At 42.2% G+C, this 288,358-nt stretch overlaps 3 protein-coding genes, 1 long non-coding RNA gene and 1 other non-coding gene across 21 annotated transcripts in view; 2 read left to right on the top strand and 3 right to left on the bottom strand.

Moving 5' to 3' along the window:
* The first annotated feature begins 15,481 nt into the window (after positions 1-15,481).
* Positions 15,482-156,826, top strand: ITGB1 (integrin subunit beta 1). 3 transcript variants are annotated; one of them, XM_038755735.1, is made up of 19 exons: positions 15,482-15,628; positions 49,811-49,978; positions 75,468-75,557; positions 134,920-134,989; positions 135,170-135,255; positions 136,317-136,539; positions 137,589-137,759; positions 138,608-138,846; positions 139,637-139,792; positions 142,060-142,155; positions 142,470-142,559; positions 143,941-144,081; positions 144,622-144,824; positions 146,133-146,371; positions 147,743-147,965; positions 148,916-149,148; positions 150,398-150,564; positions 151,377-151,457; positions 155,591-155,679. In XM_038755735.1, exons 4-18 carry the CDS (start codon positions 134,920-134,922, stop codon positions 151,449-151,451), a joined length of 2,412 nt encoding a protein of 803 aa, XP_038611663.1. In that variant the 5' UTR covers positions 15,482-15,628; positions 49,811-49,978; positions 75,468-75,557; the 3' UTR covers positions 151,452-151,457; positions 155,591-155,679. The 3 variants fall into 3 exon arrangements, with proteins under 3 accessions (XP_038611663.1, XP_038611662.1, XP_038611664.1); XM_038755734.1 differs by lacking the exons at positions 15,482-15,628; positions 49,811-49,978; positions 75,468-75,557 and adding an exon at positions 112,417-112,508; XM_038755736.1 differs by lacking the exons at positions 15,482-15,628; positions 49,811-49,978; positions 75,468-75,557; positions 151,377-151,457 and adding an exon at positions 112,417-112,508 and having other exon boundaries at positions 155,591-156,826.
* Positions 43,286-43,423, bottom strand: LOC119936422. The gene has a single exon (XR_005453751.1). It is a non-coding gene; the product is annotated as a small nucleolar RNA SNORA7 (small nucleolar RNA).
* On the bottom strand, positions 46,304-53,677 carry LOC119936235. 2 transcript variants are annotated; one of them, XR_005453680.1, is made up of 3 exons: positions 53,621-53,677; positions 47,227-47,298; positions 46,304-46,469 (listed from the first exon to the last, which is right to left on the bottom strand). It is a non-coding gene; the product is annotated as an uncharacterized LOC119936235 (long non-coding RNA). The 2 variants fall into 2 exon arrangements; XR_005453679.1 differs by lacking the exon at positions 53,621-53,677 and adding an exon at positions 51,151-51,270.
* CCDC7 (coiled-coil domain containing 7) lies at positions 139,629-217,448 on the bottom strand. 11 transcript variants are annotated; one of them, XR_005453670.1, is made up of 34 exons: positions 216,955-217,382; positions 214,767-215,083; positions 211,339-211,434; positions 209,899-209,979; positions 207,741-207,761; positions 206,558-206,590; positions 204,912-205,078; positions 203,448-203,509; positions 202,443-202,514; positions 200,465-200,537; positions 197,434-197,464; positions 194,838-194,936; positions 194,368-194,447; positions 193,871-193,946; positions 190,664-190,729; positions 187,176-187,496; positions 183,768-183,805; positions 177,497-177,839; positions 173,936-174,005; positions 172,243-172,359; positions 171,535-171,624; positions 171,339-171,428; positions 171,141-171,230; positions 170,460-170,582; positions 169,344-169,484; positions 166,628-166,777; positions 164,442-164,591; positions 161,606-161,731; positions 161,269-161,427; positions 160,417-160,515; positions 159,363-159,430; positions 157,653-157,753; positions 157,485-157,528; positions 139,629-139,756 (listed from the first exon to the last, which is right to left on the bottom strand). XR_005453670.1 is itself a non-coding variant. In XM_038755732.1 (32 exons), the coding sequence occupies exons 2-32, from the start codon at positions 215,028-215,030 to the stop codon at positions 157,664-157,666; spliced, it is 3,486 nt and encodes a 1,161-aa protein (XP_038611660.1). In that variant the 5' UTR covers positions 215,031-215,083; positions 216,955-217,382; the 3' UTR covers positions 157,573-157,663. The 11 variants fall into 11 exon arrangements, 2 of the variants coding, with proteins under 2 accessions (XP_038611660.1, XP_038611661.1); XR_005453672.1 differs by lacking the exons at positions 139,629-139,756; positions 216,955-217,382 and adding exons at positions 150,436-150,523; positions 217,389-217,448; XR_005453675.1 differs by lacking the exon at positions 139,629-139,756 and adding an exon at positions 150,436-150,523 and having other exon boundaries at positions 217,008-217,382.
* Positions 217,449-233,756: 16,308 nt separating this feature from the next.
* The window catches only part of EPC1 (enhancer of polycomb homolog 1), a 62,187-nt gene continuing 7,585 nt past the window's right edge, over positions 233,757-288,358 (top strand). The window contains exons 1-11 of one of the 4 annotated variants that reach the window (XM_038755543.1): positions 251,203-251,447; positions 270,515-270,674; positions 277,218-277,363; positions 277,450-277,656; positions 278,970-279,118; positions 280,360-280,519; positions 281,378-281,554; positions 281,637-281,726; positions 281,831-281,979; positions 283,766-284,115; positions 288,183-288,284. In XM_038755543.1, the coding sequence (XP_038611471.1) occupies positions 251,295-251,447; positions 270,515-270,674; positions 277,218-277,363; positions 277,450-277,656; positions 278,970-279,118; positions 280,360-280,519; positions 281,378-281,554; positions 281,637-281,726; positions 281,831-281,979; positions 283,766-284,115; positions 288,183-288,199 (1,758 nt within the window). In that variant the 5' untranslated portion in view covers positions 251,203-251,294 and the 3' untranslated portion in view covers positions 288,200-288,284. Of the gene's footprint in view, positions 234,040-251,201; positions 251,448-270,514; positions 270,675-277,217; positions 277,364-277,449; positions 277,657-278,969; positions 279,119-280,359; positions 280,520-281,377; positions 281,555-281,636; positions 281,727-281,830; positions 281,980-283,765; positions 284,116-288,182; positions 288,285-288,358 lie in introns of those variants that run through there. The other 3 variants (XM_038755542.1, XM_038755541.1, XM_038755540.1) reach the window with 3 other exon arrangements.

Here is a 288,358-nt window from a genome sequence, read left to right on the forward strand (position 1 = left end):
ATAATTGATTTCACCCTATTTGTGGTGGGAGGGGAGAAAAGTGATATTACAATAATAATAGTAATTGATACTTAAGTGCATATTATGTGCCAACCACCGAACTAAGCCCTAAGGTAATTAGATCAAGCACAGTCTCTGTCCCAAATGGAGCTCACAATCTGAGGGGGAGAACGAATAATTACAATGTCATAATAATAATGATAGTATTTAAGCGCTTACTATATGCCAAGCACTGTTCTAAGTCCTGGGGTAGGTACAGGGTCTTTGGTGGTGCCACGTGGGGCTCACAGTCTTAATCCCCATTTTCAGATGAGGTAACTAAGGCACAGAGAAGTTAAGTGACTTTTTCTAGGTCACACAGCAGACAAGTGGCGGAGCCGGGTTTAGAAACAACAACCTCTGACTTCCAAGCCCGGGCTCTTTCCACTAAGCCACGCTACTTCTCTATGTTTAAAGAAGTATCTTGATCATATAGCTAAACATCCCATCTTGAAGATTTTAGGTTGACTATGAGCTTGGATCACTGCCCATCTGAATAAGAGGTGGTGATTTAAATGAATTTAAGTACTTAATACCATTCAAGTTAACAAAACAAAAGCAGATTAGGGTTTAGCAAAAGGGTATTTATTGACTATGAGGTGCGAGAGACTACTGACCCAATCCATCAGTCTGTTAGCAAGTGTTTTTTGAGCATTCCCAAAGGGAGGAAATTCTGTCTTGTACTAGGTGTAACAGTGATCCAACTGAGGTGTCTGATACACTTTCAAAGATGAGAGCTCTTTTCTTCTGGTTTGTGCCAGGAGGTCCTTACGGCCAATTACCAATACCTAAGGGTTCTCAGAAGCCCTCAAATACAAAGTACAAAGGGGTCTATATTAGGTTGAGGTGCAGCCAGTGTGTAACAGCCTATTCATTTAGCTAAAGATAGGTCCTTATGGGTTCTCAAAAGCTCCCCCACACCAAGTGCCCTTAGAATTTGGCAAATATTCAATCATTATTAGCACCCCTACCTCAACTCTACTAGGTACTCAAATTAGTCTCTAATTCCTCCATCCATTGGCTGCAAATAGAAATCTAGAAGGCTTCTAACACAAAGACAACAGATCTGAAAATATGTTTGCAAGACTTGCCCCAATTCCTTATCTTAAATCTCAGGGTGTTAGGTCATGGATTTCTTAGTAATTCCTCTGGACATTTCTTGTCTTCTGAGATTCCATTAAGCTTCTAGAAACTTAGGGTAACTTTATTTAATTGATTTTTTTTCTTTTTTTGGATTGATTGAAAAACCAGCCATGTCTTCTCAGCATTGCTGCGCTGAAACTTGCTCATTGATGAAAATTTCAGTTTGAAGTTATTCCTGCACTCCAGCACAAGAACTCTCCAAAGACTATGGGCTGAGTTAGACTTTTAAAACAAACACTGTCTTTAGACTGGAATGATTGGTAATCCTGTCAACTGATGAAGATATAATGGTTCCCTGAAGCTGAGGTCATGAACCTCAAATATATTTTTAAAGCTGTATTTGAAATCCATTTCAACATTAATGTGCAGATGAGAAAGTACTTGCTGATAAATAATTTAAATTTCGTACATTTTAGATCTGCACTTGAATGGTTTGGCCAGAAAAGGCAGTGACTTATTTAAAACCAATCCCTTTAATAGGTTTTTGTAGCTCCTGTTTTGAATGAACAACCCAATAGCTGCATCTAGTTTCCTTTCAGGGCATCTTTCTTCCAAGAGTCTCCAAGCCCTTGTCAAGCTCCTATCAATAATATTTGAGTTATTACGGTATCCAGAACACTGTATAAAGGACTTGGGAGAGTACAGTACAACAGAGTTGGGCTTAGAACAGTGCTTTGCACATAGTAAGCGCTTAATAAATGCCAACATTATTATTATATGTTCCTTGCCCACAAGGAACTTACAGTTTAGTTCACATTCTCAGCTTCCACAGTAGGACCATTTAGGACTCCCATTTCACGTGAAGGAAACAAGAGGAACAGATGGGGTAAGTGATGCATATCCATGAGCATGCATCTAATCAGTTCAGTGATAGTCTTCAAATATCAATCAGATGCTGTAGCCAGGAGACATCTATCTCAGTGTACTTCAATTGAGTTTATTTGCATTACTTCTGAGGCCCCTCACTCTGCTATTTCTTTTTAGGTGCTGACTGTGTTTCAGGGCCATGCAGGTATCAGTTCCATCTTACTGCACTCTAAAATGGGATAGGAGATCACACTGACAAAATTTGTTCTCTGTCCAATGGCTATTCTTTCTGGCTACATTTTAAAAATTGCTACCTTTCATGGAGTCAAGAAAAAAATCGTCATGTTCCCTAATATCAATTTAATTTTGATTTGACTGAAACTGGATGGTCTTATATATATGTATGTATATATATATATATATATACATACATATATATGTATATATATGTAAGTAAAATATACATATATTTTACCATGTGGTTTTTGAGTAAGTGCAGTTAATGTTTGAACCAATGGATTTTGAAGGCAAATCAGTTATATTCTCATGATAATCACACAAATTAATAAATACCCATCCATCTAATGATTAGTAGTAGTGGAGGGAGCACAGGCCTGGGAGACAGAAGAACCTAGATTCTAATCCCACTTGTGCCATGTGTCTGCCTGTTTGACTTTGGGCAAGTCGCTTAACTTCTCTATGCCTCAGTTACCTCGTCTGTAAAATGGAGATTAAGACTGTGAGCTCCAAGTGGGACAGCAGACCGTGTCCAACCTGATTAGCTTGTATCTCTCTACCCCAGTGCTTAGTAGAATGCCTGGCACATAACACTTAACACACCATTAAAAAAAAAAGTTTGTTGAGTGTCAGGCAGTGTGCCTGCAGCTATTGGTGTTATTGTCTTAATTCAGTAGCTGTTTGCTGGGCAGCACACAGCATCCTGTACTAGCCTTTGGGTCCAAGAATGAGGATGTGGTGTAGATAAGGGTGAATATGTATAAATGAGTGTGAAGTTGGGGTAGGAACTGCGATAAATGTGAGTGTGTGGTGTTGGTGTGAAAAGAAAATGAAAAAAATAGGCTGGAAGAGGGCAAAGTGAGTTCAAGTGAAAACTTTCCGTGTCTTGTCAAAGGCCTGCTGGAATATGGATTGCAACTGGTTGTAGTAGAAGCATGATACTCACAAGTCCTTGTGACAGGTAAAATTCTGAGCAAGTTTGTGTCATTTGGAGCCGGCTAATGTCTGTGAAGCTGCTGAAAACTTTGCATTGGCCTTTCTGAACTAAACCCAAAATGATCTAAGAATCTTTAGTGATGTAATTAATACGGGGCCCTGCCTGAAGGGTTCAAAACTAGGCTGCTTTTCTAGGGTAAGAGAGGAGAAACGTAGGTAATAGGAACATTGCCTGGAGTCTAAGCATTTTATAAAGAGGCAGATTGAAGTGAATCAGAAATTATCAGTGGTAAAGCACTGAAACTGGAGGCTGGTTGGGGAGTGTCCCCCTCCCCACCCCCCTTTGTTTTTGTTTTTTGTTTTGTCTTGAAAATAGGACTTTCTTCTTGAATGCTAGAGATTGAGCTCCATTCCCTTCCAGCCCATCATCACCGGTTCTTCGAATTCCCTGTTCCAAGTATTCCGTTCCTATTTCCTTTTTCCTCCTCTTCTGATCATGATGCAACCCACCTCTTCATCTTTGGATGAAATCTCTGCTGTTTTCATATGAAAAAAGGACTAGACTGCCTCTGACAGTTGGGTCCACGGTAAAATATTTATGAATTCCTCAGCCATCTCATCTCCTTCCCTCCTCCCCATTGATTCCCTCTGTGTGCTGACTGCATGCTTTCAAGAGAAGTACTTCCAGACAGCCAGTGTTAGTCCGGAGATTCTGACAGCTAGTTAATTCTTGCTGCTCCAATCCAATCAAAACACTTTTGTGTCTGCTGGTTTTCGTGGCTAGTATGGTCCTATTCATCTGCCAAGAAGTTTTTCTTTATTTGATGTAACTACATTCTCCCATTTGAACCGTTCATATAAACAAAGTTACTTTGGAAGGGTTTGTAAAGTATTCTTTTTTATGGTAGTTAAGTGCTAACTATGTGTTGAGTGCTGTTCTAAGCACTGAGGTGGATGCAAGCTAATCAGTTCCTGTTGCACTTGGGGCTCATAGTCTAAGTAGGGAGAGGAACATTGAATCCCCATTTTAGTTGAGGCCCAGAGACTTGCCCAAGGTCACACAGCAAGCAAGTGGTGGTGAGGATTAGAACCCAGGTCCTTTGACTCCCAGACCTGTGCTCTTTCCACTGGGCCACATTGTTCTTCAGTATTCCCTTATTTTTCCTGCCTTTTCCAGTTTGCTGTTGTCTCAACTTCATATCCAACCTTAGATTTACCTCTAAATATTTTTCTATTCCAGGACTCTGAGAATATCAATCCCCAGAGCAAGTTTTAATTGTGATTCCCAGTTCTTTTTTAAAAAATTTTATATTCTTTACTTAGGTTAAAATTCCCAACACTGAATAGCCTAGTTTTTTTAGCCCTCCAGACGTTCTTCCCCTGGGACAAAGGTTTTCTTGCATTTCTGCCCCTTGGCCAGCTGAATGCACACCTAGGTTTTACAGTCAGGGGTGAAGATAAACTCTTGTAATCATCATTTTTCCACTTTTCCTGGGAGCAATGGTGCGATTGGACTCTGTGCCCTTTTACCAATCTGGTTATTTGGTAGAGGGAGAGGTTGGTTATTTTGCTAATTGTGGGGGAAAACAGGGATGTTTATTTTTTTCAGAGCCAAGGGCAGAAGAGAAAAACAGAAATAAAAGAAATATCGCCTTTGGCCAAGCTGTGAATTCCCATGAAAATTCATTAAGGGCTACTTTTCAAATGTCTAATGAATTGAAATTGTGCTGCTCAGCCTTAACTGGGTACATTTCCAGAACTGCACGGGGTGTTAACTGTACAACTCCCATTCCGCCTAATGGTGCAGAATCACAGTGCAAGCTTGAAAAGGTCCAACAATTACGATTGTTTAACATGGCTGCATTTGCCCAAATGGTGTCAGCATGTCATTGCATAGTGTGTATTACCCTCTGCCATGCTGGCACTCTCTCCATCTGTTCACACTTAAAATGGAAATTACTGCCAAGAATCAGGAATCCAGGTCCAGCAGTCCAGAAAACACAAATCGAGGAGTGGGATTGGGAAACTAGAACTTGTTGAAAGCAGCTTTAAGATAATAGAGGAAAAAAATCCTTGCCTTACATCTCTGGACCCGAATCATCTGACTCAGGTGTTCAGAGATGTTAAAAGCCTTTAACTGCTTCAAGATGTTGCCTTAGTCAAAGAGCCACGAACCAAGCTGAAGAAAAATTGCATGCATCTAGTCCATCCAGGCAGGGCCCTCTCTTCTTCCCTTCCCCCCATCACCCCCAAGATATTTCAGAGAGATGGGGCAGTCATTCAGATCACTGGGTTAGGAGATTCCCTCATCTCCCCTATCCATCATCATTTGAGTGTCTCACAACTGTCACTGCCAGGAAACAATTTTAAGTCTAGCCCAAGTGTCAAACCTACTCTAGTTAAAGCCCATTTCTTCTAACCTTGACCTGGCGGCAGAGTATGTGCTAGCTGTGGGACCCCATATATTTAACCCTTGATAGACTAGAAGACTATCAAGCAAAAACTCCTCACTCTTGGCTTCAAGGCTGTCCATCACCTCGCCCCTTCCTACCTCACCTACCTTCTTTCATTCTACAGCCCAGCCCGCACACTCCGCTCTTCTGCCGCTAACCTCCTCACTGTGCCTCGTTCTCGCCTGTCCCGCCGTCAACCCCCGGCCCACGTCCTCCCCCTGGCCTGGAATGCCCTCCCTCTGCACATCCGCCAAGCTAGCTCTCTTCCTCCCTTCAAAGGCCTACTGAGAGCTCACCACCTCCAGGAGGCCTTCCCAGACTGAGCCCCCCCTTTATCCTCCCTCCTCCTTCTCCCCATCGCCCCCTCTCCCCTCTGCCCCACCCTCTTCCCCTCCTCACAGCATTTGTATATATTTCTACATATTTATTACTCTATTTTATTTGTACATACTATATTTTATTAATGATGTGTATATAGCTATAATTCTATTCCGATAGTATTGACACCCGTCTACTTGTTTTGTTTTGTTGTCTGTCTCCCCTATCTAGACTGCGAGACCGTTGCTGGGTAGGGACCGTTGCTATATGTTGCCGATTTGTACTTCCCAAGCGCATAGTACAGTGCTCTGCATACAGTAAGCGCTCAATAAATGCGATTGAATGAATAGAAGATGAGTAAAAAAATCATTTCTCACCATTCACTGCAGGCTAAAATCAAATTCCTTTCACTTTGCTTGGCAGATTCTGATCTTGGGGAATCAGTTTATTTTGCAGATTCTTCTGCCCTCCTCTCTCTGTCGCCCTCCTCTCCAGGTGTCAAGGGAAAAGGAGGAGACAGGGCAGTTTTTGGTTGGGGAAAGATCTGGGTGGGACTCTTGGAAGGAAGAGGTCCTGCCAGCATAGTTTAACAGAGAACCACTTTACTGGCAAGTAGTTCTGATCCTTAAGCCCATCACTCCCTCTTCTCCTTAGTCAAAAGAGTGGAATTGAGCTGCCAGGGTCCCCCTCTTTCCAAGTACCATCCAGCCTTAAAGCCAGACCAGTGTATCTCAAATCTAACAGGAGACAGCCTGACCTCTTCTGCTTGGGAGTCATTATAAAATGACTTCCAAATGTGGGTCTTGTCATCCGTCTAGGCAGCCCCAATTCACACTGGTTTAAGGTGTAGATAGTGTCTATGGCTTTGCTATGGGCTGGACATGACTCGACAGCATAAGAACAACAACGGTAACCAGAAATGCTATTCTCCGCACTTGCGTAGAGGTCTTCATGGGTACATATGCAGCCTGCTGGGGAGTACATCCAATTGGAGGCTATTTGCCCAGTATGAAGTGTCACAAGTGATCACCAAGGTCATCAAACTATATTTCGGAAAAATTCACCAACGGGTGGCATATACGGAGCGCAGCTGAACGGAATCTTCCTCCGCTCTTAAGCGTGGTTTAAAAATCTGTTGATCACCCACATTTAGTGTTTGCTTCCAGAAGTGTCAGAACCTGGGCCCAGCTAATTTACAAATAATTTCTGCCTGCCTGGTGAGACAACTCGCACAACCCCACCCTTCCTCTCTTTTGCATTGGATGCCAGTCTGATTTGGCTATTGCACCCCGGGCAGCTGCCCTCAGGCACTTGCAGATTTATTTGTGTATGGTTGCAGGAACAGAGGATGTGGGCACAGCACCCTCCAACTGGGTGTGTCATTTCAGGCAGGGCCTGGTAATCAGAGCACCCTGGTTCTTCTCCACCCTTTCCGAGGGCTCTTGCCTGGCACCAGAGTTAGTAATAGCGAAAGTAACACGTGGCTGCCTGGAGGTGACAGACCCTTTAAGGCGGCTCATGGTTGCTGGCGGTAGGCGGGAAAGTAAAGGATAGCGACTCTATGGATGTAGAAAGTTAATTTAAAATGAAATGACTCTGCTGCTGTGTCTCCATTTGCAGTGGATGGCAGCGGGAGTATTTTCTTGCTGGCGGCCCTCGGGTGGGGTGGAAGGAGGGATGGGTGATGAATCTGCCATCATCAAAGTCACATATAATTTGAGCGCTTGCTTTGAAAATCTCATCGTTTTAATTTGTCACTGGTGCGTATGATGGCCCCTACTAAGGCCAGATAGACTCTGTGTACCTAACGGCATTTTGGAAATAAGTTGGCAACAAGAGGATACTGCATTTTTACGGAGTATTTGTCAGCCAGCTCTATTTAAGTCATTTTGAACAAGGTTATCCACCATCGAAAGGACACTTCATCTATTACAGACATTCTTTGTGAGGGCCTGGATTTTACTCAACTGCCAGTGTATTTCTTATGAGATGTGTCATTGGATCTCAAATAGGGAGATCTACAGGATAGTGACACCAAAAACAATATGTGTTCAATAGTATTTATTAAGCGCTTAATATGTGTAGAGCTCTGTACTAAGCGCTTGGGAGAGTACAGTAAAGCAGAATTAGGAGAAATGTTCCTTGCCCACAACTAGCTTACTGTTCTAGTGTTTTAGAAAATGTAGCTCTCGTACAGTTTTCTGCCTGGCTGTCTGTGCAGTTTAAGAAGGAGATGGTGTAAACTGTGGTTCTAAGTAGTCTGTTCACTGTTATTCTTTGGGCCAGAAACTAAAGGTGTCAATATGAATAACACCAAAACACATGAATCAGTTTTACCGCTAGGCCTCACTAGTATGTCAGTTTACAATCCCACCCATACAGTCCCTTTCTTCATACAATGGCAAAAGCTATCGGGGTGTTTAGGTAATCTGTCACTGTTAGCTGGAAGACAGAGGAAGAGCCCCTTTCCTCCTTTCCTTTCCTCTTCCCTCCCCCCCACACCTTCCTCTACCCACCTGGGGTGGCACAGTTAATCTCTAAATCAGAAGCCCAAGACCCAAAGAAAGTAGGAGGATATGGAGGTTTTTACCTTTTTAATTCAGCAAAGACACTGAAAGAGACCACTAGAAGTCTTCTTCTAGTCGAAAAACAGCTTGACTCAGTGGAAAGAGCACGGACTTGGGAGTCAGAGGTTGTGGGTTCTAATCCTGCCTCCGCCACTTGTCAGCTGTGTGACTTTGGGCGAGTCACTTAATTTCTCTGTGCCTCAGTTACCTCATCCGTAAAATGGGGATTAAGACTGTGAGCCCCACGTGGGACAACTTGATCACCTTGTATCACCCCCCCAGCGCTTAGAACAGTGCTTTGCACATAGTAAGCGCTTAACAAATGCCATCATTATTATTATTATTACTTCATAGAGCTGATCTGTAACCTATGGTGCATGAACTTTTAGTCTTAATTCCAGTTTGGTTTCTTTCTCTTTGTGGACCAGAGGAGGACTGTGTCTTAGTTTTCATTTACAGAGTGACAATTAATACTGGCCACGATAGGTGGTTGATTTGAGGGTGAACGAATAAAAAAGAGCCTTGCAAATATTAGAGTGATGGTGAAGTCATAATGAACTTTGACCATAAGCCAGATGTTGCACGGGAAAATTTTTTTCATCCTTATTCTATATGAAATTGGTTCCAGCGGTTCTAGGAAATCATCTGACTCGTGTGAATTGGTAGTCTGAAGTGCTGGTTTTTCTAAGTATGTATTACTGCCCTCTGTTGGGGCCAAAACATGAAAATAGCTGAAGCTTAGCAGCTGGTTTACTGCATCTGGTGAGTCTGTACCTCCCAGCAGAGTCTGAGAGCACTTGGGTAAGGAGAATCTGTAACTAGAGCATCTCAGTGGATTGGCTTTCCTCCGCAGAGTGTGCGAACGCCCATTAGAAAGCTGTGGAGCGGAAACCTTATTCCCTTGGATTTAAGACCGTCACAATTCCTGGTGTTCAGCATCCGTGGGACACTGAGCGAATGGAGTGCCAGATGGAGCTCCTAGCAGCATTTTGTATAAAACACTTGAGAGTTGGAAACCTCGGAACTTTTTGTGTTTGAGCCAATGGCTCGATGGATCAAGTTCTTTACAAGAGGCCCCTGGGCCCCCCTGGATCGCCCCTTAGGTCCGCTGCCCAGGCTACATGGTGATTAAATCATCTAAATAATTGATGTGTCAAATCAAAAGGCATTTTTGAAGCTCAAGGTCACAATTGTATTACTTTAAATCTGTAATTAGTTAACAACCCATCCCCTTTCCCATTGTATTTTAAATCCCTCTTTTCCTATCTGTTGCTATGCTATATAATTGTGTCTGTGATTGTGTCTTCTAAATCTACCGTGCTGTCCTAAGTGCTTAGTATAAAGCTCTGCCAGTAGTAGGTGCTCAGTAAATACTGTTGGCTGATTATGAGTTCATGGTAGTCATGGGCACTGTCATTTCAGATGAAGTTCTTGCAGGACCTAGGCAGCCCTATACCAAGTGGGACTGTGATTTACTCGACTGGCCATTTTGTTGAGTTGCCGCACATCCATATTACTCTTCGAGAATTACAAGCCAAGAATAGAGGTTCCAGAAATAGCTGGGTAAGTCCAAGGCACAGATGGGACCAAAGTAAATCTTGATGAAAAATGAAGTTTCGAGTTCCTTCTTTGTGCGGTAAATACCAAGGGTATGGGATCACTCGTCTTTAGTTAAATGGACATAGCCTCTGCCATTAAGATCTTACATTGCTCAAACAGGTTTCAGTTCATTTTACAAATGCACCTTTCAATTCTGTCTCAAGTCAGAGGCAAAGCTGGTTTAATAAATATATAATTGTGGGAAGAAGCTCGTTTTTTTAAGTTCATTCATTCAGTCATATTTCTTGAGTGCTTACTTTGTGCAGAGCACTGTACTAAGCGCTTGGGAAGTACAAGTCGGCAACGTATAGAGACCAACAATGGGCTCTAGAAGGTCTAGAAGGTACCTTGACCAGTATCGATAAACTGAAATCTGGTTTCTTGATCATGAAATCTCTGTTGAATTACCATTGTTTTGGAAAAATATTTGCATCTGGCAGCATCTTATCTTGACCTTTTAAACACTTCACCCACCCCTTCCTTAATGAAGATCTAAACTAGCAATCTAAACAGGAATCTTCCACAGTCGTATAGCAGATCTGTAGTGCAGTGTATGGAGATAAACAGTCTCAGAAACCAGATCATCATCATCAGTGGTATAAAACAACAGAGGTGGTAGACACATTCCCTGCCACTACTGAGTTTACAGCCTAGAGGATGAGGTTGAATAATTTTCCTATCATAGATTTAGCTGGGAAACAGAAGAGTCTGCCATGATCAGTATTCTGTCATGCAAAAATGCAATCATAAGCCCCCACTATTTATTTAGCCCCTTTTATGCTCACAGCCATGAACTAGACATTAATTGAGAAATAGTAGTGCCTAGTGGCTAAAGCACAAGACTGGGCCTCAAGGAGACCTGGATGCTAATCCCAGCTCTGCCACTTCTCCCAAGCACTTAGTACAGAGCTCTGCACACAGTAAGTGCCTAACATACTGTTGATTGACCTTGGGCAAGTCCGGTTAACTTTTCTGTTCCTGTTTCTTGAACTGTAAAGTGGGGATAAAATAGCGGTTCCTCTCTTTCCATTAGACTGTGAGCCCTGAGTGGGACAGGGACTATGTCCTATCTGATTATTCTGTATCTGTCTCAGGGCTTAATACAGTGCTTGCCATGTAGTATACACTAAAATACAATTACTATTAATTTTTTAAGAACACAGAGGATATCAAGCCATGAAGCATGGAGTTTAGAATTGGTAGAGCTAGAATACTCAGTACATCAGCATGTTAAAATAAGGAATTTGCGCCTGAAATGTTGTCCCTTGCTGGTGTGCAAGACCCTGAAATTGACCAGACAGGCAAGTTACAACATTCAGCCAATTTATGAACGTAGTGTTTGGCTTACAAGTTTCATGCATTGGGAAAAATTATGTAACTCAATTTACAGTTTATTAAAAAGAGAGCAAAATCATCGGTGCCCACGACTGGGTTTATAATCAGCAAAGACTAGAAAGGGTGGTTAACTTTAGATTGAGCTAACCGCCAGCTAGCACTCAGGTTGTTCTCTCTACAGCCAATTGTTTGAATAGGATAAATTTTTGTGTGTGTGTGTGTGTGCGCGCGCGCGCCAGGCGTTTCCCTCTTGCTATCTGAAAAGTACTATGTGTTAATAGAACCAGCTTGTTTTCTTCAGCACTTCAGTAATTACTTTTTCACATGGTGCAAGTTAATTCCAAGATGTAGCCTGATTCAGGCAGCCTAGAATGCCAGTTTCTAGAGAGTATCAGATTTGGATTTATTATGTTGTTTTATGCTATTAAAGGAAATCAGTCCCAGTATACCACAGAGCAATTACTATTGTTTTACCAGTAGAAACACATGATACTTCAACTATAACCAGTGAGGCTTTTAAAGGTAACTCATAAGCCATATATAATGGATATCAAGAGGTGTCAAGTATGGAGAAAGCAGCTTTGGGTTCCATTTTCCTTCCAAGTGGGTAGAAAGGGAATAAATAATGTCCTTGACACCTTGCCGGTTCTGTCATTCTTTTGAGACCCTCCTAACCCTGTCTAAAACTTATCTAAAATAGCACAGTACCTTCACTAGCAACACCAACACTATTTATTGTCTACTTGAAAAGAGCTGTAGTAGGCACTGAAGAACTCAGTAAAAAGGAGAAAATGACAAGGACCCCCACCCTAATAGGGGAAAACATAAGAAAATAAACAGTACCATTAATAAGTGCTCTCACATCACCTATTTCATCTTGTCCTTACAATATCCTTTCTAGGTGGAGGCCAGAATTACTGCTGTTTTTCAGATGACAACACTGAAGTCCACAGAGGGTAAGTGCCTTGCCTGAAGTCACACAGCAGGCCTGGAGAAGCAGCGTGGCTTGTGGAAAGAGGCTGTGCTTGGGAGTCAGAGATCGTGGGTTCCAATCCTGCTTCTGCCACTTGTCAGCTGTGTGACCTTGGGCAAGTCACTTAACTTCTCTGGTTCTCAGTTCTCTCTTCTGTAGAATGGGGATGAAGTCTGTGAGCCCTACTTGGGACAACCCTGATTACCGTGTATCTACCCCATCGCTTAGAACAGTGCTTCGCACATAGTAAGCACTTAACAAATGCCGTCATTATTGTTATTAGAAGCTGGGTCTCCTCACTTTAAGAACCACACTTTTTCCATTGGGCCACCTGGCTTCAACTGGTGATAATGGTCTGACTGGATCAGACCAGTAATGACTGACCCAGTTCACTGTTCTGTTTCCAACAATGGCAACCTGATGCTTAGAGGATCTGTGACAAGCTGTGACAACTGAAGAACACAAATGAATAACTGGATAAGATGCATGATCACATACATACATGCATACGCACACATACATCCAAAGGCAATAGATAGGTAGATGAGTGATAAAGCCACTGTAGTGGGTGATGAGAATGGAAGGGAGAGCAAGAAGGTAGATTAGGGAAAATAATGAATGAAGGAAGGCTTCATTCACAATACAGATGACTTCAAAACCATAGGAAACAATGATGGCATTTGGTAAACGTGTCAGACACTGAAGTGTTGGATTAGATAAAGATAATCATAGGGTGGGTCCCAAGAGAAGTCTGAATAAATCTTTGAATCATTTAATTCCAGGGTGAGGAAATCTCTCTTGACAATCAGGACAATATAAGTATGATTCAAAAGATTGTGAGCCCAATGTGGGACCAGAACTCTATCCGATCTGATTAACTTGTATCTGCCCAGTTCAGCACAGAACTTGATGCATAGTAAGCACTTAACAAATGCCAGAAGAATAATTATTATTGTTATTACTGGACAGGGAGTCATGGAGGCAAGATCTTATTTCTATAGCAATCATTCTTTGGGACGATGACGTCACAATCTATTGGGACCTCAGTTTCTTCTTTTTATAAAATGGGGTTAATGGTGTAAGAGGGAGAACAAGTATTGAATACCCATTTTACAAATGAAGAAAGAGGCACAGAGGAGTTGTGACTTGTCCAAGGTCACACAGCAAGCGATTGTACAGTGGCAGAGCTGGGTTTAGAACCCAGATCATCCAACTCCCAGGCCTGTACTCTTTCCACTTGGCTATGCTGCTTCTTTATGGTAATTAATGGTTTGTTGTTATATTTTAACGAAGAAAAGAGAATGCTACCAGTATACATGAATGTGTCAAACATCAAAGGGCCTGGTTTAACCTCAGTGTTGTAGAATGCTTATAGGCAAGTTTGGCAAGTGATTTTTGCCATCGCTCTTTTACATAGCAGTGAATCATTTGTATCACTTGTTTGCTAAATTCAGTTTCTTGGAATGAATTACCAGCCTTGACCATTTCCTTTATTTGGGAAAGAATTTTGGTGGGGTGAGGGTGGATGGGAAAGCCCTGACTTCCCTTTGTTTTAATAGGCTTGAAAAACTTGGAATGGGCCCCACTTGTTCAGTTTTGGAGTATGAGTTCTCAACTGAAAGGCAAATGCAGTTTCATGCCTGGAGGGTTTCTTTAGCATGTCCGTAATTACTATTTCACATGCTGGGAGTTAATGCCAAGCAGTTGTTTACCACATGCAGAACAGAATTTCCCAACATTTCATAGATTGGAGGCTTCTCAGGTCAGGAACCTCCATTATCCCTTTTCAGTCCTGTTTAAAAGCTCCAGGTATATATCTCATACAGCTGTGTATACACCCTTATGAAGGCCTTTTGATTGATGATGACGTTGATGAGGAAAAGCACAAATACTTCTGTGAAACTTCCCAAATCTACTTTTTTCCCCATTTGTTTGGTTTGACTTCACAGCCTAAGCAGGGCCCTGGTAAACTGAACTCTAATATTTCAGCATTACAGATGATATGATGACCCGATATTTGTAACAGTAGAACGGTGCCCTGTGCTAATGATGATTTATTATTTGATGCTAATTGTAATGTAGCTATTTCTTGCCTTTTGAGATCCTGTCATAATTTAGTCCAGATGATAAATGATCCACATTCTCTGCATTGTTTTTACTTCAATTTCACTGCAAGATACATTTTCTGAGCCTCTCGGAGGCATGCAACATTGGAGAATTTTTCTTCGCAAATATGTTTGGCTCTATGTGACACAAAGTTAAACTTGTTTTAGCTTGTAAAATTGAAATGGATAAATAAGCTTAAAAGTTTTTAGCAATCTTGTCCTCAGCACTGGTCAGTCTCTTGACTAGGCTGTATAAGTAAAGGAGAATGGAGAGGGTATAGAAGAGAGCCATTTTGATGATTTAAGATTCTGGAAAATAAAAAAAACTCAGAGGAAAAGTTTAAAGAGCAAGGATTACTCAGGATGTGAAATATAAAGACTGAGAATATGATTTATTCTGATTATCAAAGACTGACCCAAAGGATGTTGGCCAACCGGTCTCTTTGAAAGTAAGCGGTTGGACCAGATGACTTCCTGGGGTTCTTCTAGCTCTGTGATTTCATTCTTTTCATGCCATGAAGGACACAATATAAGTGTTTAAGCTGTAGCATATGAAATTTAGATTAGATCCCAGAAGTAATTTCTTTAAAGTGCCTCAGAAATATTGTATTGGTTCACCATCAGGGATTATGGAATCTATCTCTAGAGTTAGCTGAAACCAGGATGGAATCTCATCTGTCTGGAATGGTTTAGAGGTGGTTCTTCTTGGAATTGGAGCTTGGGGAAGGACTGGATCTTTCAAGATTCTTTCTCCCAGTCCTCTGACTTTATAGATCTATGATCCCCGTCTCTGAAAGACTGGGAGAAGATAAATATTCTTCAAATGTCATTCTTATACGTGATGTGAGTTTTTTCCATCTAGATTTTATAAAAAAACTTTTTCCCAAACTCTTCTTTTCTTTCAGAGATTTCTGTGGATTCCTGGAAAAACCGGCTCTTTTTCTAAATGTTATCCACTGGCACCATTCCTTTGGTTAAAGTGGAGAGGTGGGATGTTGATGGAGTCCTTGGCGTTGCACATTGATAGCACAGAAGGGAGCACCGACATCCGTTGAAAACAAAACACAGTGTACTTCGGGGGAAAGCCACACAGCAGCAATTGGTGGTGTTTTGAAGGTTAGTAAGCCTCACTTGGGTAAATTGGCTGTAGTCAGATGGACTTTTTATCAAAAAGCAGAAAACTGAGTTTCACAGTGGTGCTCTTTGAAGGGTTTGGGTGCTAAGGTTCTAAATAATATTGAGAGCTGAGAAAATGCAAGGCAAGCATTTCCAGGTAGCAGTTAGTTTCATCCTGACTGAAGATTTCTAAGCAAGAAACCATGATGCTGAAGTCTCCTATGAAGGTCCGGAAAAGAAAGATTCAGAATGTGTTAGAGCTAAACATATGGCTTTCACACATACCCTTGTTGAGAATCACAAGATTTTTGTACTCAGCAAGCACACCTCAAGGAGCAGTGAGGGGGAAAAAAAATTGAACCTCTCTGCAGGCTCCCTTTGCCTTTGAGAATGGCCTTAGCCCAGATGTAGTCTTCATTGCTTTCAGTGTTCCCAAGTCTTTGGAACAGTAATGCTCTTTCATTGGGTTAAAATGGTGATACAACCTGCAACAAGCAGCACAGCTATTCCAGTAAGAGCATCATAGCCATACATTTTGGGATTTTTCATCTACAGAGTAAGAGAAACATCAAGCTCTTTTCTTCAGTCCTTACAGAGTTATCAGGTAAAGCTGAAGCACAAGGTCCTTAGGGAGTGACTAATATTTCATCTTATTTTGGTGGTTGTAAATGGTGGTACTGTGCGGTATTTCCCTTGGCACTGGAAAATTAAATTATGGCAGGAAGGATATCATTCTGCCATTCTTGAAATGCTTTTCCTGAGGGAACTCAAACAGAGGTAGTGTTGCTAAAAACACAGCCAAACAAATACTTTAAAAAAAATCTTTAACCTACCCATCTTGGTGGGGGGAGGAGAGAGAGGATTTGCTAACAGTATGAATAAACCAAAGGAACAAAAATATAAAGATTATATTTGAAGGACTAGGGTCAAACTTTAAGGATAAGTAAATACTTGGACTGTGTTAAGTAAATACTTTTGGAGGATAATTTTTTAAGGTGATTATCTCCACCTTTACTCTTAGCTCTTTTCAGAGGATTAAATGCCCAAATTCCAAGTAATAATAATAATAATAATAATGGTATTTGTTAAGAGCTTACTATGTGCAAAGCACTGTTCTAAGTGCTGGGGAGGATACAAGGTGATCAGGTTGTCCCACATGGGGCTCACAGTCTTCGTCCCCATTTTACAGATGAGGTAACTGAGGTACAGAGAAGTTAAGTGACTTGCCCAAAGTCACACAGCTGACAATTGGCAGAGCCAGGATTTGAACCCATGACCTCTGACTCCCAAGCCCGGGCTCTTTCCACTGAGCCACACTGCTTCTCAAAGTGTTTCCTACATTTGATTTGAATATCATATGTCATACCAGAGGTGGTTCAGGGTCCTCCCAATACTTATTCTGGGTGGAAACACTGACAAAAATGAAAACCCACTTGATTCATACTAGGTTTCTTTGGTCTTGAGGCCAGTTTCGCGTCTTGACTACTTTTCTTACCACACTTACGTCCACGGAGCCGATCTGGCAGGGGCTCCTGGGTCATTTCTGACCTGCCATTTGTCCCCTGACTCTTCCTTGAGGAATTCAGAACGTAAACAGCCACTCATTTTGACCCAACGGCCCAACCAGCCCAGTCCTCCTGGCAGCCTGTTGTATATACTTCATACGAGGTTTGTTTAAGGCAACTTGCAGTCTCCAAACACAGGGCATCACTTTGCACAAGACTCAGGCAGTCACTCTGATAACCCCACCCAATTCCTCCGGTCCTGCAGGAAGAGAATTCCACAGGAATTAATCTTATTTTCAACATAAAAGCTTAGTGAGGCAGTTGAAACTGCTGTTCACTTCTGCAGCCTAGAAGTTCCTTATGATCTCTGCTGCTGTAAAATCAAAGGGAATTATTCATTAGCAAGTGTGAGAATTGCCCAAAGATTGCCCATGGGATAAAATGAATGATTCATTAGCAACTAAGGAAATAGTATAATTCATTGCCAAGGAGGGTTGAATTTATCTGGATTGTTGCAGCAGTGGGGGAAGGAGAATAAATTCACTTTCATACTTCAGAACTTAGATTGGTATTGCTTACCAAAGGCCATGGGAATGTGGTATTGCATCCCCCATTTATAGTGGAGAATGGGACAGGGAAAAGTTATGCTCTGAGTCACAGAGCACATAGAAAGGCAGATCTGGGATTTTTGGAATTCCGGCTCGATCTGACTATGCAAACTTTCTAACCAAAATCATCAAGGGTATAACAACAGGAAGTTGAGTAATACCACATAAGCTTCAAAGTTGTTTCTGTAGGGTGAAGTGCTGCCAGTGTGGGGTTTTGTGATGAGTCTCTCTTCTTGATCCTAACAAATACCATGAATGCCATCTTCAAATGCATCGAACCTGGGTTTGCCAGTTGAAGCCAACTGAGCTGCCTGCTAATGTTGTGGTTAAACTGGAGTTCTCTCATGCCAGTGAGGGGGTGATAATGAGGTATGTCCTCAAGAAAAGCTATCATAAAATTTTCAATGTTAAAAAAAACCAGAACTTTTAAAAATTCCAGGAACAGAAAGTCCCTAGGAAGCTTTCAGGCTGTTCTAGTTCTTTTTTGGAAGTAGTAAATTCTCCTGGGAGATACTTGAAAAATCTAACGATCGTACAGATAATGGGTGGGACCCTCCTCTTTGTTGCTGATTTTTGAAAACTGAATTTATCAGCATCAGTTGAGTGCCACTGATCTTCTTTCCCTCTCTGAGGGGAATTCCCTAATTCAGTAAGAGTAATAAAGGTATTACTGAGTCCCGTGCCCAGTGGTGTTGCAGTGGTCAAGTTGCTAAATGCATAAAAATCAAATTCCCATTTCTAAAACCTCTGCTTCATTCAGTCTGCTTCAGCGCTTAGAACAGTGCTTTGCACATAGTAAGCGCTCAATAAATGCCATTAACAAACAACAAAAACTGAGTCCCTTGGCCACTGCAGGCCTGGATGCCACTTACTTCCGTGGGGCCACAGCCCTTCATGGGATGGCAGGAGTGATCAGGTGCAGCGTCCTCCTCAATCCCAGATTGAGACAGGCACCTGCAGACAACCTCCTGTCATGGCCAGTGCCATACTTACCATGACTTTATAATCATCCAGTCATTTATTGAGCACTTACTGTGTGCAGAGCCCTGTACTAAATGCTTGGGAGAGTACAATATCACAGAGTTGGTAGACGCATTCCCTTCCCACAATGAGAGTACAGTTTAAAGGAGGAGGTAGACATTAATATAAATAAATCCTAGGTACCTAAGTGCTGTGGGGCTGAGGGAGGCGTGCAAAGAGTGCAAATCCAAGTTCCAGGGTGACACAGCAGGAGGTGACTTGGGTATGGCCAATTCTGTTTCTGCATAGCCCAAAAGAGGAGCTAGAGTAAATGCCATTGCATATGATATTGTGGTTAGCAGCACTGCACTAACACATAAAACAGATCTCCGCAGTTCAGAGAAAGACACAGAAACATGCAGCAAAGTGATCCAGTAATCAGTAAATGAGTAGGTTTTTTGCTTGTAACTATAATGAAGAGCACAATAGCTTCTATCAAGCCTTTCAAAGAACTTCACTGAAATAGCACCACATAGGAACATTGTCAGATTTTTCACAGAAAATCTGGTGCAAGCTACAAAACTAGTCTAGCTCCAGAGGTCAGCAAGCCACAAAACCCTGGACTACAAACACTTCCAGTCGTGTAATAAACCCTCAGTGACTCCATTTGGCAGCATGAAGCTGCCCTCTGTGCTGTCGGGCAAACAAACGTCTTTCAGACTGGGCTTTGAATGTTTGGCATGAGTCAAACAGTCGATGATCAGTGAAATGGAATGTGCAGTTATTGATACTGCATTATCTGTGACCAGGATGCCACAGTGTTACGCACTCGACACATGCTTCTGCCTTCGGGGTCTCTAGACAATAGTCAGCTTTTAAGCATTAGACATGGGAGCAAGACAGTATTTAAGTTTGCAGAACTGCCGTGTTTCAAGGATAGAGCGATGGGCCTTACCATCTATGCTCACATTCATTCGAGTATCAATGAGGCATCGTTAACCACGAGGTGTCACTGGCTCTTTTTTGTGCTTTGATGGAAAGGCATGGGGTTGCTTTCGTGATTCCTGTTCCTTGGAAAGGATTCAGAGGCATCGTCTGGACACTTACTGTACCCAAATAAAGGTCGCTATTTGTCTCATGAGCCTGCCAGACTACAAGGAGGAAAAAGAAGGCAGAGTGTCAGGGTTTCAGTAGTGTACTCTTCATCTGCCCCACCTTTTTTCTCGTCTCCTCCCCCACCTGCCTTGCCTTCCTGCAGCTCTTTGAAACGTCCATTCCCGGCCCCCTCACATATCACTTTTCCCACTGACTTTGCCACATTGCAACATGACGTGACAATGCCCTCTTCTTTGGAGGCAGAAAGCATCCCGTCCTCCCCCTCCCCATCTCCCTCGCCTTACCTCTTTTCCCTCCCCACAGCACCTGTATATATGTATATATGTTTGTACGTATTTATTACTCTATTTTATTTGTACATATTTATTCTATTTATTTTATTTTGTTAATATGTTTTGTTCTCTGTCTCCCCCTTCTAGACTGTTGGGTAGGGACCATCTCTATATGTTGCCAACTTGTACTTCCCAAGTGCTTAGTACAGTGCTCTGCACACAGTAAGCGCTCAATAAATACGATTGAATGAATGAATGAAAGCATCTGGGGTGGATGATGGTCAAGGGGTTAACATGGTCAACATCCCAAATGGTCAGTTAGAGTGTGATCTGGGGGTTAGGAGTTAATGGTTTCATTGCACCTGGGAAAACTAAAATCCTAAGTAATCCCTGGAAAAAGCTATGAGTCTGTGTCCCCGATCTCAGTACTAATAGAAGTGTGCTTCTGTTCCATCTAAACTGCTTGGGTTTGAAGTGACAGATGTGTCCCATAACCAGACACTAGATTTTTGAGAGTTCAAAATAGGATGGGAGTGGTATGGTAGAGGGTAGCCGTAAAGAGGTGGACTCAAGTGTGAAGAAAGGAAAGTGAGATAGGAACAGGGAGTCTGAGCACAGTAAGTACTCAGTGAATAGCACTGACTGGGCTCAGGAAACCAGCAAGCAATTGTGCATAGGTGTTACTTCCCCCACCCTAGATATTTTTGGAACATTAAAGGGCATTACTACGCTAACTAGGGTGAAATGACGAGCGCCTTAACTTTTTTTTTTTGAGTGGTATTTGTTAAACACTTACTTTGTGTCCAGCACTGTTTTAAATAGTGGGGTAGGTACAAGTTTATCAAGTTGGAGACTGTCCCTGTCCCACACAGGGCTCACAGTCTAAGCTGGAGGGAGGAGGATTTAATCCCCGTTCTACAGATGAGGTAACTGAGGTACAGAAAAGCCAAGTGAGTCACCCAGGGTCACACAGCAAACTATTGGCAGACCTGGGATTAGAATCCAGATCCTCTGACCCCTGCTAGGCCACTTTCCACTAGGCCATGCTGCTTCTCAGCTAAATAAACTTCACAATATTGATTACAGGATGTGGTACAGGTAATATTATGTCTTACAGATGGAGAATTGAAAGCCCAGAAAAATCAAATCAGTTGCTCAAATTCCCGGAGAATGTTGGTGACAGTGTAGAAATAGAATTCAGACCCTTGACTCCAGCCTAGTGCACTGGTCATTGGATAACACTGCCCCAAAACACCACTGCCATATAACGTCCTGGAAGCAAGAGGCAGGGATCATCAGTTCTTCCATTTACAAGCCTGTTTTTGTTGGGTTTTTTTTATAATCATCATCCCCCACCTCTCCTTCTGCCCCAGGGAACAGGCATTCTTTCATCGCATTTCAATACTGCTCTTTAGGTTTTTGTCTTTAATTCATTAAATTAAGATTTTGATTATTTTACCTGAATTCCCTAGTCATTCAGTGCTTTAAAGTTTCCATACTCAGCTGTATATTATTATCACCTCCTTGGTTCTAATTATTTTCCATCTACAAATATTATCTTACCACCTTGTTTCAGAACAGGCTTTTTCTTTTATCTTATAATTGGCTTTTACTTCTTTCAAGAACTCTTTCTATGAAATGTTCCAGGCTTATCATCAAACTTCCCATCTGTTCACACCATTTCCCATTTAACTTTGTGCTTCCCCCTTCTCCCCCCCAAAAGTCTCAAAGGCTCAGGCCTTGTGGGCACATCCAGTTAATGTAGAACACAAGGTAGTTTAATCGATTTACTACTTTTTCATTTTAAAAATATTTTTCTTTTTTGAGTTTTGATTAAAAATGAAAGCAATATAAAGGAAGACTAAGAAAGGGGACAATTGGGTGGGTGGGGGCAAAAGGGGAAATATGTTCCTTAAGTTATTTTCTATCTAGCCATTCTTACTCAAATATTTCTCTCAATTCTGTAGTTCTCAATCAATGTTGAGTGTCTACTGAGTGCAAAGCATTTAACTAAGCATATGGAGAATATAAGAGGAGAACACGTGTTCTCGGCATTCAGTGTACTCACAACCTAATGGGAGAAACTGACAAATTATGTACAAATAGCAGGAGGAAGAGTAAAGATATACAAGAAAACAGTACAGGTGTATTGAGGTAAAATAGCTGAATAAAGATACTAATAAAACATATATGTCTACAAGTGCTGAGGATTGGACTCAAGTGTTTAAATGTTAAAGGAATCTTTTGGGTTGACATGATTAAGATAAATTACTTTTAATTCTCCTGGGAAGGAAGGCTTCCTGAAGTTAGTGGCATCTTGTGGGGGCTTTGAAGATGGGGAGAGCTGTGGTCCGGCATATTTGTGAGCAGAGGGAATTTCAGGCTGGAAGAAGTGTGTGAGTGAGGGGTTGGAGCTGGGGAGAATCACAAAGGAGTTACAATTAGAAGGGGAACTTGGAAGGAGTGAAAGGTATGAGCTGGGGAGTAGCAGTGGAGGGAGCCAATATGTACAATGGGGAGAACTAGGAGAGAGACTGGTAAGGAGTTTTTGCTTGATGCAGAGGAAGATGGTGCCCATTGGGGTTTTTGAGGAGTGGAGAGATGTGTCAGTGAAACTTTGAGAAGAAGAGGAGGTGGCAGCACGTCTTAGTAGAAAGGGCATTGGGCTGGGAGCCAGGAGACCCGGATTCCAATCTTAATGCCACCACTTACCTGCTGCTTGACTTTGACCAAATCACTTAACCTCAACATGCCTCTGTTTCGTCATCTGTAAAACTGGTTAAAATAACTGTTCTCTCCCACCTGCTGTTTGACTTTGAACCCCATGTGGGACAGAAGCTATGTCCAGTCTGTTTACCTTATAGCTACCCCTGTGCATGGCACAGAGTAAGCACATATGAAAACTGTGATTTCTGTTATAATCTGTGCAGTATCCTACAGTATCTGAAGGGAGGTTAAAGGCCAGAGACCGGTAAGTAGGCTGAAGCAATGGTCTGTTTGTGATAATGGCAAAGCTTGGATGGGACTAGCTCTTTTGAGTGGGTCCAGAAAATATGGTGGGGGAAGAATTGGCAGGATTTAGCAGAAGATTAAATATAAGCTATGGAGAACTGTGAGGAGTCAAGCATGGCACCAAGCTTGCAGGCTCTTAATAGAATATCACTTGAACCAGAACTTCTCCATGAAAAACATATCCTATGTTCAGAGTAGAGCCACTTAATTGCAGTCATCTGAAATCACCATAGAACTGGAGAATGCTTACTTAGCTGAAATTGTGAATAGAAGACATGGAGACAAGTTTGACAAACGCAAAGCTTCAAAACTTGATAGCAATAACGTCTTGATAAAACTCGTACTGTTTTTTGTTCCCCGCATTTTCCTTCAGTCAGCCACCAAAAATAGAGATTCTTTGTGTTTCAGTGATCCTTTGGTGGCCAGAGTTCAGGGGTAGAAACAATTGATCGTTTAATTCAGGGTAGACGGAAAACACTGAGTGTGAGCTTTTTTGCTTGTGGCTAAATTTGAGGCTACAAATCTATTGCCTGGTGGAGGATCAGTTCGCAAAGAAAAGATTTTTTGTCAATCTGAGGAATGTCTAATCCCCTCCCATCCCAAGGTCCTCAATGAAGTGGTTTGCATTTATGAGCCTTTTAGGAGACAAAGGGTGAGTTTCTCGTTCTCAGTTACTCTATAGGAATGTTCCCATTACTGGAAAGCTAACAGAAGGCTCTAACTCTGGAAACACTGATCCTGTATTGAGAATTGAAAATGGAAGGATCATTTTATAAAAGAGGACTTTTAGGAATTTTTAAGGATGGGACAAGGAAAATTCTGGAAACTCCCTCGGGCCTGAATTAGTATGAATTTCCATTTGCATTTACAATGAAATGAAACTTACTGTCATCATTTTAAAATATCTTAGTCCAAAGTCAAAACACTAGTGACTCTGAGAATTCATCCATTTACTTTCCAGACTATGATCACATTTCAAAACGTGAATCTTTCTTTGATACTTGAATCCTTTTCCTATTAATAATCATAAATTAACTGTGACACCATGAGGGAATTCATTTGTGACAATGACATCCATTTTTCTGCTGCCAGGAGAAAAATTCATAGGTTCTTCTAGCAGGTACCATACTAAAGCCAGAAATCTCAGGTCACAGAATTCTAAAAGTCAGTGAGGCAACAAGAACCAGTACATATCAAACGGTGACTTTTCAAATTCTTACAGTCTAAAAACTGATGATGAAAGTCTCAAGTGCCAGTTAAGATTGTTATTTTTAATATCTCCTACAACTACATTAGCCGTTTCCAGTGTCTCTCTTCTCTGTCCAACCTCCATATCTATGTATCATGGGACCAGTTTGAAATGCAGTAACATTATTGATCTCTCAAGAATCCATAGCAAACTATTCAAACTTAAGTTTCTTGAGCTTGGCAATTTTAGAGCTGCTCTGGCTGAGTGACATTTTGAATGATGGCTTAACGTTTTCAGTATTTTCCATTTTAGTTTTAAAATGCATAAAATGTTCTGCGAGATTGAAAGTAATTCTTCCAAAATCTAAAAGTGGAATATTTTTTATCCAACAAGAACCAAGCAGGATATTTATGAGCCGATTTCTCTTTCTGTTCATGAAAATGAAGCAAGCTCCTTTTGAAGCTTGGACAGCATTGGAAATGTGGTCATCATCAACATTTATTGATTGACTCATTTATTCAATCGTATTTATTAAGCAATTACTCTGTGCAGAGCACTGTATTCATTCATTCATTCAATCGTGTTTATTGAGCGCTTACTGTGCGCAGAGCACTGTATTAAGCGCTTGGGAAGTACAAGTTGGCAACATATAGCGATGGTCCCTACCCAATAGCAGGCTCACAGGCTAGAAGGGGGAGACAGACAACAACACAAAACATATTAACAAAATAAAAAAAAATAGAATCATAAATATGTACAAGTAAAATAAATAGAGTAATAAATCTGTGCAAACATATATACAGGTGCTATGGGAAGGGGAAGGAGGTAGGGCCGGGGGGATGGGGGGAGAGGAAGGGGGGCTCAGTCTGGGAAGGCCTCCTGGAGGAGGTGAGCTCTCAGTAGGGCTTTGAAGGGAGGAAGAGAGCTAGTTTGGGAGATGTGCGGAGGGAGGGCATTCCAGGCCAGGGGTAGGACGTGGGCCAGGGGTCGACGGCGGGACAGGCGAGAATGAGGCACAGTGAGGAGGTTAGCGGCAGAGGAGCGGAGGGTGCGGGCTGGGCTGGAGAAGGTAAGAAGGGAGGAGAGGTAGGAGGGAGCGAAGTGATGGAGAGCCTTAACGCCGAGAGTGAGAAGTTTTTGCCTGATGCCTAGGTTGATTGGTAGCCACTGGAGATTTTTGAGGAGGGAAGTAACATGCCCAGAACGTTTCTGCACAAAGATGATCCGGGCAGCAGTGTAAAGTATAGATTGAAGTGGGGGGAGACAGGAGGATGGGAGATCAGAGAGGAGGCTGATGCAGTAATCCAGTCGGGATAGGATGAGAGATTGAACCAGTAGGGTAGCGGTTGGGTTGGAGAGGAACTGTACTAAGTGCTTGGGAAAGTACAGTACAACAATAAACAGTGACATCCCCTGCTCACAATGAGCTCACAGTCTAGAGGTGGGGAGACAGACATCCATCCAAATAAATAAAATTACATCTAAGGAGACTTGGTGTTGGGTTGGCCTCCAATCAGTACAGGAAGGGGATAATTTCAGTCTACATCCATGCCTCACCCCCAGAGAAGAGAGACTGGGTGGAAAGTAGAGCAATGACCTGACAGAGGTTGGCCTTCGCCTCGTTCCTTCAAGATGCTATGTTTGACTAGTTGTTGACCAATATGCCATGGGGAGGGAATGGGGGACAGGAAAGGACCACTGACTAATTTCTAAAATTCAAGGTTCAGTAGCTATCAGTGTTGTAACTTCAGTTATTGAGAGTGAAAAGCCAACAGCCCATTTACTGAACCCTATCCCTGGTCCTTGCCTAACCTTTTGAAAATCACTCCTGGTGGTATTTTACTTTAAATAGTCATTTTGATAGATTTATTCCAGTGCCAGATCATGGTTGGTAAATACCTAGTTGTCAGTTTTGTCAGCCTGTGGTGCCTCGTTGTAGATCAGAACACCCTTTGGAGGCCGTTGGAGACGTCCTTGTGCAGCATGCTGTTTGGCATTGAACTTGAACATTCCTATCTGTCCATTTGACATTGAACTGGGATTTAATCTGTTCTTCCTTCTTTCTCGTCATTCTGCCTCTTTCTTCCTACCTGTCCTGCTCCTATCTCTTGCCCTGTTCTCTAACCATCTGCCTCCTCTCCAGTTGATCTACTTGGCTCACCTGAAAGGCAGGTTAATTCCCTAGTAAGCTTTATGTGAACTGCTCAGAGCTTGTCAGGGGAAAAGATCTGAAATTGAATGGCATTAAATGCACAGCCAATTCTGTTTTATCTATGGCAGCGAAAAATTAGGAGTGAAACAGATGGAGCTCAGAAAATTAAAATCCACCGATAATCCAAAGCATCATTTTAGCCCATAATTTTAGCCTTGTGCTTCATTCACCCTTTATTGGAGCTGCTAAAAGGTGATAGTATTTGATTAGTTTGAATGTTACCTCCTCATCCTCTGATGAAGGTATCAACAAAGAGAGAAAGGCCCAAAGTTGATAGCTTTAGGAAAAGCAAGGAAGCTAGATAATGCCTAGCCTGGACAATCAATCTCTGAAAAATCAAGAAATAACTGTGTGTGTGTGTGTGTGTGTGTGTGTGTGTGTGTGTGTGTGTGTACTTGTTTTGTTTTGTTGTCTGTCTCCCCCTTCTAGACTCTGAGCCCATTGTTGGGTAGGGACCATCTCTATATGTTGCCGATTTGTACTTCTCAAGCGCTTAGTACAGTGCTCTGCACACAATAAGAGCTCAATAAATATGATTGAGTGAATGAATGAATGAACATGTGCTTGGGCCATGGTTTTTACTTAAGATTAGAAAGAGGTTGAATTCATCATTTCGGCTATGTAATTAAGATATCCTGAGTAATTTTCTGGCACAATAACTTTTCAAGGTTCAGATTTTAGCTCCATCATTAAGTTAACAAAACTTGTTTGTCATTTCACAAGTTTTGTGATATATCTCACATACTCCAGGTGTATCCTGGGACAGCAGGAGGAGGAATGTTGTCTCAAAATGACTCCAGAATCATTGCGGTTAGATGCAAGAAATACATATTTTTTAAAATATTTTTGCATCCCAGGGCAATACAGAATTATTTCCCTCACTAATACTTCTTTTCTGTAGTTTTTATTTAACATTATTTTAAATTTCACCAGCAGTAAGACTCACACAATTGTATTTGGAGGGCAACTCTAGGAAAAAAAAATAGGCTTTATCTCTGCGGACTGAAGCCTGTATTTTGTAATAAATTCAATTGGGATGACACTGATTTTAATATTTCTGTGTTCCTTAGACATCATTAAAGTGTGTCTTGCCCACTAGAGTCCTTACCCTCAAAAATGATCATATTCTATTTCATGTCTCTCCTTTCCTCTCTACTCTTCTCCCCTTCCAGTATATTTAGTCACTCATTGGCCAAAATACTTGTATTCAGTTTGCTTTCATCTCCCCTCAAAATCAATCTTTCCAGTCCATCCATCACTTTTGTGGTAATTCTCTGAATTTTCTGCAACCCGTCAACATGTCTCTGGACCATAACGATCCTTTTAAGTTTTCTTTCTGATACATCTGTTTGTGCAGGCTAAAAAGTAAAGCCAGATTATAGATTACCATCAAACTTGGAAAGTCAGCTATACTATCCAGAGGCACAGACACAGAACTTTTGAAACAATAAGCCGGATTTTCCCAATGCCAAAGGTTCTCTCTAGGAATCTGGGGAATGTGGCACATAGCAGGAAGCCAGGAGCATTACGTAAACTTCCAGGATTTACACTGGTGAAGAATCACAATTTCCATCTGTGTTAGAGGTGTGACAGTTATAACAATTGCAGCAGATGCTTTTGTGTTATATGGGTCCTTCCTACCAACCTCAGCCTTGTCCACCTTGACAGATGCCAATGTTAGTCAGCTGGTAGCTGGAAATGGTTGGTCTTGATGGAGAAATACAAAACGACCACTACACCAGCACCAGTTAGAAAAGTCAAAAATGTTGGAAAGAGGTTATTCCAGTGGGCCAGAAAGAGAAGGGTAAATTCTGACTAAGCAAAGTGATACGGGCAACTCATATACCTCCTGGTTCCGGTCTCCTCAGGCTCCTTCCCAGAATGTGAGCCCACTGTTGGGTAGGGACTGTCTCTATATGTTGCCAACTTGTTCTTCCCAAGCACTTAGTACAGCGCTCTGCACACAGTAAGTGCTCAATAAATACAATTGATGATGATGATGATGATGATGTATCGGGAACTCACCCACAGTCAATGGTATTTTCAAGAACGGGCAGAGCATAGTTCAAGCTGTATGGGACTCAAAATGTTTGTGGGTTGCTTCTGACCCAGAAGGGACTCCTTCCCTTCTGGAAGTGAAGTCAAACTTTCATTCATTCAGTTGTATTTATTGAGCACTTACTGTGTGCAGAGCACTGTACTAAGCGCTTGGGAGAGTACAGCATAACAGACCCATTCCCTGCCCACAATGAGCTTACAGTCTAGCACCTAACCAGGTACATGCCTACCTGGACTTAAGTGCTTAGTCCAGTGCTCTGCACACAGTAAGCGCTTGATAAATACGATTGAACAAATGAGTAAGGAGTCGTGCTTCGTTTGCAATAAAAGAGTGCCAGTTCCAGAGGTGCCAGGTCTGAGGTTTCAGCAGCTGACTCAAAGAAGAGTAACCCCATTCCTCATTTCTGCTTGTCTTGTTATAAACCAGTGTTTCCTCCCAGGAGTCCCTATCCATGCTACATTGCCAGAGGTTGTGATCTAGTAAAGAAAGTGTAAGTTGCGTAGAGACCACGATACCTGGCTCTGAGATAAGCCTGCTGGGTGGCCTGTGGCAAGTCACTTAACCTCTCTGTGCTTATTTGGACAGATTGAAAGAGGAGCTTTAATGGTCAATTAGTTGTCATTTTTTTTCTCCCTGGTCAAGTTAGTATACTTTAAGAAACCATTAAACCATTGCTAGTTGCTTAGACTGAGCAGAGACCAGCACTTACGGAAACCACTCAGAATTCTTCCCTCAACTTCTGAAACTGTAGAAGATATCTGGATTTAACCCCTTTTAACCCTTTTCCATCTAAACTGAATTGCCCCCAAATCTCTCCTTTCAAGTGACTATGACTTAACTAGCTTAAACCATCCTGCTGCCTGTCATACAGTCTATAAATTAAAATCCTTAGTAATAACCAAAAAAAATCTAACAGGAGAGAACGTAAATGGAAGATGTATTCTCAATGACACTCCCCAAAAGTGAGTAGCATGTTTACCTTCTGCGTGTGCGTCTTGAGAAAACTCTCCTGGTGTTCAGAAAAGCCTGGAGGCAGCTAATGCTTCTGACACACTCAGTAAATAATGAACAAATCTCTAGCATAATGTCTTGTCTTATGGTAATTCCAGATATTATGCCTGCTATGACATGATGGAAACAACTGCCAAAGAGGACCAGAGGCACTAGATTAACTTCTAAAGAGGTTTCTTACGTGTGTTGTTGAGTAGGAGAGATACCTGTTTGTACCAGTTTTAGACATAAAATGAGATAGATAGTTCCTCCAAGAAATTAAGTGAATATTCAACAGAGTGCCTGGATAAGTTAGCACCAGCACTATATCATGAAGATGGCCATTTTTGTCCACCCGTTCCCAGGAAGGATCATATCTACTTGACCCTAAGTACATTAGTGCTGCTCGAGGGGATGATTCTGTATCCATCAGAGCCTTATTACCCTTAAGACACTTTGGCATGTACCCATTAGAGGGACTTTCACCTGTCTGGTGTCCCAGAAGATCTCATTGCCATCACGGCCCCCTCTAACCCAGTGCTGCTGGCCATTCAGAAGAAAATCCAACTTCGTACTAGTAAAATCCTTCCTTCCTTCCTTCCTTCATTCATTCAATCGTATTTATTGAGCGCTTACCGTGTGCAGAGCACTGTACCAAGCGCTTGGGAAGTACAAGTTGGCAACAGAGACAGTCCCTACCCAACAGTGGGCTCACAGTCTAGAAGGGAGAGACAGAGACCAAAACAAAGCATATTAACAAATAAAATAAATAGAATAAAATGTACAAATAAAATAAATAGAGTAATAAATATTAAGAGCTTACTATGAGCCAAGAACTATTGCCTAGTTTGGCGGGTAAAACTACACAAGCCTTCAAATCTAGCTGTAAGATTGGGTATCTTAGAGAAGCAGCGTGGCTCAGTGGAAAGAGCATGGTCTTTGGAGTCCGAGGTCAGGGGTTCGAATGCCGGCTCCGCCACATGTCTGCTGTGTGACCTTGGGCAAGTCACTTCACTTCTCTGAGCCTCAGTTCCCTCATCTGTAAAATGGGGATTAAGATTGTGAGCCCCACGTGGGACAACCTCATCACCTTGTATCCCGCCCAGCGCTTAGAACAGTGCTTTGCACATAGTAAGCGCTTAACAAATGCCATTATTATTATTATTATTATCATCTTGACCCGGGCCCAGAAGACTGCTAAATACTCACACACTGGGACTGAGGACATACCACAGCCAGAGGAGAAAATCTAAGGGTGAACATACATGGATGAGTCTTTGTGAATATCCCACCTCCGAGCTGCTGCTAAAATACTGACTGTTCTCATAAAACAGCTAATGTGCCAGCATCTTCCCCATTACTGTTGAGGGTCGGGGGTCAAGTCCTGAATGGTGTCTCTTCCGTTATATCCAATGTGTTCAGGCTTTCCCAAAGTACTTCTGACGGGTTTTCTGAAGAAGTCGAAGAAGATTAGGTTTTACGTTCTTTGTCTTCATTATTGCCCTGTTTATACAACAAACAGCCCTGGCCAGCTTTCTCATTCATTGTTGCTTGGTAACAGGAGGACGGCCTCTCCCTACTTCCAAAAAAGATATATCAAAAAAAATCAAGGTCAGACTTGCTCATAGTCACAGGAAATGAGAAACTACAAACAAAACAATTTGAGATCCTAGTTTCTAGGGGCAAGCTGAACTTGCAGGGGTTTTTTTTTTTGATAGAATTTGTTTTTCGAGTACTGGGTTCTCATTTCACATCCTAGTTAGGTTAAATACAGCAGCTGCTGCAAAACAGCTCCATTCACTGCCGTGTGTTTGCCTACACCTGACATTCACTCGGGCAAGGCCAAGGAAGGAGAATATTGAATGTATCTATCTAAATTAAATTCTGCATCATAAATTAGCCTCGTGAAGAAATCTACCCTGAGCTAGCCCTCTACAGACACCCAGAACCAGTGAATCGTAACTGCAAAGCCAGACACAGGAGTCAGGCTGTCATTGGCAAAGAGCAGTTCTGTGGTCTGTCAGTTAACTTTCACATTGTATTGCCCTCTGTGAGCATAGAACTAAAAAACTCCTCTACTTACATGGGTATTAATAAAAATACTTAGCATGAAGGGAAAGCTTGAGACTTATTGATTAAGGCACATAGTCCTTTGAGGCAGGCAGTCATTCATCTCCGTAGGGAAATTGAACCATAAGCTTTTGTTTTCAGCCAGTCAGTGACACGCCAGGAATTAGAATCCTCATTTCTAATAATACCTATGGCCCTCTGAACTGTGCTATTGCCAATCCATACCCTCCAGTAGATTATATCTTATAGCCTTGAAAAGCCACTAGCATCACACGTTTTCTTCACTGGTGGCTGGCTGAGGCACAGCCAGCTGTTTGGGGAAGGGTATGAAACGGTAAGGTTTCCAAGGCTCTTTCTGGGAAATCCAGACACACACACATCTTCATTTTATTTTGCATACATTTTTATACTTACATAATTTGCATGCCATGTTCAAAAAGCATCAAGCGTGATTAAAGTCATGTGACCAGCATAATAATGAGATAATTGGGCTGCCTTCTTTTAAGCTTATTCAGGGGCATGGGAAAAAGTGGTGCACATAGTTGGGTGGGAGAAAATTTCCCAGATTAAGCCCCTTTTGGCAACGGGCACCCCTTGAAGCCCTAGGATATGGAAAGGCAGGAGTCAGGCAGGATCACTTTGACTTGCCCCTTAACTGGCAGTCTCTGATCACTGGTGAGCTGTTGGACTAAGTGATTGATCAGTCAAGTTCCTGATCGGTCCTTTGATACCATGCCTGCTGTGATGCACATGTGCAATGGAGGATTGAGACCGTGGAACAGAATTCCCCAGCATTCCCACTTACCTGAGTTGAGGGAATGGGTTGATTGTCAGGGAAGCAAAAATAGGGTGCAGCAGAATTGTTTTCTTTGCTGCATCTCTCCCAGGTCCATCAGTATTCCCGTTACATAGGCAAGAAAATATTTCTTTTTTCTTATTTATCTTCACATTTGAGAAATTCTGTTTGCTTCTTTTGTCCTTCAAAACACTCTAGCCTCCCCAACTCTGCCCATCCCTATAAGACTTGAAAAAGGGAACAGACTATTACCTCTAGCCTAGTCACAAGCAGAAATTGGAAATGCTCCTGCAATGTATGAGGGAAGGGCTCTGAAACATAAATTCTGAATATAAAAGTGTCAGGCTGCTAATAAAATAAGACGGATTTATTTTATTTTGTATGTCTCTGCCACACCATTCGTTTTCACCATTAACAATCCACCGCAGAACAGCAAGATTCACGATTTTCATTGCAGCAAACATTAGCCTAATTTCCCACTTAAAATGATTTAACTTCTTCGCAGATGTTCCAAATAGGTTCTGCTCAGACTAAGGGTCTGTTCAGAGGCTCCCAGCAGGTTAGCTATAGTTGTGCCTCCTCAGCAGATACGAACTTTTAAACCTTACAAGTAGGTTGTCTTAGAGAGAGAGAGAGAGAGAGAGAGAGAGAGAGAGAGAGAGAGAGAGTGAAAGTGGTTCTGTCCTAGGAAGAATCAAAAGCCTAGTCTAAATACTTATAAACATATCCAAATTCAGAACTTCAATTATCGTAACTTTTTGTTTCCTTTCCCCCTGTTTCTTCTAATGGTGATTTCTGCCATCATTAGCAGTGAATGAGACAGAAAGCTTTTAGACCACATCAGGTATTGTGAGATGACTAAATCTGATCTTTCAGGCCACAATCACACTTGTGTCTAGACCAAACAAACAACAGGGCTCTTTTTGAAAAGAGTAAAAACGAAAACAAAAAAAAAAAACCCCAAAACCAGCCGATCCCGCCTTTTGTTTCCTGGCCATTGTAGTGTCCAGTTTATCAACCTGACCAAAGAAAGGTTAGGGACTAGTATTTCAGTATTATATTTGTGGAGCCAAGGCACTGGTCCATGAGGTTGCTTCCTTGTGTGGGCTTTCTATTCGGGCTCAGAGGCTGATGTTCAAGGTTCTGATGGTTTTGACCACGGTTGTCACCTCTCATGCAAATTTGCCTGTATTGCAGAAAGTATAGTGAAACTACTGAGATTGGCCAGTTCCAGGCACGGGCATGGCCACTAATGGTAGTCTGCCCAGCGTGAAGTAAAGAGGTGGGTTGTTGTCATCTGATGAATTCAAATTTTCAGACAGTCTGGACAGTGATGTTTTTCCCCGTCTCCGGGTTCTTTTGCTAGGGTTATCCAGATAATTGTGGCTGGTAAAGGCATAGGCTTAGGATGGACCTGTTTGGGAAAGGAAACATAATCTTCTCTGCATCCAGTCATTGATGTAAGCAGGATTTTTCTTGCATTTTTACAAAGCAGAGAAGCTGTATTAATCAGTAGACTCTTTAAAATGCATTTGACAGAGATAATGGTGGTGATTTGACAACAAAGCTCAGACCAGATTTACTCATTCATTCATTCAATCAATCGTATTTATTGAACACTTACTGTGTGTAGAGCACTGTACTAAACACTTGGGAAGTACAAGTTGGCAACATATAGAGACGGTCCCTACCCAACAGCGGGCTCACAGTCTAGAAGGGGGAGACAGACGACAAAACAAAACATATTAACAAAATAAAATAAATAGAATAAATATGTACAAGTAAAATAGAGTAATAAATATGTGCAAACCTATATACAGGTGCTGTGGGGAGGGGAAGGGGGTAAGTTGGGGGGATGGGGAGGAGGAGGAGGGGGAGAGGAAGGAGGGGGCTCAATCTGGGAAGGCCTCCTGGAGGAGGTGAGCTCTCAGTTGGGCTTTGAAGGGAGGAAGAGAGCTAGCTTGGCAGATGTGCAGAGGGAGGGCATTCCAGGTTGGGGGAGCACGTGGGCCTGGGTCGGTGGCGGGACAGGTGAGAACAAGGCACAGTGAGGAGGTTAGTGGCAGAGGAGCAGAGGGTGCGGCCTGGGCTGGAGAAGGAAAGAAGGGAGGAGAGGTAGGAGGGGGCGAGGTGATGGACAGCCTTGAAGCCCAGGATGAGGAGTTTCTGCCTGATGTGTACGTTGATTGGTAGCCACTGGAGATTTTTGAGGAGGGGAGTAACATGCCCAGAGCGTTTCTGCACAAAGATGATCCGGGCAGCAGCGTGAAGTATATATTGAAGTGGGGAGAGACAGGAGGATGGGAGATCAGAGAGGAGACTGATGCAGTAATCCAGTCGGGTTAGGATGAGGGATTGAACGAGGAGGGTAGCGGTTTGGATGGAGTAGCGGTTTATGAAGAAAGGAAGCCTGTTTTGGTGGTCTATACAACCAAAGTGTAGTATGTTTTGGTAAACATCTTAATTGATCAGTGTAGGCAACCAAACCCTATCATTCTGATCAAAGAAATTCACCTTTTCCATGTAAACTGAACATATTAATCAGGCATTTGCTAAATTTCCTCTAATTGTTGTGTGATAGAGCCAATAATTATTGAATTGCAAACTTTCTTGAAGATATGTGGAAATGTTTGAGTTTTTGCTTGTATTTCATGCTGCATGTTTACTTGCCACTTTTTCGACAGTGAGCTTTTTGAGGGAAGGGTTTAATCTTTCATTTCCTTTTTAGCGCACCCTTGTCCTCTTCCCATAACTTCTAATATCATGTCAGATTTTAAAAAGATATATATGTATGTGTGTATATGTTTGCACATATGTTTTCATATATTTTACACATGCATTTAATAATAATAATAGTGGTATTTTTTAAGCGCTTACTATGTGCCAGGCACTGTGTAAGGGCTGGGGTGGATACAAGCCAGTCGGGTTGGACACACACATAGGGCTCACAGTCTCAATCCCCGTTTTACAGATGAAGTAACTGAGGCACAGGGAAGTGAAGTGACTCACCCAAGGCCACATAGCAGACAAGTGCAGAGCCGGCATTAGAACCCGTGACCTTCTGATTCCCAGGCCCGGGCTCTATCTACTATGCCATGCTGCTTCTCATAATCTTTTGTACTCAGAAAACACACTATTGATTGAAAAATTCACCCATGGATGGGTATGGAGCTGAAAATGCCAATGAAAGATCTTACCACACACACAAAGACTGCCCAAACTGTCGGCTCTGCCACGCCTGGCACTGTGTTTGCTTTTGCCTCCCTGTTCAATGGTTTTTTCAAAGCTTCCGCTTAAAGCCTCTCTTTTCTTTATTGCATTGTGCCATCATTGCCACTATTGCTGTAGTACATCAAGTTTTCCTAAGCACAAGGGTTTTGGTCTTGCAGAAGGAGAACTCAAAAGGAAAACTTGCATTGTAGCTCAGCATGACCCTCATGCACCTAAATGTTTCTTCATATATTGCATCATGCTCTATCCAGGCAGATGCACTTTGTCAGAATGTTTGTCAATTCTTCCATCTTTTCTTTACCTTAGAAGATTGATCAAATAGGTGATTTACAGCCTAGAATCTCTCTGGCTCAGCTTCATAAAAGAAGAAAGAACAAGGCCAATTGTTTTCTTTGCTACAAATGGCATTCAAAAGTCTAGATACTCAGGAGTCCATATTGGTAGATGGGTCTCAATTGATAATATACTCCACTGTATGTTTTGTTGTCTGTTTCCCCCTTCTAGATTGTGAGCCCGTTGTTGGGTAGGGACCGTCTCTATATGTTGCCAACTTGTACTTCCCAAGCGCTTAGTACAGTGCTCTGCACACAGTAAGCGTTCAATAGATACAATTGAATGAATGAATGTATGCTGCTGGAGGGAAATCTGAATTCGAAAAAGGAAAAATGAACCAAGCCCTCCACAGTGAGTTGCTGTATGGGGCTGTAATTTCGGAAGTGAGATTTTGCTCCAGGGAGGGGAAAAAACAACCCTCAAAATATAATGCACTGTTGATAAGTTTTCTCAGTTTTGGTGACTTGTACATGCAGACTTTAATTTTCCACAGCTGTTGTGTAGTATAGCTACTGATGTATCACTGAGACTGTTTCGCTGGGGTAGTCCTGTTTACAGGGCCCCTCATGGCATAAAGCAGCACCCAGATTTTCTGTGCTCCCTACGGTGCTCTGTGAATTGTATCTCCATGCGCATTGCTGAGGGAAACAGCCCAAACATCCTGCGACCTTAGTCCAGTTTTGCTTTTTATTTTTCTTTGGTTTTTTCCTTTTTTCCATGTAATTGGTTCATCTTCCTCTTTAACCCTTTGTCTCAGCTACAGTTTCCTGTCTCATACAAAAAGGTTTTAATTATAATCTAAACCCCATTCATTTCCAACGCACCCAAAAGAAAATAGTTACTGTAACAGCTTTCAGTTGCATCAAGGATACTGCTTCTATTTTTATCTGACATGTCTTGCCGAAGCCGTTTTACGACTAATTTTTTTCCTGTTTTCCCAATTGGATGACTTAAACCCTGTTCTTGAGAGGCAGATGTTTCCAGCCCAGTTTATTGGGTTTAGAAGAATTACGGTCATTGACAGCACTGACCTTTGCTGAGAGAATCACCGGCACTTTAATTCTAATGAGCTGGCACTCAGTGGAAACTGCCCTTTTCAGCTTTATCTCTTTACCAGGAACTTGTGGTTAGGTATTAGACTTCTTGATTTAGAAGAACAATATGGGTTCATGCCCTGCTCTAAAACTGTACCTTGTTTTCGGAGCAACATGTTTTCATGATCTGGCATAATTTCAGTAGGATGAAAGGGTCAAGCAAAAGCTCCTCCCTGTTGGCTTGAAAGCTCTCCATCACCTTGCCCCTTCTTACCTCACTTCCCTTCTCTCCTTCTACATCCCGGCCTGCACAATCCGCTCCTCTGGCACTAACCTTCCCATTGTGCCTCGTTCTTACCTGTTCTGCCATTGACCTGGAATCCTGGAATGCCCTCCCTCCTCAAATCCACCAAACTAGCTCATTTCCCCCCTTCAAAGCCCTACTGAAAGCTCACCTCCTCCAGGAGGCCTTCCCCAACTAAGCCCCCCTTTTCCTCTGCTCCCCCTCCCCTCCCCATTGCCCTGACTCACTCCCTTTGCTCTATGCCCCTTCCTGCCCCACAGCACTTGTGTATATATGTACATATTTATAATTATAATTCTATTTATTTTTATTAATGATTTGTATATATCTGTAATTCTGTTTATTTTTATTAATGATTTGTATATATCTATAATTCTGTTTATAATGATGCTACTGACGCCTGTTTAATTTTTCTGATATCTCTCTTTCCCCTTCTAGACTGTGAGCCTGTTGTGGGCAGGGATTGTCTCTGTTGCTGAATTGTATTTCCCAAGCACTTAGTACAGTGTTCAGCACACGGTAAGGGCTCGATAAATACAGTTGAATGAGTGAATGGGTGGGTTTCATGAGGAACCCCAATTTCTGGGCAGTAAGGGATCGATCAATCAAGCAACGATATTTATTGAGTGCTTACTATGTGCAGGGATGTGAACTACAGATTGAAGGAAAAGGACTAAAGACAAAATAGTTCATTAGACCAAGACACCCTCATAGCCTTAATGCAGCCATGCAAATTCGAACATGTCTGTGACTCAGGGCCCCGGGGAAATCAGGCAGGTTCCAGAGGAATACCCAGAGGCAACTGAGGATGCGGGGTAAGTAACAGGGAGAGATGACAGTGAGTAAAAGGGGAACATTCAGCTTGTGGAGGACAGAGTTTCAAGCCAGCGTCCGGTGGCTCGGAGATTGGAGTAGAACAAATACCTTTAGGCAGAGAGGGTAAAGAGGTCATATCCCACCTATGGGCAGAAATAAAAACAAGTTTCTTCTGACTTCCTTTCCTCATGAAATTGTTCCCTCAGCGGGAAAGCCATGGGTAAAAGCTATTAAAAATCAGGGGGAAAGGAGCCTTGAGACTCCTCTGTTGTTTGTGCTATTGCCCTGCCCTTTTTCTTCAAAGCAAATGGCCCGATTCTGCCCTGCTTTCTGCCTTTGCTGCTGATTTTCTTTGTGACCGGGTGGGTCATATGATCTCTTTCTCCCTAGATATCATGTGTGGAATGGGGATAGTGGCAATCATCTGCTGAGCAATGGTACCTAGGCCCAGCTCCAGGCCCAGGGTTCAGCTCAGCCAGAAGTTGTTCATAGTTTTAAAACAGAAAGTGCCTAAGACTAAAGAAAGTTCCCAAAGCCAATTGAGGACAGAGTAAAGCAGTGAAATGTGAAATGTGAAATGTTCTCACCTCTGGTCCCCAATAATATTCAGTCTAGTGCTCTTAACTGCAGAGGATGTAATGTTTATTTGAGGGTAGTGAATATTCATTTGTTTTCATTTTGTGCTTAAATAAGCAACCATCATCTGCCCTCAGAATTCCTTGATCCATGTCGTGAATAATGATGAAGCGATTACATCCTGGAGGCTCTGGCAGTATCGTTTAGATCAATTGTCATTTCACATCAAACAGAGTGGAGCTGATTGTATTATGAAGTCCTTATCAGGAAAGAAAGAAAATTGAGATTGTTCATAGATTACCTTTTAACACCAAACTGTTAATATCAATAACTATTTATTGGAGATGGTACTGTTCAAGTGTATGGGTTTTACATCGACAGAGAAAATACGTCTGATTGGCATTACCTAAACACAGAACCCCCCAGAAGCCATGGTATTAAGAATGCTTGAGGAGGATTAATTTCATTCATGAATTGATCAGTATTCATTGAACCCCTGGTGAAGGGCCTGGGCTCTAATCCTGGCTCCACCATAGGTCTGCTGTGTGACCTTGGGCAGTCACTTCACTTCTCTGTGCCTCAGTTAACTCATCTGTAAAATGGGGATTGAGTGTGAGCCCCTTGTGGGATAGGGACTCTGTCCAACCAGATTAATTTGTGCTTACCCCAGTGTTTAGAACAGTGCTTGGCACATAGTAAGTGCTTGACAAGTACCATAATTATTAGTATTGTTATTACAGTTAGCACTCAGTAAATGACCTTGATAGCACAACACAGATTTCAGGATTGAAAGATTTTTAAATATTCCATTTTGAACCCCAAGTATGGATTCATATAAATTAATTTTGGACAGAACGATAAATTCACAAGCCATTCAAGTAAAAGCTACATTAGTTTTCTAAGGCCCAGTATTTCCAAGAGATTCGAGCCCATCCTGGAAAATATTTTTGTGCAAATTAGCAAAAATAGCCCCAAGAGAAGGCCCTTCAAACATAGCTTGGGATAAGACTTCAGTAAGGTATATTGTGTTCACTCTCTGTGTTCAGATTGTACACGGTAGAATTATTCTACCCAAATATAATTTCCAGTTAAATTGTGTGCTTCCCTATTTAATAACATATTTATAAGCACTCCCCCGCTTGTCTCATTTTGAAATTTTAAAGTGCTCCTAGAAATATCCAGACCACTTTATAATTCTAAAATGAGACAGACCAAGCGGGGGCGGGAGGCTCATAAATATTGTACATAAAAACCAAAAGCATCTCCTAATTACTCCTCTCTGCTTATTGCTTTGTTAACTCATTCTCTCATAAGCACGTACATTTCCCTTTGGGCCAACAGTGAAGTGAAGAGAAATTACTGAGAGCGCATTGTGGGCAGAGCATTGACACCCCCCAACCCCACCCCCTGCCCCCCAGTTACTTAGGGAATCGTGAAGGAGAAGACACTCCCCTCAAAGGTCTTCCAATCTCATGGGAGAAGCAGGATTAACACAATTATGAAGCATAAAAACGGGCACGAATTGCACCATAGGAGAACCGAACAACAATGGTTAGTGTGAGGTCAGAATACATAATCGAAATGTACAGCAATAAGTAAGGGCTGAAGTTGGTGGCTATTCTGACCCAAATGTATACCCCTCTGGAAAATATTTCATCTCTTTTGAAACCCAGAGAAATTGTCACTGGTCCTGAGGATGAAGGAAGGTGGGAAGATGGTCTTTTCTAGCAGTAACCAGGGTAGATTTGAAGGGAATGAACAGAAGAAGGAACTCGGGCAGCGGGGTCTAGTGGATAGAGCATGTGCGTGGGAGTCAGAAGGACCTGGGTTCTAATCCTGACTCTGCCACTTGTCTGCCCTGTGACCTTAGGCAAGCCACTTAAGTTTTCTATGCTTGGGGATTAAGACTGTGAGCCCTGTGTGGGTCAGGGACTGTATCCCTGAGAAGCAGTGTGGCTCAGTGGAAAGAGCATGGGCTTGGGAGTCAGGGGTCATGGGTTCAAATCCCTGCTCTGCCAATTGTTAGCTGTGTGACTTCGGGCAAGTTACTTCTCTGTGCCTCAGTTACCTCATCTGTAAAATGGGGATGAAGACTGTGAGCCCCACGTGGGACAACCTGATCACCTTATATCCTCCCCAGCACTTAGAACAGTGCTTGGCACATAGTAAGCGCTTAAGAAATACCAACATTATTATTGTTATTATTATCCAACCTCAGCGCTTAGTACAGTGCCTGGCACTTAGCAAGCACTTAAGTGCTGTAAAAAAAAGACAGTTGGGAAGCAGTCTGCTTGTACCTGTTGCTGGTGCCAGGGCACAGAGGTGGGCCCAGCCATTTCCTGGAGTGTTCCCCCCCAAACCCCGCCACTGCACCCCCAAACCAAACCTACCTCTGTAGCTTTAATCACCCTCCACGTGTACCCTTCAGGCATGTTCAGCCTCGCATGAGGCTCCACAGCCCTTCCTTGGGGCAAACTCACCTTCTCCCAGAAGAAACATGGCTCACAGGCTAACCCCACTCTCCGGACCTTTGCTGCCTCGACCCTGGGCAGCTCCACCGTAGGCAGCAGAGTCCTCAAAGGGACCTGGTTCTACCCTCCTTTTGGCAGCAAACGCCTCACAGGCAGCTTTGAGAAGTAGTGTGGCCTAGTGGAAAAAATACAGGCCTGGAAGTCAAGTGGACCTGGGTTCTAATCCTGATCCTCCACTTGTTTGCTTTTGACCTTGGGAAAGTCACTTAACTTCTCTGTGCTTAACTCATCTGTAAAATGGGGATTAAGACCGTGGATCCAATGTGGGGCAGGGATTATTTCCAATCTCATTATTTTATATCTACCCCAGGGCTTAATAGTGCCTAGCACATAGTAAGCATTTAACAAATACCATAAAATGGCCAATACAAACATTTTCAATCAATCAATCAATCGTATTTATTGAGCGCTTACTGTGTGCAGAGCACTGTACTAAGTGCTTGGGAAGTACAAGTTGGCAACATATGCAGTCCCTACCCAACAGTGGGCTCACAGTCTCAAAGGGGGAGACAGAGAACAAAACCAACCATACTAATAAAATAAATAGAATAGATATGTACAAGTAAAATAAATAAATAAATAAATGGAGTAATAAATATGTACAAACATATACATATATACAGGTGCTGTGGGGAAGGGAAGGAGGTAAGATGGGGGGGTGGAGAGGGGGACGAGGGGGAGAGAAAGGAACGGCTCAGTCTGGGAAGGCCTCCTGGAGGAGGTGAGTAAGTGTACATGATTTTCTCATTGAACATTCCCCGCCCTCTCTCTCCCACTTTGAAACTGCTCTCCACCACTATCCTAGCTTCAAAAAAGGGTCCCTATTTCTTCTCATTAAAAACTGAAACTATTGATCTTTCAAGTTCAACCCCGCTAACTAGCTCCTTCATCTTTCTTGCTCATTTTTCCTGTTAGCCTTTATCTGGTGTTTTCTAGATGACCCAGGTTAACTCCCCACCATCCATGTCTCAACCCAGTTACGGACTGCATACGGTATTTCCCTTCCCTAGAATGACCTTCCTGCACTTCTTTGAAATGTTACATTGCTCCCATCCTTCAAAGCCCTACCAAAATGCCACTGCCTCCATAAAGCCGACTCTGCTGCCCTGTTCACATTATTCACAGTTACCTCAACAGATTGACATTTATCTTGTTTTTGATACCATCTTTTGCTTTATCTAATTGTATGTTCTCTAATACCCAACTTATTGTTGCTTGACCCTCCTCCCTCTGGTGGTAAGGATCTTGTATTATGTTTCCTTTGTAGTAACCCACAATGCTTTTCACAAAGTAGGCATGAGTTACAAACCATTGATGAGGTTAATGGGGGTGATGAGCCTGGCTTGGTAGAGAGAGGAGTAAATATTGATATTATCTTAGTGGTGAGGCCCAAATTGTGCACTTCTCCCCATTCCTCCAGTAACTCCAGCGTTCGCCCATTCGCCTCATCAAGCAGAAAAGTCTCACCTTTAAGATCTTCCATCAGCTCTCTTCACCCTTAGCTGACAATTCAACCCCAATACTTCACTCCTCTGATGCCAACTTGCTCGGAATAACTCACTTTTGTACCTCTCTCCATAAACTCCTTGCTCATGCTTTCTCACCTGCCCACAAGTCCCCCTCCTTTCGTATGACAGGCTTTCGTAACTTTCAAAGCCTTACTAAAGTCACTTCTCCAAAGGCCTTTTAAGGCCTCTGTTTCGCTCCCCAACACTATCACCTTATTTTCCCTTCCCTAAGGCATCCCCAGTGCACTTAGTCTCCCACTTAAGCATTTTTACAGTCACTCACCAGCCCTCCCCTCAACACCCTCAATTTGTCTTGTCTTATGCTGTCAAGTCATCTCCAACCCATAGCGACACCAAGGACACATCTCTCCCAGAACGCCCCACCTCCACCTGCAGTCGTTCTGGTAGTGTATCCATAGAGTTTTCTTGGTAAAAATATGGAATTGGTTTACCGTTGCCTCTTTCCGTGCAGCAAACTGAGTCTCCGGCCTCGACTTTATCCCATTCTGCTGCTGCCCAGCTCAGGGGAGTCTTGACTTTTAGCAGATTGCCTTCCACTCACTAGCTACTGGCCAAGCTAGAACTGGAATGAGTATGCCTCTGCTTGATTCTCCCTCCCTTAGTCGAGACTGGCAGAGTACTGGAAACTCTCCAGGTGTGACCCTGAGAGGATAACACCCTCAATACTTATGTATATTTCCTTTTATTTTGTTACTTAACTGTGTTTGTAATTTAATTTAGATTTTTAACTCTTTGAAAAGCCAGTCAATCATATTTATTGAGGGCTTACTGCGTGCAGAGCACTGTACTTAGCACTTCGGAGAGTGCAATATAGCAGTCCAGACACATTCCCTGCGGGATTGTATGTAATGTATTATACTGTCTCAAGCACTTAGTACAATGCTCTGCACATAGCAAGCTCTTAGTAAATGCCACTGATTGTTCAGAAGGTGAAAGAAACCAAGAATAGAATCCCAAATTATTTAATGATCTCCAAGTGTGACAATCATGGCCAAAATCTTGGACTCAGTTTGCCTGGAAGAGTTCTTGCGCCTAACTTACATTGAGAATAAAGCTTCCCTGAAGGGTAAAATGGAAGAGAACCTGCTCATATAACCTGGAAGTGGTTCCTCCTGGTTAGAAAGGGAACATAAAGATCAAGATTCGAAGTGTATTCAGGTCTCATCCATTCCTGCAGGATTTTGGCCAACTTCCATTTTTCCTTACAGTTGCTGGTGGTACTGGCAAAGTATGTAGTTGGATTTGAACTCTGAGCTTGTCTGGAAGAATAAACTATCTAGAATAATACCTTCTGGAGATCAACTGCTTTCAAACAAATGCCCTGACCTAAAACCTGTCCCCTTCAAGTAAAGTTATAAAATATTTGTAGAAACTTTTTAACACACTTTTGATCTCAGCCAACTCCAAGCACATTCTATCAGTATTGTTTTAAAATGTTTCGTGGAACACACCCATTCTTCATAAGCAAACACTTTTTCTATTTTTTTCCTGGAACCTGAAGACTCCAGACAGTCTCCTAAGACGGGTAATAAAGTTATCAAGCCATATGGCTAAGTGGTTATGAGAATGCACGAATCTGTCTGTTACATTTGCTTTCGAGAATTTTCATTAATAAATAAACACATCCCATAAGTGTGTGGATAAAACATAGGTAAGGCGATTCACTTTTAAGCACTCAATACCGAGAATAATAAATGATGCAGTTGCAGGGACTTTTCCTGTAAGTTTCATGAAAGCCTCATAAATCTTCTTATCCTTGTTTTATTCATTGTGCTGGCTTTTCCTGTTAAAAGAAATCCCCCTCATACACACAAGTAATTATCCACCAGCTTTTGCCCAGAGTTCAACATCTCATGAACAGCTAGGAAAAGTCAGGCAGCGGGGCCAGAGAGAGATGAAATAAATTCTACTCCTTGGTATTTTTGCTTGTATTCACAGAAAACTGGGGAAACTTTTGAATGACAAGCAGGTTTGTCTTGTTCATCTAGGGTTCTCTCTTGTTGGAAGGAAAATGGGGTGCCTAGTAGGGACAGGGTGAATTAGTAAATGTGAATAAGGCCAAAGATAATTATGTTCTTCAAACAGTTTTTGAAATCCAGTTGTCATCACCATCAATGGTATTTGAGTGCTTAATGTGTGCAGAGAACTGTACTCAAGTCCTTGGGCAAGTACAGTGGCCCAGAGTTGGTAGACATGTTCCCTGCCCACAAGGAGCTTACAGTCTAGAGGGGAGACAGATATAAATAGCTGTAGGGCTGAGGGTGCGCTGTATTCTCTGGCTCTTCCTGCCCAGTTTGTGCCCGTAAAGCCATAATCCACCCACCCTCCAGACAGGTGCTTGTCTGCACAAGAATGTGGTTCCCTCCAGATACACAATCGCACATAAGCAGCCAAATAAACCCAGGTCTCCTGGAGCACATGCCTGGGAGTCAGCAGACAGTGGGTTCTAATCCTGGCTCCACCACTTGTCTGCCGGGTGACTTTGGGTAAGTCACTTCACTTCTCTGGGCCTCAGTTACCTCATCTGGAAAATGGGGATTGAGACTGTGAGCCCCATGTGGGACAGGGACTGTGTCCAACCCTGTTTGCTTATATCCACCCCAGTGCTTAGTATAGTGCCTGGCACATAGAAAGTGCTCAACAAATACCACATTAGTATTGTTAATAAATACCATTGATGGTTGCTGGTGGACTGGGGAGGACTCTGTACCTGCCTGGTGACCGTCTTTATATAAGGTCTTGTTTGGTCACCAATCTGTTAATACCCCAAGAGGTAGTCATATTGAGTGGGACAGAAGGCTTTCTGCTACCCAAGCCACATACTGCCTTGAGGTGACTGCTTTTCATGCGTGTGGTCTTTCTCTGGCCTTGGTAGACCTATACGGCTTTAAATTGTGGCCAGGATTTGTTTGTGCTTTCTTTAGAAGCCGTTTTGAAAACCTTTAAAGGGAAAGGGAATATCTAGTAATGAGTATTTGGGAGTTTAATTTTAAGGCATAAACAGAATTTGTGCCAGGTTTTAAACAATCCAGTGCCCCTTTATTTTAGTAATCCTGTTGTGGTTTACAAAATATGCTTTCATTTGCTAAAGGAAAGTAGTCTTTAGAGTGTTTGAATTGAGAATTTTTTTTCCCAGTCCTCTTGCCTAAAAATAAGGAAAGAGACTTGGGGCCTACTTCAGTAGTCATGTTTATTCAATAGATACACATGATTTCCTCATAAATATAGAACTAAGTTGCCCTTCAGTCGCATTTTTCAAAGCACACTTGGTAGTTTAGTCAGTCAGCAGGCCCAGGGGTTTTTCCCAGTACCTTAGCTGAGCTAGAAAGAAGGACACCTCTGTGGGGTGCTCCCCTTTGCTTAATCTCATTTCCAGATGCCAAGCTAGCAGAATAAGCACAGAATAAAAACCACTCTGAGGTATATCTAATTCACAAGATAAACATAAGCTACTGCAAAGAAGTATGGGATCATTACCATGGAGAAAAGAAAATAAAAACATGGATTTGTCTGAACAGGAGGAGAAACTGCAACCAGGAAAATAACTGAATTTTATTGAGACAGAAATAGGTGTTGAATGGTTTTTGAATATATCATCGCATGATTGAAATGACCATACCAAGTATTGATTCACACATTTTCATTTCTGAACAAGATTGGGCAGTTTGTAGTCAGTAAAACATCCTGCATATGGTCCTCTGGAAATAGATTTAAAAAAAAAACATTTATTTTAGTTTGTTGTGGAGATATTGTAATCATATTTCTTTGACATTTCTAAAGTTTGTTAATCATTCTTTATTAATCCTGGCTCCACTGCTTGTCTTTGGGTGACTTTGGCGAAGGCATCAAACTTCTCTGTGCCTCATACTTCATCTGTAAAATGAGGATTAAAACTGTGAGCCCCACATGGGACATGGACTATGTGCAATCCAATTTGCTTGTATCCACACCAGCACTTAGTACAGTGCCTGGCACATTGTAAGCGCTTAAATACCCACCATTATGTGCTGGAATGGATATGCCATATGTGTTTAATTAAAAAGGAAACAAAAGTATTCCTGTGTTGAGTCCAGTCTTCCTGTGGGCTTGAAACAATGCCAGAAGGAATCTGCCCGAAGTCCATTGCTTTCCCTGAGGGAAATTCCCTGAGGGACGGAGGCACCTATTTTCACGTGATGGACTACTGTATTGACTGCTATACTGTGCTATAGGAGTTTGGTCAGTTGGGGTGAATCAACTGTATGTTGCCAACTTGTACTTCCCAAGCACTTAGTACAGTGCTCTGCACACAGTGCTCAATAAATACGATTGATGATGATGATGAAGTCACTTTTAACAAGACTTGCTGCTTGCCACCGCCAGGAAGTCTGGAGCCCCACTATAAGGAGTGCTGTCCCTGGAGCCAGAAGAGCTTTATTTTCAGGACCATATCTATGAATAGGTGGGAATTCTCACCCTGGCATTCCACAGTGTGGCACATCCTCTCAAATTTGTCTTAAATTGGTCATTCATCTCTTAGGGCCAATCCTAAAAAAAGAAATAACTTTTTGGAATGCTGCTGCAGACAAATTCAGCTGCTAATAATTAATAGAAGAGCTTTATCAGTAGAAAACGTCAGGCAGAATGGGCATACAATCGTGAGATTATCACCATTCTAGATAAATTTATAAACAAATGTAATTATCATTTCATTCATAAACCACAGTAGAGTAACCTTCATTATTAGATGGTATGTTTGATTAATGAGCAAAGGATCATGTTACTCAATTCATACATCTTACTCTGTATTCATGGATGAAGTATGAGAAATTCTCTCAAAAATACACTTATGCATTCTCACTATTGGGCAGCGGCATCTTCGAAACAGAGGTCAACTCTGCTCCAGCATATAATCACACTTTAGTTGTATCAGTCTTGAATAAAAGCTCACCATCACTGGTGTCTCTTCTCTGGAATATCACACCTTAGTGTTGTAATTGTTGTTTTTTTAATTGCATTTGTTAAGCACTTACTATTTGCCAGGCTACGAAGCACTGGGATGGATACAAGTTAATCAGGTTGGACCAATCCCTATTCCACACAGGGCACACAGTCTTAATCCCCATTCTACTGATGAGGGAACCGAGGCACAGAGAAGTTAAGTGACTTACCAAAGTCACACAGCAGACAAGTGGTTGAGCCAAAATTAGAACCCATTTCCTTCTCCCAGGCCAGTGCTGTAGCCATTAGGCCATCACACAGTCTCCTCCCCCCCACCCCACTTACTCAAACTCACACTCTTGAATAAAAGCTCACCATCACTGGATTTTTCTTAGAACACCTGCCATATACATTCTTAACTCCTATTTTATTTTCTGCCTTCATCTTTCCGGTACGGAAGCACAAATATAATCTCTATTGGGGCAAGTCACTTACTTTTTCTGTGCCTCAGTTACCTTTTCTGTAAACTGTGACTGTGAGGACGAACAGGGATAGGAACTGTCCAACCTGATTAGCTTTTATCCACCCCAACATTTAGTACATTGCCTGGGACTTAGTAAGGGCTTAACATTTATGACCTTTGAGAACATGATTTCTGTAAAGTGAAGGGGACGGAAGCCAGATTGGAGGAGGTCAAGGAGAGAACTGGAGAATAATCTGAGATAATGGGTGTAGACAACTCACTCAAGGATATTGGAGAGAAATAGTAGGAAGGAGATGGGATGGTAGCTGGAGGGAGCTATGGGGTCAAGGAAGGTTTTATTTTAACTGGGGGAGACATGAGCGTACTTGAAAGCAGTGGGGAAGAAACCATTGGGGAGCAAACAGTTGAAGATGGTGGTCAGGGAGGGAAGAACGGAGGGGGCAAGTGTTTTGATAAGGTGAGAAGGGATGGGGTCAGATGTGCAGAAGGAGAGGGTGGATTTTGTAGAGTGCTTGAAACATAGTAAATGCTTAAATACCACAATTATTATTATTTATATCTCCCCTTGATTTTTCACTTCATTCATTCAGTTGTATTTATTGAATGCTTACTGTGTGCAGAGCACTGTACTAAGCGCTTGGGAAGTACAAATCGGCAATATGTAGAGACGGTCCCTACCCAACAACGGGCTCTCTTGTCCTCCACTGTTACTTGAGCAAATCATGCTGCATGTCAACTCAGCACTTGGAGCAGTAGGTTACAGTGAGTGCTTCATAAATGTGAGTTGATAACAGTGAGAGTGACTGCCTAGAAAAGGCATTCCCTACAGTGCCTGGTGCTCAACATAAACCACCATTGCTAAACTGTTCTGAGAATATGCTGCCTTGGAGATTTGAATGTTTTCAGAGTGTGCTTAACGTATACCATCATTGCTAAACTGTTCTGAGAATATGCTGCCACCTTGGAGATTTGAATGTTTTCAGAGTGTGTTTCAATCTTACTGAAAGCCCTCCCTAAGCATGGAAAAGCTCGGAACCTTTGTCTAACTACCCTGATCTCTTACCACAGTGCGCAGTAATTCAGGTGAAAGAGCAAAAAAGAAAGTAGGGTGGTTTGTGTGTAGTTTCAACCAAAGAAATAAGGGAAACAGATGGTATAGCTGCTGACCAAGCTTTAATTCCTTAAAGACAGCAAGGTTGTATCTGGCCTTATCCTTTGTATATTTAGTATAACTGTGCTGTGGTAGCCGAGGCCACATTCCCTGTGAGAATCCCTCCAGCATTTAGAGTGCAGTGATTTATGAGGTGAAATAGTCTTTTTCTAGCTTGGCTTATTCCAGTAACCATACCATTAGGCAATCTTTTGTAGATATTGTTTTGTTAATGTGATTTAAAGGAGGAAAAGCTGATTGTAGTAGAGCTGGTGGGCTACTACGAGTAAAATACTTATTTTAAGGAATATATTGACGCACAAATTAAAGCAGGCTACACATTTGAAGCCTGATTTCTAGTGGCAGTCTATTTAGGATATTGACTAAAGTCCTTTCATGCAGAAAACATTTTTCTTGTCAGTTCAGATACACTGGCTTTCATAATAAGCCAATTTGATTTCCTTTTTTAACCTTTGTTTGATTAGGGAATCACAGACATTTGCATTAAAATTCAAGAGAGCTGAAGACTACCACATCGATCTCAACTTCCTCGTGGCCCTCTTGTACTCACAGAAAGATGATTTAGAGAATGTCAAGAGTCTTGGAATGATTCTAACGAGGGAGAGAGAAAATCACTTCAGACTTCCAAACTGGTAAGAGCTTGTTTGACAGAAAGGGCAATTGTATTTTGTAGATTTGTTTTTTAAAAAATCAACTTCAATAAGTTTCATTTTGTTCACTGGCTAATTTGTTAAAAATATTTATGCAGTGAATTACTGTTAAGGCCCACACTAGCTGAACCAGGTCATTGGTAATAGCACCTTATAAGTTTAGATAAATTACTAAAGAGGATGAAAGGCAATCAAGAAAATCCAAGCATCTCTCCTTATAATTTTTGTAAAGTTTTAAGACTTTGTTCATAGTTATATTTAATATATGTTCACTTGAGATTATGATTGTTTTCATATATTTTGAACTGATTTTTGTTTGCCCAGAGGCCCGATAGGAAAATACAAGTCATCACAAAGACTTGGTGAATGTCTTCATTCAAAAACATTCAACTCATTCAGTAGCATTTCATTTACTCAACAGAATTTAGTGAATGCCTACTTTGTGCAGAGCACTGTATTGTCAATCAATCAATCGTATTTATTGAGCGCTTACTATGTGCAGAGCACTGTACTAAGCGCTTGGGAAGTACAAACTGGCAACACATAGAGACAGTCCCTACCCAACAGTGGGCTCACAGTCTAAAAGGTGCTTATTATTATTAGGTATTAGGTGCTTGGGTGAACAGCAGCAAAATTAAAGAATGGTCCCTGTTCTCAAGGAGCATGCAGTCCAATGTGGAGTATAAAATCTGGTATCTTAATAGATCACTTATAACTCAGTCTTCTTATACATGTGGAAGACCGCATACTGTAATAATAATAATAATGGTATTTGTTAAGCACTTACTATTTGCTGAGCACTGTACGAAGCGCTGGGGTCGATACAAGCAGATCCCCTGTGGGGCTCACACTCTCAATCCCCATTTTCCAGATGAGGTAATTGAGAGGCCCAGAGAAGTGAAGTGACTTGCCCCAAGTCACACAGCAGATAAGCAGCAGAGGCAGGATTAGAATCCATGACCTTCCGACTCCCAGCCCCATGCTGTATCCACTACATTATGCTGTTTCTCACAGCAGGCTGCTTCTCTGTACACCCATACTGGTCGGGGATCGCGTCTCCCAACTCTGTTGCGGTTTCCCCAGCACCATGTAGAGTGCTCTGCAAGCAGTAAGCACTCAAATACCATTTACTGATGTAATTAATCGCGCCTCACCCTGTATGCCATCATCCTGGAATGAGCTCGGTGTTCATTGTTAGTCTCCCACGATGTGGCAGATGCCCAGTGTTGGTCTTTTCCTAGAGGTCCCCGTTAATGGAGCTCCCACTGATTTACAAGGGACTTCCAGGAATTGTTAAGAGCCAGGCAGAGGAATTCACTGAATCTCATATTCTTGGAAGGAAGGAAGGAAGGGGAGGAATGATATTATCCCATTCGAACAAATAAGAAAAACGAAGACATGAAAAAAAAAATTCACCCAAGAAGTTAGAGGCAAATGATCAATCAATCAATCATATTTATTGAGCACTTACTGTGTGCACAGCACTGTACTAAGCGCTTGGGAAGTACAAGTTGGCAACATATAGAGACAGTCCCTACTGAACAGTGGGCTCACAGTCTAGAAGGGGGAGACAGAGAACAAAACCAAACATATTAACAAAATAAAATAAATAGAATTGATATGTACAAGTAAAATAAATAAATAAATAGAGTAATAAATATGTACAAACATATATACAGGTGCTGTGGGGAAGGGAAGGAGGTAAGATGGGGGGATGGAGAGGGGGACAAGGGGGAGAGGAAGGAGGGGGCTCAGTTTGGGAAGGCCTCTTATTAATTATTATTATTATTATTAAATGATCTTATTTCGAAGTATTAATTAGACTAAAGATGATTGATTTTGATATTATCTTTCTTCTGCGGAACTGATTCATCTAGATGTATTTTTCCTTTATTGTACCATGACCTGATACTGTATATTTAATTTGAAGGGGCAGTTAAGTGAAAGGGTGTGCGGGACAGAAACATTTTTTCCCGATATTTTACACAAATAACCAAGCAATTGGTGGAAAAATTCAATAAATAAAACACATTCCAAGTGACAAGAATTTCAGAAAAGTTTCTAAAACTGAGAGGTTGCTGGGTATCCAAGGCGAGTCGTAAGAAATAGAGAATACATAAACTGTGGCAGAATAATTTTCCACAGAATATTTACTTATTTCACATATGGGGAAACCATTCAATATCATTTAAACTCCTTGCCCCATATAAAATCTCTTCTATGTTTCTCTTTATACTGTAGTAAAGCCTATATCAGATAATATAAAAGGCATTTGAAAGCTAATATATCTATGAAATGTTACAGCATTTGTACTCGAGACATTGATTTGAACCATAATTCACAAAGTATATTTTACTAAGCTTCTATCCACATTGCTCATCCAGTCTTATAGCAGAGCAAACAAACCTAGCGCCTGGGAAATCAATCAGAATCTTCCCTGTTACAGGGTAGGAATCCAGACATACATCTTTTTTCTGCTGTCCTCCAAAGCCACTTAGCATAGTTCTTGTCTTATCACATTTTATTAGCATTTTATTGGTATATTTATCAGAATCACTCCAAGATGTCTAAAAAGAGAGGGTTTGTGGTATATTAGCATGGGTCCATAAAAGGCCCACTTTTGCATGCTTTCTGTTTCCCCTTTGGCCTCTAGATTTGGGGTATATTTCATGCTTCCATTTCTGCTGTCGCCTCGTGCTCAAAGCCAATTGCAGTTGTTATACATGCCTAATATTATGGGAAAGGGCAAAAAGCCATCGTAGCATAGTGCTCAACTTCACCTCATCTCAAATGCAGTTACTAAATACATTTACTCTGAGCTGACTTCTGCAGCTTTTAATATTCAATGTTCAACACTCCGGCCAGCCAGTAGACTTAGAGAAATTGAAGGCGAAGGTCTCATCACTGAAAGAATAGATTTGTTTTAAAGATGTCTTGTAGATATAATACATGCATGGCTACAGTAGGTGATTTTTTTTTTTTGGGGGGGGGGGGGATCTTGTCTTTCCTATGCCCCTCAACTCTCCACTTGCCCAGAATTAGACCCTTCCATCTCCATCCTACCAATCCCAAATGGATGAATTCGCTGTTACGTCTTGCAGTTGGAGAGGATGCCTATGTGTCTTGATGACATCATTCATTTATAGCTTTGTGATATCATTCATTATGCATTGCTATGCCAAGCAGCGTGGCTTAGTGGAAAGAGCACTGGCTTGGGAGTCAGAGGTTGTGGGTTCTAATCCGGGCTCCACCTCTTGTCAGTTGTGTGACTTTGGGCAAGTCACTTAACTTCTCTGTGTCTCAGTTACCTCATCTGTAAAATGGGGACTTAGACTGTGGACTCCACATGGGACAACCTCATTACCTTGTATCTATCCCAGCACTTAGAACAGTGCTCAGCACATAGTAAGCGGTTAACAAATACCATTGTTATTATTATTATTAATAGTAGTAGTATTATTATTAATAATGCACACACAAGCACAAGTTCTCTTTTGACATCACTGTTGTTTTTTTCCAGGATCTTTAGTGTAACTTGTTTCCATTGCCTACTCTCCCTCCCTCTGAAGGCTAGGGACTGCGTCTGAATCAACAGTTCACAGCATTTAGTATAGTGCTACATACATTGAGGTGTCTAGTAAATTGATCCATCATTCATTGAGGTGTCTGTAAAAACATGCTTTGCCTATGCTGTGTCAACCAGACATACTTGCTGATATGTGCTGCTTTTTGTGACATCATTCCTTAATACCTTTGAGGCACTGTGCTGTTGCCATGACAACCATACAGAACCACAAGCACTTTCTAAGATCTGTTATATCAAAATGTATTCAAAGAAGTGTGTGTGTGTGGTGTGCGTGTGTGTGTGTGTATATATGTGTGTGTTTTGGGGCAGGGGGGAAGGTTGTATAACTAAAATGGTTACTAAAGTGTTATCCAACAGACATTTGAAACACAGAGCATGATGAAGTGTGATTACAAGACAATCCATCAGTAGTATTTACTGGATGCAGAGCCATCTCAGGACATTCATTATTTACATATTCTCCACCTTTTTGATCTAAAGAAAAATAATCAAATTTTAAAGAGCTTTCTGCAGGGATTTGTTTTAGCTCTAAAAATATTCTTCAAGCATACTTTATAGCAGCAAAAATGCTTCAGAAATTTGGAGCAAAGATGCAGAATCAGATTGTCTCCTTCTGGCTTACGGTAATGTTTGAAGGATCATGAAGTTTGGCAGGGTGAGAATTCAAAACACTGCTCACTCTTCCTCTCAACGTCTTCATTAGTTTTCTCTGTTTCAGGTCATTCCATTTTCCAGACTAGTACTCTTTCCATTTTTCTCTTTACCATTCTTAATTTTCCTTGAAAAGGCCAAGGTGATTCTAATAGGCAAAAGGAAAGACTGTGAGTCAAGGGCCAGTAATGTAGGAGTATCAGAAATGGAAAGAGCCATTTGCGAGAATGTCAAAGACTGTATGCCGTTTGGGAGAAAAAATGCTGTACTTCACAATGTTATTTTACCTAGGGTTGATCTTTTCGATTTGTAGTTTTACAAATACTCTAGTTTTACTTGGCTGCCCTAATACATTTCAATCTAAAAAGGTCCATTTTAATCTCCTCTACCCCCAAAAGCAAACTGGCTATCAAGGCCCCAAATTTTAAGACAAACTGGCAAGGGATAAGTTATACGGTTGTTAGCTTTTTCCACGGATGTTAAATTCCACCCAGTTGGAGTCAGCAAATCTTATGGAATGGTTTTACCAGATGATGTGACGGGTTGCCTGGAAAATTACATGTACACTGAGATTTTACTATAAAAATTTTTGCCTACCCCCTATTACTGTGGAATTTAAGGTGAAACTGTCTTCTCAATCAATAGATCAATCATATTTATTGAGAGCTTACTGTGTGCAGAGCACTGTACTAAGCGCTTGGTACAATATTACAGGGTTGGTAGACACATATGCTGCCTACAAGGAGCTAATAATAATAATGGTATTTGTTAAGTGCTTGCTATGTGCCAAGCACTGTTCTAAGCACTGAGCATTGTTCTATAGTATAGAAAGGGAGAGAGATATTAATATAAATACATAAATTATGGATGTGTACATAAGTGTCGTAGGGCTGAGGGTGTGGTGACTAAAAAGTGGTAATCTAAGTGCAAGGATGATGCAGAAGGGAGTGGGAGAAGAGGAAATGAGGGCTTAGTCAGGGAAGACCTCTTGTAGGAGGTGTGCTTTTAATAAGGCTTTGAAGGTGGGGAGAGTGATCGTCTATCGGATATAAAGAGGAAGGCAAGAGGTCAGCAGCAAGCTAGAGAAGATCGAGGTACAGCGAGAAGGGATTAGGGGAGTGAAATGTGTGGGCTGGGTTGTAGTAAGAAATCAGAGAGGTAAGATGGGAGAGGGAAAAGTGATTGAGCGCTTTAAAGCCAATGGCAAGGAGTGTCTGCTTGTGGGAAGGTGAATGGGCAACTACTTCAGATCGTGAGGAATGGGGAACCATAGACTGAATGGTTTTGTAGAAAAGTGATCCAGGCAACAGAGTGAAGTGGGGAGACAGGAGGCAGGGAGGTCAGCAAGGAGGCTGATACAATAGTCAAGGCAGGATGGAATAAGTGGTAGCAGTTTGGATGGAGAATGAAGGGCATACTTTAGCAAGGTTGTGAAGATTGAACCAACAGGATCTGGTAAAAGATTAAATATGTGGGTTAAATGAGAGAGATGGATCGAGGCTAACACCAAAGTTATGGGCTTGGTAAACAGGGAGGGTGGTGGTATTGTCTACAGTGATGGGAAAGTTAGGGGGAGGACAGGGTATGGGTGGGAAGATGAGGGGTTCTGTTTTGGACATGTTAAGTTGGAGGTGTCAACAGATCATCCAAAGTAGAGACGTCCTGAGCGGAGGAAGAAATACAAGACTGCAAAGGATGAAGGAGATCAGGGCTGGAGATGTAGATTTGGGAATCATCCACATATGGGAATCGTCCATATAAAAATGGGTGTACAAACAAGATGGCACAAGGTGCTGTCTGTAAACGTAGTACCCGATCACATGTAAGTTAGGTTTTGAGGCTGTCACTCCCGCCCTGTTTTATATATAACTGACAGTATAATTGTTATTTCTCCATGTATTTTGGTCCTTTCCATCCTTTCAGGCTTTTCAGTTCAGAATTGCCTCCTTTATTTTTTCTTTTTTTAAAGATCTTTTGCGGAGAGGTCATTTTTGAAGTTTGAAGGATTGAGAGATAGACTTTTGTCATAAAACAAATCAAAGTTAGTAGGAGTCAATCTATCAAAATTCAAATGAAGGTAAAATGGGTGCTGTAGGCTGTCAGTTTTGTGGAATTACATGCTTGCTGGCTTTTGCTATTTAATTTCACAGGATCAACCTTGTATCACTCACCTTGTGCAGAAATTTAGGGAGAACAATAGGCAATCTTTGCGGTAAGTGAAGAAGAACTTGCAGCTTGAGGAAAAAATGGATAGAAGGACAAATTATAGGGTTGACTATTCAGTCATCAGAATAGAAACATGTCTGTGAATCAGTGTATGGGGATATTTAATAAGACAGGAAAAGTCATTTTAACACCTGTTTCCTGTGCAATTGAATGCACTAATGTCAATCACTCAAAACCTAGATTCACCCTCCAAGCAGAAAATGATCTCATCTGCTTTCCCTTTGGATGTGGAGGAGCGGAACGGGACCTATTTTTAACAGTGTTGGCAAGGGAGGAGAGTTAGCCCAATGCTTTCAGTTGGAAAAAATGCCTCAAAATACATGAGAAACTATGGGAGTACATCCAGAGGAGAATATGTGTGTGTGTGTGTGTGTGTGTGCGTGTGTTTGAATGCACATGGAGTCAGGTTTATTGGGCTAGGTAAGTAGGGAGGAAAATATTTAAATCTTGATGAAAAGGTTAACTAATATTTATTTTAAACATTACTAAAATCAGTTCTGTAAATGTCAAGATTACAAGAAATAGACTTGGCTAGTGCTTTTTATTACAGTCCATTTTTCTGTTGGGAAAAAATTATTTTGAACTTTGCCTGTTTTGACTTTGGTCAGATAGAAATCCAGGCTCATTTGTTGTGTTAGAAGTATTGGCTTTGAGTGTGTAAAAAATCAGCTGACGTAAGTCAGTGGCATTAGTAAGTTCCTATATAGGAAAACAGTAAATGCAGAAATGTAATATTTTTGCAAAAATGGAGAAACAAATATTTTTACCCAGTGAACTGGGATTTCACAAACGTGTGTCTTTTTACAAACTCCAGCAAATCTCCAAAGTATAACATTTCCATAATGTGTTGCAGTATTTAATGAGAGACAATCGTGATTCATTTGTGTCTTTGTGGAAATACCAGCTCCACTCTAGGGAGGAAACCCAGAGCCAGAAGGGAGAACACGAAACTACAGTATGTCGTGTGGGGCCTTCGAAACTGTCCCTTTGTGCATCTAGGGCAAATTTCTCAGAAGGACAGGACCATATCCCCAAATCAGCCTCACCACTTGGCACATCCCCGGGAAATCTTAGTGTTTACTTTCTGGAAAGTATCTTGAGCAGATTCAGCTTTCCTTTACACTTAGTGAGTGTCTACTTTCATGCATCCTTGATATGCTTCCTTTCATTTTAAGGTCTCTTCATCCGTAGGATAATATTGGAATGTGAAGTTGAGATTCTTAGGGCTTGGACTGTTAAGCACCTGTGCCCTTTATAAATGCTTTTGCCATTAGTGAGGCATAAGGACTGCTGCTTTTGCCATCTGCTTTGATTGTGTATTTGCTTAAAGGAAAAGATTGAGAGCAAATAGAATAGGTTTATTGCTCATCTGGGGACCTCAGGTCTCTTTAGAGAATCAGGGAACCAGATGTGCATGGGATTGGTTTGGATTTATCTTTTTACACACCCGAAACCCTCAGTGAAGTGAAATGAATATAGAAAGTGGAGAATGGATGATTCTCCCTCCAAGAGGGTGCACTCTCCCAGAGATCTTTACTCCATGTTGTCTGGGAGTAACAGAACGGATGGAAAATGAGTCCAGCTTCCCAGTCTCTCTTGGACTAAGCATTAAAGGGATCAGGCCTGTGGAGTGGAAAGGGTACTGGACGGAGAATCAGGAGACCTGAGTTCTAACTCCGGCTCCACCACTTGCCTGCCGTGTGACCTGGGGCAAGTCACTTCACTTCTCTGGGCCTCAATGACCTCATCTGCAAATTGGAGATTGAGACTGTGGGCCCCACGTGGGACGGGGGCTGTGACCAATCCAATTTGCTTGCGTTCACCCCAGCGCTTAGTACAGTGCCTGGCACATAGTAAATGCTTAACAAATATCACGATTATTATTTTTATTATTAAGTGGTGAAGCCAGGATGTGAACTCAGATGCCCCGATTCTTTGGACTGCACTCTTTCCACTAGGCCATGCTGCTTATACACCAACAAGGTTATGGCTTGCTCTGGTTCTGTATTTAAGTTTATTGATATGAGTATGCGAGTGTTTTTGTGTGTGTTGTCTTACGATACCAACTTGTTAAGGGCAAGTACTTCCTCAGAAAACGAGTTGACCTTTGCTAAGCACACGGCACACTTAAGACCTTGAAGAAATTGTAATACCTAGCCAAAGGCAAACCTGTCAATTGTTCCAGTGTTGGTGGCGAGGGGGGGCATTAAAAGGAAGAGACAGGAAAAAAGGGAGATCTTGATTTGGAATTCTTTGTGGTAAGGGGTACAGCGCATGTGACTTTAATCAGTGTTTTGCAGGATGTTGGGATTTTAACTAGATCTGGATTTCATTTGCACTGCACACTTAGGCTGCTATCAGCAAATGCAAATCCTAAAAGATTGCCTGGCCTAGGTCAAGTTTAAGATTCGAGACTTTGAATCCCTTTTTCTAAATGAGGAGTTTTAATGTTCTCCAGGTCAGGATAAAGGTCTTCCACTATATTTAATTAAAGCAAAAGGAAGAGAAATAGAGCTTAGTTGGTAAAAACAGAGGCCTTTTGTGTGATTAGCTCTTAAGGGGGTCAAATTATTCCCCAAATTGCACGTGGTGGAAAAATAAATGTTCCTAATAGTTCTGCCACTAAGCTTCATTTTCTCACAAGTTTCTGAAACCATGGGCACCAGTGTAATATATCGTTTCTTGAATGAACTAATGTCATCATATTGAATTTTTAATAAGGGCTTTAATGGGACTTACATTTTGCTCTTCTGTAAAAATTTTAGTCAGGGAGAATGTTGAGAAGTTGAATAGGGTGCCATAGCTAATTATCAGTGTAAGTGCATTTTAATTCATGTTTCTTTATAGTCTATCTAAAAATACAGTGACTCTGGTCTAGTCTTTCCCAACCAGATATAGTGTTTGAAAGTTATGCAGTGGGATAGATATGTGTATAATTTAAATCTACATTTAATACACCTTGCTTTGAATCAGTTAATTGATTGTATTTATTGAGGGCTTACTGAGTGTAGAGCACTGTACCTAGATCTTGGGAAATTACAATATGACAAGATTGGTAGACAAGTTCTGTGCCCACAAGGAGCTTACAGTCTCTTACATACTTTCACCCCCCAGCCGCATAACTCTAAAAGGGGATGGATAGTTTATCTCATATCAGAGGCCAATTCGTCTCTTTCCAGCACTGTCACGGTGAGCTGTTTTGTGTAAAGTCTGTCCAACACCAATTCTAATGGAAGGTGTTAGAGCTTGGATCGGAGGCCAGGGGAGACAGGAGTCCTTCCTGACATTCAGAAACCAGTCTGTCGGACTATTTTGGAATGTTGTTTACGAGCATTGGAGGAGGGCTTTTTCTAGGTCCTAGAGGCTGTTTTGCAGAAGCAATGTGGAACTAATTCTCACAGCCAGGGCATAGCAAGGAGGGAAGGGGTGATAAAACTGCATAATAAAAAATTGGGGAGAATGCAGTTAAAAATAAAGATGACCCCAGGGAAGGGCACAGGCTATTAAGATTTAAAATGCATCCCCAAGGAAAACTCAGGAAGGCCCATGGCAAGGTGTTTGCCCTGAGGTACAGGCTCTGATGAACTTCACCCCAGGCTCTGTATTGCCCAAGGTAAGATAATCAAACAAGTGGATTTTGGAGCAAATTAAACCAAAGTGGTCTTTGGAAGGCCAAGTGACTCAACTTAGATTCGCATATTTTGGACACATAATCAGAAGGACTAATTCTCTGGAGAAGACACTAATGCTAGGAAAAAAGTCCAGGGAAAACGTGGAAGAAGCAGACCAGCAGCTAGATGGATAGAGACCATAACAACGATAACGGAAGAACCATTAGAAAGGTTGCAGAATATGGTAGAGGACAGGACGATCTGGAGAAGGTATATCCATGGAATCGCTATGAATCAGAAATGACTCGACAGCACTTAATAATAAAATAAAATCTAGTCTGCCCTATTCCCAAAGGCTAATATCCAGACTTCCAATAAAGGTCCCAGACTGCAAGATTTGGAAGGAATCCATCTTGACAAGCAGATGATGGATGTCCGTGGATTGTGGCCCTAATAAATCTCTGTACCCAGACTATGGCCTTAATGGCGTTCCATGGGCATGAACTTACGGCATGGGTGTCCAAAATTAGCCTCTACTGGACCACATGCCCGGAATTCTCTATGTGTGTTGGCTGCATGAATATTTTAGTGCTAACATAATGGGGTGAAGTATTGTCAGTTAACTATTCAAAATATGACTTTTCTAGCAGTAATAAAAAGTTTATGAAATTGTTTAATCAACTTTAAGACAAAAGTGAACATTACAAGCCACTGAACAATTGCTTTTTTTATCAAGCCAATGAGAATACCGGTGTTTAACAATCTGAACTATTCTGGAGAACTGTGGGATGCATTCAGTCAGGGAACTAGGCCTTCAGGTTTCAGTGCTGATGCACTACAGTATTTGAGGTCATGATGTAATTGTAGTAGAATTAAACTTGAATGGCTCAAAGTTATGTAATTAATTATATTCAGCTTCAATTAGTTTCTAATTGATTTAAGCCTGACAGCGTGACAGTTGGCTGCCATCGGTTACAAGTCAAACAGTTAGTTAGGCCTTAGTGGCACAGCCATTTGAGAGGGCTAGCTAATGAGGTAAAAACTTTTTTGCTACAAATTTCTGGCAGGTGACACCCACAGTCAAGGGAGTCACATGTTAGTTATTCCTGGATTGTGACCTTAATGAATATCCCCTGGTATTCTTCTTTAGATAGATAAGGGACAAGCTTGCAGTCTTTTTGATCTTTCTCCAGTCTTAATCTTTCTCCTTCTCTGCAGTCTTGAATTTCCTTCTGCCTTCAGAACATCTCTACTTGGATTTTCCTCCGACACCTCAAACTTAACATGTCCATCCCAACCCTGCACTCTGCCTGACTTTCCCATCACTGTAGACAGCGTCACTATCCTCCCTGTCTCACAAACCTGTAACCGTGGCATTATCCGTGATTCATCTCTCTCATTCAACCCACATGTTCAATCCATCACCAGATCCTATTGGTTCAACCTTCACAACATCGCTAAAATCCTCCCTCTCCTCCCCATCCAAACATTACTGTGCTGATCCTTGACTACTACATTAGCCTCCTTGCTGACTTCCCTGCCTGCTGTCTCTCCCCAATCCTGTCCATACTTTACTCTGTTACCCAGATCATTTATCTATCCGTCCATTCAGTCCGTATTTCCCCACTCCACAAGAGCCTTCACTGGTGGCCTGTCTACCTCTGGATCGAGCAGAAACGTGTTACCATTGGTTTTAAAGCATTCAGTCACCTTATCCCCTCCTAACTTACCTCCCTAGTTTCCTATTACAATCCAGCACAGTCACTTCACTCCCCTAATGCCAACCTACTCACTGTACCTCCGTCTCATCTATCTTACTGCCGACCCCTCCCCTAGATCCTGCCTCTGGTCTGGAACTCTCTCCTCCTTCATATTCGACAGAGCATGACTCTCCCCATCTTCAGACCCTTATTAAAATCACCTCTCCTTCAAAAAGCCATCCCTAACTAAGCCCTCATATACTCTACTACCTCTCAGCAAAGCCTTGGTACTTGGTTTTGTACCCGCTCTCAACCCTTCAGCTCTTATGTACTTATCCATAATTTATGTAAGTGCCTTTCTCCCTCTCTTTGACTATAAGCTTCTTGTGAACAGGGAACATGTTTACTGCCCATCATATTGTACTCTCCCATGTACTCTGTTCTGCATGGAGTACATGCTCAGTAAGTACTGTTGGTTAATTCGATCCTTTTAAGTATGCTCTTGTTCTGTGGTCCTCAAACTGTGCAGGCCATTATAAATCTAAAGATCTTTCAGAAGCCAGTTTATTTCCAGCATCAGCCCAGAAGCTCAAGTCCATTCTTGTATTGGCGTACTGTCTACTTTGGTCCAGGGCTCCAGGAGTCCCCCAGACTGCCCTTGAGTGACACTTGTAGTCCTAGGCTAACCCCAGAACGTCCCCACCTCCCAAGGAATGATCTCTGAATTGTCCACAGAACGGCCCAAAATTGGTGTGTAACCTAATAATCAATCACTGGGAAATTTGATATGCTACAATTTTCTGAATTTGTAATACCACATCTTCCTTAGTCTTCAGAATATATTGTCTTGAAAGTTCCAAAATCATGTTTTTGTTTTCATTTGCCTAACGCTAGATTATCACTTCTTTACATTTTGAATTTGAAAGTTTGAGTGCTTCTGTGCTCTGCTTAAAACTATACAAAATTTAAGCATTTGAATGGCACCTTGAGGGTGAAGAATGATTGTTTTATTATTTGTGCACTTACAAATAACCTCCAGCTATTTTAGAAGTATGCATTTTTATTTTCTCACAGAATTTAGTTAAAGCTAGCCCTTGGTTCAGTTAACCCTTTTGTTACAGAAAGTAGGTAGACTTAGGTAGACTCAGAGAAGAATCTTGGTCACTTCTGTGCTAGCCTGAGGTCCAAAAAGCTGGTATTAACAGTTTCCTAGCACCCTGTTGCTTAGCTGTGCAGTTGGATCTTGTTAATTTCACCCTGTTACTGAGCTCCCACTCAGAGCACAGCAGAACAGCAAGGGCTGAGATGAGAACTGCAGTAGGAAGCTGATTAATCCTGCAGCTCTCCTAAGGATATCCCAGCAGAGAAATATGAGAAACACCCACCTCCAGTGCCACCTAATGACCATTCAAGTGGCACACTGAAAAAATCCACCCCACTGTGAAAGGGAAGGAACTCCAGCTGGAAATGCAGGCCCCAGAGTCTGCCAAATTCCAGGTAGTGGGAAAGGCACAATGCTGTCTGGGGACAGCTGTTTCTTTTGGGTTTTTTTTTTTTCCCCTCAAAGTCATGTAACATTCAGCTGTGTTAAAGTTACAGGATGCCATTCCTTGGGAGAGAAAGAGTGGAGAACTGCAAGATCCGCATGTATTTAAATGACAAAGTAACCTAAGGGAAGCTGTGCTGCACCCCATTCATCGTATCTGCCAGAACGCCAGTTTGTGGTTTTGAAGAAATGACAAGTATCTGATCGCCTTAAAAAGTGTCAAAACCACCCAAAAATAACTGAAATAGCTATTCAGGCAGAGTGGTCGCCCAGGGTGCTTACTGTAGAGACTGGTGGCATGTATGCTCCCTGTTATGTTCGATACCAAGAAAAGAGCAATACCTACTTCCTGGCACTGACTGAGAGTGCAGTTCTATAGAGACCATGAAATTTTTCCCTTTTTCACAAGTAAAACATTTACGCCACTTCAGAATCCTTGCTGCTCCCTCCTTTGCTATACAGGGTTGGAATGCCTGTGCATAATTTTAGTTTAAGTTATTGCAAGTCATTGCTACTTAGGATAATCTGAATTTTAAAGAATTCTCTTTTTTCAGCAGAATGTAAACCCAATAAATATGTATTCCTTTATTTGGAGACCTTTTAAAAATGTCTGACTCTAGACTGTAAGCTCCTTGAGGGAGCTACATTCTCTCACATGTTTAGTGCAGTGCTCTCCACAGAGTAGCATGCAGTAAATGCCGTTGATTGATTCTTGATTCTTCCCACCTTTGGAAAAACACGCGTTCCCCAATTTCCACTTTGGTCTGACTGTGTCAGTACTGTGCAGTGTCCCTTTTTTTCATTTTGTGGTAGACTCGGGTTCCAGGCAATTCGGGATTACAGAAGAGTCTGCCAAGCAGATTTGAAAATAGACTCTGGCAGTCCCTATTTGAGTCTGCTCAAGATTTTCCCTCAGCTCTTCCCAAATGATGCTTTCTAGAAGACACTGTTCAATCAGTCAATCAATCGTATTTATTGAGCGCTTACTGTGTGCAGAGCACTGGACTAAGCACTTGGGAAGTCCAAGTTGGCAACATATAGGGACAGTCCTTACCCAACAGTGGGCTCACAGTCTAGAAGGGGTTCAAATCCCAGCTCCGCCACTTGTCAGCTGTGTGACTTTGGGCAAGTCACTTAATCAATCAATTGTATTTATTGAGCGCTTACTGTGTGCAGAGCACTGTACTAAGCACTTGGGAAGTACAGGTCGGCAACACATAGAGACAGTCCCTACCCAACAGCGGGCTCACAGTCTAGAAGGGGGAGACAGAGAACAAAACCAAACATACTAACAAAATAAAATAAATAGAATAGATATGTACAAGATAAATAAATAAATAGAGTAATAAATATGTACAAGCATATATATATATATACAGGTGCTGTGGGGAAGGGAAGGAGGTAAGATGGGGGGGATGGAGAGGGGGGCGAGGGGGAGAGGAAGGAAGGGGCTCAGTCTGGGAAGGCCTCTGAATCAATCTATCAGTCGTATTTATTGAGCACTTACTGTGTGCAGAGCACTGCACTTAACTTCTCTGGGCCTCAGTTACCGCCTCTGTAAAATGGGGATTAAGACTGTGAGACAACCTGATCACCTTGTAACCTCCCCAGCGCTTAGAACAGTGCTTTGCACATGGTAAGCGCTTAATAAATGCCATTATTATTATTATTATTATTATTATTATTATTATTATTATTATTATTATTTAGAAGGGGGAGACAGAGAACCAAAACCAAACATATTAACAAAATAAAATAAATACCAGTAAAGAACACTAGATGGCAAACCAAAACTACTTTCTCTCCATCCCGTTTTGGTTTTTTTTTTTAAGGATCAGCATTAGGTGCAGAATCAAAGGACTCCTTTGGTTGCTTGGATCCCCCCACAATTTCAGGAGAGACGTGATTATACTTCCCCCAACCCAGAGAGGGAGATTTTTGGACTGACAGCCCAAGCACAGGATGTACGGTGCAGAATACGAAATTTGTTTACAACCTGCAGCTTCATTTCCATCAGGAAATTCAAACTTAGGTTTCTGGGAGTCTAAACTGCTAAACATTTAACCCCAGTGCCTGCCCCCTAGAAATGAGGTTGGGAGATTGCTCGGTTGGCATTGGTAGTGGAAGGAATAATCTGATGTTCCCCAGCTTTTCAGTAAGTTCCAACAAAACTAGAATGCCGGTATTCTTAAAACAACATCAGTCAATCAATCGTATTTATTGAGCGCTTACTGTGTGCAGAGCACTGTACTAAGCGCTTGGGAAGTACAAGTTGGCAACATATGGAGACAGTCCCTACCCAGCAGTGGGCTCACAGTCTAAAAGGGGGAGACAGAGAACAAAACCAAACGTGAACAATGAAGAATAAAAACCTGCCCTCAGAAAATGTGTTTTCCACACAGTAGTAGTAAAATCAACCAAGGGAGAGAAGTCTCAGTTAATTCATATCGAAAAGACAAGGCTTTTAGACACGTAGTTTGGCTGTTGTTCAACTTAACACAATTAGGCCAGAGGGGCACTGGAGTTTATTCAAGGACAAAGGAGATTGTGGGTAGAGGAAGTGAAGTTTAAAAAAAGGTACTAAATGGGGAGAGTGGAATAAATGCACAGAACATTTGGCTTGTGGGAAAGAAAAATAAAATGTAGCACTCTATATATTTTTAAAATAATAATAATTATGTTATTTGTTAAGCACTTACCATGTGCCATACTTCATGCTGCTGCCCGGATTATCTTTGTCCAGAAACGCTCTGGACATATCACTCCCCTCCTCAAAAACCTCCAATGGCTACCAATCAATCTGCGCATCAGGCAGAAACTCCTCACCCTGGGCTTCAAGGCTCTCCATCACCTCGCCCCCTCCTACCTCACCTCCCTTCTCTCCTTCTACTGCCCAGCCCGCACCCTCCGCTCCTCCACCACTAATCTCCTCACTGTACCTCGCTCTCGCCTGTCCCGCCATCGACCCCCGGCCCACGTCATCCCCCGGGCCTGGAATGCCCTCCCTCTGCCCATCCGCCAAGCTAGCTCTCTTCCTTCCTTCAAGGCCCTGCTGAGAGCTCACCTCCTCCAGGAGGCCTTCCCAGACTGAGCCCCTTCTTTCCTCTCCCCCTCGTCCCCCTCTCCATCCCCCCCGCCTTACCGCCTTCCCCTCCCCACAGCACCTGTATATATGTATATATGGTTGGACATATTTATTACTCTGTTTATTTATTTATTTATTTATTTTACTTGTACATTTCTATCCTACTTATTTTATTTTGTTGGTATGTTTGGTTCTGTTCTCTGTCTCCCCCTTTTAGACTGTGAGCCCACTATCGGGTAGGGACTGTCTCTATGTGATGCCAATTTGTACTTCCCAAGCGCTTAGTACAGTGCTCTGCACATAGTAAGCGCTCAATAAATACGATTGATTGATTGATTGATTGATGTGCCAGGCCATGTGGGACTCACAGTTCCAAGCCCCATGTTACAGATGAGGTAACTGAGGCACAGAAAAGTGAAGTGACTTCCCACAAGTCACACAGCAGACAAGTGGTGGAGCTGATATTAGAACCCATGACCTTCTGACTCTCAGGCCCGGGCTGTATCCACTATGCTATTAATACCGAGATGAAAGGATTTACACTCTATTTGGGATTATTGGACTTTGGAAACTAGTGAGTTTAAAGTAATAATAATGATGGTATTTGTTAAGTGCTTACCATGTGCAAAGCACTGTTCTAAGCACTGGGGAGGTTGTCCCACGGGGGGCTCACAGTTTTAATCCCCATTTTACAGATGAGGTAACTGAGGCCCAGAGAAGTTACGTGACTTGCCCAAAGTCACACAGCAGACAGTTGGCGGAGCTGGGATTTGAGCCCATGACCTCTGACTCCAAAGCCCGGGCTCTTTCCACTGAGCCATGCAACAGATCCCGGTTTAGAAAATATTGTCCCTTTTTTCTGGAATGCATGAATTCTGGTTTAAAAATTGTAGTAAGGGCATTTGTTGAGTACCCACTGAGTGCAGTGATTGGGCCTCAGTTTCCTCATCTGTAAAATGGGAATTCAGGACCTGTTCTCCCTCACCCTTAAGACTGTGATGCTCCTTGTGGGGCAGGGACTGTGTCTAACCTGATTCTTGTAGCTACCCCAGTGCTTTGAACTGTGCTTGAAATGCAGCATGGGTTTCAGTTGCTTCATATTCTACCAGGAGAGGAGAGGTAAATCAATCAATCAATCAATCGCATTTATTGAGCGCTTACTGTGTGCAGAGCACTGTACTAAGCGCTTGGGAAGTACAAGTTGGCAACATATAGAGACAGTCCCTACCCAACAGTGGGCTCACAGTCTTAAAGGGAAAGGAAAGAGAGGAACAGAACAGAACCGAGTCCTCTCATGAATAAACTCTGGCCTGGTTAAGATAGGTGTCTGAGCAAAATCCAGGGAAATGTTGATGACATTGCATAGATAAAAACCCTAAAGATGTCTTCAACTGATGCCCAAAAGCATTTAAGGGATCAAGGGTGGTGGGCTTCATAGATTTGCTGAAGAGAAAGCTGAAGGCTCGCGTTAAAATCCACTTGTGTTTTAATTCTTAGGCACTGCTGGCCTCCAGATAGAGCACGGGCCCGAGAGTCAGGTCATGCGTTGTAATCCCAGCTTCTGTGTGACCTTAGGCAAGTCACTTCACTTTTCTGTGCCTCAGTTTCCTCCTCTGTAAAATGAGGATTTAGATCAAGCCCCATGTGGGACAGGGACTGTGTCCCACCCCATTTGCTTGTATCCATCCCAGAGCTTAGTACAGTGCCTGGCACATAGTAAGCGCTTAACCAGTACCACAGTTATTATTATTATCTGCTTGTCAACTGTGGATTTCTACACCATGGAATGGGAGGTGAGTGGCAAAATATATTTAGACTGGCACCAGAATCAGTTGGGCCCCGTGCGCTTAGCCCAGTGCAAAGCCTGCAAGTGGGACTTTCTGTCCCTCTCCTTGGGGTAATTATAGATGTGGACAAGAATACTCAGGACAACCGGATATTTCTCTTGAGGAAAACTGAGAGTAAAAAGTATTTTATCGAAGCACTGTGTTTTGAAATTTAGAGGTATGAGCAGGTTTGAATATTGTAAATAGGGCCATCGGCAGTAGACGCTAAATCAATCTTTCTCTCTCTTTCTCACACACACACACACACACACACACACACACACTCTCTCTCTCTCTCTCTCTCTCTCTCTCTCTCTCTCTCTCTCTCTCTCTCTCTCTCTGTCCCCGCCCCTTCAGACTTTGTTCTGAGCTAGCTTTCCACAGTCTTAAGATTCTAAAAAGGCTTACTCAGCCCATTCGGTTCCGTGTCACCCAGCTCTCGCCACTGCCGTTCTCCCAGCTCCGTGTGACTTCCCCAGCCTTTCCTGCCTGGAACTGGCTCAGCGAGCCTCTCTAGCTTCCCACCTTCTTTTTCACATTTTTTTCCAGAAAAAGAATCAATACTTTCCTTTAAGCAAGTCCTGCAGTTAGAGCAGTGTAATGTAACATAGTGTACCTTAGAGAACCCTAAATATAGCTGGTATTGACCTAAAGATAGAAACCTGCACACCCACAATTGACCCTTCCTAAACAGGTCCCTGGAGGCAAACCATCGCTAAAACTGTTCCACAGTCTTTCCCTAAGGCTGCCCGCTCCACTTCTTGTCTCCCCCTTCTCCTGGACCCCCACCCCCACCCCACTGTATCGCAGCAGAGCACAGTGTGGCCTAGTGGAAAGAGCATGGGCCCAGAAGTCAGAAGACCTGAGCTCTAATCCCAGATTCACCACTTGCCTTCTGTGTGCCCTTGTCATTTAACTGGGTCTCAGTTTCCTCATCTGCAAAATGGGGATAAAAATCCTTGTTTTTCCTCCCCGCTTGACTGTGAGACCACCATGTGGAACAGGGACAGTGGCAATCCCAGTGCTTAGTACAGTGCTTTGTGCATAATAAGCACTTAAATAGCATAATTGTTTTTATCATCCCTTTGGGCAGGGAGAACATGTATATACCAGGAGATGGAATGACTAGGAGTGCATAGTTGACAGCCCTCAGTAAAATTGAAGTTGGGAAAATGAGAGGCTAGACTGTGGGTGCGGGTCAGGTATAGGTGCAAAATTCAGCTCTTTTGCAGCTCTGTAAAAATAATCCAGCTTTCCTGCCAGTGTCGAATTTTCATTTCTTGCTAAGCTTCCCAGTTGTTCCTATTCCCCCACCTCCCCTCCTGGGTGGCTTCAAAGCAGTCCTGAGATTGCAGAGTGCCAGACTCCCTCCATGTCCTGAGCCCAAGGGCCCCCAGCAGTGCCCTGCTCCCCAGCTATCTCCTGCCGCTGGGCCGTTCTCACACCGGAAGGGCCTTTGCATCCCAGTTCTGAAAATACTAGAATTCCTATTGACCTGTCACAAGAGTGGAATGTTGGGCTTTTTTATTCCTAGCCCCTATGTGCCCCAGTGTCTCTCTTCCCTCCTTCCTTAATCCCTTATCTTTTGTTGCACTTTGTTGCAATATTCCAGGAATGTTGCCATGCCCCCTGCCACTTATTGGATGAACGATTACCAGATCTACATGCTTCTCTAACAGGACCCTGTTAGGTAGGCAAGGAATGGACAGCAAACCAGAAGGGGATTCATGGGATCCCCAGAATCAGGGGTGAAGTTGGCTGTAGTCCCTAAGTACTATCTCTTCCCCTCCTCTGCTCCTGGCCACCCTGGATCCCCCTACCCCTCCTCCTTTTCACCCAGGGTCAGGGGTGACCAGTTCCTTAGCCTTGCTCTTGACTGCCCCGTTGTTCCTAATTTTCCTTCTCCCCTCCCCTATCGGCTCGACAACAGACTCGGAGTTGTCAGGCGCCAGATTTCTCATGTCCGTGGTCATCCATCCCACCTACTGCCTCGTGATTCCAGCCCTCCCACATAATTTCTGCACATGCGCTAAATTATTTTAACCCAGCATTACTTGAACCACCTTCTCAGGGATGGTATGGGCATCATGCCAGAAAGTTAGATATTACTGGAGGCACAGAAAGGAATTCTGAGCTCCCAGAGCATGCAGTAAGATTAGAGGCACACTCGCACTGTCTCAGTCCAAAGACAGAGACGTAGTAATTACCCATATAATAAAATTAGTGAACATTTTGTGTAGTGTCACTGACACATTGTTAGATTTCTTTTTGGTTATGGACTAGATGATGTATGCCCTGACCAGATGCCTTTGCAGAATGTCATACTGTACTGTTCATGTTGTGGTACAGCCCCTAGTACTTCCATTGCTATGTTCGATAAGTACCTTATATTTAAAGTATTGTCTAGAAAGGATTGTATTTCTGTTATTTAAAAAAAAAATAACCTGGTTGTAAAGCACAGACAGACATCAGGGCCTCCTGGATAACCCCAGTTTGCATACCAACCCCAATACCAGGATGGGGGAGTGTACTGTCTGGGTTCCTATGCCATGCCCATTTCTTGGACTCTCATTTTACTCCTTAACTTGATGCTCCCTGTGCCTCTGCACTCCTCATCCATCAACATCTGAATTAGATACTTGCCTACCCTCAACCCCACAGCCCTTGTATCTTTAAATTAAATGTTATAAATTATTTTCATATCTGTTACATATATTATGTTATGTTATATTGGAATATATATATTGTCTGTCTTCCCCTCTAGGCTGTAAACCCGTGAACAAGGGACTGTATCTACCAGTTCTCTTGTACTCCCCCGTGCTCTTAGTACAGTGCTCTGCACATAGTAAGTGCTTAACAAATACCACTGATTTATCTGCTCCTCTGCTGGGACCTTTTTAGAAGAGTGCCCAAGCCTTACAGGTTATTAATCCTCACCCCTAACCTAGTTTGGGGGATTTACAATTGTAAACTTTACAAAGAGGGTACAGTTCAAGGCTTTTCCTGCTGTAGACTTTTAAAGACCTTTCCCCTGAGGTCTGAACATTTCCAAAGAGGCCTCAGAATGTTCTGCAGTTGCTGGTGGAGGAAGGAGAGTGATTCAAATAGCCAAGGAGACAGCTGTAGTCTCCCCTGAAGAGCAAAACCAGGTCCCTGGTGTTAATCACATGCTGATACTAAATCAGTTTGAAAGGTGGAGCAATATTTGGTTGCTCTTGATCAGCAGCCATTTCTCACCCTGGAAAACTGAGAGACCCCCTCCCAACCCTCAGATATTTCCTAAACTGGATTTTAATTACATTTCTGTTAATATAATGACCTCTCCCAATCTTGTACTCCAACTGTTCCTGAGCACTCACAATTCAAAAGCATATATTTTTCTTATTTACATTTGTCCAAACTGACAAATTTTGTTCAGAGTCTCTACATAAAATCCACTGGAATTGCCTCTAGATTTCTTACATATCTAAACAAGGAGATAAGATAGGAAGGGGGACGCAAAATTATTGAAGACTTGGTGAGAATATTTTCAAAGAATTTATGGTTTTTCCTCCTTTACTGAGATTTGGTCTTTCTGCATATCTTAAGCTGTCTCTGATTTCTAATGAAAAACTGCATTATTTTCCTAGATTTCCCCCTTTTCTTTCTCTTTCCTCTCCCTTTTCTTTCTCCCTCGCCACTTGAACCTGTCTCACTTCCTTTCTTGTTTTTTGTCTTTCTTCCTTGTCCCTATTCTCATGCTCCCTGCTGAACCCATCTTCCCTTCTAAATTTTCTCCTCAATCTCACTTTCCCATTATAGTGGACAGCACCATTGTCCCTATCACTCAAACCTTGATATTCTTCTTGTTTCTCCCACTCTTTTCAATCTCCACATTTAGTGTGTCACCAAATTGTATCCGTTTTTCCTCAACCAATTAATCATATTTATTGAGTGCTTACTGTGTGCAGAGCATTGTATTAAGTACTTGGGAGAATACAATATAGCAACAGACACATTCCATGCCCGTAACGAACTTCTAGCCTAGAGGAGGGACAAAAATTAATATAAATAAATTATGGATATGTGCAGAAGTGCTGGGGGGCTGGGGGAAGTGGGTGGTGAATGAAGGGAGCAAGTCAGGGTAGTGCAGAAGGGAGCAGAAGAAAAGGAAAGGAGGGCATAGTCAGGGAAGGCCTCTATGAGGGAGATGTTCCTTCAATAAGGCTTTGAAGTGAGGGGAGAGTAATTTTTGGATATGAAGAGAGGGGCGTTCCAGGCCAGAGACAGGGCATGGGTGAGAGCTCGGCAGTGAGATAGACAAGATCGAGGTACAGTGAGTAGGTTTGTCAGTAGAGGAGCGAAGTGTGCAGGCTGGGTTGTAGTGGGAGAGTATTGAGGTGAGGTAGGAGGGGATAGGGTGATTGAGTGCTTTAAACTAATGATAAGGAGTTTCCGTTTCATTTAGAGGGATGGAGAACGATTGGGGGGTCTTGAGGAGTGGGGAAACATGGACTGAACATTTTAGTAGAAAAGTGATCCAGGCAATAGAGTGAAATTTGGACTGGAGTGGGGAGAGACAGGAGGCCAGCAGGTCAGCAAGGAGATTGATACAATAATCAAGGCCAGATAGGATAAGTGCTTGGATTAACATGGGCAGTTTAGAGAGGAAAGGATGGATTTTAGAGATGTTGTGGAGGTTTGAACTCAAAGGATTTAGTGATAGATTGAATTACACGGGTTGAGTGAGAGAGGAGTCCAAGGTTACAGGTATGTGAGAGAGGAAGGATGGTGATGATGTCTACAATGTTGGGAAAGTCAGGCAGGATAGGGTTTGGGTGGGAAGATAAGGAATTCTGTTTTAGACATGTTAAATTTGAGGTGACAGCAGGACATCCAAAGAGAGAGATCTTGAAGGTAGGAGGAGATGTGAGACTGCAGAGAGGGAGAGAGATCAGGGCTGGAGATGTAGATTTGGGAATCATCTGCCTGGAGGTGATAGTTGAAACCAGGAGAGCAAGTGAGTTCTCCAAGGGAATGGGTGTAGATGGAGAATAGCAGAGGACCCAGAACTGAACCTTGAGGGACGCCCACAGTTAGGGGTTTGGAAGCAGAGGAGGAGCCCGTGAAAGAGATTGAGAATGCGCAGCTAGAGAGGGAGGAGGAAAACCAGGAGAAGACAGGGGCAGCAAGGCTAAGGTTGGATAGTGTTTCCAGGAGAAGGGGGTGGCAACTATGTTGAACACAACTGAGAGGTTGAGGAGGATTAGGGTGGAGTATAGGCCATTGGATTTGACAAGGAGATCATTTGTGACCTTTAAGAGGGCAGTTTCTCTGCAGTGAAGGGGATGGAAGCTGATTGGAGGGAATTGGAGGACAGTGGGTGTAGACAACTCGCTCAAGGAGTTTGGAGAGGAATGATGGGACGGAGAGGGGGCGTAAATGGAGGGAGCTGTGGGATCAAGGGAGGGTTTTGTAGGGTAAGGGAGACATGAGCATGTTTGAAAGCAGTGGGGAAAAAGCCATTGGAGAGCTAACAGTTGAAGACAGAGGTTAGGGAGGAAGAAGGGAGAGAACAAGTGTTTTGTTAAGGTGTTTGGATAACATTTCCAGCTATCTGCCCCTTTCTGCCCAGACTAACAGCCACCACTGTGCCTCAGCTTTCTTGCTGATCTCTCTGCCCTATAATAATAATGATGGCATTTGTTAAGCGCTTACTATGTGCCGAGCACTGTTCTAAGCGCTGGGGTAGATACAAGGTAATCAGGTTGTCCCACGTGGGGCTCACAGTCTTATTCCCCATTTTACAGATGAGGTAACTGAGGCACAGAGAAGTCAAGTGACTTGCCCAAAGTCACACAGCTGATAAGTGGCGGAGCTGGGATTAGGGCCCATGACCTCTGACTCCCAAGCCTAGGCTCTTTCAACTGAGCTACGCTGCTTCTAATCCATATTTCACCCAGCTGTTCAGATCATTTTTTTCTAAAACACGGTACTGCCCAATCTCCCTACACCTCCACTGGTTGCCCATTCCTCTCCGCATCAAACAGAAACTCTTGACCATTGGCTCAGTTAGCTCTTGCTCTCCTACTTCTCCACCCTCTTCTCCTCTGCACCCCATCTGGCCGTGTTCGATCCTGTCAAGCGCATCTGCTCAGTGTACCTCGTTCTTGTCTCTCCTGATGCCAGTATAGTGCTCAAGTCCTCCCCATTGCTGAACACTTCCTCCCTCTTCATATCATATAGACCACAGCCCTCCCCATCTTCAAAGCCCTTCTGTTATCATATCTCTTCTAGGAGACTTTCCCTGAGCAATCTCTAATCTCCCCATCTCATCTCTCTCAACTGCCACTTAAGGTACTATATGCCACCTAAGCACTTAGGTTACCACAACCCCATTGCAATGTATTACATTTATATAACTTATACTCTGTTACCCCCCCTAACCTTAATGTATTTGTCACCCCCCACTGTGACTGCGAGCTCTTAGAGGAGAGGGACCCCAAGCACTTTGTTCAGTCCTCTGCACATAGTAGGCGCTCAGTAAATTGTCGGTCCGGTGGAAAGAGCATAGCTTTGGGAATCAGGAGACCTGGGTTGTAGCCGTGGCCCAGCCAGCTGGGGAATGCCTCCTGGGACTATGCCATCAGCAGGGAAGGTTTCAGGCCTAAGAACCACTTAGGCTATTCCATAAGTTGGGCAGGCCAGCGGGAATCCTGAAAAATCGCTGGCTAACGTGAGTCACATGGAATGAAACCACCCCCAAAACAACCACCTGCTGTGTTAGGGTGCTGCGGCAGAGCATTAGGTCTGTGATGAGGTCACTTTTTAAACAGTATTTCTTAAAAGTGCTTATTATGTGCCAGACACTATACTAAGCACTGGGGTAGATACAAGTTAATCAGGGTGGGGACAGGCCCCGTCCCACACAGGGCTCACAGTTGTAATCTGTATTTTACAGATGAGGTAACTGAGGCAAAGAGAAGTTAAGTGACTTGCCCAAGGGCACACAGCAGACAAGTGGCAGAGCCGGAATTAGAACCCAGGTCCTTCTGACTCCCGGCCCCATGCTCTATCCACTAGGCCTTGCGGCTTCTCAGCCATCAGTGCGTCCAGTGTATAAAAACGCCTAAGCAGGCACTTAGCCGTCACTTTCCCATCATTGCACTGTGTGCCCCAGTGGGATTGCAATTAGCAGGGCAGAATGACCGGGTGTGGTGACCTCCAAGCAACTAGCATTAAAATCAGTTCTTCCATGCAGGTTCACGGCGCTGAAGTCTCAGGACCAGAGGCCGTCCATCGCCGTCAGCGTGAACTCCATCATGCTCACCACCATCATCACTGCTGAGAGGTGAGTAGCTGTATATGATATCACGATTCTAAATGGTGGTGACTTTATCGATCTGGACATGAGCTAATGCTTTATTGAACATCCAGGGAACCTGACAGCAGAGTGGACTTTGGGGCTGGTCTAGGATGCGGGACATCAGAGTACACAGACAGCCCAACCAATTGATTTTGTAATGCCCCCCACATGGCAGGAGTCCCAGCATCACTGCCAACTCTGTAAGACTGCTCTGATCTGGGAGCCAGTGAGCCGGGCCGCAGCACCAATGTGGAGCTACCGGGTCACCTGCTCTAGGGCCTGGGCAGACCCTCTCTGGCTTGGTCTTGGGGTTCCCCATAGCTACCCACTTCCCTGACCCCCTGAGCAGTTGCCACTTCCTGGACTCCGGGCTGAAGCAACCACCAGAGCCGGCCACAGTGCAGGAATCGTGGTGCTGGCGCGTCGGTCAGGCACCACGGTCACCTCGGCCTTCTCAGTTGTTGTGTGAGAGGCCTAGGGTAGCTGCCGAGCTCTTTCTCCCATTCCTCCAACCCAAACCTGGGCAAGTGGGGTCACCGTAATGAGGAAGCCCAGCTTGTCCTTTGTGAATTTGATGAAGTTTGTGAACTACAATCAATCACCCTCCTCCCACCCCACCTCCTAAAGAGCCACAGAGCTGAGGGATGTGGACAAGATTGCTCTGGGAAAAGGCCATCATCATCATCATCAATCGTATTTATTGAGCGCTTACTGTGTGCAGAGCACTGTACTAAGTGCTTGGGAAGTACAAGTTGGCAACATATAGAGACAGTCCCTACCCAACAGTGGGCTCACAGTCTAAAAGGGGGAGACAGAGAACAAAACCAAACATACTAACAAAATAAAATAAATAGAACAGATATGTACAAGTAAAATAAATAAATAGAGTAACAGTTATGTACATACATATATACAGGTGCTGTGGGGAAGGGAAGGAGGTAAGATGGGGGGGTGGAGGGGGGACGAGGGGGAGAGGAAGGAAGGGGCTCAGTCTGGGAAGGCCTCCTGGAGTAGGTGAGCTCTCAGTAGGGCCTTGAGAAAAAGGCCAGAGGCTTCTTCCCGGTCAGCACTTGTCAGGCATCCTGAACAGTAAATAGAATGGTTTTATGAAGACAGCACTGCCCTTGGTTACATGTCTGTAACCTAACTGGTGTTGGGGCCTTGCAGACTAACTTGGAAAATAATCAGCTTGGTATTACTGAATCTAGATAGAATAGTCTCTGAAGAAACAGAATCAGAGAGTCATGTCTGAGTCACCGTCTGGAGCCGGGCAGGAGTCTTTCCGAGGGAAGGGGGCAGAGGCCCAGATGGGGCTGGTCTTGCTGCTTTTATCAGACATCATTACTAATGGTGTCAAATTTGCAGATGAGTCAAAAGATAAATCTGAACAGGGAAGTGTTGCAAAAACCAGCAAGAATAGGGAAATTGAGCAGCCACCAGGTCTTAATGACAGTCACTAATGCCAAAAGACTCGCAAAGCAGAGATCGTCTCGCCTTCGTGATTTTGTCTATAACCTCGAGTCTATAGAATTCTGTAGAATTCCAGCCTCCACTCTTTGACTTTCTCAGTTACACACTGCCCAGCATCTATAATACTGCATAAAATTTGATCTTAAGAAATGAAGGAAGGGTATCCTAGAGCTATGGCCTACTGGGGATTTGAGCTCTTCATTGTAAATGTTAGCCTTGTGAAACTTTGAGTATTCTCTTTTTCTGGAATGGATTATTTTTTTTCCAAATGGGGGCGGTCATGATGAGCATAGCTGGTGATGGATAAATATTAACAGTCTCAACAAAGGGAGGAACAGGAGAGCAAATTCCTCAAAGGATGGAGGAAATGACTCTTTATTAAAAGCCACCTAGCCCCTGCCACCATCAAACTGTTGTTCACAACTCACTCAGCTGTGGCCTCATCTTCAACCCCAACACCTAGGTCTCCATTACTCTATTAGGATTCTTTCTGCACAGAATCGACCTTTTTTCTTTTTCCTTACCAAAAATTTGCTTTGCCTAGGTGGCTCAAGAATACATGGTTTTGGCCACAGATTAGGAACCTTGAGTGTTTGACACAAGTATCCAGTAACTTGGCAGCACCACACGTGTGCCCAGCCTGCTGTCTTGGCTTCAGGAACTACGTAGCCCCCAGAAAGCAGGTAGTCCACTGCCGAGTCTCACTTAACCGTCCCAGTCCCTTTCCTCTGCTCCCACGTCCACTTAGATGGCAGGGTGCATTCTAGTGGAAGCCCTCGACAGCGGCCTGTGACTTTGGAAAGCAACCAGAATCGCTGTAACCCAAAACTGGTGGCAGTAAATTCTTTGCAGCTGTGGCTTCCATCGTGAACATGTTGAATGGCCAGTTCACTTTCCCCATACGCCTCCTTGGATCGGCATTGCAATGTTTTCTGATTGGCCTTTAACCAAAACAGGCTTCCTCTTTTAGTAGTGATGGTATTTACTGAATGCCTGCCGGGGGTAATGCACCTCACTGAGCATTTGGAAAGGTACAGCAGAAACGTGAGATGTGCCTCAGCCCTCCTCACGAAGGAACGTACACTCTAATGGAGGAGAATACAGTCTTGTGTTGCCATTCAGTTGTTTAGCCTTTTTTTGTGCACACTTTCAAACTGCTTTGTATTTGCAGTGTTACATTCCTGGCTATGCCCCTTTGTCTTTTGTACCTGTTTTCCTGTAAGTGCAGGGTTGATAACACTGCATGTTAACACCCTTACTAGAGGATCAGACCAAGATCAAGTCTGTGACGTCTGTAAATGGCCTTGGAAGTAGCTCCTTAATCGCATGGGTTACACAGCCCTTAGACGTTCTCCAGACTGGAAATGTCCTGTATATATTTACACGGGGGAGACCTAGGATTGAGTTGAAATCGATCCCCATTCTGATGCACAATAGACAGGTGGTATTTATTTTCGTCACCTGTTTCACCCCAGTTCCCTGAACAAGATCACTTCTCCCCAAAACTAATCCTGGACATAGAAATAATGACTCAGCCTAGGACCCTCTCTGCATCACACTCTGAGCCAATTCTGTCTCTCTAATTCCTAAATCTCTCTCCTGTTTCTCTCAGAATATCACAGATTTTTCCCCAACTGTCATCTTCCCCTTCCCGTGCCCCAGTCCCAGGATCGCAGAGTCCCTTCTGGCCTCTGATTGGTTTCTGGTTCCCTCATATTTCTCCTTCTTGGCAACATTATTATTGGTTCCACTTCTTCAGTTGCTCAGTAACAAGCTGGTTAGACACTTCCTGTCTTCAGTTTTTGAATCCCACATCTGTTGCTTGGCAGTAGTCCCTGGGGACTTGAAATAACTGCCACACTCTCCTTTCAACAGCACCTTTCCTTCAACAAAGGAAAAGCTTTCATGGGCCCTCAGCATCTGTAGGTACCTTTCCCTATCCATTAAAGATCCAGCTTGTCTTCCTTTTTTTCTTGTGACTTTAAGTTCTCCTTTTGAAGTCAAGATAGTGTGTTTGCCTTTTCTGTTGTAAAAGGTTTTCACTCATTCGTATCCACTTTTATCTTCCTGGCTAAATAGAGGGGAGACCCTTTTCTGGAGCGAACAGATTCACAAAGTGGGCGAGCCCTCAGGTTGCAACCCAGAAAGATGCCTGGGGACTCTTCCAATAGACTGTAAGTTCCTTGAAGACAGGGATCGTGTCTACTAATGCCACTGTATTGCACTCTCCCAGATGCTTAGTACAGAGTTCTACACACAGTAAGTGCTCAATAAATGCTATCGATTGACCCCTGAGTTCCCACCTGATGGCCCTCTGTGTACATTCCATACTCTTGGATAAACTTGCTGGACTCTGGGTTTTTACTAAATGATAAATGTGTTAAAAAAAAAAAAAAAGATCTGCGTTTTTGGCAAATGTCTGAGCCAAGGACATTGCTCTCAATATTTATCATGAGATGCATGTTTCCTAATCAAAGGTAAATCCTTTATTTCAAATGGCTGACTAGGGTGATAACTAATGAAAACTGCTCCAACTGGCTAAGCTTGAAGTCTTTGGAGAAAAATAATAATAATTGTGCTATTGGTTAAGCACTTAACTATGTGCCAAGCAGTGTGCCAGCACTTCGCAAGAGTTGGGTGTATACAAAACAATCAGAGCCCCAAACAGGGATCGTAGTCTGTGGGGGAGGAAGAAGAGGCATTTAGTCCCCATTTTAGAGATGAGGAAATTGAGGCGCAGATCATTTAAATGATTTGTCCAAGGTCCCCCAGCAGGCAGACTGCAAATCTGGGATTAGAACCCTGGTTTCCTGACTCTCAGTCCTGTGCTCGTTCTACTAGGCCAAAAGTAGAAAAAGGAAGACAGACGTACTCTCCCAGCTGAAAGCTGCTACCCAACCAGCTAGGCAAGAACTGCTCCACAGAAAGTCTTAGCATCCTCTGGGCCTCCAGGACTTTTGTCTGGGTTCAACTTCCACTGGGAAGACCCAGTTCAGGATGCTAGAACCTACTCTCATACCATATAATACCCGTAAATCCTGCTGAAACTACACAGTGAGCTGCATACCATCAGGGGTGCAACCCAATCCTGAAAACCTCTCCCTACTACTCCCTACTACACATCTGTTCTGCTCTTATTTTCCCCTCTCCTGCCCCAGCTGGGCATGGTTAGACACAGACCATGTCCTCTATGGGGCTCACAGTCGTAATCCCCATTTTACAGATGGGGTAACTGAGGCATAAAGTGAAGTGACTTGCCCAGGATCACCCAGCAGACAAGTCATGGAGCCAGGATTAGAACCCAGGTCCTTCTCCCAGAGCCGTGCTCTGTCTGCTTGCCACCAGGCACCCAACCATTCGCCTGCCTCACAGACAGCAGGATATATATATTTGTGCCTACTCCTCCTATTTGCCGTTTTCTTACCCTGCACTGGCTTCACTGCTCCTGTACAAATGGCAGGAAAGGGCTGGACTAGGGATTCACAAGCTAAAATGTACACAAGGAATATAAGGTGGGTGATAGCACAGTGGTAGTTTGGAACACACTCTGGAGACCACTTGGATTTCTCATGATTTCCCAGTGGGGTAGTCCCATCCCAGTCACAACCTTCCCTTGCCTCTCAGTCCCGTCGAAAAATCAGGAGCAAATCATTTTTCAGTGCGTCCATTTGGCATCACTGCTGATATGAAAGATACTGTTACTATTTTAGCAGAGGGCCGGAGCCAGCCAGAGCACTTAGGGAAAAAAAGCAACTATTTCCTGTTCCCTGATGCTGTTTGTAGCTGACACACTAAGGCAGGAAGTTCTGGTGATTCCGGAGTTTTCAGGCTGCAGTTGTGAATGGAGTGGAAGCGCTTTCACTTAAATCTATCAGCGTCTGAGGAAGCTTGCATTTCCCCGGGGGTCTAGTTTGGCTGGTGGGGGTCATGAGAAGCTCTCAGAGTTCTGCGGTTTTTTGGAAGCCCTTGAGTAGTCGTCTTTTTTTCCCAGTAATATGTACCACTCAAGGGGATAGAATTTTATCTTTCAAAACACAGGAACTCAAGCCTCAGCAGTAAGGGAATTTGTCTGTATGAACCTGATTAAAACCAAAGGATTTTCAAATTTTCTATTTTTAAAATGCTGTTTTCTACGAAGGTATTTTTAGTTCTTTAAGGTCACTTTTTATTCCAAGAATGTATTTTATTAGTAGTAAATCTACCTTCTGGATCTGAAAAAACTATGTATATTGAAGGAGGAAGACAAGCATCATTTTATCCCGAAATCACCACTTTCTTTAACATAGGACAGGGGATTGGCAAAGTGGGTGCAGCCCTGTAATTACTGGGAGCAGACTCCATGGAGAATCTCTGTTGATAATAATAGTATAATAATAATGGTATCTGTTAAGTGCTTACTATGTGCCGAGCACTGTTCTAAGCGCTGGGTAGATAGATACAAGGTACTCAGGTTGGACACAGTCCCTGTCCCACATGAGGCTCAGACTCTTAATCCCCATTTTACAGATGAGGTAACTGAGGCACAGAGAAGTTAAGCGACTTGCCCAAGGTCACACGTTCTGCCTTCACCCGTGTAGGGGCAGGGATTCCAGTGGTCTGAAAGACATATTCATTCATTCATTCATTCAGTCGTACTTATTGAGCTCTTACTGTGTCCAGAGCACTGTACTAAGCACTTGGGAAGTACAAGTTGGCAACATATAGAGACGGTCCCTACCCAACAAAGGGCTCACAGTCTAGAAGGGGGAGACAGAGAACAAAACAAAACATGTGGAAGTCTCAGTTTCCCAGGGTCCAAGAATAGACTAAAACTGGGCTGGTAACACCTAGGCCCATTCTCATTATGCTTTTGCACAAAAACAGGCAGGAACACACACACATACACACACTCACACTTTTGCTCTTCTCCCTCTCTCCCCCCACCTTCCCCCATTCACACACTTTTTTATGGTATTTGCTAAGTGCTTACTATGTGCCAAGCACTGTTCTAAGCACTGGGGTGGATATAATCTAATCAGGTGGGATACAGTCCGTGAAAGTGGTAGAGCTGGTACTAAAACTCAGGTCTTTCTGATTCCCAGACCCAAGCCCTGTTCACTAGGCCACATGGCTTCTCCTCACTATATTTGAACCTCCCTTGGCAAATTCCTTCCCCTCAGGTTTGGGCATTTGGGGCTGCCCAGGATGTGATTTGGAAAGAGTTCAGTAGGGTGGAAGGTGGCTCAGTGCTGTGTGGGGCTGGGAAGCAGGGCGGGAAATGCTGGGAAGCAGGGCGGGAAATGCTGGGAAGCAGGTTGAAGCTTTTCCTGCACCCTTCCCTCAGGGCTGAGAGAGAAATGAGGACTAGGCTGGGGCTAAGAAGCCTAATCATTGCCAGAGGGAAGAGTTTTTCCACATCAGATGGCTGTGGAGGAGAGAGTCTGAAGGCGTTGACTCCCCAGTTGGCTGTTTTGGGCAGGGGAGAGCAGCGCCAGGGAGGTTCCGGGCTTCTTCAGTAGCCAGCTTCTCCCCAGCCTTTGCTGCCTCTTGACCTGCTACTAGTTAGATTCCTCTTTCAGGTCTCACTCAGCCCAGGTGGCTAGAGGGCCCGGCCCACCAGCGGTAAACAAAGTGTGCAAGAGTGAAGTCAGAACTAGCTTGAAAGGCAGGTGGCAAATAGTGAAAATAGCAGCCATAATGATGGTAACTCTTAAACATTTCCCTGTCTCCCAAACCAGTTGGCCGGCCCTTCAAGACAGTCCCCAAATGTAGCGTTTTGGCGACCTCCCGCCCCGACGTTATGAGAAATAGTGGAACAAATTGTCCCACAGTAGGATGGTTCTAGAAAATAATAATGATAATGATGGCATTTGTTAAGCACTTACTATGTGTTAAGCACTGGGGTAGATACAAGCTAATCAGGTTGGATGCACTCCCTGTCCCTCATGGGGCTCACAGTCGTAAACCCCGTTTTATAGATGAGGTACCTGAGGCACAGGGAGTTAAGTGACTTGCCCAAGGTGGCACAGCAGACAAGTGGCAGAGCCAGGATTAGAACACAGGTCCTTCTGACTCCCAGACGCATGCACTATCCACTAGGCCATGCTGCTTCCCCAGGACGTATGGTCACTTTAGATGGAAGGTAACCAGTGGGTGGGCAACCAGGATATAGAAGGCGAACAACAGCAGGTGGAGAGACTGGAGGCAAAAAGAACTGAGAGCAAAGGATGGAAACATAGGGAAATACTTGTTTTGTTGGGGTAGGTCAAGTGTCTGAAAATCAAAAGAGCTGCTGTTCCGTTTCTGCAGCTTGACTCTGCTCTTGAGCCTTCTTATCTTACCATGATTCATTTGCTTTCTCTCCCCCCCACCCCCCGTGTGTGGGTGTGTGGGTGTCTTCCCTGCTCTTGCTGGCCCCCACAGAAAAAGGGTTAGGTGTATATTCAGGGTAACAAATCCAACTTTTAGCTATTGGCCTGAGTGACAAATCAGCTACATGTCAAAACCCACAATTCATTGGAAAATAGACTCCCTGTGATGCATCCCATCAGAATGACCAGATGCGTATTCAAAAAAAAATTTTTACAACCAAACTACTCACCTAAATGTAATAATGCAGCTAAGCCAGAAAAAATAAAGTTGCCCTACCTTGTAGAAGTATTTCACTGAGGGAAGACACACCTTCAATTGAAATTTAAGCTAGTGCCTGAGGCTGCTGTTTTCTGTTTAATTCCTATCGGTTGTTTTTTTTCTGTGTACCATGGATGGGTTTGGAGAGATTGTTTTAAATAGGACACCTGCAAAAGTATTCAAAATCAATTATATCAGAAACCATGATATATATATATATATATATATATATATATAATATATTGGAAAAATTGTATTATACATGTACTGTAGGGAAGTGCAACATTATATTTGAGGGTGTTTTTAGAACATAAAGTTTCATTATTGGGTCAGACCAACAGACCATCTAGCCTGTTGGATGGGAATACTGAACCATCTGCTCACGGTGTCAACAGCTGTTGGAGAAACAATGTAATGGTTGCCCTCATTGACATCCTTTTTTTTTCATTTTGGGGGATGGGAAAGAAAGATCTGGAACTGCCAACTCTCCTATCCAAGCTTGACTGTGGCTCTCCCTAGGCTGTAGGTTTTCTCTCTGTCTGTGGCAGTGACTGGAGACTTTTTTAATCATCTACTATACCTTTATCCCCTCTCCCACTGGAGGAAGTGGTTTTCCTCTATTGCTTTGTGTTCCTGATGATGTCACAATGGGAATTTTTTCGTTTGCCTGGATTTTTAAACTTTCAGTTCTCTGGGAGAGAAGAATGCTTATGGATCAGTACAAGATGCCAAAGAAAGCCCTGAAAATTGTTTAGGACTATGTTCCCCTCCAAGGAAATTCAGTCAGTGATATTTGAGTGCTTACTGTGTGCAGACCCCTGCACTAAGCACTTGGGAGAGTACACTACAACAGAGTTGGTGGACACGGTTTTCCTCTCATTCATTAATTCATTCATTCAGTTGTATTTATTGAGCACTTACTGTGTGCAGAGCATTGTACTAAGCACTTAGGAAATTACAATACAGGATTAGAGACAATCCCTGCCCACAATGAGCTCACAGTCTAGAGGGTGGGCTGTGTGTGTGTGTTGGGCGGGGGGGTTCGTACATATTTTCCTGCCTACATTAGTCCAAGAACATCAGTATCTTCAGTATAAACTGCAATATCCTCAACAACTTTCAAAATGTTACAACTTCTAAAGTGTAGAAGTCAAGCAGATTAGTTTGGGAGGTCTGGGAAAAAATATTTCAGTATTGGGCAGAGTAGAGTATTACTTGACTTTGTTAGCCAAATTAAATGTTTATCATAGTAAATTGAGTGAATATGAGTCTGGAAAAAACTCTGGGTTGATTTGTGTGTGTGTGTGTTTGTGTATGTTTTTAATTTTAACGGTACCCTGTTATGCCTGTGATGACTGGGGCTAAACCACTCATATTCTCTTGCTTGTTTGTATGAGGTAACAGTTATACAAGGTGGCTACTAGGGGTAGCAGGTGCTTCTGAGACCCCTTATGCACCAGTAATTCTTGGGGCCTCACCTGCTCCATATGCCGTTGCTGAGGATGGTTCTCCCAATAGCAGAACAAAGGGCTACCTCTTCACCTCATGCTAAACCAGTGGAACTGAGTTTTTAGTGCCAGGCCATGAGAACTGACATGAACTGTGTACGTGATCATGATCAGGAGAGTTTGAAGTGAACAAAAAATGTTAGGTTTTTGCTAACTTTTTGGGCCCAAATTTGCAGGGCTGCCCATGCCTTCTGCCTCTTCTCCCTCCCAACAGTACTTAGCCTCTGGCCAAGGAACAAGGGGGCAGCTACAGAGGCCAAAGCAGTTCACCAAGAGTGGAGATTCCTGGGAATGGGGGCGTTGCAGGCGCTTCTAACTCAGAAACGGTGGCAGCTACTGCTTCTTTTTCTCCCAAGTACCTCTTCTTGCCCTCTTTCTCCTCAGCTGACATGGTCACTTATCCCCAAACTCCCCTAGGCAATGAGAACCAGGAGCTAGCCAGAATCTGGGAGGACAGAAACAGGGGAAGGTGGTGGAAGTGGTTGGGCAGTAGAGAAAGAACGAAACAGCAGGGCAGGAAAGTATGAGACACCACAGAACAGAAAGAAAAATTGTCCCCAGAGAAAGAAAAAAAGAGCAACAAAACCAAATAAGTAAAAGGGAACTTATCTAAAATGGAAATTTTCTAGTACTAAAGAGCCTTAATCCCCACCTGCAGTACTCAGCTCGAACCTCAATTCCCAAGTTTCAGTTGGTGATAACCAAGGTGACCTTTAGATCTAGATCACCAATGTACTTTTATTCTCATTTGGCATTCAAAGGTCAATCAAAATTCACACACACACACACACACACACACACACACACACACACACACACACACACAAAATAAAAATAACACAGATTCCTTTCTGAGCAGAACTATGGTCCCCCCACCCCCACCTCCTGGGCTAACACACACACTTACCGAGTTGCTGCACCTACCAAGTTGCTGTTGAGATTTTGTGCTCCAGCAACTGCTGCACCTGGTTGTCTCCGACCCAGGTTAAGAGTGCATGCTCTCAGTCTTGGGCAGTGGGTCCAGGTGGCGTGAAAGGAGAAGAAACCAAGATTAAGGGTACTTCTCTTCCCACTAAGGCTGGAGCCAGCTGAGAGGACACCTTCATGGTTTTAGGCAACGTGTCCCGGGGAGAGGACCCCAGGAAATGGACTATCTTCGGCCACTGCCTCCCCACCACAGAGGTTGGTGACAGGGAGAGGCTTCTATGCCCTGAGTGTTTCAGGGACTCTATTTATCCTGGAATGCTTGAAAAGCTGCAGCAGCGATCATTCAGTGGTATATATTGAGTACTCACTGTGTGCAGAGCACTGTCCTAAGCAGCAGCAATGAAAGCTATCTTCAGCACCCCCAGGCATTTGAAAGGATCGGAGCAAAAATCTACATTTTTGTTGCGGTGAATTTTAGAATAACAAGACAGATAAGATATTTAGAAATCCATAAAATTCAAGAAATATTTTGTAATATAATAATTGTGGTATTTAAGTTCTTTGTTCCAAGGACTGCACTGGGCACTCAGTAGATACAAGATAATCAGGTTGGACACAGCCCCTGTCCCACGTGGGGCTCACAGTCTAAGGGGGAGGTATTGAATCCTCACTATACAGATGAGAAAACTGAGGCACAGAAGTGTTAAGTAACTTGCTCAAGGTCGCACAGTAGACAAGTGGCAGAGCCAGGACGAAAACCCAGGTCGTCTTTCCACTAAGCCACATTTGTCCACAAAAGCGGACAAAATCTGGGGACAGCCTTGATCATGCCTCCCCAGGAGACCTTCCCCAATTTATTTTTCTTGTCCTTATATCATATTCCCACAATCATCATCTCAACACTTCTTTACTATGAACTGTAGCACACCCACCTGTACAACTTCTTTACATATCAATTTACATACTGTTGAATCACTCAGCTACTTATCCATTTTTCTTTTCTCTTTTTCTCTCTGTAAATTATTTGATCTGTCTCCCCCACTGGACTCCAGCGATCATGAGTCTTTTAACTCTATTGTACTTCTGAAATACTTAATAGACTTAATAGTAGTCATTCAATAAATGGTATTAGTTGATTGTAAGAGACTTTATTGCAAAATAGTTATATTCTTAATATAAAAAGAACAAAACAGGTTTCAAATTTTGCAAAATTTCCATTTTTAAATAGGCAATACCCTTAGAAGGCAGCTGTTCAGCTAGGCAAATTCCTGGGTCAATCAGAAGTCTGATCTGAGGGCCCAGATTCACTGGAAAAAGCCTATTTATGTGACTTCAAACATCTTTTAGTTCTACTCTAGAAATGTTGACCAAAAAAATAACATAATACAACCTTAAGTCATTTTCAGCTTCTACTCAGAACCCTGGGGTGTAAGTAATGGAGAGTGTTCCCTGAATTTTTTTACACAGCAGAAAGCATTTCAGAAATCTAAAAAAAAAAATAGTATTTTCAAATGAGACAAGAAACTGTAATGGTAAATTTCCTACACGTTTAACCAATATTTGAACATGATGCAGCTTCCATGTGCACTACAGAAAACCTGAAGGTGTTTTATTAATAGTAATAATAATTGTGGTATTTGTTAAGTGCTCACTATATGCCAAGCACTGTTCTAAGTGCTGGGGTAGATACAGGGTAATCAGGTTGTGCCACGTGGGGCTCACACTTTTAGTCCCCATTTTACAGATGAGGTAACTGAGGTACAGAGGAGTTAAGTGACTTGCCCAAGGTCACACAGCAGACAAGTGGTGGCGGCAGGATTAAAACCCATGACCTCTGACTCCTAAGCCCAGGCTCTTTCCACTAAGCCACGCTGCTTCTCAGTGATTGTGTTGTTCCAGGCAGATATAGCCAATCAGAAATGGGTGAAATGGAGCCTGGAAATTGGAGAGAAGGATTAAATTCAGTTGTACAAAGGGTCTTACAAGGAGCCAAAGGTTGGTGAATGTCAGAATTTATATCCTGTGAGGATTGGAATCAGACATTCTGGACTGGAGAGAAGAGATAGCCTGGTTTAAGCTTTCCTTTTAGAGTGCAAACCCCTCTCTCTACATTCACTGGCCTTTTCAAGATTTGAACTTTGGAATGAATGTAAACAGGAAAGTCCTGAAATAATGACTGTGAAGTCCCAATCAATAGGAATGGAGAGACAGAATACATAAGAGAAACCCAGCTGAGTGCTTCAAGCCTTCTGTTGCTAGAAAAAAATCCAAGTGTGCTAAAGTGATTTTGTACCTGCCAATCCAAGAGATGGAAAATGTTTAGATTTTTACCCTGTTGGGCAGGCTAAGGAAAAATCCACTTTTGCAGTTGCTGAGCTGGCAAAATTTTAGGCTTCCTGAGAAGATTCCCCAGAGACCCACAAAAACTCTGTGGTTATGGGTGAGGTCGGTGTCCTCTGGAGAAAGTCACTTGGCACGTATAATTTGCGACACTATTTGAAAAGAAAACACCTGAAGAATAAGTGCACTTATGATCCCTGCCATATCAGAGGCAAGTGGGATTATGTGGTGACCTGGAAAAGAATTGCATGGTTTCATAGGTATAAAAAGCTTTCTAGAGAAAGGAGGTGGGTCCTCAGGAAGCACGTACTCTATTATTGAAGCAAGTATGGCCCAGTGGAAAGAGTACAGACCTGGGAGTGAAAATACTGGGTTCTGTTCCTGGTTCTGCCACTTACTACTGTGTGACCTTGGGCAAGTCACTTAACTTGTCTGTGCCTCAGTTTCCTCATCTGCAAAATGGAGAGTCAGTACCTGTTCTCCCACCTATTTAGACTGTGAGTCCCATGTGGTCTCTGATCATCTTGTATCCACTCCAGTGCGTAATAGAGTTTTTGGCATATACTAAGCACTAAACAAATATCACTACTATAATTATTTTATTATTATTGTTATTGTCATTATTATTGTTTGCCTAAACCCTAATTGGTCAACTAAACTGCCCCTGCTAAATATCTCTCCCACGTAGGTAGCACTTAATTCCAGCTTTACTGAATAAAAAAAATTAAAGGTTCAGAGATTTAAGTGACTAAATTAGGCCAAGTGGTGATTCACTCCACAGAACTGTATGTCCCTAACCCCCAGGTTGCTGTTCTAACCATCAGGCCATGCTCAGTATAAACAGGGCACATCGACATCCCTAAGAATAAATGTACAGAAAGTGATATGTCATTCTAAAATGAACAAGGGTATTATGATTGGAATTTCTTAGACTATTAGTCTCAGACTATTCTGGGATATATATCATCTGCCAACAATGGAATACTGCACAAAACCATCAAGTGAAAATTATCTAACATAGGAGGAAAGCTAATCTAAGAGAAATCAAACTTAAATGATCAGAACCCAAGCTCACTATCAGAAAGCACATGGAAACAGTAGCAGAAACAGAGAAAAAGTTAAGTTGCTGTCGTCTTATCCATTTATGGAACTGAAAAGACGTCAGGAGTTCAATTTTCCCCTCTTCTAAGGAATGTGGGCAAGGAGGCACTTCCAGCTCCCTCCTCAATTCTGTCCTGATGACTTAAATGGCCACTGGCAGTGCAAGTTTCTATCCAGTTTCAACAGCCGCACATGAAAGTGTTGGCTTGAGGGCTCTGTAGTTACCTTGGAGAACACCCAGTCATGCATGATGCCAGCCGCACCTTTCCGACAGGGCGCTGAGGCATGTTGGTGCTCAGCTGCGTCAGCATGGCATCGAGTCTGAGCATACTAGGTAGAGATGGGCCCCAGCGTCGACTAAAGCCCTTCCCCTCGCCTTATCTGCCCCTTAACTCCCAAGGGTGGGAGTGGAGAAAGATTAGTCTCAATAGAACATGCCTGCATCCGATATAAAATGCAGTAGTGCAGGAAAAAGCAAGATAATGCTGGAAAATCCAGATTTTTAGAGTAGCAAAACCCAGTGCTTTTTAAGAGAGGTTTTAATTGCAGAATTTAGAAATTCTCTCTTCTCCCTAAAGTCTTACGATAGTAAGTTGGAATAATAAAAGTTTCCGTAAATAATAAAGTTAATTGTCTATTCATTCATTCATTCAATCGTATTTATTGAGCACTTACTGTGTGCAGAGCACTGTATTAAGTGCTTGGGAAGTACAAGTTGGCAACATATAGAGACGGTCCCTACCCAACAGTGGGCTCACAGTCTAGATGGGGGAGACAGACAACAAAACAAAACATATTAACAAAATAAAATAGAATAGATAAAATAAACAAGTAAAATAAATAGAGTAATTCATTCATTCAATCGCATTTATTGAGCGCTTACTGTGTGCAGAGCACTGTACTAAGCGCTTGGGAAGTACAAGTTGGCAACATATATTCTAAACAGAAATGTTTCAATTAGCTTCTAAATTTTTATAGAAGCAGATTATGAACAAAAGTGGTTCTGCTTTATGCATTATTATAGTCACGACGAACATTGTTTTATGGTAAATACTCCGAGTAAAACACCCATGTCAAGTGAGTGAACTCCTTTGAAAATTGTTTTTGAGGTATTTGAGTAATATGCAGTTCTGATTATCCACAGACCACTTTAGCAAAAAGAAAGTTCTCATAATATTTATCTTTAAGACCTCAAGCTATTCTTAAGCTTTCAGGTGATTAAATTTCATGATCTGTCTGTTTTAAAGCTATCTGCAGCAAGAGTGAAACTGTACATGTAATGTTCATTTCCATTATTATCATCTAGTCCAAAAAGACAAGATATAATCTGCTCTTATCAATCATATCCAAAGAAAAATGAGCTGTTCAGAAACTGTAGAATGAGTCACCTTGGGTCTGTTCAAATACGTGGAGTGGGACAAACCCTGAAAGGAAATCAGTGTGTCTCAGTGCGGACCGGGGGTAATGGAGAATAAATCAATGGGTGGTATAATATAATTTTATTATAAATATAAATGATTGTGAAATCTTGTATTAAATTCTCTTAAAACGAGAAATAAACGAAGAGTGAAGCCACCTGAATTGTATCATAAATATGGAATATTCCCACCAGCAATTTCCGTCCTACCGACTTTTGCATAACATCATGGCTGATCTGCTGCAGGCTGAGTTCATATAGGCTGAGTTCATATTTGAGCATGGTAGGATTGTTTTAAAATGCAGTGCCGTTTCTGATTAGTCATCTTGTTTAAAAGCTGCAGCCTCAAGTGTCTATTTTTTTTATCCAGTGACGTCCCTAAGTCTTTACCGTAACACTTGAAAAGAGAGCTGCCAGTATTCATCAATCCTAGTCTTACCTAAAACATCGTCAGCATTAACTCACGGGGAGAAAAGTTGGATTTGTGGCCTGCTGCGTGGCCAGGGGTGATGATATCACAGCCTCACATGGGCTGCAGAGCTGGGTGAGTCTGGCCCCCTGGTATGCCATCTTTACAGAGTTTCTCAGCTCAGACCGGGGTCTCTTCCAGAGCAACTCTGCCCTAGGCCGAGGAATCCAGACCACCAAGGCAGAAACTGGCCTGGGTTTGCCTGTGGTCTCCAAGAGGTACAGGGCCTCTCCTGGCCTAGGGCAGTGTTGCTTCCCAGAGGGAATTGCAGCTCAGTCCAGACTTAATGTCATAATAACAATGATTGTAGTATTTAAATACTTCGTGCCGAGCACGGTAAAGTGCTGGCATACAGACAGTACAGTCAGGTTGGACACAGCCCCTGTTCCTCTAATGGGGCTTACAGCCTAAGTAGGAGGCAGGACAGATATTGACTCCCCATTTTCCAGATGAAGGAAGTGATGCTCAGAGACATAAAATGATTATTTTGTTAGGATGTTTGGTTTTGTTCTCTGTCTCCCCCTTTTAGACTGTGAGCCCACTGTTGGGTAGGGACTGTCTCTATATGTTGCCAATTTGTACTTCCCAAGCGCTTAGTACAGTGCTCTGCACATAGCGCTCAATAAATACGATTGATGATGATGATGATGATTTTCCCAAGCTCGCACAGCTGGGAAGTAACAGCTGGGATTGAAACCTAGGTCCTGTGGCTCCTAGGCCTGTGCTCTTTCCACGCTGCCTCTTTGTAGGCCATTCTAGTCAGGGCAGGCATTTCCTGCTCTGATGGACACAGGTTAGTGTGGCCTCCCAGCAGGAACACCTAGGCTAAAGCAATCAGTGGGAAGAGCAGGGGTGCGGAGCTGAAAGTAGAGCTAATTTAGGGCCAGGGAAAGCTCTGGATCCCTGGAGTCTCCTCAGCCAGTGCTGGGAGCCCCTCTGAATGTGCAGTCCAGATCATCCTCCTCTCCTCCTCTGGCTTCAGTCAGACACAACTGTTAACTAAGGCCCAATTTAGTTGCTCACTGGCAAGCAGTTCTGACTTACGTAACTGTGTCCTCCAGACTTCAGTTTAATTTCCTCCTGTTCTGGGTGAGGCAGGAGAGCACGAAGTCACCGTCCTCAATCTAATAGCCTTCCTGTGTGTAGAAAATTCTAACCAGGTTCCCCATCTCCTCGTGGCCCTGGTGTCCTGCCTAGGGCTTGGTTGGCAACAAGAGACAGGACACCCAGGGCAACCAACTCAGGAAGCACTGAATTCTTGTCTTCACCCCAGCAGCTGGTTTGGGAGAAAGGGCTGGGTAGCGTGTTGAGGGCTCAGGTGCTGGAAATTGCCCTTACTTCCCCTGCGCCACCATCCAGCCTAACCAAGTCTCATTCGTTTCATTCTTACAATCGTATTTATTGAGCACTTACTGTGTGCAAAGCATTGTACTAAGTGCTTGGGAGAGTACAGGATAACAATAAACAGACAGATTCCCTGCCAACAATGAGCTTACAGTCTAGAGGACGAGCTTACATCCCTGAAGGATGATCAGACAGAACTTGGGGACCGGAGCTGGGGGCCGAAGTCAGAGTTAGGCTACTTCTTTTATCTGTCTCTTGTGAGATCAGGGGATCCTAGTCTCGTGGGAGAGGCCATCCGCTTCCACCCTGAGCTGGTGGAGACCAGACTCAGCCCAGAGAACCTGGCTTCTATTCCCACATCATATGGGCCAGGGAGAGGTGAGATGGATGGAATTTAGGAAAATTGCAGGAGCTAAAAAATGACCCTTTGAGGAATGCCTTCAGCTTCAGAGAAGCATCCAGATTCTTGCTCTGTTTGGGCAGGAGCCAGATTCCCTGGCCCAATTTTTTTTTAAATGGCATTTATTAAGTGCTTACTATGTGCAAAGCACTGTTCTAAGCGCTGGGGAGGTTACAAGGTGATCAGGTTGGCCCACGGGGGCTCACAAGTCATAATCCCCATTTTACAGATGAGGGAACTGAGGCCCGGAGAAGTTAAGTGACTTGCCCAAAGTCACACAGCTGACAATTGGTGGAGCAGGGATTTGAACCCATGACCTCTGACTCCAAAGCCCGGGCTCTTTCCACTGAGCCACGCTGCTTCTCCAATTCTGAGTTATGAGGCAGCCTGAGACCCAAAATACGCTTTGTCTTCCATTGTCATGATTGAGGAGTTGTAATGGATGGGGACAAGATGGCATTTCCATGCAAACCCTCCCCTGAAGTGAGTGGCTATTTCTCTTTGCTTGTCAGTCAGCGGTGTTTACTGAGCACGTAGCTCTGTGCCCAGCACTGTACTAAGTGCTTGCCTGCTAAGAATGTGCCACCCAACACCCCAAATTCCAAACCTCCATAGCTAGGCCTTTCTTCTGGTTACAGGTAATTTAAACAGCTCCAGTAGCTTCAGACCATCTGTATTTGCACCGGGGGGTGGGCCGGGTAGAGGCTGTCCCGAGCCTTTGAGAAGGTCCAGCGTTTTCTGTGGCTAAACTCAGCAAAATGAGGCTGGAGAATCCCATCTTTACATCCATGTTCCAGCGCCAGTTAATGACTCACTGCATTTAATTACATTTCCAGGTTCCCTGGTTGTTGACTTTGTTAAACCCAACTGCAGTGTGCTTTCCTTATTTAGAAGATAAGGAAGCCAAGCAGGGCTGGGGCATAGAGGACGAACCAGACCATTGGCTAGAAGCTCAGCCCCCAGAATGGGGATCTTTCCCACTGGTGTTCTGGAAGAGACTCCTTGTGGCCAGGGTTCAGTGCTCTGCATACAGTTAGTGCTCATAAATATCATTGGTTGATGATTGATTTAGCAGTGGGAAGATGGATATCCAGTATAGAGGAAAGAAAGTTTTTTTATGATCCCCATCTGCACTGCCATTCCTTTGACCACGATTCAGTGCTGCTTGAAATGTTTTTGGTAGACTGTAGAACGCAGTTCCAGGCCACTAAGGGCCTACAATCCTAGAGGCAGTGTTTATTGGATAAAACCTCATGGCCCAAATATATTGCAGTTCCTGCAAGTTTTACTACTATTTATGTGTTTCTTTATCAGGTTTCTTTCTTACAACAGCTCTTGAATGTGACTCCTGTTTAGTTTGTTATCTACTTTAGCCCAGGCATCTTTTTCTCAAAATCTGCCCCCTCCGCCTGCACCTCTGACCCCATCCCTTCGCACCTTATCTAAAAACTGCCCCCTCCCTTCTTCCCTCCGTCTGCCTCCTTTACCAGTTCACTCTCCAATGGCTTCTTCCCCACTGCTTTCAAATATGCTCATGTCTCCCCTCTTCTTAAAAAAAAACAAACCCTCCTTTGATATCCACAGCTCCCTCCAGTTATCACCCCATCTCCCTCCAACAATTAACCCTTCAAACTCCTTAAGTGAATTATCTACACCTGCTGCCGCCACTGCCTCTCCTCCAATTTTCTCCTTGAACCCCTCCAATCTGGTTTCTGTCCATTCACCCCACACAAACTGCCCTCTCAAAGGTCACCAGTGATCCCCGTCTTGCCAAATTCAGTGATCCAGTGGCCTCTACTAATGCTCTTTGTCCTCAGTTGCCTTCAACACTGTGGACCACACCCTTTTCTCGGAAACATTATCTAACTTTGGCCTCATTGTCACTCTCTTGGTTCTCCTATTTCTTTGGCCAGTTCTCCTATTTCTTTGGCTGTTCATTCTCAATCTATTTTGTGGGCTCCTCCACTGTCTCCCACCCCCTAACTTTGGGACTCCTTTAAGGCTCAGTTCTAAGTCCCCCCTCTATTCTCCAACTACACCTGTTCCCTTGGAGAACTCATTTGCTCATGTGGCTTCAACTACTATCTCTATGCAGATGATCCCCAAATCTACATCTGCAGCCCTGATCTTTCTGCTCTGCAGTCTCATATTTCCTCTTGCCTTCAGAATGTCTCTACTTGGATGTCCCGCCAGCACCTCAAACTTAATAGGTTCCACACAGAACTCTTCATCTTCCCACCCAAACCCTGTCCTCCCCTTGACTTTCCTATCACTGTAGACAACACCCCCATCTTCCCTATCTCCCAAGCCCATAACCACAGCATTATTCTCTTCTCATCTCTCCCATTGAACCCACACATTCAGTCTGTCACTAGATCCTGTTGGTCCTACCTTCACAACGTTGCTAAAATCCTCCCTTTCCTTTCCATCCAAACTGCTATTATGCTGATCCAAGCACTTATCCTATCCCTCCTTGACTACTGCATCAGACCTCCATACGGACTTCCCTGCCTCCCGCCTCTCCCCACTCCAGTTGATATTTTATTCTGCTGCCCGGATCATATTTCTGAAAAACTCTCAGTCCATATTTCCCCACTCCTCCTCCCATCCACCTCTGCATCAAACAGAAATTCCTTATCGTTGGCTTTAAAGACTGTCACCTTGTCCCCTCCCATCTTACCTCTCAGACTTCCTACTACATCCCAGATCCCTCACTTCGCTCCTCTAACACCAACTTACTCCCTGTACCTTGATTTCGTCTATGTTCATTCATACAATCTTATTTATTGTGCGCTTACTGTGTGCAGAGCACTGTACTAAGCCCTTACCCACAATATGTCTCTCTCCTGGAACTCCCTACCCATAATATCTGACACATATCTGGCCCATCATATCTCCCCACTTTATGGTACTTGTTAAGCACTTACTATGTGCCAGGCACTGTCCTAAGTGGTGAGGTAGATACAAGCTAATCAAGTTGGATACAGTCAATCTCCCACATGGAACTCACAGGCTTAATGGCCATTTTACAGCTGAGGTAACTGAGGCACAGAGAAGTTGAGTGACTTGCCCAAGATCACACAGCATACATTTGGCATCGTATATATGCAATTAGGTTTTCCTCCCTAAATATTCTGCAACTTATTTTTATCAAACTTTACTCTGTTGCCTTCCAACCACTTCCCCTACCTTTAGGTCATGTTGATTCTGATCCTGATTATCAGCTTTTATTAAGATGGCCACTTTCATCAGTGGAGAAGACCAGTTACCTAAAGGTGGTCATTGATCTGGTTTTGTAGTGGATGGTCAGCTGGCCTGTCCCCAGCCCGTACATATTCAATATGAGATGCTTTTATATCGAGTATTTTAATTTTCAGCACTGATCCCCCCCAACTCCACAATGGTTCTTGCCATCAGCTTCTGCAGTTTAATTGCAGTCCCTGAGATCACATGGACCTGGGAAGGGAAACTAAAAGCTGCGGAGTAATTGGCAGATTCCAGAGGCCCCTGGAGAAATGCTCCAGGATCGTCCAAACTTTACATACTCCTGCAAAATGGTGCATTTGACGTTATTACGTTATGTTGTGTGCCGGTAGTAACGCAGGTGACCTCACTTGCCTCACCTTGCCTGATATTCACAAGGGCGATATCAGTGGTCACCCTTTAGATGTCCCTTTGCTGACATGAAAGCAACCTTGCACAACATAATGTGAGGTAGGTTATGTCATGTAATGTAAGGACCACCTAAGGACAAGCAGAGAGATTCTTTATGGAAATCCAAGAAGCTAGAACAAATTAGGGCAGAAGATGAGAGATTAGTCACGGAAGGCTTTCTGGAGCAGATATGAAGCAGAACTGAAGATACGGAGCAGAATTTGAGTATTGAAGAGGTAGATGTAAATATTTCCTATTGATTATCATGAGCAGCTTCAGTTTTAAGCAGAAAAACTATTACCTAAACATCAGCTATCAAGGAAAATTTACTGGAAGACTCTTCTTTGATAAGCTTGCTCCAGAGCAAATTAATGAAAATTGGAGTAATCTTAAAATATACTGTGTTTTTTCTTTGTTACCTTGGATTCACTTGTGGGTGTAGCTGCTGAAAAAAAAGCAGTAGTAGAAGATTTAAATTAATAAGACACTAGAGGAGAGGAAATGTTGCGGATTTATGGCAGAGGACAGGACGTTCTGGAGAAAATAGATCCATGGAGTCGCTATGAATTGGAAACCACTCGACGGCACTTAAAAATAGTAATAAAAAGAGGAGAGGGAATGTTTTCCCTTATATTAACAAAGTATTGCTTTCATCATAAATATTGGGCAGTAAGGCATAGGAAGAGGTAAGGAAAAAAATAAATTCCCAACTAAGCCAATTGATAATGTAAATAAGCTTAGGCTAACATTTTTCTTTGTAATTAGAAGAAATAAAAAAAAGTGTGTGTTACTTTTCAGGCCTCAAATCCAAATTAGCAAAGGGTTAAAGCAAAATAGTACATTGCACTTGCTGATTGTTCTTCTAATGTCTCCCTTTGGTACTAAAATAACCACACTTCCCACCTCTAATTAGAAAGACAGCTGACTTAGGAAGACATGCTAAAATGCAGTAGATTTAACTGAAAGGCTTTTGCTCTGCCCGCTTACACTGATGACATGGCGTATTTATTCCTGAATGGTTTCAACTGTTTTAAGTTCTTTCAGTGGCACCTAATTTGCCCCTCTGAAAATAAATTCTAGTGTTTAAAAGTGATCAAAGACTCCTCGAGAGGTCTCTACCTCTAATTGTGGGAACGGGAGACCAGGCCCAGTACAAGGGAAGGGACATGAGTCATTGCCGTTGCTTCCCCATCCCCCTGCAGAGGAAAAGTGCAGAAATGGAATATATGGACCAAGCAAAGTCCAGGCCATGTGCCCCTGTTCTCCATCTCACTCTATACTCCTTTTCCTTCCATAACTATGTGGTTTCCCATCTCTGGTAGAGTTGTCAGGTTTCTATTGCTGTGGAGTGATGGTTTCTTAAAGCATCCTTATGCTGTCTGCATTAGTCATCCTCAGGATCTCTCCGTTGTATCACTCTATAATAATAATAATAATGATGGCATTTATTAAGCGCTTACTATGTGCAAAGCACTGTTCTAAGCACTGGGGAGGTTAGAAGGTGATCAGGTTGTCCCATGGGGGGCTCACAGTCTTAATCCCCATTTTACAGATGAGGTAACTGAGGCACACAGAGAAGTTAAGTGACTTGCCCAAAGTCACACAGCTGGCAGTTGGCAGAGCCGGGATTTGAACCCATGATCTCTGACTCCAAAGCCCGTGCTCTTTCCACTGAGCCACGCTGCTTCTCTATGAACACCTTTTTCCCAGCTTAGACATCCCTTGCTTCCTCCCCACCCCTACCCAAATTGTGTTATGGATGGTTCCGAAAATGAGTCATTTTTGTGCAGTTTTGAATCTCTAGGTTTGAATCCAGCTGAATTTGTTTATGGTATTTGTTAAGTGCGAACTATGTGTCAAACACCGGACTAAATGCTGGGGTAAATGCAAGCTAATCAGGGTTGAACACAGTCCCTGTCCCAGAGGGGGCTCATAGTCTAAATAGGAGGGAGAACAGGAGAATGGAGACACAGAAGTGACTTGCCCAAGGTTACACAGCAAGCATTTGGCAGGGCCAAAATTAGAACTCAGGTCCTCTGACTCCTACACCTGTGCTCTTTCCATTAGGCCATGCTGCTTCTCATGAATCTAGACATCTATCTACCTACCTAGACACTGGGGAATCATTGGCGTGACTGTAGAAAGAAGGTAACAATCTCAGAATTCAACAGCACGGGAAGCAGTGTGGCCTAATGGAGAGAGCACAGACCTGTGAGCCAGAGGACCTGAGTTCTAATTTCGCTACTCAGCTTGTCTGCTGTGTGACCTTGGACGGTCACTTCACTTCTCTGTGCCTCAGTTTCCTTAACTATAAAATGGGGATTCAGTATCTGTTTTCCCTCCTATTGAAACTGTGAGCCCCATGTGAGACAGGGACAGTGTCCAACCTGATTAACTTGTATCCACCCCAGTGCTTAGAAGAATGTTGGACACATAGTCAGCACTTAATAAATACCACAAAAAGTGGTTATCATCAATTACTAGAGTATCCAAAGAGTTGTTGGAGAGCTGAATACCACAGAGGGGTAGTCATTGCTTATGAGGAACATATATTTTAAAGTTGAGGACTTAAATATTTTATTCCTACCACAAAACCCATTACTTCACCACATTAATTGAGCATCTGTTGGTCCAGACCAATGGATTAATTGTGCCTGAAACCTTGATTAGCCTTCTCTCCTGTTGAGGTGACTCTTTTAAACCAGAGATATGCAGGTGTGGGGTTGCTTCTGTGGCTCCTTTGTGTTTTCTTTTTCTGTCTTTAGAGGAGGAGGATGGTGGTGGTGGTGGTTCAAAGCACTGTCCATCTGGAATCTTTCAAAGGCATTGAATTCATCCAAATAAATACCATCACTAACTAAATTAATTGTTCCTTGTTATTCCCAAAATGCCGCTTCTGATGGAGTTTCTGGGAAATCCCTATTGGAGGCTTACTCAGTGTTTTGTAGTTTTCATATTAGAAGTGTGCCCTATTTTAGATGTATAAGAATGTATCAATTTGGATTTTCTTCAGGCTTAGGGTAGCAGGTAGAAATTTTATAATGCCTTGAAAACCAGTACCTGGGATGAGCTCTGAAGTTTGCCACCTGTCATTTGAGTGGCCGGTGCCTGTTTTGGCCGGAGAAGGACTTTTGTGCATAGATAAAAGCCAACGTTTCCAGCTTTGACAACATGCTGCTCTGCTGAGAACAACAGATGCCTGGAAAGCTTTTGGGCAAGTTTTCCTTAGGCCCATAGCCAACCCAAATTTTACAGTCACCAGAAACAACATGGAGATCACAAATTTAAAGAACTTCTTATAATTGATTTCATTCAGTTGTATTTTCTGAGTACTTAACTGTGTGCAGAGCACTGTACTAAAGCGCTTGGGAGAGTATAATACAAGAATAAATAGACACGTTCCCTGCCCACAATGAGCTTACAGTCTAGGGAGGGGGAAACCAGGGACCTCAGGACCTTGAACTTACCGAATAATGAGGCAACTCTGACCATAACCCTGGGCAGATTGGGAAATACCAAGAAGGGCTAACAGCGGCTCGTGAAGAGTGGTGGTTCTGGCCACTTGAGGTGGGGAGTGGCCGCGGGAAGGTTTTTTACACTGTATTGTCATTTGCAAGTTACAGAATAATTCATTGATCTCCAACATTTTTCAGGATGTTGACTTGTTGAATTTTAGTAATGCTTGGATGCCTTGTAGTTGAGAAATGATCATCTAATTGCCTCTCTTTCTTCTGGTTATTGGACCAGTTAGTGGAGCAATGTGCATCTTCTTTGTGTTTCCATATTTTCCTTTCACTGTAGAAACTTCATTTTTTGACTGTCTTCCTCCCCGTTTATGCATAAAACTGTAGCCTCCCATATTTGTGGTAAAGAGGCCCTTGATTTCTAAAATTTCACTTTCCAAATGGAAGACCTCTTGTTTCTAAAATCCTGTGTCGTGGAATTCCTAAATGCCCAGCAATAAAGAAACTGTAGCAGAGGGGGGTTTTTTTATGGTATTCGTAAGCACGTACTATGTGACAGGCACCGTACTAAGCGTTGGGAACTGTTCTAAGCACTTTTAATATTAAGATCTAGCATTCATGCCGTAAAAGAAACATTTTGCAGGGCTGACAAATGTGGTTACAGAAAACACCAAATGGAGCGCAACAAGGTAACGAGGGAATCTGTGAACCTCGTGTCAGACAGGGACTCTTCCAAGTTTTGTTCTCTTATATGTATTTCAGCATCTAGCAGAGTGCTTGGCACATAGAAAGTGCTTAATGAACATCATTATTATCTTTGCAAAGTCAGTTAACTGAAGGAAGGGATAGAGGGTAGCTGAATATATGGGAAAAAGTGCTAAAGTCCTTCAAGTCTACCTCTGTGAGATCCTGCCCACTATTTGCCACAGTAGGTGTGAGACAGAAGTGATGGGAGCAGGGCCTTAAATGTCCCAAGTGCGTGTGGGACTTGCCTGGAACTCTATTTCTGGACCAGATGGTAGGGAACAAACCTGCTTAGCATTAGTACACGACACACAAACTTAATCCACATGAATTAGTGCAATTAATCTCATGATAGCTCTGGATCTCGGACGTATGTTAAGCCACACATATAGCAGAGCTCCCTGAATTTAAAATGCCACTCAGCAGGAGCTAGAAGCAGTTCTGAGAAATAGGGGAAGTTAGTCATGGTAATGGAATATGACATCAAGCTAGAGTAATGTGGAAACTTCAAGTTGGAGGTCCCACAGAGGTAAATGTGTGAGACTATCAAACCTAAAGTGACCTTCAGAATTAAAGAATATAATTTATGTTTCTTAATCTTGTTCCTCAAATTCTTCAAGCAGCACCCCGAATTATTTGTTTGGCCAACATGCTTTTCAGCAACTTTGTAATCAGGTAATTCTGCCGGATTTTTCATCAGAAGCAGGTTTAAAATAACCTGAACTGGATTTCAAGTTATAAAATTTTGAGTCCTCTGTCGCTCTTTCTCTGAAATGCAAAACCAAAAGTACGTCTTCGGAGGCACTCTGTCTTTCTTTGAAAAGAAAAGCCAAAAATATCTTCTACCTCTGTGGTTTTTGGTACAGGACACGGCCTCCTTTCTTCTTCCATTACCTGCAGTAATTAAAAGGCAAGACACAAATTGGGTTGGTTCCTGCTGCTAAAACTGAATACTTTGCTATGCATCAATCTTATTTTCTAATGAACTTCCTCTGCTTCTCTGACCTTTGTTTTAGGAAAGGTCACCGAAAGGTAGGCTCTCTAATGGCTGCATACACTGCTGTTGTTTAAGCGTTAGGCCAGAAACTTACCTACAATTCAAAGTTAACTAAATGAAGAAAGAAATAATGCTGGCTCACAAGCACAAACCACAGCCTGTCAACACAGACTCACATTTCCTTAAGCGAATGACCCTTACATCTAATAATAATTTCTGTGCTGGTCTAATGTTAATGTCTAGCATACCCTTCATTCTTTTTTGGAAATCACATTCCTTCCCCCAGCTGAAGAGACTCAGCGTTGAGATCTGACTGAAAACACTGTTGTCTCTGAGCTGTTAAAAATATGGAGCGTGTGTAGGCAGGCAGAGCATGTTCACACCCAGTGGAGGAGAGGAAGTGGAAGAGAAAACAGGGAGGCTGCAAATTGGGAGCCAACTCAAATGGGGCAGTCTTCCTGGGAAATACCCACAGCTTGAGCCAGCCTCGTGGAAGGAAGAGCTACTGTTTCAAATGAGTGAGGCTAAGATATGAAATGGCAGCTCATGTATTGATATTTCCACCAGTTTCCTTGATCTGTCAATCAGGGGTATTTATTGAGTGTTTATTGTGGGCAGAACACTGTACTAAGTGCTTGGGAAAGTACAGTACAATAGAGTTGGTAGACACGATCCCTGCCCACAAGGAGCTTACACTCTAGAGGGGGAGACGGACATTAAAATAAATTAGAGGGGAAATGGCAAAGTACAGGGTTATGTACATAAGTGCTGTGAGGCTGAGGATGGGGTGAATGCCAAGTGCTTAAAGGGAGGTGCTGCAGAGAGGAGGGCAGATAGAGGAAGTGAGGGCTTAATCAAGGAAGGCCTCTTGGAGGAGTTGCAGTTATAGGAGAGCTTTGAATCAATCGTATTTATTGAGCGCTTACTGTGTGCAGAGCACTGTACTAAGCGCTTGGGAAGTACACTTGGGGGTCTTTGAATGTGGGGAGAGTGGCGGTGTATCAGATGTGAAGGGAGGGGGCGTTTCAGGCTAGAGGGAGGATGTGGGCATATGGGTGAGGGCAGGACAAATGAGATCAAGGTACGGAGAGTAGGTTGGCATTAGAGGAGCAAAGTGTGTGGGTTTTAGGAGACCGGTGAGGTAAGGTAGGATGGGGGAGAGCTGATTAACTGTCTTAAAGCTATGATAAGGAGTCTCTGATGAAAGGTGAATGGGCAACCATTGGAGGTTTTTGAAGGGTTGGGATAGGTGGACCAAACAATTTTTTCAGAAAAAAACGACCTGGGCAGCAGAATCGTATTTTTTATGGTATTTGTTAAGCACTCACCAGGTACTTTACCAAGAGCTGGGGTAGGCACAAGCTAATCAGGTTGGACATAATCCATGTCTTAGTAATCCATGGGACTCATAGCCTTAGTCTACATTTTATAGATCAGGTAACTGAGGCACAGAGAAATTAAGTGACTTCTGGCACCTATAGAAGAATCGGAATTAAGCAAATGGCAAATTTGTCAACTTAAGTTAGATTGGGGTCTTTCTTGAGATTTAATGCATCTCTGTTGACTTCTGGGGCCTTAATTGAGAATGTCCAGGAGATTTCTCTTAGGTGAAACACCCATTTATTTCATGTTGCTGATCTAATATTGTCTTGGAGATTTAAAAATCACGGTAGAATATATTTAGAAAGGTGTTTTTACACTTTTACCCTGGTAAGAAAAAAAGCCCGCATAAAAAGGTAGTGGTAAAAGTGATGCTGGATACATGATGTGAATTCGTGCCTCCTACGTCCTCTAACGGCATTAGTTGAAAGGAAAAGTGAAAGGTGGGGGTGGAATACAAAGGCTGAGGCAGGCCTAGTGGCTGTCATGAAGAGCTAACACTTAAAAAGAGCCAGAGGGAATTGGCTCAGAGACAGACAGGATGGCTGGTGTGAAACCTGGCGGAGGGAGTCCCACCAGCAACCTCTAACTGAGTTCTCCATGACCGGATCTCTTACTGGACCCACTTGCCAGTCTTCAGGGAATCTGGCAAGATGAGTGCTGATTGGGCAGAAACATGAAGTTTTAGATTTACAACCCATATCCTTGCTATGTAAATAGAGTAGAGCTACTGAAATTCTCTATGAGATCATGGAATCTCATCATGAAGCTCATCAACAAACAGGAGTTGTAAAAAATTAGTCCCTTATATGTACATTGAACAAGAGTTCCATAGCCCTTAGATTAATGTAAACTATTTGAGCAGAATTCCTTGAAGCACTTATTCACCGTGTAAAGTCCCCACATTCAGAAAATGTCTTTTTGAAGACATTTCACAGCCCTTTTCATTTTTTTTCTGTATAAGTATGCCCTCTCTCTATGCACACAGTTTGGGGCCTAGAGGCTGAGGTGATGCAAAGTCAGGCATCTAGGAAAGTCTGGCCCTCATGAGCCACAGAAAATCTCTGGATGAAAAAAACTCATCTTTTGGGAAACACTGATTTGGTGAATATATTGGGAACTATAAAGTGGAAAAAATTACAATTGGGTAGGAGGTAGTTGAGTTATTGAAAAAAAAGGGTGACAGTGGGGTTCTTTGCCTTATTATTTGGGAAACACTGATTTGGTGAATATACTGGGAACTATAAAGTGGAAAAATTTACAATTGGGTAGGAGGTAGTTGAGTTATTGAAGAAAAAGGGTGACAGTGGGGTTCTTTGCCTTATTATTTGACAGCTAAGTAGGTTTTTTGGAGTTGGGTGTTGTAGTGATAGCTGGTCAGGAACTCAGGAAGGGATGAGGTAGTGCAAATGACGCTGTCAGAAACACCAACACCATAATCAGTTCTCTCATTTAGGTTCTCAGTCCTGAAGTCTTTTTAATGGAACAGAAGTTCATTCACTATTTTTGGCAAGAGACTCCCATCTTCAACAAGATACTAGTAAGTGATGTGTTAGATCATTTCACAATACTACGTGTGCAAAGTTCCCACTTCCTGCAAAACGGAGAAGAGCTGGGACCATTCATAGCCCCCACTGTTAGGATGTATTTGGTATAGAACACTTCATACCCTCTTTGCTCTACCGATATTAACTGCAGTGCCACAGAACTGCCCCAGGGTATGAAATGTAGAACTTCTTGTCTTTCTATGGTAAATGAAGAAATAGGATCAGTGTCATTTAAATTGATTTGCCGAAGATCAAATAGCAATAAGTACAGAATTAAGGCAAACTGGAGTTTCTGATTTCTAGGCATGGATAGCAGAGCATTGCCTCTTCTAGTTAAAATCAAGAGAACTTTATATGTGGCATGTGCTAATCAAGAAGAGATTAAGTACAGTTCCGTACATGTCTCTTCAAACCCTTCAGTTATGGTTCATTGATTCCAACTTTCAAAATTGAAAGAACCAATGTACTCACTTCTGATGAAGCAGACTCTCCCTGGGCCAAGGAATTGATGAGAGAGACCATTTCTATCCTTTGAATGTTGTGCAATGTGGTATAATCCAAATCTGGAATCCAAGAATCTGAGTTCCACGAGCATTCTTGGCTTCGGGAAAGTCAGTTAGTCCTCCACATCAGGTTAGCCATCTGTTAAGGAAGCACAATGCTCGTCTCCCAGAGGCATTTAGGCTTCAATTAATAAGCTTGATCTTCTGTTAAGCTGTAAATTAAGTATAATTAAATTAGGTCAATTGTTTACTTTTTGGTAGAGATTTAACTCTTGGACAACTAGTAAATATTGAAAATTTTCTTTATTAGGAATTCATTGAGAAGAATTTTTTGAACAGTATTTGTCATTAGAATTGAAGAAATGAAAGTCAGTGTTGTCCCATGGATACAGGGACTAGGGTTTAGTACAGCACTCTGCTCAGGGTGATGATAGAAGTTCAGGTTGAGATTGGTGGCTTAGTAGAAGGACTTTCTACTTACTAATAAGTAAAGGCACAGTAAGGGAGAAGTAGGCTAGGAAGTGATAAAATAGGCAGTTTATCAAGTCACACTAAGGTCTTGAAAGTTGGGTTCTGATCAGGCAGCAAGTAATTCAGCCCATACTTCTTCCAGCTCAGCTTTTCTCTTTGCTATGTTGTGGATCAGAAACGAAGGCCTGGAGAGGCCTATCCAACACATTGCTGCAATTCCCTAAATGGTAATGCCTATAATATCTTCTATTAAACAAGGTGTCAACTAGTCAAGTAAATACTTATGTTTCAGTTTGTCAGGATTGAATAATTGCATTTCAGTGTGACATTTGCCCGCATTTTAGACTCGATATCTAAATGAACCTAGCCTATTCAGGATTTTCATGGTTTTTTTCCTTCCTATTACACTCTCAGTCATTCAGTCAATCGAGCAGTGGTATGTATTGAGTGCTTGCAGTGTGCAAAGCACTGTACTAAGTGCTTGGCAGAGTTCAGTAAACTGAGTTGATAAACTGTAAGCCCAGTGTGGCCAGGGAATGTGTTTGTTTATTGCATTGTACTCTCCCAAGCACTTAGTGCTCTACCCACAATAAGCGCTTAATAAATATGAGTGAATGAATGAATGTTTCCTTGCCCACCAAGAGTTTATAGTCTCTTCTCCAACTCCTTGGGAATTAGGTGCAAGTTGAAAATAATCGGAGCAGTGGTACTTTGAGCGTTCTTTCCCTACCTAACTTTATACAATGGAGCCCTTCTCAGGACAAAACTTCTAGTCTGCAAGCCAAAACTGATGGGTTCAGGGGCCGGCACTCATTTTTTCCCTTTGAGCTAGCTAGGCCCAGGATCCTAGGACCCTAACCTTGAGAGAGGGAGAGAAGTGAGGAAGTTGTCCACCAGCTTTCTCCTCCTTGCTTTTTTGCACTTTTCTCCCACCACACCCAAATTTAACCTCTTCCCTTCTCCCAATTATCTGCCTATTCTTGACTCTTCTCGCCTCACTCCCTTCCTCATGCATGAAGCTCCCTCCTCCCACAAAACTGCCAGATCATATCCTTCCCCATCTTCAGTGCCTTCTTAAAAGCTACTTATTCCAGGAGGCACTCTGTAAATAATTCCCACTTCCCCTGGTTATATGACCTCATTAGTCATGTGCACATCCGTACTTACATGTATGCTAATTTCATTTATTTAATGGTTTTTCCTTTCTTTTATTTTTATCCGTTTTATCTATGTTTTGACTCTTACTTGCTTTGAATGCATTCAGTTTGGGTCTGCTTGGCACTGTGATTAGATTGTAAGATCCTCAGGGGCCTTTGCTTTTATTGTATACGCCCAAGAGGCTAGAAGAGTGCTTATGTGCCCACTTGAGTCACAATAATTAGTGATGAAGTTGAGGAGGAGAAGATAAAGAATCTATTCACCCACACTGTTTTGTGCATGGAGGTTTGTCCCATACACTGCCAGGATTAGTAGATTTAGGAGGTACCATGGTTGCTAAAGGCTACAGTCATGCCTCCGAAATCCAAACTACCCAACAGGCCACCGCATTTCAAGCCCTCCTAAGGCCCAAGCTCACCAAAGAGATTCCCTGGTTAAATCCCTCACCGACCCAGGTGCCCAGCCGCTCCACTCAACCTTCCGCTGATCACAATCTGCCTGCTTCTGGTAAAGCCCTGCTAGGTGCAGGTTAGGAATATATGGCTCACGAGCCATATCCAGCTTTCTGGAACTAAGTGTGACTCCCTGAACCCCAGGAAAAAGCCATTTGTCTGGGGCTGCAGCAGGACCAGTTCTCTCTGTTTCTGCCACAGGAGTACTTTGCTAGTGGTTTTGTGGGCAAAGCCACCTCCTGGCCCACCGGCTGCTAACCCTCTCCTCTCCTCCCCCTTAGGCTGAGTCTGCAAAGGGCGCTGAAACCACATTGCTCCTGGGAAAATGCTTTCTCGTGCAGAAGAGCCATGCAGAATTACCTCGTGTGATATGATGACCCCATCGTGTTGTGCCATAGCTGTGAAAGAATTTTGAATGGCTCTTCTGCCCCCAAAAGATTCCTTGCCTCTGCATTAGGAGGCTAGGATATGGGCCCTGTTTTCAAAGAGCGTACATTCAGTGTTGATGCCAGGCAAACCCAAAGACACGATCATACAATTGGATGGGCTAAAAATAACAGAAACTTATCACATCAACGCAGTAAGGATGTTGGTTAGTTAGAAAAGGGTCAGGGAGGAATTGGCTCAGGCTTTTCCTAGTTCGGAAAAGCCTCGGGAAGGTCTGGTAAAGGGACTGGAGAGAGACCTTCACCCCCTGCCCCACTCCCCCAGGGAGGGGGAGACGAGGAGAGACCGGGGATGGAAGCCAGATTGGAGGGGGTCAAGGCGAGAATTGGAGGAGAGGAACATCCCATCACTCCACAGAAACTGCCCTCTCAAAGGTCACAGATGATCTCTTCCTTGCTCAGTCTGATGGCCTCTACTTCTTCCTAATCCTCAACCTCTCAATGACTCAATGCCTTCGACATTGTCGGCCAACCCCTTCTCCTGGAAACACTATCCAACCTCGGCATCAGTGACACTGTCCTCTCCTGGTTTTCCTCCTACCTCTCCAGCCACTCATTCTCAGTCTCTTTCATGGGCCCCTCCTCTGCCTCCCACCCCCTAACTGTGGGTGACCCTCAAGGTTCAGTCCTGGGTTCTCATCTACACCCACTCCTGTGGAGAACTCATTTGCTCCCATGGCTTCAACCACCACCCCTATGCGGATGATGCCTAAATCTACACCTCCAGGCCTGAAGTCTCTCCCTCTCTGCAGTCTCGCATTTCCTCCTGCCTTCAAGACATCACGATTTGGATGTCCTCCCATCACTTCAAACTCAACGTGTCTAAAACTGAAGTTCTTATCTTCCCACCCAAACCCTGTCCTCCTACTGACTTTCCCATCACTGTAGACGGCACCACCTTCCATCCTGTCTCACAAGCCCGTAACCTTGGCTGTATCCTTGACTCCTCTTTGTCTGTCATTCAACCCACGTATTCGCTCCGTCACTTAACCTTGTCGGTTCGATCGTCAACACACCACTAAAATCCGCCCTTTCCTCTCCCTCCAAAATGCTACCACGTTAATCCAGTCATTTATCCTGTCTCGCCTTGATTACTGTATCAGCCTCCTTGCTGACCTACCTGCCTCCTGTTTCTTCCCACTCCAGTCCATACTTCCCTCTGTTGCCCGGATCATTTTTCTACAAAAATGTTCAGGCCATGTTTCCCCACTCCTCAAGATCCTCCAGTGGTTGCCCACCCACCTCTGCCTCAAGCAGAAACTCTTCACCATTGGCTTTTTAAAGCAGTTCACCACTTAGCCCCATCCCAATGCACCTTTCTACTCTTCTACTACAACCCAACCCACACACTTTGCTCCTCTGATGCCAACCTTCTCAATGTACGTCTCTCTCACCCATCCCACCGCCCTGCCCCTGGCCTGGAATCCCATCCCTCCTCCTCCTCATCAATCGTATTTATTGAGCGCTTACTATGTGCAGAGCACTGTACTATGCGCTTGGGAAGTACAAATTGGCAACATATAGAGACAGTCCCTACCCAACAGTGGGCTCACAGTCTAAAAGGGGGAGACAGAGAACAAAACCAAACATACTAACAAAATAAAATAAATAGAATAGATATGTACAAATAAAATAAATAAATAGAGTAATAAATAAATAAATAAATATCCCACAGACGATGACTCCCCCATCCTTCGAAGCCTTATGGCAGGCACATCTCCTCCAAGATGCCTTCCCTGACTTCTTTCCTCCCAATCCCCTCTGCGTCGCTCCGACTTGCTCCCTTTATTCCCCCCAGCCCCACAGCACTTATGTCCACATCTGCCATTTATTTTTATTAATGTCTCCCCTCTAGACTAAGCTCGTTGTTTATTGTGATATTGTAGTCTCTGAGCGATTAGTACAGTGTTGTCCACACAGTGAACACTCCGTAAATACGAGTGCTTCATTGGGTAGGGACCGTCTCTATATGTTGCCGACTTGTACTTCCCAAGCGCTTAGTACAGTACTCTGCACCCAGTAAGCCCTCAATAAATATGATTGAATGAATGAATGAGAAGCTCCCAAGCCCAGGCTCAGTGTCAAGAGCCTGGACTTGGGAGTCAGAAGTCATGGGTTCTAATCCCGACTCCACCACCTGTCTGCTGTGTGATTTTGGGCACGTCACTTCACTTCTCTGTGCCTCAGTTACCTCATCTGGAAAATGGGGATGAAGACCGTGAGCCCCAAGTGGGACAACCTAATCACCTCGTATCTCCCCAGCGCTTAGAACAGTGCTTGGCACATAGTAAGCCCTTAACAGAGAAGCAGCGTGGCTCAGTGGAAAGAGCCCAGGCTTTGGAGTCAGAGGTCATGGGTTCAAATCCCGGCTCTGCCAATTGTCAGCTGTGTGACTTTGGGCAAGTCACTTCACTTCTCTGGGCCTCAGTGACCTCATCTGTAAAGTGGGGATTAAGACCGTGAGCCCCCCGTGGGACAACCTGATCACCTTGTAACCTCCCCAGTGCTTAGAACAGTGCTTTTCACATAGTAAGCGCTTAACAAATGCCATTATTATTATTATTCTCTGGGCCTCAGCGACCTCATCAGTAAAATGGGGATTAAGACCGTGAGCCCCCCGTGGGACAGCCTGATCACCTTGTAACCTCCCCAGCTTTGAGAACAGTGCTTTGCACATAGTAAGCGCTTAACAAATGTCATTATGCCATTATTATTATTATTCTCTGGGCCTCAGTGGCCTCATCTGTAAAATGGGGATTAAGACCTTGAGCCCCCGTGGGACCGCCTGATCACCTTGTAACCTCCCCAGCGCTTGGAACAGTGCTTTGCACATAGTAAAGCGCTTAACAAATGCCATCATTATTATTCTTAACAAATACCAACGTTATTATTATGAGTGGCATAATGCAGGCTACCAGGTGCCTCGGAGGAGGAAGAGGGGGTCCGCCCGTCCCGTCGGGCCCCGGAAAGGGGTCTCAGTGGAAAGAGTGTGGGCTTGGCAGTCAGAGGTCATGGGTTCGAATCCTGCCTCCCCCACGTCTGCTGTGTGACCTTGGGGAAGCCACTTCACTTCTCTGTGCCTCAGTTCCCTCTCCTGTAAAATGGGGATTAAGACTGTGAGCCCCACATGGGACAGCCTCATCTCCCTGTGTTCCCCCCGGCGCTTAGAACAGTGCTTTGCACATAGTAAGCGCTTAACAAATACCAACATTATTATTATTATTCTCTGTGCCTCCGTTCCCTCATCTGTAAAATGGGGATTAAGACTGTGAGCCCCACGTGGGACAGCCTCATCTCCCTGCGTTCCCCCCGGCGCTTAGAACAGTGCTTTGCACACAGTAAGCGCTTACCAAATACCAACATTATTATTACTATTCTCTGTGCCTCCATTCCCTCATCTGTAAAATGGGGATTAAGACTGTGAGCCCCACGTGGGACAGCCTCATCTCCCTGCGTCCCCCCCGGCGCTTAGAACAGTGCTTTGCACACAGTAAGCGCTTACCAAATACCAACATTATTATTACTATTCTCTGTGCCTCCATTCCCTCATCTGTAAAATGGGGATTAAGACTGTGAGCCCCACGTGGGACAGCCTCATCTCCCTGCGTTCCCCCCGGCGCTTCGAACAGTGCTTTGCACATAGTAAGCGCTTACCAAATACCAACATTATTATTATTATTCTCTGTGCCTCCATTCCCTCATCTGTAAAATGGGGATTAAGACTGTGAGCCCCACGTGGGACAGCCTCATCTCCCTGTGTTCCCCCCGGCGCTTCGAACAGTGCTTTGCACATAGTAAGTGCTTAACAAATACCAACATTATCATTATTATTATTATTATTATTCTCTGTGCCTCCGTTCCCTCATCTGTAAAATGGGGATTAAGACTGTGAGCCCCACGTGGGACAGCTTCATCTCCCTGCGTTCCCCCGGGCGCTTAGAACAGTACTTTGCACATAGTAAGCGCTTACCAAATGCCAACATTATTATGATTATTCTCTGTGCCTCCGTTCCCTCATCTGTAAAACGGGGATTAAGACTGTGAGCCCTACGTGGGACAGCCTCATCTCCCTGTGTTCCCCCCAGTGCTTAGAAGTGCTTTGCACATAGTAAGCGCTTACCAAATACCAACATTATTATTATTATTCTTATTCTTCCCGGCGACCTGGCCCCTGGTGGCTCGGGGGCCTGCCTTTGTCCCTGGCTCCTTCCCCGCCTTTCCCTCCCCTCCCCGCCCTTCCTGCTCCTCCTCCTGCTCCTGCTCCTGGGCCGGCGGGGTTTGGCGGGTTTTGCTGACGCGGCCGGGAGGAATGTGTTTCCGGAGGGAGAAGGACCGGGGGGCGGTGAGAGAGGGAGAACGCCTTCCCCCCTCCTCCTCCTCCTCCTCCTCCTCTTCGTCCTCCTCCTCCTCCTCCTCGTCCTCGTCCCACCCCGCAGGAGGAGCCTGAGCCGCAGCAGCAGGAGGAGGCCGGGGGCAGAGGACGATCCGGAGGCCCCCAGCCTTGCCGCCGGACCCCGGCCCAGACCCCCGACAAGGTAAGGGCCCGCGGGGGGGGCAGGAGAGACAGACACAGAGACAGAGAGAGACACAGAGAGAGAGAGACACAGAGGGAGAGAGACAGGGGGGCGTCTCCAGGCCGCGGGGCCTTTGTGTCGGCAGGGAGACTGTGAGCCCGCTGTTGGGTAGGGACTGGCTCTAGATGCTGCCAACTTGGACTTCCCAAGCGCTTAGTACAGTGCTCTGCACACAGGAAGCGCTCAATAAATACGATTGATTGATTGATCGAGAGAGGGACGGACGGAGGCCCGAGCAGGGCGCAGGCTGGGGCAGCCCCAGCCCGGCCTCCCCATAAGGCAAGGAATTCCGCCAGGAATGAGAGGAAATCACTGGCTCTGCCTCCTCCCTCCCTTTCCCTTCCCTCCCTCCCCCCATTCCCTTCCTTCCCTCCCCTTCCCTTCTCTTCCCTCCCTTCCCCTCCCTTCCCTTCCCTCCCTCCTTTCCCTTCCTTCCCTCCCTTCCCTTCCTTTCCCTTCCCTTCCCTTCCCTTCCCTTCCCTTCCCTTCCCTTCCCTTCCCTTCCCTTCCCTTCTTTTCCCTTCCCTTCCCTTCCCGCCGGGTCGCCCCTCTCCCAACCGCCCTCCTCCCCAACCCCCCCCCCCCCGCCTTACCCCCTTCCCCTCCCCACAGCACCGGTATATATGCTTGTACGGATTTATTACTCTATTTTACTTGTACATAGCTATTTTAGTTTGTTAATATGTTTTGTTGTCCGTCTCCCCCTGCTAGACTGTGAGCCCGCTGTTGGGTAGGGACCGCCTCTATAATGTTGCCAACTTGGCCTTCCCAAGGGCTTAGTACAGTGTCTGCACACAGTAAGCGCTCAGTAAATACGATTGAATGAATGAATACAGTGCTGTGCCCCCAGTAAGCGACGACTAGAGTAGACGGAGGCCGGGCTACCCAGTCACCTTTGCCCCACCCACAATGGTGGCACTCTTCGAAGCCTTCTCTCAGTGTTTCCATGACGGGTGGCCCTAGGCCCTACTTGCAGAACCATCTTTAGCCTGGTCTCTGGCCAATAATCAGTTTTAGGGCAGATTTGGGAAAACCGGGGGGAAATTCAACAGCTTCCATTAGAATCCCCAAATGCGCTTTGCACACAGTAATAATAATAATGACATTTATCAACCGCTTACTATGTGCAGAGCACTGTAGTAAGCACATAACAAATGCCATTATTATTATTATTATTATTATTATGAGACTGTGTGTTTAATAAAACGAGTCTCGAGGTTGGCCTGAGGCATTTAGAAGCTGGCACGGGACAAAAAGTCATTTCCTGTATTTTTCCCAGACAGATTAGCAATGTGGTCAGAGCGTAGCACTTTGTTCTTTCAATCAATCAATCAATCAATCGTATTTATTGAGCGCTTACTGTGTGCAGAGCACTGTACTAAGCGCATAACAAATGCCATTATTATTATTATTATTATGAGACTGTGTGTTTAATAAAACGAGTGTCGAAGTTGGCCTGAGGCATTTAGAAGCTGGCACGGGACAAAAAGTGGTCATTTCCTGTAATTTTCCCAGACAGATTAGCAATGTGGTCAGAGCGTAGCACTTTGTTCTTTCAATCAATCAATCAATCGTATTTATTGAGCGCTTACTGTGTGCAGAGCACTGTACTAAGCGCATAACAAATGCCATTATTATTATTATTATTATGAGACTGTGTGTTTAATAAAACGAGTGTCGAAGTTGGCCTGAGGCATTTAGAAGCTGACACGGGACAAAAAGTGGTCATTTCCTGTAATTTTCCCAGACAGATTAGCAGTGTGGTCAGAGCGTAGCACTTTGTTCTTTCAATCAATCAATCAATCAATCAATCGTATTTATTGAGCACTTACTGTGTGCAGAGCACTGTACTAAGCGCTTGGGAAGTACAAGTCGGCAACATATAGAGACAGTCCCTACCCAACAGTGGGCTCGCAGTCTAAAAGGGGGAGACAGAGAACAAAACCAAACATACTAACAAAGTTTTACCCAGCTCAACTGCAAGCGTCTCAAATCTTCTGACCTTCATGTTGCATTGACATTTAGTACTTGAGTTTTTAAAACTCCGACTGAGGTGTACTAAAATATGTTTTGAATTATTCGTGCGCAACGCAACTCATTTAAAGTTAAATAACGTTATGCCATATAACATTGTTCCCTCATGGAAGGCATTTTATGACAACGTGAATCAGTCTCACTGTTACCAGCGTTAGTGGGTCTTTTTTTTTCCTCTGCACATACTTAGAGCACAAACTGCAAGACTTTTCTTTTTGTTAGTGGAGTACATGAGTGTTCACTTTTGTGTGCCTCTACGACTTCTGTAATTGCCAACTTGTACCAGTAGTCATTGAGGCTCAAAGCTTCAGTAGGAGATAGGTTACTTGCAAAAATCGAAGTTACTCTTTAAAATGTATTTGTTAGTTTCCAGGCCCAACCATTCGGTCATAGTAATTAATAGTCTTAATTTTATGACCCTTATTAGTGTTTTAAATAGGATCTGATCTGGATTTTAAAGGATTTGAACCCAGTGTTCAGTCTCCCACTGCTAATAGCTAATGTTGCAGTGCGTATTGTGGTATTCCTGGTGGTGGTTCGGGAAGCAAATGGACTTTCTGCTGCATTTGTTATTTCATTTTGAAACATAAAAGGGCACTTCATTCTGGAAGATAATTTGGGGAAAATGCAGAAAATCCCAGAATCAGGTAACATAGTTGATAAAATCATCTCTTAAAAACAAAGCAAGGTAAGACAAGAATCTCTCCTAGTTGCCCTTTATTCTAAGTCACTTACAAGACTTTTACTTTACCTCTTTTAGTTCTCCATTGTTAATATTTGAGCTTCCCCTTACCTTGTTTTTTCCTTTTCTAAACATTTGGTTTGAGTGGTATTTGTTGAGCACTTACTGTTTGCGGAGCACTGTATTAAGTGCTCGGGAGAGTTCAGTACAGTGGAGTTGGTAGACAGATTCCCTGCCTTCAGGGAGTTCAGCCTAGAGAGGGAGACCAACATTAAAAGAAATAAAGAAATTATGGGTATGTGCATAAGTGCTGTGGGGCTGAGTGTCCAGTGAATTTCAAGTGCTTAAAGGGTACAGATCTAAGGGGATAGGCAGTGCAGAGAAATGGGGACTGAACTGGGAATGGCTTTTTGGAGGAGATGTGATTTTCATCAAGCTTTGAAGATGGGACGAGTAATGGTCTCTGTCTTACATGAAGAGGGAGGGAGTGTAGCTAGGTCAGAGGGAGGTTGTGAGCAACGGGGTTGGCTATGAGGCACATGTGTTTGAAGTACAGGGAATAGTAACAAACAGCTTTCCTACACCTTTGCAACATGCTTTATTCTGAGCTACAGGAATAGTCAAGAAGCAGTTTGAATTTCAAGTTCATTCAAATAGATTCTCTGGGTGGTGGGAAGGGAAGTGTAGTAGGTTCAAGCCTTGACTGGTCTGTCATTAGTATTTATTGAGTGCTTACTGTGTGCAGAGCATTATACTCAGCACTTGGGAGAGTACAGTACAACGGAGTTGGTGGATTTGTTCCCTGCCCCCTGGGAGCTTATAGTCTAGAGGGGGAGACAGACATTAAAAATAACAAATATGTACACTAAGTACTGTGGGACCATGTCCAGGCACACAGCTGTTTCTTCTGACACTGTCAGTATCAGCCAACTCTAAATGAGTAGTGTAGTTGCGTTAATGTATTTATGTGAGTTAGATTTCATAATAGGAGAGCTGACCTTTAACTTCACTGAAAATAAAGCGGGCTTGTCACCCTTCCATGGTGGCTGCCTGGCAATCAGGGAACTTCCCCCTGACCTCTTTAAACTTTCTCTTCCCCACTCCAACCCCTGTTGTGGCTTTTAAGATTTTCTCCATTTCCCTGAAACTTCCAGGTGCCCTGAATTCCTCCTCCAACCCAATCCCCGTGGTCTCACCACTCAGCACCGCCTCTTGAATTTTTTAAATCTTGCTTAATGGCTGGGCTAATCTCTTCTCCAGCTGCAAGCTCCACTCTCCATCCCCTACGCAGGTCCAATATGGAAACAAGGACCAGGCTGGACTCATTTTGAACGTGGGGTGGAACAGTGAGGAGATTGAGCTTTAAGGAGATAGGTGGGATAGAGAGAAAAGAGCAGGGGAGGGAAAACAAAACGAAGAAACAAGAGGAAGGTAACAGGACATTTGGACTGTTCAGGTATCAATTCCTTTGGGTTCTCTCTTGAAGCCTTCTGTGAGACTGAGACTCTTCCGCAGTTTTAAGTGGGAGATTCAGTCAGTATCATTCCTCCAAAGAATTCCTGGGTATGGCTTTGAAGCAGTCAGTTCCTTTAGAGGAGAAGCAGAACAGCTTTCAGTGATTTGATGAGTGGCTAAACTCACTAGTAGGTAGGTTTTACATGTTTTCTAATGCAAGCCTTGTTTTATGACACTGAAGAAGTAAAATAAACTGATTTTCTCTGTGCCAATAGACTTGTGCATTACCTAATAGAAGGTCTGTGTTTCTTATCCAGAGGTTCTATGACTCATCAGGCATAAATAATTTAAATCCATTTTGTAAACTGCAAGTTTTAGTGTGATAAAGGAAGTCTGGATTAATGAAGAAAATGTTTTGGAAGGTTTTGCCTTTGTAATAGTAGGTCTTTACCTAATTTACATTATTTTTCTCAACCTTTCAGTTAAGACCATAGTTGGAAAATGTTGTTCCAATTTCCCAGGAGGCGAAGGAAAATTCAGAGAAATTTTATCAGGGATCAGTAGCTAAAAAGAGAATGTAGTTCTTCTGACTTCAAGTTCTGTGTTCAGTCCTTGGTGCCTCCCAAAAGAATAGTGCAGCTAAACCATTCTGAACCAAAGCCTTCCTTGGGGACTTAGAGAATTTTTCTCTTGCAACCGGAGTAAAGGTTCTTTTAATTTAATATAGACGAGAATCAATTCGACCGTTGTTTCGCTTGAGTTTAATAAAATTAAGTTCTCATTCTATAGTAGAGCTGTCCTTCAGTTTGAGGATGGTGTTGCTGATGTTGAAATTGTATCCATTAGTAATGCGTGTGTCGAGAGAAAATCTTTTGCACATTTTGCCCACGAAAACATAGTACAGAACCTTTTCCGGCTTCTTGCTTGGCCCAACGGTCCTGCAGATCTCAAAATAACACTACACGGTAATTTGCTGAAAATGTTAAGCAGTCCATCATTCGAGAAGCACCGTGGCCTAGTGGATAGAGCAAAGGCCTGGGAGTCCATAGGACCTGGGCTCTAATCCCAGTTCGACCACTTGCCTGTTGTGTGATTTGGGGGCTTGGAGGAAACTGCCCTTTTTGACTCCTGTCAGGCATTTCTAGGGCTACCCTTGACATGGTGTCTCCCTGGGCAAAAAAAAAAAAAAAAAAAAAGGAATGCAGTCATAACTTTATATATGTTTGTCTTCCTCAATAGAGTGAGAAGAAGCATGAGCCTGGGAATTAGAGGACGTGGGTTCTAATCCCAGCTCTGCCACTTAATGTGTCTGTGTCCTCATCCGTAAAATGGGGATTAAATATCTGTTCCCTCTTCTTTTGAGGTTGTGACTCACATGTGGGATAAGGACTGTGTCTGATTATCTTGTTCCGACCCTAGCACTTAGTACAGTACTTGGCACTTAGCACGTAACTATCGTTATTATTATTGTTATTATTATTTTTGTCAACTCCTTGTGGGTAGGGAATGTGTCTTATGCTTCTTTTGTATTTTTGCTTAGTAGACGCACCCAAGTAGGTTCTCAGTCAAATACTATAACAACTATGGAACCAGGGGACAAGGAGTGGAATTTGGCAGGAGAAAAGAGGTAGTCCCTGCTGAATAGCATCCTGAGTAATTACCTAGTTTGTCTATATGGTGAGTCAGCCCTGAGGATGTGCCGTATAGTAGCCTTAAATTTTCCTTCTGTGTCGTTATGTTTCCCTTTAGTACATGTCGTAAAACCCTTGGACATGAATTGATCTAAAACCTTCTTGAACTTACTGATATTTTCAGCTGGCATAACTTCTTGTGGCAAATGGTTCTATACATTTACCACTCTCTTTGGGAAGAAGTGGTTCCTTTGAATCTACTACCTTCAGGCATCAGTTGGTCTTCACTGTTCATCTTGTAAACAGTCAATAGTATTGAGCGCTCAATGCAGAGCACTGTACTAAATGCTGGAAAGACTGTTAGTGAATACGATCTCTGCCGACAAGAAGCTTACAGTCCAGCAGGGGAGAGAAATACTAAAATTTCAGGTAGGGAGTAGCATAATCAGTCGTATTTATTGAAAGCTTAACTGTGTGCAGGGTTGGTAGACACATTCTGGTACAATAGTGCATCAGTGCAATGTCCAGGGAAGAGGCTGAGATCTTAGGAGGGAGGGAGGAGGTCATCACCTACCTTTTTCCCCCCTCCCCACTGCAAAATTGGCCTTCGGGAAGAGGAGCAATACAAAGGACACTGTGTGCCAAATGAAGTTGGGCCGGGTTTTACAGCCTACTAATCCCATGAAATGTAGGGAAGATTTCATGGGTGATTAGCATAACCCAACGCTCAGACCCACAGCATTTATGTACATATCCTTAAACACTCTGCCTTTTCCCCTATCTGCAACTTAATGTAATGTCTGTCTCCCCCTCCAGACTGAAAGCTCCTTGTGGGCAGTAAATGGTATTGTACTTTCCCAAAAACTTTTAACAGTGCTTATTAAGAACTTAATAAATTCCACTGATTGACTGATATAAATGTTTTCTTAGCTCTGCCCTTTTGAATGGCCCTTTTAGCAAGATGCTTTAGCCATACCTCAGTCACAGCCCACCACCCAGCCAGTTGCCGCCACACACTCCTAATGGCTGCCCCACCTTATATCTTTATACAAAATCATTTATTCATTGTCACATTTATTGAGCGCTTACTGTGTGTACAGTACTGTACTAAGTGCTTGGGAGAGTACGGTATAACAATAAACAGAAACATTTCCTGCCCACAACAAGCTCACAGGCTAGAAGGGGAGACGGACACTAACGTAAATGCATAAATAAATTGCAGCTATGTACATAAGTGCTGTGGGGTTGGGAAGGGGTTGAAGAAAGGGAGCAAGTCAGGGTGATGCGGAAGGGGGTGGAAGAAGAGGAAAGGGGAGCTTAGGATAGGATTCTTGGAGAAGCTGTGACTTCAATAAGGCTTTGAAGGTGGGGAGATGAATTGCCCGTTGGATTTGAGGAGGGAGGGCATTCCAGGCTACAGGCGAGGGGTTGGAGGCGAGATAGACGAGATTGCGGTACAGTGAGAAGGTTAACATTAGAGGAGCAACGTGTGTGGGCTGGGTTGTAGGAGAGTAGCAAGGTGAGGTAGGAGGGGACAAAGTGATTGAGTGCATTAAAGCCAATGGTGAAGAGTTTTTGTTTGATGTGGAGGTGGATGGGTGGAGTTTCTTGAGGAGTGGGGAAACATATCCTGAACCTATTCGGAGAAGAATAATCCAGTCAGCAGGCCGAAGTATGGACTGGATTGAGGAGATACCGGAGGCTGTGGGGTCAGCAGGGACGCTGGTGGGAGAGGATAAGTGATTGTATTGACATGGTAGCAGTTTGGATGGGAAGGAAAGGGTGGATTTCAGTGATTTTTGTGAAGGTGGAACCAACAGGATTTAGTGGTGGATTGAAATCCACTTCAAGTCTTGGCTTCTCTGTGTCAGTCAGCACCCAGGATGTCCACTGCATCCTTACCTTCTTTCAGTTGTTTGTACTCCCCCTTCCCCTCACCTTTCTCAGTGATATACTTGGGATGGTGTAGCTGTGTTATTCAAGATCTATGGAAAAGATCTGTGCAGATGTACTCTACTACCATACATAAACCTGTGAATCTTACCCATTTGTTGGTGCCCCTGGATTTGGCCTCAGCAAAGTCCTCATCCAGACTAATGGCCTGGAGCAAGGCCAGAGGCACAATCATACTTCCTGAGCCAAAGTGCAAGCCCTGGAGAAATAAGCAATCTCAAATGATGCTGCTGGCAATAGAGAAGGGTTGGAAGGTGTGGCTGGTGGATAGCCGATGTACTTCCCTTAGGCTCCGTAATACGGAAGATTCTGCAAGAGTTGCACAATTAATGAAATGACTGGTAGTTATCTACCAACCAGAGCAGTTGCCTACCCGGGAGCATGTCATTTGGCCAAACAGCAGCATTTTGGAGCACAGAGCACTGTGCTGAGCGCTGGGGAGAGGGCAGTAGTCAACCAAACCTTTCTATGCCTTATTTCAAATGCTGTGCCTCCCGGCAGGGGAATAACAACACTGGCAGAACCAGTTGCATACTCCCTTCTGAACTGAAGGTGTTTTTAGGATGCTTACAATTAACAGGTTAAAAATAGCACTCGTGAAAGGACTCCTTTGAAGTCAGGGTACACCTTGAAAGGGCAGGGAGATGTAACTAAATGTCACATCAGCATCCCCTGCTGCTCAGAATGACAAAAAACAGTTGTGCCCGTTTTCCTTTTTAATAAATGAATTCAGCACATTGCAATTACTGGTGGGCATATGTGCGGTTTACAGAGTTCCCCGACATTTCCAAGCCACCTTTCCTCTTCACTTGTTTCGTTGCTAGCCAGCCAAGTCTGGACTGTTTGTCATTTACCCTCTATCCCATCCACTGTCTTCCCAGGTAATTCAGTCAATCGTATTTATTGAACTTTCACTCTGTGCAGAGCACTGTTGATGAACCTAACCTCAGCCGTACTGGAAGAAACTCCATGATCACCACAGTGTCTGTAGCTGTCCATGGCTAGAAACAATTCCTGATGGCTAATTTTGTTTCAGTTCTGATTTACTCTGAAAGTTTGCTCTGAAAGAGAAGCAGTTTGGCCTGGTGGATAGAGCATGAGCTTGGGAGTCAGAAGGACCTGGGTTCTAATGTCGGCTCTGCTAATTGCTTGCTGTGTGACCTTGGGCAAGTCACTTCACTTCTCTATGCCTCTGTTCCCTCATCTATAAACTGGGAATTAAGACTGTGAGCCCTATTTGAGACAAGGGACTATATCCAACCTGATTAACTTGTATCTTCCCCAGTGCCTGGAACATAGAACTTAACAAATACCATCAACAAAACAAACAAATCATACCTACCTTTTCACTGTCATAAGAGATAAGTCACCAAACTAGAAGCTCTCTGCTCTCAGAACTGTAGAAATCACGCTTTTTAAAAAAAGAAATAGTCTGCAGAAAGAGGGGGTTTCTGCTTGAGTAGAAAAATAAGCTAAGTCTTGCCCCAGCTCCCTTTCCTCTTTCTCATATGCCCATTAAGCCAATACCACATGGGGAGGAACTCCATGAGGAAAATGCAACAGCTGAAATAGGGGAGATAGCAGCAGAAAAAAAAACAAAAACTAGCTCAAGGGAAAGACTACGATAGCTGGGACCCGCATCATCTGAGTCAGAAGGCCATGGGTTCACTCATTCATTCATTGTTGGATTTATTGAGCGCTTACTGTGTGCAGAGCACTGTACTAAGCGCTTGGGAAGTACAAGTTGTCAACATTTAGAGATGGTCCTTACCCAACAACGGGCTCACAGTCTAGAAGGAGGAGACAGACTTCGTAAAGACTGGATATTCCTACTAGGAAAACATGAATTGTTTTGGGTCTCCATGACATTAATTCTGGCCGGAAACCAGAAAAATGATCAGACAAAAGTCCATTAACAGTACTCCTAATCAAAATGTTCTATTCAGAACAAAAATCATCTTCCTTGAGATCTGGAACTCTGTTACCAGCCTCTTAATTTTGGGCCACCGGTACAGTGGTCTTAATCACCGAAACTTAGAGGAAGCATCTTGCTTGGGCATGGTTCTGCAGCTTTTCTCTTACTCCCTAGAGCTCTTCCTGTTCCCTTTAGCCATGGAAAGCAAAACCTGTGTCACATTTTCCTTAGAAGGAGCTTTCGTGACATGAAAGTTTTGATACGAGGTACAGTCAGCACCACACTGTTTTGGAATGATAGTCAGAGTTTACATGAGGTAACCCTGGGTAATTAGTAAAGAGCAATGGTAACAGAGGCTCAGAACATCTAAGGAATGTTTTGGGTTTTTTGTTCAGCTGGAGAACTAAGCCGATTTTTATTGAATTATGTTGACTTATTAAAGTATTTTTCTTATCTCCCATATAGCGTATTTTAACCCGTAGTCTTCTTTATTCCATCATCAGGAGTAAATACCCATCAGATGCCCTCTATAAGTGTTCTTAGTTTAGTTTAGTGTTCTAGTGTTTGGACTAAAGTACATTCAGGGTGATTTAAGTTAGGTTCTTGAACTTATAGGGCTAGGACCTCAAGAAATTACCTTGTCTATTCACCTACTTTCAGGCCTGACTACATCTAAAGCATTGCGATGTAATGGTCAACTATTCTATTTTAAAGACCTCTAGGTGTTTCATAAGTTTCCTCTGGGTGTTCTTCCTTATATCAAGCGCTTAGTACAGTGCTCTGCACATAGTAAGCGCTCAATAAATACAATTGATGATCTAGCCCTAAGCTAAATCCATTTTTTGGCAAGTTATGATCCCTAGTTGGGAACATGTGTTTGCTTAGAGAAGCAGTGTGGCTCAGTGCAAAGAGCGTGGGCTTGGGAGTCAGAGGTCATGGGTTCAAATCCCAGCTCCACCAGTTGTCAGCTGTGTGACTTTGGGCAAGTCACTTCACTAATCTGTGCCTCAGTTCCCTCATCTGTAAAATGAGGATGGAGACTGTGAGCCCCACATGGGACAACCTGATCACCTTGTATCCTCTCCCGCGCTTAGAACAGTGCTTTGCACCTAGTAAGAGCTTAACAAATAATAATAATAATGTCATTTATTAAGTGCTTACTGTGTGCAAAGCACTGTTCTAAGCACTGGGGAGGTTACAAGGCAATCAGGTTGTCCCACAGGGGGCTCACAGTCTTAATCCCCATTTTACAGATGAGGTAACTGAGGCACAGAGAAGTTAAGTGACTTGCCCAAAGTCACACAGCTGACAATTGGCAGAGCCGGGATTTGAACCCATGACCTCTGACTCCAAAGCCCATGCTCTTTCCACTGAGCTACGGTGCTTCTCAAATGCCATTATTATTATTATTATTATTCGAAAGTTATTTTCTACAGTATGTAATGTCTTGTGGGTTTTCTTTTTTCTTTCTATTCTTTTTTTTAGTTTTTCCGATAAGCAGTTCTCTAAATGAAATTGTGGGAGGTATTGTAATTCTTGAAAGGCAGGGATTGTTTCTACTTAACACTATTGTACTCTTCCAAACCCTTAGTACAGTGATCTGTACATAGTAAGTGCTTAATAAATGTCATTGATTGATAAAAAACAAAACTAATACCGAAGGTGAGTATTGTCTACTTAAACTTGCAGGCTATGTTCATATAATAATAATAATGGCATTTATTAAGCGCTTACTATGTGCAAAGCACTGTTCTAAGCACTGGGGAACAGTGCTCTGCACACAGTAAGCGCTTTACAAATGCCATTATTATTTCCTCCCTTCAAGGCCCTCCTGAGAGCTCACCTCCTCCAGGAGGCCTTCCCAGACTGAGCCCCTTCCTTCCTCTCCCCCTCATCCCCCTCTCCATCCCCCCCATCTTACCTCCTTCCCTTCCCCACAGCACCTGTGTATATGTATATATGTTTGTACATATTTATTACTCTATTTATTTATTTATTTTACTTGTACATATCTATTCTATTTATTTTATTTTGTTAGTATGTTTGGTTTTGTTCTCTGTCTCCCCCTTTTAGTCTGTGAGCCCACTGTTGGGTAGGGACTGTCTCTATATGTTGCCAACTTGTACTTCCCAAGCGCTTAGTACAGTGCTTTGCACACAGTAAGCGCTCAATAAATACGATTGATTGATTGATTGGGGAGGATACAAGAAGATCAGGTTGTCCCACGGGGGGCTCACAGTCTTCATCCCCCTTTTACGGATGAGGTAACTGAGGCACAGAGAAGTTAAGTGACTTGCCCAAAGTCACACAGCTGGCAATTGGCGGAGCCGGGATTTGAACCCATGACCTCTGACTCCAAAGCCCGGGCTCTTTTCCACTGAGCCATGCTGCTTCTCTGTATACATTTATGCATATGTATATGTATATACATATATACATATGTACACACACACACACACACACACACACACACACACACAGGGAGAAGGAGAGGTATAAATAGATGCAGTCAGGTCTTCTGTAACATGGGGGCTGCGTTCCGGCAGAACCTCATATTAAGAAATATCATATCATAATACCCTCTGGCCAATACTAATCACACATGCTCAACTGTTTTTTCCTAAAGCTATAGTGTTCCGTATTCCTACAGACATGCGTAACCAGAAGTGTTCCCTAATTCTGCTGTTGAGTTCTATTCTAAACTTTTATTGAAAATATCTTGTGGCAGAAATGAGCATACCCATATAATTTTCCTTTTGTAATACTTGACTCCTTTGTATCTGTGGACTAGTAGGGGGAACAAGTCTACCAAATTGTGTTATGTTGAACTCTCCTATGTGTGTAGTATAGTGCCCTGCACATAGTAAAGTGTTCAATAAATGATTGGTTGATTATAAAGAAGACCTTGGGCAAGTGCTCTGAATTGCATCAAATTTTCATTTTCTGATGCATTGTCAGTTGTGGGATCAGCATAAAGAAATGCTATACTAGAAGGGAAATCCAGAAGGATTTGCAGACTGAGAAGTGAAAAGAAATGATAATTAAAATCAAGGAGATGGTGATTAATACTGATGTTGGGTGTATTTCATATCCTGAGTGTATTTTCCATCTGTGCTAAAGAAGATCATTTTAGGGTAACAGCCAAAAAAAGGGAATAAATTTGACTCACAATTTGGAAACACTTCGTTCTGCCCCAGCTCTTCTATGGTTTTGCAAGTTAATGAAAAATCAGCCATTCAAAGCAAGGGGAGGAAGCGTGTGTACATAAATTGTTTAAATTTCATGCTAAATCAGATACCCCTGTCTGGGTGAGCATATGTTCCTTCAAAGCTGTGTGTACATTAACTGGGGGTGATAGCCTGTGACTGGTTGTGAGTCATATCCTTGAAGAGAGGAATTTTCATCACTTTGGATATCTTAGAGGCATACTAAAATCTAGCTCTGACTTGAAGGAATAGAATAAGGAAATGGGGGTGAAACCCCAGTGTTAAATGCAAACTTCTGACTAATAGAGTAGTCAACCAGATATCATCTAGACTATAAGCTCTTTGTGGGCCAGGAACGTGCGTACTAAACTATTATATTGTACTCGCCAACTAAGGCCCACTTTTTCTCATCTCCCACTCGCTTCTTCGTCACCCTGATTTGCTCCCTTTGCTCTTCCGCACCTCCCAGCCGCAAACCACTTATTTACAGATCTGTAGTTTTATTTATCCCTTTGCTCTTCCGCCCTCCCAACCCCAAAACACTTAATGTGCTGATCTGTAATTTTATTTGTTTGTATCAATGTCTGACTCCCCTACCGTAGACTGTGAGCTCATTGTGGGCAGGGAATGTCCCTGTTTGCTGTTGTAGTGTACTTTCCTAAGCGATTAGTAGACTGCTCTGCACACGGTAAGCGTTTAATAAATGTGATTGATTGATATCTCTCCTGAATCTGCCACCGATTCATTTGGTAATTTGGGGAAAATCGCTTAACATATAGCCTCAGCTTACTTTCCTGTATAGAAGAGTAAATAGCTGTCCATGTTTCTCTCCTCCAACACAAGAATGCTGAAAACTAAATAAGATAATAAATATGAAAGCACCCAGGTGGATTCATTGGAGTTCTAAATTTAGGGAAGTTATTGAGATCATCTGTAATGTCAAATGTTGCATAAGCTATTTTTAGTGCTATATCGTGGTTATTAGAGGGAGAAGTTAGCTGTGTTAAAAGGAACCTGATATCTACTCCACCAAATGACGAGTCTGAACTCCCGATCATATTATTATTCTTATTATTATCATTATTAATTGGGTATGTGTTAACTGCTTACTATCTGCCATGCACTGGGCTAAACGCTAGGTTAGGTGCAAAGTTATAAGATTGGCTAGAGTTGCAGCCCCAGGCCTTAGTACTCTATATTACATACATTATTATATGTTGTCTTACGTGTCATATATATTCCCCTCTAGACTGTAAGCTCCTTGAGGGCAAGAAGCATGTCTACCTGATTGTCCTCTCTTTACTAATGTAGCTTTGGACAATCATAAGTCCTCATGTTAAAGAACAATCAGTTCTGTAATTGGGAGGAGGGGGTTATTGATGTAGAAGAAAAATATAAATAATCATCTACTCTGGAATTTGGAGTCTTCTTTCCTATCACTAATATAAAATAAACATTTACATTTCACGACAGGTTTAAATAAGTGGGCACTGACATTTTTGTAGACAGGTGTGGGGCCCCAACTTTTCCTTGTATTTATAGTCTGTACTTTATTACCCAGTTCACGTATCTAACAGAAATTCCGTCCTCAAGAACCTCCAGTGTTTGCCCCTCCACATCAAACGCAGGAACTGCTCACCCTCGGATTTAAGGCTCTTGATCAGCTCTTACGCTCTTGCCTTTCCTCTCTGATCTCCTACTGCAATCCAGCCTAAACCCTCCGCTCCTTTATCACCAGCCCACTCACTTTACCTCGATAGTAATACTAATTGTTAAGTCCTTACCGTGTGCAGAGCACTGTACTAAGCCCTGGGAGAGAATACCCAGGTGGGAATTAGACATGGTCCGTGGCTCTCGAGGGGCTCACAGTCTGAGATTTAATCCGTCTCGCCGCCGATCCCTTGTCAGATCCTTCCTCTGGCCTGCAACTCCCTACTCCTCATCCATTCTTCCCACCTGCAAAGCCACCCTAAAATCACACATCTTCTAGGAGGCCTTCCCTGACTAGGCCCTCATTTCTCCCATTTGCCCTCCCTTCTTCGTTGCCTGTGCATTTGGACCTGCTATTCACTCCTTAGCCCTACAGCACTTATGTACGTATCCTTACAACTCTGTAATATATTTTAATGCCTGTCTCCCCTTCTGGACTGCAAGCTTTTTTATGGTATTCGTTAAGCGCTTACTATCAATCAGTCTGTGATATTTATTGAGTGCTTACTGTGTGCAGAGTGCCGTACTAACTGCTTGGGAAAGTACAGTATAACAATGAACAGATGCATTCCCTGCCCACAATGAACTTACAGTCTACAGGTAAACAGTCTACAATCCATAGTCTACAGTCTAGTAAACAGGGCAGCTGTGTGGGTGGTCAGTAAGCGCTCAATAAATATGATTGATTGATTGATTACTCTATTTTACTTGTACATATTTATTCTATTTATTTTATTTTGTTATTTTTTTTTGTTGTCTGTCTCCCACTTCTAGACTGTGAGCCCACTGTTGAGTAGGGACCGTCTTTATATGTTGCCAATTTGTACTTCCCAAGCGCTTAGTACAGTGCTCTGCACACAGGAAGCACTCAATACATTTGATTGATTGATTGATTGCTCTGCACACAGTAAGCACTCAATAAATACGATTGATTGATTGATTGGTCCCATAGGTCAGAGGTTTTCACCTACAGTTCCCTGGTGGCACTAGAGTGGGTATATACACCATTAGGGCCGTCCACGTGGCAGTTCCCACTCTTAAGATACTCCTTGACAAATCAATACTCCAGGGCAAAAAAAGCAAAGCAGCAGAGAGGAAAAGCGTTTCTGACCTCACCCACTCCCACATTTCTGATAAAATGACTCTTGTATGACCTGGCCATACTGTAACTCATCAACTGTGAACTCCCTCTCTGATATTACTGTTGGCCAGTAAATCGGAGAGTGGGATGAGAGCGACGAATTGTGCCTTCTTGGGCTCTTCTTTGTGTATTCCCCCTGCTCCTCACTAGGTCATCACTAAAGGGGTTGGGATGACATCTGTACCACATCTCTCCACCCCTGACTCGATCACTAAATCAATAATGATTGGGATGATTTGATCAGCAAATATGATCATTCTTTTGGTCTTTCTCCCGCTAGCCAGGGGTATTCAAATGTGGTAACTCAGCCCCAGGTAATTATATCGTAATATCCCATCAGATTTGGTTTTAGGGCTGCTGCCCCTTAGGCCAACTTGTTCCTAAAATTCAGCAGAATGAGTTTCAATGTTAGCCCAAATTGATGATTGCTCCTGTCACCATCCCTAAAACCAGTTCCGGGACAGTTCCAAACAATTGAGCTATAATATTTAAGGGCTGTGTGTCAGGAAATCTCTAGATAAGATTCCTTACTTTATTTTTTACATTCAATTTAGTGTCAGGGCTACTCAATAAAAATAGCTTAGCTCACTAGTGGAAAAGTGTGGCAGGGAGATTCAAGTCAGGTTTGAATTAACTTCTCTTAGACTGTAAAAGCCTTGAAGCCAGAGACTGCCTTTTGCGTCTATTATGTCCTCCCGCAGTAGGAACTCAAATACTCATTGTATATTGATTTTTCTTCTGAACACTAAGCAAATAGCCAGTTTATGTGTATTTCAGTTCTGTAAATGGAGGTGACAGAAATGGAGTTTTGCAGTGCCTAAATGTTATGGGCAATCTGGGTTGGCTCAGCCATCAAAATTTCCGTGAGATAAATAGAAATTGTTTTGGTGGTAGGAAGCCCACTGTGTTATTTTCATTTAAAAAGTATAATTGTGAGAGCAGTGCCTCACTGGCTTGCTAAAGACTAGGCAGTGTGTAGCAAGCCTCTGATATTAGGTAAATTGGAATTGAACAGCATTGTAGAAGGCTGTGTTTATGGAATTAAAGGAACGACTAGGGAAAAGGAGGCTATACTGCAGCTGCCCAGGCTGTCCATATATGGAACAAACATTTAGTTCTGTTCCCTTTGTGTGGTAACTGCCCAGAACTACACTCATCCCGGTGATGTGTTTCCTCAGAAGCGTTTCTGTTCCCGGCCATTTCAGTCACAGCTAACAGCACTAATGTCTCATCTTTGTTGGCCTATTTATATAGTCTGGGTGGATTTATTATACAGCCAACATTAGGAAGTCCTTAAAAGGCCATCGGTGTTTCATTTCTTACTACTGCAACCTTACCTTTCCCAGCTCTTTGAATGTAGCAGAATGGAAAACCAGAGCCCTCCCATGTCACGGAACTGGGTGTACTGTAAAATAAGTGAGGCACCAGTGTGGGGGCCCTTGTTTGGAGTCTCCTTCAACTGGCAGGCACAGCCCCCATGGCACTACTGTGCTGGACATTCACAGAAGACGTCAAGGCTTGGCTAGCAATTACGGGCGCCCGATGTATGTGCACCACAATCAATCAATCAATCGTATTGAGCGCTTACTGTGTGCAGAGCACTGTACTAAGCGCTTGGGAAGTACAAGTTGGCAACATATTGAGACAGTCCCTACCCAACAGTAGGCTCACAGTCTAGAAGGGGGAGACAGAGAATAAAACCAAACATACTAACAAAATAAATAGAATAGATATGTACAAGTAAAATAGAGTAATAAATATGTACATACATATATACAGGTGCTGTGGGGAAGGGAAGGAGGTAAGATGAGGGGGATGGAGAGGGGGACGAGGGGGAGAGGAAGGAAGGGGCTCAGCCTGGGAAGGCCTCCTGGAGGAGGTGAGCTCTCAGTAGGGCCTTGAAGGGAGGAAGAGGGCGGGCTCCCGTTCAGATCAGGCTGGGCCCCAGGAATTCTGCGGCCCCAGCTTGCTTTTTCCAAGGGCATAGATGTCCCGGTTCTGCCTTTGGGGGACTGTTTCACTCAAATAGCCACATGGTGTCTTGAGCGTATTTTGTGAAGATTTCTTTTCAAAGTGCTTCCAAGTTTCTAAGAGTATACAAGTATATTGAATAATCTGAAGTCGTTTTTCTTCTTGTGAAAAGCCAACTCAAGATAAGTATGATGGATTTGATTATTCCAGTAACTCCAAATCTTATCATTTTACCAGTTTATAGACTGGAAAAATGGGATCAAACATACATTTTATGATAATGAAGCTGTTTTGAGAGAGTTAAATAAGGCTTTTCCGAAGCGTTACTCCTAATACCATTTGTTACTGTTTTATCTGGAACAAGTTAATTAGTAATGTGATAAGTTTTTATTATTTCTCTGAGATTAAATTATTATAAATTTCTAATTAGAAGGGAGCCAATAGATGTTATTGTTCAGGTATAGTCCTTTAGAAGCAGCGTGGCTTAGTGGAAAGAGAACGGGCTTGGGAGTCAGAGGTCGTGGGTTCTAATCCCAGCTCAGCCACTTGTCTGCTGTGTGACCTTGGGAAAGTCACTTAACTTCTGTGCCTCAGTTACCTCATCTGGAAAATGGGGATTAAGACTGTGAGCCCCACGTGGGACAACCTGATTACCTTGTATCTCCAGCACTTGGTGCAGTGCTTGGCACGTAGTAAGCACTTAACAATACCATCATTATTATTATTATTTATTTACCCACATTTGAGTGTTTATTAATATTAAATGAATAAGGAAGATTTATTGGCTTAGTTGTCAGTTTCTTGTGATGATTCTCCTTTACATTCATTCCTTTTTCGTCTACTCCTTCGCTCTGTTCTAATTCCCCTTGAAAAGATGTAAGGAATTCTTCAAATCACCTATCTCAGTAAACATCTCAAGATGTTATTGACCAGCATTGCCCTACTGATTTGCTTGTCATTTATTTCTCAGTTTTGTCTGCTTAAGTTTTCTTGATAAATCAGGTATTTCTTCCCATCTCTTTTGTTTGTATATTCTTGCCATGAGAGTGATATTATTAACATGTTTTTTTTGTGGACTTAGTCTCTGGCGCATCAAGTGGTTTGTGTGTTGGTGAGCGAACCGGGCTGATCTGGGGCGGGTCCTACCCCCGCTGGAGTCCAACCGTGTTGGGGGCGTCTCGGTCCAGCTTGTACTTCCCAAGCGCTTAGTACAGTGCTCTGCACACAATAAGCGCTCAATAAATACGATTGATTGATTGATTGCGTACAGGGCAGAACACTAGTAGATGTTTAGAAAAGACTGCACAGGTAGGAGTTACACACAATCCCTGGTCCTCAAGAGGATCACAATCTTAAGAGAATAAAAATGGGGAGAGAAACCTGGCAACAGAATGCATGAACAGAATGCATGTGTGTACATATTTATTACTCTATTTATGTATTTATTTTACTCGTACATATCTATTCTATTTATTTTATTTTGTTAGTATGTTTGGTTTTGTCTCCCCCTTTTAGACTGTGAGCCCACTGTTGGGTAGGGACTGTCTCTATATGTTGCCAATTTGTACTTCCCAAGCGCTTAGTCCAGTGCTCTGCACATAGTAAGCGCTCAATAAATACGATTGATTGATTGATCAATCGTATTTATTGAGCGCTTACTATGTGCAGAGCACTGGACTAAGCGCTTGGGAAATACAAATTGGCAACACATAGAGACAGTCCCTACCCCAACAGTGGGCTCACAGTCTAAAAGGGGGAGACAGAGAACAGAACCAAACATACCAACAAAATAAAATAAATAGGATAGAAATGTACAAGTAAAATAAATAAATAAATAAATAAATAAATAGAGTAATAAATATGTACAACCATATATACATATATACAGGTGCTGTGGGGAAGGGAAGGAGGTAAGATGGGGGGATGGAGAGGGGGACGAGGGAGAGAGGAAGGAAGGGGCTCAGTCTGGGAAGGCCTCCTGGAGGAGGTGAGCTCTCAGCAGGGCCTTGAAGGGAGGAAGAGAGCTAGCTTGGCGGAGGGGCAGAGGGAGGGCATTCCAGGCCCGGGGGATGACGTGGGCCGGGGGTCGATGGCGGGACAGGCGAGAACGAGGTACAGTGAGGAGATTAGCGGTGGAGGAGCGGAGGTTGCGGGCTGGGCAGTAGAAGGAGAGAAGGGAGGTGAGGTAGGAGGGGGCGAGGTGATGGACAGCCTTGAAGCTCAGGGTGAGGAGTTTCTGCCTGATGCGCAGATTGATTGGTAGCCACTGGAGATTTTTGAGGAGGGGAGTAACATGCCCAGAGCGTTTCTGGACAAAGATAATCCGGGCAGCAGCATGAAGTATGGATTGAAGTGGAGAGAGACACGAGGATGGGAGATCAGAGAGAAGGCTGGTGCAGTAGTCCAGACGGGATAGGATGAGAGCTTGAATGAGCAGGGTAGCAGTTTGGATGGAGAGGAAAGGGCGGATCTTGGCAATGTTGCGGAGCTGAGACCGGCAGGTTTTGGTGACGGCTTGAATGTGAGGGGTGAATGAGAGAGCGGAGTCAAGGATGACACCAAGGTTGCAGGCTTGTGAGACGGGAAGGATGGTATTGCCGTCAACAGAGATGGGAAAGTCAGGGAGAGGACAAGGTTTGGGAGGGAAGACAAGGAGCTAAGTCTTCGACATGTTGAGCTTTAGGTGGCGGGCGGACATCCAGATAGAGATGTCCTGAAGGCAGGAGGAGATGCGAGCCTGGAGGGAGGGGGAGAGAGCAGGGGCAGAGATGTAGATCTGGGTGTCATCAGCGTAGAGATGATAGTTGAAGCCGTGGGAGCGAATGAGGTCACCAAGGGAGTGAGTGTAGATCGAGAACAGAAGGGGACCAAGCACTGAACCTTGGGGAACCCCCACAGTAAGAGGATGGGAGGGGGAGGAGGAGCCTGCAAAAGAGACTGAGAAAGAACGACCGGAGAGATAAGAGGAGAACCAGGAGAGGATGGAGTCTGTGAAGCCAAGGTCAGATAGCGTGTTGAGGAGAAGGGGGTGGTCCACAGTGTCAAAGGCAGCTGAGAGGTCGAGGAGGATTAGGACAGAATATGAGCCGTTGGATTTGGCAAGCAGGAGGTCATTGGTGACCTTTGAGAGCGCAGTTTCCGTGGAATGAAGGGGACGGAAGCCAGACTGGAGGGGGTCGAGGAGAGAGTTGTTGTTGAGGAATTCTAGGCAGCGCGTGTAGACAACTCGTTCAAGGAGTTTGGAAAGGAATGGTAGGAGGGATATGGGACGATAACTAGAAGGTGAGGTGGGGTCAAGAGAGGGTTTTTTTAGGATGGGAGAGACATGGGCATGTTTGAAGGCAGAGGGGAAGGAACCAGTGGAGAGTGAGCGGTTGAAGATGGAAGTTAAGGAGGGGAGAAGGGATGGAGCGAGAGATTTCATAAGATGAGAGGGAATGGGGTCAGAAGCACAGGTGGCCGGAGTAGCACTTGAGAGGAGGGAGGAGAGTTCCTCTGAGGATACCGCTGGGAAGGATGGGAGAGTAGCAGAGAGTGTTGAGAGCCGGGGGGTTGGAGAAAGGGGGGAAGAGACTTTGGGGAGGTCGGACCTGATGGATTTAATTTTGTTAATGAAGTAGGAGGCCATCATCATCATTGATGATGATGATGATGATGATGAACAGAATGCATGTTTGTACATATTTATTACTCTATTTTACTTGTACATATCTATTCTATTTATTTTATTTTGTTAGTATGTTTGGTTTTGTCTCCCCTTTTAGACTGTGAGCCCACTGTTGGGTAGGGACTGTCTCTATATGTTGCCAATTTGTACTTCCCAAGCGCTCAGTACAGTGCTCTGCACACAGTAAGCGCTCAATAAATACGATTGATGATGATGATGAAACAGAAGACACGGAAAGATTGCCGATGCTAAGAAAAGATGGCAACTTGAGGGATTTTTGTTTTTTTTTTAAACATGCGTACTGATCTGGTGATTAGGGATTTAGCCTTGGGCCTGTAGCAGAATTGCACCTTCACCCTGAGGTTTGAACCCTGCAGTTAGAGCAAGTAGGGCCCTTGGGTGTCAAAATGCCTTCCCTGGGGCTCTGCCTTGTAGTGGGAGGGGTGGGAAACAGAGGAGAAGGGAAACTGCCTTTGCCTCACCCTTTCTTCCAGCCTCCAACTCCCACCCGCTCTTCAACTTCCAGGCTCTGTTCTGGCATGTGAGTGATAAACAGCAGCAAACCACTTACCGTAATGCCCAGCTGTTGTTTAGTTTTCATTTAAAAACACTCAAGTGAAAAACATTTTTAGAATAGCTGGATCTTTTCAGTATTTGTGTTTCTACCGGCTAGGTTTTTCTTGATTAGGAATTGAGAGCTCAATGAACGTTTCATCTCACCCTCTGATTTCTTCCGGGCTCTTGAGGGGCTCCATTTTGCCAGGTCTGAAGAATTCCAGTTCCGGATTTTCTTCCGAGTCATTCTGTTGTTAAAGCATTGAAGTATTCCTTTGTGTTTTTTTTCTAGTAGAGTTCTGAGAGCCTTCCTTTCCCTTCTTCTTCTGAACTGACTTAGGAAAGACAACCTAAAAGACACACAGCTATTACTTGTGGAGGATGGTGGGGCTAAGTTTTTGCTCTGGGTTTAGTGCCGTAATTTAGCTAAATATGTACAATTTTCTTTTCAGATGAATTTACAGCTTATTTCCTGGATCGTGTTGGCCAGCTGCCCAGTCTGCAGAGTATTTGGCCAAACAGGTAAAATCGCTTTTAAATTCTTTACTTGACCAAAGTGATTTATGTAGCATTTAGTAAACTTCCATGCACTTAGTTTAGAGCCAGTCATTTAAGTTGTTCATTATTATTGCTTTCACCTGGATCTGCTTTTTATTGCCTATGGCATAATTCTGCATTGAAATGATCTTTTGTCTCTGATAGGTGGAAATGAGTGTCTAAAAGCAAATGCAAAATCATGTGGGGAGTGCATACAGGCAGGGCCGAACTGTGGATGGTGCACCAACTCAGTAAGTGTTTCTTTTATGTTCTTCTGTCTTGAAGATTTTCAGAGACCCTAAACACAGTGCCCTTCCAGTATGTTCTAAGCCGCATGGTGTAGTGGAAAGAGCCGGGACCTGGGTTCTAATCTCAGCTCTACTGTATGTCTGCTTTTTGACCTTGGGCTAGTCACTTAACTTCTGTGCCTCAGTTACCACATCGGTATCATGGGGATTAAGACTGTGAGTCCTGTGTGAGGCAGGGACTGTGTCCAACCAGTGACTGGCACTTAACAAATACCATTTTTTTTTTTAATCCCCTCTGTTTCCTTTTCCCTTCTCTGTCTTTGAATTTTCTCTCACAAAATATCCTGGGAAAGACCTCCCCTCTTCCCTAACTACCAAACTCTACAGTAGTTCACATCCTCCGTGTCCATCAGAACACAACACTCAACTCACTCGTGTCAGACTTTCCTGGTTAAAAATGATGGGTGGCTATTACGGTTTCTGTTAAGCACTTACTACTGTTCTAAGTGCTGGGGTAGATCTACAAGTTAATCAGGGCAGTCACAGTCTTTATCCCACGTAGGGCTTACAGTCTAAGAAGGAAGGAGAACAGTTACTGAATTCCCATTTTACAGTTGAAGACACTGAGGTCCAGGGAAAGTTAAGTGTTTTGCCCAAGATCATACAACAGGCAAGGGACAGAGCCGGGATTACAAGCCAAATCCTCTGATTCCCAGTCCCATGTTCTTTCCACTTGGCCAAGCTGCTCCTCTGGTTAACAACCAGTGCTCATTCTCCCACAGTGAGAAGACGTCAGTGTGCTTTTCCACAGTACAAGAGAGCTAGAATTTCCCTTCTCCCCCTACCCCAGACTTGACTGTGATGGTAAAATGTTAGTGCATTTATGAGGGGTGGGGAGGAAGGGAGACTTAGCCAAAAGCCAGGGATTTGTACCAGAAAAATCCATTGCCAGACACCTGGAGTTCCATTTTTTTTTTTAGTACCAAGAACTATCCTACTTTATGAATTTTCAGTAGGTTTGAGTGCGATATTTTCATATGTGTCTATATTTTCGCATGTCTTAGACATTTTTACAAGAAGGAATGCCTACCTCTGCCCGGTGTGATGATTTGGCAGCATTGAAAAGTAAGGGCTGTCTTCCAGAGGATATAGAAAATCCCAGAGGTTCCAAAAACATACGGAAAAATAAAAATGTAACAAACCGCAGCAAAGGAACCGCAGAGAAGCTCCAACCAGAAGATATTACCCAAATCCAGCCCCAGCAGTTAGTATTAAAACTGCGATCAGGTATGGAAAAATCTAACTCCAAAAGGATCTACTTTACTGTTCCAGTTCTGCAGTGTGAGTCTTGTGCAGGCCAAATGCTGCTTCAACAGGAATACATTTTCTGAATGAAGTCTATCATTAATTACTGTGTAGTGTGCAAGGCTACTAGAGTCATTTTAGAGTAGAAGTAGTAGCAGAAGTAAAAGTTATTTATTGGGCGTCTACTGGGTGTGATGTATTAAGTGCTTAGGAAGGTATACAGAAGCAGATGTGCCATACCAACAAGGAGCGTACACTCTAATGGGGAAGCAGACATAATATTATTCACAAATATGATAATCAGAATAAATGATTTGTCTCTACGATTGATAGTATATATTTATGTAAGTGCTGTGGCAGAGTTAAAATAAATAAATACGTAAGTGGTTGAGGTGACTGATGGGTTGATGTGAAGTACTGGGAGTGAATCCAGAAGCTAATTTCATTTTCTGTCTACGTCAGTGCAGTTAGGTAGTGCAATTCCTCTTTCCTGGAATTCCCTCTCCCTTCTCATCCAAAAGACCACTGTTCTCCCCTCAAAGCCCTACTAAAGTTCCATCTCCTACAGGAGGCCTTCCCTGACTAATCTCTCATAGCCCCATCCTGTTTTCCCTCCTTCACTGTTGACACCTAGGCACTTCGGTGTCTCCTCCACTTGGTTGTGAACTCCTTAAGAGCAGGAATTGTGTCTACTTACTGTATGCCTTTTCCGTTTTTATTAGAAATTTTAGCATTTCAATCCATTAAAAGAAATGATATTTATTGAGCACCTGCCGGGTGCAGAGTTCAGTGGAAACAAAAGACACAGTCCATGCCCTCCAAAAAGCATGCAGTAGTCAGTCAGTCAGTCGTATTTATTGAGCACTTAATGTGTGTAGAGTACTGTACTAAGCACTTGTAACAGATAATGGTCCCTGCCCACATCAAGCTTATAGTAGGATGTTAGATGTGGTATTCTTATGACATTTTTCTTGTTTGTTCACTTGGATTAATTTTAAGCAAATTCATTTAATCTCCTATTTTGAATTTAGGGGAACCACAGACATTTGCATTAAAATTCAAGCGAGCTGAAGACTATCCTATTGATCTTTACTACCTTATGGACCTTTCATACTCCATGAAAGATGATTTAGAGAACGTGAAAAGCCTTGGGACAGATCTGATGTATGAAATGAAGAGAATCACTTCAGATTTCCGAATTGGTAAGAGACAGATTTATGTTTGGGGTTGGCTTGATTGATCTTACTCAGTCTTTTTTGAGTCAGACGAGGATGAATCTCATTTTTTCCAGGAATATAAAGAGACTCTCCCCGTCCCGTCCCCCAGAGAGTCTAATCACACCCGAGTGGGTGTGCATGTGGCCCTTGTGTGCCCTAGGACTACAAGCCCCTCTGTACCCCTTTAGGCACTTGGTTGTGTAGCTCTGCCTCAAAATGATACAAAATGCAACTGGAGTTTGAGGCGGGCTAGGGACAAAGGTTTATGTTTCTGTGAAGGATTATATGGAGGAAGCAAAAGTTTTAAAGTTGCCACTGATCTCTCATTAAGAAATATATCTTAAGGTAGCTATTGCCAGAGTCATGAGCATACTTCGCGGTCTTTTCCAATCTGTTTCAAAAAGCAAGTAGGGATTGGGAATGAAGATGGTGTTAGTTGGATATGTGCATAAACTGGGAGATGTAAAGAGGTTCAGAATGGGATTTCTGAGAAGCAGAAGGATGGATTTTAGATGAAGGTGTCCAGGGGACTGGAATAAGACTGCTAAGAAAAGAAAGTGTTGGGGTGAAATGGATTCTAGGTATGTTTTAGGGTCAAATGTATGTATGTGGTGTTAGATTTTTGAGCCTGTGAGAAGTGGACCATGCAATTCATATTTTGCCCAACGTGTAGTCATATAAGCCCATTCTTTGACTTTGTCTGGGAAAACAATAGGATAAAAAGGAAGATTTTCAAAGGGGCAAATAGATTGAATAGGGCAGTAAGTTAGCTGAGCATATTCTAGCTGCTAAATTTGTTTTAAACTGACAGAAAAGATAATGTTTTTCTTTAGGTTTTGGTTCCTTTGTGGAGAAAACCGTGATGCCGTATATCAGTACGACTCCAGCTAAACTCAGGAACCCTTGCACTGGTGATCAGAATTGCACTAGTCCATTCAGCTACAAAAACGTGCTCAATCTTACAGACAAGGGAGAAGTGTTTAATGAGCTTGTAGGTAAACAACATATCTCTGGAAATCTGGATTCTCCCGAAGGTGGATTTGATGCCATCATGCAGGTTGCAGTTTGCGGAGTAAGTACTCATTTGCTGTGGCTGGTTATTCTTTGTGTTTTATTTCAGACAAGAAATCTGACCCCTTTTCAGCTGAAACAAGTGAATATTCAGTTCCCATTTCTCTTTTCCAGACCATGATGTCTATAGAGTGCTTCAAGGCCCCTCACATTGAAAGTGTTTTTGTATATAATGGGCTCTCATAATGCCATCCTTTGTTCAGCCTAAAAATGTCTTATTTATTCAAGGCCTACTGGCCTGTCAACTTGGCCTGGAGTTTTGATTGGAGAAACCCAGCCAATAATCCCCTTGCTTGATTATGTTACTAGTCTTAGGGCTCTCCTTCCCAGTACTGCTCTTCCCTGATATGTGTGGAGAGATTGGAACCCTAACCCAGGAAATGTTTGTTTTTCCCAGGTTTTCACGATAGGGATCAAGTCCTATCCAAGAGAGTACGATGGTGAACTTCAAAATTCACCTACCTATTCAGATAGGAAACCTTTTTAAACTAAGTTCACTTAATTGTCAGCTGTGTGACTTTGGGCAAGTCACTTAACTTCTCTGGGCCTCAGTTCCCTCATCTGGAAAATGGGGATTAAGACTGTGAGCCCCCCGAGGGACAACCTGATCACCTTGTAACCTCCCCAGCACTTAGAACAGTGCTTTGCACATAGTAAGCGCTTAATAAATGCCACTATTATTATTATTATTATTTAGTTGCCTTTGTGTATTTTCTGAGACTGTTCAGTAAACTGCTATTATAAAAGATATCTGGTATTTTAAGATTAAAGATCACTTTTTTATTTCCAAGTCACTAATTGGCTGGAGAAATGTTACACGGCTATTGGTTTTTTCCACGGATGCTGGGTTTCACTTTGCTGGAGACGGTAAACTTGGTGGAATTGTTTTACCAAATGATGGACGGTGTCACCTGGAAAATAATGTGTACACCATGAGCCATTACTATGTAAGTAGAGATGCCAGTCCACCTCTTCTGCTGCTTTCCCTATTCACCACCTTTCATTTTTCCTTGTCTGTTACATTGTTAATTAAAACTTTTTTTTCTTATCCTTTATTTTTTGGATCGTTCTTAGCAGCATTCACCATATATCAGCTCCTCAGGCCCTGACTCTGAGTCCTTTACTCGTACCTTTCACCTATTTTCACTATCTATTCAAGTTCCTTTTTCATATTTCATGTCCTGAGATCTCAGCATATTTTTGATTCCTGTCTTTACACATCTATAAAAGGAACATGGGCTGTTGTTAATTGCCTTTTAAATTTGCAGACTAATTTCAAGAAATTCGTTGAGACAGTCCTGGTTCACCAGGCACTTGCAGTTTAAATGAGGTGGTCAGACACATAGAACAAAGAAACACAATGCAAAAATCAGTGAATGCAAGTGAAAATTCAGTAATGAAAATATCAGTAGTAAAAATTCCATTTGAACACTAGTAGGGTGGAGGAGAGAGGCAGCCTTCAAGAATCTCACTCCCCTTAGCCACCCATTCCTTGTGAAAACTTCTTCACTCAATATTCTCAGAATTCCTCACCTTCCTCACCCTCCTGCAGGGTTGGTATGTGGCTCCCGCACTGTCTGGTAGGAGGGCACACTCTACCATCACCTGTTCCGTACTGGACTTGAAAGCTAACTCCTTTGAAACGTCCGGAAAAATGTTTGTCTTCCTGTCTCGCACCCATTTTCATTTGCGGCGGAACACCCAAGGCAGGGTTTTAGTATCTTTGTTTCAGAAACCAGGAGCCTGAATCAAGAGGGTAAAGATCTGATACATATTTAGGTTACAGGTGAGACATAGAATATGATCTTCGTAGTGTTTTGGTTCCACCTCATCTTTCAGACCAATACTTTCTGTGTTTCTCCAAGACGGGTACCTACATGTCACAATAAAGTTTAGTGTTTTCTCAGTGGAACCGAAGAGCCCTGCAGTGTGGCTGTGTTCTGTTAAGTCGCCACAGCGGCTTAGAGCTCCCAGAGTACACACTTTCTACTGTTCAACACTGTACAGATCTCAGGGGCCTCCAGAAGGCTCTAAATTGGCTGTCCGGTGAACTCTGGACCAGTGAAACATCTTAGCAGCCTTAGCCAGGGGGCTGAGTAGCCCCAGCGCAATCTCTGGCAGGCGGTGGGGCTCGGCAAAGCCAGCTCAAGAGAACCAGTGTCAGCCGAAGATTTCCGAGGTGACTTAGAATTACAGCAGGTTTAAAAAAAGAAATAGAATGGTAAACTTAATATCACTAAAAGTTACCCCAGAAACTTTGCTGCAGGGGGTTAGGACCAGTCCAGTTTCATTTCAGGTTTATTTGAAATATAAGAGAAGCAGCGTGGTGCAGTGGAAAGAGCACGGGCTTTGGAGTCAGAGATCATGGGTTCAAATCCCAGCTCTGCCAATTATCAGCTGTATGACTTTGGGCAAGTCACTTCACTTCTCTGTGCCTCAGTTCCCTCATCTGTCAAATGGGGATGAAGACTGTGAGCCCCCCGAGGGACAACCTGATCACCTTGTAACCTCCCCAGCGCTTAGAACAGTGCTTTGCACATAGTAAGCGCTTAATAAATGCTATTATTATTATTGGGACGCCCTGAATTTAATAGGAATTCTTGGGAGACTCCAGGATGACCACTTGGGACTGGTGTGGCCCAGGCCTGGCCCAGGAGGCATGTAGGATGAGGGTGAGCAGCCGCTTCAGCCCAGCAGCCCAGGAGAAAAACTGCAGGGGGAAAGGGACAGAACCACTTTACTGATCTCATGGTGCTGAGTGATAATCCCACCTAGGACTCGAAAATGGGTCACTTCATAGAATGGCCTAGGTAAGTGTATCGTTCTGTTTTCCTTTTTGTAATTTTCCTGTTGTAATTCTTAGCCAAGTCTTACAAAAATTCTTAGGCCTTCCATTTGGGAATAAGATTATTTAGTCAATAATGGGTGTTGTATCTAAAATACTTTTTCAGGTTTATTTGAAACATACTTTATTGTGGTGCCAACACCTAGGTGAAGTCCTAATTCTGAAGGAAAAGAAAACCATGAATTTACCTGTTTCAGTGACAACTGATAGACCTTAATTCCTAAAGGTTTTTCAAGTTGCAAGATCATTTATCATATTTAATCAATTTCCAATATGCCCTTATGATTTTCTGCAGCTTGACTGAAAACCTTCTTTATGGCCTGTGGCATAAATCACTTATTTGCTGCTTTTCACTATTTATTTTCACAGGACTATCCCTCAATTGCTCATCTTGTGCAGAAACTCAGTGAAAATAATATTCAGACAATTTTTGCAGTTACAGAAGAGTTTCAGGCTGTTTACAAGGTAAAAATAAAGTACGCTCGCTCTGCCCCCAAACCAACCAATTTCTAAATGTTATTTAATCTTCAAAAGTGAAAAATGAAAATCATTTTAACCTCAATGTGTGAAAATTCCATCAACCATTCTGGGGGGGATTGAGGTGTTTTGAAATCACTTTTTGTAGCATCCCAGCTGTCTCTTTTAGATGGACCCCCAATTGGTTGGCCAGTTTTCATTCATTTGTTTCACATGCATTGGAATATTCATTTAAAAATGTTTAGTGTGATGTATTCTTTCAATTTTTTCTGGTTTTAATTTCCGTCCTTAAATATTTAAAGGAATTGAAAAATTTGATCCCAAAGTCAGCAGTAGGAACCCTGTCAGCAAATTCCAGCAATGTGATTCAGTTGATCATCGATGCATACAATGTAAGTACATTTTAAATGGAGTTGATTTTAACTTTGATCCCTTTAGTAATACGCTGCTTCCTGTCTTTGTCTATGTGCGCTTATCTGAATGGCTGGAGGCCATTATGGAAAAAGCTAGAGTTGGACTAGCCCTAATACTGCACTCTTACCTCCTTCCCTTCCCCACTGCACCTGTATATATGTATATATGTTTGTACATATTTGTTACTCTATTTTACTTGTACATATCTATTCTATTTATTTTATTTTGTTAGTATGTTTGGTTTTGTTCTCTGTCTCCCCCTTTTAGACTGTGAGCCCACTGTTGGGTAGGGACTGTCTCTGTATGTTGCCAACTTGTACTTCCCAAGCGCTTAGTACAGTGCTCAGCACACAGTAAGCGCTCAATAAATACGATTGATGATGATAATACTGCACAGAGCAAAAGTAAAATTGCAAGTGTTGTTCAAAAGATTGCAAAGAACTGTTTCAGATATTTTTCATTGTTCCCCTCACGACAGATCAGGTGTTGGAAATTAAAGCTTATACCCACCTCCCAGTTCTCCAATTCTCCCCCAAGATATCCTTCTCCTTGGTTAGGGCATGGGTCAATCAGTTGGCTCCGGTAAAGGAAGAAATGGGAAAGGGAGAAGCTTCTTTTATATCCTGCCAACTTAGCCCTGTTGCTGGCCTCAAGGAATAAGACACCTGCTGCATTTTACCCAAATCTACTGGGCATTTGATGGTCATATTCATTGATTCATTGTATTTATTAAGCGCTTACTGTGTGCAGAGCACTGTACTAAGCGCTTGGGAAGTACAAGTTGGCAACGTAGAGAGACGGTCCCTACCCAGCAATGGGCTCACAGTCTAGAAACCCAAAAGATTCACGATGCTTTTTGTCTACTTGAGCCTGTTGTGCCCTTGGCAGGCAGAGTGGTGGAGTGGGCAGGAGGTTGTACTATGGTAGGAGGGAGGAGTATATTCTCCTTTCTAGGACTTTGTTCCCTAGTCTAGTTCAGAAAAGTGTACTCGGCAAATATTTACTAATGGTGATGCTTGATTGTCAGAGTCACAGAACATTGCAACAAATCTTCTCTATTGCCAGTCCTTAAAGCAGATGTCATTGTTGGTCAGAGGCGGTGTTTATTTTTTTGTGTTACCTTGTGTAAAAAAATCTAATTCAGTTATATTTGCCTGTTCTGGGTATTTCCAAATATTCAATCAAACAGTGCTGTGCACATAGTTAAGTGCTCAAATTCCACTGATTGATTGATCGAGTCAGTTAATCAGTGGCTTGGAAAATCTTCCACAGAAGCCCGTTTAATTTAATAACTCGGATCCATTTCTTTCAAACTAGGATTTAATATTTTATGCAAAATTTAATTACTTTAAATTTTAGTCCCTGTCTTCAGAAGTCATTTTGGAAAACAGTAAATTGCCTGAAGGGGTAACGATAAATTACAAATCTTACTGCAAAAATGGAGTAAATGGTACAGGAGAAAATGGGAGAAAATGTTCCAACATTTCAATTGGAGATGAGGTATGTATTATTTCGTTGTAATACCTAATATATATGATATAATTCACTGCACTATGTTCAGGCTACTGCACTGAATATAAATACTATTTTTATAATTAAGAGCATTTATGCTCACAAATCTAACTGCTGAAAGACTACTTTTGGACCCATTGTTTTAGATTAAAACCATTTCAATTTCTGGTATTATAATTTGTCCTTTTAATTTGCTCTCCAGGTTCAGTTTGAAATTAGCATAACTGCTACTGTTTTTATAATTAAGAGCATTTATGCTTACAAATCTAACTTCTGAAAGACTACTTTTGGACCCATTGTTTTAGATTAAAGCCATTTCAATTTCTGGTATTATAATTTGTCCTTTTTCTTAATTTGCTCTCCAGGTTCAGTTTGAAATTAGCATAACTGCTACTGTTTTTATAATTAAGAGCATTTATGCTTACAAATCTAACTGCTGAAAGACTACTTTTGGACCCATTGTTTTAGATTAAAACCATTTCAATTTCTGGTATTATAATTTGTCCTTTTTCTTAATTTGCTCTCCAGGTTCAGTTTGAAATTAGCATAACTGCAAACAAATGTCCTAAAAAGGGGCAAAATGAAACTATCAAAATTAAGCCTCTGGGTTTCACTGAAGAAGTAGAAATAAATCTTCAGTTCATCTGTGAGTGTGAATGCCAGAGTGAGGGCATCCCTGAGAGCTCCAAGTGTCATGGTGGAAATGGGACATTCGAGTGTGGAGCTTGCAGGTAAGAGGGCGATTGAAAAACCGGCTTAGAACATGCAAGGGACTGTATTTTTGCCTTTATCCATTTTTGCATTGAAAATCTTCCAGATTCAAAATGGAACAATTCGCAAAAAGAAATGTTGGTTCTGCTGCCCATGTGCAGCAGTTAGAGGGACTGGGTGTTTTTGTTTTTAAGTTCTTTGCTGTGCCCCTCGCTGTCTTTAAAAATGTGTCACATTTTTTTAATTTGGGGAAAAAAAACAAGATGGAATGTGACTTGTAATTTTAAAATGTAATTGGCAGTTTACTCGGGCAACAACAGCATCAAGTTTGTTGTTTGGGGTTTTTTTCGTTTGTTTTTTAATTTTGTTTTCAAACAGATGCTTTTCAAGTAAGAAAAGTCAACCCAGTCTCTAGTTTAAATACACTCATGCCATTTCCTCTTTAGACACCGGTGCTAGTGTTGTAATTTTGCTATTACATACTGGCCCAAAATGAACTTGTGAAAGCACTGTTTGTTTTTTTTTCAATCATAGTATTTGCTAAGTGTTTACTTTGTTCCAGACACTGTACCAAGCACTGGGGTAGCTACAAGATGAATGGGTTGGGCACCATCCCTGTCTCACTTAGGGCTCACACAAAGTCTTAACCCACATTTAAAGGAAGAGGTAGCTGAGGCACAGAGAAGTGAAAGTGATTTGCCCGAGGTTACACAGCAGACAAGTGGCAGAGTTGGGATGAGAACCCAGGCCCATACTCTTTCCACTAAGCCGTGCCGCTCCTGTGTTGGGGAAAAAGAAAAAAAAAATAGGGCCTGTTTGCAAACCAGAGGGCATCCTATCACAGACACATTTGTAGTTTTGCATCATTCATTTTTTTTTAATTCCAGGTGAGCATCCCTCAATTTGAAGCTATTTCTTTTTGAAACTATTCATCCACAGAAAAAAAAATTTGGTCAGTTTACAAAAAGGTTCACCTTCCCCCATTTTCCAATATAAATTATAATGATGCAGCTGATGTCAGTGAACATCAGTAACTGGAAACGTATATCACGTTTCAAGGCTATATTTTTAAACTTCATTTAAATTCCTGCCTGCAGCCGGATTTCTTTCAGACCCTGGGCCAGCGTGCCATGCTAATTTGCATGGCTGCTGTATATATAGAGTGTCCTAGGTATTTGAAGAAGCTGCTTCTGACGGTGTTATTTCCTGTGCCATATTTTCCATTATCAGCAGGACTTCTGCATGACTTGTTCTTAGTAGCTAGTAGTTTTGTACTGCTCTAATTTCAAATGGCTGAATATTTTGGAATCTATTTCATCTCTTTCTAGGTGCAACGAGGGACGCGTTGGTAGACACTGTGAGTGTAGCACAGATGAAGTAAACAGCGAAGATATGGATGCTTACTGTAGGAAAGAAAATAGTTCGGAAATCTGTAGTAACAATGGAGAGTGTGTATGTGGGCAGTGTGTGTGTAGGAAGAGGGATAACACAAACGAAGTCTACTCCGGCAAATTCTGTGAATGTGACAATTTCAACTGTGATCGATCCAATGGCTTGATTTGTGGAGGTGAGGAGGGGTTTCTAATTTGATGCCTTAACTTTAGCCAGTTTGAGAGCAGGAGATGTTAAACACCTTCAATCAAGTGTCTAAGGCAACTAAAACTTGCCTTAAATATTGAATTAGGTCACTAGCTTGAGCCTTGTCTTATATTCATCAAAATTGTTGTGTTTTAGTCTTGGTTTGACAAAAGAGTGCGAAGTTAACCACCCACTGGCCCTCTTAAGGAAGTGTCTTTTTGCACTGTGGCAAGCCCTGTCCTGATAGTCAAAGGGCCAGCAGGTTGTCTAGGTGTGGGTAGAGGTAAGGCCAGTCTGGAAGAGAGAAATCTCTTCATCCCCTATGATGGCAGTGATTTAATTAGATGTAAAATAGCCTGTGGGAATTGTGCCCATGTTCCTTCCTCAGCCTTTGCTGCCTGTTCCCAGGGCTGTCTGTACTGTGGAAGCAGCATTAATCAAACATCCTCATCCCCACACTGGTCTACAGGAATCATATCAAAATCATAGGCGCAGGGTAAGGTGAAAACCAAGAGCCAGCTACATGGGGTAATTTGTGGATGTCTAGAGCAGGGAAGCTTTCAGTGTCAGCACATGGCCTTGTTTAGAGTGGCTCCCTTTATGGTGCATTAAGCCTGAGAAGCTACAGGAGGTGAGAAGTGGCTAGAGCAGAAGGTAACTTTTTCTTTCTCTCCTACTCTTCATAGGTCCTGCTCCAATTCCTCTTTCTTCTGTTCCTTCCCTTCCTCTAACCTTCTTTCTCCATTTCCCTTCCTCCTCTTTTCCTTTTTATCTCCTTTTCCTATCATTTTAGAAACCTGACCAATAGACTTAGCCACCGATTGTTGCAGAGGATTAATGAGGTCAGACCCATGATTTTAAACTTATTTTCCTGAGTGCTCAATCAAAATCTGGAGATTCTCTTAGCAAAGGAGGTATCAGAAACACTGAACCTGGATATGAGCTAAAGGCACCACCACTTTTGCTAGTGTCAGGGAAGGTAATAGCTTCAGAGGCCTAAACTGAACTTCTCCTAGTGCTCTAAAGACATTACATTTTCCTGCAAGTCGAGAAGGGCAGCCTAAGGATTCTGTTCTTGGTGTTTAGGAAAAGCAGATATCAGTGTCCAGGTGGAGAATAATCATCTCCAAATGTATTATCTGCTGGTACATGCTTGGCACTGTTGGATATCTCAAAGCTAATTGAAAAAACCGTGAACCTAAGAAAAGAAATACTGAAATATGTTCTCCTTATAAACCAGCCCCCTTTCCCACCTCCCCCACCCAACTCCTTAATTTTATCTTGGAATTTAAAAAAGAGTGATACTGTGACAGTGTGCTTGCTGCTGGTATTGTGAATTAAAATGATGTTTAACTTGTAGGAAATGGGGTCTGTAAATGTCGTGTGTGTGAGTGTAACCCCAACTTCACTGGCAGCGCATGTGATTGTTCACTGGATACCTCTTCCTGCTTGGCATCAAACGGACAGATCTGCAACGGTCGCGGGATCTGTGAGTGTGGCTCCTGCAAGTGCACGGATCCCAAATTCCAAGGGCCGACTTGTGAGATGTGCCAGACCTGCCTGGGAGTCTGCGCCGAACACAAGTAAGTGTGGGCTTCTAGGGGAAAGCAACTGCTTTGTTCTGTTGCTCTTGTGAGGGGGTTCAGTCATGTGTCTTTGGACAGACAGGTGTTGGAGGTTTAGAGGTAAAAGTACCAGTACAACATTGATCACCCAGAAGCCTTATCTTAAATAACCATCCTTTGTTCCCTAGGCAGATGACCCTCCCCAGTCTATAGCTTGCCCTGTCTTCAAGATCCCCTTGTAACCTCCCCAGCGCTTAGAACAGTTCTTTGAACATAGTAAGCGCTTAATAAATGCCATTAAAAAAAAAAAAAAAGCAAGCCCTAATCATAGCCCAGTGCCCACCCTTAGCACTTGTTCATTTTACTCATGGGCCCAGGACTTAAACATGTATAGTTCTTCGCATTCAGTCCATTTGTATTGCTGCCCCCATCGGTTTTGTGCTTCCTTCTGCTTTCACAAAATAATTTTTATCTGTCTCCCACATTAAATTATAAACAGGGCATGTGAGTCTTGCCAAGGTTGCATTATCTCAAGTGCTTAGTTCAGCACAGTAAGAGTCTTCTAGACTGTGAGCCCGCTGTTGGGTAGGGACCGTCGCTATATGTTGCCAACTTGTACTTCCCAATTGCTTAGTACTTGGGAAGCAGAGCACACAGTAAGTGCTCAATAAATATGATTGAATGAATGAATAAGGAGGTGGTTATGGATGGATATGTGTTAACTTTTTGACTCATAAGTTAAATACAAGATTTTTCTCCAGGATGATTTCCTAAGCTAACTGATCCCCCAAGTCCTGTAAAATAGAGTTGTGGCCCTCCTGCTTGGTTACCAGTAACTGAAAGGCCCTGTACTTTTCTAGCTCCCCTCCATCTCTTAACCTTATTAACCCCAATAATTGGACTTTCCTTGTCATTTACGTTGTGTTTTCTTCAATTACTTCTAATGTTATCGATTTGTGTTGCAACAGAGAATGTGTGCAGTGCCGAGCCTTCGATAAAGGAGAGAAGAAAGACACTTGTACACAAGAATGTAGTCATTTCAACATGACCCTGGTTGAAAATCGGGACAAGTTACCCCAACCTGGCCAGGTTGATCCTCTCTCTCACTGTAAAGAGAAAGACGCCGACGACTGCTGGTTCTATTTTACGTATTCTGTCAATGGAAATAACGAAGCCATTGTTCATGTGGTGGACACCCCAGGTACAAACTTCCTCCCGGCAAACATTCTCCCTCCAGCATCTATTTTATGCCTCATTCATTTCTCAGTAGAAGTGACAATCCACAATGTTTGGGGACCAAGGATTTAGAATTGGGGTAAATTGTAGATTGCAGACTTTCTTCCTATTAAGATGAGGGCTGGCCCCAGCAGGGAGAAAAGTGGGATTGTTCTGAGCAGCAAGGAAAGACAGCCGTGCTGTCCCTGGATGAGAGCACTTCTGTTTTTTTTTTTAAACACAAAAGTAGTGCTCGTCTTATTTACAGCAGTGCTGGGTTCTAACACCACATAACCTCTTCCCATTAAGCCACTAAGCAGAATTTTCCGTGCAGATAGTCTTTACGCTTACGTGTCACTGACATCTTTTCATAGTTGGATTCTACAGCAATGCCCATCAAACACTGCCTCCTGATCATCTATAAATTTGGTTATTTAAAGCTTAAAACTAGAGTAGATATTTCTTCACTTCCTCTAAAAATTAGAAAACATGTTCCTTAAAGAACGAAGGGATCACAAGTAGCTAATTTTGTGCCCCTTTCCCATGGATCTGTTCCAACAGAGACATTAGTGAAAACCGTCATTTCAGGACACCTAACTAGACAGTTAGCCTTTGATTACTGTAAGGGGTTATCTAGTGATACCCACAGCCAGGTCTCTGGATCTTGCTTATCAACTTAAATGTTAGTAGTCATATACATTTTTAAGTGAATATCCAAGTAATAATACCTCCCCACAGACTATGGATAAAAACAAAAGCTCTTACTTTGACCCTAAATGGACTGACTCAGTATTATAGTCTTTTTTGTTAACTAGCCAACATAGCTGAAGGGTAAAGTGCAAGTGAGAGGAAGCAATCCTTCCTCTACACACTGAGCAGATCCTGAATTCGATGTAGGTCACTAAACAAATCAGTGGTATTGATTGACCGTTGTACTAAGCAAACAAAAGGATTAAAGGGTAGGTATTGGGAGGAGAGTTTAAAATAATTGTTATGTCACCCGAAGAAGAGATTGGATTCAGTGCCAGAAGTGTTTTCAAGTAGTTAAAGAATGTTAGGAAGAGGATGTTAACTATTGTTCTCCATATGTTCAAAGGCTTAAATAAGGGAGATGGAATTTTACTTAAAGAAGCAGAAAAACATTTTGACCCTCTAGGTCCTCTCCTACTTTAGGATTCTGCTGTTAGGAAGTAATAATTAACACCCTTACCATGTGGAATATTTTCCTTTTCCAGAATGCCCCACTGGCCCGGACATTATTCCAATTGTAGCTGGGGTGGTTGCAGGAATTGTTCTTATTGGCCTTGCTTTACTGCTGATTTGGAAGCTGTTGATGATTATACATGACAGAAGAGAATTTGCTAAATTTGAAAAAGAGAAGATGAATGCCAAGTGGGATACGGTGAGTCACATAATAAAATTTGTTTGGAAAGTATGCTTTTATATTGCTAAGAAGCCCAAAATGCAAAGCTGCTCTGGAAATTGCACTGATCAAATCTTCAATAGAGTAATCTCATTCTCATTTTGGGGGAGTGAATAAGAGAAACAAAAGTGGTAGTATTGTGGCAGGATACTTTTGTTGCAAGAGTACCTGCAGGAAAAGCTATTTTTACATAAGAATTTTGAATATATGGCACACAGTGGTGAAAAGACAAATCATTGGGACGAGAAATTCTATTCTGGTGGCCCCTCTATGTGACAGCTGGCAGTGAGTAGAATTTACTCAAAACCGCTGTTCAGCTGCATCCTGTCCTCTTATTCCTCTGGAAATTGGCTCCAGTGTCTTCCTGAGAGGCCCAGACAAAGGAAGCCTAGGGAAGCAAATTCAGGCTTTTAAAGACTGAAAGCCTTTTAAAGGGGTAGCCTGGGGCTTAGGGTTTTGCTCTAGTGAGCTTGGATGTTCCTCTGCTGACTTATTTTACCCAGGGTTAGGCTCAATTCTGGAGCAGATTTGATCTCTCGGGATGTCTCCACTAAAGCAAATACCCTAGCTCCACTCCAGTCGGGATCTGCTGAGTAAATGGCCGCTGTGACCTAACGATGACGGTTTTAGCCCGGCTTGGTCAATTGCGTCCCTTTTCAGTACTAGAAACGCATAAAAGCTCCTTCTGAACACACGGATAGCGGATAGCACAACTTTTCCCTTTGTCAGATTTAAGAATGTCTCGTTTTCTTTTTGTTAGTCATTCGAAATGATCATTTCTTTTACTTCAGCAAGAAAATCCGATTTACAAGAGTCCTATTAATAAGTTCAAGAATCCAAACTATGGACGTAAAGCGGGTCTCTAAATCTCCGTTCGTATTTCCTTTTCAATTTCCCTTTTCGTTGCATGTCAGCTTTTAATTTTTCACCTCACTGTGTGCTCGAGTCTTGTTTGGTACTGCTGCTGCTTTTAATTTTGGCATTTTAAATGAGCAGATTTAGAGGAAAGCACAAAGGTACTACAGCAACACATTAATCATTATTGTTGGCGCTGGCTGCAAGACAGCTCTAAGCCTAGTTCTTGCTTGACGACTTCTGAGTTACTATTTATCAGCCCTTGGAGAATAGCTCTATTCAGAATGACATTTGGGTATGATAGGGCAAGAGCCCTTGTTTTAAAAGAGAGTGAGTGAGTGTGGGGTGGGGGGGTTATTAGACGTGGCAGATGCTCTTTAGATAAAGGAGTTACTACATCCCTTAATAAGAGAAGGAAGAACTAAATCACTTGATACTTTCTGCATTGTGACATATTGTGAATTCTCGACTGCCGGAACTCTCCCCATTTTTAACTGGCTTGTATACCCGTCACTACTTTGCTTCAAGGGCAGGAAAATGTTTGAGGAATATAGTAAGTGTTTTTGTGTAAGATTTAAAGCTATTCAACTAAATAATTCCAATACTTTTCATGTCAAATTGGACTTCTTTTTTATGGTATTTGTTAAGCACTTACTATGTGCTAGGCACTGTTCTAAGTGCTGGGCGTAGATACAAAGTGATCAGGTCGGTCACAGTCTTAATCCCTGTTTAACAGATCAGGTAACCGAGGCACGGAGAAGTTAAGTGAGCTTGCCCAAGGTCACACAGCAGACAAGTGAAGGAGCAGGATTAGAACTCAGTTCCTTCTGACTCCCAGGCTTGCGCTCTGCTCACTAGGCCATGCTGCGGCTTGCAGCAAAGGCATCTTTTTCTTTGGTAGTTATGAAATCTGTTAGATGGTGTTCTTAAGAGGCAATTTCTCAAAGAATATAAAATCAAGCATTAATAGTAGAAACTGTTGGCAATATGTCAAGCAAAATGAACTCTGTACTATGAACTGATATAAACAGCTGTCAAGCACATTGCAAATATGGGGCCATATCATACCAGTTGAGCCAGCTACTCCTTGGCTGTTTAAGCACTTTTGGAGATGCATTAACTCCTTCAGGTCATTGAGGTACCATTTAGTGCTGGAGCAGATTTATCCAGACTGCAAGAACTGCAGGGCTCAAAGGACAATGAAATGTCAACAAATTCATTGGCTGGTCAAACTAAAGCCTCCATCAGGAGGGTTCTGAGATATTTTTATATCTTTCCGTAAATACCTCCGAAGAAGGACGTTCTAACCTCCCTGTTGGTATCGAGAAGCAGCGTGGCTCAGTGGAAAAGAGCCCAGGCTTTGGAGCCAGAGGTCATGGGTTCAAATCCTGCTCCTCCAATTGTCAGCTGTGTGACTTTGGGCAAGTCATTTAACTTCTCTGGGCCTCAGTTACCTCATCTGTAAAATGGGGATTAAAACTGTGAGCCTCCCGTGGGACAACCTGATCATCTTGTAACCTCCCTAGCGCTTAGAACAGTGCTTTGCACATAGTAAGCGCTTAACAAATACCATCATTATTATTGTTATTATTATCCATTTCCAGTATTTAACAACTCTCACTAAATGGTACCAACAGGTTTGCAATAGCATTTTGGAGGAGTTCCAAAGGGTGTTAATGCCAGAATTCTTGGTTTAAACCTAGTGTGACTTTTGCTCATTTGGGCAGGCATGTGATAGATTCCATTTCATTTTGTCTGCTAACCGTGCATGGTAAACTTTTGAGTTCATCTGGATTTTTCTGAAGTGAAGTATTTCTTGAAAGGTAAGGTCTTCCATTTGACCTTCCGTCAGTTTATTAAAATAACTGTCAGCTAGGTTAGTGTAAACCATTTATCTATTATTAAGTTCTGATCCTTCTTTCTCCTTATAGGTGAACTTGAAAAAAATATACCTTTATGTCCCTTTTGCACTTCTAATTAGAGCATGTACTCGAATGTTTTTCTTTTCTTTTTGATGCTTTGTTTCTCAATAAGCTATATGAGTTCTGAGAATAGTCCATTGTAACGAGCTGTGCAGCAGAAGGTACTTTTTAGGACGTTTCAAAAATTGTACAAATAAGCTGAGGAACCTATAGCTTAATAATTTTTAAGTAATATTTGAAACAGGGTTAAGCGAGTGAACCCATTAGCTAGTTTCTTATTTAAAAAGTCAGAATGGACTTGGAATTTTAAAACCAAAGGTTTCCAGCCCCCTCAGTTGGACTGAAAGGGGAGGGGGGGGCGTTGATCCAACCCCACTCCTTTGATTTGCTATTTTTTTGTTTCCAAATTGTGAGCCTTACTGGGGAGTTGTGGGGTGGGAGTGGCGGGGGTAAGTACAGCAATTATTGTATTTTTGAGCCCTTATTGAAGAGTGCAAAATACTTACCTGTGTATGTTCTCTCAATCAGTCAGTGGCATGTGCAGAGTACTGTACTAAGCAATTGGGAAAGTCAACTTCTTTTCAGTTTAATGTTGCTGAGGAGCAGGTTATTATTGCCCTCATTTTGTGGGAGGGGGAACTGGCCCAGAGAGTTTATGGTTACTGAACTATCCACTGTTTCTGCAATCCAGACAGATCTCTTGGCTATGCATTGTTTATGTTCAAGGCAAAGCTTCACTAATTGGCTTCAATGCATTAAATAGCCTTATTCCCAGGGAGTTTTAGGAAAAAAACAGCACCAAATTTTCTTCCTTGTCTCATTAAATTATGGTAAGAAATGGAAGCACTCCTTAGAATTGCTTTAGGAAATGTTGATATTGAATCAAGTTCAGAGAGTCATTAGTGTCAGGGAAAGACATAACAATCTGTATTAAAAATAGATTTTTTAGAGATGCAGGACGCAGATTTTTAATCCTGGCTCTGACACTTGTCAAATGTGTGACCTTGGGTAAGTCACTTAACTGCTCTGTGCTTGTTACATCATCCATAAAATGGGGATTAAGACTGTGTCCAACCTGATTAACTTGTATCTATCTGCCCCAGGGCTGAGTTACAGTGCTTAACAGAGGCTTAGTAAATGCTTTAACAGATACCATTTTTAAAAAATAATCTAAAGTCCATTTTGATATTGAGCCTTATGATCAGAATTTGTAAAGGCTTATTTATCTGCATGGCAGTACACCACCATTGCCCACAAAAGAAAACAATCTTCATGCATTGGAATGATTCCTGCAGACTTGGCTGAGTAAGAGCCAAGGGTGAGGGTGAAAAATAGTGGCAGTAATTCAAGAGCCTGGCAGTCAGCACTGCTTTTATCTATAATAAACAGTGCCTGGGAAAATTGAAATGAACACAGAAACGTACCCACAAAAGAGGCATTGAGGGGAAGAATTCTGCAAATGGATAAATGACAGGTCTTGTGAAGAATCTGTGTAAAATTGTCTTTCTCCTAATAAAACTGGTCGTAAATGAAACTATTTAAAGGCATTTACAAGCAATCCCTTAGGTCATCCGCCAGTCAAAAAGACACTACATCCGACGCTTTAAACCCCTACCTCTGGGTCTGCTCATCAATTCTAGTCTCCAGCTCTCCCATCTCCATTTCTGGATTTTCTACGTACCTGTGTGGCTTTCGCTTTCCTCCTGGGGAGACTAATAGTGAAGAGTACCCCAGATAACCCAGCTTCATTTGGTTCTGTTTAAATGCCTAGTCTCAGGTGCCTGTATGCTTCACTGCTGTTTATATATAGGAGGAGCACTTAATCTTGGTTTTACACTGGTTGCTGTTAAGTAAGAAATTATTTCTTGAGCCCTAATTTATAAGATTGGGTTTTCTATGATGGGAAGAGGTAACATTTTGCTCATTTAAAGTATTGCTGAATTGGAAGATTTTAATTTGTTTATACTGTCTGAACTTTAGGAGTGAATTTTGATATACAACATATTAGCTTTCTCAAAGGACAATATACAATAGTTGCTCAAAAAATACTTTTAGCCTCTGGCTCAGAGTTTTTTCATTTAGCTTTTATATCTTCTCCAGTATTTTTTTTTTTTTACATTTTATTAGATGAAAGTATCCAACAACCATGTTGGTACTGCTAGTACTTTACCAGATAAAATTGTATGACTTTCCAGTAACCGTAATATGTGTGTATTTTTTCTTTCTAGGGTGAAAATCCTATTTATAAGAGTGCAGTGACAACTGTGGTGAATCCTAAGTATGAGGGAAAATGAACACTAACTGTGTTCACTTCACAACACTGTTTGCAATTTTTGTAGTCACAGTAAGATAGCTTTAGGGCAATACTGCAATGACTTTACTAACTCATTACATAGAGGTATTTCTTATGCAGGTTTGGAAAATGTACAAATGTATAATTTTTTGCAAATAAAAGTGATCAGTGCCAGGGGACTGACAGAAAACTTGATGGGATAGTTATCCTAGTCAGCTATGGTTACATTGTGCCTTTTGGACCTTCTTCCTCCTGAATTGTTGAAATCCAGATCATCTATATGAAATGTAAGATATTGTTAAAATAGTTGAGGAACATGGTTAAAATAATATAATGAGGGCCTATCCATTAGGTATTATAATGGAGGCTTAGCTTGCAGATAAATTAAAATCCAAAGTTCTAGGCTGTTTTTTATAGAATCGCTTTTAGGCTGATCTCTCACACAGTACATCAGACATATGATTGCATATTTGGGACACTGATTGGGTTCAGAATATGGAAAGGTTTCAGGGACTTCAAAAAGTTCTCAAAATGATCAGGGATTGAGTGAAAGAATTAGGAGGTGAAAAATAGCTTTAAAACCTGTGTGCCATTTTTCCAAAGTTACTGCTGCTTTGTAACTTTTATGCCTTTTTTTTTGTAAATTCAAGCCCTGGCCTATAATACTGCAAGTAAGTTCTTGAATAGCAACATTTACATAAAAGCCTTAATCCATGTCATGTCTCCTGTTAGGGTTTTTGTTGTTGTTGCTGGGTTTTGGGGTTTTTTTGGTTTGTTTTTTTTTTGTTGTTGTTCCCACCCCCACCCTTGGTTTAAAGCCTGGTGCTTTTGTGTCTTCATTTCTAATCTTTGACCGTATTTGATTGCAGTTTTTGTAATATTTTTATATTGGCACAACTTTTCTTTGCAGTGTTAGCTGTAAATTTGCCTTTTTTTAGTAGAGAACTCATGAAGTTTTACTGTGGCTTTTATGTCAGTTGTCACTCAAAAGATCTCTTAGTTTTCAACAAGTGCCATATGGGATCACTGTAAATTTGCCTTTGACCATTCAGATTATCTTCTGTTTTATTCTAGTCACACTCTTTTTAAGTGCCTTTTTATTTTAACAGTTGTTCACTTTTTACAATGCTATTACTGAAGTTATTTATTAAATAAAAGTACCTAAAACACCCAAGTTGTGTCTCTTGGTTTTCTGCACTGAAGTGATTAATACTATTTTTCTTTTCCAAAGAACTCTGTATGGAATGTAAAGAGAAATGGACCCTGACAAGTTGAGGTAAGGAGAAAAAGCATCTGATAGCTTAAAAGACCAAACATAGGGAAACTGGCTCTCCCCTAAAATTATTTTTTCTCAGCATTAAGATCAGCTCGGAACAGCTGGGCAAACTAATAGACAGATAGATGCTATCCATTTGAGTTGTAGTTACTGCTTACCATTCCTGGATGCTGTAAAAAATGTACGGTATTTCTGATCAAGATTGTCAAATATTTTATATTAACAGAAATCATACCTCAGGCTGTGTGTTTTCATTAGGCATTATGACTAAGGGGCTGTGGAAGAGGTAGGGCCCGTTCTTCCACCAGCGCAGTGCAGTGGTGAAAAAATGGCTCCCCAACATCTATCCAAGCAAACGTTCAAGTTTTCTTTAACAAGGTTTTTGAACAGACACTGTTAAGCTTGAGTTGACTGTCTAAAAGGCCAGCTGGCTATAAAATCTGGAAATTACAGTGGTTACTGCCCTTTGGATTCTTGTCTCCGTGGCAGCTGTGCCACTAGGAACCTTTTACAAAAGAATTTTTCTTTTACGAGATTAGAGAATGATGCTTACCTGCCCTCTGTATTCAGGTCTGGAGTGGATTTCCTTTACAGCTCCTGCAGTGATAACTGGGGTAAATTTGAACATTGAGACAAAGGAGTGGAGCTTTACAGAATGTGATACGGTACGCATGCGTTTTTGTTTTTAATTGGCACTTTTGTTCTCAATACTTTAACTTGCCTCTGAGTAACTTAGTGTTTCAGGAATGACCTGTTTTTAACTGTAGTGATCATTTCTGGTCTTGATTGGCAGAAACTCTTTCCAGAAAGAAACAAGGGCATCTGAAAAAAGGAACAATTTTCTGTTATTTTTCCTTGAATCCAACTAGAGCATTTTACACCTACAAAATAAATGAACATGGTCAAATTATGCAGCTCTGTTGATGGAATTACTGGTGGCTATTATTAGGCTTGTATCTTGGCCTTTTATAAAGCAGTACTTAGAGCCTGACTGAAGTTTATACAAATGCCAGCAACTCCCAAAATTCTTCTCTCTCAGCCACTTGAAGCAAGAATTATCTAGGTAATCTTCCTAGACCAGCTGGGCATTCATGATAAGATGACCATATTTACAAATTGTATATAACAGATTTAACTTGGTATTGTAGATGAGAAAGAAAGATCACTGCAAGAGTGATCACACATTGAAATTTAATATCCTTGTGAGTTGGGGTGAGGGGGCAAAAATACATAACTTTAGAAAAGGGATTGGGGACAGGCTCTAGACTTTAAGATAAAGCTGTAGGTTGTACCCAGAACTTGGTCTGTGTTACAGGTGGCAAAAAAAAGTGATGACATCTTTAAAAATGGAAAACTCGTCAAGCATAATTTATGTTCTACATGAAATTAGGTAGGAATTTGAAGGACCCCAGAGCTGCTAATCAATCAGCAGTATATTTATCGAGCATTTACTACACAAAAAAAGTAGTAGATATTTCCCTTCCCATAATTTAGGGACTGTCTTTATGTATTTAGGTAGGGACTGTCTCTATGTGTTACCAACTTGTACTTCCCAAGCGCTTAGTACAGTGCTCTGCACACAGTAAGCGCTCAATAAATACGATTGATTGATTGATGAGCTTACAGTCTAAATAAAAAAATTCCTCCAGTATTATCAAAAAAGGAGGAAGCCTGCTAGGAAATGAAGAGGAACACTTGAGAATTGTGGCAGAAAAGGAGGGTGGTCCATATCCAAAATGTTTTTGAAGCTTAGTGGACAGTGGTGCTAGATGGCATCCATGGAAGCTGCACTGCAGTCCATCACAGGTGATTTGGACTTACCATACAACTGTCCAACAAAATTTTTTCCCAGGAAAGTGAGAATGTAGGCAATATAATGTTGGCATGTTGTGTCTTTTTTTATACTATTTGTTCAGCACTTACTATGTGTCAAGACACTGTTCTATGGACTGGGGTAAATACAAGTTTATGGGGAGGGACAGAGTCCCTCTCCCATAAGGCCCTCCTTCTAAGGAGGAGGGGAGAGAACAGGTACTGAATCCTCATTTTTCAGTTGAGGAAACTGAGGCACAGAGAAGTAAGTGACATGCCCAAGGTCCTTCAGCAGACAACTGGCAGAGCCGGGATTAGAACCCCAGTCCTCTGACTTGGAGACCCATGCTCTTTTCCATTAGGCCACATTGCTTCCTATTTTCTGCCTTCCACAAAAATGACAGCAGCATCTATGCAAACATCAAACCTAGAAAAACATTTCTGTTCAAAGTTCTCTACAGTATAACATGTTATTACAAAGAGCTATACCACAGCTGAACAAAGTCTGTTTTCTCAGTCGATGGTATTTAATGACTTACTGTGTCCAACACACAATAAAGTTGGTAGAGTTTTGAGCTCAAGGGGCTCACAGTCTAATAAATTGTTTACTTTCACTTACCTCTGTAATCTGTGCAGCGGGCTGGAACCGAGTGCATACACCAAAAAGGTGAGAAGCATTCTTGGTACCTGTGATCAAGAGCAATATTTTCTTTTCCAGTATTAAAAAGCAAATCCTATCTTTCTGGTATTTTACTAATGTAAAGAAACAAGTGTAAGCTGTTAACCATTTGCAATAAGATAGCATTCATCATCACTGGAAGATGTGCAAAGGGAAAGTAACAGTGGTTTCAGTTAGGGTTTGAACACAGACTTTGGCAAAAGGTTAGTAACAGGTTACTACAGGACAAAGCTGAAGGGGTAAAGGAACATTGCTAACACAATGAGATGTCACTTAGAGCAACTGTCACTGTCCTTTTTCAAGCATCTTCTGTGACCACTGGGCCACTGACCTGAGACAGACAGTAGGGTATTGCTTATGTTCTCACTAGTTTTTTGGCTTTTCCCTAGCAGTCCAGCTCATCAGGAGGGGTAAAGGGTGGAGCAAAGCTGAGAGGAAGGGAGGCAAATCCAGGAACTTTGTTTATTGTCTCATAGGCACTTCTCTCTATTTTCCTCCCGTGAGGGAATCTGCAATGGTGCCAGGTGCAAGATAAATGAATCAGTTCAAGGTGGTGGTAGATAGTGCAATAGTTCTGCTCCTTAAAATGGGGATTGGCCATATCCTTAGGGTGGAAGAGTGGACAGAGGTGATGAGAAACAGAGAAGCATGACAAGCCTCCTGTTAATAATGGACACCTTAGATTCTTTCTCCCTTAACTACTGTGACTCCCTGAAAACAGTGTTCCTTCAAAGGAAAAACTAGTGAGCTTTCTGTCCTCAATTTTATGGTTGTTGATTTTTGGGAGTGTTTTTGCTTATGAAACCTAATTTAAGGTCACTAAGCAGACCATTGCAAACTAGTCTGTCAGTCACTCGAAGAAAAAAGTCATTATTGGTAACCATGTTATCCTTTCACTAAAAGTATACAAATTGTCTCTTGAAAATGAAAGCAGAGAGACCACCTGAGTACAGGTGAAGTTGAGTTTTGTTAACACGAGAAATGACATACTTACCTGCACTGAAGGTCCTTTTAGCAGGAGAAAGCGAATTCTTCGCCAAATAGTTAGTCTGCTTAGTGGCCAGTTGAAATGGCAGAAGCTGAGTGTCCTTTACTGTTTACAAATGAAAAGTACAATTTCAAATTCAAACAAGGATTTCAATGCCTACTTACATAACTGGAATCAAACTTTTTTTGCAATACGTTTCAATTAGGGTCAAAATAATAATGGTGTTTGTTAAGCACTTACTATGTGTCCAGCACTGTTCTAAGCCCTTGGGCAGATAAAAAGTTATTTTGTTTGGCTCAAATCATTCAATCATATTTATTGAGCACTTACTGTGTGCAGAGAACTGTACTACGCATTTGGAGAGTAAAATACAATAGAATTAATAGTTGCAATCACTGCCCATAAGGAGCTTATGGGAGACATGTTATCTCTCTGACACTTTCTCGTCTTCTGGAATTCAATTTCCTAAAGTGTTTCAGTGGTATTAATCCAGGAATGGAAACAATGCATTGGCTGGTAGTGGGGAAAAAAACTGGAAGCCTAAAAAACTGAACTGACCTACTTTATGTGCCCCCTTGTGTTTCTATGGCTATAAGTGAGGAGAAAGATGGGGCAGTGTGAGCTCTTAAAAATGAAGTATAAATAAACTAGTGAACATATGCTAGGGCTCAGAAAAAAACATAGCGTGGAAAGCTTTCTGTGTAAAAGATAAACATCCTACACTTAGTATTTTCAGAATCTGCCCTTATTGAAGAACAAAAGACCGGGTTGAAAAGCTCAAGATGGGTTTCCTGAATAGTGCAGAGCACTTCCTTTCTCTGTAGGCATATTTCAGGCACAAAAAAGGCCTTAACTTACCTGACAGTAGTCTAGAAATCACAGGGAAAGATCGGTATTTGGATGCATTAATTTTGCTCATATCCACCCTTGCAACCTGGGTGATCATTCTGGTCGATAATGGGAAGTTTTTGTTCCAAACTGGTGTGACTGTGTCCACGAAGGGTTTCTGGCCACGTACTTTAAATGAATAAAACAGGTGTAGTTAATACTTCTTTTGTGTATTTTTCAGGCAATGGTATACTAATTTTATGAGAAAACAAAATTGAATAAAGCAAAAGTTGCATTCCTACAGGGTAAACTTGGGCGAAAAAATAGCTGCAGTTAAACAAGATGGCTTTTTCATACCTGATCTTACCTTGGCCTTGGGAAAGCAATAAATCCACAGTCTTTGGTGACCTAACTGGTAGAAAGCTCCTCTTGTGAAGTTCCTGGGTCTGAAGCCAAATGTTCTTTCCATCTACAGATCTCTGCATACCTGGAGCTAAATAAATGGAGATAAAGGCAGATGACTCAAAGCCCCCTCACTGGTCACACCAACACATTTTTTGTATTAAACTTTTTGCCTTAGATGCAATCTCCAGTCTCCCACCCCGAGCTGATTTCACAGCAGTCAGGGGAAATCAATCTTGAAGTAACAGACAACTGGGTCTCCACTTTGGCAATGCCAGGAAAAAAAAAATGGTATCTGTTAAGCACTTACAATGTGTCAAGCACTGGTCTAAGTGCTGGAGTAGATACAAGCCACATAGGTTGGAAACAGTCCTTGTCCCACGTGGGGCTCACAGTCTTAATCCCATTTGACAGGTGATGTAACAGGCACAGAGAAGTTAAGTGATTTGCCCCAGCTCACACAGCAGGCAAGTAGTGTAGCTGGGATTAAAACCATGGTTTTTTCCTACTCCCGGGCCCATGCTGAATCCACTAGGCAACGCTGCTGCTCTGACCCCTGCGACCAGTGGTTTCCTGGCTCGCCTCCGGGCCACCCTCGCTACCCTAAATATATTCAGTGCTTTGCACGTAGTAAGCGCTTAATAAATGCCATTATTATTATGATTTTGGAGCTTTGTGTTGGTTCCAAGGCTGGCAAAAGCAAAGGAAGGGGGGGAAGGGTACCATCAGAAGGGGTGAGGTTTACCGGCAGAGGTCTAAGGCAGATGACCACGATGGGGAAGTGGGAGGGCTTAGAGGAAGGGAGGCCTGGATGGATGAGGTCTAGGCTGCTGTCAGGAGAGGGGGGCTTGGTGGAGGGAAGTGGGGTGTTGGGGGAAGGGGAGCAGGGCTAGGAGAAGGAGATGGGACTTGAAAAAGATTAAGAAGCAGCGTGCCTAGTGGGTAGAGCACAGGTCTGGGCGTTGGAAGGACCTGGGTTGTAATCCCACCTCCATTTGTCTGCTGTGTGGCCTTAGGCAAGTCACTTCACTTATCCGTGCAGAATTTAAAACTTTCACATGATTCAGAGCATGATTCACCCCCCACCCTCCTGCTGACCCTTCTGGCTCTAGTGGGTTGTGGCAGAAAGAGGAATTGGAGGAGGGGAAACTGTATAGTACCAGGTCCTCCCAACCCCAAGGGTGCCACAACATGCAGATCTTTACTATGAACACTTGTCCTATAACAGCAACAACTAGGAACCTTAACAAACAGGGGTTTCCAAATGGCAGGAAGTGTGATTGCCACCGCACCCTAAGCACCCACCTAATTTCGCACTGGGGGTGACTGTGCAGTAGCTAGATAGAGCATGCTTTCACACATGCAGAAGTTGTTTCCCTGGGCTACTGGGACTGCGGGTCCTGGCAAGCCACTGAGATCAGTCTCTGTTTTTAGGGAAGCAGCGTGGCTTAGTGGAAACAGCACAGGCTTGGGAGTCAGAGGACATGGGTTCTAATCCCAGCTCTGCCACATGTCTGCTGTGGGACCTCACGTAAACCACTTAACTTCTCCGTGCCTCAGTTACTGCATTGGTAAAATGGGGATTAAGACTGTGAGCCCCACATGGGAGAACCTGATTACCTTGTATTTACCACAGTGCTTAGAACAGTGGTTGGCACCTAATAAGCGCTTAACAAATACCATAATATTATTATCAATCATATTTACTGAGTGCTTACTGTGTGCAGAGCACTGTACTAAGTGTCTGGGAGAGTATAACAGTTGGTAGACAAGTTCCCTGCCCACAATGAGGTTACAGGTATGGCTGGGCACCTTGGGAGGGAGAAGCAAATCCCTTTTAGGACCTGAGCAGATCTAAGTTGGTCTTGGATTCCATAGGCCAGCATAAGATCTTCCTTCCTCTCCCCCTTGTCCCCCTCTCCATCCCCCCTATCTTACCTCCTTCCCTTCCCCACAGCTCCTGTATCTATGTACATATGTTTGTATATATTTATTACTCTATTTTACTTGTACATATCTATTCTATTTATTTTATTTTGTTAGTATGTTTGGTCTTGTTCTCTGTCTCCCCCTTTTACACTGTGAGCCCACTGTTGGGTAGGGACTGTCTCTATATGTTGCCAACTTGTACTTCCCAAGCGCTTAGTACAGTGCTCTGCACACAGTAAGCGTTCAATAAATACGATTGATTGATAAGATTACTTTCATCCCCAACTGCCCAGCTCTCCAGGGACCTTGACCCTCCCAGCCCTTTACCTCCATTCTTCCCTCTCTCCCTCCATCCATGTGCACAAAGCAGGGGAGTAAGAGATACACACAGCTATATATAAGAGGAATACCACACAAATAGGTACATGCTTAACTATATACATTCACAATGACCTGTGAACAAAATCCTAGACAGCTGTAACACACAGAATGACAGAGCTCAAGCAGAAAAAGCAGGACAAGCATACATTCACAAATGCATGCAGACATGTAAGACACACAAATATAAGTGGGCAAAAGCTCACTCACAAAGGTCCCCGTCCAAAGAAGCGTGCACCTACAGGTCTTTTGGGATATACTTTGAGAAAACCAGGCACATGTCTACCAACTCTATTGTATTGAACTCTCCCAAGAGCCTAGTTCAGTTCTCCGCCCAGCACTCAATAAATACCGTTCACTGATTGATTAAGGAAGAAACCCAGAGGGGTTCACACCAGCACAAAGAAAGCACGAGGAGAATAAAAGAAAGAAAATGAATGAGAAATCATGGATAATTTGGTGAGTCTTTTAGACCGAGGCAGAGAGGTACTTACCAACGAACGCCGTTTGTGGCCCTTGTGGTTTGGAAAAAATAACTACTTTTGACCTTGTGGGTGGAGAGGATGGTTGATCCACAAGCTGAACACCTTTTTTCTTTGGGAAGTCCTGCGTTTTAGTCTTTGATAAATCTTCCACGTTATCCTCTATAGTAAACACAGAAAATGAAAGACCCGTCAAAATACTACAGAAAGAGAAAGTGGGTCTCATTAATTTAATGAGATTAGCTACGGAACTCTTAATGCAAGTCAAGAACTGAAAAGACTACAATGAAACTCTAGCAATCACCTAATTCTTCTTAACTAGAGGCTGGGCTGTGCCTACACCAACCCAGACAGATAATTACTGATTTTATTCTTAGAGACCCCTATTTGAAAAAGGCAGTTACAAGCAAGGTCACTTAAGTCCCTGTGACTCAGCTTTATGATACATAACAATGGACAAAAAACTTGCCACCTGTTTACTTGGAACACTTTCAAATGATAAAACAAGGATTCTGAAAAATGACATGCCTCATACAGATTTATTGAAATAAATAAAATGTTTTTACAATGAACCACAATTTAATACTGGGTTAGAAATCAGATGAGACATAATTTCCAATATTCCAGATCAACCCAGAAATGAGTAGCTGGTTAATTTTTTTCTCCTCAACTCATAACCTCTAAACCACTCCCTAAGAACTTGCATTCACAGCCCCCTGTGGACTTAGTTACGAGCGTCACCATTTAAGCACTGAGTTGTTCACGCATCCATCCTTTTCCCATTTTCTTTTTCTCCTCTAACTGCATACTAATTTCGTGCCATTTCCCCTATTAGACTGCAAACTTCTCAAGGACAGGGATTGTGTCTTTTCCTCTACTGTGTTCAGCCAAGTGCTTGGTACAGTGCTCAAATACTACTGAACGACTGATGCCAGTACCCACTGCCCTTAAAGCAAATGCACATTTCTCCCATCATCATCATCACACCTAACTTCTCTGAACCTCAGTTACCTCATCTGTAAAAACGGGGATTAAGACTGTGAGCCCCACGTGGGACAACTTGATCACATTGTATCCCCCCAGTGCTTAGAACAGTGCTTTGCACATAGTAGCGCTTAACAAATGCCATTATTATTATTATTATCCTCAATCGTATTATTATTATTATCATCATCATCACCACAGCTAACCTTACAAATACACCCAGTTCTATAACTGAGAAGCAGCATGGCTTAGTGGAAAGAGCACGGGCTTGGGAGTCAGAGGTCGTGGGTTCTAATCCCAGCTCCACCACTTGTCTGCTGTATGACCTTGGGTAAGTCACTTAACTTCTCTGTGCCTCAGTTCCTTCATCTGTAAAATAGGGATTAAAAGTATGAGCCCCACGTGGATTACCCTGTATCTATCCCAACGCTTAGAACAGTGCTTGGCCCATAGTAAGCACTTAACAAATACCATAATAATAATATAACAAGGGTGTCATCTTCGTGAAGAATAGGAAAACTCATTTGCTAATAGTCACCTTGGGTCTAACCCCACATGCACAATTATTTCTCGTGACACTGCAACACCCTGAGAGTTCCAGCACTCCACTGAGCTAATGGCGTATGCATGGCTGGGCTTTCTAAGAGGGAGCCTGATATCCTCTTAAGGACCCGAGTAGGTCTAAATTGGACCCGGGTAGCATGGGCCATGCACAGCTTACTGCTATGACCGATTGGGAAACCCAGCCACTCATCAGAACAAGGACTATACACAAGTTCCCACAGGGCCCAGCAGCTGCAGAGACATCCTTATCCTTAACCCTCCCTCTGGCCACACACAACACAAGGCAAAGACATAGTAACACCACACACAAGGAGGTATATATAGACACATTCACAAGGATATCAAAATATATACAGATGTGCCAAACAGAGAGTTCAAGGAAGGTGCACAGAGGAAGCAGGTCAAGCATATACCCATGAATCCATGCAGACACATGAAAGGGTGCCCACAAATATGTTAGGTAAAATCACATTCACAAAAGAATCCCATCCACCTTTAAGGACACACTCTGTGATAACCTTAAGAGTGAATACGGAGGTGTGTTTTTACATAAGAGTGAATCCACCCACAAAAGACAGAAAATGATCCAGAAAGAGTGGATAGTTTGGGGAGCGCTTTAGATGGGGAGTGTTTGAGATAGAGAAACTTACCAAGGCCCTCCTTCTGTGGAACTCGTAGTGTGGAAAGCATCTCCACACGTGGACTACTGTTTGAGGAAGCTGGCCGACCCACAGGCTGAACACTTTTTTCCTTTGGATAATGCCACATGATACACTTTGATAAATCTTCTACATTATTCTCTATAGTAATGAAAGACACAAATGAAAGCTTCATTTAACTCTTTATGGAAGCCAAAAACTAATAAGGCCACAATGGAGCTCTAGCAATCAACTAATTCATCTTTCCTACAGGCTGGTTTGTGTTAAACTATCCCTTGACAAATAGTTGTTTATTTTATTCTTATCGACCTCCCTTGGAAAATCCCTTTAAAATCAAGGCCACGTAACCCTCGTGCCTTGGTTGTAGCGGAGATAAAACAAGACAGCTATTTACTTTCCGAAGAAAAACAAAATATCCTGAAAAATAATTCACATCACATAAAAATATATTCAAACTATTAGTATGCTTTCACATTTAAGGAAAAATAACCTATAAAAATAGTGAACACCTGATAAGGGACAATTTCCAGAGACTAGTGCTGGGTGTACCATGGGAAGAGGTCTCTCCTCTTTGGAGCAATAAATTTCAGATGCTGGATTTGCAATCTGATACGGCTTAATTTCAGATTTCCCAAATCTGCCCGGAGTTGAGTGGCTGGTTAATTTTCTTATTTCTAGGTCATAACTAGTTTACAAACTCCTCTATTTAAGCACTTAATAACTTACCCAACCTTTTCCCCTTCTAATTTTGTGATGTCTCCCTCACTAAACTGTAAAATCCCTGAATTAGCTGTGTTTTACAGGTTTGACAGTAAAAAAAGAAAACTTAGGTGATGGATCAGCCTACAGCAGGGAAACGATATACAATCAAACATTAAATATTGGCAATACAGAGCTAAAAGCTGTGTGATCCTGGCCAAGTCACTTAAAGTCAGAATTACTTTACCTCGACAACACACTGACCAACGACACAATGATAGACAAGGATGCAAAAAACAATCGAGGTGGTCAGTTTGGGAGACTGCCAAACAGTTTGACAACAGATTGGTAACAGCCTCTAAACCAAACTGAAGGTCTACTGAGCCAAAGTGTTGTCTAAACTTCTTTCTGTCTGTGAGGCTTGGCCAACATTCAGGCCTCACATCTGGCTCATCTTAACACAGCTGTGTTGTTGGGTGGGATTTATGTGGAGAATGAAAGCAGCAGGCTATCCAAACACTTGGTGTAGGAGAGCTGAAATTGGGAAACCAAAAGCAAAGAGGGCAGAGGAAGTGCTTTATATCACATTGCAGTTACAATTAAAGCATATTACGAAGTCCATCATTACAACACTCTACTTACCAAGTACTCTAGTTGGCTCTAAATGACTGATTGATGGGTGCAATTTGGGAAGAATTGTTATTCATTTTTCATATGGGAACCTTGCAAATTGTAGGATTTCTTTGTTATAATTCAAGTCATGCTTATATTAAATAGTATTTATACTTTTATTTGAACTAGGAAAAATGTAACAAAATTTGATTCTCTTAATTATCATTACCTAATTTTTTCTGATTCAATTGCTATCATAGCCAGCATGTCAGAATTCAGTAAAGTGCCACGCATGAGGCCTTCTTTTAAAACCATATAAAAACAAACAAATGGATATTAGCAAAAGGATACAAAAGTTCCCAGATCTTGCTTTTCTGCTGCTTTATCTTTCACTGCTTAAAGTCAATAAACCCGATTCACCTACTAGGTGGGCAGGGAATGGTATGCAAACCCCACAGTAAATTCAGAGATTTATGTGGCTGGGAGGGGTGCTTCTACTGACCCCACCTTGCACCCTGAAAAACAGTTCACTCCGTGCTGTTCCTGTGGGAAGCAGCATGATCCCCATTCATCCCCAATTTCAGGGCAGACAGGGGGTAAGCAACAATCCTGCCATTCTTGGGCCAAACAATGCCCTTCATGCCCTTTCCAAGAATGTGTCCTAAAGGAAAGAGGGGCATTGGAAAGGCACACAAATATCCACATCTCTTGACAGAACTAAATTCAGAGTTTGAATATATATAAAAAATATCTGTGTGCTATATACGTGTTATAGTCAAACCTTCAAACTGGCTCCAAGAGATATTAGCTAGCTAACCTGGATATTACCTAATCTAAAAATAAGTACAAGGAAATATATGTTCCTAATGTTATCTGAATCATTTTCACATTTACCATTTTGCTTTATGTCAGCTTTCTCCAAGTAAACACCAATATACTGAATTTCGAGACCTCTTGATTTATATTCTCAATGTGGCTCATTTCGTGATTATCAAACATCAGTCTCAGCCCCAAAATTAACAAGTACAAGCACATATTCTTCCCTTTGCGTTTTAGACAATAACTTCCCTTTGCACTTCAGATATGTAGGGTTGAATAGGTTTCACTTTAAAGATGGGAAGCAGTGTGGCCTAGTGAAAAGAGGCTGGGCCCAATCCTGGCTCTCCCAATTGTCTGCTTGTGACCTTGGGCAAGTCACTTAACTTCTCGGTGCCTCAGTAACTTCAGCTGTTAAATGGGGATTAAATCCTACTCCCTCCAATTTAGACTGTGAGCCCCATGGGGGATAGGAACTGTGTCCAACCCGATTATGTTGTGTCTACCCAGAGCTTAGTACAGTGCTTGGTACTTAGTAAGTGCTTAACAAATGCCATTAAAAAAACGACCCCGGACTTACCACTGATTTTCTCTGGTTGGTCAATTATAAGAGTCTGAATTTGATGAAGGGCTTTCAAGGATGAGTCTGGACCAGTGGCTTCTACACAGTATTCTGAGGCTTCTTGAGGTATCGTCAGAGCTGAGACAGGGTGCTGTGGACCTAATTAGCAAGAGGGGAATTTCTTAAGCTCACAGACACATCACATAAGAAAAAGGAAACAATATTGAAACCAGTGAAAGTGTCTATGAGGTACTATGTGGCTCATGGATTGGAACAGAAGGGCTCAGCTGGGACCAAAGATACCTATCAGGTTGGCAGGGACACATTCTACAATGGAATGAGGAGTGAAGAAGCAGGGTTGATGCCACGCAGAAAGGCAAGAGTACACATCATCAACTTGGGGTCCTCAAGAGATACATCTCCCTACTTCACACAGATTTATTTTTTTTTTAGGACTTTTCCTGTTTTGTTCTGCAATTTTCTTTTCCATCATAAATTTTTAACAGGCCCTTCTTCTGTGGCTGGCACATTGACCACTTTCTGGGCAAATGTCCTCCTCCTAGCATTATAATCTTAAATTTTTCTATGTTCATCTTCCACTCTTCAATGAAAGCTTTCTCTACAGCAAGCTGCACCAAAGATCACAAGGGCTCTAGCTTTCAAGGGAAAGTCAGAATCCAAGATCTGGTGTCAGCAGCATCCCAGGGCAAGAGGAAAGGAACTGGAGCAGGGGGGAAGAGAGAAGGAAATGGAAACTGCTCCCCTGGCCTTCTGGAAATATGGATGACTAGTTAACAATAATAATAATAATCTTGGTATAGTTAGTAATCATCTAGTAGTCTTCCAGAACGTAGCTGATATTAGGGGACACAATTGGGGCAATGCCGAGACATGGCCAGAAGTCTAGTGTGGTTAATTATTCTCTGAGTCGTGCTGCAGCTGCCAATTTGATTCTTGGCTGCTTTTGAGCCTATGCCATGATACAACTCGTTGCCACAGAGGGTGCTGGCTACAGGGAAGAATCTGGGAGGACTATGGTAGGAGGGTATTTTCTTTCCCTTTACAGTTAGAACACACTGTCAGCGTTTGTCCTGCTGCAAAGAGATGAACCAAAGACAACAACACTGTACTTACTACTGATTTCTTCAGATTGGTCAATGTCAGCTATCTGAATTTGTTGTTTGCCTTCCAAATTTGCCTCTAAATCAGTTGTTTCCTTCCCAGGTGTTACAAGAGTGACACCGGAGAGCTGTGGAGCTAATGAACAAATGAAAACACTTAAAATAGATCAAAGAAGTGGCTTATTTTTCAATGCTGTATATTAGGCCTCAAATGACTACCTTACACATGCATTACAGATGACAATCACTGCAAAATCCCCTTATTCTCAAACTATGAAGCCTAATGCTTTTAGGCACAGTGGACTCTGCTCTTTAGCTCTAGTCAGAAGATGATTCTGGAGTTTAAATCAAAATATACATCAATGAAGTTGATGAAAACTTCTGAAAATATTAATATTTTACTTAAGTAGTCCTAGCACACAGGACCAGAAGTCAGGAGACCTGCTTTCTAATCATGGCTCCACCATTTGCCTGCTGTGTGATCCTAAATTCCCTATGCCTCATTCCCTCATCTATAAAATGGGAATTAAACACCTGTTCTCCTTCCCCCTTTGACTGTGAGCCTTACGTCGGGCAGGGACTGCATCTGATCCAATGGTCTTATATTTACCCCAGCCCTTAGCACATAGTAAGCCCCTAACAAATACCACAATTATTATTATTAGTGCTATTTAAGTACTTACTGGTTACTTACAATGACTTCCGGCTGATGCTCTGACTATTCCTGCCGTGATTGCTTGCAGGTCTGTCAACTGATTTGTTGTTTCAAGTTCTTCTGAAATACCTAGTGATTCAGAAAAAAATTACACTCTAACATTTACTAGTAAGCGCTTAACGAATACCACAATTATTATTATTATTGTTGCTACTTAAGTACTCACTGGTTACTTACAATGACTTCTAGCTGATGCTCTGACTGTTCCTGTTGTGACTGCTTGCAGGTCTGTCAACTGGTTTGTTGTTTCAAGTTCTTCTGAAATACCTAGTAATTCAGAAAAAAAATCATGCTCTAATATTTACTAGTAATTGCTTAACAAATACCACAATTATTATTATTATTGCTATTTAAGTACTCATTGGTTACCTACAATGACTTCTAGGTGATGCTCTGAATATTTCTCCTGTGACTGCTTGCGGGTCTGTTAACTGGTTTGTTGTTTCAAGTTCTTCTGAAATACCTAATGATTCAGGAAAAAAAAATATGCTCTAATATTTACTAGTAAGCACTTAAAAACCACAATTATTATTCTCTCTGTATGATTCTCCCCCATCCTCCCTGATGTTCCTCAAGGTTTTGCTACCCTTATTTGGCCTGTCCCAAGCAGAACTAAGGTTATGGAGAGATGAATTAGACAGTTGTTCCAAGTGCAGGAAGTGTAGAATTCCAGGTTCTCAACTGAGTGACGGGAATGGCAGCACTCCAAGGGTAAGTAAATCTGCAGTTCTGATTGAACATGACCCCAATTCCAGGCACATCCTTCCCAGCAGAGCTCAAAAACTAGAGACTAGGTATTGCATCTACATTCTACAGCTGAGGAGACTGAGACCCAGAGTGGTTAAGTGATTTGCTCAAGGTCACCCAGCAGGCAAGTGGTGGAGCCGGAATTAGAACGGAGGTCCTCTGACCCCCTGTGCTATTTTCTACTAAGCCACACTGATTTGTGTGGGTTGGCTGGTAGTGTCAGGCTGAGATTGTTCTAAAAGGTTCAAGTGATATGGATAAGGCATATGCAGTTTTGGCAGCAAAATTACATTTTCGCATTTAATCATTTTCATCTTCCTTGGAATATACTCACCAGTGACTCCATCTGTTTCTGCAAGATTCTGACCAGGTTTCTTATATTCTAAATCAGTCAACTGGATTAAATCCCCGTGTACTTTCCTCTCTAATTCTTTGACTCTCCCCTCTGCAGCTTAAAAAAGAGAAAAAGATTTTATTTTCAACAGTTTATGCTTGTTTCAATCTTTCAGTACTAAAGTCCCAAAATAAAACCAGGATCTTGCTGATTTAGGAGAGATATATGGACACAAATTCTGAAATTATTTCACAACTGCTCAAGATAAAAGAGTCACGTCCCTCGAGCTGAAGATCTTTCCGTGTCAAACTGAAATTTCATATAGCTTTGTGCAGCTGTTTCTATGTACAACTCTGTAAATAGATTTTTCCTAATTTATTAGCCTAGCAAGCAAAATGCCAAAAGTTTTACAGGCCCATCCTCACCATTATTAAGAGTATAATTACCCATTTCCACCCCTCTTGTCAGTCATAGTATTTATTGAGTGCTTACTGTGTAAAGAGTACTGTACTAATTGCTTGGGAGAGTATAATCCAATAGAGTTGGTAGACAATTCCCTGCCTATGAGGAGCTTTTTTTACCTTTTGAAGTCAATGAGAATTCCTCAGTGTGTGTGTGTGGGGGGGGGTGGGGGGGGGGGGGTGAGAATAAGAAGAAGAATCCCCAGGGAGAGGAATAAAATCACTAGTTTTTCTCCCCCCTAGAAAGTAGAGAGATTCAGATGTGGGGCGGGGGTTTACCAAAATATCTAACCAAACCCACAGGAAGCTGCCTAGGAGGTCCATAACGTCCTAGAAGATTCTCCAGTGGGGCAAGCTTAGCCACACTGCTGATCCTTCCTCCCTCTGGACTGTAAGCTCTTTGTGTGCAGGGATCATTTTACCAACTCTACTGCACTGTACAGCGCTTGGTACAGTGCTCTGCACACAGTAAGCACTCACACATCATTGATTGACAGAGGACTGGCTGATTGATTCCCATTCCTGGGTAAAACTGCCTCCTAGGAATAATACGTACCTATGCTAAGGCAGCCCGCAATGGAATTCAGCTAGCGGCAGGTCCACTCTGTGGATGGGTGTGGAGGGGAGGGGAGTGGAGACCGGGACCTCCAGATTGCCAGTTTCCTTGGTGACAACGGGGAACCGCTTGGCATATGACCCAAGGTGAACACGTCACCTAAACCCACTTCCTTTTTCCCTGGTTACCAAAGCCATGCCACTCAGCATCCTGGAAGGGTGCATAGTTCCAAGGTACAGTAAAGCAATTACTCTGCAGCTACAGGTTCTAATAGTCTATCTTCCAATGTCTTTTTTGGCCAGGACTCATTTTTCATTTGCCAGTGGCAGGTGTTAATCTGCATGACTGAACTGGATGACCAGTTTTCAGGCTATTCCCACTTTTACACTGAACATAGAAAGTTTCTATCTGGATTCAGAACATTACGCCTTTCTGATATATTCCTTGTTTGTCCTGTGTAAAGAACTCTTGCCATACTTCAAAAGTTCTCCAAATCTGCCTTCCACGAATTTTCCCAAAATAAGTTATTCTCAAAGTAAAGATCTAGTATCACTGGTTTCTCTTCAGAAATTTGTCTAACAAGTGATTCACATTTTTAATGTCTGCACATTACCTCTTATAGCAACTATAGCCATGATCACACATCCTCATTTTGCAAAATGGGGAACATAGTTACCTTGAAACTCTGCTTCACGACATATTTGTTGTAAATTGTCACTTGGTAATAGTATTTCTGAAACAGCACCCTTCAACAACAAAAAAATATTTAGTAGTTTCTGGTTACATACGGAAGCATTCTCTATCTTCTTTATGTTATCACTTTGTAATCAAGTAATGTACATAATGTACACATTTTACTAGTTATAACCTTCTAAATTAATTTTATACTGTCAAATTCTCATTACTCCCTTGTACCTACAGTGGCACCTCCACAAACCATAGCTGTTTCACTGATATTTACTGGAGGCAGTCAAGTCTCTAAAATGGTGGTACTACTCAAAAACTAGACAAGGGCAGTCAAGGTGAAAGAATGTCATTACCTGCTGACACAAGGAAAGATCACCTAACTCCAGATCAGGTTTACCTGTTTTTACTTGGCTAATACCAAAGTAAAGTCAAAAACGCACTAAATGATTTTAATAGGGGCAACCAGGTGCTCATTTGTTATCCCTCAGGTTCAAGAATGTTGCTACTGACCATGATATTTTAACCATGTGTATGAGTATGATTGTAAAGAAACAAACACAAGATGCATTCATGCAGTTCAAGACACCATTCTTTATATTCCAATCATCTCAAAGATGCTGTGCCTCTTGCTGCAATCTCCTGGCTCTCTACAACTTTGCCCATTGTCCAGCCTATGAATTCTCCACTTCAACGCCATTCTCCTCACCTTTCCTATCTGAGATGTTATGTAACAATCATTGTTTTAATGGTGATGGGCCAATAAATTAATGTAGGAGATAGCCAAGTAAATGCTCAAAAAGTTGGACTTAAGGGCATCTAAGTCTCACTACCCTAAAGAAGGTCGGGCAATGCAGTTGCTCTACAGCCCATCAGTTTGGCCAAAGGTTTGATGCCACTTTGGCATTATATTCTGTCAGTCTCCAAAGAACATGCTGGCCTTCCTTATTCCATTTGGAATTTCTTCATCCAACCCTGTGAACTCAGTTCTGTATAACCAACAGCCTAGCTGGTACAGAAACCCTGCCTTTTTCAAAGCAATTGTCAGTACTTAGAGTTGTGCAGATTATGAAAAAAAGCTCATAAATAATTTATGACTTCTTGTTTGCAGGCTTCTAGAAAGCAATTAGCACTGTGGAATAACTCCTGTATGACTGATTTGTAGACTCTGGTAGGTAGTTTTAGCCCAAAAAATTGGAAGAGCTTTCCAAAGGATTGGAATTATACTTAAAACACCAGCTACCAAATCCCTTATTGCATCAGCAAGTATAGCCAAGAAAAAAAAGATTGAATAAAACTGAACCGATTTCACAATTCTGCTTTTACTCCACTAACAATGGAGATAGGTCAGGCAACCATATATTTTTTATGGTATTTGTTAAGCGCTTACTATGTGTCAGGCACTATACTAAGCACTAGGGTAGATGCAAGCTAATCAGGTTGGACGCAGTCTCTGCCCACAGGGCTTGCAATCTTAATCCCAATTTTTACAGATGAGGTAATTGAGGCACAGAGAAGTTAAGTAACTTGCCCACAGTCACAGAGCAGACACGTGGCAGAGCTGGGACTACAACCCAGGTCCTTCTGACTCTAGGCCCGTGCTATATCCACTAGGCAATGTTGCTTCTCTGTCTGTGGAGCATTCTTAAGACCTTTTTAACTTCTAAGAGTAGCCAAACTTTTGGGTTTTTTCCTACTTGAGTTTGGAAATGGCAAGACCATCTCTGGAATGACAGAGAAAGAGAGAGTACAAGGCCCACAACACCTAGCTCCTTAAATGGTCCTTCCACGGCCAAACACCAAAACTTTCATTCACTAGTTCTGGGGACCAATTTGACCTAATAACAGCCAATTTCTCCTGGAACCAACTGATCCAACTCTTGAGCCCTGTACTAAACATCTAAAGGGCCATGGCCTAGCTGACCTACAAGAAAGGAGAACCTGGCTGTTAACTTTTCTAAGGTCTAGGGATACCACGGTCTTGATGTTATTACTTTCACTTCTTCAGTATCTGACACTTAATATGGTCTACAGCCCTACAGATTCTGTGAACATTTAGCGATGTTCTTCAGTGCCTGATCCAAGAGTGCCTAATCTAAGGCTACAGTCTTGGCATAAACAGAAAGCAATGAAATTACATGATAATTTTACAATAACTTTCACTCAGTTTTTACTCCTTTCCTCTTGAAGATAGTAATGATGGAAGAAATTTCCTATAGCAGTCTTGTGTGCGGCAGTCCGTCTCCCCCTCCTATTTGTTCCTCCTATTTCTTGTCTCCTAATCAGTATTGAAACAAAGGCACAGGTTCACAGCTTGCGTTGGCAGAAGCAGCTGGGACTATTTTCCCCAGTGTGTCTTCTTTAATTTTCTATAAATCTTTCTGTTCCTGTGTGTCATCAAGGAGTTTAAGGCTTATCAACCTGCATGAATTAGGTGCCATTTTGTAATATACTGGCTTTTTAGGTATCCCACCATCAGAGCTTGTGCTTGAACTGATTTTCATTTGTGGTTGTGGTTTGCACTGAGTCATCTGCATTCTTTCATCCATAGATAAGGTGGCATTAGAAGCAGTAGTAGTAATAAAGTGTATTGAGTCCCCACTGGGTGCAGGGCTCTATATTCAAGTTGGTAAGGATACGGATGCAGCCTGTGGCCAGGGAATGACTTATCTGCACACTCTTTCAGCAGCAGACCACCCCCAGCACACAGGAAAATTTCACTATCAGTAGCATCTTTGAGGACAACTATTCCTAAACACATTGATGGTTAACAATAAAGAAGTTTGGATCCTATCAGACGGTGATCGGCTTAGAACTCATCACCGCACAGAGCAGCAATAAAATGTGAAACAATGATCATTTGGCACTCTGCCTAGCTCTTGGATGATGTATTCAAACAACAAAAGCTGCACATGGCCTTTTTCCTTCCCAAACATCTTTGCTTTATAATGGAAAATTCTGCCCAGAATGTATAAGGTAAACAACATGCAGGAATCAATCAATTCAAATAACATTTTGGGAGCTTCAGATTTACAGAAAATTGGAACATTTGGATATTATTTTACAGCAATCATATATTCATACTATCTAATACAGCTAGGAGTGGACACTCTTATTTGGTAGCCCAGGAGGAGAAATAGCTTAAGAATATGCCCTTGGCTGATACTGGGACAAGGGCATCCAGTATTTCCCCTTTAGACTGTAAATTCATTCTGAGCAGGGAATGTGTCTGCTAATTCTGTTGTACTGTACTCTCCCAAGCACTTAACACCTGCTCAATCGCTCAATAAACACCACTGATTGACTGATCCACCATAAATCTGATCTGTGTTACATATGATTTGGAATCCCTTATTAATTTAGTACAAGTTAGAATATTTCTAAATTGGATTCAGATGTTTGGAAATTCCACTGAACCTCCTAAATCCAAAATCTCAACAAGAAGCAATTACACTAATTTTTTTTTAATAAAAAAGTAAGATTTTACCAAAATGTTCTGCCCATTCAAAATTTGCTGCACATTCTGCTTTCAAGATACTGTAAAACAACATACCTTAGGTAATTTACTATCAGTTTCTTTTTCATGAGAAGTAGTGAGTAACTGGGTGTCTTGAAATTCAGGCCCTAAGAGTTCTGGCAACTTGGTCAAAACATTGTCTCTTTCAACACTTGATCTACTTGATGATGATACTTGTTTTTCCTTTGTGGATAAAATAGGTAGAAATGATTTTTCTTGTGTCTCAGAAGAGATACTCTTGGATGATTCTTGATTATCTGAAGATCTTAATCTTAGTAAGAATAGCTTATTTTTATTCTTTAAGGAGGGTGATTCTTCTTCCATCTTGGGTAATTGTGAAAGATCTGAAATAGCAGGACTGTGGGTTTCCTTCCTTGAGCTTTAGGATTACAAAATATCCAGTATTAGCTAAAAATATATAAGGAAAAACATATTTTTATCTCAGACCAAGAACTACTGAACTATACAACAGCAATAAATATGCACAGGGAAATTCAAGAATAGTTCAAAAAATTTTATAGCAATATAAAATTCCAATTGGTGTTGCTCAAGAAAATTGCCTCAGTCTTAAGGTGGGCAATATTTAGTTTGGGGAACTATCAATAAATGGCTATTGTTTAATATTTAAACTCACTGAGGGCTTCACTAATATTCAGAGTTAGAATTTGCTTTGGAACTGGGAGGTGATTACGAATTTGCCTTTTCTCATGTATTTTTGCCAAGGCCTCACTTTGATCCTCACTCTCTTGTCTATCTCAATTCTTCCCTCATCTGACATCTTAAACTTGAAGACGAACTTCTTTTGCCTCCTCAATTTAGTTGGAGTGGTCCAGGGGATGGGGAGCCCCAGGCCACGAAGCAGACTGACTCTAAGCTCCTTGTGGGTGGGGACTATGTTTACCAACTCTCTTATACTGTACTTTCCCAAGCGCTTAGTTCCTAAGCTCGGTACACAGTAAGTGTGCAATAAATACTACTGATTGATTTAGGAGTGACGTTTAAAGATGATCGAAAGCTGCATCATATTTTTCAGATCAAGCTATGTGAGAAAGAAATGAGATGAAAGGGCATTTTGACCCTGACTTCACGAGTCTTAAGCTGCTATTTTAGGGGACCCCTAAAAGTTTTGCAAAGCTCCCACCCTGCCTGGAAATGGCACTGCCTCTATTACTGCAAGGTTGGCGTGAATTGGACAACTACCTGTAAGTGGTCTTCCCAGCCACAGTGACTCCAAAAGTGGACAAAAAGAAGGATGGAAGCCCAGCACCCTTCCCAGCCATTTTAATAGACTTCCTACCTCTTAAAATACTGTTTTTAACAAAATTATCCTGTATTTTTCTTGAGTATATACAATATCCACTTCTAAAACTAGACATAATAGTGCAATGATTTTACTGTGTACTCTTCCCAAAGGTGCTAATTTTTCATTTTGAGTACAGGATCCCACAGGCTTTAGGTTTGTTTTTTCCCTTTGTGTTGTTTTGGGTTTTTTTTTTTTTTTTCGGAAGTGGTGAGGGTAAAGGGACTGGGAGAGAATAGACCACATTGGAACAATCACAGAGCTTGTCAGAGACCTAGAATGAGTGCGATTTGGGAGGCTAGCTGTGGGGATGCTGCTTATCCCCATGGAATTTGCATTTATGACTCTTTATGCAGGAATATAAACAAAACTACCTGAATCACTTTTGAACTTTGGTGAAACTGCTTAAAGACTTTAAAACAATGTTCTTCCTTTGAAAACTTACTTTGCAATGCCAAAGATGTAGTGTGGTCTAGAGGAAAGAGCATGGGCCTAAGTGTCAGAGGGTCTGGGTTCTAATGCTAGCTCCATCACTTGCCTGCTGTATGACCTTGGACAAGTTAGCTCACTTCTTGGTGCCTCAGTTTCCTCATCTGTAAAACGAGGATGCAATACTGTTCTCCCTCCTACTTAAAACTGTGGGCTCCATATAGGACAGGGACTATGAGAGACCTAATTATCTGGTATCTGCCCCAGTGCTTAGTACAATGCTTAGCACTAAACAAATACCACAGTCATTATTATTTTTGTTAATAATGAAATTGATCATTTTAATGGTGTTTGTTAAGTGCTTACAATGTGCCAGGCACTGTACTAAGAGCTGAGGTAGGTACAACGTAGTCAGGTTGGACACAGTCCCTGTCCCACATGGGGCATATACAGTCTTAATCCCCATTGTGTGGATGAGGCAACTGAGGCACAGAAAAGCTAAGCAACTTGCCCCAAGTCACACAGCAGACAAGTGGCAGAGTCAGGATGAGAACCTAGGTCCTCCTGACTCCCAGTCCTGCTCAATCCGCTGCCTCATTTGAGCTTTGTAAAACCAACCTCTGTGGGAGAATGTATATAGTGATAGCATGTATTAAGCGCTTACTATGTGCAAAGCACTGTTCTAAGCACTGGGGAGGTTAACAAGGTGATCAGGTTGTCCCACCCGGAGCTCACAGTCTTCATCCCCATTTTCCAGATGAGGTAACTGAGGCCCAGAGAAGTTAAGTGACTTGCCCACAGTCACACAGCTGATAAGTGGTGGAGCCGGGATTTGAACCCATGACCTCTGACTCCAAAGCCCGGGCTCTTTCCACTGAGCCACGCTGCTTCTCCAGGGAGTATACAAAATTCATGTAATCTCGTTCTGAATGGAACGGTGGATACTGAAAACTGCTTAGGGTTTTGGGGCAATGACTTTTAACCTTGGCTACCAGAGGTTCTTTTGTTCCTTTACTATTAGCTACACCTTATTCCCCAGACCTAGTCCTGTTTACTCCATTTTCATCTTTCAAAGTTGTGATTCTAGAGCTGTAATAGGTCTGCCATTTCCATTCATTTCTCCAAGAAAATAAAAGCCATGTGTGTGTGATATGAAAATGTGTGTGTAGACACATGCACCTTTCAGGCAATGCATAAAATTAAATTTAAAAGAATTCTTTAAAATTCTAAACATTGCCCCAAAATTTAAGGCAAAATTTTAAATGTCTGCTGTTCCAAATATAGCCAGAGCCTGAATTTCATTGTGTGCCTGCAAATATAGATTGATACTTAGGGTTACAATATGAATGACCTATATATGGACTACCTCTGTATGGCCTGCACAGAACTTTGATAGTTCTTTTTAATGGTCTTTTCTGAACTTCTCTCTATAAAATGAATTTTTAATGTATGGAAGAACTTCAGCAATCTGCTCCACACAAACTTGTAATTCATAATAATTGGCTTGAGTACTGAGCACAGTACTTTACTGTAAGGGACTATAAATGCAGAACTTAGTATAAAAACCAGGAAGCCAAAGTAAACAGCGGCCGCGGGGAGGAAATGGGGATTAAGAAAAAGGGTACTAGCAAAGCCTTTGGAATCACCCGTGTGGGCAGAGTGAAAGGAAAGGGGTAGGAAGGAGAAAAAGGCAAGCTGAAATGAGAAGAAACTGCAACACTTATACGCTGCAGAATCAAGAAAAGAGGCGGAAGAGCCAGAGGGAAAAAAGTCAAAACCAATGAAAAGGAACTGAGGAAGTCAGGAAATTAGTGGGGATAAGGGACAGGGCCTGTAAAAGATTATATCAACCCCAGGGCTTAGAACAGTGCTTTGAATACAGTACACGCTTAACAAGTACCATCATTATTATTATTATTATTATAATGAAGACTGCAGAGCTAAGTGGAGAGGAGGAGGGTAGGGAGAAGGAGGGAAAACATAAGAGCAGTGGAACAATTCAAAACCACTTAAAAATTTTGCATCCGACATGGAGGAACCACTCATCTACTGCCCCCAGTGAAATGTACTGTATAAAAAAACCATATACTCCGAACAATCCTGGGTGCTGCACACACATTTTCTAAAACAATTAAGTCTTTCTAAACATTAAAAATGTCCTAGCAATAACAATCATGGCCAAGTTCCTTTTGATCCACATAGTCACCCTGCATTCAGTCTGAGTAAGAGTAATTTTCAAAGCACTTCAACAACTCTGACTTTTATATAACGTCACTTTTGGTGAATTCACAAGGTTCTAGGATACCTTCCTTTTCATAAAGCATGCTGCTTTTAGGATGAGATGTGTCACTGCCATGCCCTCTCCATTTGAGGAAACTCTCATTTAGCTATTTGCCGCTAATATACTACTTAGAGCCAAGAAAAGTACTAATGTTGGAGACCTCAAACGCTTGTATTTTATAATTCAACAGTGGCACAAAAAGCCTTTGTATCTGGTGGGATCTCCTTGTTTGCTCTCTTCCACTTTCTGAAGGACTGGGAGACTTCCATAGCATTTCAGAAATCCTAATGGCAGATTACAAGTGACCCAAATTTAATTTTGATACATAATATTGTTAGCATGCTTCAAAACACTATTTCATTACATTACTCAGCAATACCCAAATATGTTTTCATCAAGACACTAAATTATAATTGTCACCACAACAAAAGGTCGGGCACCCTGTGTGCTACAATACTGCATTCTGATCACATCATTAATACAGCACAGCCTTTAGTATAAAGCCAATTTAGAGAGGTAATGTGGCCTGTGGAGAGAGCAAGGGCCTGGGGGTCCGAGGACCTGGGTTCTAATCCTGAGTCCACCACTTGTCTGCTTTGAGATCTTGGGCAGGTTACTGTCCCTCAGTTTCCTTACCTGTAAAATGGGGTTTCGATACGTGTTCTCCCTACTACTTAGACTGCGAGCCCTATGTGAGACAGGGACTGCATATGTTTGGATTACTTTTGGCACCTGCTAAGCGCTTAATAGCACAAGTATTATTATTATTATTCTGTCGTAAAACAATAAACCCCATTTCTATATTAGTCAACAATATAATATATATCTAAGAAGAAAGTGGCAGATGGTGCTTCCCAGAGTCTCCTTTTCAGCCTAAACACACAGAAAATGAAGGGGGAATTGCAATGTCTGCAACTTCAATCTTCACATTGGGCCACTTCTTGAGAGAAATGCTTTCATGTATGATTGTGGGCCCAACATAGAGCTAAAATGAATAGAGGATTGTTCTGTGGTGGAGGTTTCCTAGCTGTGCACAACTCCTTTAGACGGTTCATTTTTACTGATAGTGTTTTAAGATTAACTATTACAAACCTATTATTCTATTTTAATGTTACATGTTTTTAATATATTATTGTGGAAATTTGAAAAATAAACTGAAAAATAACTCTTCACTGGATATAAAAATGCTATTAGGATAGCTTTATGTATTTTACTGTATTGGTCAGTACAAGTAAGTAAACGAATCACAACAGAGGTAGAAAACGTAAAAACAGCAAGCAATACACTTGAATAACAAACCTCATTATAGTGACTGGATACATCAATGTCTCATTTGCTCTTGAGAGAAGAATATGTAATTTATCAACTGAAAATAATTGCTAAAAATCACTGAAAGTAAAGGTATTCTGGAATTCGAGCTATTGGTTGGTGCCATGAAGACTAGTTACTTCTTCCCAAGTCTGGTTCAGCAGTCGGAAATCTTTTCAAAATAAGTGCGCTGGCTATAATTGAGTCTTTGTTATTGGATCTCAGTGCAATACGAATTAAATACCCTCATCCATCTAGCAATTAAGAAGCTTTAAAATTACATGCTAAATAGAAAATGAATAATGTAATTGCAAGTACTAAATATCAATTAATAGTATTTATTGTTTACTTTTTGCAGAGCACTGTACTAGGCACTTGTGAGAGTACAACAGAGTTTGTAGACATGATCCCTCCCACAAGGAGCTTACAGTCTAAAGGCTAAATATCTAGGTTGCTACTAAATTAATTCAATGCTTCTCTATATAGTCAAATTAAAATTCACTCAGAGCATTCATAAGCATACCCTAAAAAACTAATTTGTTTCTATAAGACTTGCGAACTCCTATTTGGCAGGGACTGGGACTTTGACACGTAGCATACGTTCCCAAGAGCCTAGCTCGGTGCTGTGTGTACTTATTGTTTCCAGATTAGACATTAGTCTAGAATCTCAGAAAACTATCACAGCAGTGATTCAAAATGTCCTTGATACTGGAATACAAAGAAGCCCACTGACGATTTCCTTTTATTTTCAATGTCACCAGATTACTGCCTGACCACATAAGCTATTAAATTGAGATAAGGGTTACCTTCCATATAAGGGGAAAATAAGAAAACCTTACTCTGCATTTAGAATCCATTTAAAAAAACATTTTAATTACAAATTGTCAGTGTTTACTTAAAATTCATTCTCCCATCATAAAATTAGAATATCATCCAAACAATCATAAGAACACAAAACTAGATTAATAAATGCCTTAGGGCAAGCCTACCTTTCTCCTTCTAAATTTGTTTTTTTCCCTTGGGAAATCTGCAACAGAAGCAATAAGAGGTTTTGCTTTTAAAAAAAACCCCACAAACTGTAAAAATAAAAACTTTACATTAGCTCTGATATCGGTAACCAAAGGGATCAAATAAGTACAGACTCCAGTGAGTCAGTGAGAATCACAGCTGCAACCCAACAGCTATTAGCACTGACAGATTTGGGTTACCACTCTTGAAATTCACACAGGAGTTCAGGATTTCATACCTCCCTATGCCTCCCTTCTCCCCTGCCACCAGCCATCCCCTAACTATAACAACAATAATGACAATAATAGTATTTAAGTGCTTACTATGTATCAAGCGCTATTATAAGCGCTGTGATAGATACAAGAATATTAGGTATTATGTGGGCTCACAGTCTAAATAGGAGGATGAACAGGTATTGAATCCCCATAGGCTCTGAAATTCAGGGCGAGCATAGGGCCTCTCATGACCCAAGATAAGCCCCAAGAATTAGGCATCTGAATCTAGTCATATGCCTAATTACCTTTTGTAGAGAGTCCTAGGTTAAGCAGCATGGTTTAGTGGAAAGAGCATGGGCTTCGGAGTCAGAGGTTGTGGGTTCTAATCCCGACTCCGCCACTTATCGGCTGTGTGACTATGGACAAGTCACTTGACTTCTCTGTGTCTAAGTTACCCCATCTGTAAAATGGGGATTAAGACTCTGAGCCCTACGTGGGACAACCTGATTACTTTGTATCTACCCCAGTGCTTAGACCAGTGCTTGGCACATAGTAAGCACTTAACATTCATTCATTCAATCATATTTATTGAGCGCTGTGTGCAGAGCACTGTACTAAGCGCTTGGAAAGTACAATTTGGCAACAGATAGAGACATTCCTTACCAAACAACGGGCTCAAATACCATCATTATCCAGTGCCTAGAACAGTGCTTGGCACATAGTAAGCGCTTAATACCATCATTATTATTATCGTCTGCAGGTCAGTGGAGTGGTACCTACGGAATTACATTATCAAACCTCATGAACAGTCAAGTTCCAGAATGTAATCAGTCTCCTAGCATCAAAATCATCCTCACTTAAAATAACGACACAGTAAGTGAGTCACAGAAAAAGAACGAATGACAGCAGGATACCCAAACAACTGTGCTACGGAGCGCTAAAATGGGGAAACTGAAAGCATGGAGGGCAGAGGAAACCTTTCAAGGATACAGTAAAACAAAGCCTCAGACAGTGTTGCAATCCTGCTTAAAACTGGGGATCAACTGCACAGGATGAAGCTGAATAACAGTCATTAGTCATGGCTCTGTCCTGACAAAAGCTTTATAAGGAACGAGACAAAGAGCGAAAAAGAAAAAGGCACCACATGCTGCAAACGTGAAACATAACGCAAAAAGTGACAGCCTTTTTAAGTGCACACTGTGGCTGGGACTGTGGGTCGCATATTGGTTTTTATCAGCCACATAGGCACTCATAGGTGACTTTCACTGTCAGTGATGTTGTCTTTGAAACCGAACGACAGCTATATTTGATACAATTTGTGTTAGTACATATATACACTATCAACCCACAGGACCCAGCGCATATATATTCAAACACCATTCATTCACATTATCACCCCCGCCACTATGCTCACTACCCTCCATGCCTTTAAAGAGGCGGGGGGGAGAGGGGAGTTTGCAGGGATCCCAGGGGAGAATTCAAACTAATTCTGCACTATGTCTTTTTTGGGTCAGCACAATCCAAAGGTTTCAGACCCTTATGTCAGCCCAAAGCTCTGCCCCTAGGATCATAGGATGAGTTTCGAAAGCAGAGACTCAAGGCTAAGAAGCAGCAGCCGTGGCAGCTTCCTCACCCCCTCTTTCTGGGAACCTGAAATTTTCTCCAACTTAGCCTCTATTTTCAGGTTCAGGTTTCTGTCCCTGTGACGTGGGCCACAAACCTAGACCCCTATAGGGAGAAAGACTGGCAGGGGAAACATTACTGTTACACTGTCAATGTAGTATAGGTAGTGGAGAGAGATCTTTGTTGCTAGACCAGCTTGAAAGGAGCAGATAGAGAAAGTGGATTTGGCATAGGCCGGGTCTGTAACAACTGAGCACCACTCTGGTGATTCAAACCACGCTCCTCTCATCCAGTCTGAACCACCCTGAAATCCCAACTCCCTAAATGTTGCTCACAGTGCTCAAGTTGGAGCAGATGTAGGCAACTCGAGGATGGTGACGATCCACAAACAGTTGCCTGACAGAAGAAGTGGGACCCAGAATAGTGGTAACAGCAATCGCAGACAAGGGCAGCCACAAGCTGGTAAAATGGGCAGAATAAGTTACGTGTTCTAAAAGAAATATTCTGCATCCAAAGTAGTTAACAAGTAGTAATAATAATAGTAAGTGCTTAATAAAATACCCCTACGCATTACAGTACCATGTTAAGTGCTGGGATAGAGAGAGACGATAATTACATTGGCCACAGTCCCTGTACTACCCAGGGCTCACAAAGTGAGTAGTAGTAAAGCAGATATCAACCCCATTTTACAGATGAAGAAACTGGGACACAGAGAGGTTAAGTTCTGCCTCAAGTTCTCAGAGCAGGTCAATACAAAAGCCATGTTTCCTGACTCGCTGTCCCATGCTTCATTCCACTAAGCCAGAGCAGTTTGGGAACAAGGAGGGGAATAATTAAAGATGAGAGCTATTACACTGACAAAAATCCACTCCTCAACCCCCACCACTCCTTCTCCACCCAAACAAGCTCTTATGTGGCCACCTATTGACATCCGTTTATTCTGACCCTTGAAGGTAAAAATTTTTATACCTCTGTACTATAATATAAAAAATAATTATATTTTCAATCTCTGACTTGTAAAGCTAGAGATCCCTGCAGGAGTAATTTTTTAATAGGAATAAAGTTAGGTGCACCAGGAACTAAATATGCTGACCTGCCAAGAATTCTACTCATGTGAACACAAATATGCGCTTCCTCAAAAGATGCGGAAATCTGCTTTTTCCAATTGTGATCACAATGTTAAATTTACATTTTAATTTCAACTTTTGAAGTCAGGAAGACTGCTGCACAGAATATGGGGCTTGGAAGGAGACCAACTGTCTGAAAGCAAACCAGGTTGATGCTCATTGCCCCACAGCAATATTAAAGTCACTTTCTACAAAATGCTGAACCCAAACACAGTAATGCAATTATATTCAAGAGGGCAGAATAGATAGAAATGAAAAGAATAGAACAAATGTTTATGTAAGAAAGCAGGTAGTACGAAATGAATATAGGAACACTTGGCCCATACAGAATATTTTAAGTATTTAATAACATGCAAACAAATGTTCTTAGTTTTGTTTCTAGTGTCTCTAGTACCAGTTCTCTTTAGGTTTTTAATTTTCATACCTTTGATTTTTCTTTGGTTTCAACAGCAGATTTCAGAGAACCCCGTGTACCATGGGATAAAGCCTGAGGTGATTGTTCTTTGCCAGTTACGCTTCTTCTTTCGGTTCTAATGTCCTTTTGTGCTGACTCTGTTGCAAATTTTGTGACTTCTTTATCTCCAGATTTCCTCCTTGAATATTCCCGTTTGCTTTTGGTTATGCTTTCCCTGGCTTTCTTTAAACTTGCTTTGTTAGTGTCTTCACTTTCATATTTCTTATACTTCTGTGAGACTTCCGAAAATGATGCTGATTTTACATGTTCCTCCTTAGCTTTTTCAGCTCCCTGTTACAAAAGTATATAATTTACAGTAACTGCTTTCAAATACTAATAATGATATCTATTAGGCATTTAGTATGCCGAAACATTGCACTAAGCACTTGGGTAGATAAAAAATAATTGGGTAAGACACTAACCTGGTCCCACATGGGCTTCACAATCTAAAAGGTATAAACAGCAAGTATCTTATCCCCATTTCAGAGAAGACACTGAGGCACAGAGAGACTTGCTAAAGGTCACACAACAGGTCACTACCAATTCTGTAACTAGGACCTGATGTATCTTAGGGGGTCCTAAAACTTTGTAGGGTTGGGTAAGTCCCCTCCCCTGTACACCATCATGATATTTAGAAGCTACAAAATACTGACAAGTAACAGGCAGTAAGACTGACAATGGAAACAAAAGCCATTATAGCTCCAGACACCTATAGCTCCAGACTCACTTTCCCTGCCACCACTATTGTCTGTTTCCTGCATACACACAGGGTACTTATCTCAAATGTCACAAGAATAATGAATGCCCTAATTCCCCAAGGACATGACTGCCTTCAAACTTCCAGAACATTTCCAAAACTCTCTCCACTGGCTCAATGAAGGAGGGACATTTGTTGCATTTATCTTTGTAATCTACTGCTTTCTCCTCCCACTGGTAATTTATTTTAGTGCTTGTCTCCCCAGCTGGCTTGTAAACTTCTTGTGGGTAGGTTTTGTGCCTGTTACCCCTTTCTGTGCTTTCCCAAGCACTTAGTACAATAGTACTCAATACAGTACTGGTGAGCAGTCACTACTTCACTTCCTTCAAAATAAGAAAAAGTGAAATAGAATGGAAAAAAAAGAACTCTATTTCACCCACCAAACTATATCCCACTTTCCCCATCTCCCTTCCAAAGCACAGAAAGAGTGGGCAGGTTGAAAATAATAATAATAATGATAACAATTATCAGGGGTGGATATCAGGTTGGTCACAGTCTCCATCCCACATAGAGCTCCCAATGTTAATACCCATTTTACAGATGAGGTAACAGGCATGGAGAAGCTATGTGACGTGCCCAAGGACATACAGCAGACATGTGGTGGAGCCAGAATTAGAAACCAGGTCCTTCTGACTCCCTGTGCTCTATCCATTAGGCCACGCCTGCTCCCATTCCTGTCCAAATTTCTAGAATGGGTTGTGTACACCTACCTGCTTGCCGCCACTTTCTCTCCTACAATCCCCTTCTTGACCCACTATAATCTGGTTTCTGTCTTCTAACTACTGAGACCATTTTCTCCAAGGACACCAATGAGTTCCTCCTCAATGTCACATCTAATGACTCTGACTTCTTCCTCAGTGGCCATATATCTAATAGTTTTAACTTCAACCTAATTCTTTTTGACACTAGACCATTCCCTCCTCCTGGATGTGTAATCTAATCTTGGCTTTACCAACAATTTTCCCCTGGTTTTGCTGCTTCCTGTCCAGCGGCTTTTTCCTCAATCTCTTTCACTGCCTCCTCTTCTACTACTCATCCCCTAACTATGAATGAGCCTCAGTGCTCAGTTTTGGATCTCTTTTACATTCACTCCTTTGGGGAACTCATCTGCTCCCATGGCTACAGTTTCCACCGCTAGGCCAAATGACTTTAAAATTCAATCCCAAATATTGTACTCTTCTTCCCTCCTAAATTCTCCTACCAGCCTTTCCCATGCCAGTTGATTACACCCTCATTCTTCTGGTTTCCAAAGCCTGCAACCTGGGTATTATCTTTGATTCCTTAACTCTCCTTCAACTCCTGCACTCAGTCTGTTGCTATATCCTGCCAGCGTTTTGCCTCCGCAACACTTCGCAGACCTGACCTTTCCTCTCCAAACAGCCAACACACAGTGATCCAGGTGCTCATTGTAGTCCAACTTTCCAGCTCTATCAACCTCTTCATTAGTCCTCCTGCCTCCACTCTATATACTTTACTCTGCGGCTTGGAACATCTTCATAGAACATCATTTTACATGAAATCTTGTCACTTTTCAAAAACCTCCAATAGTAAGATTCTTCTCAACACCAAACAAAAACTCCTGACACTGGGTTTTTCGGTAATGATGATGATGTCCATTGTTTAATGAACTGAATGGGATGTTCCAGAATTTCAGAGCTAATTTTTTTTTAATTTTAGTATATTTGTTTTTACTTTCAAGACCTTTATTAGGTGAAAAGAGAAAAAGAAAATGTAGCTGACATGGAGGAAAGCCTAATATCCTTTTTTTAAATTACCGCAATTCCCAAGTATTGATGATGTCAAGTCTACACTCATATTTCACTCCCTCCAAATGAACTCAATACAAATTCCATGTTTGAAAAGGAATGGCGATATAGAAAAATAACTTGAGGCCAATTCACCACTACCAGAATGAAAAACACAACTGTGAGCATTGACGGCCAAGGAATAGCAATAATAACGCTAATTATAATTGTATGTATACTATGTACCAAGCACAGTACTAAGTGCAGAGGTGCATAAAGTTAATCAAGTCAGACACAGTCCCTGTCCCACATGGGGCTCACAGTAGGAGGGAGAGCAGGCATTAAATACCTACTTTTCCAGATGAGGTAGCTGTTGCACAGGGAAGTGACATAAATGTTCCAAGGTCACGCAGAAGGCAAATGGCAGAGCCAGGATTAGAACCCAGATTCTCCATCCCCCAGGACCCTGCTCTTTCCACTAGATCACATTGCTCCTCAGGAAGGAAGAGTGAACTACAATAGTTGGAAGTTTTATAAGGCTACAACTTGAAGTGAAACAAACTTTATAAGGCTTTTTCATCTTCCACAGTTACACTCGGTGTGATACAAGTCATGTATTATTTCAGTGGTTTTAGAACCACCTTTGCCCTAACTGCATTTCCCACTGACACAGTTTCTTTCTGCATAGCACATGTGTTAGCAGGAAATCGACTACCATGTGGTAGGAGGAATGCTTGGATATTGATTATTGTTTCAACAAAGTGTAAACTGTTAGACTGAAGCACACTTTTCACTACAAAATGACAAAGGGTATATTTTTGTTTTGCTTTTAACCTAGTGGCACCTTCTAGAATGTTAGAATAACGGCTCCCCATTTTTTACCTCCAAACAATATAAAACGTCCCTAGTATTATTTTTCATTAGTAAACATCTAAAAGAGCAATGCTATTCTTTACCTGTAAAGCTTGTTGCAATTTTTCTTGAAGGGCTTTATTCTCAGCTTCCAGAATTTTTACTGTTTTCTGCAAGGTAATACAAAAATACTTCACTTTCTTCTGCTCTGAACTTATATTCAGAATCTCTAAAAACCCAGGACTGTATTTCTTTTCAGAAGCTGCTACTTAACATGAAACTACTACTTAGATTTTTTATCTTGACAAGAAATTTTTATGATTTAGAAAACACTGTAAATGATCAAAAAATCACATTTCATTTTTAAAAATACTACTTGTTGAGCACTTACTAAGTGCCAAGCACTGTACTGGGGTAAATATAAAATAATCAGGTTGGACATAGGGAGCTCCTGTCCCACCTGGTGCTCATTTTTAAATTTACTTAATTTGACCATTGCTAGATTGACCATCATTTCAACAATGAAGAAAGGTACTAGTGTAACAAGGAAACTTTTAGCTCCAATCACTGGGCCTAGTGCAAAATGTAGTAAGAGAGATGTATCTGGGTAGTAGTCCATTCAACCAAAGCATAAATTCCAGTGGGGCAATGGGGGCCATCATTTCCAGAAAACTGGCTGATCGAAGTATCCATATTAATGTCTGCCTCCCGCTCTAGACTTTAGTCTCACTGTGGGCAGAGACTGTGTCTATTGTTGTATTGTACTCTTCCCAAGCGCTTAGTAATAATAATAATAATAATTGGCATTTGTTAAGCGCTTACTATGTGCAAAGCACTGTTCTAAGCACTGGGGAGGATACAGGGTGATCAGGTTGTCCCACGTGGGGCTCACAGTCTTCATCCCCATTTTACAGATGAGGTAACTGAGGCCCAGAGAAGTTAAGTGACTTGCCCAAGATCACACAGCAGACATGTAGTGCAGTAGGGATTTGAACCCATGACCTCTGACTCCAAAGCCCGTGCTCTTTCCACTGAGCCGTACAGTGCTCCACACACAGTAAAAGTGGAATCTAAGCCATGAGGTATTTTATATATATAATTTATACACAAACACATATATTATATTACATCTATTATGTATTGTATATATATAATTGTATTTGTTAGGCACTTACTATGAGTCAAGCACTGTTCTAAGCATTGTGGTAGATACAAGATAATCAGACGGGATACAATCCCTGTCCTATATGGAGCTCACAATTTGGGTAAGAGGGAAACAGCTATTGAATCCCCCTCAGCTTCTTATTGCCCTACCCAACTTTTCTAAGGAAAAACAGGGTCAGCCAGAAGGCTGAAATCAAGACAGGACTCCAGTGGGAAATGAGTGTCCCAGGAAAAACCCAAAGTTTGCCTTAGCTCATGCATGCACTGTGTGTCCAGCCCCAGGCCATGTTTCTACACGTCCCTTTCCCCAGCCTCACCTCCTCAGCACTGGTCTCGGCTCTTATTATTCCCCAGCTACAGCCCCTGAGAAACTCACTCTTCTGCCCTGAGAGTCCTCTGACTCCCTACATTCCCCATTGTCATCCCCATGCTCAAAATTGAAAGTTGGCACTCCTGTTTCCAGTGCCGTTCTCAGACTTCATATCTTAAGAATGCTTGGGTTGAGTAACATCATAGCAGCTGTGACACCAGTCATGAAAGCAAGGCCTCATATCTCACTGACAATTTCCCTGCCCAGAGCAGTCACAAATGAAGTGAAACCCTGGGTCCCCGGCACAAGATTCCCCAGGAAAGCAGAAGTAGCAGTGCTACATGGGGATGCTTGTTGCAGAAATAGTGGAAGTGCAGGGACTCTTAGAAGTGTGTGAATAAGGTGAGGCACCTTCGCCCTGCGAAAGCCAAAGAAAATTAAAAGAGAGAATTAATATGAGATAAGCTTGTTGTGGGCAGGGAATGTCACTTATTATTGTATTGTACTTTCCCAAGCACTTAATACAGTGTTCTGCACACAGTAAGCACTCAATAAATACAATTGAATGAATGAATATACCACAGGCCTAAAACACAACTATACTGCTTCTTTCTAATCCCCTTTCACTTGAATTACTTTGATATTCATGGGAACCTGTTTGTGAGAAAATGTTGTTTTCTGTGAGCAAATGGGAAGCACCACAGGAAAAGGTGAAGTGTGTTGGAGGAGGAAGAGTTAAATTGATAAATATGGTCAGGATCGATGTAGATTTTATGGGGAAGATATAGTGAAGCCTGAATATCAAACTATCAATTAATCATATTTATTGAGCACTTGCTGTGTGCAAAGCACTGTTCTAACAACATGGAAGAGTACAATATACCAAACACACTATCTGCCCACAACGAGCATACAGTCTACAGCTAGACCATTAAACATCCTCACCTACTGTAAATTGTATTCAAGATTCCCACTGGCTCTAATCTCTGATTGTTACAGTGCTCTGAAGATGACAATGATTGCAGAAGCTAAACTCCTGCAATATTCATTGGGACAGAAGTCCACAAAATTTTGAGAAGATTGTACTGTTTTCATTCTCCTTATAACCATTTCAGGTGGTAAGAAGGGGTTTTTTTATCTGCAGATTTAGGGAGTGACTAAAAATATGTTTTGTTTTTTAACTTATAGGGACAATTTTATCACTGTGGTGGCAAACTTTAAGTCCTTACTGTGGTTTCATGGAGAGAAGTGGGGCAGAGAAAGGAAGGAAGAATGGGGCAGAAGAAACTACGGCAGTGTCTTGAAAGATTTTTCAGGAATCAATTACGTTATAAATCCAAGGACTGACTGCATATATAACGTGATTAAAGAATGAGTAATTCCATTATTATTGAGACAGTCCTACTTAGACTGTGACCAACCTAATTAACCTGTATCTACCCCAGCGCTTAGACCGGTGTTTGACACATAGTAAGAGATTTAACAAATACCATAAAAAAGAGGTAGCTATATACAAGGCATAAAAAGAAACACCAATTGTAACTCCTTTCTTATATTCCAAGAAAGACATCACAAAGACTACATTAAGTTTTCAGTCTGGATATCCTGACTAATCCATCTACCATTTAGTACCAAACTCTGGAACTGAAAATTTGAATATAATTTCAATGTATGAAGATATACTTTGAAATAAAAATTTGAGTCTCAGTAAAAAAACATAATTCTTCAAGACGGATGAGTCAGTTCAATTTTTGGAACTAGAGAAAAAAGCAGAAAGCAGCTCAAGCGCTGTCAGGATCTGATTATATAGATGCTATAGTTAAAAAAAAAATATTACCTGGGCTTGAAGTAAGTCACGTTTCATTTTAATATTTTCAGATTCTTTGAATGTTGAGTCAAGGGTAGCCTGTTGTCTAAAATGTCAAAAAAAATTAGTTAATGTTGTTACTCCCCAACAAGCTCCCTACTAGTCTCCCTACTCCCCATTCCATGTGACTTCCAAATCGCAAAAAGCTGAACATACTCTACCCATTGACCTGGTGGATGCTTGGAAATTCGTATCAAAGATTTCTAGCTCTCACTTTTCAACAGTCACCCATACTAATCTGTTTAAGTGTGGTGAGTGAGGAGTAAATAATGGAAGAATATATTAGAAGTCAACAGTTCTGGGGAACCTCTCCTATTGTTCCTCCTCCCCATTTTATTTCAAAAATACTTTACATTCATTACGAAGCTAAAGACCCTTGTAAAGCACCTTTAATCTTCAAATAAAAGATGCTAGAAAAATTTAATAATCAACCAAGAACAATACGCATTTAGTTAGTTGGTTCTTACCCATCCAACGCTTTACTTCCAGAAGGTCGAAGAACTTCCTTCTCAATACGTTTCGCTTTCTCACATTTAGCAGCAGTTACCTTGTTGGGAACCAGAATACCAACAAATAATTGCAACAAATAATTAGTCGCTGTACTGCACCATCCACCTTAAAAGGCAGTTGCTATTGATAGAAAAAACCCTACTTTATGAAGTTTCCTATGAAAGCTTCTAACTTCTGCTCTATTAAAATACTATTTTGGGTCAAAGGAGGAAATGGAACCATTGCATATGAAGTAAAAGAAGGTGTGTTTTGAATTTGTTTGTTTCTTCTTTCCTTCAAAATTAAGGCTAGCAAGTTCATGTGTACAGGCTATTACAGTACTTGAAAACATACCATGAATATATTTTAAAATATTTTCCTAATCTCTTGCAAAAGTTACTAGAAACTTCTTTCCAAACATGTTTTGTTAATCCCAAAATATACTAACCTCTCCTTGTTCTGACCCCTTTAATTTTTTTAGTGCATTGTCCATCATCATTTTTTCCTCGGCTAGCAACTGATACTCATTTTGCATCTGCCTGTATTTCTAAAAAACAAGAATTGATTATTTTATTCAAGTGAAAAATAGTTTTGAATCTCAATTTACAAGTGAATTGCAATAGTTGACTGTGCTGACTAATAGGATTACCTCGGAACTCACTACCAAAATAACTCAGGTACTGTAGGACTTCAAATTAACCCTTCTTTCTGAATATTTGTAAATGAGAACAGATGGCCTATAGATGCTGGCTTAGAACTCAGAACAGTATAAACACAATATATGAATTAATATGCTACGAACCATTTTTAGTCACTTTTTTCTAACTACTGCTGTTTACAGAATTTTGTATTTATCTCTCAATTTACTAATTTCTTTTAGACTAAACTGAAGTGATCCTTTAAATCAGAATTCTTCACCAGTAATGGTGTACAGAGGCCCATTAGGAAGCCTGAAAACAGTTGGTTACCATGCAGATGGCACAGCGGTTAATGAAGTAGCTACCTTGGCAATCTTCTGATGGTTTACAGAACTAAGTTACAGCCTCGGCTCTAAGCTGTGGTCACTTTCGTGGTAAATGGGTTTTGGACATATAAATTCTTGTGTGCAGTTTCCAGTGTACTGTACTCTCCCACTAACTCTGCATCTACTCTCCCCAGCAGGAACACAGAGACAGATGAGAGGGTGCAAATAATTTAGTACGATTACTCGTTTCCTCTGAGTAGGTTCTTGGTCCAAAAATCTTCATGACTGGACCGAAGTTCTTGTCAGTTTTCTAAAGGAAGGATCCTTCATGATCAAGAGAAAACTATTTTGCTCCAATGCACTTATATTACCAGTGAAATTGACACTAAACCAAAATTATAATCACATGTTGTTAATTTAGAATGTTTTCATAAATCTAAAATATAATGGTTTAAATCTGTAAAAAAAGTTTGAATAATACATGTACTTTGAAGACCTAACTCTCTGATGTAATATTTGTTATAACTGCCTAAGACTTCTTCTCAGATTTTAAATCTTTCCATAACCATTTAAATTTTTCTTATTATAGCACACTCCAGTTAGTTCAAGTTCCAAATATTACAGGAGTTCAAAATAGTCGATACCATTTATTAAGCACTTAGAATTTGCAAGGGACTCTAATCTAAGTGTTGGGAAAAACACATGAATAAAACACACAAATCCTTATTTAGACTCGTGTTTTTCCCAACTTTTTCCCCAAAAAAGTCCTCTTTTTCTCTTGGCTCAGAGAGGACTCACAATATGAAAGGGGGAAAAGGGGATAGACACACAGAGAAAAGCCAATGATGAACATAAACCAGAACAAGGAAGAAGTAACATTAAAAGTTTTAATAGGTAAAAAAAAAACCCCAACAGATCAAGTACATCACCTCTTTCATTTAAAAGAAAAAAAACTACCTGCCACAACCTTCCCAATGTTCTAAATGCTGTGAGAACAGTTTCTCTTGCTTTCCACTCCTAAGTGGATATGGCTTTTTCCTCCATTAAAAGAGGTGGGGAGGGCGAGGATGACCTTAGTACCCAGGAAACCCATCCGCTTTCCATGGATTCTGAGCCCCAATGGGCTCTACCTTATCATATCCTTATACCCTGCCATTTCCCGTATCTGTAATTTATTTCAATGTCTATATCCTGCTCTAGATTACAACCTCCTTGAGGGCAGGGATTGTGTCTACCAATTTTCTTGTACTGAATTCCCCCAAGCACTTAGTAACGTGCTGTGCACATAGAAAGTTCTCAATAAATATGACTGACTGATTGGGAAGCTCCGGGAACGGGGTCCTAGCTTTCCTTTCACTAGCTTTCACTCTCCATTAAAACTGCAATGGTTGCTGCTCTTCTGTGGCTTGCATTGCCACTAGCCACCCCATAGTCTTTAGACTGTGAGCCCACTGTTGGGTAGGGACTGTCTCGATATGTTGCCAACTTGTACTTCCCAAGCGCTTAGTACAGTGCTCTGCACACAGTAAACACTCAATAAATACGACTGATGATGATGATAGTAGGTGACCCTTTGGTCCTCTCAATATGACTCGGTTTGAGCCAATGAAAAAAGCTTTGCCCCTGCCTCAACACATCATACCAGCCTCCAGGGCTTTTATTTTAATAAAAGCAGGATGTCAAAGCTTCATCCTAAAACACTGCCACAAAGCATTAGTGTTAGTGTACTCTCACAGGCACTTGGTACAGTGCCCTTCACAAATGAGTCACTCTTTAAATATGGTTGACTGGTGGTTAGGGACAACTCTTACAGCAGTAAAATTGCTAGGCTTAAAAATAGAAGTGCCACTGGAATACAGCAATGTATCAAAAAAAGCAGCTTGAGGCCTTGCTTTCCTGCTCCCTTTGAGTCAGGATGACACTCGCGTTTCCAGAATTTTAGTTTGGAGCCTATTATCTTCTTGAGGGGAAATCTGTTGTTTCACAACATTTAATAAAATGCTCTAACAAAGTAAGCAATCAATTACTGATAATTATGGTAGTGATGAAGAACAATGTCAAATTAAAATAGTATACTTACGTCCTCTAGAATATCTTGTTCATTTAAAACTCTGAAAAAGAAATAATTCGTCTGAATTTTTGCATTCTAACCTGATACACAAACTGTTAAGAGAGTCTCCTGAAGAGTACTTTATCTTCTACATAGTTATGATTAAATTTAAATAAATCAACAGCTCCTAATTTCACTGTTTGATTATCCATTTTGTGAATTATCCTGGTCTTTTGCTTCTTTTTCTGTTGTCCTGCTACCAACAAATTGACTATTTCCTTACTTGTTGGCTCGTCCACCAGAAACAGGGCAGTATAAAACAATGCGTTCTGTGGCCATTTCATAAATATTCGCTAAGAGGAGTTAAAACTCAAATCAGCAAAGTCTGCCACTCAACTGATGAATCTGGTGAAGGATTTTGGGAGAAAGAGGAAAGGAAAAGAATACTGAAACTACTGGGCTAAACAAGGTTTTCCATTTTATTTTTAAATTTCAATTATCCATGCCATGCATATTCTCCAGTTCCACAAACAATCAAGACGTGACTGAACTGCTATATGCATTAGTATATATTTTTCTAGGAGACTAAAAAGATGTTCAAAATGTTAACAGAATGAATTAATTACTAAGCATACCAAATAATATACAGGTATTTCTGTTATAACATGGTAGCTGCTATATGAAAATCATGTTATAGGAATCATTAATTCAATGGGAATTAATGGGCTATGAGAGGGGATCAGTGGTAGAGATATCACTCTGACATTTTTCAATACAAATTGCTACACTACTGCTGTGCACTCCTCTAATGAAATGTCTTCTGCCCTTGCCTGTTTTTTTTACCATACTAAATATTGTAAAGTTGCAAAAACACAAAATATTGTATAGCACAGTACAATATATAGCATTGCTGAGCTAGAGGTTGGTGAAAGTTGTCCCTTCATGCCTTGACTTCCACGTGGAAACACACACTACTTCTCCCCTCAGTGAATCTACCTGCACAAATTTATGGATTGTGTTTTATCTAGAACCGACTCATGTTGTAGAAAGAACATTTCCTAATATTTCCATCATGTTTTATGCAAATCATGTAATGAAAGTACAAGCCAACAGAAAGGACTGTGTTAGATAGCGTTCCTTACATTTTTCAATGCAAATTGAAAAAGTCAAAATTAAGGTGAAACAAGACTGCTAGATTTTTTACAACATACACACAAATGATTATTAACTGACACAGTAAAGCACAATCTACAAAGTTATTTTTAAAGAATAACTCAGATTGTGAGACTCATGTGGGACAAGGATTTTATCTGATTTGATATTATTTTATACCTACTCTAGCACTTAGCACACAGTAAGCACTTAATGCCAAAATTATGATTACTTGCTCCATTTTCAATCACTTATCTGCAAGAATGAGTGCATAAATCTTTTCCATTTGTAATGAAAACAATTGTAGTAAAAAATCTAAATGTTAAAGATAAAAATAAATGTTATACTATTCACTGTAAGTGACTTGTGAAAAATAGGCTTTTTTAAAAGTTTTTTATGGATTTAGACTTTATTCTTGAAGGGAAGGGCTTGCCAAAGGAGGCTATGCAATCTCCTTCTCCAGAGATTTTTAAAATAGAATAGATTTGTATTCGTCTAACACTCTAAAATTTGTCTACAATTGTGAAAATTGATTAGATAGCTTCTCAAAATCCTTTCTAGACTAATGATTCTAAATTCTGTTAATTTTCCATCAGATACTTTTCATTCAAGAAAAAAATTGCCAATAAATTAAATTAACGAGACAGCTATATGAGAGCAAAGGGGAACAAGTGATAATACAGAAGTTAACCTCGTTTCAGTCCTTTATTTAAAATTTGGTTTAGTCTCCCTATTCATTCATTCAATCGTATTTATGGAGCACTTACTGTGTGCAGAGCACTGTACTAAGCACTTGGGAAGTAGAAGTTGGCAACATATAGAGACGGTCCCTACCCAACAACGGGCTTATTCATTATCTGTTAAAGCACATGCCACCAATGATTTCTTTCAACATTACAAACCAAAGCAGAATACAAACCACATGAATCCGTGTATGCCTTTTTCCTCCTAATATCAAAGCCCTAGAATACTATCTGGCAAACCAAAACTACGAATCATTATGATCCTACTTCCAGTACCTCCCAACCAAAGAGACAGAAAAAGCAAGAGGTAATAAATGGATAATAAAGACGATACATGAATGACACTAGCTCAGCAAATCTTGATGTCGCTAGTCAAACGCTCAACCTTGACACTACTTAGCTGATTTACACCACGTAAAGGCTAAGACACATTGCTCAATTACACTGGCTGATATCTAAAATTAGCACTGTAGCCACTTAGTTGGAGAGCTAATTGTCTATGAAGAAGAGGAGAGTATATCTTATATAAAAATTACGACAATTGATTTGTAAGAAGTCTTTCAAGCCTGCCGCTCTTACTTCGAAAACATAGACTGTCAGGTATGACAGTCTACCATGCCACCCTCTGGTATGTGCATGTCCTGGTGATTGCCAAACCCTGGTTACACTGTGCCGTAGATATATTGTAGGGGAAAAAAAAGGGAGAGCTTTAAGAGCAAGAATTTCACTGCACTTTCTCATCTGAAAAACTTCCAGAGGAAAAAAAAAATCAACATTTTTTTCCCCTTTGCTTTGTCCTCACCCTTGCAAGATGAGTCCTTAAACCGCCTTGAGGAGACGTCACAATGGAGTTGAGCAGAGACAATTGTGCTGGTAGAATGGGGCCTCACCCCCCCCCAAGACACCCCCCCCCCCCAAACAGTATGATGCATCCTCGTATGTGCACTATAACCAGTGTATGGCCCAATGCACGATACCATTGACTGATATTCAAAAAGGAAAACCAGATTTTCCCTTTCTCTCAATTAAGTCCAAGTAAACATCTATCCACGTATTTAAGCCAGTCCATTCTTTCCCTTCCCAAAGGGGGAAAATCAGTTCAATAATATTACCAAGAGTCAAACAACTTTTAGCCACCCTAATGTCTCTGTTTTCAGAAAGCCCACCTTTGCAGCTTAGTTGACTGCCTTTCAAATATTTTCAGTATGTCATGCAAACGATGAGTCAGAAAATCAGTTGCTGCAGGGGAAAAAACAACAACAAACCACAAAACGTTACTTTGTACTGCAAGTATTGGGTGGGAAGAAAAGATGATATATCCACTCAATTCTAAAATTATTATTACAATTAATGTCCCACACTACTATGCCATCATCTGAGAATAGCCTAGCTAGGGAAGAAAAGCAACTGATGAATTGTTCCTTAAATAATCCTAGATTTTTTGAGATGGTGACTGCCACCTTTCTCTGGGAATTTCTCTGGGAATTGAGATGGTGACTGCCACCTTTCTCTGGGAATTTCTCTGGGAATTGAGATGGTGACTGCCACCTTTCTCTGGGAATTCGAAATGATCAGCGATCAAGTGCACAGGCAATGCAGAAGGGAGGGTAAATAGGATGGTGAAATTAGAGGCTAATCAAGGAAGGCTCCTGGGCGATATGATTTTAATCGGACCATGCAGATGGGGAGATTGGTGGTCTATCGGACATGAAGGGGGAGGGATTTCCAAGCCAGAGAGAGGATGTGAGCACAACATTGACAACACGAGCGATGAGAGCTGAGTACTTTGAGTAAATTGATGTTAGAGGAGCAAAATGTGTGGGCTGGCTTGTAGGTAGGAATGGGAGAGCTCCCTGAGTAACTACTCTGTCTCCCTCACTCTCACTGAATTCATTGGTAACTTGAGAGCTAAAAACAAGCATGATGGTCACTCAGCTTATATACTGAAAATGTTTGTACAGATTTATTACCCTATTACTTATACATATTTACTATTCTATTTATTTTGTTGATGTGCATTTAGCTTTAAGTCTATTTGTTCTGACAACTTGACACCTGTCCACATGTTTTGTTGTCTTGTCTCCCTCTTCTAGACTGTGAGCCCGTTGTTGGGTAGGGACCATCTCTGTACGTTGCCAACTTGTACTTCCCAAGCGCTTAGTACGGTGTTCTGCACACAGTAAGCACTCAATAAATATGATTGAATGAATGAATATGAGCCACAGTGAGGGTTTCCTTAATAATAGTACCAGTAATACTTAAGACTTGTGAGCCCCAAGTGGGGTAGGGACTGTGTCCACCCTGATTAACTTGTATCTCTCCCCAGCACTTAGAATAGTGCCTGACACATAGCAAGCACTTAATGCCATTATTATTTGTAGTAGTAATACTATTTATTAAGCACTGTACGCAGAGCATTGTACTAAGCACTGGGAGAGAATATACATATGGCAATTAGCCAAATATACACCTGAAGATTTCTCAACACTTCAAGGTTCCAGTAAGGCGTATTGTGATTTAAGGAACATAGCTTCAATCTCTGGTTGTCAATTTGCAGAGAATTCAGAGTGGAACTGTGAAGTCTTTAAAAATGATTTTATACCTTAGTAGAGGAAATGGAAAGATCTTTTTCTGCACTGAAATCTTCCTCTGGCAGAGAAGTATATTTTGTAATAAAAATAATTAATATTTAAGGCATGGCCACTGAACATACAACACTAGACTAAGCTGTGAGCCCCATGTGGGACAAGGGAGGGTGTCCAACCCAATTAAATTGTAACTACCCCAGCACTTAGAAGAGTGCTTGATCCAAAGTAATCACTTCAATACAATAATACTAATAAATACAATACTGCAAATACTAAGCGCTGCTAAAGAATATTAAATTTATAAAACTTTTTGCAAATCAATTATTTTTTTTCCCAAACTAGATCTCTGGGATGTTAGTCTTTGTACAGGTGCTTTAAAAAGGGATTAGGGATTGCTACAGGGTTCACATACAGAAATGAGTCCTTCGGCCATTTCTAAAGTTCAACTAGAATCTTCCTAAGAATACATTTATATTAGAGGTGAATTATTTAAGTCAAAGCCTTCAACTGAGACCATAATATCAGTGAAACAAGTCTTGGGTAATTTTAAACTTACAGGAGGAATAGTCATCATCTTGTGCCTCCTGAAGGATATTCACAATATCTACTCCACAGGTTTTAATAAATTCTAGAAGAAAATAAAGAAGGATTTTCATATTTCTATTTCTCAATATAAGTCAAACAAATTCAACAGTTTGCTCAGTAATTTAAATTGTATCTTTTTGAAAGTAACTTGATTTTTCAGGGAGAGGGGTATTCAATTCTAACATTAAATAAGGGTCTGGACTTTGGGAATACTGGCAAGAACATTCTGTAAATTATCATCTATGTGCATGCCTTCACTATTCCAATCTAAACAACTGAAATAAATTATCTCACAGAAGCTCAGCTAACAAAATCTAACACAACAGGTAATATCGGGGGATAAGGGACTAATACTTCCTTCCTCTCCCCCTCGTCCCCCTCTCCATCCCCCCATCTTACCTCCTTCCCTTCCCCACAGCACCTGTATATATGTATATATGTTTGTACATATTTATTACTCTATTTATTTATTTATTTTACTTGTAAATATCTATTCTATTTATTTTATTTTGTTAGTATGTTTGGTTTTGTTCTCTGTCTCCCCCTTTTAGACTGTGAGCCCACTGTTGGGTAGGGACTGTCTCTATATGTTGCCAATTTGTACTTTCCAAGCGCTTAGTACAGTGCTCTGCACACAGTAAGCGCTAAATACGATTGATGATGATGATAATACTCTGTCTAAATTTAGTAAAGATTGTGCAGTGAAGGAGTCGTTAGGTTGCATCCTTATATGTCTTTCATTTGTCATTTTACAAGTATAAATTTATCTACAATGACAATTTATCATTTTCATTAGAAAACTCCAAATCCCTATTTTCCTGAAAAAAAATCACCAATGCAGTCATTTTCTATATCAAAAATCAAAAATGGAGGGTAATTCTTTTCAAAATGCCAGTCCCTTTACAGAGGCTCCACGAAATGTTTTAAAAAAAAGCCCAAATACAAGTGGCTGACAAAATCCAATCATCATTCTTACCTTCCATATTGAAATTGGAATCTTTTAACACTTGACCCAGGTCTAGAGGTTTTTTCTTCTCTCTGAAAAATCGATGGTGCTTCAACTCATAAAAGTCAACTTTTCCACAAATGCCAGCTAATCAAAGTTGAAGTTCTCACTTAACGAAGAACATCCGGCTGAACTTTCCATAATAGGCCCCAATGGAGCAAGATGAGCTCGTTCTCGCCTGTCCCGCCATCGACCCCCGGGCCTGGAATGCCCTCCCTCTGCCCATCCGCCAAGCTAGCTCTCTTCCTCCCTTCAAGGCCCTGCTGAGAGCTCACCTCCTCCAGGAGGCCTTCCCAGACTGAGCCCCTTCCTTCCTCTCCCCCTCGCCCCCATCTCCATCCCCCCCATCTTACCTCCTTCCCTTCCCCACAGCACCTGTACATATGTATATATGTTTGTACATATTTATTACTCTATTTATTTATTTATTTTACTTGTACATATCTATTCTATTTATTTTATTTTGTTAGTATGTTTGGTTTTGTTCTCTGTCTCCCCCTTTTGGACTGTGAGCCCACTGTTGGGTAGGGACTGTCTCTATTTGTTGCCAATTTGTACTTCCCAAGCGCTTAGTACAGTGCTCTGCACATAGTAAGCGCTCAATAAATATGATTGATTGATTGATTGATTGATGAGCATTTCCTCTTCACCCCTTCACAACTGCCCTCCCTCAAACAGATTCAGGCATCCTGCCACTAGGGGGCCCCAACTGCACAGACATAATCAGGGGCTGAAATTGCAATTGTTGGAAAGATTCAGGAAGCAGTGGGAGTTGGCACCAGAAGCCAAAGAATTCCAACAAAATACAAACTCCACCAAAGCGAAAGCCAAGCTATCCCTGGCTTAATGGATAGAGCACGGGCCTGGGTGTCCGAAGGACATGGGTTCCCATCCTGGCTCTGCCACGTGCCTTCTGTGTGACTAAACCTCTCTGGACCTACTCTATTTATTTTACTTGTACATATCTATTCGATTTATTTTATTTTGTTAGTGTGTTTGGTCTTGTTCTCTGTCTCCCCCCTTTTAGACTGTGAGCCCACTGTTGGGTAGGGACTGTCTCTACATGTTGCCAACTTGGACTTCCCAAGCGCTCAGTACAGTGCTCTGCACACAGTAAGCGCTCAATAAATACGATGGATTGATTGATTGACCTCAATTACCTCATCTGTTAAATGGGGAGTAAGAGTGGGAGCCCCGTGTGAGACAGGGACTGTGTCCAACCTGCTTGATTTGTATCTACCCCAGCCCTTAGAACAAGTGCTTGGCACATAGTAAGCACTTAAGTGCGATTATTATCATCTGTCTCTCCATCCTGTTCTCTTCATTGGCATGCTCTCCAACTCCACCCTCACAGGCTTGCGCTATTAAACTCCCGGAAGCCCCCATCTTCTGTCTCATTTCTTTTATACTTAATAGTAACTATATCTTACTTACGGTTTGACTTTAGAGACTAAAGCCCGAGTAGGTTTGGGTATCTTTTGAAGGCGATCCTTCAGTTCTTCAAGTTTCTTCACTTGCTTTGCTATTTTAGTAATATTTTTAGTTATTGTTTTATCAGGCAAAGGAAGCTCCCAATCAGGAACATTCTGCTCTTGACCTAACTAAAAAACATAAGTCGGGCTCTTCAAAACCATTTTTCTGGTACCAACACTCAGCAGGTTGACAACAAAGCAGATTTGAGCAGGTGGGTGACGGATGAATGATGGAATGATGCAAAGAGGCATCCATATGACCCACAGCACTGTCCGGCTTCATTCATACGATTTTTAAATCGTATTTACTGAGCACTTACTACGTGAAAAGACTGTACCAAACACTCAGGAGAGTACAATAATAACAATAAAAAGACACATTCCTTGCCCACAATGAGCCTGCAGTCTAGAGGATTCTTGATTATCATAAAATATTGGAGAAAGAGAGCCTGCCGGCAACTTCCAAAACCAAAGTTAATATACTTCTTCGTACAACTGGGGTGCACTAAAAATCCATCAAGTTCATTCTAGAAAGGTGCTGGTGGTAAAGCTTTCAGCATCGTACCAGACCATCAGGAAAGTTTCATTCGCTTTCATACTGTATATATGTATATCCTGTATATATGTTTGTACATATTTATTACTCTATTTATTTTACTTGTACATATCTATTCTATTTATTTTATTTTGTTAGTATGTTTGGTTTTGTTCTCTGTCTCCCCCTTTTAGACTGTGAGCCCACTGTTGGGTAGGGACTGTCTCTATACGTTGCCAACTTGTACTTCCCAAGCACTTAGTACAGTGCTCTGCACACAGTAAGCGCTCAATAAATACGATTGATTGATTGATTCGCAGTGGATCAAGGGCTGTCTCCAGATCAGTCACAGACAGACTGGCTACTAATGCCACTAGTAGAGAGTCCATTGGTGTGCCTTTCATTTTGCATATGGAAATCTCTTGTGCCCTGCTGTCAGACCAATTAATCAATTGCCTTGTGAGAGCTAATACATATTAAGAGGTGTTGATATTCTTTTCAATTATAGCTAGAGCTTAGAGTTTGAAGAGGTGTGTGAAGAGGGACAACCCATTAAAACTAGTGGCCTTAAAGGACCATCAATATTTTTAACATGACAAAGAATTGCTGCGTTTGTTTTCTTCTGAAAATATTCAGAGTAGCCATGGTATGTTTCAGTGCTGGAAGGAATGTTTTTCTTGTGAATTTCAGACAAGCCAACAGACTTCCAGAATCCACAAAGATTTCTTACACTCGATGTCATTTGCCCCAGGTCATAGGGGCAATTTCAGGATGACTTTGTATGGGACTGCTACCTACCTAGGTTTACATCTGGTTAACTAGCTGGTAGTATTGTGACTGACATGTTCTTTGCATTCACATTTTAATTCTGCACTCTGGAGCAGAGTGGCTATAGTCTTTATCTTCTCTCTGTTGTACAATAATTACCTTTCCTTGTCTAGTCCATAAGGTCTACAATAATACTATATGACAAGATGATACCTGATTAATTGATTACAGTAATTGTTAAAGGCTCAAAGTTTCCAAGTTTTGAGATACAAGATATTAACAGAATTTCCAGAAGTCTGATTTACCTTTTCCACAAGAGTTACCTCCTGCTGAAACCACTTCAAAGAGAAAAAAAAAAAGTATGAATCAACACCAGGCACTGCAATGATAAAATTTAGGCATGAAATAAAATACACCCTTTAGCCAATAATTCCTTAAATTTATAGAATGCATTTACTTTCAAAAAAGTTAATCATTTAAAAGTTAAAGTTAATCATTTCCATGTATCTTCAACATCTATATGATAGGGAGCATCAGTTATTACTATAATCATTTTAACAATGAGGAAAAAGAAAAATTGATGCCTGTCTACTTGTTTTGTCTTGTTGTCTGTCTCCCCCTTCTAGGCTGTGAGCCCATTGTTGGGTAGGGATTGTCTCCGTTGCGGAATTGTACTTTCCAAGCATTTAGTACAGTGCTCTGCACACAGTAAGCGCTCAATAAATACTACTGAATGGATGAATGAATGAAAAATTATTGCCCAAGGTAAATGAATTATTGTCAAGGTCAATATGAAGTCAGAGCCAGAATCCAGCACTGGACCCTTGAATTGCTCGTAATAGATGATGCCATCTCTTAAAATTTGTCATTACTAATGAAATTGTCAAAATTTGTAATTAAATCTTAATCTGAAGAATTAAGGATGTGTAAAGAAATCCCTCACAATAGTAGCCTAATGGAAACAGTACTGTTTGAGAGTGCGAGTGTCCCAAGAACTAGGACTTGACTGTTTGTCTCCTCTTCTAGGCTGAAAGCTCCTTATGGGCAGGGAATGCATCTACCAACTCTGGTGTATTGAACGCTCCCAAGTACTTATAGTGCTGTGCTCTACACACAGTTAAGCACAATAAATACCATTGATTGATTAATTGGTTAATGCAGGGGGACTTCACTCCCACCCCTACCCTGGCATCCCTAAGCAGAGCAGACAACAGAGCCTTTTAGTACTTGCAGAACCCTAAATCATCATGGGACAAACAGTCCCATCATGGTAAACTTGCTCTGAAATACCAGCAACTGAACTCATAAAAAACAAACTGTCTGCTTCCATGATATCCACAAGAACCCTTTTCGTCCCCCAGAACACTGTCCTCAAGGCTACTCCCTAGAATCAGTTCTTCTCTTGCACATCCTCCTGTTTTCCAGTCTAGCCCTCTACGAAATCTCACATTAGAGCTAGTTTTTGCATAATCAAAACTTCATACACACCTGATTCAGGGACTCCAATATCTGGAAAACAAAATTTACAATCAATATTAAAAATACTTCAGCATAACTAATATGTGTTTACTTCATCTACAGTAATTTATTACAGTAAATGCTACATACACCTCATAACATCAAAATTGATGAATGAGACAGAGGCTGGCCTGTCACTTTCAACAGGAGACTCCATAAATCATTACTATAAAAATCTCTTCCCTTATAAGCACCCTTACTGTGAAAGACTCTCTATTTCAGAATTGTCCAGTGTTCTGTCAAAGCACAATGCAAGTCTATGCCTTAAAAACCCCCAAATAACAAAGCAAACATCCTACTGAATTCCTTTACGATCTGGACATCTGGCCTCCACCTACACTGTTAAGAATCCACTGGGCCTGTTCATTCCAAGGCCACTTTTTTTTTTAATGGTATTTGTTAAATACTTTCTATGTTCCAGGCACTGTACTAAGCATTTTGAAGAAATCATTTCTGCTGTCTTGAGCATAGAGAAATGAATCTTCTGTTACAACCACAAAGGAGCAATAAAACATCTAAAACCAAATGCCTAGACTCTTCTGATTACCAACATTTCCAAAGAGCAAAATCATCCCACTAACAATCTTAGTCATCAAAAAAAAATTATTATTAATGAGAGGGTTAGATTAAAGTGTGGGAAAAGTATCAGTAACTGCCATTTTATACAATTGAGTTATTAAGAATTGAAAATCAGGCAACTGATCAATTAATACTTTTTAGGGGTTTATTTTAGGTCAGTGGAATATGGCTGTCATTCACACCTTATCACTCACTACCATACATCCTCAGCTAAGTTCTGTTTCACTGCTCAGCTTTCTTGGGCTGTTCTGAAAAAGTTGCCTCTAAAATCCCACCTGCCTGCTACCCACCCTCTCTCCAGTATCTTCTCCTGGCATCATTCTAATACAGCTATTCAAATACAGCTTTCTGAAGTAGACTTACACAATTTTAACTTAAAAAGAGGAAGCGTTTTGTTGGATTTCAGTTTTTCTCCACAAATTTTCCATCAGAGTAACAAAAACACCACTTTGCAGTACCCAGTGCCTGAGGCAAAGTACTTTACATTGCCAGTGGCATGTTTTACATCTGTTTGTTCAAGTATCTTTTCAAAGGGGTATTGAAAAAATACTCCAGCATATTTGTGTAAAAAATGCCAGTTCCGGCAACTGCCCAACAAGGTTCTTTTAGCCAAGCCCAATGTGACTACAGACCTTGTGTGGGTAGTTGAACCCATCTGTAGCCCTGGTGGGTGAATAAAATATCCCATTTTTGTGTGAGGTGATGCAAATGTATGACTGCACAGTGACAAAATCACCACATTTGCTAATGCTTGTTACTGGCTGTGTCCACCAGCACAGGACCAAGAAAAGCAGTCACAAGCAGGTGAGAGTCACCATTCCCCAACTGGCAGGCTTATTTTTTTACTTTCCATCTTCAACTAGGTTATGGCTGATGGGCCAAAGCCAGAGCCAGATTTGGATAGGGTGGTTTTGTGATGCAATGTCAGAAAGAAAAGTCTTCTTGTATTCACAGAATCCCACAAAATTCCCGATTGTTAAAAGTGGCAGTACAGGAAAGCAGTGATCAGTCAATGGTATTTATTGAGCTTTTACTGTGTGCAGAGCACTGTACTAAGCACTTGGAAGAGTATGATATCATGGAGGTGTCGTACGTATGATATTACATTGAAAAGTAGCATGACCTAATGGAAAGAGCACACGCCTGGGAGTCAAAAGACCAGGGTTCTAATCCCAGCTCTGCCAAATGTCTGATGTGTGACCTTGGGCAAGTTACAACTTCTCTCTGCCTCCTACTCCTTCATACTTAGACTGTGAGCCCCAGGTGGGTCAGGAACTGTGACCAACCTGATTAACTTGCAACTTACTTAGAACAGTGCTTGGCATATAGTATGTGTTTAACAAGTACTATTATTGCTATTACTTTTATTATCAGAGCTCAATCAGATGAAAATTATGATACATTGTTGGGGTTGGCCAAATTTAGGGCTACCAAGACACTGGAATGGGTTGCCAAGAAAGATTATAGCTTTATTCTCTCCATATAATTTTATTTTTCTATCACTGTGATATAGGCTTTCTTAAACTCTAGAGTTTCCATAAATACATACAATTTCTTCTTCCTGAACTGCTTTCTGTAGCTGAGTTGCAATTGATGAACAATTAAAAAAGAATGAGGTCATATCATCTCCCTTTCAAACAGCAAAAATAAAAAAATATTATTTTTCAGGATCAGTGGGCAATTCATCCATTGATTTATACTTTGCAAATGCAAACTGTAAAACATTGTCTTGCTTAATAAATACTTAGTCACAGAATAAATATTTAGGCCATTTGAATTCCAGCTAAGAATGAATTTACTAAGTTTGGTTCACAGGGTCACTCTAATGAAATAGCGATTAAAATTTTTATAATGTAAATCCCACAAGGATTAAAATCAATTACCTAGCCATTCCGACATAGATAAAACTTAAGTCTAACACTGCATTGCCATCTAGAGAGTACTTTACCTGCCATTAACTGTATTGGGTTAACAACATCACCGGTAGCCTGATACAAATGCCATTTAATACCCCAAAGCTTCAAAGGTTCTTCTAACCACACCACTCCTAGACAATTCAAGAGCCAATAGAACTTCAACAGTCAGATCCAAAATCATCATCATCAATCGTATTTATTGAGCGCTTACTGTGTGCAGAGCACTGTACTAAGCATGTACCTAAATAAAATAAGGTGTACCTAAAAGCTACCCCAGTGATTCACCCCAAGGCTTACTCTTTGTTCCACCAGACATCAGAACCACTCATATACGGCCAATATGGCTGTTTGCTAGTTGAGCTACTTACAAATCAATCAATCAATGGTATTCGTTGAGCGCTGAGTACCGTGCTCTGCACTCAGTTAAGCGCTCAAGTAAGTACGTGGGGAAAGTACAACACAATAGAGTTGGTAGACACATTCCCTGCCCACAAGGAGCGTACAGTATGAAGCCAAAGATAGCCAAAGATCCAACCATAAACTCTGCCACCATGTTGAAGGGCACACCCCAGGATCCCTTGAGGTATGGATTTGCTCTGGAAATCTACCTTAAAACTACTTTTTGAGGTTCATTCTAGATCAGTCCTGAAGAGGTGTGGGCAAGAAGGGTAGATTTGGGATCTATCACCGATATCAAATCACCCCAACAGGTCTTGGGTAGGGTTCACCATAACTACACAGAGGTAGTGTGAACTATGCAGAGGAAATAGAAATAAATAAACAACCACAGTATTTTGGATACACACCCTTTTCCATAGTACATGATTACAGTACTTATTTCTATCCAGGCATGTTGTCAAGCATACCACTCCTAATCTTGAACAATACAAAGGATATTTGAGAGGAGTGTATAGCTCCACAGAAGAAGCAATTATTTAAGAGAGTTCAGTATACACAATTCTCAGTATTTTTCAGTAAATAAATACAACAGCATTCTTGAGTAATGCAAATCTTAAACGTAAAAATGAAGATCCCGTCTTACAACCAATGAAATAAGGATGGGTTAAACATACAGGGCATGCCCTTTCCTCCTCTTCTGTATCTTGAACTTCTTCAATTACTTCACCTTCTCCAGTTATAGCATAGACATCTTGCATTACAGAAACAGTCTACAAAAAGGTAAGCAATATAGATTGATATTCATTAAAGCAGGTTCAAAAATAGCCACTTATACCCAGATGGGCATAACATCTATTTTGCATGAGTTCATTTTATTGAGACACACTATTACTAAACCCTGTCAGTTCAACCTTAACAACATTGCTAAAATCCACCCTTTCCTCTCCATCTATAATGCTACCACTTATCCTATTCCACCTTGATTACTTTATCAGCCTCTTTACTGACCTCCCCGCCTCCAGTCTCTCCCCACTCCAGTCCATACCTCCACTCTGCTGCCCAGACCATTTTTCTCCTAAAATGTTCAGTCTGTGTTTCTCCACTCCTCAAGAACCTCCGGTGGTTGCCCATCCACCTCTGCATCAAACAGAAACTCTTTACCATTGACTTTAAAGCACTAAATCACCTTGCTCCCTCCAACCTCACCTCACTATTCTACTACAACCCAGCCCGCATACTTTGCCCCCCTAATGCCTACCTTCTCAATGAACCTCATCATCATCAATCGTATTTATTGAGCGCTTACTATGTGCAGAGCACTGTACTAAGCGCTTAGCACTGTACTAACCTCAATCTCATCTATCTCACCACCAATCTCTCACCCACATCCTGCTTCTGGCCTGGAACGCCTTCTCTCTTCATATCCGATGGACAATTACTCTCCCCTACTTCAAAGCCTTGTACATATCTATTCTATTTATTTTATTTTGTTAGCATGTTTGGTTTTGTTCTCTGTCTCCCCCTTTTAGACTGTGAGCCCACTGTTGGGTAGGGACTGTCTCTATATGTTGCCAATTTGTACTTCCCAAGCGCTTAGTACAGTGCTCTGCACATAGTAAGTGCTCAATAAATATGATTGATGATGATGATCTCCAAGAGGTCATCCCTGAATAACTTAAGTTATTGAGCACATACTATGCAGAGTACTGTACTAAGTGCTTAGAATACCATTCAATCACTCAATCATATTTATTGAGCACTTATTGTATGCAAAGCACTGTACTAAGAACTTGGGAGTGTACAACAGAATTAGCAGGCATACTCCCCGCCCATAATAATTTACAGTCTAGAGGAGAATAAGCCCTCTTTTCCTTTACTTCCACTCCCTTCTATGTCACCCTGACTTGCTACCTTTATTCATCTCCCCCACCCAAGCTCCACAGCACTTATGTACATATCTGTAATTTATTTATTTATATTAATGTCTTGTCACCCTCTCTAGACTGTAAGCTCTTCGTGGGCAGGGTGTGTCTGTTATATTGTTATACTGTACTCTCCCAAATGAAAGCCCAGTGCTCTGCACACAGTAAGTGCTCAATAAATATGGTTGATTGATTGATCACTCCCCTCATCTCAGGTCTAATATCATCATCAGAGTGAAAGCTCCTCATTCATTCAATCGTATTTATTGAGCGCTTACTGTGTGCAGAGCACTGTACTAAGTGCTTGGAAAGTACAAGATGGCAACATATAGAGACAGTCCCTACCCAACAGCGGGCTCACAGGGGGAAGGGGGAGACAGACAACAAAACAAAACATATTAACAAAATAAAATAGAATATGTACAAATGAAATAGAGTAATAAATATGTACAACCATATATACATATCTACAGGTGCTGTGGGGAGGGGAAGGAGGTAAGGTGGGGGGGATGGGGAGAGGAAGGTGGGGGCTCAGTCTGGGAAGGCCTCCTGGAGGAAGTGAGCTCTCAGTGGGGCTTTGAAGGGAGGAAGAGAGCTAGCTTGGCGGATGTGCAGAGAGAGGGCATTCCAGGCCAGGGGGATGATGTGGGCCGGGGGTCGACGGCGGGACAGGCGAGAACGAGGCACAGTGAGGAGATTAGTGGCAGAGGAGTGGATGGTGCGGGCTGAGCTGTAGAAAGAGAGAAGGGAGTTGAGGTAGGAGGGGGCGAGGTGATGAAGAGCCTTGAAGCCAAGGGTGAGGAGTTTTTGCCTGATGCGTAGGTTGATTGGTAGCCACTGGAGATTTTTGAGGAGGGGAGTAACATGCCCAGAGCGTTTCTGCACTTCAATCTGGATTGAAGTGGGGAGAGACAGGAGGATGGGAGATGGGAGAGGAGGACCAGAGATCAGGTTTTCTACTCAATGTGCTTCCAAGCGAAGAGAACACTGCTCTGCACTCAGCAGGGGCACAATAATCAATCAATCAATCAATCGTATTTATTGAACGCTTACTGTGTGCAGAGCACTGTACTAAGCACTTGGGAAGTACAAGTTGGCAACATATAGAGACAGTCCCTACCCAAAAGTGGGCTCACAGTCTAGAAGGGGGGGACAGAGAACAAAACCAAACATATTAATAGAGTAATAAATATGTACAAACATATATACATATATACAGGTGCTGTGGGGAAGGGAAGGAGGTAAGAAGGGGGGATGGAGGGGGGACTGATGATTGTGATGATCTAAGTCAAACAATCAATCAGTAGCATTTATTGAACATTTCTGTATACAAAGCAGTGTATTAAGGACTTGGGAGAATACAGTAGAGTTTAGATATAGTTCCCATTCTCAAGGGGCTGGCAATGTCGCAGAGGAAATAGGCAACTAAAATACATTACAGATAGGAAGTAAAAGACTATAAAAATGTATACATAAGTACTTTTGGGAGATATGTGTACTCACATGTTTAGATGGCACAGAAGTGCTCAAGTGGTAGTGGGGGACATAACTTGGGGCGATTAGAAATTATTGGAGTCTAGGGACATCATCTAAGCAGAACACATCAATCAACAAGCCAGACAAATCAATTTCAACTTTCCCCCATAAGCCCTCCAGGACTTTTTCCAAACACTATGGGGGGCAATGACTGAATTGACCCCAGGATCACTCAACCGAGCACTTTGCTTATTGAAGATGCAAAAATAAAGGCCTCTATTCAAGTCCTCAGAACTGAAGTCTTCCATAACTAGCCTACACCATCAGGAGCTAAGAATGAGTGTGGATCCCATGTAAAGGTTGGCCTGATCTCAACTTGAGCCAAAGAGGACTGGACAAAAGACCAGCTTTGGAATAGTAGTAAGTGAAATGCTGGGGTCATAGCAATTTGGCAAGAGGAACTTTAAGAATTATCTACAATTCCAATTTCATGACCCTCCAACTCTTTCTCCTCCATGTCACTTGCCCAGGATTCCCTGCTACGTCTACTATCTGTGCCAAGAATTCCAGCAAGAAAACCCATTTTTAAATATCTGTAAATCTGCATTAAGATATTTTGCTCTTCTCTTGAAGGCTTTTGGTTAAAAATGACAGCATATATTCAGACACATCTTGATTTGTAATTAAAGGAACACATTTCCTACCTGACTGAGGTGGTCGATGGTTTGCCTAAGCATCTGCAGATCATGCGTCGTCTGTGAGTTATCAGATGGAATGGGTATGGCGTACCTTATTAGACATTCTCCTGAAGGTGGTGAAACGATGATCATTGGTTCAGTTTGTTCTGGCACACTTAACTTTTTATTGGTACTAGTGGAAGGTGACTCTTGGGGTGCAGCTGAATGTTTTTTATTGGCTTTTTCTGATGTTTCAGCACAACTGCATTTCATCTGTTTTGTTGGTATCATGTTGTCATTTGGGGGGCTTTTAAAATGTAGATGTTAATTGTTCCAGCTTCTTCCTAGGTATAAAGAGAAAACTCTCACTTGAAAAATGTTTACTTGTCCTGACCTTCTACCAGTAGTTTTCTCAATCAGTGGTATTTACTGAGCTCTTACTATAGGCAGAGCACTGTACTAAACACTTGTGAAAGTACACTATAAAATACACGAGCAGTGTGGTCTGGTGGACAGAACACAGGCCTTGGAGTCCAAAGGATCTGGGTTCTAGTCTCAGCTCCTCCACTTGTCTTGTGTGTGACTTTGGGCAAGTCATTTCACTTCTCTAGGCCTCGGTTAGCTCATCTGTAAAATGGGGATTAAAACTGTGAGCCCCATGTGGGAAATGGACTGTGTCCAACTTTATTACCTTAAATCTACCCGTGCTTAGAACAATGTCTGGCACAGAGTAGGTGCTTAATAAATACTATTAAAACAAAAAGTTGGCAGGCGGGAATCTCTGCCCACATGGTTCTGACTGTGTACAGGGGGAGACAGACATTAAAAGAGATGGGAAATAGTAAAGAACAAGGATATTTACATAAGTACTGTGAGACTAAAGTGAAACTGTATGATGAGCTCTGGGAAGTCGTTAAACTATCCCAAAAGAGTACTACATGGGCTGGGACATACTGGGTAATGGAATAGCACCTGACAGGATTAGGCCAGTCCACATCTTTTTAGGGCATCTCACTGAAAAGACAATTGTACCAAAACAGCCCAACACATTCACAGCTCTCCCACAGGCGCTGCACAGCACAACCCAGTATTCCAACAACTGCTCACTTGTGGGCTTCTGTATGAGTTGGCTGGACTACATCCGCAGGCTTTTCTGTCTCCCAAAGCGTTTACGGTCATGGATTTATCTTTCACTGACCTACTGTGTGACTTTGGCAAGTCACACTTTGCTAGGCCTTGAGCCTTTAGTGCTGTAAAATGGGGATATAGTACCCACTCACTTCACCTCTTAAATTTTGTACACCTTGTACGGCAGGGACCATGTCTGATCTGATTATCTGTATCAACCCCAATGTTTGACAAATAGTAAGAGCTTAATAAACAACTTAATTATTATTCATTCTGACAACTGGAGGTTTAGGTAATGGGGTTGGATCAAGTACAATGAGATCCGCTGAGCACAAATTCCTCACAACTCATCCCATCTGGTTTACCTTCATGGATTTGAAACACCTGGGTATCAACCCCTGTGTGATCCATTAAATGACCTTCAGGCCCCAGGAAATTATTAGATTTCCAGGCCAATAACTCCACTTTTTCAAAACTGTAATACAAGCAGTGCAAGTCATTCTTTCACTCACTCTGAATATACTACTAAGCTTGGTTGGGTTTCTCTCACCCCTCTACAAAGCTTTTTCCTCTGGAAAGGTTTTTGCCACTCTAGACTGTAAGCTCATTGTGGGTAGGGAATGTGCCTACCAAACCTGTTATACTGTACTCTCCCAAGCACTAAGTACAGGGCTCTCTACACACAGTACACACACAATAAATGTTTGACTCGGCAAATATCCAAAAGTTAGTATTTTAAGTAAGCAAATATTTTCAGCAATCTCCTCCGTTCAGAATAACAGACTGTAATATTTTCTTTTGAAATTTCAATATTAAAGTTACTGCCACACTATCTTTCGGAAAGTAATTTTAGAATCAAATACCCACTTGCTAGATTCAACAAAATCCTTTAAAAATACTTCCTCAAAATAAAGTCCAGGACTTCCTCATTGTTTGGGGGAGTCGTTTTTTCTTTAAATCCCAGTAACCAATTCAACCTTCACCTTTGGAAATATCACTTTAGCACCTAAAACTAAGGGCCCAATGCCCCCGACTCTCGTTTGTCAGTTTTTCAAGCGAACTTCGACTTCTGCCAATGCTCTGTCACCGTTTGGCAAAAATCAAAAGGATGAAATCGAAATGGTAGTTTTGCTCCAAATCCAAGTGGAATCGGGCCTGCTTATTCCTTTTAGAATCACCATCAAACTGGCGTCAAACTTCATCCCTTTCGGAAGGGTCACAGTCAGGAGGCTCCTTGCCCACATTTGTTTTTTCTTCTCCGCCCTCACCCCTGGTTAGTCCCTGATAATCACTTTTGAGGAATGTGGCACTTTGAGGCAAAGGCCGTGAAGCGACTGGAGGCTACAATGGTTTCCTCTTCCCTTGTCAGGGGGAAGTTTTCCAAGCGTGTGCAAAAAGCTCCAGGAAATCCCAGTCCCCCCGCCCAGCTCTGCTGCCCATTGAAAGATGGCGTTTCTTTCGGGGCGAGGGTGTTATAGTGTCGGGGGGCTGTGGGATTAGGAATCCCTCCGATCGACCCACCCGGTGTCCGATCCCCGCTGCCCCATGGCCCAGGCCGGGCGTCCGGCTCGCCCGCCCGCCCGCCAGCAGCAGCCTAGGAGGAAAACGGGGGGGGGGGGGGGGGGGAGGAGAAGGGGGGGCAGGGTCACGTGCTTTCCCCACCGCCCCATAACGGCTCCCGGCGCCTCAGGCTCGCGCTGCGAGGGCCAATTGCGCAGGCGCGGGCCGTTTTCTCCCCCCCCCCCCTTGTCCCCCTCCCCCCTCCCCCTTCTCTCCCCCCTCCTCCCCCTCCCCCTTCTCTCCCCCCTCCTCCCCCTCCCCCTTCTCTCCCCCCTCCTCCCCCTCCCCCTTCTCTCCCCCCTCCTCCCCCCTCCCCTTCTCCCCCCTTCCCCCTCCTCTCCTCCCCCTTCCTCCCCCCTCCTCCCCCTTCCCTCCCCTCCTCCCCCTTCCCTTCCTCCCCCCTCCTCCCCCCTCCTCCCCCTTCCCTTCCTCTCCCCTCCTCCCCTTCCTCCCCCTTCCCTTCCTCCCCCCTCCCCTTCCTCCCCCCTCCTCCCCCTTCCCTTCCTCCCCCCTCCCGCCCTTCCCCCCCCTCCCCCCTCCGCCCCTTCCCTTCCTCCCCCCTCTCTCCCCCCTCTCTCCCCCCTCTCTCCCCTTCTTCTCCCCCTCCCCTTCTCCCCCCTTCTCCCCCCTCCTCTCCTCCCCCCTCCTCCTCTCCCCCTCCCCCTTCCTCCCTCCCCCTTCCCCTCCTCCTCCTTCCCCCCCTCATTCCCCTTCCTCCCCCTCATTCCCCTTCCCCTTCTCCCCATCCCCCTTCCCCCCCTTCCCCTTCTCCCCTCCTTCCCCTTCTCCCCTCCTTCCCCTTCTCCCCCCCTTCCCCTTCTCCCCCTTCCCCCCCCCTCCTCGGCCCCCTCCCCCCTCCTATTTGTTAAGCACCTACTATGTGCAAAACACTGTACTAAGCTCTGAGGAGGTTACAAGGTGATCAGTTTGCCCCATTGGGGGGCTCAGAGTTTTTACCCCCCTTTTACATGAGGTAACTGAAGCCCAGAGAAGTTAAGTGACTCACCCAAATTCCCACAGCTGACAAGTGGTGGAGCTGGGATTCGAACCCCGGACCTCTGACTCGAAAGCCCGTGCTTTTCCCACTGAGCCGCGTTGCTTCCCTCCCCCACTCCTCATCACCGTTACAGATGGACAGAAGCAGCGGGTTATCAAGACCTAGAGCTGGGACGGCCAAAGGTCCTCTCCGTATCCTGACCCAGAGAGGCAGCTGCACTTCAGCTGCAGTGATGCCATGGTTGAAGCAAGACATGTCCAACTACCCTCATGCTCCTCAGTTATTCTCACATCTCTGCCACTTCCTCACAGTCTTGGGGTGCCCTGGGTCCCACCCCAGCCTGCAGAGCCTCAGCTGCTGCTGGTTCTCAATCACAATACCCCAAGGCTGGTGGAAGGACCAGGCAGGGACACAGGTTTTCCTGGTTTGACTGTGAATTTGTAAGCTATCATCTAGTAACCCCCCAAAGAGATGGCAATTCCATCTAGAATTGCATATATTGTACATTCATGTTGCTATTAAGACCCTATGGCAAGTAAGCACTCAATAGTATTTAGTGAGCACCTTCTGGGTGCAGTGCTGCACTAAGCACCTGGGAGGGAGAGAGAAATATAATTAGAAGACATGATCCCTGCCCTCCGAGAGATCTTGCGACATTTCCTCAATGTTCCATATATTGAGGAAAAATTGGTGTACACGCTTAAGCATTGTTGTTCTATCAGCTCCCCATTTCAGGATGTCAGCTATTTCTCTTTCGATTCCTAAACGGTTTGTCCTCTTCTTTCCTTTTGTTTCTGTTCCAGGTTTCGGGTAATAGTCTGCCAGATATCACTGCTAATCTTCAAAATAAAATTCCCTAGATAACTTGGTGTGTATAGTCAAGAGGGTTTTGTTCTTCTTTCCTACACATGCATCATAGGAGTGTGTGAACTAAAGTGCTCTCAGAGTGAGGACCAGATGTCTTCACTGTGTTTTGGGATGAGGGAGGACGATTACATCCCTAGGAAAACAGGGCTGGAGATGAGTTGGGGCAGGGTAAAGGGGTAGGTTGGGGTGACGGGTGAAGCCCAATATGTGCACCCACTCTAAGGAACGATGAGAATATTAGCCCCCACAGCTTTCTGAACTAGATCTTGCTAGAACTTGAGCAGACTTGCTCAACCCAGGACTCTGACAAGACCTGAGAGTTTCTAATCAGGGCTGAAAACGTGCACACTTGTGATTCTCTGGCCTCCTAGTTCTCTGAACTCTGACCCCATCTAGTCACTCTCTCCCAACTACAATCTTTACCCATTTTTTGTCCCAGTACCTCCAAAGCCCCATACTCAAGTGATGCTTTTCTTAAATAAAAGATCATTAATATTCCCCAAGAAACTCTGGAGAGCCCTCAAGGCTTCAGACCAAACCTCGTGCTTCTGCAGAGTGAGTGAATGCCCTGGATCCTCTGGTAGAACTGGGGGGAGGGAGAAAGGGAGGAATGTTACAAGTCTCTTGAATGAGGGCCGGTTCTATTTCTAGGGAAACAGTAGGGAAAAAGAGAAGGGCAGGAATGCCCGGGATGCAGGGTGGAACCTAAAATCCAAGGGGAACTTTTCCTATATTTGTTTCTCTTTCATTTTCCTCATGGTTTCTATCTGTGTGTGTATGTTTGTTTTAAATTTTTGAGTTTGCTGGTTTGATTTATTGGTTTTTTCTTTTCCTTTACTTTTGCTGTGCTTTTCCATTGGTCTTTGCAAGAAAGTGGAAGAGATTCCCCTGTGCTTTAATTCAGCTGACCCGAGTTCCACATTTAACACCAGTTTGTGAAAAGTGGGTGTGGCTACATCACTGTCTAATGTTGATGAGGTCATGCAGAGATAGTCTGTCCTGTGACCTTACGTTACACCTGTTACCCTTCTCAGCTGTCTCACAATGCAGTTATTGCCACAGGGAAGGGGGGGAAGGAGAGTATGGCTGGCTGAGTACAAACCAGCACTACTACTGCAAAAGGAAATCAAGTGCAGGCAGACCCTTCCCCAAATCTAAAGTCCCATGAAACAGAGGCAACAGCATTCTGGTTTACTGTTGATGTAGAAATCCATTCATTCAACCATTTATTGAGCACTTCCTGTGTGCAGAGCACTGTACTAAGCACTTGGGAAGTACAAGTTGGCAACATATAGAGACGGTCCCTACCCAACAACAGGCCCACAGTCTAGAAGGGGGAGACAATAGCAGTTCTATTTAGCAGCAGCACCTTGTTGAAGGAAGAGAGCAGTTTGGTTTAGCAAAGGATAGAAGAGAGATTCTGGGTAGACAAATGGAGTGGGCAGTAGCTCAGAGACATGAGAATTGTGTGTAAGGGTCAGTATCCAGAAGTTGGGATGGCAAGGATGAGTACGAATCTAGAAAAGCATAGTCTAATAATAATAATGATAATTGTGGTATTGGTTAAGTGCTTACTATGTGCCAAGCACTTTACTGAACGCTAGGGTAGATACAAGGTATTCAGGTTGGACACAGTTTCCATCCCACTTGCGTTCACATTCTATGAGAGAGAAGGGGTATTGAATCCCCATTTTACAGATGAGGAAGCTGGGGCACGGGGAAGTTAAGTGACTTGCCCAGGGTCAAACAGGAGGCAAGTGGCAGAGCTGGAATTAGAACCTGGGTCCCTTGACTCCTAGGCCTGTGCTCTTTCCACCAGGCCTTGTCGTCTCTCTAAAGGGAAAAGCACAAGTCTCGGTGTCAGGAGACCTGGATTCTAATCAAGACTCTGCCACTTACCTGCTATGTGACCTTGGACAAGTTTTTTTAACCTCTCTGTGCTTCAAGGGATTAAGTTCCTGTTCACCTTCCCCTTGTTCTGCCCCATCTGAGACAAGGACTGCATCTGATCTGACTGTATTGCATTTAGCCTAGAGCTTAGCACAGTGCTTGGCACAAAGAAAACAATCAATACTATTATTGTTGTAATTAGGTAAAAGGAATCCAGCTGGTATAGGGACAAGAGTGTCACCAAACCCATCTAATGAATAGTTTCAGATAATCTTCGAGCTAGAGTTTTGAATGTGAATGTGAAAAACAGAAAAAGACTACCTACCCTGCATGGTTTTCTTCTGGAAGCTATAGGAAGCTCCCTACTTAAAAAGAAAACACATTCATTCATTCATTCCTTCAATCGTATTTATTGAGCACTTACTGTGTGCAGAGCACTGTACTAAGTGCTTGGGAAGTACATGTTGGCAACATAAAGAGACGGTCCCTACCCAACAATGGGCTCACAGTCTGGAAGGGGGAGACAGACAACAAAACAAAACATGTAGACAGGTGTCAAAATCATCAGAACAAATATAATTAAAGCTATATGCACATCATTAACAAAATAAATAGGATAGTAAATATGTACAAGTAAAATAAATAGAGTAATATATCTGTACAAACATATATACAAGTGCTGCGGGGAGGGGAAGGAGGTAGGGTGGGGGGGAGGAGGAGAGGAAAAAGGGGGTTCATTCTGGGAAGGCCTCCTGGAGGAGGTGAGCTCTCAGTAGGGCTCTGAAGGGAGGAAGAGAGCTAGCTTGGTGGATGTGCGGAGGGAGGGCATTCCAGGCCAGGGGAAGGACGTGGGCCGGGGGTCGATGGTGGGACAGGCGAGAACGAGGTACGGTGAGGAGGGTAGCAGCAGAGAAGCAGAGGGTGTGGGCTGGGCTGTAGAAGGAGAGAAGGGAGGTGAGGTAGGAGGGGGCGAGGTGATGGACAGCCTTGAAGCCGAGAGTGAGGAATTTTTGCTTGATTCCTAGGTTGACAGGCAGCCACTGGAGATTTTTGAGGAGGGGAGTAACATGCCCAGAGCATTTCTGCACAAAGATAATCCGGGCAGCAGAGTGAAGCATAGACTGAAGTGGGGAGAGACAGGAGGATGAGATATCAGAGAGGAGGCTGATGTAGTAGTACAGTCAGGATAGGATGAGAGATTGAACCAGCAAGGTAGTGGTTTGGATGGAGAGGAAATGGCAGATCTTGGCAATGTTGTGGAGGTGAGACTGGCAGGTATTGGTGATGGATTGGATGTGTGGGGTGAATGAGAGAGCGGAGTCGAGGATGACACCACGGTTGCAGGCTTGTGAGACGGGAAGGATGGTAGTGCCGTCTACAGTGACGGGAAAGTCAGGGAGAGGGCAGGGTTTTGGAGGGAAGATAAAGAGTTCAGTCTTGGATATATGGAGTTTTAGATGGCAGGCAGACATCCAGATGGAGATGTCCTGAAGGCAGGAGGAGATACGAGCCTGGAGAGAGGGACAGAGGGCAGGGGAGGAGATGTAGATTTGGATATCATCAGCGTAGAGATGATAGTTGAAGCTGTGGGAGCGAATAAGTTCACCAAGGGAGTGAGTATAGATAGAGAACAGAAGGGGACCAAGAACTGACCCTTGAGGAGCCCCTACAGTAAGGGGATGTGGGGGGGAGCCCGCAAAGGAGACTGAGAATGAACGGCCGGAGAGATGAGGAGAACCAGGAGAGGACGGGGTCTGGGAAACCAAGATTGGATAGCGTGTTGAGGAGAAGGGGGTGATCTACAGTGTCGAAGGCAGCTGAGAGGTTGAGGAGGATTAGGACAGAGTAGGAGCCGTTGGATTTGGCAAAATTATTTCTGGCCCTGAATACCTCTTTATGCCTGGTGTGGTTTTCTACAATAACATATTAATAGTAAACAGCTTTGCTTCAATGAGGACGTTTGTATTTTTTTGTAGGAATGATTTTTCTTTTCAGAGATGGGGACATTTTTAAAGCAATTTCTCCATTTCTTTCTTAGGCTTCTGCCTTGAGTTCACTGGTTGTAATGCAGGACTTGCTACTGGAGCCTGGGATCAGACATTCTGATCACATGTCCAGGCCACAGAAACTGGTGAAAAAAAAATTGCAAAACAGATACAGTATCTTAGGAGTTTTGGCCAGGAATCACCCCAGATGGAAGAGTAATATTTCACTAAGAATCCAGCTTTCAGGAGTTTTACACTGTCAAGGGTACACAGAAGAGGAAAGCAGAGGCCTTGAAAAAATACCAGCCCAAACTGCAGGAAACTCTGCTGGCCTCAGTTTGCCTTTACCCATATTAAAAAAAAAAAACACAATTATTTTGACATTGCTGCCAACTACATTCTTTAATTTATGATTTATAAAGCAACATTCATCCAAAGGAGAAAGTCCTTTTATATGTATTAACTCATTTGTCCTGATTGCATCTCTGCGAAGTAGGGACGGTATAATTAGCCCCCTTTTACAAGTGAGAAAATACCAGCACAGAAAAATTGAGACTGCTCATTGTTCATCAGAGAGTGGGGTCACAATGAGCAAAATAAATTGAAAACTTGACAATCGTCCTGTTCATTAGGGTTCATTGTGATTATGTGCCCCCAAGTAATTCAAATAATTCAGCTCCACTTTACACTTCACTTTGTGTTGATAAGTCTTTGTCGGCAAAAAGACAGAAATCAGATCCCAACTCCTAGCCCAGTGGTTGTCAGTAAGGTCCCTAATCTCTCTTCTTTCAATAGCCCATGTGCTGTGTGCTCAATCCTTATTCTAAAGTGTCGGCAGACCAAAGCAGATTCCGGGTTCCTGCACCGAGGTGACTGCCTCACTCACATCTGAAACCACCCCTAACCAGAGTGCTTCCTCCTCAATCTGCTTTTTATTTCTTTAATGAGAGATCCATCAGATAAGCCACCTTTCATTCCTACCGGTTCTTTCCATGTTTCTCTTCGAAACCATATTAAATTTCTCCTCTCTTTTTCCACCTCTCGCCACCCTCTATTCATCCATAATTGGCAAACTCGCCCTTCCTTTCATCTCTGAGCACTTAGCCTATTTTTCCTCTGTGCAGCTTTGGGCAAGGTCCATTTTGGTTACCCCAACTGCTTCTACTTCCTTCTTTATCTGCCTGTTCTAACCTGACTCTGGCCAATTGTAGTAAATGTGCCCTCCCTTGCTACACAGGTTACACAAGATGTTATTTCGGCATTGTGAGCTTTTGGGCTTCTGTTCTCTTCCTCTCAAGTAATTAAGCTGGAGACAACCTATACTTAAATGCTCCCTAAATCCACAGGTATGGAAGGTGGGTGACTGCCCTGTATATCGGCAATAGCTTCTCTCTGCTCTGAAATAAAGACAGACTCCTCTTACATTTTACCTCACATTTTTTCCCCCTCAGGCTATCCGCACACCAAGTCTGTCTGGTAGCTTTTCTCAGCTAACTTATAACATTGCCCCATCTGTTTAGCTACACCACTATGTCATCTCTAGCAACCATTTCTTTCCCAAATAAAATGTAAATGCTCTTTATACTCCTCCTGATTAATGGTGTTACTGCAACATCCAGCCAGCAATCCTCATTTTTCTCCAGATATTTCTTCCAAAATAATTATAAATTGCCCATTTTAAAGTTTATGTCATGCATCTGACATCTGTCCTGGCTTCTAAATCACTTCAAAAATGTCTCAAAATTATCCCCAGTGACTTTATACCTACATTCCCACAACATAATCCCTATATGGACACTTGTTGACTTCTCCCTTGAACCTTATCCAGGCAGTAAGTTATCCTTTCTGGGTTCTCTGATCTGTTCTCTTCCCTTCAGAGACTTCTGCATATACACATTTTTTTCTCTCTCCAATCCTCTTACAGTGTTCTTAAACTAGAAGTCTCAAAAAGATATCAGGGAAACATGCTTCATGTCCTAATCCCTATGGCCTTATCCTCCTCCCACAGTATAACCACTTCAATCAACAGAGCACTGTATTAAATGCTTGGGAGAGTACAATGGAACAGAGTTGGTAGACATGTTCCCTGTCTACAACTAGCTAAAGTTTAGAGAAGAAGACAGACATTAATACAAACAAATAAATAGTGGGTATGCACATAAGTTCTGTGGGGCTGAGGGAGGGGTGAATAAAGGGTGCATTTCAAGTAACCAACCAATCTATCAATCATATCTGAGTGCCTACTGGGTGCAGGCCACTGTACTAAGCACTTGAGCAAGTACAACAGCTGTAGGAGACATAATCCCTTGCCCACAAGGATTTTAAAATCTAACTTGGGAGGCAGACACAAATAATTTATAGGTAGGAGGAAGAAGTACTTAAATAGTGGAAAATCTAAATCAATATGAACACAGGTACTACAAAAGGCTGGGTATGCTAAAGTCTGGAGGTGATACAAAAGTTCTGATATAATATCTAGGGGTATGTAACCCGGATAGAAGAAAAATTAATTAAGGAGAGCTTCCTAAAGGTGGTGAGATTTCAGAAGAACTTAGTAAATGGGAAGAGCTGAGGCCAGGCGGATTTGAATGGGAGGAAAGGAAATTCCTGGCAGGAGAAAAGATCCAGGGTTTGGGGTGGGAGAGGCTATCACAGTGAGAACATGAGCTTGGGAGGAACAGAGATTGTAAGCAGAATTGTAGTAGAAGAAAGTGGGTAGGTAAAAGGGAGTAAGTGTCTGGAGAACCTTAAAGCCAGGGATCAAGAGCTTCTGTTTGTAAACCCTACCTCCTCTAACACCGCAAACCTCCCTTCCAGGCAACACACACCAAGATGCCAATTTTTCATTTTGAAAACTTGTGTGGAAAAAGGGAGTATGGTTTCCAGGCTGCAGGTCAAAAAAAAAAAAAAAAAGGCAGGAAAGAGAGCAAGGGAACCAGAGACTAAAATTAATCAATCAATAGTATTTACTGATCACCGCTGTGTGCAGACCACTGTACTAAGGGCTTGGGAGAATACAATAGAATTAGTAGATGCAGTCCCTGCCCTCAAGGAGCTTATAGTCTAGCAGGAGAGACAGATGCTATAAAAAATTACAGGTATGAGCTAGAAATAGTGTATAAAGTTCTGTACATAAGCATTACAGAGTTGGGGTTGGGGACTGTATCAATTGAGACTCTGAGGCCTAGCATAAATAAACCAAGAGCCAGGGGTTCCAGCCAGAGATCCCCAGTAGTCCAACCAGGGATACACTGGACCAAAGAGTTTAGCCAGAGGCAGAGAGAAACCCAGAGATATAAAGAGACACACTTAGAGAAACAGAGATGAGGCAGGGAATGGCAGAAATAAGACAGGAGGAGAAGGAGACAGAGTCAAACATCCAGGTCCATTGTTGGATCTGCCAAAGGTCGGGGGTGGTCAAGTCTGCAGAAAACTGAGGCGTTCAGGGTTGTCTGCCATTTAGAAGGAGGCTAAGGCCAACCTTTCCGCATCTGTGTGGTCAGAGGCCTAGGACTGATGCACCCCAGAGGGCAGAAACCAGGCCCTGAATTGCTTCTGTTACCTCTTGTCTGCAAAGATGCCTCCAGAGGGACCAAGTCTTGTGATAGAGAAAGGTGAAAGCAGGGCTAATATTTGGGGAAGTTCAGGTTTAGGCAAGCTTAGCTTAGCCATTCTCAAATGGAGACCTGCAAACTGCAGAAAATTTCAGAACTAGAGAGAAGGCAAGAGGTCAGGGCTAAAAATGAAGATCTAGATTGGCAATCTAGGTACTATATGCAGATAATTATTCTTTGAGAGAGTGTGTAGTTAGTAAAGAAGAGAACCCAGCACTGAACTCTGGAAAATGTCTGTGATTAATGGATAAAGGGAAAAGAAGAAACCAGCAAAAGAAAGAGAAGGAGTCAATAAGGAGAAGCTTGTTGTGGGTAGGGAATATCTACCAACTCTGTTGTATTGTACTCTTGCAAGCACTTAGTACAGTGCTCTGCACACAGTAAGACCTCAATAAAGATGATTGATTGATTGAGAAACAATGTCCCTGAAGCCCAGACCAGAATGACTATCGACCAATAAATTAGTAAAACTGAGGGTGTAGAGAGTGTACAAGAGATTCAAGGCCATGGAGAGGTCGAGACAGAAGAGATATTTCCTTATAGAAATAGCTCATTCTCATCTAGTTTTTTATGTTAAGAAATGATTTGTGGTTTTATTCATTACTTTCTAAATTAATATATGTAATGAAAGATGATACTGTGGCTTTTCTAAAATAAATGAATTCCTTTAACAAAGCTTGTTCTGCATGTTCTAGCCAATTCTAGAGTACTGTATCCTTGGAATGCAGAATTTGCCGTTTTCTGTACCAATAACATTAGAACACTTCCTTAAATACCACAAATTATTATTATGTAAGAACGGTTTCTGTAACCTGGTCTGTCAGTGACATTTTAAAATTTCTTGAAGCCCTTACCTAATAATACATAATAAATTGGATTAGAAAGAAGTGCCCTTAATGCGTTCTGAAGGTTCATGTAGAGAAAGCCCTCTGTTTGATTTACATTACCATGGAATTCTCATAGGTGCCAACTGTTCATTTTGAAGAAGGGGCTAAAAAGTGAGGACAGGGCTTCCAAAAATAATATCAAAATAGAGATACAATTTGAGAGAGAATAAATAACACCGAGTTACGAGAGCAAGTGATATAATAAGGTTTGGTAATCATTCTTCCAGATTTTCTACATCCTTGTAGACCCCCCTCCACCAAACTAGACCCAAGCTCCACCAAGAGCCAGAAAGCTTCCTTCCTTGTTCAGCCTGGCCTGCACTCCCCACCTGTCCAGGTGATCCTGGCCTGTTTTGCCCACCTTGCCCTTCCTGCCTTCCTCCCAATGGGTCTCAGCTAGAAACTTTTCAAGGACGTGATATTCAGGCCCTATATCTTCCTGGCACTGGCAGACCACCCACGCATATACCTGTTTCTGAACCTGCAAAAAAAAAATGTAGTCCCCTGGCTTGACCCACAGTTTTTCAGCCGATACCTGCAGGCAGGTTTGATTTACATATTTTTGGAAGCCCTGTCCTCACTTCTTCAAAATGAAAAGTTGGGAACCTATGAGAATTCCACGGTAATGTAAATCAAACACAGGTTGACCCAAGAAATCTACAGGTCTCTTCTCCTACTTGTGCCACTACTCCTTTCTCTTCCATTTCATGATCTTCTCTTCCTCTTTAACTCTTCTGCTACTGCTGCCACTGCTACTTCTTCAATCTTCCTTTCCAACACTGCTGCCACTGCTGCTAATGCCACCTTTATGGTCTACTGCCCTTGCTGCTGCCGTTTCTTCTGAGGGCTTTGCTTCATGCTTGACTGAAGATGACTTAAAGAAGGTCCACCCATCCCCAACACCCACAAAAGTGGGGAGAGGCACATGGGACAGGGTTTGAGGAAGTGAACACACTACTCCTACACATCAAAAAACAGCGTGACTTAGTGAAAAGAGCACAGGCCTGGGACTCAGGGGACCTGGGTTCTAATCCGAGCTCTGCCACTTGTCTGCTATGTGACTTGGGTAAGTCACTTAACTTCCCTGCACCTCAGTTTCCTCATCTGTAAAATGGGGACTTAAGACTGTGAGCCCATGTGGGACATGGACTCTTTTCAACCTGATGACCTTGTAACTACCCCAGGACATAGTAAAGTGTAGCTTAATAAATATCATAAAAATATCCTAAAATGCTAAGTACTCATTGTACCTATGTAGTTGGGACCTCCGAAGTTTCAGCCTATGTCTGGGATATGTCAGTCAAAGCAGGCTTGCTTACCAAAAAAACCCAAAAACAAACAAAAGCATGTAGTTCCCAATACTATTAGGTTAAGTCTGTGCAGACAAAACAAAACAGAAAATTGAGTTAATTTTCTAATAATCTAGGAGAAGTCATCCTACCCTTTTTTTTCTTGAGTGGTAATCATTTTTGCCATATTTATCCAGATCATCTTCTCCAATTAATGTTTCATTGGTCTTAAAGATCTAGCCTTCCATGCCATTTTTGCTAGCTCTAAGTAATCAACCTTAAGTTTAGTCAGACACTTTATATCTTATTGGTTACAGACTGTCTGCCAGCCTCCCAAGCGACAGGCCGGCTTTTTGATTAAGTTTTTTTTACTTCTTGGTCAATTTACGTATCACTGCAAAAACTGAGTGCCTGCTTTAGCCTGAAATGTCAGTGAAAATATTTGGCTAGCACTTGACCTCCATCTTCAGGATTTATTGTCAGTTCTTAGAGGTCTGTGAACCCTACAAAAGTTGTTCTCAGAGAACTACTGTGTTTGCTGTTGAGGCCTCCAAAATATTTCTGTGGCTGCATTTTTTAAAAATAAGCTACTAATGATAAATGACTTCAACTTGAAGGAATGAATACAAGCAAAAACTTAATAAATACATGAAAAATTGAAATGTTAATGAGAACATTTATTATTCTGACTAAAGATTATTAATGGCCACACTAAAATCCTCAAGTGGGCACATTTAGCAACTGTAACAGCACGTGAGAATTTCTGTCTAAAAAGTACTCCTTGTCTCTCATGTCTTTTTTAAAAAGAATGATATGCGTTGAGTGCTTACTATGTGCCAGGCACTGTTCTAAGCAGTGGCGTTGATACATGGAACTCACAGTCTTAATCTCCATTTTAAAGATGAGGTAATTGAGGCACAGAGAAATTAAATGACTTGCCCAAGTTCACACATCAGACAAGTGGTGGAGACGGGACTAGAACCTAGGTCCTTCTGATTCCCAGGCCTGTGCTCTATCCATTAGGCCATGCTGCTTCCCATGTCTTCCATGTTTTGGAGAAAAAAAATCAGCATTTGGATGATTGCCTCAAGGATTCTTGATGAGATTCCTAGTTCATTGAATTTAGTTTTATCGGGAGTCAGATGCTGTGTAATTTTGAATGTAGCAGTAACCCTGGCCATCCCATCAGTATCAAAATATATTGGTCAGTAGTCTGCTGATCTGGTTTAGGTATTTGCCCCACTATACTGGGAGGGTGAGCAGCAGATGTGTCTATTTGCTGCTTTTCTCTGTTGTGGCAATGACCAACCCTAGTTTGGCTCACATTCTGAAGCTAAGTCTGTGAGACATCTGCAGGAATGCAGGACGAAGAAAAACTATGACTATTAAAGGGATAGAAAGAAAGGGTAATTTTGTTGAGGGGAGGGAACGTGTCTGCCAACTCTGTTGTATTGTACTCCCCCCAAGAGCTATACAGCGCTTTTAGTACAGTGCTGTGCTCAATAAATACCACTGATGATGAAGGGAGAGTGGAGAGAGTAAAGAGGAGAGAATGAGTGAATGGGAAAATATATGGAGTGAGCTGGGGAGTGGGTATCAGTGAGAAAGAAAGGGCTTACCTATCAAAGCTGTGCCTGTCCCACTCGCCCCCACCAAAAACCGACAAACAAAACAAAAATCCAAACCCACATCTCCTTTAAAATCCTATCCTAAGGTTTGACATTATGAAAATTTGCCCAGCTCACCCTGGGGAGGTAATCCACTTCAGAGCCATGGAACTTGGTAGCAGGAACCAATGCGGAAGGTGGGAAGGGGAGGGGGCGCGGTGCTCACTGGATGTTTAAATTACAAATATCATACATAAAGCCGTCTGATGTCTTACCATACTGGGACAAGTTTTCAGATGAAAACTTAACTGTCCAGTTTAAAACTGGATAGATGGCCAGTCTGAAGTATGAGTAATTCTATCTACATATGTATATATATATAGATATATACACACAAATATGTATAATGTATACATATATATCCTATATAATGAGTATATACATGTATTATATACTCATTATCATTAACAATGTTTATTGAGCACTGGGCACTGTGCTAGGGAATTGGGGAACATCCAATAGAAGTAAAAACTGTCGTCCCTCCCCGGACGGAGCTTTCATTTAACTGGGAGACAAGCAAACAAAAATTGCTAAATATGCAAGTTGTAAAAGGATAAGAGAAAAGCTACAAATGATACAAATAATTAATAGTACCGCCGAGGGTGTTTAATAAACACCATTACTATCATTAACCTGATAATAAATAGATATTAGTAAAACATAACCTGTTCATTAGAGGCACAAGTATGGTTCTTTTTTGGACTGTAAACTAATAGATAATTTGTAGCAGAAAGCTTCCTGTCAGAGCTATCATTTTTCTCAGAAACAGTGTGAGTGGTGATGGCCTTTAAAAATCGGTTTCACAATACATTGATATAAAAACATACATTCAATCTTGCACACACACACGCAAACACATCCCTACACCACCCCCCTTACTTACCCCCACCACTGATTTCTAGGTTGCAGGGAGGGTGTAAGGGAGAATTAAGGTTCTTCAGTAGAGTTGGCCCTAGAACAAGGTTGGATAATTGAACAGTGCTGATCGGAACAAGGTTTTTTAAAAAATAAAGTAATTCAATTTCCCCATCTCCCTTTCCTCACATACTATAGGGGGGGCAGCATGGCTTAATAGAAATAGCAAAGGCCTGGGAATCAGAGGGTTCTTATCCTGGGTCTACCACATTTCTTCTGTGTGAGCTTGGACAAATCACTAACCTTCTCTGTGCTCAGTTACCTCATCTGTAAAATAAAAATGGGGATTCAGTCCCTGTTCTCCCTCCCTCTGTGGGGCAGGGACGCTGGTCATCCTGTATCTTCCCCAGCACGTAGAACAGTGCTTAACAAATATCACAATTATTTTATTTTCTTAATCTAGGTGTTTATTCTTCTGGCAAGATTTAATGTATAATGAACATCTAGTATATACATCTCACATCATCTATTCACAGAGATAAAGTAACCTCCTCCCTAGAGGAAAAAAGTTTTCTAAAAAAAATGACTCAGTTACCAAATTATCAATGAACCATAAAATTTGGTTTGACAAATAGGATTTTTGAAAACAACTGCAAACTATTTTCCCACCTTTATTTTCTCCCCTGCCATTGCACATCCCTAGTCTTTGGGAGTAAAGCATGCATACGAAGACCTTTCTATGGTTTTGGTGGCTCACTACGTGTGTAGATAGCCCAGGGTGGGCTCTGGATTTGCCACAGCCAAACAGCTGACAATTTGGCAGCTGCCTAGAATCAATCAGAGTGGGTGCACTTTCAATTGGGGCAGTCCTGGTCTGTCAGCTGTCTTACGAGTATTAATGGAGAGCGAGGGGCAGCTTCCTTCTTGCCCCAGAACTGGAGCTTTCCTTGTGCCCTGCTAAATTGGTGCCAGGCAGGCAGAAAAAGCAGGGAAATGGTTTCTGAGTGATGTGTGTACCCACGATAACTTCTTTTTCTCCATCCTTATTTGGAAACTTGGCTAACAAAAAGTTAGCAAACATATTTTCAACCTCTATGTAGTTTTCAAGTTCTACCTAGGTATTTAAGAATATGTTTATAGCTTATAGATAGGCCTAAAATATGTCATATACATGTTTGTAATTTCCTGATTGATCTGTTTAAATTTCCTATTAAAGTTGAAAGTCTTAGATTTGAAGCTGTTAGAAATGTGTCTGTTTTAAAAACAGTACAGCCACTGAACGCCTGACTCAGTTCACAAGTAGAGACACAACATCAAATTTCTCAGTCCACGTATTTTGAAAGCCTGCCAAGATAGGTGAAAGAACTTATAAATATGTAAAGCAGGAAGTTCAAGTTACATAGTCATGTACATGTATAGTCATTAATGTATGCACTTTCAAAACAGTAAAATAAGAGCAGAATACACCTAAAGAGCCCCTCACTCCATTCAATGGTGTCCCCCTGAGTTCAAGCTGGTCATTATACTTTTTGTGTTGTATTTATTTTGGATTTTTATCACTTCCTGGAGGCCAAGGAGAGGAAAGTGGGAGGATCCAAAAAAACTCACTGCCACAGCCATTTTGTTCGTGGACAGCAATGGTAGAATTCTGTCAGTCAGTATATGAGGAAGGTTATTTCAACAGTGTTCAAAGCAAAACCATTCCTAATACAATCGATGTACTTACTGATTATTTTTGGTTTTAGCTGGATTCTTTTCTAAGAATTTAAGCATGTCACATTCAAGGAGTCATGGTTTTTTTTCCAGAGATATCTGACTTTCTAGGTGAAGGAATGGTGTTGAATCCAACTAATTCCAACGTTGTCTTGAAAAAAAAAAAGGCCTACAAATCTTCAGGTGACGTTTTAAAACGCCTAACAACCTGCTTGAGCAAATGCTGTATATTTAGGGCAAAGCCCTCGGTTAGGCAGAACCGAATTGAGCCCTAAGGTCCTTTCTTGAGCTAGGGGGACAGGAGGCTATTGTTTTGCAGTGTCACTTAGCATCGGAACCTGGACTTTTTTTTTTTTTTTTTGGTCATTTGGGCGGCTGTGCTTTTAAAAGCTCAGTGTAAAATGGTACATGCGCTCACACACAGGCACACAAACACACACACACACACTCTGCATTTTTTTTCCTAGCTGCAGGAGGGGGGAGAGCGGGGGATAGTGCAGACTGTAGGGACACTGCCCTCCTAACCAATCAGAACACGCCTGTTTGCCATTGCAAAGTTGTTAACCCCAGAGTCTTCTGGCTGCTGCTGCTGCCTCCTCTGCTTTTAATCTTCTGTGGCTATTTCTCCGATTTTTTCTCCCCCCAACGCCCTCAGATCCTCAGGGAAACCACCCCCGTTCAACCCCTGATCATGGAAGAAAGTATCACTTTTTATCTACCTGATATTTTTAGGAGGTTTGGAGATCCATATGCTGCATGGAGGCTGTTGTTTCTAGGGACACAAGTATCCAGTCTATATCGTTACAATTATCTCGCAAGGACTGTCTTCTTCTCTGCCTACACTAATGGTAAGTGTGTATTTTACACATCTATATCGTGGTATCTTTTAAATAAACCGCCAGATAAAGAGGATTTTCATTATGTTTTTGTGAACGAAATAAATCTTGGGGGTTTTCTTTAGCTTTGATCTCTGCATAGTCCATCCGATCTTGTCTGGTTAATTTTGACAATAAAAAAAGAGTTTTGTTTCCATTATCTAAGCTAAATGTTTTAAAGCATAAATTGTACTTTAATTGCCATGAACTATAGAATAACTCAGATATTCCAAGATGGACTTGTTTAGTGGCAGAAAGGTTGGCAATGCCAAATATGTGCATCTCCTCTTTATAAAAAAAAATGTATTACCTAATTTGTCCAGCACTGGATTTATCACTATTCAAACTGTGGTTGAAGCCAAAACATTTTTATAAATCTATTTCGGGTTGCAGTTGATAGATTACTTTAATACAAACTATAGAAAAGCTGCCCTTGGTATAATGAAGGTGGAGACTGACATAACACGGTTTATATTAAGTTATGGCTGTTACTAAATAGTGGATCTTTTATTTGTGGGTCAGATCATTTTTAAAGCTCTTAGTATAAGGCTTTATTTCTTACAGGCTCTACGTAAGAAATCCTTCATACAATGTCTTTGCCTCTGAAAAGGTACATTTGGGAGACATTTTGTAATTTTTGGCATTTTTCTAGGTCTTTTTTGCACACGGTGGGAGATCTTTTTTGTTTTGCATTGATCTGTGTTGGTGGCGCTGTAGTGCTCTTCAACAATTTATGTCAGTTTCACTAAAAGAAAAGAGGAAAAAAGAGGTGGGGCAAGATCTCATCTATTATCTCTTTTCTTTTATCTAAGAAAGTGTAATTTGGTCGGAGGGAATTGTTCATTTGTATTATCTAAATGTTTTATTATGTGAACCATAGATGGAAGCAGACATGTCGTCACAGCCTATCCAAGCGGTATCAGGGGCAGGCTGTTCAGTTTGCAATTGTGTTTTAGAGGAGGCTTATATTTAATGTTTCTTCAGATCTCATCTCTCCAGAAATAAGGACTTCAGTCCGTATCTGCCCCAGTTCAGAAGACCTTAGATCTGCCATAAGGTCTAAAATCATGTTGTTTAAAAGACGGAAGTATTTCTTCACGGTGTTTGCTTTTCACCTCATTGAACGTTATAAAAGTTAAATGTCATTTCTGTGCCTAATATGTTTGCTTCGAATTTGTCAGCATAGAATTGTGTTATAGAACTCTATATTGCCTCTGTTATTGTGTCCTGGTCCCCTTTTTTAATCTGAGCATTTCTGATTTCCAAAAGAGAAACAGTTGAAGTTATTTTTATTCCTGTTAATTATTATGAATACAGTTTTCTTTCAGATGTGAGTTAGGGCCTGGGGAGCGGGGGGGGGTAATAGTCCCTGACTTTAAAAAACACTTGGACACATGTACCCCAGCAGAATCTGGCCTTCTTATAGCCTATTCTTCCTGAGAGTTTTGCCAGGCTAGAGAATATGGAATCAGGCCCAAAGCCTACAAAGAGCAAAAATATAGTTATTTGGTCTCCTCATGCATTTGTGTGGGTTTTTTTTTCAAGGAAAATTAAGTGTTATTTCCTTTAAAGAAGAGTATACGAAGAACTAGTAATCAAGCATCAACAAGTATCTAAGTTGGAAAAATTAATACATTAAAACCAGGTTAGAATAATTGAACTATTATGGTAACATATTTGAAGTCAGATGCAGTATATTAAGAGATTACTGCAGGTTTCAGATACAAAAACGAATGCTGTATGATTTTGTGATTTTAATTCCTTGGAATCAGCATAAGGATCTTTTTTTTTTGCTTACTCCATCTCAGCATTTAAGAATTTGAATGAAATTTAAAAACCATTTTTTTTATTTTCTCAGGAAATCATGTCTTCAAAGCCTGTCAGTGTGAGGCCTTTCCCTTTAACTTTAAAAAATAACTTGGGTTATCCCCCTTTTCGTTTACCCATTTACATACAATTTTTAGAATACATACTGAAATATCGTTAAAAACTTTAAAATGGCTGCTTTAAGACTTTTGTAATCAATTCAGATTTGCTCATAAATGAAGTACTGCTGCATACAAGGGTACCATAGCTGAGCCTTTGGATTGACATTCAGCTGGGGAGTTTCACCCTCAGATTGAAGTTTTCCTTGAGGGTGGAATATACCTTTCTATATGAATTTATTTTCCATAAACCTTTTGGTTCTTGGATGATCATTTCAGTCATTTTGGACTAGATATATAAAATTCCAGTCCAAAAAAATGCATACGTTATGGACTCCCTATGTATCCAGCTATTCAGTAGTCTTTGTTCTCCTACATCACTATGAGCTTCATTGATTTTGAAACATTCTGTACAGTTGTACTTTCATTTTTGTACCAATGTACAGATATTTTAGACATATGAAATTATAAATAATCATTTGCATAATATGAGTAAGGTGGTCTTTAACGTGGGCAAAATTATTTAACTATTTTGGTACTTGAACTACAATTTTTTTTTTTACATATTTTTACCTTCTCTAGAAGACTGTGGAGGAAAATACTTCAAATAATAGAAAATTTAAATTGAGGTGAATTGACACATTAACCAGGATATCACTGGCCATGCTTTAATATCAATAATAATGATATATTTTAGATAGTATTTCTCATTTTTACCTTCTTCAGTGGTTCTTGAAAGGTTTAAAAGCCCCCACCCACTAACAGCAGAGCCCTCTGAAGGGCAAAGACAAAAGAGTGTTCTTTTTCTTCCCCACTTTTCTCTCCCTTCCCTCCCTACCTCACTCTCCTGACTCAGTGTTTCCAAGATTTAGGTAGGTGCCTGACTATCCCAATCCCAGCCTTCTCTGCCTTCTATCCCTGTTCAGGGGTGGGGGGCAAAATTTCTCTGCAAGCCCTCTGCAGAGCAAGTCCGTGCTGCAGGCAGCTGCACCACCTGGCACTTCCTCCTCTTTTCTGCCACCCTGGCAGTGTGACTCTATCCTGTGCTTCCTTTTCCTCCCATGGCACAGCCCCAGATATCCCCCCCAGTGGCACAAATTGAGGGCAGTTCATTTTTCCCTGACTTTGCGTGCATATGGGAATTTAATACATTAGCACTTGTGGAAATTCAAGCTAGTCTCACAATAAAGGTATACAATTCTAGGAAAATGCATAGTCTGATTATACAAATTAAGTTTTTTTTGCATTTTCCCAATTTAATAATCCCAACTTATTAGTGTATTGCATTTTACTTTTTGATTTACTAGATGTTAGTTCAAATAATTTATTTTCTTTTTCATAATTTATTTTACAGAGCTTAATTAGATTGAATAGCTAGAATGATCTTACTAAAGTGTAAATAATAATAATAACAATTGTAGTATTTGTTAAGCACTTACTATGTGCCAGGCACCTTACTAAGCACTGAGGTGGATACAAGCAAATCGGGTTGGACACCATCCTTGTCCCACAGGGGGCTCACAGTCTCAATCCACATTTTACAGATGAGGTAACTGAGGCCCAGAGAAGTAAAATGATTTACCCCAAGGTCACACAGCAGACAAGTGGCAGAGCCAGGATTAGAATCCATGACCTTCTGACTCCCAGCCCCGTGCTTCATCCACTATGCCTTGCTGCTTCTCCAGTATAGACATCCAGCTCCCAATTCACCATAGTAGTGGAGGCAGGGGACAGCGTGGATATGAAATAGTCCCAAACCAGCATTTTAGCACATTTTTATAGCCACATAACTACATACAATCTCTAGACTGTAAGCTCATTATGGACAAGGAATGTGTCAGCTAATTCTATTATATTGTGCTCTCCCAAGTACCTAGTACAGTGCTCTGAACATAGTAAACTCTCAATAAATACCATTGATTGATAAACTTTTACCCAGACTCCTGTTGAACTCGACTCACCTTCTCATGACCCATGCCTTTCTACCTACCTAGAACATCCTTCCCAGTCCATTTTTCCCTCTCCTCCTTCAGAGTTCTAAAAAAAAATACTTCCTGCATTAAGGTGTTCCCTAATTAATGTTATTTAAGTGCTTATTATGTGCCAGACACTGTATTAAGCACTGGGTTGGATACAAGCAAATCCCTGCCCCACATGGGCCTCAGAGTCTTCCCATTTTACAGATGAGGAAACTGAGATACAGAGAAGTGAAGTGATTTGCCTAAGGTCACACAGCAGACAAATGGCAGAACCAGGGTTAGAACCCAGGTCCTTTTGAATCCAAGGCCCATGCCCTATCTTCTAGGCACTTTTATGGCTATACCATCTTTTTAACTGCTTCAGCATTCTTAACCATTTATCTGTTGTTGATTTTTGTCCACTTTTGTGTATTATTTATATCTGCTCTTGCTCACTTCAACTTTTGCTTCATCAGTTTCTGTTGATTTGTCTTCTGTATTTAATTGCAAAAACTCAAGGGCAAGAACCATGTTTTACTTTGATGGGAGACTACCTGGGAATACTGGGTGCTGTAGTCCTTTAGACTGTAAGCTTGTTTTGAGCAGGGAACGTGTCTACCAACTCTGTGACATTGTATTTTTCCCAAGCGCTTAGTATAGTGTTCTACACAGAATAAGCACTCAATAAATTTGATTGATTGGTCTCCTGACTCACAGGCCTGTGTGCTTTCCACTCAGCCACGTTTTCTCCCAAGAATGTGCAGTCCATAGCATATCATGGGAATATGGTCTGCTCTAATTATGGAGAGACCCCTAACATTTTTAATAATACAAATAACACACCTTTGTTATATTTACCTCCTGACAAAAATACAGCTTGGGAAGTTGCACAATATTAGAGACTAAAAATGAAATGTTAAAGAAATAAAAGATAAGAAAAAATCTAAAGGGAGTTGTAGAGTGTAGTAACTGGAAAATAAGGTGGTGTTTTCAATGGCAGCTGGAAGGCCAATCAGGTTTCAAGAGTATTATAAAAAAAAATTTCAAGCAAGAGTAACAAGGTTGGACAAGAGCTACTGTATAGAAGAATAGTGTTCTTTTGGTAGTATTAATAGTAGCAGTAACATTAAGTGTTTACTTTGTGCAGAGCAGTATACTAAGTGCTGATAGAGAATACACAGATAGGAATTAGACAGGGTTCCTCTCCCTTGGGGGCTCAAAGTCGAAGGGATGGAGAAGTCACTCATATTTTTTAAAAAATGCAAAGATGAAATAGCAAGTGAAGTGATTCTCTTACAAGGAATGGCATCAAGCAATTTAATGTATTTTGTTTGAGGAAAGGAGATTGAGTCCAGGACACTGTTCTCCAAGCTCCCAGATGTACTATAATAATAGGAAGTTAGGCACCTTAATGCTTTCGTACCACCTAGTGGGAGACTTTTTGTTCAAGTGCCTGAGCACAGGGTGCCTTTGTCTAATTTGCTCACACTACAAAGAAAATAAATTAGTTGTGATTGCAAATTTAATATGGAAAAGGATTATGGATTTTTTTCTCCAACATAGTAGTGGAAATCTAAATTATCAATTTAAGGAGATATAAATTAATACACCTACTGTATGTTTTACCAGTTAATAAAATGTACTGAATGTAGGGGAACAGAAAAATTCATAGATCTCTTCTATTTCTGCTGTTGTGATACTATAGTACTAAGGTTAAGATTTTTGAGATTCTTGTGGGCAAGGATCGTGTCTACCAACTGCATTGTACTTTCCTGAGTACTTAGTACAGTACTCTGCACACAGTAAGTGCTCAATAAATACGACTGATTAATTGATAGTTTAATATGGAGGGATTATTTTTATTTAAATATGAATATATTCGTCTTTTGTCATCAAAAATAAGAATTTGAATTTGATCGTTTTGAGGTAAAGGCCATTTTTTGTTTATTTGAAGTACCTGGGAATTCTTGAGAGATCGATTCATCTATTGAATAGCCAACCAGTTATTTGACACCCCCTGCCCCCAATCCCTTTTCTTTCAATTGTTTGATTTCCTTAGATGGTGTCTAGGCTGGCCAAATACGAAGTCAGATTTGCCATTCCTACACTCTGATATTAGAGTACGACATCTTAAGACTCTGATAGATGACTTCCCCTTGCCAAGAATTTCCCTTTCCTGCTTGTCACTGAGCCGTTCCACACCAGCTGGTACTATATTTAGCTGGGAGCAGCAACCACGGTGGAAGTAGTTTGGGGGAAAGAAGGTAGTAATGGTTCCTGGACTCGTTATGAGGGAGTCCCCTTATGGCCAGTGAGGAACCATATTCACCCCTCCCCTCTCTCTCGGAGGGCAGAGAACGTACTTCCCAAGCGCTTAGTACAGTGCTCTGCACACAGTAAGCGCTCAATAAATATGATTGAATGAATGAATGAATTGGGTCAGTTTGCAGAAGAGTTGAAGGGATCCAACAGGGTCATTGCTTAAGGTTCTCAGTTTTATGACTGAGAATTGTCATTGCCATTTCTATTTGGCATTGTTTTAGTACAAAAATTAGAGATCTGTGATTAAGTAAAGCTATATTCTTTCCTCCCACACACACCCCCAATATGAACCATATTGTGATATTTCAAAGTGCCAACACCTAAAGCGGGGTCACTCTTTTAGTGCAAAGACTTTGGAAATATGAGGCACTAAGGGATAGCATATAAAAGAGCACTAGGCATTGAAAATAAATGTAATATAATTTAGCAAAGGACAATCTAGACATGTACAAAGTGTGGAAAGGAGAGTTTCGTTTTAATCGGGCACACCCACCCACATGAATAAAGCCCCACTGTCAGAAGAATCATCTTCAATTGTGAAGGGCAGCAATAAACATAATGAAATATATTCATTACTTTCAGGCTAATCTATAATTTATGTTCACCCTTGCAGTGATTCAAAAGCCACAAAATTTTCATACCAATTGACTGAGACCTTAATGCCTGAGACTGCTGAGAAATCATGAGTTCAGCAACTTGATATTAACAGTACATGGAGCTAAGATATTTGAAAAACAACCTCCCATGAATCCTTCCATTGTCAGTTGAGTTCCTCCATCTCTGTGGCCTGTTGGAAGGTATTTTTAGATTCCAGAACCAGCCAAACTTATCTCTGTCACCTTCCTTACTGGTGTCAGCAGACTCACCCCAGAACCTGAATTGGGAACCTCTGGTACCAATTAAGTCCACATAGGAGTGGGGTTATAATTGTGTGATCACTTCTGCGTGGTCCCTGACAGGTATACTCAGTTGCAAATGACTGAAAAAATAAGGGCCTTAGAAGACCGAGACAGAGGATTGTAGCCCTACTAGGTGTCAGATAGCTGGAAATCAAATAGGAGCTGTTAAATTGTGCTTAGCTCTTTTTTTATCTGCAGGCATCTCATTAGTTCATTCAATCAATCATTTATTGAGCGCTTACTGTGTGCAGAGCACTGTACTAAGTGTTTGGGAAGTATAAGTTGGCAACGTATAGAGACAGTCCCTACCCAACAACAGGTTCACAGTCTCATGTAAACAGTGTTGATGATCTACAGTGGAAAAATCCAGCTGATGTTTGTGTGTGTTTGTTTTATTACCAGCAACTACAAAATGGCAGCAATTTGTGAAACTCTAGCTTAACAGTGTATTTTGTGGAAGCATTATACTTAATACGATTTCTTCCCTGAAGCATAATAACAATTTATCAGGGTAGAAACTGCCTTTGAGATTTAGTACAGACGTACCCCTGGTTCTAAACTATCACAATACAGTACTGTGTACTACAGTACGTCCTGCATTAATTGATGACTTCTCAGGACCAAGCAGTATCATTGGCATTATGTCCAGTCATTGCAGGGAATTCAGTTCCCTCCCTGCCCCACTTTTCCTGCCCTTCCCGAGACACAGACTTAAAGTCCAGCTTCTCTGCTTTGGCCGGGGTCTTGAGAGGAAGGCCACGCAGCTGGGGCCAGCTTGAAGGGGCAGAGATCTTCGATGAACTGAGGCAGCCCCAACTCTCCTGCCCACCCAGTTCTGTGCTGATTTTGTTGTTCAAATGCTTTTCCACCCATTCCTGCACATAAGCCAGAACTACCTTCTTTGCTTCATCCACAGCAGCACAGAGAAACCCTTGTTCAGCTACTGACCTTCTATATTTCCTCGAAGATTAGCACAGAATCATGAAAAGGTAGAAGATGTTGAGTAAATCCATCAAAAGCCTCTGCTCTTCTATCTCAGTCTGATTCTCTGCTGCTTTCAAATGAAGCAGAGAAATCTCCAGGAAATGTCCTGTTGGATTCATTCATTCAGTCGTATTTATTGAGCGCTTACTGTGTGCAGACCACTGGACCAAGCGCTTGGGAAGTACCAGTCGGCAACATATAGAGATGGTCCCTACCCAACAACGGGCTTTTCGTCATGAGCCCAGCTCTTCTGTAATATTAAAAATTTCAGTAGGTACATCATCATCATCAGTCATATTTATTGAGCACTTAACTGTGTGCAGAACACTGTACTAAGCGCTTGGGAAGTACAAGTTGGCAACATAGTTCTATACCATGGGAATGATGCTTGTGCTGCAGTGTTTACCCACTATTAGGTGACTGGGCCATAGCTGGTCTCTTGGGTAGAGCAGTGTGGCGTTATACCCTTAAACAGGTCTGCCTGGAAACTTAAGGCAGTTGCAAGGAAGAAAAGGACAAAAATTACGAGACCCAGGGAGTAAGGAGACTTGATTGCCTACATTCCCTATAGGTCATTAGGAGATTGACAGAGTGTAGTGCTAACATGGTATCAAGATTCAAAGCATATTGACACTCTATATTGAGCAGTTGTATCCAAACATCTTTATGGCTATGAGATCATTCCACTGTCTCCACTCACTTGTAGAATAGTCCCACCAATGCTACCTACAGAGAATACTTAACAGTAGGTTGTAAGGCAGAGTCACAAAGTGTGAGGTCCTAGACTGCACTCAGTCCACCATCATCAAAGCAATGCCCTGTCCAACACACCATCCCTGCTTGGGACCTCTGAGAAGACTGGATGAGCTGTGAGGAGAAGGGGGGAAAAAGAAAACTGCTACCTTCAAATTTTAGTTGGTTCAATTTTTTTCCCCCTAATTCACATTTGAGTCAATGTTCTCCTTGGAAGATGTTTCTTATAGTTATTATCAAAAATAATACTATTAATAATAATATGACAATTAGTACTAATAATAATTTTGGTATTTAAGTGCATACTGTGTGCCAAGCGCTGGGTAGATACAAGGTAATCAGGTCACAGTCCCTTTCTTACATGGGACTCAGTCTCTGTACGAGGGAGACAGGTATTGAATTCCATTTGCAGATGAGGAACTGAAGCACAAATAAGTAATTTGCCCAAGGTCACACTGCAGGCAAGTGGCAGAGGGTTGTTTGTAATGAGTGAAAATAGGGTTATCATAGAAGACTTCAAATAGAATCATAATTCATATAGTTATTTTGTTACTAAAGCATATTTTTTTCTCAAGAGTATAAAGACATATCGGTTCCTTAAGATTTACCGGTAAAGAAACAAGTAAAATTTAAGATTTAAATCAGTATCAGTGTTGCTGTGTACCAGATCCGTGCTACTTTTGCTTAGAACACTGAAGCACTCATGGGAAAAACATTCTTAACAGAGAGGTCCTTCCATTATTTAATTTTTAAAAGTTCACCTTCAGTTTTGCACATATCTCCCCACTCCCCAAATCCTCCAATGGTTGCCCATTCCTCCCCACATGGAGTAGACCTTCAGTTTGAAGGCACTCAATCAGTCTTCTCTCCGTTACTTATCTTTGCTCCCTTCCCAGTACAATCTAGTCCAAATGCTTCACTCTTTTAATGCCTGTTGCTACTCACTGTGCCTTGCTCTCATTCTTCTTACCACTAACCACATGGTCATAGCCATCCTCCTGCTTCCTTCCTGTCTGGAACTTCCTCCCCCTTTAATCTCTCCATCTTCAAAGCCCTTCTAAAAATCACAACTCCTCCAGGAAGCCTTCCCTAAATAACCTTTCAACTTCCCAGCTTAAGCACTTTGTACAGTGCTAAGTGCTTAGTACAGTGCTCTGCACACAGTAAGCGCTCAATGAATGCAATTGAATGAATGAATGAATTCCATCTCTGCCACTTTGAGCCACTCATGCACTTGTCGTCATGCCCTCTAAAGCACTTACTTACCCCCATCCCTTCCCCACCAGAGCAGTTACGTACATATCTTTAAATTCTGTTACATATGTTTCCCCTCTAGCTTACTCTTTGACACGTGTCTCCTCCCTTTCCACTTTCACCAATTTTCTCTCAGCTTCTTAAGGCGGTGGATGATGTATTTATTGACCTGATGATGACGGACTGTCCTGTCAAGAATGATGCATAAGACTTCAGAGCTCCTGAGACTTCAGGACCAAGATGATAGTGCTAGAAGTTTGCATGGTGCCAGTTATACTCTCTTGTCCTTGCCACATGGGTTTCCACTTGGGTTATAGGAATGCGGCAGGGCTGTCACAATGCACTTTGTAACCTGTGGCACAGTCCTGATAGCTTCTTCGCTGGGGCTGTTTTTTATACCAAACGAGCAGTGGTCTATTCAGGATCAAGGGAGATTGCTGGCATTCCCCTCCCAAACACACACCCGAGTTCCACTTTATACTTACCTTTATACTCTATTGATTTCCCCCTATCTGTAACTTACTTGAGTGTCTCTCTCCCCCACACGACTATGAGCTCTTTGAGGTCAGGGACCACGTCTACTTACTCTATAAACTGTCCCAAGCCTTTAGTATGGTGCTAATGATAATTGTGGTGTTTATTAAATGTTTATTATGTGTTAAGCACTAGCGTAGATAATCAGATGGGACACAGTCCCTGCCCAACATGAGGCTCATAATCTGAGGGGGAGGGAGAATAGATACTTAATCCCATTTTACAGATGAGAAATGAAATGACTTACCTAAGGTAACAGCAGGCAAGTGGCTGAGCTGGGATTAGAACACGGTTCTCCTGAATCCGTCCTGTGCTGTATTCACTAGGCTATACTGCTTCTCCTGGATCACACTGGTACTCAGTGTTCTGATTGATATCTAAATTCAAAGAACATTTCACATATTAGCACTCAATTAATCCTCACATGCATCCCATGTAGGAGACAGGTACTAGTTATCCCTAACAGTGGTACAGAGTTTTTAATTTCCTCAAGGTTACAAAATGACTGTGTCTAACAAATCTCAGGGTCAAGTGAAGGCTCGACACTTGTCATCTGATTAATTTTTTTAGTGTAGCCAAAAATATGGCCTGAAATACCTAGTTGAATAATATTGTGGCATTTGGTTAAACTCTCAATTAAGTCTTTCACTATAGGGTTTACTGTTTATAGACTTGTACAGAAATTTATTTTCTTTAAATTGATGAGATAGACCAAATAGCCATATTGCCGTGAAACGTAAGTTTGGGTTTGTCGAATATGAAATTTGGGTACAATTTTTCCTTCAACTTTGTGGTTCTAGTTTATGATTAAAATGGAATTCAGAAAAATCATAATTCATTCCCCTATTGGGGGGCTCTGTTATGGTATCCTCTAATGCTTTTATGATTAAGGAGGAAGTGCATGGGAAGGAACTTGTGGAGCATGGGGCAGATCCTGTTGTCGCTCACCAAGAAACTGCAATGTGTGTGATGGCCATCAGGAAGGAAGAGGACAGGTGTTGCTCTTAACTTGTATCAGTATTCCTCCATTTTATCTGGTGCCCAGCTCCCCTATGCAGAATATAAAAATGTCAGGAGGGGGAGAATGACTGAGATGCCAGTTTACTGACACAGAAGTTTTTCAATTCGGCCCTAGCCTGTTAAGAAAGATTTGATTATTACGATTATTATCATCCTCATCAACAGTATTTATTGAGAACCTACTGTGTGTGTGTAGAAAACGTACTGCCTTGTACTAAGCACTTGTGAGAACATACGAAAGGAAAGGTTATTATGTTAGCATTTACTGTGTTTAATACAAATTGTTTTTTTAAATGTTACTAACACTATTAAGGGCTAGTAAATATTCTAGAGAGAAAGTCCTAACATTTCCAGTTATAGTAAGCAGGAGCTAAAATGTATTTTAGAGGAAGTAGCTAAATTACTTTGCTCCAGGAGGGCAAGTATCATATCTATTTACTCTGTTGTACTCTCCCAAGTGCTAAGAACAGTGCTCTGTACACGTTAAGTGCTCAGTAAATACCACTGATTGATTGTTATGCATCTGATATAAAACTTTGACATAGGCCAACTAGATCGATGACTGGCAATTTAGTTTAAGAAAAAAATATATCAGCAAGCAAGATATGTAAATAATGGCCACAAATTTTTAAGAAATGTTACATTTCCATGTGCCTAGTTCAGTAGTGTATATAGTACAGTACAACGCTATCAAATAAATATTTGTGGAAAATAGTCATGGTTCATATTCTCCAAATTCTGTTTCTGCTTGATATATTTTCCTCTGCTGTGATTTGCTAGCAGCATTATGGACCCAAAGTCATTTTTCAAGGCTATCACAAAAGCCAGGGGGGTCCAAACTTCCAAGCAGTAGCCATTATAGTTAGGCCAGTTCTGGTGGGCAGCCCTCCCACCCCCACCACACACAAACCTGTGGTCCATGGTATGATAAAAATGCCAAAAATACCTGGTAGCATGCCCTAGTAGAGGTGTACATTAGATAGCCTTGGAGTATTCTCATAGAAGAGAGGAATCCTAAAATATTACCATTGGCCTTCAAATATCGCATGACTAGTGTTAGGCCAAACTAACTCAAGTTAAATAGTCAAGTATTGAACAGAGTGGTTGTTTTTTTTTGTTATCTTAAGACAAAATAACAATCACATTTGACCCTAAAGGTGGAAATATTTTTGGTTAGGGTAAGTAAATTTAATTTACTTTTCTTCCTCCTAGGTCAATATTTTTATGTTTGTCTCTCCCATTGAAGTGTTAGCACCCTGTGGGCAGGGAATGTCACTTCACTTTTTTGTAGTGTCCAAGAGCTTAGTACAGTGCATCACACCAGGAGGGCACTCAATTAACACAACTACTATTGACCACTTCCCATATTTTTTAGATTGAGAAGTTATCTTGGACCAGACCTGGCACCAGGATAGACTGATGCTAAACCAGTTTAGGAGGTATGTTTAGTGTGTGCCGTGGGCATACAGTCGTTTATGGCAAACCTAGTAGTTTAGGGGCCTTCTTTTATTTATTTTACTTTTTTACTATCTGTAGAGGCCGCGCATAGCCTGAGGGAAGGGCAAACTGATAGAACATTTTTGTGGGCTAGTAAATTTTTGTACTTTTCTGCTACAGTAGTCCAAGCAGGCCCATACAGGTAGTTGTCTATCCTCTGAATACGACACCTTTAAGGAAGAACATTCCTTAAACTTCTTTGGAAAATTGTTCCAGTCTCCTTAATAAATAAACGAACAATTCCCCTATTACGGTCAACCTGCATCACTCCTACTTCTAACAAATGCCATTTCCTCCAGTTCTCAACAGGTCATCATTCTCTATTATAACTCCAGGTTTATAGTGAAAAGTGCCAAAATGCAGAGCAATAGAAGTGGTAATAACTATATATGAATCATAGCTATTTTAAGGTAATTTGTATTTTACTCGATTATTATAAGTAATTACTAGTTGAAAATAAGGACCATGCAATCCCAAAGTTATTTCCGAAGACTACCATGCACCATGTCAATCAATCAATCGTATTTATTGAGCGCTTACTGTGTGCAGAACACTGTACTAAGCGCTTGGGAAGTACAAGTTGGCAACATATAGACATGTACTAAAAGACTACCATGCACCGTCATGTAGTAAAATGAAAACATCCAGCATTATGAAAAACGCTTAATTAAAATTAGTCTGTTTTCATCATACACGCTAATAGATTTTTAAAAAATGCGTAGAAACAGGAACCTGATGATGAGCCCGAGTACTTAGAAAGTGGATGATTCCATGTTCCGTGTGGTGCTCGGCACATTCTGGGCTTCCAATAAATGTGGAATGTCTATATAACTCGTTTCCTCGAAAGAAAATCAATAGGAGGGTAAAGTCTTAGATGGTGGGTTTTTTTTAAAAAAACAACTTTTCAAAATTTTTTTAAGTTTGTGTGTATGTGTCATTCTTTTTCCCGGAAGAAAAACGAAAGTGATATTGGTCCGAGGTTTAACCTCTCCCTTTGGCTTGACAGAAGAAGGGAATCACCTTTCGGGAATCATTTGGAAATGATGTCCTCTGAATGCCGGGGGAGCGTCCAATAATAATAACGGCGTTTATTAAGTGCTTACGATGTGCAAAGCACTGTTCTAAGCGCTGGGGAGGTTACAAGGTGATCAGATTGTCCCACGTGGGGCTCACAGTCTTTATTCCCACAGATGAGGGAATTGAGGCCCACAGAAGTGAAGTGACTTGCCCGAAGTCACACAGCTAAGTGGCAGAGTCGGGATTTGAACCCATGACCTCTGACTCCAAAGCCCGGGCGCTTTCCACTGAGCCTCAATGATTCCCACCCCTTACCCCTCTGTTTTGGCAGGCGGGATGAGGGTTTAGCGAAAGGTTTTGGGGATGCCCAGGTGACAGGTGCCGCAGAATTCAGGTCTGTCTGAGGGCCGGGAGACCGGGGGAAATCAATCAATCGTATTTGAGCGCTTACTGTGTGCAGAGCACTGTACTAAGCGCTTGGGAAGTACAAGTGAGGGCTGAGGGGATCGAGCGTAGTGAGCGCCTCACAAGTACCGCCAGCTCTCTTCCTCCCTTCAAGGCCCTACTGAGAGCTCACCTCCTCCAGGAGGCCTTCCCAGACCGAGCCCCCTCCTTCCTCTCCCCCTCGTCCCCCTCTCCATCCTCCCCGTCAGTCAATCAATCGATCGTATTTATTGAGCACCTACTGTGTGCAGAGCACTGTACTAAGCGCTTGGGAAGTACAAGTTGGCAACGTATAGAGACAGTCCCTACCCAACAGTGGGCTCACAGTCTAGAGGGGGGACCCTTCCCCACAGCACCTGTATATATGTTTGTACATATTTATTACTCTATTTTACTTGCACATATCTATTTTATTTTGTTAGTATGTTTGGTTTTGTTCTCTGTCTCCCCCTTCTAGACTGTGAGCCCACTGTTGGGTAGGGACTGTCTCTCTATGTTGCCAACTTGTACTTCCCAAGCGCTTAGTACAGTGCTCTGCACACTGTAAGCGCTCAATAAATACAATTGATTGATTGTAGATATCTTTTCTATTTATTTTATTTTGTTAATATGTTTGGTTTTGTTTTCCGTCTCCCCCTTCTAGACTGTGAGCCCACTGTTGGGTAGGGACTGTCTCTATATGTTGCCAACTTGTACTTCCCAAGTGCTTAGTACAGTGCTCTGCACACAGTAAGCGCTCAATAAATACGATTGATTTTTATTATTAAGAGTTCGGAGGGGAGGCACCAGGGCCGACCCGCCTCAGACCGCTTGCTCTGAGGGGATGGCACCTGAGGCAGACTGTGAGCCCACTGCTGGGTAGGGACTGTCTCTCTATGTTGCCAACTTGTACTTCCCAAGCACTTAGTACAGTGTTCTGCACACAGTAAGCGCTCAATAAATACGATTGATTTTTTTTTATTATGGGGGGGGGGGGCACCTGGGCCGACCCGCCTCAGACCCCTTGCTCTGAGGGGATGGCACCTGAGGCAGACTGTGAGCCCACTTTTGGGTAGGGACTGTCTCTCTAGGTTGCCAACTTGGACTAACCAAGCGCTTAGTACAGTGCTCTGCACACAGTAAGTGCTCAATAAATACGATTTTTTTTTATTATGGGGGGGGCACCAGGGCCGACCCGCCTCAGACCAATTGCTCTGAGGGGATGGCACCTGAGGCACACTGTGAGCCCACTGTTGGGTAGGGACTGTCTATGTTGCCAACTTGGACTTCCCAAGCGCTTAGTACAGTGCTTTGCACACAGTAAGTGCTCAATAAATACGATTAATTGATTGATTTTTATTATTAAGATGGGGGGGCACCAGGGCCGACCCGCCTCAGACCTATTGCTCTGAGGGGGATGGCACCTGAGGCAGACTGTGAGCCCACTGTTGGGTAGGGACTATGTTGCCAATGTGGACTTCCCAAGCGCCTAGTACAGTGCTCTGCACACAATAAGCGTTCAATAAATACGATTTATTGATTTTTATTATGGGGGGGGGGGCACCAGGGCCGACCCGCCTCAGACCCCTTGCTCTGAGGGGATGGCACCTGAGGCAGACTGTGAGCCCACTGCTGGGTAGGGACTGTCTATGTTGCCAACTTGGACTTCCCAAGCGCTTAGTACAGTGCTCTGCACACAGTAAGCGCTCAATAAATACGATTGATTTTTTTTTATTATGGGGGGGGCACCAGGGCCGACCCGCCTCAGACCAATTGCTCTGAGGGGATGGCACCTGAGGCAGACTGTGAGCCCACTGTTGGGTAGGGACTGTCTATGTTGCCAACTTGGACTTCCCTAAGCGCTTAGCACAGTGCTCTGCACACAGTAATTGTTCAATAAATACTATTGATTGATTTTTATTATTAAGAGTGGGGGGGGCACAAGGGCCGACCCGCCTCAGACCAATTGCTCTGAGGGGATGGCACCTGAGGCGGATGGCGGTGGGGCCGGGTGTGTGAGGAAGCGCTCACTTCCCAAGCGCTTAGTACAGTGCTCTGCGCACGGTAGGCGCTCAATAAATACGTCTGATCGATTGAGGAAAGGGGGCGAAAGGACGGGTGGGAGGGAGCCCGGTTGGCTCCGCGGCCGCCATGACGGGAGCCTAACGGCCGCCTGGGTGTCTCGCGCCCTCCGCGTCGGGCGGAGGAGAAGGGGGCGGGGGGGGGGGGTTGGCGGCGGCGGCGGCGCGCGCGGCTCGTGCCGGCGCCTCGCCTCGAGCCCGCGCTCTCCCTCCCCCCCCCCCTCCCCGCGTGCCCGCGCCGCTGCGCGATGCAGTGTGGGGAATGGCTGGGGTTGGCTGAAGAGCGCACAGTGGAGTTTTAATGTCCGCCATGTTGGCCATGGCGTATTGAAGAGAGCGAGCGAGAGCGGCGCGGCTTGGCGCAGACCCCCACCCTCCCGGCCGGCGCCAGCGGCCGGACGGCGAGCTCCGCGCCCCAACCCCGCCCCGCCGCCCCCCCCCCGCCCCCCAGTCCAGTCCCCGGGAGCAGGTCGGCGAGTGGGGCCCGGACCCCCGGGTTCTCCATGATCCCGCTGGCCGGGGCCGTTTCCCCAGAGCGGAGAGGCATCTGCTGCGCCTGAGATGAGTAAATTGTCGTTCCGGGCGCGGGCGCTGGACGCCTCGAAGCCGCTGCCGGTGTTCCGCTGCGAGGACCTGCCCGACCTGCACGAGTACGCCTCGATAAACCGGGCCGTCCCGCAGATGCCCACCGGGATGGAGAAGGAAGAGGAGTCGGTACGTGTTAACGTCCCCTTGCCCGGGCCCCGCTCCCCCTGCCGCAGGCGGCGGCGGCGGCGGCGGCGGCGGCGGCGGAGCGAGCCCCACACAAAATGGCGGCCATCTTCTCTTCCCCCCCGACCCCCGCGCGCCGAGCGGGCCTCTCCCCGGGCTCCCCGGGCCCCGGCCTCGGGCCGCCGCGGGCCCCGAGGGGCCCCTCGCGCGCCCCCCGCCGCCCCCGGGGGCTTTCGGCCCGGGGCCGCCGAGTTCGGGGGCCCGAAAGGCACAAAGGGGGTCACGTGACGCAGCGGCCGGCGGCCATTTTGTGGTCTTCGGGTTCTTGGGTTGGGCCTTGTGCGGCGAGGGAAGCGGGCTGAGGAGACGGGGCGCGGGGGGGGGGCGGGGGGGAGGGAGAGGGGGCGCGCGCCTGCGGGCTCGGCGGCGCGCCGCTGGGTGGCGCTGCAGGGTCGCGCGGGCGGAATGTGGGGCGCGCCGAGGGGCGGTTCCGACTCGGCCCGAACCACCTCGGCGGCGGCGGCCCCCGCGCGCCCCCACGTGGGGCCGCTTGGTGCCCTCCGTTCGGACTCCTCGGCAACCAGCGTGGCTCAGCGGAGTAATAATGATGATGATGATGATGAGGGCGTTTGTTGAGCGCTCACTATGTGCTAAGCGCCGGGAGGACCCCGGGCTTTGGAGTCGTCGGAGGTGGTGGGTTCGAATCCCGCCCCCCCCCCCCCCCCGCCACTTGTCAGCTGTGGGACTTCGGGCCAGTCCCCTAATAATAACAATAAGGGCATTTGTTAAGCGCTTACTATGTGCCAAGCACTGTTCTAAGCGCGGGGAGGAGCCCGGGCTTTGGAGTCGTCGGAGGTGGTGGGTTCAAATCCCACCCCCGCCACATGTCAGCTGCGGGACTTCGGGCCAGTCCCTTAATAATAATAATGATGGCATTTAAGCGCGTACTCTGTGCCAAGCACTGTTCTAAGCGCTGGGAGGACCCCGGGCTTTGGAGTCGTCGGAGGTGGTGGGTTCGAATCCCGCCCCCCCGGCCACTTGTCAGCTGTGGGACTTCGGGCCAGTCCCTTAATAATAATACTAATTATGATGATGGCATTTGTTAAGCGCTTACTATGTGCCAAGCACTGTTCTAAGCGCTGGGAGGAGCCCGGCCTTTGGAGTCGTCGGAGGTGGTGGGTTCGAATTCCGCCGCCCGCCCCCCCCCCCCCGCCACTTGTCAGCTGTGGGACTTCGGGCCAGTCCCTTAATAATAATAATAATAATAATGATGATGATGATGGCATTTAAGCGCGTACTATGTGCCAAGCACTGCTCTAAGCGCTGGGACGACCCCGGGCTTTGGAGTCGTCGGAGTTGGTGGGTTCGAATCCCGCCCCCCCGCCACTTGTCAGCTGTGGGACTTCGGGCCAGTCCCTTAGTAATAATAATAATGATGATGATGGCATTTGTTAAGCGCTTACTATGTGCCAAGCACTGTTCTAAGCGCTGGGAGGAGCCCGGGCTTTGGAGTCGTCGGAGGTGGTGGGTTCAAATCCCGCCCCCCCCCCCGCCACTTGTCAGCTGTGGGACTTCGGGCCAGTCCCTTAATAATAATAATAATGATGATGATGATGGCATTTGTTAAGCGCTTACTATGTGCCAAGCACTGTTCTAAGCGCTGGGAGGACCCCTGGCTTTGGAGTCGTCGGAGTTGGTGGGTTCAAATCCCGCCCCCCCGCCACTTGTCAGCAGTGGGACTTCGGGCCAGTCCCTTAGTAATAATAATAATGATGATGATGGCATTTGTTAAGCGCTTACTATGTGCCAAGCACTGTTCTAAGCGCTGGGAGGAGCCCGGGCTTTGGAGTCGTCGGAGGTGGTGGGTTCAAATCCCGCCCCCCCCCGGCACTTGTCAGCTGTGGGACTTCGGGCCAGTCCCATAATAATAATAATAATTATAATAGCGTTTGTTAAGTGCTTACTATGTGACAAGCACTGTTCTAAGCGCTGGGAGGAGCCCGGGCTTTGGAGTCGTCGCTGCCCCCGCCACTTGTCAGCTGTGGGACTTCGGGCCAGTCCCATAATAATAATAATAAGGGCATTTGTTAAGCGATTACTATGTGCTAAGCACTGTTCTAAGCGCTGGGAGGACCCCGGGCTTTGGAGTCGTCGGAGGTGGTGGGTTCAAATCCCGCCCCCCCCCCCCCCCCCCCCCCGCCACTTGTCAGCTGTGGGACTTCGGGCCAGTCCCTTAATAATAATAATAATAATGATGATGGCGTTTGTTAAGCGCTTACTATGTGCCAAGCACTGTTCTAAGCGCTGGGAGGAGCCCGGGCTTTGGAGTCGTCGGAGGTGGTGGGTTCAAATCCCGCCCCCGCCACTTGTCAGCTGTGGGACTTCGGGCCAGTCCCTTAATAATAATAATAATAATAATAATGATGATGATGATGGCATTTAAGTGCATACTATGTGCAAAGCACCGTTCTAAGTGCTGGGGGGGTTGCAGGGTGATCACGTTGTCCCACGTGGAGCTCACAGTCTTAATCCCCATTTTACAGATGAGGTAACTGAGGCTCGGAGAAGTGAAGTGACTTGCCCAAGGTTACACAGCAGACATGTAGGGGAGCTGGGATTAGAACCTGTGACCTCTTGACTCCCAAGCCCATGCTCTTTCCACTGAGACACGCTGCTTCTCTTAACTTCTCTGTGCCTCAGTCGCCTCATCTGTAAAAGGGGGATTAAAGACTGTGGGACAACCTTGGAATCCCCCCCCCCCAAAGTTTAGAATGGTGCTTTGCACATAGTAGGCGCTTAGTAAATGACATCATTATTATTATTACTACGGTCTCCCGAGACGGCTCACCCAGCACTGCCTGGGTCCCGTCCCCGTACTCCGTAATAACCTCCTACCACCACCACCTGCCTGTTCTACACTGTGAGCCCACTGTTGGGTAGGGACTGTCTCTATATGTTGCCAACTTGTACTTCCCAAGCGCTTAGTACAGTGCTCTGCACACAGTAATAGCTAAAAGTCAGAGGTTATGGGTTCAAATTCCGGCTCCGCCAGTTGTCCGCCGTGTGACTTTGGGCAAGACACTTCACTTCTCTGGGCCTCAGTTACCTCATCTGTAAAACCGGGATGAAGTTTGTGAGCCCCCCCGTGGGACAACCTGATCACCTTGGAACCTCCCCAGTGCTTAGAACAGTGCTTTGCATATAGTAAGCGCTTAATAAATGCCATTATTATTATTATTATTAAATACGATTGATTGATTTATGGCACCCATCGACCTTTCTCGGGGCCACTTCTGTTGACGCTCTCTTGCTCCCACTCCCTCCCCACCGCCGTGAAACCAGAGAAGGGAAAGTCCTTCCAACCCCGATCGACCCCGGAGACGAAAAACGATGCAGGTTTGTGTTCGGGCCGGAAGGGAAGCAGCGTGGCTCAGTGGAAAGAGCACGGACTTTGGAGTCAGAGGTGTTGGGTTCAAATCCCTGCTCTGCCAATTGTCAGCTGTGGGACTTTGGGCAAGTCACTTAACTTCTCTGTGCCTCAGTTCCCTCATCTGTAAAATGGGGATTAAGACTGTGAGCCCCCCGTGGGACAACCTGATCACCTTGTAACCTCCCCAGTGCTTAGAACAGTGCTTTGCACATAGTAAGCGCTTAATAAATGCCATCAAAAAAAAAGGGGGAGCTGGCCTGGCGTTCTGGATGATTTGCCCTGTAAAATGCATTCAAGTTGTCCTGACAACTAGCGGTCTGTGGAGGGGCAGAGCCGTGGCCGTAAGTGGAAAAGGGCTGAAGAGTTCTCCAGGAAAGTTTGCCCCCGTAATTGCCTCGAGTAGTTGAAATACCTCTTTCAACTGCAACTATGCCTACCGAGCGGCCCGAATTGGGGGGCTTCCGAGTTTGGGATGTAACCCCGTCCGTTTAGGTGTTTTTGCAGGCATAGATGGAAGGGCGATTCTTATTTTTGTGCCTCACCGAGGAAGTTGCATTCCAGACCCAAGGCCCTTTAGGCTCTTCCCCCTCAGTCCTCAGTACTTTGGTAAAGTCACTCATGTATCTCGTAACCCTAAGGACCTGCTTACCTTGATTTTCAGGTACAGCCTTTTTAAACGGTGCACAGTGTCACTGACAATTCAAACTTGTCAACCTAACGTCGATTCTTTTGCAGCATTGTTATGGAAAATCTCTCTTGAATTAGGAAGTAATACTCAATTTCTGTATTTTTGCACTGTAATGGTTTTCTTTGGCTCTGTAATATAAAGGATTTTAAATGTATAGTAGCAATTATAATTTGTAACGTTACATATTGCAATAAAAGTTGATCGAACTGGGTTACCCTCTAAGTAAAAAATAATTGTAACAGTCAGTGTTACTTTTAAGACGTCATGGGTCTCGAGTCCAATACATTTTGAGTTCCTTTAGGAAACTAAATACTTTGAAACTCATTCCAACTCGGCACTGGCTTTGAGCACCAGACCTGTAAGACAGCACCTCTTTCCACTTGTATAAACTTTAGAGTAGAATAGTGTAACTCTTGTTAACTGAAGTGACTTTATTTATTTGTCCAATTAAAGTTCTTCTGACTGCAGTACTTTTGTCTTTTTGTTTTATTTCTGTTGGTAGGTTTGGCATAGGTGTCTTTCAGGGTGGGAAGTGGCGATTATACTACTCTAGAAATTACTAGCCTGGGCCTTGCAACCTAGGAGTGGTATTGGCTTAAAGGCAAGAGTGTTTTGAGGTTGACATCATTTAAAAGTTTGGGGAAATAAGTCAGGGCATTTGCAAGACAGAACAACTGAAATTTAGCCATTTATTATGTAAACTGAAAAGCCTTTCACAACCTCAATCTAATTTAAATTTTGTGGCTAACGTTTTCTAACGAAAATACTGAACACAAATTGAAAGAGAACCATTCTGTTCCTGAACTCCATAGGGTAAGGTTGTTAAGTTGGTATTGCTGGGCAAGATTGGTAGGTAAACTGATTTGGTTCAGAATATAGTGAGATGTCTAACAAGCTGCAGAATAAATGTCATTGAGAGCAAGACTAAAATGCCACCTCAAAATAGAGTGCATACCTGATATATGGAATACTTATATAAGTATTCCAACATTTAATATGTATTTAAAATTGCCATCTTTGGGTCTTGCTGATACTTTTAGGCCTCAGGTGGGATTTGGGGGGAAGAGCCTCAATTAATGGCAGGAAGGTCTTTGCTGAGCCTTAATATTTTAGAGTGAGTTTTGCAGTCCACATATTTCTGGTGAAACCAAAGGTTGCAAAGTGACTCTTGAATTCAGCTTAATTCTGATTTGGGAAACACTCCATTCAACAGTCAAACTGTAAGATAGTTAATGCTTTGCAAAATACAATCTCGATGCCTAAATATATCCCTTATGCTTAGTATTCCCATTTCCTTGAATTTTTACTATCTTTAAAATAAAAAGGAGAATCAATTCTGTGTGCTTTGGTCTTTGTGCTTTCAAGTTCTTCAAAACATTGTAAATCAGTGTGGTCTAGTTATGGTTAAGGAAAGGTGACAGAAGTTGGGTTGACTTGAGATGGCAAACATTAGTAGACTTCTGTCTCGATTGTCACTTGGTCAACTATATCAGATGTAACCTGGATTTCCATCACTACTGAAATTGGCATGTAAAATCCTTGTTAATAGTGAGTATTCTTTTTGAAAGTCCAGCAGTACTAGGTCTTAAAATATGGCACAACAGCGTTGTGAATTGTCATTTTGGAGTGAATTCCATCCACCATAACCTGAATCAGTTTTAAGAGAAAGAGTCTTAACTCTGAGGATGACAGATGCGCTTCGGTCAAGATTCTTCAGGATACGAAACTCTGTATATGGGAATTGGTTGTACAGCTAGCACCATCCGCATTCAGTGGTATTTACCGTGTGCAGAGTACTGTACTGAGCATTTGGGAAAGTACAGTGAGAGAGTTGGCACCCATGATATTTCCACTGGGACACTGAGTATAGTGAGCAAATAGGCAGCCTGCACAGGCTTTTTTTGTTTGTTTTTTAAATGTGGCAGCTCCAAAACGACTATAGTATTGTACCAAATATGAGCTATCGTGCTGTGACAGCAACTGCTGTTTTCACTGCCCAGCCTCTAGCCAGTTGTTTTTCAGGATTTCTTCTGGTCCCGTCCACCTCATGGAGTGGCATCGGTGGTGCCTTTCGACCAGTGTTGCTTCCCAGTATATAAAGTGGCACAAGAATCACTTGCTGAAACACACTGCAGTGATACAACAACACATTAGTGGTCATGTTTAGGATTGATTCACAATTGCAAATGAATATCTTACTCTCTCTAGGTTGCAAGGAGAAACATAGGCCTTCAGATGTCAATTAGTTTGACTGTCAGTGGTATCCAGCCTCTTGGAAATGAGAGAGATCTTTTTTTCTTTCTGCTAGTGAATTAAACTGCTAGAGAATTTTAACTGCAACTGCAGATGCCAAAGAGTGAATTGTGTGGGTGTGTCAATTTGATAATTACATAGGAGTTGATTTCATTGAACTATCTGAAAATTACCCAATTTATCCTTTACCAATACTGCCCTTTTTCAACCTGTTTTTTAAACTAATCTAAAGTCTCTCCACTATAACTTTCCAAACCATACTAGCCATATGACTTCATTCACAATAGTTTTGAGAGGGCATATTCAATTTCCACAATACCCATTTAAAAAAAAATCGGTAAGTTCCAGTCTCCCTAGGAATCAGTTTTCAACTTCCCTTACTGAGTTGGGAAACAAGTTATAATTTAATAAGAAAATTTCATTATGAAAGTAAGCTGAAGAAAGTATTAAAAAGCATGAGTTGGCTAAAACATGTAATACATCCTCAACCTGGTGGCTTATATTCAGCTTTCTAGCTATAATTTGCCCAAGAACTAGTTTACCGTTGCAGATAATAAAACCACCACTTTGCATAATGTTCAAAAATTAATTATACTCATAAGTGGTATCTAGTAAATACATAATACAGAAAATAACCAGAACAAATTTTGTTGTTAGGATACCTGACAAATCCAAATAAAGCTTTAATCAACTTATCTGTTAACTGCTGGTGTTTACTCCCTTTTTGAAAATAAGTTCTGTGTTTTGGGGAACAATATAATGGAGCGACACCCCCCCCCCCAAAAAAAAAACCAAAGTATATAAAGTAAAGTTTCCTCAGTGCAAAAAAAAATAGCACTCATTGTGCTGTCACAGCAGTTGATTGAGTTTAGGAAGGATAATTGTTGTCTTTTCATGGTAAATCTTGTTGCAACAGGTACTCTGGAATATTGCTCTGATTTGGCTGTTTTACTAAGTTTTGAATCATCACATTATGAATCTTTTGATAAATCAGCTTTTCTCCAGGCAAAATGTCACTGTGAGGTGATATGTGGATCTAAGTGATTACTGCTATTTTAGATGCATTTTCTGGATAAATTTAATAAACAAAAGTCAAATACTCCCAGGGTCCAAACCCATGTACTTGGTGTGCTTGAAGTTTACATTGTTTTGGTTAAGCTACAGTCCCTGACCTACAGATATTACAGTCCAATAGAAAAAAGAACATGATTCAGTATAGATTACATAAGAGCATTATGAGTGTATATGTGAGTAAAGATAGTATAAGGTGGCAAGTTATTTTTAGGCTAATCACAGAAAGCTATGTTTAAAGCCACCACAATTCATATTACTGCATCTATAGACCTATGGGGCTATCATGAGCCACCCCATCAATCAGTGGTATTTGAGTATTTACGGTGGGCCGGGCACTGCATTAGATGCTTGGGGGAGTACAATATAGTAGAATAAGGAAGACATGATCCCTGCCCATAAGGATTTTGCAGTCTTTTTCATTCATCCCACTTCCTCTTGTGGAGCCAGGGTCTGGGACAACAGGGTAGGACTTCCCGGTTTAGTCCACTGCTTAAATAAGAGGTGCATCTCTACATTGGGTAAAGAAGCCAGCAAGTCCCTCACTCACTTCTCCTATGGAGAGGCAGAGCAATCTAAGTCTTGCAGGTTTTCACATAAGAGTTGTGACCGGCTTAAAACACATTTTAGCAAACAGGTAGCCGTGAAAGGAGGGGATTATGTGTGTGCGTGTGTGTGTTTTTCTTTTATATTGGCAAAGCACCCATTATGTTTATTGGGCACTAAAAATAACGAGTGGAGAAGTATACCAAATTGCAAGTGTTAGCTTTGACTTTAGTTGTATAACATTTAGCATTTTAAAGTTACAGCATATGGTAAGCTCTCTGTGGGCAAGGAACTTGTCTACCAATTATGTTGTATTGCAGTCTCCCAGGTGCTCAGTACACTGCTCTACACACAGTAAGTGCTCAATAAATACCATTGATTGATCGTGGTAGCACAGTATAGCATGGATAAGTAGACTTTAGGTTTCCCTAAATGGTTTTAACTACCCCCTGATATTTGTGGCTGTTTGCTTTAAATTTATATTTCTTCAAAAAATGTCAATTACCCTAGTCTTGGTATGACCAAATATACTTTATAGAGTGGGGGAGGGAGAAATATTGGGAATGAGATTTCAGCAATGCATGAATAGAAATGAGTAGTAGGTCCAGCTGCTTACCTCATTGAACCTTCCTGCCAACAGAAGGGTGCACTTTCTCCATTGTTTACCACCCTTCCACCTGAAAGCCATATCATTTCTTGCATAAATGCACCTCTAATTTGACTGTTTGAATACACTAGCATTTGGCTTTAAAATGGAAATTTCTCATAAATGGGGCTTAAGCTGGCAAAACAAGTAGCATAAACCAAGTTTATTCTACAATATGTTAGAATGGTTCTATGGTTCTTTAAATAAAATATTCCAACTTAAAATAAGGCTGTTTCTCAAGACTTTAAAAAAAGAGCATTTTGTTTCATTTATAATGGGGCTAAAAATCTAATACTTGGGTGTGGGTGACAGAAAGCTAGAAAATGACTTTAGAGTGCTCTTGGCCAAATCCATCAAATACAAAAAAGGTTTTAATTTACCATTTTATAATGTTCTATGATTCAATCATGTGACCTTTAAAGGGAAAAAATTAAATGTAGGTATCTATATAAAATCATTGTAAACACTATATAACTTACTGCTCTTTCAGTTTACTTTTAACTTACCATCAGTCATAACCAACTAGCTAACTGTTTGGCTGTATAGAACATCGGTAGTTAAAATTTTATCAGGCTCATGCTAAATGGATACTACTGTGGTGACTACATAAAGTCAAATTTGAAACTCCAGTTATCTTTCAAGAGGAAAATCCTTCCTGGGAATACCATTTTTGTGATTGTCAGTTTGGAGGCAGCCAGGGAAGGGGGCTCAACAAGTGTTTAAAAATTTAGCACCAGCTGAGGGGAGGGGAGGATGGTCAATGGAGTCCAATCTCCATTTATAGTGTTGCTGCAATGGTAGTTGGTTCCAAGTTAGATTTTAACTTTAGAAGCAGTTTTCAGGTACATGTTGGTTCAAACACTGCGTTATACAATTCTGTCATAGTAGCCCAAAGTTACCTAGGTATAAATTAAAGGGTACTGTGGATAATAATAGGGGGAAAAAAAGAAAATTTCCATTCTGAAAAGTATTGATGTTCTATATATAACTATTGAACTACAACATCCCTTTTCGGCTTTTAGTGTTTTCACTTCATGATTAGTATATCTTGGTTTAAGCACTTCCCGTCCCCTCCCTTTATAGAGTATTTTGCCTGATTTGAATTGGGATTAGGGCCATTCTATTTTAGCACTAGATAATGGTATCTATTTTACAACGATAATGGCAGATAGTTTGTCTACTGGGGCAAGATGCCTTTTTGCTGAATAGGATGCGAATTATAACACTTTGAAAATTGCTGTATTTATTTCACCTTGTAGATGGTAAACTCATGGGCAGGGAGTGTGTCTGCCAGTTCTGTTGCACTCTCCCAAGTGCTTGATACAGTGCTCTGCACTTGGTAAGCACGCGATAAATATGATTGGTTTCCATAGGTAAACTCACACTTTGTGTTGACAAAGGTTTCATCATTGCACCCACTTTGAAATAGAGATGGTGAATCCCATCTTATAAAAGTTGGAAAACCCTAATGAATTGTCACTGCAGATGAAATTTCAACATACAGACACCCAATAACATGTGAGAAATGAAAAGTTTCTAGAGCTTAATTTTGGTTTTTCTAAAGAGGTGGTTTTTAACTGCTTTTATTCTTGAAAATCTTACATATGAATCATACTGATGTCATGTTAAACTAAAATTTATCATGGAAGGAGTTGTATAGAATTTTCATCATATCTTCATCAAGAACTTTAGTGTCTTGAAAGAGATACAGTTCTAAAAACTGCAAATTATTTTCGGTGAAATGGAACAATTGTTACAAACTCCGCAGGGTAACAATTTTGAATAGAAACTTCTGCAACTATTCATATGTAACACATAAGATTAAAAATTAGGAAATGTTTACATCTGAGGTGAAATATGTTGCTTCAAAAAACAAAGTGGCTTGCGCCTTTTGGTTTTCAAATCCTCTAGGACCAGAGTTCCCTGGTTTAGGTACATCTTGATTACCAATCAAGATTTTATATCAAATTTCAAGAATTATTTTCTTCAACATTTGTGCCTGTATTAATGGTTTCTGGTTTTCCTCCAAGTATGAGGAGTAGGATACTGACCTTTATCCATTTAAGAAAGTGACTGAAAAGACCAAGTGACTAATCCCTTCCACTTTGGGCACCAGTAGAGTGTCTTCTGCTGTGCTGTTGTGTATTATCAGAGCCATGACCTCAATATTGTGAGAGTCTGGATTTTTCTTCTCAAGGATAGCCATTCATTCTCTCTGTCAGCTGCTCTTATCAGCCACCAGGTCGACTGTTATAAATCTGATAAAGTTGGACTTTGTTATGGCTTCAGTGAAATGAGGAATGACCCCAAAAAGGACAGGCAAAGCAAATATTTTAAACACCAGCTATTTACTGATAATCCATTTTCTTTACATTACCCACCTTGTAAAGGACATTGCAGTGACTTAATACTATAATACTGACCGCTCCAGGGCCTCATTATAGATAGGTTGTCTTACTCATTGGTGGTGAATGTCAGTTCGTAGGTAATGGTGAACTTGTATTGTCTGTGGCAGTCACATGGGAAAAGGGCAGGGCACTAAGTCTCTTATGCTTTTTTTTATCCAGTTATCACCATATTTTAGCTGATTTGATTCCATTTTTCTACTTGATGAATCATACCTTTCTGGACGATGTGCTACCTACATAAGAATAGTTATGACGTCTAAAGAGCTTACCATGTGCTAAACAGCACTGTAGATACAAGGTTGAGATCCAGATACAGTCCACAGTCTGTCTTGTGTATATATATATAGGAAAAAGGCCCAGAAAGGCAGTGACTTGCCCAAGATCACACTTTTAGGCTTGTGGTGGAGCTGGGACTCAGTTGCTTGCTTCTGCTACTAGGTCACCCTGCTTGCTGCCAGTTTTGGTTTTTTTTTGCTCTGCTGATTAAAAAAAACTCCAGATTTTCCCGGTGAGACTTTGAACATTTTGATGAACCACTTCAAGGAGTAACCAGTCGTGTGTGTGTGCTCTTCGGGTGCATGTCTCCAGAGCTCACTGACATATTACAGCTCTTGGATTACTGCCTCAAACTTTTGATGAGTCTCAGAACCTGTCAAGCTTCATTTTTCTGGAATTTGAAGGTGAATTCTAAAGGCCCATGTGGGTAACATAGTTTGAACAAAAAAATTGCATAATGAAGTGTTAATGGGAAAAAATCAGTAATGGAACCTTCAATTCTGACTCTGCTGGCCATGGCATTGTAACTTACTTTTAAGTTAATAGTACAGTGATGCCTTTCTCAGAATCCTGTCAGATCTGTTCTTGGGAGAGCTGGAAGTTTGGTCATTCTACTTCTGGAAAAGTTATTTCTCCTTCAACTGCTTAATTTTTACCTAAGGATATAAGGTTTCTTTGGCTCAAGTGTAACTGTACATTATACTTCGGAAATTCTGGATTTTATATTTTGATGGGTTTTTTTGCTGAACTGATCCTGTCTCATTCACGTTATAAATTAAAATTATTGGGTATTTTGGGTTGTGACTTTTGGTGTGTTTATTTCTTGGCCTTTTAACATCCATACTGAGAGGGATAATTATCACCCTTTCTCTGACATCTTTGGGCCTTCAGAGACAATGCACGCTGCTGCTTTATAAGGTAGATGGACAAATAGAGAGGTTGGAAGAAGGATGAATCCTTGATTATAGAGCAAGAATCAGAAGACAGGATTCAAAGAAAAATGATACTGAAGTTGTGAGTTTGACACAAAGGTAACTGTACAGCGAGTGATTTTTGCTCAAGTTAATTGCATTCACAGTGCACATTTGTTTAGATTGTATTTTGAAATCAAAATTTAAATTAGGTTGGCATTTCTAGGTCTGACTCAGAACCTATTTACTAAAAATGCATGCTTCATGGGATACTGGAGTTTTGTAGAAATGGCTTTTTGCATTGATTGGCTGCATGGTATTAATTTCCAAAAAATAGGAGTGCTCTGTGATTCATCAACGATAAGCAAATGTTCCCTGGTGTTCTCTATAGTGATTTCAAATAGTACTGCAAAGGTTAGAGTCAAAATTTTGTTGGTATTCAGGAGCGTGACTTACCCATGATGCTTTGGCTTCAGTTTTTTGTTTTTTTCTGTTGGGCCTTGAAGCAACTGTAATTTGTCAGCTATAGAGTCTGTTGCAGAGAACTATTCTGAAAAGATGAAGGCTGACAAGGGAAATGAAGTCTAAAAAAATCAGGAATGATGTGGTTAAAATGGGCACAAAATTGTTTACCACGTTCTCACACCACCAGGTCAAGAGAACACTTGTTGAAGCTTGAGAGTGAGTGGTTCAAATCCAACAAAAGAAAACATCAAGTAGCAAGTATAGCCATCCCTTAGTCAAATTAATCGATCAATGGTATTTATTGAGCACTTACGTGCAGAGCACTGTTCTAAGCGCTTGGGAGTGTACGATACAAAAGAATTAGCAGACATGCCCCCTGCCCATAATGAGCTTACATTGTAGCATTTTTTTTTGCAATAATGCTATTAGTAGATTGTAATGCCAGTTATTACTACCTCTAAGTGAGGTAGTACTACAAAGTTTATATTTAAAAATCTTCCCTCCTCCAAACTTTGAAATATTTTGACTGATTTGGGAATAGGTTAAAGTCCATTTCTTTTTAGCAGATGATGGTAGTCCACTTAGCGTGATAGATTTTAAGTGTGCTAGCACTAGGTGCCTTTTTTCCCCAAATAGAATATACTAGCACTTAAAAATTCATTTTACAAATTTACACACACCTTATGAAAACTTTTATAATGGTGTATATTTGCACTGCTGTTTGGTCACGTGATTTGGATGATTAGTGGTGAGAGGCCCAAAGTGGATAACTAAAGGGAAAATTAGGGATGAGGGGAAGAAAGTTGGTTGATAATAATAATAGTGGCATTTGTTAAGTGCTTACTATGTGCAAACCACTGTTCTAAGCACTGGGGGGATACAGGGTGATCAGGTTGTCCCACGTGGGGCTCACAGTCTTCATCCCCATTTTCCAGATGAGGTAACTGAGGCACAGAGAAGTTAGGTGACGTGCCCAGGGTCACACAGCAGACATGTGGCGGGGCCGGGATTCGAACCCATGACCTCTGACTCCAAAGCCCGGGCTCTTTCCACTGAGCCACGCTGCTTGTTAGCTGGTGTGTCCATAATCATTAGAATGGATGTCAGACCATCACACTGTTTTCTCTAAGTATCTTGTTAGGTCAGATGGGCCCATTAATGGCATTTCATATATTGTTAGAAGAAATGTTTGTGAATACCACCCTTTATTTTGTAGCTTCATCGTTGACTCTTTGCATTTTTAAGGTTGTCCTTTCTTAACTTTCGTTTGGAAAGTCTTTTTTTAACTAAAAAGTAATTAGGTCAATGCCGGATTTTAGTAAGAGTTTACATTTTGCCTCTTGGTCCTTGATAGGTAGAGTCTTGGGCTGATATGAAGTATCAGCATAGTTTAAAAAGGGTACATGAACAATATGAGAATACATGTTATCTAATCTAGAATAATATGTTTGAAATAGTTATAACTTCATTCAGCTCTCCCCAGTAAATCGTTTATATGTTCTCAAACCAGTTTTGTTAAAAAATAGTTGTACGTTTGGCTTTTAGCCCAGCAGTAGAATCTCAATGGTTCAAGTCTGTAAAATTCAGTCTGCTGGTATTTGTCCTATTCCATCATGTAGACTGATGAAATTCATCATGAGTCTTCCATAAGAAACCGCTGCCGTAGCCAGTTTAGGGAGTACTTTCTTGTTATGGTTTGGTGGTAGGAACTTTAATGTGGACTTAAATATGAAGAGGTAAGCTATGGTAATGGTGGGAAAAGAAAATCTGAAGAAATATTGAGAGGCCAGGAAAAATAGAAATGAAAGTAGTATTACATTATCTGGAGCTGTGCTGTGTTAGAGATATGTGCTGGGGCAAAGCTCATTCTGAAGTTCTGACTACTATTTTTGGAGATGTAGTTATTAAACTTTAGAACAGAGATGGGTACAAATCTAGCCTAGCAACTAATTTGCAGAACTAGTTGCATCTCCAGCTGCAGTGGCTTCTACCTACTCCAAGCATTTGTGGATTATCAGCCCCTGTAATCCATAATATTGAGCACCTTCTCAGTGCAGAACATTGCACTAAACATTAGGGTTAGTAAACTAGAGTTAGTAGATATCCTTTCTGCCCTCAAGGAGCTTACAGTCTAGCAGGGGAGACAGACATAAAATTAAATTGCGAGTAGGGGGATGCAGCTGAGTTTAAAGATAGATACATAAGTGCCCTGGAGGGAAGCGGTGGAGTGAGGTACCTAAGCTCTTAGGGACTGAGAGTTTAAGTGTGTAGGTGACCTGGTGGCAGGGGAAATTTAGTCAGGGAAGATTTCCTGGAAGACATACTCTGCTAATGAAACTCCAGTGTGCTGAATGCATCCCCGGTGGGCTGGAATTTCTGAATGCATCCCCAGTGGACTTGAAGTCAGGTGGGAATTGACTTGGTGGAAGTAGCAACACTTTCATATCATAAATTCTCTCCCCTCACCCGACAGTTGGCATGAGAGTGACTTAGTCATGATATTGAATGAGAAACAGCGTGGCTCAGTGGAATGAGCCTGGCCTTTGGAGTCGGAGGTCATGAGTTCGAATCCTGGCTCCGCCACATGTCTGGTGTGTGACCTTGGGCAAGTCACTTAACTTCTCAGTGCCTCAGTTCCCTCATCTGTAAAATGGGGATTAAGACTGTGAGCCCCACGTGGGACAACCTGATCACCTTGTAACCTCCGCAGAACAGTGGTTTGCACATGTGTTTAATAAATGCCATTATTATTGTATTAAACTAGAGGGTTCTACGTGGGCCCTTTTTTTTAATCTTTGGGAAATTAATGAGCTCACTCCAGACAAAATAATTGCTTACCTTTGCTCTTAAGTGATTCTCTGTGACATAGCATCACACAGGTGCTGTCAAGTCACTAAAAAAAACAAAATATGTACCTCCTTACAAACCTCATCTGTACATGTGCTGACGAGTTTGTAATTGTACTGAAAGCACAGCTGCAAAAATGAGGTTAATCAAATTTCAGTCCATGTCTTTGAGCAGGAAAGGAAGTGGTCATGATAGGACTAAAACCCTCTCCAAGCTCATTATATAGATTATTTCATTATGGTACTTGTTAAGCATTTATTATGTGCCAAGCACTGTTCTGTGCACTGGGGTAGATACAAGTCAGGTTCGGGCTCACAGTCTACTCTGAGAATGGGTGCAGCTATACTAATGATGCCTACCACTGTGCTTCCAGAATTTTCTAGGGAATGTTGTGCATTAGTGTTTAAAAGAGAAAGACATTTGCAGAACTAATTTCAGGTAACTACAGTACTCTAATGGGAATATCTGTAGTAGTAAGCTTATGGCTGGTTGTGGGAAGCTGATGGGTAGCTTTTCCAGTATAAATCAGAAGAGGAGGAGGTAGCTACCATTTAGTCCCCACTGAGTGTAGGGTTGCTAACAGTTTTAGTTGGAACTCTACTCAGTAATTGGTCTTAAATAGCAACTGGAGTTTATTTTAGCTGATTGGTATTTTGTCCATAGGAAATGAACATTTCTTTTGAAATAAGGTGTATCTTTCAATACTTGTTCTCGAATTTGTTTTATTTGGAGTAGAGATGCATTTTCAATTTTTAATCATAATACTGAATTTGGTAGAAGTTGTTTGGCCTAGAGAAGCAACTGAGGTATGTTTCTTTGACATTCATAAACTATTGCATGAAGTTATGAGACAAGGAGACATGTTATGTTGTCAAAATGGGTAGTACTTATAGGGTATATTCAAGCCTATTGTCTGTATTTAATGCCTTGATCCAGAATATTGCACAGCCTATATTTAATCAACTGAGGACTTTCAAGGGTCACATTCTGGTTCAGGGTAATAATATTTTGAAGTCTAAGTATTTAAGCAAATTCCTAGCTGATTTCAAATGAAAATTGTCTAGTTGTCTTTTCTTTCTCCCATTCTTTACTACTCCATTGCTGACTAGAGTTCCCTTCCTAAGATGTTCAGCAGAGTACAGTTGGAGAAAACTGAAAAAGGAAAGCATGGTAGGATGGGGACTGCAAATATAGAAAAGCAGTGTGGTCTAGGAAGTCAGGAGGTCCTGGGTTCTAATCCTGCCTCTGCCACTTGTCTACCGTGTGATCTTGGAGAAGTCACTTCACTTCTCTGTGTCTGTTACCTCATCGGTAAGATGGGGATTAGGACTCTGAACCTTATGTGTTACAGGGACTGTCCAACCTGATTAGCTTGTGTCTACCCCAGCATTTAGTATAGTGTCTGGCTGATACTAATTGCTTAAAAGTACCATAAAAAATATGCCCCAAAACATAGTTTTTGCTGGCCCCCATTGTAGTTCATGGAAAGTCAGCGGGGTTTCTTGAATTTCTGGAATTCTGTTCTGGTTAAAGAAAAGTTGCTAGAAAGGCTGTTTTAAAATGAAAATGATTTCTCAGCAGCAGGTTGCAGTGTGCTGCTGCTCCAGCCCTTTGGGCTGCAGTATCACCCATTCCAGGAAAGGGTACACTGCCTTTCCCAGTCCCCACTGCCACTTGTGACTCCACTCCCCCATCCTCACCCCTCTCCAATCATGCTCCGGTTAAAGGAATTTCTTACTTCTGCCCGTGGGCTTCATGCAGCTGGAGGAATTGAAAAATGAAAAGTTAAGACAGATTTTTTCAGCAGTGTTAGTTTATTGATCTGCTGATCTCAAACATGTTTTTGGTTTATTGCCTTTCTGTTCATGAAGCCCGGGAGAACCCTTGGCCATACTTTGCTCCCTCTGCCTCAGTAATGTCCTAATAAACTGGTACTTTCCATTTTCTTGAGGTTACAAGGATCCACCAAAATATTTTTTACAGACTAGAGTTTGTAGGGCTTAGCTATAAAATGACCTTCCATTTTACCCTCCAAATTGTGATTTTTGCCAGTGATTAAGCTTCAACCTATTAAAACACCAATTTCATTCATATGTTTGGTATCTGATTCACACTTTGTACCCATAGAAAATATGATGACCTATACCAATCTCTTTTAAAAAAAATACCTTCGTTATCCATGTGCACAGGGCTGGTTAATCAAAAAGCCCTAATCTAAATCCAAGCTGATTTGCAGGGAGTTTTGTATAGTCACTCAGACTAAGAAACAAACTACAGAGTTTACATTTAGAAGAATGTTTACTGATCTAATTTTTTAATGGTACTCACATACTAGTAATGGGCTAGGTACAAGATAATCAGGTTAATTGGGGCTCACAGTTTAAGTAGGAGGGAGGAGGACTTAATCACCATTTTACAGGTGAAGTGAGATACAGAGAAGTTGAGTGAATTGCAGGTGGTCACACAGCAGAAAAGTGGCAGAGCTGGGATTAGAACCCAGGTCCTCTGATTCCCAGGGCCATGCTCTTTCCACTAGGCCACACTACTTTATTTAGGAAAGTCACCCCAAGATTATATAATAGTTTCGAGGAGGATGTTTGCCAGTCACATTAACAAGAGCACAAATAATTTATGGTGAGGGTCAGAAATTGGTGGAAGAGGCAACAAGAACTTGCTGATGTGCAAGATCTGAAATTTTGCTAATCAGATTGGCTGAGAAGTAATGCAGATAACCCAGGGAAGTGTGGTCTGGATAGGACTCTACTATAAACTCCTTTTTAGAGAAGCAGCGTGGGAGTTGGGAGTCAGAGGTCATGGGTTCTAATCTGGCTCTGTCTCATCAGCTGTGTGACTTTGGGCAAGTCACTTAACTTCTCTGTGCCTGTTACCTCATCTGTAAAATGGGGAGTAAGACTTTGAACCCCATGTGGGACAACCTGATTACCTTGTGTCTTACTCTAGCACTCAGAACAGTGCTTGGCCAATAGCGTTTAACAAATACCATCATTATGATTTCTAAAAGGAATCAACTAATGAGAGTGACAGACAGACACCATATGCATCTGTCCCAGTAACCCAAGTAACTCCCTGTTCTTTACCAGTATCACTTCCTTAGTGGTGGAGTGCGGGGTACTGCCACTTCACACAATCTCCAATTTAAAGATAACCCAAAGTGGCACTGTCAACCGTGCTGTTGAAGAAGTAGCAGGATTTGGCCATGATCTGTGTGAGGACAGGGAAACAGTTAAGACTCAGAAATAGCAGGGGTTTGTGAGTATGTGACAAAGCAGCAATTGCTAATGAGATTTGGGGAAAACTTTCAAAGGAAGTGTGGAGCATTCATTGTTGGCCCTCTTTACTGAAAATCTTGTGGACTTGTTACTCCTGGATATGAGGGTCATTCCCCTTTTCAGATTTGATTAAAATTATTAAATATTTGGGAAAACCTCTCAAGTTCGTATAATTTTATTGATGTATTTCTCATGTAGTCCTATGAACCGTTTAGTTTCTATTTATTTATGTTTTTCAGGAACATCATCTCCAGCGGGCTATTTCAGCACAGCAGGTATATGGCGAGAAAAGGGATAATATGGTTATTCCAGTCCCAGAGGCAGAAAGTAATATTGCCTACTATGAGTCTATATATCCTGGGGAATTCAAGATGCCAAAGCAGCTCATTCACATACAGCGTAAGTAATCTTTCTTTTAAATTTACAAAATCCAGCTTAAAATTTTGAGTTTGTGAGTTGTAGGGGTTTTTTTGTATATTGTACTGCTGTTGCTCTTTGCTTCATACCTTTGGTAGGAACAAGCAACTATTATCTTTAGGTCACAAGTAGAAATTTTATAACTGCTGAAGAAAGCTAAAATTGAATATCTGAGATATTTGCTATCCTCTCTGTCCTGAAACTATTCAGGGCACTCAGATTTATGCCTTGTCAGAACCTCTAAAAATGCTAAATAATAGATCAGAAGGCACCTGGTAGGATGGAAATAGACAATGAGTAAGATACAATCAGGCTGTCTCAAAGGTCTTTCTGAACAGAATTTCAAAACCCGTTTTTCAGAAAGTATATTTTGTATTTATCAATGATCACATAGGATCCTTGATTATTATTCCAAGGTAGTAAATGAAACTGTCACCAGATAATAATCTTTTTATTGTTTTTCGGCCTGCTTTTTAATGAACTATTTTAATGAAATCCTTTACAAACAAGAAGGGCTCATTTCCCCTTACCTGAAATCTCTAGAAACTAGCTATGCTGTTAAAATAACACATATGACAAGATGGGAAAGTAACAGGAAAATATCTTGAAAAATTAGATGAGAAAGTATTGAAAACTGGGTTCAGTAAAATTTCGGGGGAAACCTACAAAAGTGCAAAATGTGAGAAACTGGAACAAACCAAAAGAATTGTTAATGTTACTAGAGCAGAAAAGGGAGAATTTTGACAAACCAAACTATTGTAAGTGATGTGTGTTCCTTATGGTTATTCTAATTAGTAGATAACTATTAGAATGCTCAAGTAGGCCACAAGTAGTTAAAATTGAATGCCCAGTGAAGGTTCTTCGTATTAATCATTCCTTGACTGAAAGAGGCTGCTTCCCAGGAGTGTATCCCACTTTTTATTGTCATATTTACTGAGTGCTTACTGTGTGCAGAGCACTGTACTAAGCGCTTGGGAGAGCACAACAATAAACAGACACATTCCCTGCCCACAACTAGCTTACAGTCTAAAGGGGTAGACTAGTAATGAGTAAATGACGACCTTAAGGTTACCTGGTTGATTGGTGTTTCAGATTTACCTGGCTTTAAGGGTGAAAACAGACTGCATGTTGCAATGTGAGGATTTTAATGGCATGATGTCTTTTGGTGTCTCACAGGGGTGTGATTTTTTTTTTTTTAAGCCTAGAACTGGGTGGTGTTCTTATGGTGGAATTATGTTTCAGAAACTAAAATTGAAAGTGTCAGTTGATATCCATCCAACAGAAAGCCATAGAGCCCTTATGAGCTGGGGCCCTCTTTTTCTCTTCTTCCTGCCCTTGTTCTCTTGATTGCCCTTAGCTGTTGTCAAGGACTTGTGGACAAGCTTCTCAGTGAAAGTCTGAAGTTATTTAAATACCAAGAAAAGCAAAGTTCTGTAATGTGGGGAAACAACAGCAGTGATGAAGCCAATTTACCAGGCAGCAGAATGCAATTACCATGTGAAGTTTTTCTTCCAATTCACTCCTGGGTCACCATCTGACGGTTTTAGAATCAGGCTGCTGCTGCAAGCAATTCAGTGTCTATAGGACCCGTCTACAGGGCCAAGAATTTCACGATAGTCAGCCTCAGCTGTGGCTCTTTTAAATTATTGTACCGGAAGACCATTTGGATTAATTTAATCTGATAAAGTGGTGGATATTTGCATAAAGCACTTGCCAAGATCAGTGGGTCACAGTGGTGCTGGCATGTTGAAGAAAGTGTGGTCAGTCAGTGAAAGATTACCAGGCGTGACTTTGAGTAGGGGTTTTAAAAGGTGGGAAGGGTAAGCATAGGAAGTGGTCATGTGTATTATCCTTGTTCAAACCTCAAAGCTTGAGTAGTGAGAGTATTCTGTTTTGTTTCCCTATACTTTGGGCTTAGACCAATGAATGTCAAATAGTCATCGAAAAGCAGTTAATTACAGGATCAGGGCAGGCAGGATCATGAGAAAGAACTTGGTGAACTTCAAAGCTGGGGCCACGTATGAACTGAAGTGATATCACTGTACATCCCATTCTTGGTTTTAACTCCACCTGACCAGGACACTGCAGTAGTCATTTGTGTGAGTTCAGGATTAGCTCACCACAGCATAGTCCCACTGCACTAGAACCAGGAAGATCATCATCATCAATCGTATTGAGCGCTTGCTGTGTGCAGAGCACTGTACTAAGCACTTGGGAAGTACAAGTTGGCAACATATAGAGACAGTCCCTACCCAACAGTGGGCTCACAGTCTAAAAGGGGGAGACAGAGAACAAAACCAAACATACTAACAAAATAAAATAGAATAGATATGCACAAGTAAAATAAATAAATAGAGTAATAAATATGTACTAACATATACATATATACAGGTGCTGTGGGGAAGGGAAGGAGGTAAGATGTGGGGGATGGAGAGGGGGACGAGGGGGAGAGGAAGGAAGGAAGATAAATGGGTAGTGGTGGTTGCTATGGCTTCCCACATCCATCAGCAGTCCTAGGGCATAATGCTAGCTGGTACTTATAGGGCCTCATTATTCAAGACTATTGGCAATATGTGATGTCTTTTTTACATCAAGCAACCCCTTTGTTGCCCAGGGCTAGTAGTTGAGGTACTTGGATATGACTGTGCTGCCCTCTCCTTTATGTAGCAGTAGGTGGTTGTTGTTTTTAGTGGTATTAAGTGAATACTGTGTGCCAGTCACTGTACTAAGCCCTAAGCAGATACAAGCTAAACAGGTTGGACACAGTCCATGTCCTACATGGGGCTCACAGTCTAAATTCCCCTTTACAAAGTAGGGAACTGAGGTACAGAGTAATAGAGTGACTTACCCCAGGTCACACAGCAGACAAGTAGGTGAGAACATAGGGCTGGCATTGGGACAGAGATTTGGAGGGGAGAATGAGAGGTAAGATCACTTTCTTCTTACTCTCTCTTGTTATGAAGAGCAGTTTGAGGGCATGAGAAGAAAAGATGAAGCTGAAGTGTGAATTTTGAAGGAAGTCTAATGATTGTCCTGAGGAGGCAGTCCTGGCCTGGCTGGTGGTGCCGAGGGTAACAGTGGCCAAAATCTGCTGTGTTACCCAACAGAAATGGCCTTTTACTCTGTAAGAATAGATCCTTCACTTTCCCCACCTTAATCATCAACTCGTGTAAGAAAGCCGTGACTGAAGACATGAGAAGAGGGTGTGGAACTCGTGTGAATTTTAAAGGAGGTGTAGAGTTTTAGTTGATGTCAGTTCATAGGTGGACCCCTGGAATTTCTAGTCTTTACATCTGGTTTTGTTGGCTTTCCCTCTTCCATTGGCCAACTTCCATAGTAATCAGTGTGGATAGAGTAAAGCGAAAAAGGTTACACAGCATTTAATTTGGATGAGGAAATAAGAGACCTGCTGCAGAGAAGACACAGAGAGATTCTTTTCCCTCAACCACAGGCTGTACCTTTATTCTTGATCATTTATCTCCCAATGCCTGCTGCTGATCACCAAGGGACTAGGTGAAAGTGAATGGTGACCAGCATTCACATCCATGCCCTGCTGGTGGTAAAATTCCCCTTTTTCTTACCTTCCTTAAACAAATCTAGACAGTAAGCTTGTTGTGGGCAGGGAATGTCTATTGCTGTATTGAACTCTCCCCAATGCTTAGTACAGTAAGCACTCAGTAAATACAGTTGAATGGATGAATGAAAGCCCTTTGCAGATAGGCAGCTCAGAATATTGTTTGATTGCTGTTTGAAACAGCATTGGCATTCCATGAACGTAGCACCCTGGTTGTCTGAACAGCCCTGCTAGGGAATGCACTGCTCATCTCAAATGGGAAAGGGGCTAGAAGAGATGCCCTGAAAAACACATGGTTGGACTCATGCCATCGTAGCATCCTTGTAAATGAAGGACTGACATAAGTGTGTGTGGGTGGGTGCATTACGTAATGGTAGGGTTTTACTTGTTTTGAGCAACATCCATTGCAGAGAAAGTGGCACTGCTAAAAGCCACCTATATAGTTACAAGCCAAAGATGGTCTTTTACTGTTATCGATCTTTTAATAGACTGTGCCAAACTTTTAGGATTACACTAATGTGAGCGGCCACAATATTTTCAAATAAAGGTAGGAGTGTGTGTGTAAAAGTACTGCTGACATGGGGTATGGGATTTATTTGCAGTCAGAGGAACTTAGGTGTGGTAATAGGGAGGGATTACTTGACAGCAATGGGTGACTAAGTCCTAAAGTGCTTCAGAGGTGCAGATGGTATAATTTTTTTTCCCTGTGAGTATCTTAAGGGATCAAATAGATACCATTTTGTTTAGAATACACTCAGTTCTGCCAGGACGTATGTTTTTTCTCTGCATTTTGGCTAGAATGAGATGGTAGAATTAGGAGACTTTTTCTGATGACACAAGCTTGTCTGGTTGCGGGCTATGTGATGTCTGAAGAAACTACGTGGTGTGTACTACCACAACATGAGTTTTTCAGGGTGGGGTTCTGCAAGAATGCAACCATGGGAGAACTAGGTGTAGTTCTGTCTAGAATAAATTCTAGGATGAGCTGGGACCTTTGCAAAGAGTTCTTTTCCAGACCTTGTCTCAAAAGCAGTTGTTCTAAGTACAGCCACAGTTGCCACATGAGACCTCTTAACTTGGTTGTGGCCACAACAACTCGTGTTTTCATTGAAAATGCCATTTGTCATGTATTTTATTAAGTTCTCTGCCTAACTCGCATTGTTTAAAACTATCATTTTTAGTCTTACTAAAAAAGTCCAGCTTCAAATGTTGTGATGGCTACAGAGCAACCACAGCAAAATATTCTGAGAACCAGTGACCTAAGCTATAAAGCCACCATCCTTTGATTCCAGCCACCATATCCCCTCATGTAGTTGTCATGTGGTAGCATAGAGCACCCTTTTTTTAAGCTTGACGTATTTTAGTACCTATCTAAGGTTTCATTCTTAAGTAAACTAAATAATAGTGGAATGGTTTAGGAAACAACCAATTGGATTGGGAGTGTGATTGTGGGCTGTACGTTTATGAAGCACCAAAAAAAATTACAAGGAACCACAGTGGTAGACTTAAGGGGGATTGACAACCAAGACAAATTCTTATGCTTAAAACCAAACATCTGTTAGGATAAGGGCTCAATTCACCCTGATGTCTTGCTGTCATCATGAGCAGTATTTGAGTACCTGTATAGAGAGCCCAGTTATGGGGGTTCGGGAGGCAGACGAAAGTATAACACGTTCCGTGTCCTTGAGTTCAATTTCACACTCCCTGCCAAGGCAGCATGCTGGAGCACAGGCAGTCCTAGGGCTCCTCTGGGCTGTGGGAGATGGTGTGGGAGAACATGGTTAGAGGATGCAGATGGGGAGCACAGTCCAAGAACTGAGGGCAGCGGGGAGGTTGATACACTTTATAAATCAGATGCTTAGAGGCAAAGGAGCCAGATAGGGGACTGCAGGACCAAGAGCCAGGAATTAGCAGGTAAGGGTGTGCGTGGGCAGGGGTGGGGGTGGAGAGAGGGCGTGAGGGTAGGGCCTAGGGTAGGAATTACTGGCTGGGTCCCACAGATGTGTAATCCTGTGAGGCTCATGGTGATAGGAGAACAAGGCCAGAAGATCCAGGCAGGTTCAGACAGCTCCCAGAAAGCTGAGGAGGTTGTCTTTTTGGAGGAGTCCTCTACTGAAAAAATCAATAACAGCTCATAGCTCTTGTGAGCTCCTCAAAGGCAGATATTTACAAACTCTCCGAGCACGTAGTTCAGCGTGCAGCACAGAGTAAGTAAGCACTCAGGAAATACTATTGATTGATCATACGACAAAATAAAAGCCAAATATTTGGGATTCTTCTAAAGTCTGTGCAGCCAAAACTGCCATCAGTCAATCGTCTGAGCCCGTACTGTGTGCAGAGCACTGAACTAAGTGCGTGGGAGAGTACAATACAACCGAGTTGGCAGACACGCTCCCTGCCCACAACGAGCGTATAGTCTAGAGGGGGAGTGATTTGTCAGGGGTGGTAGGTTGGAGAACATGTGATTTTAGTAGGACTTTGGAGATGAGAGAGTGGCATACTGTTGGAAATGAGGGAGAGGGAGGTCATGGGCAAGGGGTCAGTGGTGAGACAGCTGAGATGGAGGTAAAGTGAGTAGGTTGGCGTTAGAGGAGCGAAGTGTCAGGGCTGCGTTAGATCAGTGAGATGAGGCAGGAGAGGGAGAGTTGACAGTGCTTTAAGGCTTATGATAAGGAGTTTCTATTCAATGTGGAGGTGGGTGGGCAACCATTGGAAGTGTTTGGATGGGAGATGTGAAATGGATTTTAACGGGAAAAATAATCCAGGCAGCAATTCAGTGTGTTTTCCACTCTCCCTTTGTTATATCCTTGGAGGTCTTTTAGCTGAAACTGTATGCCCTTCGTCATGCAATGAATATTATTGGTTGATATAATAAACGCTTCTTGATTATCAGGTTATGGGATATCTGCCTGAAAAAACAAGTGAACATGTTTGACTCTCCCGATTTTTAGCTTTTAGTTTGGATGCTGAGCAACCAGATTATGACTTGGATTCTGAAGATGAAGCCTTTGTGAATAAGCTGAAAAAGAAGATGGACATCTCTCCTTTGCAATTTGAGGAGATGATTGATCGGCTAGAAAAAGGCAGTGGCCAGCAGGTACAGCTCTTAATGCAAATTCAGTATAAGAAATAAGTAGAAGCAACCAACATATTGAAAATGACATTTTGGATTTTTGCATTTAGCCAGTTAGTCTGCAGGAGGCCAAGCTACTGTTGAAAGAAGATGATGAACTGATTAGAGAAGTATATGAATACTGGATTAAAAAAAGAAAAAACTGTCGAGGTCCCTCTCTCATCCCAGCAGTCAAACAGGAAAAGCGAGATGGTTCCAGCACAAATGATCCTTATGTGGCTTTTAGAAGACGTACCGAGAAAATGCAGACACGAAAAGTAAGTACATCATACTGCGTGAAATGGTTCTGTGTACATGAGGGAAACTATTTTTTCTTAATGTCTTAAAATCAATGGCCCCTTGGATACTTTATATGATACTCTCCCAAAGAATTAAATTATGGATACTTTGGGTCAACCTTAAGTCAGTTAATGACATGGTTTGGGTTTTACTATTTGTAAAGCTTAAAGTTCATTGTAAAAATCCGTTGTATTATTTTCCCAGTGCTCCCGTTCTTAATGTCTGAAAACCTGAATGGAAATTCAGATATACGTTCTCGTAGTGCAGGAGTCGAAAACCTCTGGTTCTCGAGAAGGGCCCCTAGCCGAGGAGGGACTTCTGGACTCTGCCCAGCCAATCCCTGCTTAGAACAGGGGGAATCAACAGCCCATTTCAGGGCTTGCCACTGGGTAGGGTGGTTGGGTACTGACTTCCAGAAGGCTCTGGGGCTTGTTGGGCAGCTCCACTCATCCAAACCTCTTGGACTGCACACTGTGTGACTTTGGGGCTGGAAAATTTTTGCTCTGGGGCACCCAAAGAGGGAATGCCTGCCAATTGCATCAGCCAGAGTGGGGGAAGTACCCACCCACCCTGGAGGGGACGGCAGGCCTGGCAGTTCTTCGGAGCCAGGAAGGGAGGAGGGATGACCCAGTCAAAAGGAGTGGAGGGTGGCTGCCATCAAGGGCAGGAACCCTGGTCATATCTTCCCTCTCCCTCGCACTAGAGCAGCTCAGTGGAAACCGGTCACTGGCCGTGGGGTGGGGAGAGCGGGACCCACCTGTTCCTGAGCCATCCTGGCAGCCCTTAGGGGAGGGCAGGGGCTCCAGCCTCCTGGTAGTATTGGGTGGCAAGCAACGGGCTCTGTCACTGCTGCTATGTCTGGCTGCGTGGACATTGCTCTGTGGCATCCCTGAGGCAAAGGCCCAAGGAAGAAATTACCTTCTGCCAGTGCTGGCCCTTCATTCCTCTCCCCTTTCCCTGCCCTTATGGGCAGCAGTAACTACTGTTTTGAAGCAGCTGTGGAGCACAATAACGTCGCCTTGTGCCGTGCACAGCGTGACGTAACACTGTCACATCATATGGCAGGAGGGCAGGGAGTACATTGTTGGATTTGCCCTCTAAAAGCTTTGAGCCATTGGTAAGAGTTTTTTGTTCTGGCTCTTCTGCCCTAAAGTGTTGCTGGCCGTGTTATAGTAGGACCACCTAATGATAGAAGAAGTCTGTCAGACTGCATTTGGCTTTGACACAACCAAATCAAATACTGTTTAAACTTGAGTAGTGGAAATTCACGATTTTATTTCCCTATTCCTAGAATCGAAAGAACGATGAAGCCTCTTATGAAAAGATGCTTAAGTTGCGTCGAGACCTGAGTCGGGCCGTAACAATCCTTGAGATGATAAAGAGGAGAGAGAAGAGCAAGAGAGAACTATTACATTTAACACTGGAAATTATGGAGAAGAGGTAAACATGGCCATATGGGTGGTAGGCACTATGATTCTCTTTGAGTCTGTCTGTTCTGGGAAATCCCAACATCAGATGGAAAAGGGTGTTTTTTATTTTTGTTCTTGTTTTGTTTTTTATGGAATTTATACTGCCAGGCACTATACTAAATGCTAGGGTAGATACAAGCTAATCAGATTGGACACAGTCCATGTTCCACATGGGGCTCAGCCTTAATCTACATTTTACAGATGGGGTAACTGAGGCTCAGAGATGTTGTGACTTGCCCAAAGTCACAGAACTGGCAAACAGTGGAGTTGGATTAGAACCCAGGTCCTTCTGACTTCCAACCCCATGCTGTATCCACTAGGCAACAGTGCTTCTCCCAAACTTTTTCATAGGCTCTCCTAGACCGCCTAATGACTCTAAAAGTCTGTCACTCTGTCAGTAATATTTGAGTGCTTACTACGTGCAGAGCGCACCGTACTAAGTGCTTAGGAGAGTACAGGACACAGTTGGTAGACACGATCCCTATGATCGTGCACTTTGTAATCTAGTCTCCTATTTAAATAGGCAAGAAAGGCTAGGATTTGATACTGGCATTTTCTTTTGCCATCTGTTTTCCAATACCGGGAAGAAAAATTAGATGATATGTAGTCTGTCTCCTGTGGATTTGCACTCTATCCAATCAAAATAAATTTTTACCTATTCCTACCACTGCTCCACTCCTCCCTGGGCTCCCTGTGAAGGCAAAAAAACACAGAAGGCAGCGATAATGATGGTCAAAGTGACAGCAGCTGTGGTTTTTCTTTCCTCTACCGCTTTGTGTCGTCCTTGCTGGGCTTCCTAGAGTTCTCGCCCCTTTTGCGGGGGCCAGTAGGTAAAAACTACTGCTTTTGTGATTTATATCATGCCTGCTGCAGGCAGGAACTCTTCCCAATACATGAAAAGATTTGCATGTGGCACATGTACTGTGCACACTAGGGTGTACCCAGGATAGACTGTTTCTTTTTATTTTTTTTATTATTTTTTTTTTTTTTGTGTGTGTGTGTGTACGTACACAGAGTATACTCTTGATTACATATGTACAGATCTTCTGGATTGTGGGTTGGTTATCTGTGCTCTTCCCAGAGTGTGGGGTGGTAGATGGAGAGGTGATGTGGGGTGGGGGTGTGCCTATGTGGAGTAATGCCAGATGGCTTAAAAGACTGTGATTTCAGGACTTGAAGCCTTCATTTTTCATCTGTAAAACTCAATTTCAGGTATAGCTTGGGCGACTACAATGGAGAAATCATGTCTGAGGTCATGGCACAGAGACAGCCTATGAAACCTACCTATGCTATCCCCATTATTCCTATCATCAATAGCAATCAGTTCAAACATCAAGAAGCAATGGAGGTGAAAGAATTTAAAGTGAGCAAGGTAACTTTTGGTGACAGATCGAGATCATGTTTGGTGAAGTGCTTTAGCATACTGTAGTTACTGGTGAAAATGCCATTTCAGGAGAAAACCCTTGAGGTTTGTGTGTTCCTGTGAGTGGCATTTTCTGTTCAACTGTGCTAGGTTCTAGCATCTTGCATTTCTTATAGATGTTGGGTTTTGTAATTACTGCACAGTTGTCCCTTGGAATTCTCCACACATCTCACCCCTTAAAAACTTCCAGCTGTTGCTCAGTCCTCTCCGCATCAAACAGAATCTCCTGACAGTTGGTTTGAAGGCACTGTCAGCACAGCATTAATTGTATTGTAGAGCCCTCACTGGTTAAGTTTGATACCAAAGTTATGAGTCTGAGGTGGATAGAGCTGAACCCAGGTCCAGCTGCAAATCCTCCACCTCCAACCTCCCAGGACCCTCACATACCTGATGAGGGGACTGTAGCCCTTTAACAGGCCTGCTACTGCATGTTTCTGCCTTTCTGTCCCCGGAGTGGTTGGCTGTAAGTTCCAGAAGCGCACTGAGGCAACCAGGTTTATGCAGAAATTCTATCCAGATGTGAGCCTGTTTTCATTCGTAGTGCACCTTTTGTGCTCGAGTCCAGGTACCAGGTTTCCAGTCTTTCTAGAAATATTTTGAAACAGAATAGATTGGAAAAATGAATTGGATTGTACTGATTGGATGGAAGATGCTCCTTAAAATCAAATATGAGCCAGTTAACTTCCGTATCTGTTGTGCCTTGCTTAGAAGCACCTTGGCGCCATAGTTTTGTTAACTGATTGCCCTCGGTCACTTTAGGTGTGCTGAGCTTCTTCTTTAATTGAGTGCCTGTGGCTTTCGTTACAGCAAGAGAAATCTGATGTCATACGACCTAAAAGGAAATATGAGAAGAAGCCCAAAGTCTTACCGTCGTCTGCTGCTGCTACTCCTCAACAGACGAGCCCCGCTGCACTGCCAGTCTTTAATGCTAAAGATTTGAATCAGTATGACTTTCCCAGCTCAGATGAAGAACCCCTCTCCCAAGTAAGAGTAAGACTTATCAGTAAGCATCAAGAAAGAATGTTCTGTCTCACTTCTGACCCTATTTTCATTTGATTGTTTAAAGGTCTTGTCTGGTTCTTCGGAAGCCGAGGAAGAGAACGATCCAGATGGTCCTTTTGCTTTCCGTAGGAAAGCAGGCTGTCAGTACTATGCTGTAAGTAAATATTTACCTCTTTAACAAAGTCTGACGTGTGTTTGTGAACAATGATGTTAAATAGATACTTATTCTTCTTTGGTGTGTTTTTCATTTTCTTTTAGCCCCACTTAGACCAAACTGGTAATTGGCCATGGACTAGTCCTAAAGATGGAGGATTAGGAGATGTACGGTATAGATACTGCTTAACTACCCTCACTGTACCCCAGAGATGTATTGGATTTGCACGAAGACGGGTTGGGCGTGGTGGAAGGTAAATCGCTGTCTTCGTTTTTTGCTGTTTGTGTCTTCTCAGATAGAACAATAGACCACTTTTTGGGCTTTAGGAATAAAAGTCCTGTATTGTATTGAGACGTCAGTGGAGGTTGTTTTTTTTTTTTGCTTGTTTTGCTTTTCTTTTGCCAATCCAGCTCTTGTAAAATAAATTTTAGTTGAGTAGACCCTAATCTCACTTAGCCGAGACCTTTTATATGAGTGGAATGAAAGCCATGTGCGTTGGTATGACATAACCGTGGCCAGGGAAGGGGTACAGTGAAAACAAATTCCATTTCTTCCAGAGTACCCAGTGCCTTGGATTCATGGCTTGGCCTCCAGTCCCACGGAATGCCCAGTCAGAGACTGAGTAGTTCTGCTGGATTTGTATGGACCCAATATCTTGCTCCTAGACCAACCTAAATTCTGGTTGCTTCTCAATCTTGGCTAGGTTCCAGCCCCTTAACCTGGTTATAGTGCTTAAAATGGAATCCCACCTATAAGAATCGGATAAAATGGCCCAAAAACTTTTTAACTTTCTCGGTGGGTGGAGACTGAGAAACCCCCTTGAATGAGGCCTTGAACACCCACCTGAGCCTGGTGAAGTTTACTAAACAACTCACTCTGTCCGTGCTTTCAGAAGCGGGGATTGGAGGGGGAGTGGCCAGCCAGCCCCTGAAGAGTCGGGGCTACAACAACTAAAGAAGATAAATAGTAAATAGTGAAGTAGGTAGTAGTGGCCAGGGCCTGCCACAAGTTTGTGTCTAGCCAACCATGGAGGCGGACCTATGAACGCAAAGTTGAGGCAGTGTTAAAGTTCTGCTGTACATAATCAGAATGTTTCATTTTTGTAAAATGACATTCTGCACACATCTCCCCTCCCCTTAAAAACCTCCAGTGGTTGCTCATTCCCCTCCACATCAAGCAGAAACTCCCAGCAGTTGATTTTAAGGCACTCGATCAGTTCTTTCCCTACTACTACTACTACTACTACTCCCACTAAGAGTACCTCAGTGACTAGTACCTCAGATACTAGTCAATATCAAATCATGTAGATGGCGGCATTTTAGGCCTCGGACACCATCCCTACATGACAGTGAAAATGGTGAACTCTCCTGTAAAAAATTATACAGGGGTATAAATCGAACAGGCACAGCACAACCTGGGACCCAGGCATGCAGTACCTCTACACAAAGTAAAACCTATATCCCTGCTCACACTCTCCATTCCTCAAAAGCTTACCTACTCGCTAACCCTCTTAGTTACTCTCTCACCAACAACCTCTTGCTCACACCTGGAACTCCCTCATTTTTCAATTATAACAGACTATAATTGTGTCTGTTTCCTAAGCCCTTCTGAAATCCTACCTCCTCTAAGAGGCCTGCCGTGGTTAATTTTATCTCTCCCCACTTTATATCCCTCGATTCTCGTGCCAGCATTTCTGCAGCACTTAAATGTTAGTACTATGCTCTGCACTCACTGTGTGCTACAAAAATACCATTGATTGAAATGTTATCGGGGAATGTGAATATTAGGGAATATGGAAACCTATCATACTCTATTAACCTTCCTGTCTGTATATTTCAGGGTCTGTTTTAGACTGTAAGCTTTTTGAAGGCAGGGACGATGTCCTCTAATTTTGTAGAATTCTGATCGCCTTAGGCACTCGATAAGTACTTTTGGCTGAGTAATAGAGGAAACTTGTTCTGTAGTTTCTTAATCTGTAAAGTTTGGTAGAATTAGTGGCAACAACAACCCGTTCCTCTTTTTTTTTTTTCCTGTTGTAGGGTATTACTGGACAGAACTCATTCAGACTATGACAGTACATTTCGCCAGCTGGATTTGGAAATGCTTTCCTCCCCACAACACTCTCCAATCAATCAATTTGCCAATACCTCAGAAACAAATACCTCGGACAGATCTTTCTCTAAAGACCTCAGTCAGATACTAGTCAATATCAAATCATGTAGATGGCGGCATTTTAGGCCTCGGACACCATCCCTACATGACAGTGAAAATGATGAACTCTCCTGTAAAAAATTATACAGGGGTATAAATCGAACAGGCACAGCACAACCTGGGACCCAGTCATGCAGTACCTCTACACAAAGTAAAAGCAGTGGTTCAGCAAACTTTGGTACGTTGTTTGCTTTGTTATATTTTCCTGTGGTAATGTTAAGTTCACTGCAGGTACGCCTACAAGATGCGTGTTCATCGATGTTTTTGTGGTCTATTAATGGTAAAAGAAAAAACTATACCGAAAAGCTCCTGGTGGCACTATTCATTTGCAGCATTTCGTGAGTGAATTTTCAGTGTGTATGCAAAGGCATCATGTTGCTTTTTAAAAATGTATAAATGGGGATGCTCTTAAAAGATAAATAAATGGGATATCCACTTAAAGTAAAAACTCAAGAGTTCTCTGGTCTCTAAAATGTCATGACTTATACACTTGGGAAACTTCAGTTATTCCCCTTGCCTACTTAGATGGAGGGAGCAACACTTTTATACATCCTCTTTTTCAGATTACGGGGAGTAGTAATTTTGGGGAAAAAAACTGGGATTTTTGTATGAGTACGTATTTTGAGCAAATGTATTTTTTAAGTAAGTTGGTATAAATCACTTCTGAAAAATCTCAAAGTATTTTGCAAAGAACATCCAGAAATATTCACATAAATATTATTACAATAAACATTTACTATCTAAAATAGGGTAATTTTTTACTTGAAATATATTAAATGAAAACGTAAGGGAACACCCGTAGCCATAGACTTTCTACTAATGTTTACCAAAATATCATAAGCCTATACAATTTACCCCTCAAAGCAATACCAAAGTCTTATAGCCAGTTGTCTCCAGTTTGGCAAGTTTATATTTTAAGTACCCAGAATAAATTCAAATCTCTCCCATTTTAAAGATGTAAAGAAAGAAGAAACCCCAGTTGTCTTCTGGAACCCTAACAATATTATCAGGAAATATATGGACTGTTGTGGGAAAAGACGATTCCCATCTTGTCCGTCCAAGTGTTCTTGCTAACTCTTGTGGATATGAACTGGGAAAGTATTTGAGCCATCATTATGTGCTTGAGGGACCTATATTTGGGTGAGGGTTTGGGATGGGGTTTTGGGTTTTTAATTTTTGTTTCCATACACTGCATTTTTCGTGCTTAAAATTTTATATTCAGTACTCAGATTCCTAATCTGCCAAATTTCTAAGAGGGAAATCCTCGTGTTTGTGCCATTCCTAATGGAAAATACACAACCCCCCCTAAAAAACTCGTCCTTCAGAATAGGGGAATTGAGTTGATGCATAGTGATTTTTGTTGTGAAAACTCAGTTTCAGCACTGTGCCTTGCTGAAAAATATGAAAAGATAAGTATGATTTTTAATTCCAAAGGCTAGCAAAAGTAGGTACTTAAGGTTGGCATAGAAATTATGGGATGGTGCCTCACCTACAGCATCATAATTTTTTTTAAAAAAAGTTTGCAAAGCACTGGCGTGGACACAGACCACAAGATTAGACAGTCCCTTCCATCCAAGGAGTTTGTGGTCAACAAGTGAGGGAGAAAGAGTATTTTAATCCCATTTTGCAAATTAAACCAAGGCACGAGTAAAGTCATTTGCCCAGAGTCACCCAGCAGGCAGGTGGCAGAGCCAGGATCAGAACCCGGATCTCCTGACCCCCATTTTCTTTCCACCAGGCCATATTCCTTCCTCTCTTGCTCATCTCCTTCACATCTTACCTGATATATGATGTTTATTTTACTGCCTGTGGTCAATATAGCTGAGCCACAGTCTTGCTTATCGCTAGGACGTCCAGTGTCTTTAAGGGCAGAGGCAGTCTTGCTAATCAGACATAGAGCAGCAGATTTCACAGATCTTAGATGAAGTTGGTCGAAGGTTTGCTCTGTCTTGATTTAATATTAGCCAAGGTTATTCTCTAGCTCACGGCTCATGGAGCCCAGAAAAATGTGTGTCTCTTCTCAGGTTTGTATTGCTTGGGTTGGGACTTTTTATTGCTAGCCCAAGTGAGTGTTTTCTAACATTCAATGTATGGCAATCTGAATACATTTTACTCCCATTCTTAACATAGAATCAGAGGACAGTACTGTAGCACTGCCTTGAGACAAATCCAGATACCCTACTTACGATATATAAAATACAAGGATTTAGGAAAAAAATATACTGGATTCCATAATATGTAGAAGAAATTTCTAAGCAAGTTCGTTATGTTGGCCTTGTAGCTAAACAACATTCTTTTCATCAAAATTTTATCTGAGAAATGAATGCTACGTATTAGAATTTCAAATAAGTATTATCCACCGAGATATGTGTTCGGAAAACGCCAATTTGCCAAGCTTTTATCCTTTAAGTAGGTAGAATTAGATCTTTGCTGGAATTAAAAGTACATGGAAGCGGAAGTTTTTCGAATAAAGGAGTTACTGAGAAATCATTGATTCTTTATAAAACAAGCTAGCAGCTCCCCTATTGATGAGATCTCATCAACATTCCAAACACTTGGATTCTAAGCTTCATGCCGGCTCTAAAGATTGGTTTGTTTTAGTGGATGAACAAAATCCAAGTTAGGATAATCTGCCCTATGTCCAAGTACCCACCGTCCATGTGGCCTGCTAGTGAAAATCGTTCCACTTTCTGTAAAGGGTGCTCAGATTCACGGAGTTGAGCGATTTTTTTTATTTTCCAGAAATTTGTCTCAAAATTGATTGTAAGAAAGGGATGTCTACAATAAAATCAGCTAAATGTGATAACCTGATTACTGATCTTGAATGGTCAGGTGTTTTGCCTCGTCTTTGATTCCAGAACATTCACATTTCCAGGGAGATGGATCATTTTCTACCAAACAACAACACTGAGCAGACAGAAAACCCCGAAGCAAGTCCTGTCTGGGCCACTTGCAGTTGGTCCCAGATTTGCTACTACTTTCCCAGTACCCTATTTGCAAATCTGATTGATTTGGGGTGCTTGGGAGGGAGGACTATTAGACTTCATGCTTTCTGGGCCAGATCAGATCCTGGGCAGGGCTCTGATTGCTGAAATAGCAGTGACTCTGATTAATTTTAAGGTTTTTTCCCCTTAATTCTTAGTGGAACATGGATAAACCTGCCTCTCGTGGGCTTCAACTTCCTGAGAAAGAGAGGCTGAGTCTTAAATTGAGAACTTGGATTAAAAGTGAAAGAATGCTGACTATTAGAACAGATGACCGAGGGCAATGAAAATGGTGAAAGTTTCTAAGTCTGTTGTCCCATTAATGCTTATACATTTAGAAACAGGGGATCCTGAAACATTGTTTTTGTCACTTGGACCCTGTTATGACCTGATAAGTATACAAAGCACCATTAATAAAGCATCTCCTTATACTGAATGTCCAAATCCCCTCAGTGTGTACAGTAACATTATTTGGGGAGCCTGCCCTGCCTCACCTATTTTAATGATACTCTTAAGGTGTTCCTGCCTCGCAGTGGGGAGAAGTACCAGTCATCGTGCATTTAAAGTACAAGCCTTGGGGAAATTAATAATGCTTTAGCAAGGAAATTGGAAAAGAGAGACTAACCAGGCTACTTCTGATAGTCAGTCATAGCTTTCTGATGTTGAATGGCAAGGTAAAAAAAAAAATAAGGAGTTTTCTAAAAGTACAATTCCTGGTCTGGGATTTATTGCCTTAACATTCCAAAGGTAGAATGCTATTTGCAAAAGTCTATTCACACCATTGAATGGGTAGAAGCTTATCAGAAAGTCTTATTCTTCCAGACTTTCTGGTCTCATGAAAAGGCAATGAAATTTGAATCTAAGAATAAACTAGAGCTGCTAGATTGGAGCCTTTTCCAAGAAAAGAAATCTTTCAGGAGTTAGAAGTAATGAATTCAAAATTAACATTTTGGCTTTCCAGAATGTTGTTTATCTAAAAATAAACAAATAAACCAACATAATCCTTCGCATTCGGGGAATCTGCAAGAGTACAGATTTCCTGTGACCAGAAGTAAATGCATGATAACTCTTTTTTAAAAATTCAAGCTTTTTCCCCAAAACATTACAGGCTTCCTAAAGAAGCCTTTAAGTCTGGTGTATTGTGAATGTGTGTGTGTTTTTTTTTTCCTTTTTTTAATTGGCAAAAAAAAGGTTTCCTTTAAAACTGCACACAACCTTTTTTAGGGGGTAATAAATGAAAATTTTTTTTTGTTTTTTTTAGAACTGAGCTCTCCATAGACAAACATAAGTAGCATAACACAGTGTCTTTCCTCAGACATCATTCTGTACAGTAAATCAACATAAACAACTCCGTTCTTATTGACTGGATTTTTTCCAGGTGGGTTAATTGGGTGGGGAAAATTGGATAATTAACCTTTATTTTTGGAGCCTCATTTC

This window comes from Tachyglossus aculeatus, chromosome 13, assembly GCF_015852505.1.
Source record: "Tachyglossus aculeatus isolate mTacAcu1 chromosome 13, mTacAcu1.pri, whole genome shotgun sequence".
Classification (NCBI taxonomy): Eukaryota; Metazoa; Chordata; class Mammalia; order Monotremata; family Tachyglossidae; genus Tachyglossus; species Tachyglossus aculeatus.

Excerpts from the sequence above, each read along its gene's own strand:
- ITGB1 (XM_038755735.1), top strand. The coding sequence starts at position 134,920 with ATGAATTTACAGCTTATTTCCTGGATCGTGTTGGCCAGCTGCCCAGTC. Across the intron at positions 139,793-142,059 it reads ACACCATGAGCCATTACTAT|GACTATCCCTCAATTGCTCA; the intron begins GTAAGTAGAGAT and ends TTATTTTCACAG. Across the intron at positions 147,966-148,915 it reads GGAGTCTGCGCCGAACACAA|AGAATGTGTGCAGTGCCGAG; the intron begins GTAAGTGTGGGC and ends GTGTTGCAACAG.
- CCDC7 (XM_038755732.1), bottom strand. The coding sequence starts at position 215,030 with ATGATACCAACAAAACAGATGAAATGCAGTTGTGCTGAAACATCAGAA. Across the intron at positions 187,497-190,663 it reads AATTGCAACAAGCTTTACAG|GGAGCTGAAAAAGCTAAGGA; the intron begins GTAAAGAATAGC and ends CTTTTGTAACAG. Across the intron at positions 183,806-187,175 it reads AAACCAAAGAAAAATCAAAG|ATTTCCCAAGGGAAAAAAAC; the intron begins GTATGAAAATTA and ends CTTCTGTTGCAG.